This window comes from Carassius carassius, chromosome 29, assembly GCF_963082965.1.
Source record: "Carassius carassius chromosome 29, fCarCar2.1, whole genome shotgun sequence".
Taxonomy (NCBI): Eukaryota; Metazoa; Chordata; class Actinopteri; order Cypriniformes; family Cyprinidae; genus Carassius; species Carassius carassius.
In genome coordinates, this window is record NC_081783.1 from 9,265,793 (window position 1) to 9,522,940 (window position 257,148).

At 36.5% G+C, this 257,148-nt stretch overlaps 8 protein-coding genes and 2 long non-coding RNA genes across 13 annotated transcripts; 3 read left to right on the forward strand and 7 right to left on the reverse strand.

The window, feature by feature from the left end:
• Positions 1–4,537: 4,537 nt before the first annotated feature.
• Positions 4,538–128,093, reverse strand: LOC132109597 (uncharacterized). Its single transcript, XR_009424529.1, has 3 exons — positions 128,068–128,093; positions 36,335–36,509; positions 4,538–5,195 (listed from the first exon to the last, which is right to left on the reverse strand). It is a non-coding gene; the product is annotated as an uncharacterized LOC132109597 (long non-coding RNA).
• On the forward strand, positions 83,700–94,616 carry pitx2 (paired-like homeodomain 2). Of its 3 annotated transcripts, none has more exons than XM_059515815.1 (4): positions 83,700–83,734; positions 87,821–87,889; positions 92,279–92,478; positions 93,379–94,616. In XM_059515815.1, the coding sequence occupies exons 2-4, from the start codon at positions 87,844–87,846 to the stop codon at positions 93,940–93,942; spliced, it is 810 nt and encodes a 269-aa protein (XP_059371798.1). In that variant the 5' UTR covers positions 83,700–83,734; positions 87,821–87,843; the 3' UTR covers positions 93,943–94,616. The 3 variants fall into 3 exon arrangements, with proteins under 3 accessions (XP_059371798.1, XP_059371797.1, XP_059371795.1); XM_059515814.1 differs by lacking the exon at positions 83,700–83,734 and adding an exon at positions 85,370–85,756; XM_059515812.1 differs by lacking the exons at positions 83,700–83,734; positions 87,821–87,889 and adding an exon at positions 90,791–91,411.
• elovl6 (ELOVL fatty acid elongase 6) lies at positions 107,309–125,563 on the forward strand. Its single transcript, XM_059515816.1, has 4 exons — positions 107,309–107,579; positions 120,674–120,805; positions 121,999–122,150; positions 123,987–125,563. Exons 1-4 carry the CDS (start codon positions 107,497–107,499, stop codon positions 124,418–124,420), a joined length of 801 nt encoding a protein of 266 aa, XP_059371799.1. The 5' UTR covers positions 107,309–107,496; the 3' UTR covers positions 124,421–125,563.
• Positions 128,094–132,063: 3,970 nt separating the features above from the next.
• Positions 132,064–158,987, reverse strand: egf (epidermal growth factor). Its single transcript, XM_059515817.1, has 24 exons — positions 158,390–158,987; positions 151,348–151,544; positions 150,963–151,144; positions 148,663–148,890; positions 148,363–148,568; positions 147,283–147,396; positions 147,047–147,169; positions 141,140–141,262; positions 140,921–141,046; positions 140,681–140,817; positions 139,634–139,782; positions 139,449–139,553; positions 138,975–139,198; positions 138,652–138,819; positions 137,940–138,083; positions 137,707–137,805; positions 137,466–137,582; positions 137,090–137,215; positions 136,185–136,307; positions 135,794–135,962; positions 135,318–135,482; positions 132,971–133,070; positions 132,774–132,876; positions 132,064–132,586 (listed from the first exon to the last, which is right to left on the reverse strand). Exons 1-24 carry the CDS (start codon positions 158,529–158,531, stop codon positions 132,444–132,446), a joined length of 3,513 nt encoding a protein of 1,170 aa, XP_059371800.1. The 5' UTR covers positions 158,532–158,987; the 3' UTR covers positions 132,064–132,443.
• A 941-nt stretch (positions 158,988–159,928) lies between these two features.
• Positions 159,929–173,740, reverse strand: lrit3a (info leucine-rich repeat, immunoglobulin-like and transmembrane domains 3a). The gene is made up of 4 exons (XM_059515818.1): positions 173,444–173,740; positions 171,578–172,044; positions 169,334–169,639; positions 159,929–161,683 (listed from the first exon to the last, which is right to left on the reverse strand). Exons 1-4 carry the CDS (start codon positions 173,557–173,559, stop codon positions 160,641–160,643), a joined length of 1,932 nt encoding a protein of 643 aa, XP_059371801.1. The 5' UTR covers positions 173,560–173,740; the 3' UTR covers positions 159,929–160,640.
• A 1,660-nt stretch (positions 173,741–175,400) lies between these two features.
• gpm6aa (glycoprotein M6Aa) lies at positions 175,401–195,508 on the reverse strand. Its single transcript, XM_059515819.1, has 7 exons — positions 195,196–195,508; positions 185,042–185,234; positions 181,676–181,832; positions 181,197–181,350; positions 180,415–180,491; positions 180,220–180,285; positions 175,401–177,665 (listed from the first exon to the last, which is right to left on the reverse strand). Exons 1-7 carry the CDS (start codon positions 195,230–195,232, stop codon positions 177,513–177,515), a joined length of 837 nt encoding a protein of 278 aa, XP_059371802.1. The 5' UTR covers positions 195,233–195,508; the 3' UTR covers positions 175,401–177,512.
• An 11,335-nt stretch (positions 195,509–206,843) lies between these two features.
• Positions 206,844–209,748, reverse strand: spata4 (spermatogenesis associated 4). Its single transcript, XM_059516714.1, has 6 exons — positions 209,455–209,748; positions 208,957–209,086; positions 208,670–208,788; positions 208,066–208,286; positions 207,817–207,966; positions 206,844–207,021 (listed from the first exon to the last, which is right to left on the reverse strand). Exons 1-5 carry the CDS (start codon positions 209,553–209,555, stop codon positions 207,857–207,859), a joined length of 681 nt encoding a protein of 226 aa, XP_059372697.1. The 5' UTR covers positions 209,556–209,748; the 3' UTR covers positions 206,844–207,021; positions 207,817–207,856.
• Positions 209,749–210,403: 655 nt separating this feature from the next.
• On the reverse strand, positions 210,404–210,753 carry LOC132110116 (uncharacterized). Its single transcript, XR_009424588.1, has 2 exons — positions 210,716–210,753; positions 210,404–210,612 (listed from the first exon to the last, which is right to left on the reverse strand). It is a non-coding gene; the product is annotated as an uncharacterized LOC132110116 (long non-coding RNA).
• Positions 210,754–215,017: 4,264 nt separating this feature from the next.
• Positions 215,018–220,952, forward strand: neil3 (nei-like DNA glycosylase 3). 2 transcript variants are annotated; one of them, XM_059515820.1, is made up of 10 exons: positions 215,018–215,247; positions 215,342–215,451; positions 218,111–218,242; positions 218,578–218,791; positions 218,925–218,999; positions 219,090–219,256; positions 219,338–219,507; positions 219,588–219,978; positions 220,357–220,510; positions 220,655–220,952. In XM_059515820.1, exons 1-10 carry the CDS (start codon positions 215,143–215,145, stop codon positions 220,835–220,837), a joined length of 1,701 nt encoding a protein of 566 aa, XP_059371803.1. In that variant the 5' UTR covers positions 215,018–215,142; the 3' UTR covers positions 220,838–220,952. The 2 variants fall into 2 exon arrangements, with proteins under 2 accessions (XP_059371803.1, XP_059371804.1); XM_059515821.1 differs by having other exon boundaries at positions 219,588–219,967; positions 220,349–220,510.
• Positions 220,953–221,071: 119 nt separating this feature from the next.
• aga (aspartylglucosaminidase) lies at positions 221,072–226,872 on the reverse strand. The gene is made up of 9 exons (XM_059516715.1): positions 226,695–226,872; positions 226,465–226,618; positions 225,361–225,473; positions 224,705–224,817; positions 222,280–222,391; positions 221,918–221,993; positions 221,618–221,725; positions 221,370–221,503; positions 221,072–221,266 (listed from the first exon to the last, which is right to left on the reverse strand). Exons 1-9 carry the CDS (start codon positions 226,795–226,797, stop codon positions 221,166–221,168), a joined length of 1,014 nt encoding a protein of 337 aa, XP_059372698.1. The 5' UTR covers positions 226,798–226,872; the 3' UTR covers positions 221,072–221,165.
• Between the last annotated feature and the right edge of the window lie 30,276 nt (positions 226,873–257,148).

Below are 257,148 nucleotides of genomic sequence, written 5' to 3' on the forward strand. Positions count from 1 at the left end.
AAAAAAACTGTACTTTTGTCCAAATGTGTGTGCATGTCAAAATGCATGTTTGTTAGCATTTATATTCCTGTCAGGTGTGTGTGAGAGAGGCTGAGAGGTCAGCGGTGACTAATTCTCTTGCCACTCCCTGATTACGTATGTAATGGAGCACTTATTGGCATGACTCCCTCATCAAAGAAAACAAGCCTCCTGAAGAGAAAAATCCATACACATTCCCTCAGAAGGGCCTGCACTGAGCCGATAGGGACCAGGACTTGTAAGAGAGAGAGAAAAACAGGCGCTACCAGCCTGAAGAGTGAGTCTAATGTGCAATTTAAAATCAATATAAAAAATAAATAAATAAATAAAAAAATCCAGCCCAATGTGATGATATTATCTAAATATCAATAGGAACTCTCGTTTGCTTGTACTTATGTGTGTGTGTTTGTGTGTGCCTATGCGCTCAGGTAAACCTAGATTGTGCAGGCTGAGGGGTAACTCTTGGTGCTTTGACCAGCCGGGATTTGGTCTCAGTCTCTGGACTCAAATAACTCTCCCCTGCTTCTATTGCAATTTTAATACAGCACCAGTCTGTGCAGTACTAGCTTTAATAAAGTAGCGCTGTCTCTGTCAAGCCAGGTGTAGCTCCAATCCCCTCATATTCTACATAAATCCTTCAGAAAGGTGTTGGGGGATAGAGAGAGCGAGGAAGGCCGTGCCTTTTTTTGGAGCCGCTGTTGGAATTTGTATTTTTCTCCATCCGTTCCTTTTATTTAATTCGTCTTTTTGCTTACATTCATATATATTTATAGTCATTCTTCACATAAATGTAAATACTTACGGATAAAAAATAATAATTCTGCTATTAAATGCATTGCAGTTTAGTCAAAGTTATCCAATAATAATATACGCATTATTATTATTAATTGACTTGAATTGTTATTTTGAACCTGCCACTAGGTGTATTATTATAATCATATTTTATTTAACTATAATACTTTTAGGTTACACTTTATTTTAAGGTGTCCTTGTTAGTGTAATTATACATTTAAGTACAGAGTTATATTAATGAACTACATGAACTTACTATATGGTTAGGATATACTTTAGTCATATTTTAGTTTTTTCATGTTTTAGTAACATGCAACAAGGACACATTAAAATAAAGTGTTGCTTAATTTTATGATATGAAATTAAATAACACACACACACATATATATATATATATATATATATATATATATATATATATATATATATATATATATATATATATATATATATATACTGCACATACACATATATGCAAATGATATATACTGTGTTTTCCTTATTAACATGATACTTCTGGCTGGTGTCATTATATGTTAAAGCTACATAAGAGAATATGTGTGAGTGAAACAATGAATGACTTGTGTATCGGATTGAAGGTCAAACCAAGTACAGTCAGTTCAGAAAATGGTGTGAAAATCCATCCCTGAATTATTTACTCAGCATAGATAAATTGTAGTCTAATTCCATTTCGCGTAGTGCTATTCACATTTCAATTTCTGTACCTAATCTTTAAGTAAAGGCCGGACTGTGTTCAACATTCATAGTTCAATGTTTGATGTTAATTTAAATGTGAGCTTGCTTAATTTTATTTCCACCTACATAGCGACAATTTTACTCCCCCAAGAAGTATATACATAAAAAAATCACAAGAATTAAATAACTTATTTCAGTTCACCTTGATTTATCCGCCTCTATATAGCATTCCACATTTTCTGATCCTCTCACACTTTTCAAACATTATCATTCAGTTACACTATCATTCAGGAGAAAATACATTTTCCTCTCATCTAAGTAATCTTGCAGCTAATAATGAGTCTATACATCAAACATGCTCATTCTAGATCTGGGCCAATAGTTATGGAAAATATTATCATAAGACATTTGTTCATAGCGTGACAATGCTTGGCCCCAGGCCATCGACATGTTTTATTTAATAACGCGGGAATTTTGCAATGTTTGCCTTTCATTACACTGAAAGTTGAAAACAGAGACCAAAAGCCACTTGCTTCAAAGCACGAACTTTGCCGCCCAATGACTGTCAAAAGAGATATGAGCATCTGGATTGGAGAAAAGGATTTTGCAGGATGTCCATCTAATGCAACAGTGTTTAGTTTTCCAACTTTTCTCCTCTGTGAGTTCTTTTTTTAAGGAGGTGTTGGGGGGCTGACAGGACGACCACCCGTTGGAGCGGGCCTGTTCTATGGCTGGAGGCGGAGGGTTAAAGTGGCACAGCAGATTAAGCCCTCCACTGCAGGGAGACTTACACAGGGACCAGGATGAGAGCCTGCTCCGCCTGGGAGCTATGAGAAATTCAGAGGAAAGAGCAAAGCATACGTGTGTGAGGAGAGTAAACTTGTTTTTTGTACTCCGCTGACCAATGCTGGTGCTGGCATATCAAAGGTTTACCATGCCCGTGATGTTATAAGCAATAACTGACAATATTTACACTCATCATAAATGTTAATCTTTTAATGATTTGACAAAAGCGCAGGAAAAATTTGTGACAAAGCACATATGTGGGATTACAAGATCTAAGTTACGAAGTTTATGCCGGTGCATTTAGTGCTAGCTCAGCATTTGGTGATTTGGTGATTAGATTATAGTGTTCACGTTACAGTGTAAATAATAACTACTATTATAAATAATAATATTATATGTGTTTTTTTTTGTTTTGTTTTTTTCGTTTTTGTAAAAAATTTTATTCTTTATCTTATTCGTGATTAAATAATAACTAACGAAATAAATAACAAACACATATGATGTTAATATTATTTAAAAAGTTAATTTATTTGTATTTATTTTTCTGTACATTTCTGCCATATGTACATAAACTGAGTCACCACTGATTTAAACAAAACACTATTATTAAATTTTTAAGTCATAAACTGTATATAAAAAAATAAATAAACTTTACATTTCCATTATAAAACTTAACCCTTGATATGTTTCTAACTTGCAAATAAAATTAACTGCAACTGTGGAAAGTGACTTTTAAAAATAACACATTATTTTTAAGCATTGCTTCAAATAAAATGGCTAATTGCTAGATTGAAAAACTTTCAATAATTACCACTGTACAGGCATCATGTAACTTTTAGATTTATTCGCTTATAGTTGACAATACATTAAATAAATAGAAAAATAATGTGTGCTACATATTTGAACAATTTGTAGCAAATATCTTAATTTTTAAGTAAAAAGGTAAATAAGTAGCACATGCATAGATAAGTTACATGCAGCTCGCCAACACTGACAAAAACGATCAATTTCCATTTTTAACCTGCCCTAGAAAATAAAACATTAAGTGCAATGTTGTTTATGTGTAGTACTAGCACTTCAATATTCATTTCACTGTAATACAAATACTGCAACATAAGGTAATGTGACCCTTTCAGTACATGTTGTCCAAGTTACTTGACCACAAGCAACGTAAGAAGCAATCAATTTAATTATAACTTAAGTGCAATAACTAGGACACATTAGATTCATGTTTTCTGGATGGCAAAATGTAGAACATTAATTGGTTATGTAGCGCACACTGCACCGTGCGTGACAGGAATAAACAACAAAGACGTAAGGTACTTTGAGATTTTAAAGAGTGACACTCTGATGTGTAAGATACTGAAATAAAACAGATTATCTGGATTAAATGATAGAGCTGTCAGCCTGAAGTTCCTCCTCTATATCCGTATTTGCGTATCTTAACAGCTTACAAGTGTGTGTGTGTGTAAGATGTGGAACAACATGAAAAAGAGGGATAAACAGAGTTGAGATACATAGGGGAGTTCCGATCTGTGTGGAGAGCGGTGCGCCTGGTTAAAGGTGAAAGTCAGGGTTCCTGTGAGTGTTAAGGTTAAGTTTAGGGTCAAAGGTCAAATGAACGCAGAGGTTGTGGTAAGGTTAGGGTCAGTTTAGGGTCAGGATGTCCACTTTCCTCAGGGCAGAGCAAATGGTCAAGCTAAGATCTATTCTGACCACATTCAATTGTATTCATATAAATCATAAACGTTTAAATATCAATTGTCACTAATATTTAAAATACCATTCAAAATCAGTTTGACTTTTAAAAAAAAATTTAAATACAAAAATACAGTAAAACAGTAATATTGTGAAATATTATTATATACATTGTATTGTTAATAAAATATATTATTATTATTATTATTATTATTATTATTATTATTATTATTATATTTTAAAATGTAATTTATTCCAGTGATGGTAAAGCTGTATTTTCAGCATCATTACTCCAGTCTTCAGTGTCATATGATGCTTCAGAAATCATTCTAATATGCTGATTTGGTGCTCAAGAAACATGTATCAAAAAAAAAAGAAAGAAAAAAAGGAAAGACTTTTAGTTTTCTTTGTTACATGTTACATGTACTTACTATTACAATAACAAAAAATATGCATAATTACAAGCCAAACCATGACCATAAGTAAGTTCATGTAGTCATGTAGTTTAATTAATATTACTCAGTACTCAAATATATAATTATACTGTAACAAGGACACCTTAAAATAAAGTCTAACCAACTTTTTTCTAATGTTACAAAATATTTTTATCATAATGTTGAAAGCAGTTGTGCTGCTTGATATTTTGGTGGAAACCATGAAATTGTTTTCTCCAATATTCATTGCTGAATATAAAAATCATAAGAACCACATTTATATGAAACTAAAATGTTTCGCAACATGATAAAAGTCTTTACTTTCACACACACACACACACAAAACAAAACAAAAAAACATGCAAATTTGAACTCGTGAACTTTGGAATGAATGCATTGATTATGATTTTTATGAGGAAATGCATTGTAGTGTTTTTGCTGTATATCTTTGCTGTCGGTCTGTGTTGACTCATGGGTGGCAGTTGTCGTGTCAGGTTTGTCGAGGGTCAGTGGGCGGACCGGATCGTCTGAGACTGTGATGATATCTCAGCTTAGCTGTGAGTTACATGCCTTCTGATCTGATTTATTTCGAACGTCAACAAAAATATTATTTATGTTACGATGGTATCTCATTGCAGTTGTTGGTGATGTCATCCCAGCCTGTCACCACCAGACCTCGGAGGTAGTGCTCCCTTTCTCAGACCATTGCATTCTGGGAAATTTTACACCACCGCCGCAGCTTAATGGTCTTGTCTCCCACTGTGAGCCGCACTGAGGAAAACACAGACAATATGTCATGTCAAAAAGGCTTACCACTGTCTCCCACCACACAGACAGCAAAGACTCCTGTGACATATTATCATGTACTGAAGGCAAATATTAGTGTTGCTTTAAAAACATAGTCTAACAATCCAACTGATATGATTTGGTTGCATTATGAAATTATAGTCTTCGATTAATATTCATGAATTTCTGTGAGGAAATAGAATTTGTTCTCTGAGCCTATGCATGAATAACACCCTAGTGCAATATCTCATTATGTCGTATGATTGGGTATTATGGTGTTCTCACAGTTGTACCAAAAATTGTATTCCCTGCGTTAGCTCATTTATCTTTACCATTAAGCTTTCTATCACATTGTGCAAACAGATTTTTTTAATATTTTACCTTAGTTTCCCTCCAAAATGCACCCAAAATAAAACAAAACAAAAAAAAGTTTATGTATTTGAATTGCATGTACAATTCCCACTAATAAACTTAATATGATACATAGTAGTCAGTTGTACATTAACAAAACAGGAAATAAACAATATATGATTTCTGTAATAGTACTAATAAACTGATTGTGCTGTAAATACACAATAACCAGGTTTATATATTTATTACCAATAAATCCAGTTTGTTTAAAATACATTTTAGCTAACTGAACATTCCTTGTTCCACAGCTAGCCATATTTTTAAAATGTTCATACTTTTAAACTGAATAAATTAAATTTTTTCACAATGCACAGATTAACATCGATTCTATTCAGTTTGACTAAATAACACATTTTGAAAACATGGCTATTCAAATAAAATCAAACAGATGGAAACAGTTAACAATAATAGGTAATAACTAATAAATAAGAAGGGGCAGAAATGTGCATCACATTAAATTTATTTATTTTTTAATATAAGACTATGTAATCCAAATGGATTTAAATTTTATATGCAATTCCAAAATGTTCACGGATGATGTTAGTTTCTTAGTTGCTGGTGTCCAAAAGGCTCTAGCAGCATTACAAAGAAGAGCTAAAATATTTACAAACAATCCTCAATGCAAAAACGCTAATATCTCAGCAGATAGCTCATAACTTTCTGAACTTTTTTGCATCATCTGGAGCTTTTAGAAGTTGGACAAGCTGGTGAGATTGGGTGGAGGAATTAATGATCTTTGCTCTTTTTACCCTTCCCTCAGTTTCCCGTTTCGTTTTCTCAATATGCTGATTTATTCCCCGAGGTCTGCAGTTCGTTATGAGGCTTCAAAATTCCTCTTGCGCCGTGACAAACCAGAGAATGACATAGAGCGTGCAGAGGGGAGCGAGACATGTGTTGTCGTTTAAAATGATATTGTCTGAAGTTAATGACTTACACAGGCTTATAGGTATAAATATCATAACCTTCGTGCTAATTTCATTGGCTGAGAGGGCCCCATAAAAAGGTCATTATGCCTGGTTTGTGTTTAACTCGCATTTAATTCTGAGGAGCAAGAGGTGCGGGAAACTGTATTGATTAAATGACAGCTTAACAACCAGCTGTTTAATAAATCGGCCCACTGCATTGAACCGGAGGGCAGAGAGAAAGAACGAGAAAAACTGAAAGAGGAAAAGGGAGGGGAAGGCAAAGACGGAGGGGAGTCACAGATAGACACAGAGCGAGAGATGGGGGAGAAGGGAGGGGGAAAGGAGAGCTAGGGGGTCGTTGAAGCTTCATTGCAGGCAGTTGTGATGGAAACCCTTTCCCCTCGCTGCTGACAAATTTATGTTAACAAGCAAATTAGCCACACCATGGCGAGGCAGCACCAGATCAATAGTGACAATAAAAAGGGAGAGAGACAGAGCGAGAGGAAAGTTGTTGCTGACCACATACCGTCTGCGAATGTAAACGGCTACGGCCCGTCCCCAAGGTCCGTCAACAATAACCCACCGCTGAGAGACACAAAAGGTATCGACACGCTGCTCGCTTCAATTTCCCTAGACGACGGCTGCTGTCACATCAAAACGCCCATTAGTCACAAATTCAGCAGGCCATGGATTTTGCCCTGCTCTCTTGGGGCACGCTGTCATCTTGAAAGTTGTGCCACCGGCAAAAAAAGGACATCTGGTTTGAGTGTAGTGTTTGGAATACCAGAGGACCAGGAGGCTTGTTTTTGATAAAAGGGTAAAAACGCAGGCACTTGAGAGCTGTCAGGGTCTGTTAAAAAGAGCAAGCTGAGGAAAGAGAAAGTCGAGGTGAAACTAACCCTAAGGGAATATCACAAGACATTAAATAGATGCTTGATTTTTTTCTATAAAACTGCATTTAAATGCTATGAGTATTAAACACCATTAAATATTTTTTTATTGGTTTAAAAATGAATACTTCAATTCCCTTTGACCTCTTTTAAAATGATGTTGCTTATATTATTTAGTAAAAAAGTGAGAACATTATAAGTAGTGTTTGAGACATGGTGTGAATAACAATAATACTAATTTTGGTGATTATTGTAATTGAATAATGCTATTATTTTATACATTTAACATATCAAAACAGATGCATATTGTAATTTTGCAAGCTTACATTTCAAATATGTATACATATTAATTAGTTCAAACTTCAACAGTTTTCTCTTAAAGTATATAAATGATCAAAAAATGTTTTATTATAGGACAAAAGAAAAGAAAAGAAAAGAAAAGAAAAGAAAAGAAAAGAAAAGAAAAGAAAAAAAACATAAGGAGAGACAAAATCACAATTAATGGATGCATGCATGCAAGTTCCATCAGAATACGGCAAATATAATTTATTTAAAATAAATTCAAAACACTAACCGTCAACCATGGACACAAAGAGACATGAAGAAATCTTTCTTTGTCAGGGAAAATAACTAGATTGCTTGCTTAATATCTAGCTTAAGTTAGACAAGTTAATGGAGTATTTGATCGTTAGCAACAGAAAATAAAGGGAAAACAAAACGAGAACCGCCGAAAGAAAGAGTAATGTCAGTAGCACACAAGTGTAGGTACTTCTATGAAGTGGGAACACACACAGTGTTGTGCATGTGTTCAGACATGCCCTCCAGTACACAAAAGCATGCCTTTTAAAAAAGCATATATATATATATACACACACACACACACACACACACAGTAAAGGTTGAATTGTGTGTGTATATTTATTAGGTTCATAAGACATCTATATTTATGTGAAAACAGTTTTATTTTTCATGGCTCTATATAGATTATGAGAATATGTAGCTCTGAGTGGTTGGCTGATTGGATGAATGAGCAGTCAGTTTACCTGTAATATCTATTTCACGGCCCTTGTATTTACACAGTCTCTGTGGGAGCCGAGCATGTTAGCGGCTGTCGGAGCACAAGCACATATTCTAGTATAGATCACTCAGTGCCTCTCAGCAGGGTGCCAGCGTCCCTCTGTATCCTTCAGTATCTAAACAGGTGTTCTCTCTCTCTCTCTCTGTCTCTCTCTCTCTCTCTCTCTCTCTCTCTGTGTCTTCGGCCATCAATCAGTACATTCTAAGGGTCCTGTCCTCCTTCATTACAGCTCTATTAATCGGCTGACTGTGTGAGAACAGCCCAGTGCCAGCCCGTTAATGTTTAATGGCTCATCTCACGAGATCAATGGGCCAGTTAGTGAAGACAACATTACACTTATGGCTGAACAGCCCCTAGTTATTGGACGCACTAGTTAGGAAGTGACCCATCACTCTGGAAGAAGTCTGGCTGGAATAATGGAGACTGATAAACACTCATTCTGTCAATGAAGTGAGAGATACTAGTGTTACACATTGTCTACACACTAATTACACTAATGACTGCTTGCGCAACAGAAAACAAGGGTCAACTGTGGTGTAAGGGAAAGAAAATAGGTCTATTAAGATGCACAGAAATGGAAAGATTAGAATCCTGACATGATTAATTGTGCTATTTTTTTCCCCCCAAGATAAACATATTTAACCAGATTAGTGATTATAACAGCAAATGTAATATTTTTTTTCTACTTTTTTTTTTTATTCATGGGCTAGGTTAGTTTTTTGTTTTGTCACATTGGAATTTGTGTGAACAAGCTTTAATTCTTACATATGATCTTAAATATCTTTTTTTCTTTCTTTTTTTTTTTACATTTATTACAAATTAAAAAATAAAAATGTATATCGCATGTAAGGCTACATATATAATACTGATGCATATTAATTAGTTTAGACTTCCACAATACTTTAATATAATATAATATAATATAATTAATATAATATAATATAATATAATATAATATAATATAATATAATATAATATAATATAATATAATATAATATAATATAATATAATATAATATAATATAATATAATATAATGTTACATAAACTAACATAACTGATTTTAAATAAAAATAGAAAAAAAAAAGATTTATCATGACTGAGCCAACCTGCATACAGTATAGATGTGTACTGTAGTGATTATAATCACAGATCTATTTAAAATAAAATCAGGCAAACACATTTCTGCATGTTTTATAAATAAATAAATACATACATACAGAAATACACTTAAAATATTTCTTTTAAGTTTTTTCTTGTGCATTCCATGTTGATAACTACATTGGCATCCATTTAAAGGAAAGCTCACAATGGCAGCAGAAATACTTCGAACAAGAATAAGAGATGACTATCTAAGAAGGTAAGCAGATGTGCAGTTAGCAATCAATACGGCAGAACCTCAAGGACAGTCCAATTAGTGGGCTACTCTGTACATAAAGGAGCTTAATTTTGGCCTAGGATGCCAGCGCAGTGCATCAGGGTGAATATGTATGCCGACAGTGGGCACATCTTTGAAATCTAGGCTCTTTTGGCCATGCCTGCATATCAAAGGCTGAAGAAATAAAGCTGGTGCGGTGCAGCAGAGACTTATTAATCAGCCACTGAATCATCTGGGACCAAACAAGGAATTTAAATGAGTCAGTGAGCAACGGGATAAAAAGAGGGTGAAAAGTCACAATCAATTTCAGAGACCAGTCACTTGCACAACTAAAGAGTGTTAATTCATGTATGTCTGTTTCCCCTCACCGTCGCTTTTACTGACTTTCACTCTCCCCCCTTATCCTCACCGTCTCCGAGGAAAAGAGAGATGAAAAGACAACTCTTGAACAAGTGACCATCAGGGAGAATCTGTGCAAGGCAATCAATGGGCCATCAGTCATTGAAAATGCTTGTTGTGCTCTTGTGGAATGGCCATTATTAGTTTCTGACACGCATCACAGAAAGAAAACTATTGACACTCTTTGTGTGATCTTTTTTTCTGATTATTGGAAGGGTCAGAATTGGTTTCCATTCTATTAACATCATAATGAAGCCATAAATACATAAAATACATCTAAAATGCATAAACCTCAAAAAAAAAATAAAATAAATAAATAGCACTGTAGGTTTAAAATGTTTCCTTCATTGCACTTTTACATCACATTGTTGCATTATTATATCATGCATTAAAAGAAGCATATAATGGCCAATATAAATAAAGTTTCTAAAGATTTATTTAAATAGGTAGATGGATAGATAGCATGATACTATCATATATTTATTTAATTGTTCAATTTAAATTATTTTGAATTATTATTTATATTAAATAAATATTATTTTAAGATAATTACAGTAGATTGTGTAATTTATTTTTCTCTTAAAGTACAAAGTTATAAATTATACAAATAATATAATAAACTATTATTAGATAGCATTTAAACTCCCCAAATGTGTGAAACAACTCACAGTTCATTTCAGAACAAGACACACACACACACACACACAAACACACACACACAACGGCAGAAAATCTCTGTGAACTTTAGAGGCTTAAGTAAATCTTATAGGCTCATTTTAGGCTCTTTGCCGAAATCAAAGAAATTTTTTTAATTCAGTAATACAAAGTCTATCAGTGTAAAAAAAAAAAAAAAGAAATCAGTTAATTACATAAAAATAATTACAAAAATAAACATGAAACACTCTGCAGCAAGTGCATTAAACAACATAATTTAAAAATTATTTCCTGTCCTTTAGGTGATATCAACAGCTTTCCCTCCATCTAATCTGAGAAGACAAGCATCTATAATCTAGGTAATCACAAAACTTAAAATACTCTATATCTGTCCTCTCACACACACAAGAAAAAAGCAACAAAAAAGGAAAAAGTAGCCATACATGAGATATCCCGCAACTGATGAGCTGCGTTTGTGGAATACCCTATTAGGAATGAGGCAGACCGGCCAGGCAAGAGAGGGCTTTACTTTAAATTGAGTAGTGCCAACGCACATTTATTGGCTCTAATGTGCTACAGCTTGGTCCTGAGCTCGTCTGCTTCGAGGCCAGGAACGGGCCGGCACTGCCACAAACAGAGAACATAATAAGCTTTTTAAGGGGGCTGCCTGTGCAGCTCGATGTCAAAATAAAGACCTCCCTTCAGCTACTGCTCCACGACCTACAGCACACCAGCCAAATCTTTTCTTATTACACTGTTAATATGATTTTTCTTCCCCTTTGCACTTTGATCTTTTACACAAAAAAAAAAAAAAAGTTTTTATTTTTGTGCGAGATTCAATTCTGCAGTGTGGCCAATGAATAGCACCTGGTGCTATTGGCTCTTTCGGGTTTTGTATTTCTTATTTTGTAAAGAAGAAGAAAATAAAATTCCACAATATCAATCCATAATGTTTTAAAATAACAATCATTTAAAAATCAAACATTGTTAAAACCGGAATGAGGACTTGCTACTTGCTGCCACCTGATCCAGAGAGCCAGTGTGGCCCCGTGATCCCACTGGGGCACCATGCTGAGAGTTGGGGGACCCTGTCTGTCTCCTCTCACCCTACCATCTATCGATCAGTTCATTGATTAACAGATTGGAAATATTAACTGGAGGATGATCCGTCTCAGGTGGGCCGTGTCATTCTCATTAAGCCGCAGAGTGAAGACAAGGCTGGGAAGAATAGACCAGTCTCTCATTAGCATCCTAATGACAAGACCATCAGATAACGCTCAATCATTATCTAATCAGCAATTACACATTCTGACTTATGCCAGCATAATGTGTGTTAAATAAATCCAAAATTTAAATACTGATTGTTTCGGTAACTTGTTATAAAATGTCCTTTTTTATAACATTCTTATACTCATTGCAGATCTAAAAGAAAGCCTGTTTGAATACTCTCTTTATTGCATGTACTTTAAAAAGCATCCATCTAATATATATATATATATATATATATATATATATATATATATATATAGAACTTGAAAATCTATATGGAACATTTTTCATTAAAAATCCTTTTTGCGGTGTTAGAGTATAGAGCTGCAGTGAATATTTATACATAATTTGGCTAAAATTGAATCTACAGTATAATAGCTGCAATGACAGTTTAAAATAAATAATTGTGGAGAATATTTTGAGGTGAGAAGCAAGCCAAAATTCTAAATCTTACTGTCAGCCTTAGTCTGTACACATAAACCTATATATAAAATACATACGCATTGCACTTTTATGGGCAGAAAAACATGGTCATAATTCACATTTCAGTGCCTGTCTTACACATAAATATAATTCAATTCAATAGCACATTTTAATATTAATACCGTAATATAACGTGCAACAGCAATTCACATTAGCTCAATAACGCCCGGGCCAGCGCTCAGACAGCCCACATCAGATCCGCTCCACCATGCAATTATGCAGAACCCTCCTGCCTGTGATTTAAGAACTCACACAGGCAGCACAAAATCCGCAGGGGCAGACACAAAGAGCACCTCATTGATTGAATTTTATATTGTTGTTGTCTGAGATCTTAACATGCCTGGAATTTACAACCCTGAGAATAATAATGTCATATAAAACTGACAGGACAAAAGACATGTGACACCCTCCATTCAACTCGATCTCAGAGGAGGGGGACTCATTCGTTTTCAATTTTCGACCAGAACCGCTGGGGCGACATTTTATGGAGAATTATGCTTGTTGATTTGTGACATATATGGGGATCAGTGGAAATATAGGTTATGCGAGGCAAGAATGATGCATCAAATTAATGTTTTTCAGTCAAAATAGCAACTCAGGATTTAATACAGTGAAGGAGTATGAAATTGCCACATTTTAAAATAAATTGGCTATACGCACCCCGACTCAGACAATGTCCCTCGCTAGAAACAGTGCGTTTAGATTATATGGGTTTTGAAACTTGGAGAACTTGTGAAGGTTACAGTACTATCGAAGTTCAGGTGCACCTCCTCCTCAATCCAATAACCCCTCACCCCCCTCTCCCTGTTAGTGCAGCATAATTACTCACCCCCATCCCCAAAAAATGACAGGACTCTGACCCCGGCCGAATTATTGAATTTTTATCGCCCGCCTTGGGCCATGTCGGGGCTATTCAATTTTAGCCGGAGGAGGACAACCTATTAAGGAGGATGAGTCCAAAACGTCGTTGCTCAAATTGCCAACCAGAAACCATTACAGACACATGGGTTTCGATACAGGCAGAGCGTCCGCAGTTTGGCTGGACAGAGAAAACCCCTCCTGCACACACAAACACTCAGACCCCCCACCTCTCTTTTCCCGTACCAGTGCTAGAGAAGAAGATACAATTTACATGAGTTGAAGAGAAGGTGACAGGCGGCAATCAGGCAGTGGAATAGGGTCAGAGCCAGAGACGAGCAGACCACATTACAGTCTACCAGCAAATCACTTATGCCGGCCACGACCTCCGACCTGCACTCATATCAACCAATTGCCCTTTAGTATAATTATATGGGGTAATCTTTGGCCATTTGATTGGACAGAGATGGGCTGCAAGCCAGCATTAATTTATTTTTCTGGTAATTTATTTTTTTTTCTCCTGCCCTCCCTTTGCTTGTTAATAAACAGTTTAGGTAGAGCCATTTCAGTGTGTAAGTGAAATTCACAAGGAGCCCTGGAGGTCAAAGTTATCTATTTATCAATCTATCTGTCTATCTATCTGTCAAACTCTCTGGCTGTCACTCTTCCAGATGAGATGTAATTAACCCGCGAAAGCCGGCGTGTCCCTGTTTTATACCCACATTAGAATATTACACCTTAGGCGAAGAGTTGATTAAGGCTGACATCTCGAGTTAATCCATTGGGCAGGTCTATAACAAAATGTAAGCAGACTGATGGAATGAGACATAGTGTACTGATTAATGATGAGCTTGGACCTTCATGTCTGCATAAGTAATACAAATTACAAATTACTAAAATGGTCAAACAGACACTTTCCAAACATTAAGGAACAACATGAGTGAATAAGAAACAAGAAGAAGGGCGGCTATACACGCAGAGAGGAAATGTGGTAGGACTTTTTGCTCTTTTACGGAACTTTACTTCAATCAATATTTCACAAGGTTTCTGTACTGCAGAAAATCCTGATGCCAAGATATTTATGATTGTTAAATGTGAAGAGGTAGTGAAAAATAAGCGACACAGAAAAGGATTCCCCAGATTCAGAATAGAAAAGAATAGAATAGACACAATGTTTTTAAGTGTTGTCTAAAACCATATTTTTACTCTCTGGCTTTTAGTGCATTGGTATTTTGATGTCTTTTTTGTTTTTTTGTTCTCTTCATTGTAATGTGCCGCACTTTGGAGCTACTGTATGTCACAAAAATTAAATGAATAGGAAACAACAGAATAGAATAATAAAATATACAAATTCTGTAGTATGGGTCTAATCTAATAACTAAACATATTACAAATAAAATAATTAAATATTTTATTAATAATAAAAATTATATAATTTATATTATTAGATATAAATTTCATAATTCTGTTCTGGCACCAAGATATTTATGCTTCTTCCATGTCAAAAACAAGCAACACAGATAAGGAATAAGCACATTTATAGAATAGAATAGAATAGAATAGAATAGAATAGAATAGAATAGAATATCAAAATTATACACTTACCAATGTACATTTTCAAATACAACAACTAAAAATATATATTACTAATGCAATAATTTAAAAAATACAATAATTTTCACATACCCCTACCTGAACTTTAACTATAACCTAGGGGCTCAAAAGCACACAACCATATGTTTAACCCCAACCCTACAATAAATTTGCCCAGTGCCTCTGATGATATGCCCACCCTGACCCTAATCACAATCTTCTACTGACTGATCTTTTCCCCAGAGAGTCAAGCTCACTGAAAAAGCCTTCCTAGCCCCCTTCACTTCCTATCTCCCTCTTTTTTCCTATTTAGTACTGTAATTTAGGGAGTTGCTACCAATATATCTACTTCACTCACCCATCTCATTTTCATGAAGGCTGCAGTCTACCTGACGCCTGTCAGTCAAAACTCGACAAAGGGTGCTCTGAGATATCAATTTCTGTTACTGATTTATTACATATTGCAATGTAAATCAACAGCCAAAGTTCAGATACAGACCTGTGTTTTAAAATACTGTGATGAAACCCAAGCAGATACAAACCCTATCCTGTCAAATCTAAATAAGACGATCCATTCTTCCATTGACCCATTGCTAAAGTGATGTTCCACTCACTTGGTTGCCCTTTAAAATATTACCACATCAATCCAGCACACTGTCCCCTGAAGTAAAGGCTCCTGAGCTTGCCTCAAATCATATGCATAAATATACCAGCGAGTGTGTGTGTGTGTGTGTGTGTGTGTGTGTGTGTGTGTAAGTGAGTTTATACCACAGTGTCTGTACTTTTTTATGGGTCTCTTGAAATTAGATACACTTGGATTTGTGTATATGTGTGGATGTGCATTTGAAATGATGTGTATGTGAATGATCTTTTGCACCTGCTTGTCGATAACTACACTTACCACATATTGAAATGAGCCGTTTACATGTCTGTGCATGTGTGTATATATATGTGCATTTGTTTAAATGTATGTGGAGGGTTGCATCCATGTCCCACTACCCCACGTCTATCGACTGGTCAGGATTAAGCCCGTCGGTGGAGGCAGTCTCCCAGCGGGCCAGTGGCTGACCCTCTCAGGGCTAAAGTTCAACCCAGGGCGAGGGCTCACGGGGCCAGATTAGGGGCCTAGCTAGTCCCTGCGGACGGATGAAAGAGTGAAATTACATCTCGCCCAATATGCTGCCTCCACACACTTACAAACACACACTTTAATTAGAACTATTGCAATAATGCATGACAGGTGAATAAATAAACAAACCTGATGCTATTTGATGCCAGCGAACGGCTCGCTCAATGTCCAATTTTATCATTGTTATTGACCACAGCTGTGTTATTATTTTAAACGAAATACCAGATTCTAGTGTAATGAACACCACACCTGCGGATCTCAGATACTTTGATTTCTCTGCCTTTGAAGCCGTAATATGGGAGCTGCCAACCCTGAACTAAGGCTTATAATTGCAGTGCTGGAACACGGGTTTATGCTCCAACACAATCTCACCAATTAACGTTTCCGTAAATAAAACCACGAAGTTATAATTAAGGTTTACAGACTCTAAATTAGCCCTTTGTCTAACTGTAATGCTCTCTTTCTTTGAAGTCACAAAAAAAAACAAGGATGTTTGACTTCTTATCATATTATTATAGTATGAGAGAATAGGGGATTAGGGCAAATGAATAGAATCTTTTCAGAGTGAACAAAATTAATGAATAAATAAGTTTTTTTTTTTTTGGAATATTGCAGAAATGTATTCTCCAAAAAAAAAAAAAAAACATTGCATGACTTGCAAATGAGGAAAATAATTCAATGTAATGAATGGTCCATGCAGATGAACAATAAGGACCCTAAGAGAAGTGAAGTGGCCATCTCATCTCCAAGTGACATCCTGACTCTCTCTCTCTCTCTCTCTCTCTCTCTCTCTCTCTCTCTCTCTCTCTCTCTCTCTCTGGGCAGAAAGGAGAAATAATTGGATTTTTTCCCACAAATAATGCTTCACCCTTGAGTTTAATTAACTAGCCCGGTGCAGGCCATTCTCTGGTCGTTTGAGAAAGAAAAAAGAGAAACCTCCACTGTTTGGCAGAATCATTACACACGCACGAGATGGACTCGCTCCTCATTGCTGTTAGTGAGGCACAGCGAGACAACGTGGCGTGTTATTTTCACAGGCCTATTTTGTATTGATGAAGTCAGGGATGGCCTTTCTGGAGGGGATTACACCATAATGAGATATAGTTCAAACTGTCAGTCACCAAGTAGAAGACTGTAAGCATCTAAACCTTACCAGCACATTGTAGGCTCAGAGCAAACAACAAAATACAGAGAAATTAAATAAAAATGAATTACACGTGGTAGGAATGTTAGCTAGAATACATACCAGAACAGTAACCACCAGTATAACGTGTATGTGATGCAGTAAAAGTCAAATCAACATTTTAAACCAACCATCATAGTACTAGCAGTTTTTCAACTGGGGTTTGAATGGCAGAGGTCAATACAGTAACAAATACACACTTTGAAAGCAGCAAACAATGGCACATCCATCACCATGGCAAGCTTTGGAGGCTTTTGGCTTGCACATTAACAAGGTAAAAAACCTGCGTGACCACCAGCATCCCACATCCCCCGGTCACTCAAGCTGGATTTAAGGCTCTTCTTTTATTACAGTGCGTGGTATTTTATGACTATATGCCACAAAAACCAAACACTAGAAATAAAAAATACCCGCAACAATGGCTTGCGACCACATTATAACTCTTCCCAGGGTCCAAAGGGCCACTCTGGATGAAGGGTTACCATTTTTGTTGTCACTGTCCTTCTCTTGGGTGCTCTCTTTCTGTTTTTCCACACACACACACACACACACACACACACACACACACACACACACACACACACACACACACACACACACACACACAATAGGCAGGCCTCTAAAGCTGGGTGTTTGCTGTTCCATTCCCTTCAATGTCTCCCTCAGGAGAAGCCCCTCATTTTAATATAAATAGAACGCTTCATCATGCAGTGGCACAAACTTCCCCACGATGCATTGCTCTGACAGCATTACCCATGCTGCATTAGGCCGGCAGAAGGGAGAGTGGACATGCCAACGATTTTAGCCTTGCCAGACCAAACAAGAATTTTCTAGATTTTGGGATGATCTGACATGTTTGGACATGTGAGTCTGGGAGTGTAAGGCTGCTGTTGAGCTCATGCTGCAGTGCTGAATTTCAATTGGTCGTAAAATGGAAAAAATAACTCATAATCTGATCATTTAATAATCACTACAGATATGAATGCTATATGAAGATTGCTTGTGATAGCTCATGCTGACTATTAGTTAAAGGAATATTCTGGGTTCAATACAAGTTAAGATCAATCAACAGCATTTGATGCACAATGTCACACACACACACACACACACACAAAATGAGGATAAAATAGTTTTTTATGTATAAATCTGCAGTGTTTCAAAAAACATTGCTTTAAAGTAAACAATACGCATTTTACACTGTAAAACTGATCTGAAATTAAAAGAAAAGAAAATACAATTTCATTTTTTTCTGCTTCAAAATTTCGTTTAATTCAATGTTACTTGTTGTTGTGTTTTCATAAGTGTTTGTGAAATGTACAAATTTTTAATTAACCTATTTAATATTTAATGTACAACTTTATTTCCATGATGACAAAAATGCCCAAAACTTAAAATGATGAGCATTAAAAGCTCAAATAATATACAAAAAACATATGACAATAAAAATAGGTTTAGAAACCATTTTCACATAGAAATTCCACAATTAATTTTTATAAAGAAATGAAATAAGATGTGAAATTTTGAAATGGAATGTCTGAAATAGTGTTTTCCTGTAAAACATAGCTAACATTTGTCTAACTTAGATTTTTGACTTAGAACTTCAAAATGCTTTTATAAAGTTAAAATTCCTCCAAAACCTGGACCCATTCAAATCAATTGTAACTTCTCTTCACTATAAAAAACATGTATTCATTTTCTTTTCTTTTTTTTTACAATTACCAATTTTTTGTGTGAATCAACATTATGTCACAAATACGTCCAATAGAGCATAACTTGCATTTAACCAGTGATATTCCTTTAAAGCTCAATGTAATCAGACGTGCCCAGCAGTGCCAGTAATACAAAGGGGATCACTTATGCTCAACTTCTCATCTTGCTCCTCTTTCCTTTACTTTTTTACTTCTTTTTTCACGCTTTCCCTGTCTTGCATTTTCTCTGTCCAGGATTTCAAGTGAGCTTCTTTGTGGGAGTACAAAGCTCTCACACTTGGGAGAAAGACAGACAGCAGATGCTGATAGGGCCAGCATCGCTCTCTGCCCTCAGGCGCTAGACCCCGATACCCCACAGCGTCCCGAGACCACTGATTTGTGGCTTCATACTGTGAGCACACAGCGATCTCGCTTCATTAAATGTGCTTCAACTAATTGTGCTTTATTTGGAAGGTGGATCCATGGTGGCTAACAGGAAAGCACTAGAGGTCTTCATTTAGCGATCAAGCCGCCGTCCCTCGAGACAAACTCACATACAGCTGTCCTTCACCACATCTCCTTCTCCTTTGCCAATCAACACATCAAACGGCAGTCAATTCATCTCCCTCTCTTGCTTAGAAATAAGAGGGAATTAGAGGGACAGAGAGATGCAGAGAAAAAGCGAGAGAGGGAGAAACGAAACACAGCAGTGAATACTGAGCGTAAGATTTAGCTGGCCTGGCAAGCACTCTGGATTTAGCAGGATATTTATTCTTTTATATCCAGACAAAAGAGATTGCACATGCCCTCTCCTGCTAGCACCCCTCCTTCAGTCACTGCTCTGAGCCTCGGCAAGGGAACCAGAGTGAATATAATGAGACTCCATCAAGGCTATCAGGTGTAAGATCACGTCACATCAAAGCTGGATCAAACATTGCCTAGCAAGATATATTTGGACATATGTTAAGAGAATTATCAAATTCCCCTGCTTAAAGAGAACATTTGTGGACCTATAAACAACAAGTAACTTCATTTACTACAGGTTTACTACAGGTTTGTCCAAAAATATAATCAGTTACTAAAATATATATTTTTAACATGCAGCTATTGCATAATACAATATACAATAATTAAAACCATACAGTACATGTACACAATAAAACTATTACAATCAATTTTAATTGAATACAAACATTTTTAGAATTAACTATCAGTAATTAAATGGGTTCCTTGATATGTGTATATATATATTTATAACTTTTTAAAATAATAGTAAAATAGAGTATATGTTTAAATCTATAAAAGAACTGAATGCTTGTGAATAGTCTTAAATGACATTTGGAATTGCAATAATTACCATTTAGATTAAACAACGGCTTCATCTCATGTCTTCCATAAGATATGCATTGAATGATGTGTTATATAAAATTAATGACAACATCAAAATGAGACAACACACTCATGAAATACACACTAATTAAAATGCCACACCTCAAGACTTGGTATCAGTTTAAGTAAAGGAACAATGTCATCATGGCATTACACAACAAGCAACTATATACTGTATATCAAAATCAAGCAAAACACAGTAAGAAAATATGGAAACTGGTCAAATAATAGTACTATATTCATTTTTCTGTTTCATTTTTAATATTCTCTATATCCATACGGGTTCAAATTATTATTTTTTTATACATATAATCCAAGCAAATTACCTATTAATATTTATTAATAGGATAGTCATTTATATTTGCTATAGTATTACATTCATTACATTTACATTCAAGTACATTCATTGTTCATAAACAGATGATGCATACAATTATTTATTCATTCATATTAGATATGTATAATACAATATAACCTAAATCCCATTTTAACACAAAACATCATATTTTCCCCAAGTTGTTACCAGACTTCAGAATATTTTTCCTGAAGCTCTCTTCCATGCGTTTAAAGGCAACTCGTCATAACCACATTTCATCCATTCACACAGCAGGCTGAGGACCATTTAAACACCATTCTAATAACCTCTCCCAAACGACATAATGAAGATGCACGCTAACAATGTATCGGGTCACATTCACACCGATCAATACAGCGGTACAAAACGCTCAATAAACATATGCGTGGATTGATTTCATCATGTAATTACCATATAAAGCAACCTAGTAAATATGCAGATAATTGTTGGTGAACCACTGTTGGTACCAGCCAGATTACAAGGGAGTAGAATACACGGAGATGTGTCCTAAAAATGGATAACTAAAAAGCGCTAATGAACATGTTTGACAAGTCGTTATAGCTGGGTAAACTTCTTCAGTGCTGAATTTAAACTACAACAAATATATTGCATTTCCATTTTGCTCCAATAGCAAAAAAAAAAACAACAAAAAAAAATCATGATAGCATTTCTAAGATTTTTCAAAAGAGGAAGAAAACATAATGATGAAAGACTGATTCCATCAGTCTGAACAGGGAAAGGTATCAAATTTGCCATCAATCTTTCAGCCATTGTTTTCGAAAAACCCGATCAGCAGGGATAATTCGCTTTGTAAAACAAACCGAAAAAAAATAGTAGCAACATTTTAGGATAAATCTGATTTGTAACTTTACATTACACTAAAAAAACCAGTATAAAGCCGTACAGTGTCATAAACATTAATTTAATAACAAAATATGTAACAAAGCCCTAAAAAAATATTAAAATTTACATTGTATTTACATCAGGTCCATATCTGGTCAATTGGTGGCTGGCATTTACTTTCTGAGTAAAAAAGCAGATTTTAGAGCAGACTCAAAAGTTTAAGCAGACAGAGCCTAGCCATGTCAATCATGAATTCAAATCATCATCTAAACTGGAGAAAGGGCACATACTGAGTAAAGAGCACACACTGAGGAAGTGTTCAATGGCATATACTAAGTAAAGATGACTGTAGCATCAATACAAAAGCCATGATTGAAAAAGCAGCTCAAAATCTAGTGAGATTCAGTCAGATGACAGCAAGCTAACAAAGAGCTCAGAACCTTCCTTTTTTTCAGGCCTTGGAAAGATGGCCGTCACGCTGGAGGCCAGCCAACTCCGCTCCATCCCTGAGCTCTCAGAGCAAAGCCATGCAGATTTCTCCAGCCTAATCCCCTGCAATGACACTGGAGCCCTGGGATAGGATATTGAATCCCTGATTTCTCTCTCTCCCTCGCTCTAACTCTTTCTCACTCTGTCTCTCTCAGTCTCTAACAAGTTGAGCTGTTTTCCATGTGGACCGTAATGGCACTCAACGCTCTACAGTACATGATCCTACCCCATGCACCCCTCTGAAATCATACCCCCATGGCCACAGTATAGGCACATGATCTCGGGATTGCCGACTGAAAGCAGGTTTCCACGCAGCTTTGCCCAGACACCACAAAATAAGTAATGTATGTCTCTCTCGATCTCTCTCCCAGCTCCTCAAACAATTAGCGTGCAGTGTATGATATTGAGATGTTTTCATCCATTTCTTTCCGCGGTCTTCCACACACAAAAGAGCTTTTCTGGCAACTGTGGAGACAGCGGGCCACTAAGTAGTTTAAGACTGGTCCCAGTCAAACGGCCTTCTCCTGCAGCCTTCCCTTTTTAAGTGATCATCCTTGTATCATAACAGATTAAGGGCTGCAGCGTGGCTGGATTAGGCCTAAGCTAACCTTTATCCGCCCCCATCCTCACCTGAAACTTACAAGGAGTGAGGAGTCAATTTGCCCTGTCCTGATTTACAATGACACTGAGCCCCACTCTGGGCCCCTCATTATTTGGATTAAGAGAAACACTTTTGAGTAATTATTTTCACGTTGGATAAACATTAAGCTTCCAGCGGATTTAGACAAGCTCTAGTCCAACACTGCAGAAAAGAAGGGCGATATAAACTTGCTTATCATGCACCACGGGTGCTATATGCCTTGTGGTAATCACCAACAAACAGAGAACAGGAGAGAAAGAGAGAGCGAGGGAAAGACATGGAGATACAAGAAATGACCACTCTTTTGTTTTAAACACAAGGGATTTGAGAGTGTGTACACAAATTAGGGATCTTAACATGCTTGGCTAGGCATGAAGAAGATATTTATGTTTCAGATCAGACTTTGGGGGAATGGATTTCACTATAGATCTACAGAGAAATTTGGATTGCTTTTGGTTTTTCATTGCAAAGCTGGAAATAAAAATATTTAAAATTAAATTTCTCACCATCTCTTTTCGCTATATGAAACACCGAAGGAGTTATTATAAAAATGTCAGTTACTCTTTTTCGTAAAAAAGTAATCCATACTGATCCCTAGATTTCAAAACAAAACAAAACAAAACAAAACAAAACAAAACAAAACAAAACAAAACAAAACAAAACAAAACAAAACAAAACAAAACAAAACAAAACACGAAAACAAAAAAACATCTACACAAATAAATATATGAATAAAATACATTTTTGGCCATGTCTCATCTTGCCCAGGGCACCAAAAGAAAAAAAAAAGAAAAAAGAATGCACAAATAAAATAAAACAATGCATGAAATTTGATTTTGTTATATTAGCTACATTTTAGCAAAAGTTACTTCACAAAGAAAAATGTATCCACTTCTGTCCCTTTATTTTGTTTGTTTTACCTTTGTAAATGTAAAGGTGTGTGACACAGTGCAAGTTTGTTTTTCTTATCAAAAAGAGAAGGGTGGGAAAAGTGCTGGCTCAGCCTGTGTTTGATTTCATATATTATTTCAATCATACACAATTACAGGGCGAGATCACATCAGAGGGCCCGATTGAGGGCCAGATAACCTTTTAAGGAGAGAATTCCCACAGAGGGGTGACCTCTAACCTTAATGCTGCTAGCAATCTCCAGCTATACTGCTCAGTCAGAGTGACAGAGGTCAAACACACACACACACACACACACACACACAAGCACACACACAAGCACACACACACACACAAAACACACGTACAAAGAAATGTTCCATTTCTCAATCTCCATCAAGTGACAAACATTTGATTTTGTACAAAAACGCTTGTGCAAAAGTGTGTATATATGTCTAATGTCACAAAATTTACATTTACATTTATGTATTTAGCTGACGCTTTTATCCAAAGCGACTTACAGTGCATTCAGGCTAACCGAGAAATTTGGATTGCTTTTGGTTTTTCGTTGCAAAGCTGGAAATAAAAATATTTAAAATGAAATTTCTCACCATCTCTTTACGCTATATGAAACACCGAAGGAGTTATTATAAAAATGTCAGTTACTCTTTTTCCTAAAAAAGTAATCCATACTGATCCCTAGATTTCAAAACAAAACAAAACATAACATTTGTATTTACATTTATGTATTTAGCAGACACTTTTATCCAAAGCGACTTACAGTGCATTCAGGCTAACATTTTTTACCTAACGTGTTGCCTGGGAATCGAACCCACAATCATGCGCTGCTAACACAATAATTTACCACTTGAGCCACAGGAACACTGAAAATAACCAAACAGTGGTAATGTAGAGGATTCAACACAACTGACATGCTATATGCACTGTACATTCAGATCTCAATTCAGTCTCTAAATTTATATTAAGTCAAACTGAAAATTCTTAGCCTAACATTTAAGGCCTAAATGTGTTTTTTTTTTTTTAAACAAGAAAAGTGGAAGGCCACCATGACATTAAGTGATTTATGCACTGCACTAATTTTTCAACACACTCCAGGAAGCGTCACAGTGTTTCTCCTTCCTGCAGTCTCATCCATCCTGCTGCGCTGGTAATTGTGTACCCTCTTTAAACCTCTCCTCCCTTTCCCCCTCGCAGCCCCACCTGCCCAAGACCAGATGTGTTTCCTCTTTGATGTGGACTGGGAAGTCACTGGGCCTTGGTAGCCACTTCATCCCACCAGCACATGCCTGACAAAAAACCCAGAGTGGGCCTGGAACGCTACGCTTTTCAATGCAGCTGCCGACTACCCACTGATAAATGGTGCACGGTTTGTCTAGTCTTGACCACACCTTGTAGAAAGCTTGTAGATTCTAGAAACCAGACTCTGTCTGTGCTTTGAGACAAATGTGGCTAGAGGACTTCACAGGAGGTTTCAACTCGAGCCTTTCAATAATGGGTGGCCAATTATAAGCATCTGTTGAGGCAGAGACAATCTTCAGCATGCTGGAGCATTGTGTGGTGATTTATCACAAGGTCGTAGACGGCTTTCTTCCTTGTAGTCTTTTGAAGAGATCAGTCTTTTATATATCTCAAAGCTGAACATGTTTCTGAACTAGAGACTTAAATCTAATTTGCGGAATATTTGTAACAAATCAATTTTACAGTTTTTAAACATTGTTAAATGAGGAGAATAATAGTAATAAAATAAGAGAATACAGTACTATAATAATAAATTACCAATGTTATTCCACAGGCAGTTCACTGCCAAAATCAGATTTATGTGCTCTGTTTAAAAATAAATATGAAGAACAGACAAAGATAAAATAAATCTATAATTTAAATACAAAATGTATATTTATTTATAACATATACACGGTCATATCTTTATAAAAACAGCAAAACAGTAATATTGTGAAATATTATAACAATTTGAATTTTTTTTATTTGTGTTGAAAATAATGATCTTTCAGAAATAATTTGAATGTGATGATTTGGTGCTAAATAAGTATTCATTATTGTTGAAAACAGAAATATTTCGCCTGGAAACCATGATAAGTTTGTATTTAAGGATTTTTTGATCGAAATTTCGAAATTACAGCATTTATTTGAAATATACATTTACATTTTTATTTGTTTTGTTTTATTTATTGACATTAACATTTTAAGAGATATATTACTCAAAACTTTTTAATAGAAGTGTATAATTAACTTATTTTTTATTGATTTGCTTAGCATTATTTATAGATTTTTCTTGCACATTCATTGTACATGCATACTGTAAATATTCAGCATTTTTTTCCGAATGTGCACAATAGTGCTTTAAATTGTACTGTTCAAAAATGCAACTTGACTATCTTTCTGCACAAAATTTTCTACATAGGAGAACAACACAGGACTGTGAACAGGCTGCTCCTGTGCTTTGCCTAAAAATTTTTCCTCTCCCCATTTCTCATTCTCTCTCTCGCTCTGTTTTTTTTCTGTTATCTTTGACATATCTTTTTGATGGCAACTGCCCTGACTTTCATTTGATTTAGGTAGCATGATAAATTTAGTGTCTTCTTCCTTTTTCCTCTTTCCTCATCCATGGTTTCAACAGAAGCCATCTGTGCTTGATAAAGTCACAGAAATAACTGGTCAGGGTAAACTAATATTTAATGTGCCTCTCAAAACATTGCCTTCTGCCTGACCTTCTGAAATGTGTGACAAGAGCCTGGGTAAACTGCACTTATGTTCTTAAGGTTAAGAGAGTTTAAAAATGTTGCATGCATGCTGATTGTTGCCTTAGTAAATCAGGCCCAGGCTGAAACAACAAACTGCTTCTGGTCAGACTGCTTGGATTTGAAAGAGAAGGAGAAAGCGATAGAGAGAGAGAAAGACGAAGACAAAATTAGAGAATTTACCACTTAATTAAATACTTTTTTTATTAACAGAATACGTAGTGGTGTCCTAAAGTCTTAGAGTGCAATGAAAATCTTTGATTTAAAGTCTAAAAACAACTAAATTAAACATATTCTGAAATTCAAGTTAATTTTTTTTTTATTGTGGTTATGCTAGTACTAATCTGGAATGATAAGATCTTTTTTCTGTTTTTGAACAGTGAATAATTATTACAATTTAAATGAACTGATTTCAATTTTAATATATATTAAAATATAATATATTTCTGTGATGGCAGCATTATTATACCAGTCTTCAGTGTCACATGGTCCTTCAGAAACCATGATTATATACTGATGGGGTGCAGAATTCTGATTATCAGCAATTTTGAAAACATTGGAACCTAAAATACATTTTTCTTCAGTATTCTTTGATGAATAGAAAGTTCAAAAGAAAGTTCCATTATAAATGTTATATTTAAAATTGCTGAATAAAAGTATACATTTCTTCTAAATAAAAAAGAAAAAAAGAAAAACGTACAGACCTCAAACTTTTGAAAGGTAGCGTATTTAAAGAAATTCTAAACAGAATACATTTTCACTAGAATTTTAAGACCCTAATGTCAGTCATTTTTCATTTTCGACTTGTTCTGACGTAGTAGTAAACATTTATAGCGCAGAAAACATTTATAAATCACATGTTTTGAATTTCATACTGAACACAACAGTAAAAAGAACATGTCAAAGGTTTTACAATGTAAAATAAAAATACAGACATTTATTGCGAATGGCTCGCTGAACATGAAATTTACTGTGCAACAGTGAAAAAAAAAAAGAACAAAAAAAAAAAAACAGCCCAACAGAGACAACGACTGACCAAGTATCTGTTTCCACACCAACTAAATGGCTCAGTCAGACAGACGTGTGGCTGCGTGCCCTCAGGCTTTGTGATGCTTTACTTTGGACAAGAAGAACATCAAAAAAGCAGAGAGAATCTTAATTAAGCTGACACTTTAATCAATTGAGATACCAGCTTGGTCTTAAAGGTCAAATTCTCTCTGGCTCCATCATCTATTGGTAAATAAAATAAAACACTGACAAACATAAGAGATTAAAAATACTGTTGTGTGAGAGAGAACACTATTTAATTTAGTTTGAAATGTACTGCAAATTGTTTAGAGCAGCAGCCCTGAGGAATTACAATGACAACATGCATATTCGAAATCTAATTATGACAGGCTGGAACAAGGAATGATTTTTAGCATGTCACTTCCTGAACTTTATTAAGCATCTCTGAGGTGGCCTCCTTAAACAAAGCTGCACTCACATGGTGAATGTGTGCAGTGTCTTTCTTTTACCTGTTCCTTATTTACACAGGAAGCACCAGACTGCCACACCTTGTCAATCTACCTCTCAGAGGAATGTGGGTATTTACGGTCAACAGTATGACGTATATCTTTAACTATCGGCCTCACTTAAGGGGGATCTTTCAAGCGCCATTGACATTGACATACACGCTAAGTCCAACAAAGTAGCACAGAGCTTATTCTTTCCTGCATGTATAATCCAGTAATTTCTTGCTTCTTTTTTCTTGTGTACAATTGCATGTCTAGACTGAGCTTCTTTCTGTTGTTGCCTCCAACAAAGCTCTGGGAAAACTTTAAACTCGCCTTCTCATGCCTTCCTTCCCCCTTCAGCTACACATCTGTAGCCAGAGATATTAGACAAAATGTCTCTGCGCCCACGCAAACATACAGTCGCAAACCAGACCACCGATCTCCACCGCCCCCCCCCCCCCCCCCACCAAGCAACACCAGTGCAACAGACTAACCTTTTTCTGTGTGATCCGCTTCTTTACAGCAAAAGATCGGACCTTCTACTTTTTTGTTTTGGTTGTTGCGCATTATTTTCTGTTTTTAAGAGAAAAAAGGGAAGGGGAAAAAAGTGGTTAAATTTTTTGAAGGAAAATAAATAAATAAATGCATACCTAAGACCCTACATAGTACATGTTAAAATAAAATAAAATAAAATAAAACCTCAAACTCAAACTAACCTGAGTTTTGGGATAAACATTAATTTACATTTTTATTTAACTTTTGGTACAGCCAGTTTTCATGTTAGATATTATAACAGTTAGAGAATGACCATTTAAAACATATATATTTTTCTTTAATCAACAAGAATTTTCCCATGAAATCCATTTAAAAGGCAACAGGTGAGCAAATCCTGCAAATCATCTGGGAACATGGTCACCCTGAAGCCCTGCATTCATCAATATCCTGCTTGGCTCTCCATACAGACCCACGCACAAACATTCAGCAACCCCCTTCCTGCTGCCTAAAAGTTCACAGTCCTGATAGGGGCCCCCAATTCTGTGCATACAGAACAGCCTGAAATAATGCAGAATCATAGCCATGACACTGATGACAATGAACAATATCTTCAGATCCATTACTCCTGTGGACTTTTCATTCTTTATTCCTGACAGCCTCTATTGATTAAACGCTTCACTGTTTGCTGTGTAGATCAAAAGGTAATTAAAATAGCGATGATATGTCACATATTATTGTAAAATTAAAGGTCAAACGGGAGACAAATATGTAATTTCCTGAAATTGGCAGATTAATTAAATTTCAACTTTGCGTTTTGAGAATCTCTGCAAAACGATCAATTGACACGTGACCCGACATTTTATATATCATTTCACCTGTCATTTGAAAAGTTGGCATAAATCAACAGCAATCAGTCTTTTTTAATACTAAATAAAAGAAAAAGAACTTGTTTTAGCTACCTGTCCTTAACTATTTATTTTTCTCATGCTTATGCAGAAAAGATTTGACAGAGGTGCAGTTCTTAAACAAATGCCCTCACTGTTTTCCCCCCTTTTCCCCAACACTCCTGTCTGTACAGCAGCTGGTCCCACAAGGTCTCCCAGAAGGATAGACATTCGCGATGGACAATGAAGCTGCAGAGGCGCCGTACTGTGCCACTGGGAACAGCTTTGGAATGGGAATGAAAAATCTTTAATCTAGAATCACAGCTGTCCTCCCCTCGTTACTGAAGAGCCGCACCAGAACTCAAACCCCCTCCCCATCCACGTCCACTCAAAGCCAATGGCTCCCCATGGTACCGTTGCATCCTGATAAAATGGGAACTTTCACACAAATAGTTTATGTGAGTTCCTCTCATAAATCGTGGCATGCACTCTCTCTCCTATCAATAAAACCCTAGTGTTCAAGGGCTGTTCGCCATGGTGTCATTTAATAGGAATCAAAAAGAGATTCTTCTTTTTATGTCTGACTTTATGAAGTTCCTTTTATATGCACACAGGAGTATACAACCTTTCTAACTTCATTATCACATTGTTTTACTCAGGGTAAACTCTTATATATACACGATCCCTGTAAAAGTTGTGAAAATGAGCACTGTTTTGTTCTTATGGCTAGATTCATGTGTTTCACCCCAGATTTTATACACCTTTTACAAATCTCTCTCTCTCGCTCTCTCTCACAAACTCTCACACAACACTTTTTCTTTTTGTTCTTAACATAGAGAGCTCTTTCTAAACAACTGAGCCTATATGTTGAATACCAGTAACATAACAGTTGAAACATGAATATTAAATGTAATGACGGAAAGAAAGGATAATTGTAACAGTTTTTGGTTTTTGCTCATTTGTTCAGAAAATGTTTAGCCTAAACCTTTGACACTTCTCCTCACACATCTTTGACATATTAGCAGTAATTTCCCATGACAGTTAAATGTATAACTTTTTTAAAATTGAGTTGGATACAATTAAACTACAAGCCAGATGTTTCATTCATAATACTCATGATGTAATGTGATGAATCTAAAAGTAAATGAAAATGTTTTATGATGCAAACGATTCCATTTTATAATATGCAACATCAGTCAATTACACAATACAAACAAATCTTAATACTATGATGGACATGTTATAACAGTGACATCAGAATGTGTATGGAAAATACATAATCAATGTACATTTTTCAATGAATTACAACCCAGAAAATACATTTTAAAACCAGAAATAACATAATGAAGATTTTTACTCATGCAAAACTTTTTCTTTCTTTCTTTCTTTTTTACACTCAAACTGCTACAAAATATTCCAAGGCTACTATATTTGGCTACTGCACATCCATATGGCACATATAATACAAAAAGCAGAAATATGGGTAGTTTATGTAACCCTGTTATTGCTGGTTCCACAGTGCTTTTATGCATGGCTGAAAATTCTTGTGAAATGTGTGTATTTGATTATTTTCTATGCACACGTAGAAGAGAAAAAATGGGGAAAACTGAGTAATGAAACAGAGCTGAAACTGCGGTCATTTATAATGTGTGGTTTCATCTTTTGAGTAGCGGTACCACCACCACACTGTGAAAACCAGACCTATAATCAACACCAGGGTTGTGCCAGGGGGATTTTACTCAAGTGTTCTCACATTTGTACCAGTGGGAAAAGCTTCACTAGCAGGGTTGCAGACATCTATCACTATTTCATATTTATTATAATATCTCAAACACTTACAGAGGAATTCATTCCCTTCACTGATTTGTTGAAAACATTTAAAATGGAAGACATTTTTTGACAAAAGTAATCTTTTGAAATTTCAGTGCACTTCACAATTTAGGATACCTTGAATAAAACATACCATGTAAAAGCTGTAGCCTTTATGAAAATGTTAAGGCTCGTGCCAGTAGTCCAGAAAGGATGCTTTAGGTCTCACTTTCTTTCTGTGTTTACTTTGGCATGGTGTTCCATGCAGAAATCAGTCTACCCCCAAAAGACTTCGGTGCGGTCATGTCCCAGAAACGCAAGGCCTACTAGAGTGGTGACCTTTACAGAACTTATGTGCAACAGGTTCTGGTCTCTGATGTTATGCTGGAGCAAATGTGATAGATCATCAGTAATCAATGGAAACAGGCACCTCAAAAGAAAACTACAACAAAGTGGAGAAAAAAAAAAGAACAACAACACATATATACAACTTATGCAAGCTCTATAATACCGAGCTAACAATAGTTTAATATAAACAGTTGCCAATAATGAGTTGTCCAAAAATTCAAAAAGTGTAGGTTGGATGTTCTGGAATGTTACAGAAAGCACTAGAATATGAAAGTGTATTTCAGAATGTTACAGGAACTTCTAGAATGTTCCTATCCTTGCGAAAGCAAATATGCAGAATTAGTACAAAAACGTATCTGTTCTTAGTGAATCATAATTAACAATAGAAGTTCCAAAATTTACCTGACCTAAATATACAATAAGTTGTAATAGTTAGCACCACAGAATTACAGAAGAACTGTATATATATAAATATTATTTTATTTTTACATCGTGAAATATAATAAATGAAAAATATCCAATGATGCCCAATTTTTTTTTTTTTTGTAAGTCAATGCCAACCAAACTGTTTTGTTGTTTGGATGGCAGAATTTACATTTTTTGGGGGGTTAACTATTCCTTTAATTTTATCTTTTACTTCATCTAATGCCATCATATTTCTAAATGATAAATTTGACCAAACAGCGAGATCAGTGCATGTCATGTGATCTGAAAGATGTACCGCTGACATTTATTTCCCAGAGAGGGATGCATGTGTGTCTGACGGCTGTGATTATGAGACGCTGTCTAAGAGTGCAAAAATAAGACTTAAGGGGATTAAATTACATGACACAGAGCTCAGAGAATTTACGTCTGCTGAATCACTCTGATCACGAGTGTATAGTACACTGCTGGGTTTGAATTACAGCAGCACATGTGGTATTTGTTTTGAACATCAATTAATATTGATGATCCATTACAGCATCCTCCAAGCAGCTATTTTTAAGATTTCAATTTAGAAGCAGTTTTATCTTATCTGTCTCAGACAAAGGCCTCTATTGACTTATCATTCATATCATAATTATTGTTACACTGCCCTTTTTTACTTAATAAAAGAAAAAAAGTATTAAAATAAATCTTTCTAGGTATTTTTTGTTATGAAACATAAATCAATCCTATAAAAAGTACACAAATTTCACATTGCACTTTATAAAATTAGGCAAAAATTACGCTGAAGAATGTTGCACAAAGAAGCTGACAAACCTCCTAAGTGAACTCTGTATAAATTTCAGGGAATACAGTGAAGTCAAGCACAAGTCATAAAATTGTATTGTCTGATCATAATAAATTAAGGCACTGGACAGAGGACAACCCAGAGAAAAGTGAGGAGGCTCCCCGGGAGAGAGGCAGTTCAGGCCAGATGAGTGGTGTGTGTGTGTGTGTGTGTGTGTGTGTGTGTGTGTGTGTGTGTGTGTGGTAGCCACACAAACCAAACTACTCAATCAGTCCTGAGCAAGAGGGAATGGGTCATGCACAAGAAAAATCGAAAGAATTAAGGAGGCTGGAGTGAAAGTGTCCCTGAGTGCAGAGCGAAAGCATGTACGTGCGTTTGTGTGTAGCTCTGAGGACTATATTACCCCTGGGTTGTATGAAAGGGTGTAAATCAGGAGGTCCAACCTCACTGTAATGGCCCCTTTGGGTCAGTCTGCTGGCCTTTTAAATGGCTAAAAGCGATGGACGTTGGAGAGAATATACTGCTGAGAGTGATGAGAGAGAGAGAGAGAGAGGGTGAGAGAGAGAGAGAGGGTGAGAGAGAGAGAGAGAGAGAGAGAGAGAACAAAAACAGGTGACCTGAATCATTTTGTTTTGAAAGAGTTGATTTTTTTTTTCTCTCAGGTTTTACAAACAGAATAAATGGTTGTGATAAGTGTTAAAATGATTCCTTATCACATCAGGGGGCAGTTTTCTAGGTGAGGGAATAGTGTAATAGGCCTCTGTGAAATTATTATAAGCTTTCAACAAGCTCTATAAACATCAGTTATGCTCTATATACTGTAAATTATATTTTGTGGATATATATATATATATATATATATATATATATATATATATATATATATATATATATATATATATCCACAACCTTCAATATTTACTGTTATAAACAAAAAAGTTTACAGAACATGAGCAGGTTGCCTAATAAGAGCTGTGTCCCATTTTTCCTGTTGTTTTTCCGTCAAGGCATTTTGTCCACTGAAGATAAGGGAATTTAAAGTAAATAAAAAATTTAAAAAATTATATAAATGGTATATATAAATAATCTGTGCATTTTTGCATGACCTATTTTCTCCAGAAATATTTTCTATTTTTAATTCATATTTTAATTGGAATTTTTCTGCACTGTGGAGATGAACTGATTTCTTAACTCTTGTGGTGTGCTGAAAATCTTTTATCTAATCTGGTACACTTGATCAAAAATGACCATCCTTTTAAAAACTCTCATTATGCTATATTATCACCAACTCCTGGATTCAGTTTTTGTCAACTTGTTTTCTTTCAATTAGCGCAGAGTTCAATTTCTTTTTCGGAATGATTTTTGTAGGCCGGAAAACCTCAAGTGTAACAAGGGTAGAAATAAATCCTTAGGAAGTACAAAAATTATAAAATTTTTGAGGGGAAGTTGTTATACCCTGTTTGAGCAAAGTCAGTCAATTTTAGGTCAATGTGATAATATTAACTAGCATTTTTGGCATCAAAATCACTGTAACACAACATAAGGGTTAATAAACCACTTCAAATTATTTTACGAAAACAAAAGGAAAAACTTTTTGTTTTGCTTTAGTTTATTTTATTTAGCATGCTTCGCTTAGTTTTGGTAATTAACAGAGCTATATGTTTGTGCACACATGTGGATTTCTTTGAGATGGTGAAGGTGACAGTCAAATCATTAGCGTTAGCATCAGTCGGGTGGATAACATTAGTGCTGTGCCTCCCCATCTTCCTCTTTCTACTCTTCCTGTAACCTCAGAGGTGGAGAAGAAAATGAAGGAGGATTAGTAGAACTCTGAATCATCCAAATTACTCTAAATGATTTCTTCCAGAAGGCACAGCCGATGTGTGGCATGTTTAAGATGACATTTCAGTCGTAGAGGTAATTTGCATTCTATTTGACTCTGAACGGCCCGCCGATATTAAGGATTCTGCTTGCATTTTTTTTTTTTTGATTCGCTCAGTTCAAAGATACACGCTAAGCAGCCGTGCTTAATCAGGGTAAGCACGACTCCTGTCAATCTAAGACAAAAGACATGGAGCTCGTCTAAGCTCCCGAGGCATTCTGCCCTGTCCACTCATGACACAGAGCAAATCTCCACTGCATCAATTCATCTTATTAAACAAAGATCTCAAACCGAACACATGTATCGGTAATATCACCTGGCGAAATTAAAAGAAAGCGCGGGAGGGGGGTAAAAAGGAAGCAAGAGAAAAAAGATTACGTTCAGGTTATTACATGCGGCTGCACATCACGCGGTGTGAGGCTGCTGTGATCCTGTTGCTAAGATACTTGGCTAATACCACAGAAACAAGCCCATATTGCTAATCTAGAGGAATCCATGCATGCCTCCACATATTTTGGCAGTGTGAGCTTGGACTCCATTACATGTCTTCAGTGCCTCACCTAGAGTCTATGGTGTTTCCCTTTTTATCTCCGTAAGCCCCCCAAGATCTGAAAGAAATATAGAAATGTGACACACTTTTGCCGCTATATTTGGTGGCCGTGGGCAATTTAAAAAGGATTACACTTTGGGAGAAGGATGTAAGAAAGTAGAAAACGTGCATCCAGCCATAAGAGTCCTTCAAAGAATGCAGATCTGAAAAAAAGACAAAAAAAAAAGCACCTGTTTTGATACGAAACACATTTTGTGGTCCTCTCCATAGAATGAGAGTACTTGGGATTTTCAATGCATTACCGATATGCTCTGTGAAAGTTAGCACATAATATCGAGATACTCAGATGTGTTCAGACTCGTAGATGCGCACTGAATAGTATTGCAATGTTATCTATCTATCCGATTTACTGAAATAATTTAGGACTCAAAAAATTCATTAGGATATTGCAATAAAGTCATTTCCACACTAATAAACATTTTATTAGATAAAGTACGTGTGAATTAAGGTTAATCTCAATTGCAAATGTCCAAGTTGACCTGAATTCACCCTGTACAATATAAAAAGCAAGAGTACATTATAATTCCATTTTTAAAATAGGCAGGAAAAAAAAAGGTTTACAGCAGCTTCTTAAAGTGTCCAGAGACTGCTTCTTTAATTCCCCAAAATTCTGGCATTGTGTTTCAGCTTTAACTTCACCTGTCTTTTTGTTGGTAACATCTGGGGCATTAAGCCAACATTTGAAAACGTCAGAAGATGCTCTGTGAGATGAAGTTTCAAAAGTCCATAATATATTTAAGTGCAAAGCTATTACAAGCATTAAAAAAGTAAAGTAAAAGGACAAATCTAATTTAAAAGATAGATGTTAACTGTCTTTTTTGTTGTTGTTGTTGCTGCTGCATTGGTCAGTGTTTTAGGCAAATTCAGTATAACTGTACAATTATTTGACCGATTAGAGTTTAGAGCATAAAATAAAAAATGTGCATTTCATAAATCTTTTCTACGACAATCTTTGCTTTGCACAATTGAAGATGTAATATAATTAAACAAATTCTGATGTGCAGGTGACACCATAAAATATCATCTCTAGAAATGAACTGGACTCTAAGGGTTTTGGTGTGAAAGTGAGAAGAGATATTCTGGTTGTCACCTGTGTAATGTCTCAGCAGAAGTCCAGTGGTCTTACAGAGGGAGATGGAGAGTGGACGCACATGAAGTTCAGAGTTCTGTTCAGAATCATCTCAGCTCAAAGCATTATGTCCACTGAAGATACAGGTGAAAAGGTACTGGACCGGTTACAACCATTCTCCAGCATCCCTTCTGACCTGACACATGAAAAAAAAAAAAAAAGAGTTAAAAATAATCCATTAAATATCTAGGCTTTGCATTACCTGTGATTTTACAAAATGTATTTATTAGTAATTTCTCTTTTCTGCACTGTTGATAACTTTCTTTTCTTTTCTTTTTTTAAGACAGGGTTTCAGTGTATTTTTTATATTTTTACCACTTCTGTGAACATTTGATATAAAAAGCATTTATTTATAAAAAATTAATCATGAAGCAAAATCAGCACCTTTATTCTTCCTATTATACTACAGTACATGTGTGAATAGTGCAGTAAGCATCGATGTGTGTGCGCGCACACATCCAAGTAAATGTTACTGTGAACACTTTCTCCAGGCACATATTGTTATTGCTGCTAAAGAGTAAACAGAGCAGGTTGGATCGATATGGAGCAGAGCGGTAGGGAAGACAAACCCTTCGCTTTTCCTCTCTACCGCTCCACTCATTTCTCCCAGTGGCGGGAGAAAGAGCCTTGTTTACTGGCGAAGGGTCTGGCCGTTGATTGTCATCCCCGCGGTAATGGCAATGCGTGCACCAGATCAATAACCATCTGCACCAGTCCTCAAGCAATAACATTCAATAGGAAAATCCATTTACTTTTACTTACCTTTCATTTCTTTCATTTTACCATAAGGACAGGCAGCCTGGGCAGTGGGCTTAGCTAGGAGGGCATTTAGCATGGGACCCAAAACACCACTAGTACCTTAAGCCTGTTTTTTTTCTCCACTCAAAATTGGTGGCCGGTTGCGAAAAAGGCAGACTTTTTAAAAGAGAGAGGAATGCAGGCAGAAAGGTAAACACTGAAGTGCATGTGCAAAACGGCTATGCTATCTCTATATAAATACTATTTATGCTTACTTTAATCTATTCATAATATATTGGTGTGTATATAAATGTTGTTGTTGGTGTTATTGCTGTTGTTAGTAGTAGTAGTAGTAGTTAAGACTTTTATACTTTATGCCAAAATTTATTTGGACTATTAATATGCAGGGAGTATTACATTTACACATACTATATCTATATCTATCTATCTCTCTCTCTCTCTCTATCCATCCATCCATCCATCCATCCATCTGTACACACACACACACACACGTTTTTAGACAAATTTAGATTTGTTATTAGACAGATAGACAGACAGATGGATATTATATTTTGTGTATATTGTATAATATATATTGTATAAATTATTATTATTATTATTACCATCATTAACATCAGCATCATCATCAGATGTAACTTTAATACTTTTATGCGCAAATGTATTCAGAGTATCAGTATTTATTATAAAGAGGATTTTTAATTCATAAACACACACACACACACACACAGACAAACATATTTTATGTATATTTTATAATATATATGTAACATACATAAATATCATAATAAACATGTTATATCAGATTAAACAATTTTTTCATACAAAACAAATGAATGGACAAATTATAAACAAATTTGAAATTATTTAAAGTTTTCGTTGTTTCTTCTGCCATCACTCTCCAGAAGTTGGCCTGTATATGTGTCTCTGCTTCATAACAATGAATCTGGCTGGCCTCCCAATAACCCTGCTCCCATAGTCTAAGTCCACCTCCCCATCGTCACACCAGCAGCCAAATATCCATGAAAAAAGCAACGTTACCAAGCCAGATCTACTGTGAGAGCCAGTTAAAGCAGTCTACTTCTAAGAACAGACTACCGACCATGCACACACACACACCCTAAAAGACTTGTGAGTGTGTTTATTGGGGTTATGCTTGTTTATGAATCTGAGTACTTTATATTTGGCTCCCACATTCACTGGGAATGGGCTGTGCCTTTTATGATTCATATTTATGAGGTATTTTTTGCTAAAGCGTCACCATGCCTGAAAAGTGTCATCTACATCATCTTGTGGGAATGAATTCAGTGGAGCAAACCATATCCCACCCAATGAAACTATTTTTAAAGCAACACATATTTACTTTCAAATAAAACAGCACATGAGCATTTTGATTTAAAAGCATTAAAAGGGTAAGTTTTATAAGGGATTTACTAAGATAACTAGGTCAAAGGAAACAGATTTCATATGCATGTGCACTTGTGGCAAATGTATTACATACTGTATGTATATATGAGAGTATAAATGTATATAGATATGCATACACTCACACACAGCATATACATATATGTGTATATATATATCCTGGAAAATCTAGCATTATTTTAGGCATGTGTTTGTGATGCACAAAAAGTCACTAGTCTTAAGTATTTATCGGATGTGCTTATGTATGTCGCTATTAATATTTTTAGAATACGTGCAAAGATGAGGCTTATGCGAGAATGTTCCTTTGAGTGTTCACACACATCCTCTGGATTACTGAGACTATACCATATACAGAGGCTCGTAAATGCTTTAGTTAAGAGTTGGACACCTATTGTTATGGTCTGATAAATATGGCACACCATAGGTGCACTTAATCTCTCTGCGAAGGTCACAACTTTACACATGTACCCTACGAGTGCGCTCAAAGAGAGAGATGCAGAGTCTGTATATCCACATCACTCTCATAATTTGCCTATTGTTCCAGGTTGAGCTTCAAGCACGCTGGAATGCCAGGACTGCCTGACAGAAGGCTGCTGTACTCCCAGCATTGACAGCAGTGACTCACTGAAGCATCTCTGCCATCCCGCATTGTAAAGCTCTAGGCTTGGCCTCCTCAACTCCACAGTGAGGCATTAAAGCTGGGCCTGGGATTTCGAAGACTTCAGAAGCCACACACATGCAGATGTGTAAACGCCTGCCCACTAGCAAGATCATGTGTTACTAGCATGGTTTCAACGTGCATAATAAAGTTTAGAAATTTATATGCTGTATAGTTTTTCTATGAGTGTAATAATCATAATTACAGTGATGTAACTTGGGAATAATTGCATCAGTTAAAATGTTACTGTTGCTGCACAGTGTTATTTTCTTAATAAAATATTATGCAATGTAACGTTCATCGTTAACAATTCCCGTTGCAATATTAAATCATTAAAACTTTATTTATTTTATTGCAGTAGTCTGTTATGAAAAACGTCTTATTCATTTAGTGCTTTTTTGGGGGGGATCTGAAAGTTATGTATTTACACAACACAAATAAATATGCAATTGCACAAATAAAGATTTTAGAAATCAGAGGCAGTACTGTATAAAAACATTTATTTTACTTTTATCTTACTTATTTTACATTATTAAAAATATATTGCAAATATTACAAAATCGTTCATTCCTGCTTTGCAATACTTTCCTTTTGCCCAAGCAATTAGAAATAATGCATTTACAGATCTTTCAATTGCTATTATTTAAAGAATGTAGGAAGGGTTGCTTTATGAGACATATTGAAATAATTATTAAGTAAGTACTGCCAAATTTAGGAAGCCACTGCAGTAAATCCTTGCATTGTGCTGCAAATAAATACCATTTCATAAAGTGTGGAAATTAAATACTTGAGAGATATTACTTTGTTTAAAAAAATAAGGTTGGAAGATGATTGAAAGATGATTTGAAAAGAAAAAGAAAGATATCAAATAAAATATTCTACCTGGCATTTTTAATAAGCAAATAATCTAATATCTTGTTTGTGTGTGTCTTATGTATGCTTGTTTCTGCCCCCTCAGGTTTTTAAATGAGCCTTGAAAATTAAACTACTGCTCTACAAAGCGAAGGAATACGATCATAGAGAAAATATAAGAATTATTCCTCCGTATTTGCAAAGGAATGTTAGCAAAATCCCTCGCTTGTACTGTAGAAAAGATAATCCAGGATTGCTTTCACAAGGGACGCTCTCTCTCAATCGGGTTCTGATGTTCAAATGCATATGAAGTTTCTAGCAGAGAAAATATAGAGCTAAATGTAAGAAACAGAGGTTTCATGTATTTCTCCTGTTTCTGACAATTCTGTTACTATTTATCTGATTTACACAATTTACACAATGTAAAAGTATTATCTTTTCATTAAAATCTCTCAAACAATATATGTAGTCTGTTTTGTATCCATTCAGCTTCACACAAACCCCATATTCTTTCTCAGAATTACTTTCAAATCCAAAGAAGTCCCAATACCAATCCTGTAGTCATTCCTTATAATTTGACTGTGTGTCCCAGCATATTTCTCATGACACGTGACGTGTCCCGAAGTGTTCTGGTCTACAGTGGCGGCCTACGTCTGTGCTCTTCCAGCATCGGTGGAAAACACACACACACTAGATCTGCCGCTGTCTAATTACCTCATACAGCATGGCAACTTCAAAAAAAAAAGCACCAGGTTGAACTTTCATATATATATTGATCTTAATTATTTCGCCCCCAGAGGGTTAAACAAACTCCAAAGTGGAAGCAGAGGGGTAGCTCTGTTTTTTTCAAGCTTTACTGGGATTTGGTTCAATTGGTATAGAGGTGCACTGCAAAAGAGAAAGATGGGAAAAACAGCCTCGGGCACCTAGCTGAGGATTTGACCTGCTCTTGCAGCCTGGGAGAGAAAGAAACCGAGAGAGGAAGAGACAGAGAGAGAAAAAAGCCTGCTTTCCCACACTCTCCAGGTTGGCTTTTTTAAGGCTGGATATACTGGTGCCCTTATAGGTATGTGCATTTCCAGCACTTCGCTAGGCAATAAGTGCGTGAGATGTTAAACAATTCAAACACTGTGCTGCCGTGCCGACCCTAAGGCTCGGCTTACAGACTCAAAATTAAACAAATAATAATAATTAAGAAAAAAATCTCAGCTCAGAGTCCCTTCACACACAGAGGCCTCACACGTTCAGGCGAGTCACGCAACTCAGCTCGACGCAGCACTATATGATAAAAGGGAATTATATCTCTGTTTACTGCTAGAAGTTCAGAGGAGCAACCAAGTAATATCCTGCACCTTTGAAGTTCATCGCCTTGCGTTTTCAGTTGATACTTTTGTTATAAGTTGTGAAAACAAATATAAGAGGCTACATTTTTGCTGATTGTTAAATAGCTCAAACAAAATTTATGTACTTACATTTTTGAAGTATTTAAGTACCATTTTAAAATCTCTTGCTAGTTTTAATATCATTCTGGAGTTATTTAAAGCATTGCAAAAAAACAATCACTTTTATTTTTATCATGAATTTTGAAAATTCTAGTGTTTTATATATTTGGCATAACAAAATAATACTTAATTTTGGAAAAGTAAGTATAAAAAACCTAAATGTAAAAAACAAAACAAAAAAAAAAACACTTACTTTTGCATCAGACTGAAAAAAATCCAACACCATTAAGAAATAAAAATCTTACAGTTTGGTCATCTTTATTCTTAAACAACTATTCAGAATAAACACTTTTGCTTCGTACTTGAAATTCCACTACATGAATCATATGAAGATCTCTGTTTTTTTACTCCATGTATTCTTACATTTCTATTTCCCAGGTATTTTTGGAGGAGAGTTCTGCTCTACTATGGTTATGATAATTTGATCGGTGAAGACATAGATATTTGAACTGGAAGAACAGGAAGATGCAAATCCCCCCGTAAATCCCTATGCCATACAAGCCTACGCCGACGGTGCAGTTTAATATCTGCAGCCATGATTAAAAAGAGAAGGTGAAGCTCCATTGTAGTAATAAGAAGGATGAATGTGCAACACAGGAGCTGGGGGGAGGTTTTTTTTTTTTTTTTGATGACCTTTCTTCTCCCCATGTCTATGAATTATAATTCAGAGGATATGAAATCTGACAAGGAACTTTTGTTGTCCCTCAAGGCTCCAAATAATTTCGAATATTGATTCAGGTATAAACATTTTATACAGGGTCACCAGTATTCAGCATTCGCACTGGATCACAAAATACTGTGCAAATTCTTCATAAAAACCACATAAACAGAATATATTTAGATTTGTAAAAAAAAAAAAAAAAAGAAAAAAAAAATTATATATATATATATATATATATATATATATATATATATATATATATATATATATATATTAAGGAACATTGACTTTTATGCACTGAATAACTGATTATTAATTATTTTATGTAATAATAATTAAATTTTAACAGTCAACATTACAAGTGTTTAAAATTACAGAATTTATTATAACTCATTAATAAATTATTTTTCAATGTAATCCATTTGATAGAGGTTTTATAAAATTTCTGAAGCTTGAACTGAACCCAGGCCTTTTCTCTTGTACCCACATACCGAAACAGACAAGCTTTAGCCCTCGTTATGATCATACTAAGTAGGCCACAGTTCAAGGACTAAATTAAGAACTAGTCAGAAAGAGCAAGGAAGCAGGATATACAGGTATGCAAAATTTCAGTTAAATTATTTCATTGAAAAAATATATATATATTTTACAAATGCTACCAGGCAAGGTAAACCATTATGATGGAGTGGAAAGGCTGCTCCTTTATGCTTTGGAATACATAATAATATGTTATAATAATGATGATATAACAGTGATAGAGACAATGTAAGTTTGGTAAAATTTAATTCTGCCTGGGTCAATTAAATTAAGGTCAACTTTTTATTTTGTATATATTGCATATGTTTAATAATTTTAATAGAACAAGAAAAAATATTAGAATAAATATTTAACTGTAGTTTCTCCATCTGCTCATCAAAACTTAGGAACTGGAACCTTATAGCTAAATCTCCTATGAATTATTTAAAAAGACAAAACTGCAAAACAATGCAAACATTATGTATATATAAAATTGATAAGAACTACAAGCTGACTGGCGATGACAGATATTCCCAGTGCACTTCTTTCACTCTCAGATAGCGTCTAGATTCAGTCTTAACCACCATTTCATTCAATTCAATAGGACATTAAGACATGGATTTTGGGTCGATAGTGTCAGCAGAACTATAGCAAACTCTCTAATGGAAACCAAATTGGGTGGCTGTTTTATAGCAGCAAGGCAGAGGCAGACGCACAGAGGTTGAGGGCAATAGACTGAGGTCATACAGGTCAGAGATCAGAGCATTCTGCTATCATAAGGACAGACATCAGATTTACAATTAAACAGGCAAGTAAGGGGGTACAGATATTCACACACACACACGTCAATAAAAATTCAAGCAACATTTGCACTTTTTACAGGCCTATATATTAGTATAAGTAAAGTTTGAAGTTTAGGAAAACAAGATGAAAATAATAATATGCATACTCTAGTAGTTTAGATGCATTAAAAGAATTAGGGATTGTAATTATGTCATAATATAATATAATATAATATAATATAATATAATATAATATAATATAATATAATATAATATAATATAATATAATATAATATAATATAATATAATATAATATAATATAATATAATATAATATAATATAATATAATATAATATAATATAATGAGTGATCATTGGATGTTTGGACTTTGAGACAAATAAAGCAATTCGGCAGTGTTTGAGCATTTGTGTTTGGATGTGTGTGTTTACCAGTGTGAAATGACTTCCTGTCACTGAGATACACTGCACTGCCAGGTTGTTTTCTCCTCACACATTTATGTCAATAAAAACTCGGTGCGTCCGTTCTGGGGACTTCCAGCAGAAACACTGTAAGTAAATTAGGCCTTTCATGCGACATGAATCACCAGTCTAGTCTCAATATAACTGTGGTGGAAGAAAATGGAGGCTTAATGATGTAAACCATGTGAAGGTCGTCCCTCCTCTGTCACCAGTAACAGTTAAAGTCACTCTAAAATTCCCACTTCTAATGACATGCACATCCTTGGACTTTTCCAGGTGTGGTCAGGCCTTTTTATTGTTTTATTTTTAATTATTATTTGCAATGCCACCCCTTGAGCATTTAAAATCCTAAAATATATATTAACAGTTATTATTTATATAGTTTGGAAACTTTCAAAGTCTTACCCTAGAGCTTGGTAAATATGTGCAAAGGGTTTAATGGTTAAATTATGACTCCTTATCATGCACCATTAAAGAATTGGAGCGTCTGACATAAATCTCAGGACCGACGTTATGATTCCTGGTTACAATCTTGTGTGCTTCAAAACCAAGTAAGCTACTTAAGAAAACACCCCTCGCTGGGTCAAGTGAGTACAGACAGTGTTTAATTACAGAGTTGGTTTCTAATGTAGCTTTTAAGCTTCAGTGTTTTGTGTTCATAAACTAACAGTACTCTCTTTTCACTAAAAACAAGCTTCCTGGGATGTTAAAAGATTACAGTGAATCGCGTTTATATGCATCATTTGTGTTTCTAAGCACTGACTCTCTGTTCAGCACTACAGCTGTCATTGCTGCTGCCCCCTGGAGATAGTGACTATGAAGTGCCTAAATTGGTAGTGACAGACATACAAGAACAGAAATATAAACAAAGTGAACATTTATACATCTTTTAAGCTTTGCCATTTGAGTTTAAACTTTGCCATAAACCATTATAAATTACTTTGATCTAGCTATTTCACTGAATCTTTAAAGTTTTCCATCATGTGGTGTTTTCTATAGAAACAAGGAATTTGGGGCCTGTCCCTATTTATAATATCCAATAGGCTATGCTCTATTACAGCCATGAACTGTGGTTTTCTAAAGAATTATTATAATTTTATTTTTTATTTTTTTTGATGCAGCATAAGTTGTCAATGTTTTTTGGCCTTTTTTTCCCCCCCATAACAAAAAGTCATATTTGAAACTGCATCTTCAGTGTGAACAGACAATAAGCTTGAAGCTGGAAACACACATCAAGTCAGGTTTGGCATCTGTGTTGAGAACTATCTGAGTATCTTCTGCAATAATACATAAAATCTTGACAAAAATTAAGAGATACACATGAATGCTGATGTATTACTCTCTCGCTATCTGGCCATCTCTTTCAACTCCCATTTAAGAGGTTCAGAGCAGATATGAGAACAGCTGAGCTCTGGTTGTCCAGAAATGGTTTCCTTCACAACACTGTATAAAGAAGTCAAGGTGAAATTCCCTGAGAAGCTGTAACTTTTCAACATGCAGTTGTATAGTCAGATAGATTTACACGCTTCCGTGACTGACTAACAAGGTCAAGAGCAGGAGGCTAATAAAAATGAAAAAAAAAATTGAGAAAAAGAGAGAACCAGAACTCTTCTCTCGCCTCCATTCGTGATCGCTCGGCTTCGCATTCACTACAAGCAAATATTAAGCAGAAAATCATGAGATCAGAAAGTTATAATAACTGTATACTATCGCATGCAGATGAAAGAAAAGTCTTCGGGTCAGAGAAGAAACAACAAAATACACGGTTGCACGCTAACTCTAAATTCAGCTATTCTTTACTTTCGGCCCTCTCTCTTTCTATTTTCTCTCACGCGCTGACCCGCAGCTTCCGATGTCACAGACACATTAAAGGCGAGTTTATTATCAGGCCAGAGAAAGACAACACACTCAGTGCCTGAATTACGATGACAGTTGGAAATCCGTTGTCTCAAGCATGAGGCCAAATGGACTGTATTTTTTCTCTCTGTAAAAACATACATTATTGAGGGCTGAAGGGCAGACTCTCAGTAGGTAAGCGTTCTGTAGTCGTGGCCCTCACTTAACCAGCACTGGGGGCCAGATCACTTTGATAAAGCAACTATTTAACCCTGACTTGAACTCCCACTGAAAATACAACCCTCATATGGCACTATCTCCGAGAGGTCGCGAATAAAACAGCGACGGGAAAGAAAATATCACGTGCGTCCGATGAGACAGAGAAAGCAAACATTTGCTCAAATTCATAAGCTTGTTATTTGGGTTTGCCTAAGATCTTATCACCTATCCCGATCCAAAACACTTACAGATAGTAAATATTGTCTGGGGGACTTAAACATCTCATTTTTGTCACCCAATTTATAAGAGCCAAATGCATGATTTTTTTTTTTTTTTTGTCTAAAAATGTACAGCATCAACTCCACAGTCTTAACGTTCCTGATCATCTAAAACAGTAGATGTAATGTGGATACATTTACACATTAAAAATTCTCACAACCAAACAAAAACCTAGACAGTTGTCAGTCAGGCGTCTGTCACTAGTGAGTTTCCCAGGGTTGGGCTGTGCGCTGGCATCCCCACACTGTTTTCAGATAAACAGTTCCTATTACACTGCAAACAGCTCTCCGTGCCCTCCTCTCCCCCTCCGAAAACAGAGTCATAATTCAAAACAAATGATTCCAGGCTTTGATGAGAGCACTTTTATGGGTCACAGAAAGTGAACCTCCCTACCGACATCTGTTTGATTTTATCTACTTGAACTTTATCCTCAGCTGGAGATTTATCGGCCTGCGCTGGACCGAGCCTGTTAAAGTCGCCGTAACAGACAGGGTGAGAGAGGGACCGGGGGCTGCGGGGGTGATCTTGAACGACTGAGCGAGTAAATGAGTGTAGAAGAGCGAGTGTGTGAATTAATTAGTCGCAATGAGTGGGTGAGTGATTAGTGTGTGACTGACAAAAAAGAAATGTCGATAGGAATAGTAGGAATCTGTGAGATGAATTTCAAAAGATTTTATATATATATATATATATACGTATACATATATATATATATATATTCGTATATATATATATATATATTCGTATATATATATATATATATATATATACGTATATATATATATATATATATATATATATATATATATATATATATATATATATATATATATACGTATATATATATATATATATATATATATATATATATATATATATATATATATATAATCTTTTATAATATATATATATATATTCAAGAAAAATATTATGACATATATATACACTAATAAAAAGTATGTGGTCAGTAAGATTTTTTTGAATATTTTTGAAAGAAGTGTATTATGCTAACCAATTTTTTTTTATTAAAAATACAGTAAAAAGCTGTAATATAGTATTGCTTTCTGAATTTATTCTTGTAATGGCAAATTTGAATTTTTAGCGGCTATTACTCCAGTCTTCAGTGTCATATGATCCTTCAGAAATCATTCAGATATGCTGATTAGGTTGATAAGAAACTCATCATCATCATCATAATCAATGTTGAAAACAGTTGTGCTGCTTAATATGTGGAAACTGTGGAAATCCATGATACATTTTTATTATTATTATTTGATTATAGAAAGTTCAGAAGAACAACGTTTATTCACAGTTTTTTTTTTTGTAACAATATAGATGTCTTGACTGTCACTTTTGATGAATTTAATGCATCCTTAATGAATGAAAGTACACTGTAAAAACTAGCCTGTTAAATTTACAGTTACAGTATGAAGTGACAATCTTTCATCTTTAACTTTACACTTAAACTTTAACTACAGTGGTAATTGCATAAATACTCTCTAAAAATATCTTTGAAATAAAAAGTCTGTAAATTCTCTCTTTTGTTCTTTCGGTTAGCGTGTAGACTGTGTACTTGTTGTTCAGTTGCTGTACGTGTGATTCAGGCAGCAGGTCAAAGCCCTGGTCAGAACTCTGAGATTCCCAGACTCTAAAGGGCCTATAACTCATTCCCAAGCCTGCCTTAGACCCAGTCTCCTCCTGGCTCTTTCCAGCTCTGAAATATCCTTTCAAAGGCCTGGCGCTGGAGACAGATACTGAGGTGTTTGAGATAAGGTTGGAGATGCATTAAGGGATTTTCCCTTTTAAAGTTGTCAAAGATTTTTCTCTCTCTCTGCAACCCTTTTCAGTCATACATTTTTTCCCCAGAGGCTTGTGAAAGGAAACTGAAAAAAAAAAAAAAAAAAATAGGTGAGCCAAAAAAGAGAGAGAAGCAGCATATTAAGCACGGGGGGCTTAGGCTTGTGGTCACTTCACAGCTCATAAAGGATATGGAGGGAGACTGTGAAGAGGGCCCAAATGCTGAGACTTAAGGGACAGGCAGAAGAAAAGCTCAGCTACATTTAAAAGCATCAGTGGAAGCCAGGTCCGAGACAACCTCTCCTCAGGTAGATCGCTGAGACCCCAGCCAAACAGGGGAAGAAAACAAGTAATACAATCTGCAACAAAGCACTTTTGTACAGAGTTATATTAAAGACTCTGGGGGGAGGGGAAATCGCAAAGAGAACACTTCAAATGAACAGAAAAGATAGAAGGGCTTCATGCAAGAGTTAGTTCTGCAATCTACTTAATTTGACTTTTCTTTTGAAAAATTAAATGAAAGTGTTTCTACAGTAGATTAACAATTGAAATTGTTAGGCTTTCCTTAAAAGAACGTTCACCCAAAAATGTATTTACTCATCCTTACATCGATTTGATTTCACACGTAAAACATGCAATAATGTAAAGAAAAAAATACATAAAAAACAAGCCTGTACAATATTGGTCTTTCTTTCAATCTTTTTCTCTGACTTTCAGCAAATGCAATAATTATATAGACCTTGCATAAGATTGTTGGAGATGGGGGTTAACTGCCAATCTGTTAATGCTAAGAAGCTACTTAAAATGTAAAATTTAATCAAAATCACACTGAATTACCATTGAAAGCAGCTATGAATTTGCTACATGTGAAAACACAGTTCACTAGTTGGACATCCAACGTTTGATCCAGCTTGATGTGACAGTTAAGATCTATCGAAAAACAGTCAAAATACATCTTACTCCGCATAAACAGCCTCCTTGCCTTCTCCTTTGTCTTCTTTGCTCTCTCTGGAGTGGTTTAGGGGTGGTTGGAGGGGGTTTTGTCCAGCTTGAGCAGAGATTAAAGTTAGACTGTGATTGGGAGTGCAAGTTGACTCTGAGCATTAAGTGGGATTAAAGTTGGGCTGGCTGTGGCAGGACCTGAACACATTCACTGTTATGCACTGTTGCAGACCCCCTATTCATCTAAAGATTTCGAAAGCACAGAAGAGAAAGAGAGAGAGAGAGAGAAGTGTGTGTTGGAGGGGTTCTGCAGGCCCATTTGTTATTTTAAATGTGGCTGAGAGTGTCTGCATTGAGGGACGAATTAATCCATTAATCCAAAATTAGTATAAAAGATCAGTTCTTGCCACTGAAGCATAGCAGAGCCGATCATGGGGCGAAGAACAGCATGCACCGGGTGACTGAGCATTAGAGTATGTTTTGAGTGCACAAGAATATCATTATATGCACTGAAGTGTGTATCCGAGTCAGTCGGTGCATGCGACAATGTGAAATGCAATAAAGCATTTTTAACCCCACTTTTTAGGCAGATCTGATATAATGCAGAATTTGCTCTATTCTGAATTTATTCAAATTGAAGCATACGTTTGATTTAGTAAATGACTAATATTTACTGCAGCTTGAAAGACATGATACTTTCAGGGAAAACATAGGCCCAAACATGACTGGAACGTCTCCTGACAGCATTGCAGTGTCATACATGGCTGTAATCAAAACAATACTATGAACACAATACTGTGAACTAAAGGATTGGAATTAAAAGCATCTTGCAAAAATAAATCATCTGTCATGTACTCACCCCCATGTTACTTTCTATTGTGCAATAAAAAATTGCTAAAAACTATGCTTGTTACTATTTTCCATGCAATTGCAATAAATGTAACACTGATGCGTAAAAAACTAAATAAAAACAAAAAACAAGTCCATATTACTCATACTCTATATTCCAAGATTTGAAAAATTCAGTTGTTATTCATTGAAACATAAAAAAAAAGTCATACAGTCTTGGAACAGCATGAGGGTAACTACATAGAGAGAGAGAGAGAGAGAGAGAGAGAGAGAGAGAGAGAGAGAGAGAGAGAGAGAGAGAGAGAGAGAGAAAAAAAAAATTATGACACCTGCTAAACTTTCACACACATACATGTTGATCATTTGTTCACCAGTAATAATTTGTTACAAATGGTGAGGCAACTCATAACAGTTTTCTTTTTTTTTTGTCATTTTTCTTTCTCGCACACCTGTTGGTGTGTATATAGTTCAATCGTCGCTGGCCTGCTGCTCTGACAACAGCTATTGCTTCTCTTTGCTCTAACATTTTCAAACAGTCTCCTCGAGCGATTAACATGTGAGTGAATGTGAGTTCATTCTCCAGGCATAAACGCCCAGCATGTCTACATGGGACATTTCCTGTGCTAATGAAATCCAGAGCAGAGCAGTCAAAACTTAACTGACCTCTCAGCATGAGGAATCATCTCCAAAAACACCCTAAACATTCCCCCTTTCCAGTGAGCATCAGAAAACACCCCCCGTTTCGTTTTATGATTTTCAGCTTGTTGGTAACAATAAGCAATATAAACTGTGCAGTAAACGTAGTGCTGCCAAACTGGCTGCGGCCAGTGAAACTGAAATGGGAAAAAAGAAGAAGAAAAAAATTGGACAGACTTCCACAATTTGTAAAAGAAGGAAAGAGAAAAGGCCATAAAAATGTTGTAAATGCATGAGAAATGCATCAAAAGTACATCAGCCAAATAAAAAGAAAAAATTACATAGACTAAAGCAAATGAAAAACAGAGAATACCACATGTCACTCATTTACCCAAACATGTCATTGCTGCAAAACTAGTTAAAGGCTCTGTTAATGTTCTAAAAGCATTAGTAATGAAACCATCAAAGTGCCTATCAATGCATAGCGTATAAGGAAGCCGAATTTTACAGTCCCCGGTGTTGGCAAATAGTTTCCGAAATACATATATGTAAGCATTTCTCTCTTTTATTATTCAAAGAGATTTATAGAGCTGGAGTAAATTACAGTGGCCTTGAAAAAGAAACCAAAAATCATCTCCTCCATCAGTTTGACTCTGCGTGTGCCAAAACTTGGCCTTTTAACTCCACAAGTCTCTCTTTTTCTCGAGCCCCCTTCTCTCCCGTCAGCATACGCAGCATGTGAACAACAGATCTGACATAAATGAAAGAGCAGAGAGGCATAAAACAACACGCCTCTTTCTGCTTTCGGAGACTTAATACCGCACTGGGCCACAAAACCCGATCCCACACACATGCATATTCAAACACGCACAAATACAAACTTCTGATATGCATTCATGTATATATATGCATAAATGTTAGCCGAAGGTAAAGTGCACACTCATTGTTTCCCTGGTGCTCGTGTTCTCGATGTTTCTGTGCAGATACCCGCGATCCTGAAGGCCGACGAGAGCCCCAGACCGGTCGTGCTTCACGCCGGGGTTAACGACACCACGCTGCGGCAGACGGAGACGCTGAAGAGGGAATTCAGCAGACTGATCGAGACGGTTCGCAGCACGACGCCCGCGGCGATGATCATGTCAGGACCACTGCCCACGTATTGACGAGGACACGAAAAGTTCAGTAGACTTTTTGCTTTAAATGAATGGTTGTTGTCATGGTGTAAAGAACAGAAACTGCTATTTGTTAATAACTGGAATCTTTTCTGGGAGCGTCCTAGGCTGTTTCGCGCTGATGGCTTGCACCCCAGCAGAGGCGGAGCGGAGCTGCTCTCTGACAACATCTCCAGGACACTTCGCTCCATGTGACTAGTAAGACAATTCTCAAATAACTATTATGATGACTTTTGTTCCACCCGCTTAAATGATAAAAGTACTTGCACTGTACAATCTATTAAGACTGTGTCTGTTCCCCGAATAGTGAGGTCAAAATATAAATTTAATGTAGGATCTAGAAAAAATCTTATCGTGATTAAACCAGAAACATGTAAAGTAAATGAACAAAAACAATCTTTAAAGTTTGGGCTCATAAATATTAGATCACTCACACCCAAAGCAGTTATTGTAAATGAAATGATCACAGATAATAGTTTTTATGTATTCTGCTTGACTGAAACCTGGCTAAAACCAAATGATTATTTTGGTCTAAATTAGTCGACTCCACCAAACTACTGTTATAAGCATGAGCCCCGTCAGACTGGTCGTGGCGGAGGTGTTGCAACAATATATAGTGATATTCTCAATGTTACCCAGAAAACGGGATACAGGATTAACTCATTCGAAATACTTCTGCTTAATGTTACACTGTCAGACCTGCAAAAGAAATCCAATGTATCTCTTGCTCTGGCTACTGTGTATAGACCACCAGGGCCGTTTACAGAATTCCTAAAATAATTTGCAGATTTCCTCTCAGACCTTCTGGTTACAGTTGATAAGGCGCTAATCATGGGAGATTTTAATATTCACGTTGATAATACAAATGATGCATTAGGACTTGCGTTTACTGACCTAATAAACTCTTTTGGAGTCAAGCAAAATGTTACCAGGCCCACTCATCGTTTTAATCATACACTAGATTTAATTATATCGCATGGAATCGATCTTACTGCTATAGATATCGTACCTCAATGTGATAATATTACAGACCATTTCCTTGTATCGTGCATGCTGCGTATAACTGATATTAACTATATGTCTCAGCGTTACCGTCTGGGCAGAACTATTGTTCCAGTCACCAAAGACAGATTCGCAAATAACCTGCCTGATCTATCTCAACTGCTATTTGTACCCAAAAATACACATGAATTAGACGAAATGACTGGCAACATGGGCACTATTTTCCCTAATACATTAGAAGCTGTTGCCCCCATAAAATTGAAAAAGGTTAGAGAAAAACGTACTGTGCCATGGTATAACAGTAATACTCACTCTCTCAAGAAAGTAACTCGTAGTCTTGAATGCAAATGGAGAAAAACTAACTTGGAAGTTTTTAGAATTGCATGGGAATGCAGTATGTCCAGCTATAGACAGGCTCTAAAAACTGCTAGGGCAGAGCATATCCACAAACTCATAGAAAATAACCAAAACAATCCAATGTTTTTATTTAGCACAGTGGCTAAATTAACAAATTACCAGACACCACCTGATTCAAATATTCCACCAACGTTAAATAGTAATGACTTTATGAATTTCTTCACTGATAAAATAGATAACATTAGAAATACAATAGCGAATGTAGATTCTACAGCGTCTAACACTTCAGTTTCATCCATCGCACCCAAAGATAAACTGCAGTGCTTTACAAATATAGGACAGGAAGAGCTAAATAAACTTATCACTGTATCTAAACCAACAACATGTTTATTAGATCCTGTACCCACTAAATTACTGAAAGAGTTGTTACCTGTAGCAGAAGAACCGCTTCTCAATATTATTAACTCGTCGTTATCTTCAGGTCACGTCCCAAAACCATTCAAGCAGGCGGTTATTAAGCCTCTTATTAAGAAACCAAAACTAGATCCTAGTGAACTGGCAAATTATAGGCCTATTTCAAATCTTCCATTTATGTCTAAAATTTTAGAAAAAGTTGTGTCTGCTCAATTGAGCACCTTCCTGCACAAAAATGATCTGTATGAAGAATTTCAGTCAGGTTTCAGGCCCCACCATAGCACAGAAACTGCACTTGTTAAAATTACAAATGACCTGCTTCTTGCATAAGATCAAGGCTGCATCTCATTTCTAGTTTAACTTGATCTTAGTGCTGCGTTCGACACCATAGATCATGACATACTCATAGATCAATTACAAAACTATACAGGTATTCAAGGGCAGGCTCTAAGATGGTTTAGATCCTACCTGTCCGATTGCTACCATTTTGTTTACTTAAATAGGGAGTCATCTCATTTATCATCAGTAAAATATGGAGTGCCACAAGGATAGGTCCTAGGTCCCCTTCTATTTTCAATATACATGTTGCCCCTTGGTAATATTATTAGAAAATACGGAATTAGCTTCCACTGTTATGCTGATGATACCTCAACGAGACCAGATGAAACCTCTAAATTATCTAAGCTAACAGACTGTGTTAAAAATGTAAACGATTGGATGACCAATAATTTTCTCCAATTAAATTTGGATAAGACAGAGATATTAATTATTGGACCAAAAAACACTACACAGAATCTTTTAGATTAAAATCTGCAACTAGACGGATGTACTGTTACTTCTTCTACAGTCAAAAATCTGGGTGTTATATTAGACAGCAACTTTTCTTTTGAAAATCATATTTCCCATGTTACAAAAACTGCATTCTTCCATCTTAGAAACATTGCCAAGCTACGAAACATGTTGTCTGTTTCTGATGCAGAAAAGCTAGTTCATGCATTCATGACCTCTAGACTGGACTATTGTAATGCACTTCTAGGTGATTGTCCTGCTTCTTCAATAAACAAGCTGCAGGTAGTCCAAAATGCAGCGGCTAGAGTCCTTACCAGGTCAAGAAAATATGATCATATTACCCCAATTTTACAGTCTCTGCACTGGCTACCTATTAAGTTCTGTATCAGTTACAAATTATCATTACTTACCTATAAGGCCCTAAATGGTTTAGCTCCTGCGTACCTAACTAGCCTTCTACCACGCTACAATCCATCACGCTCCCAAAGGTCACAAAACGCTGGACTTTTGGTAGTTCCTAGGATAGCAAAGTCCACTAAAGGAGGTAGAGCTTTTTCACATTTGGCTCCCAAACTCTGAAATAGCCTTCCTGATAATGTTCAGACACACTCTCTCTGTTTAAATCTAGATTAAAAACGCATCTCTTTCGCCAAGCATTTGAATAATGTATCTTAAATTGTGAGTATAGTTGTATCTGATCAAAAGTGCATTCATATTCTTTAGCTTGGGTTAAACTAATTAATTTTACTTTGTTGGAACAGCATCTATGCTAATGATGTCTCTATTTGTTTCTATGTTTTGCAACTAGGATTTACACAAGCTCCAGTCTGGATCCAGAACACCTAAGAAAAGATGATGCTGACCCTCAGAGGATCCCAGATGATGCTAACCCTGAATCAACAACATAACTAACAAATATTGCTACAAGTGTGACTGCATCATATAATAATTATTAATAATATTAATAATGTTCATCATCTGGCTGACTACGACTTGTATACATTTTTCTACAAATCCTGTCATACGTGCACAAACTGACAGTCACCACTTACAAGCTATTACTAAATATTGTAGAAACATAATTTTCTGTAAAGTTGCTTTGTAACGATTTGTATTGTAAAAAGCGCTATACAAATAAACTTGAATTCAATTCAATTCAATTCAATTTGATACATGTATTATCGCTCTAAGAGGGATCTGCTATTTCATTGCAGATGTGACTACAACCCAATTTTGGCTACAAAACGCAAATGTCGAACAGATGAATGGAAGACATGGTAACAAACGCACACACACACACAAACACACGCAACCACCCGGCATTTGGGCTAAGATTAGACAAATTAAATAGTATTATTCACGTCAGTGGTGCAGCTGTGCTTTAAAGTGGCTTCGTGTTAACTATCAAAATGGTTTGCTTTGAAAGCCACAGTCTTCTCCTTCATTGGCTAAATGAAAAAGCCCTCCTGCTCCCTTTGGGTGGGAAGATTTTTTTTTTTCGCTCATGCAATGGAAAAATCATGGCTGCCTTCTACTGCACCAAAGGCTTTGGAACGACTCAAACATCTCTAGATCAGATGTTTTGCATCTCTGGATGAGGTTTATGGGGTGGTATTGGTTTTTCATCAAAATTGACAACATTTTTTTTATGGTGCATGTAAGCGATTATGAACATGCATAGTGCATGGGAGTTTGTTCTGTAAATGTGTGCATACTGTCTAAATCTCCCCGCTGTGGGGACAGATGAATATGTCAGTCTCTATGCGCTCTCCCTCTGAGCTGAGAATGGATGTTCAGCTAGACACGAGCCAGAGGGATGTGCATGTGTGTATGTGCAGTGGAACACCAGCTAGAGACAATGATGGATCTTCTGCTCTCAGGCATATCATCACCTGCATGCATGTGTAGCACACTGTGTCAATGTGTGTGAGTTTAAGAAACAGTAAAAGAGAGAGTGCGCAAGAAAGAAATGGAGGGAAACCGAGGAGAATGTGGATACAAAAAGACTCCGGAAAACAATATTTCATTAGAGTCAACATGGTATCGAAATTGACCCTATCTATTTTCTTAATGCATGTTCCTGGTCTTATTGTGAACGATTTATCAGTGCATGTTATTGCAAAGAAAAACAAAAATGTCTGTCCTTATAATATTTCATTAAAATGAAACATGCTCTCCCTCTGAAAAAACTTTCCTTTTCTGCTGACATCATTTTGGCTCTACAGGCTATTGGAGAACGTTATAACCAATAGTAAAATAGCTATTTAGTCTTTTTAATCATTAAGTTTGAGTAACTTCACAGCCAGTCTGGCTCCTTTCTGGTATGTAACACCCACTTTTCACAATCCAATCAGGTTCTGTCCTTCTTTAAATTTATGTAAGTAAATAAATAAATAAACAAACAAATACATATATAAACAAACAAATGCAGACAGACAGACAGACAGACAGACAGACAGATAGACAGATAGATAGATAGATAGATAGACAGATAGATAGATAGATAGATAGATAGATAGATAGATAGATAGATAGATAGATAGATAGATAGATAGATAGATAGATAGATAGATAGATAGATATAGTGAATTATGTCAGATTTTAGAAGTAACACAGTTGAGAATGTAAAATCCTGTTATCTTGATCAAAACAAATTGCCTAACAAACATTTTGAATGCTTGCTACTGAAGTGAGTTGACAAAAGCAGTTTTGGGTTAAATGAAATGGATTGATTGTTCACTCATTGAACGAAGTGGAAACACAAATCACAGGGCACTCATTGCTGACAGAGGATGTAGTTTTGCAGACCAGTGATTTGGACTGGACAATCCTGTGGGGAGAGTCAGATTAGTATGTGGCTCAGCCAGCACCCTCATGCTCTTGGCAGCCTCAACGAGAATCCTTGTTTTGAACAAGGATGTGCTTATGTTTTGAAGCTGCAGTTTATGCAAACGTCCCGTTCAGCTGACCGACATGATCAAACGTAAGTAATAAGCATAAAATAATGTGTTGTGTGTTAAAGAGTGTGGTCCGGGCAAACCATTTTCAACATTTGATTGAATCCGGCCTTCCTCACGCCTCGGAGAAACTCGAGCCGACTCTCCGTCTGCCCAGCACCCCGCCCAAAGCATAACAAAGATTTGATTCGCAGTTTCACATTTACTGAGGGATTATTCACCCTGTCTGTGTGCTTGCATCCCAAAGCTAATAACTTTTACTTTTACTGCCTCCATTAGAGAGAGGGGTGATAGAAGTGAGGCTTGTATTTATTTCACAGAAAGCCAGTGTGATGGTGTGTTGTTCGAGGTCCATGGTAACATGACAATTCAAAGTGAGTCAGAAGAGTTACGTAAAAACAAGGTACCAAGAAAAACAAGTTGAGCAATGACGTTCCTGAATCACTTCACTCAGATACGATGCAGCTGAATGAAATTCAATTGCAATGTTGATTTTTAGCGCTTTGTCTCTTGAGGCATTGTATATTATTAATAATCGTACAGGCCAACGTGTGCAGAGGCGAGAATGATGACAATGCAGATCTCAACTGAAGACGAGAAAAACACCCACGATGTTAAGCGAACGGGACTATTGCCAAAGACAAGACTTGTGGCGCTGGGCTTCCTGCAACACAAGGAATCATTCTTCAGTTAGTGGTTGTTTGAAAAGCTGATAGTCCCTCCCAAATGAGCCATTAATGATTGATGACTATTTTTGTCAACATAACACATACAGAGTGTTCATTCAGCAGTTTAATGTACATATTAAGAGCACGGGAAAGAGCGAGGGTGTGTGCGAGTGTGAATACATGTGTGCAGGGCCATTACTAAATGCATTTTTACACTGCCGAGTGTATGGGTGGGGCCCAACCATTCCCCATCAACAATTCAGCGTGCATGTCTAACGATGCCTCCCAGAATATAAATATTAAATGTGTATGAATTGTGGGATGTCCATTTGCAAGAGTAATTATGTTCATTTTCTGCATCACTGAAACATGTATTGACAAGAAAGGGGAAAAAAAAGCTGAATTTTCAGCAGCCATTACTTCAGACTTCAGTCTCTCTTACATGATCCTTCAGAAATCATTGTAATATGCTGATTTGGTGCTTAAGAAACATTTATTTTTATTAACAAGTTTGGAAACAGTTGTGCTGCTTAATATATTTGCGGAAATTTTTTAACAAATAGAAATATCTTAATGAATAGAAAGATCAGTAACACTTTAGTTTAGGGACCAATTCTCAGTGTTAACTAGTTGCTTATTTGCATGCCTATTATTGAAATATTAATACTTATAAAGCACATATTCTGCATGACCATATTCTACATCCCTACAATCCTACCCAATACCTAAACTTAACAACTACCTTACAAACTATAAATAAGCAGCAAATTAGGAGTTTATTGAGGCAAAAGTCATAGTAAATGGTTTGTTAAATGGCAAGAATTAGACCTTAGAAATAAATTGTGGCCAAAAGAACATTTATTTGAAATAAAAATCTCGATCTCTTGAACCATTAGAAATGCCTTTACTGTCTCTTTTAATCAGTTTAAGTCATTCTAGCTTGTATTAATTTCCTAAAAAAGAAAAAAAAACTGACCCATTACTGACCTAAAACTTTTGAAAGATAGTTCAAGCAAATATTGACATTTCACAAAATGAAAACTGTTGTCTGCAATCTTTCTATGGTGCATTTTGATACAGCATATGGCTTCATGCTTGTTAAAGTGTGCTAAAAGGGGCTATTTGAAAAATGATATCAGCAATTGGTTTTGTATCCTCTGGATCACAGTGGAAAAAAATACTTGATATCAGTATCAGCTTTAAATTTCGTAATCGGTGCACCCCTAAACAGCTATTAAAACTGTGACCACAGAACAGTGATACACAGCGAACTGCGAGAAATATGAACCGTTACACCCCTAGAGTATTCATATGTGAAAGCGGGATAATTTCAGAAAGAGGTTTAAAAAGTGAGTGAGAATGTGGGTGCGTTTCAGATGGAGTGGAATCATCTCCCTCCGCAGGCTGTGATTTATGCAAGGCACACTTGAAAGTGTGAGTGGAGTCAGTGTTTTGAAGATGGTGAAAATAGTAGGGGGAAAAAAGAGGGGTGACGCTAGAACCGCACTGTTTAACATTCACATGTTTTACATTTCTAGCCTCTGCGAGGATGACATTTCATTTCTTACTACAAGTCATCTCGCCCTGCCTAATTCAATTTACTCCACAGCCTGTCCCCATTACCATCCTCCTTCTGAGAAGGCTCTTCAATCTCCAGAAGAAGAAAAAAAAGTAACACATTATGCAGTTTTCATCGGCCCGAGTGGAGAGCTTTGATGCCATGGGTTGCAAATGAGTGTGTAAATAAAAATCGACTTTGTCAAATTTTCCTCCCATTTGCCTCTAATTTTATCTTGTAGTTTGATTGTCCGGGCCAAAAGCCCAAGACAAAGCAAACTCAAAAGCAGCTAGCACTATAGCAGGTTAAGGGCCACACATCTTTCTCTAGTTAGGTGGATCGCTGAACAGGGTGGGTGATTAATGGAAGTTTTAGGGGGATTCTTCTCCGTGGTATAATCTCTCGCAAACAGCCCTGCTCACCCTGTTGTTCATTTGTCTGTCTTTCTGCCAATGTTGCTTTGTCTCACTTGGTGTCTGTACGGACAATCCAAACGACTTGCATTCAAAAACTTTTCTCTGAGCTTCCAAACTGCCTTATAAACTTGTCCAGTTATGTTTTTACAAAGCCATCTTTCCAGTGATAGTCCATGTCAAGCTGTCTGTGTAAAGCCATCCTACCAATACCATTTAATTCATTCCATCCCTCACACAGATTCACTTCTGAAGGTTATAGCTAATCTAAAACACGGTACAACCATTACCAGTAGATTCAGTAGAAACATCAGTGTCGGCTAGACAGACAAGAATCACATGCTTAACACTGACATGGAGTTAGAAATGGTAAATGGTGTGTGCTGCATGAAGTTGTAGTGATATTGCAGTAAACACTTTTTGAAAGTTGCATACAATTAAAGGTTATTTTAAAAACGCTTAAAAAAATAACTGTTTATAAATACTTTATCTTATACCAAATCACTTTGGAACAAACAAATAATTCAGTACATGTAGATACATACACACTACAGGGTCTATAAGTTTTTATTATTGTTATTATTATGCTCTCCAAGGCTGCATTAACTTAATCAAAAATAGTAAAAACAGTGCTTTGCTGTTGTGAAATATCCAAAATAACTCTTTTATATTTTAATATATTACAATATGCTTAATAATTTTGTGGAAACAGTGACACCTTTTTCAGGATGAATAGAAAGTTCTTAGAAACAGCAATTATTTGAAAAGGAAATCTGTATCTAAATATCTAGTATATAAATATATTTACTGTCACTTTTGATCAATTTAAGGCATTCTAGATAAATAAAAGCATTGCTTTCTGGAGAAGAAAAAAATATATATACTGACACCAAACTATTGAATTGTAGTGTATAAAAATATATGCTATGAATCTTCAAACCTCAAATACAAATGATTACAATTAATTTAAAATAGAATCATGCCATAAAATAGTAGTTTTTTTATGTGTTGGGGGGGGGGGCAGACAACAGGATCCTACAATGAAAGAGCCCTTCATTGATTAAAGCTATAATAAGACATCTGCTTATTAACCCGTTCATCATTTATTTCAGTAATTTCATTATTACATTTTTAAGTGAATGAGCAGAACATTTGTAGCAGGAAAATGTCTTTTTTTGAAAATGCCTATTTTCCCACCCCCAATAATAGCTTAATAGCCTTACTTTAGGTCAGATTTCTAAACATTACATGGGCATTAGCATTGACCTTACTACTCAACATATCCATCTTATCAAGTTGCAAGTTTGGAATCTTTGCATGGAACAAGCGGTATAGTATTCGTAACCTCTGCTTAGACTATAGAGCTGACAAAACGCTAACTTAATCTGACTTGACACAAGCGCTTTGGGTCTCCGGTGCATTGGGTCATGAAAAAGTGTTAGTGGGGTTAAGTGTGCAGGTTAGCAGTAGGCTATATAATAGGCGGGAAAGAGCGCAACAAAACACTCAATGCATAGACTCAGTTGTCAAGTTCCTGCTTGCACTGCTAGCACGACTTTGGCATTCTCTGTTTCAATTTAGTCTGTGACAAATTAGCAGGTTCTGTTCTGCTACCATCAGACGCTGCTTAAAACGATCACAGTTTGTCTAAGGAAAGGAACAGGATTACTTTTTCATTTAGTCTCTTTTCTTACGCTTCAAAAGAAATGTACTATATTTGCTGTGTGTTTAATACTCCGCTCAGGCAGAGAGTCAAATAAATCCAAACAGGGTTAGCTTTTTGCATTTGACTTCAAAAATAGCTGAAATTACCATGAATATCAGGTTCAAAGTGTGTGGTGATCTCTAATGTGTGTTTGTGAAAGGGATTAGCAACATCACTATACAACTACAGAAACAACTGGTCTAAATCTGCACACTCTTTGAATGCGAGAGGTAGGCTACTAATGAAACATTTTACATAGCAAGGGGAAAACAGAGAGCTAGTAAAACCAAGAGAGAAAAGGTTTTAAAGGCCTCAAAAAGGAAAGCTGAGAAACCAAACCCTGGCATATGCTGTGCCAAAAACTGGTTAGTGAGTTTGTAACTTTTTCTATGCTACTGCCATGTGTTCTTCGGGAAGTGAAATTTTACTGCTAACACATTTCTGAGTTGCCTCTGTAACTTAACAACACAAAACGGTGTGCTAAATGTCACTTTTCGGAGGCTAATGCCGAAAAAAGATCCACATTTATGAGTAGATCTTTTCTGAAATGCATTCTAATATTTTAATTCAAAAAACATGTAGCTCGTGAGCTATTTATGCACGTCATGTGCAACGGCGGTTTGTCGGCAACAACTTGAACGTGCTTGGTGGCGAACATTTGTTTGTGTTTTTTTTTTTTTTTGCAGACGTGCTCCCAATTTCAAAGGGAAGCATGCATGAAGCACTGTGTGGCTCAGAGTCCCGCTCCAATGAGAAACACATTTAAGCATTCAGCGCTGAAATGTCAAACCCAGCGCTGTGCCAGCACAATAAGGAGAAGGAGAGAATAGATTAGTGTTTGAACCCTGCCTGTTGTCAAATGATGGAAAATAAATCACATGGCTTTAATCATTGAGATTGTACATCTCAAATCTTCGGGATGCACATGAATGATGCTCAGAGGGAAATTTGCATGCACACACACAAACTTTGTAAGAGAAATATGCGCAAGCACATGAGTTTGTTTGCACATGATCAATAAGAAGAATAGGAGAAAACTAGTTTCTAGACTATTTTTCATGACCTCCTAGTTTGATTATTTTTGCTGCAAGGCCATTTGGTTGAACAGCTTTCAACACACCTCAGAGACTAATTACTTGAGAGATGACAAGCAATGTCACCGGCAAGACCACCAGGACTCTACTTTCATTTTGAGTGAAAGAAAAAAAAAAGTGCATGAAAAAGTAAGCAAAGACATTTCCTAAACTTAAATTTGATTCAGAATTATTAATAAAAGGGTGTGACATTTCTCGCCGAAATGTAAAACACTGAAAAAAGCAGGTTTTTTTTTCTATTTTAACAATGGAAGCACTTCAGTGTAGAGGGTTTAAAATTAAATTAGGATCCTCTTGAAGTCACATTTACCACGGCTGACATTTAACAACATCCTGAGACCTGATGGTTGACAAGCTTTTCATTAAGGACTGCTGTGCTCTGCTCTTGCATATTAAAGACATCTTATTTCCATTAGCAGAACGACAGAGTAACTCACTGAATTTCACTGATTTTCACAATAAAAGTCTACATAAACCATCATTAAATTCTAGTAAATATTCATACATAGTAAATTTTCAATATCCAAAATGCTCCTACCTAAATAAATATAATAATAAATAGAAAAAAAACAATATAATTTTTTTTTTTTATCTAAATATTAAATAGTTTATATTATATTATATTATATTATATTATATTATATTATATTATATTATATTATATTATATTATATTATAATTAAGGTACAAAATCTGAAAAATAACATTTAAAATATTTAAAGTATTCAAATTATGTAATTATAAAACTATTTTATACAAATAATAAAGGTATAAAATAATATTAAAAATAAAAGAACATAATGACATTTCAACATGAATTATTGGGAGCTTTATATAGTACAAAACAAAACTTTTAATGCTTCCATATTTTTTTCTTTCTACATTTATCAGGATAAGCAAAGCCATTTATCGCTGATCACTGAAATGTACTTGGAACATGCGAGTTCAGTTTTGAGGGGAGGAAGGGGATAAAATGATTACTCGGTAAGACAGGGATTTGGAAAGAAAGGTGTCAAAGGAAAAAATGGGAATGAGCAATAGCCCTGTGGACAGCGCTCCGAAAAATGGCACAGTTCGAGCCCTAACTCGAGGTCCTCTCCCATTGCTTCCTGTATGACTGTTCTATTGAATAAAGGCTAAAATAGGACTAAGGCCCAGCACACATTCATGGACATCTAAAGTAGAGAAGCACTGGAAAATAAGGCTTGTGTCTTATTGAAGACACATAACCTTCCTAAAAAGTCTGCCTGCATTAATTTCACTTAAGGGGAGATTTGAGAGAAGATCAGTGACACTAAACCCAGGACTTACCCTCCACACAGACACACATACAGTCTGCAAATGAAATTCAGAGACCCGAGCGAAACATGCTTCCCCACACACAAACAAACGCTGGCATGTGTACACACGGTGTGCTATTTAAATCATCAGAGACCCGTACAGTGTTACAACGGCGACAACCCAAGCATGTTGATTTACCCGAGAGGAAACGTCAAATGATTGACACACCGGCCCGCCTATTACCCGTCACAGCGGGGTCTCCGCAGACTGAGCCGCCCCGTCGATCACTACCACCCGTTTGTGCAGGCAGTTTTATGAAAAGAAAAGAAACAAAAAAGGAAAGGGGGAGGGGGGGTGGAGTTCTGAAACTAAACCCAAGGCCCACCTGTCCATCGGCTGAGGGGGGTTGGACAGAGCTGAAATAAAGTCCTTATGAGAGCACTGTGATCATAACCTTTGCAATCCACAACCCTTACAGCTGTCTCTCACTGAGACCCGAGACCCTAACTTCACACACAACTGTGCTCCGGCGAATGTGGACACGAACATAAATGCTCGCAGACAAACAACCACAAACCACTACTTATATGTGGGACTATACTCCCTACACATCCTTTTGGGAATAAATACTAACACTAAATACTAGACATTGATATGACGGAAATTAACACAAGAAAGGTCTTTTATTTTTAGGTTCCAGAACTGGAACAAGCACCGTGCTCTTTAGTGTCACCACTGCACACACAAACACACTACCTTAAAATAGCTAAAGCACATCCACTTATCCTGCGAGGGGATTTGAACCCCTAAATAAAAAACGAGGGATGTTTACTCATCCGTATCTCACCCTCTGCTCTCCGACAGGGGGAAAATAGGCGCTAAGCCCCAATCAGGCTCAAAAAGGCTGCGAGTCTGTGAGCCAAGGCTCTGAATAGCGGAGAGGGCAAAATGCGCCTCCTGAGAATGCGCCCCGCTTCGGTCTAATTAAAAGTTGGCCTTCGTGCAGAAAAGATGATTAGCACTTTTGTGTGATAATGTAATTGGCAAAGTGGATGCGAAGCGATGCACCTCTAACATTTTGCTTGTCAGTCAAAGCAAGGGGAAATTTTAACTATATGGAAACTTTGTGAAATGTTATGGAGGGATGGATTGAATTTCAATGCGAAAGACAGATGTCGTGCTCGTCAAAGATGACAGAATGTGCTTCGATGGGCGCTGATACTAATAGGAATTATCTCACAAACTAATTCGGTCAGTCAAAGAGCATTTAGGACAACTGATACAGTAGGGTTCAAAGGTCTGTCTGTGATGTTTGTATTTTATATTATTGTTTAAAAATACTTCATATTAAATTTAGTAATACATAAAAAAGTAAAACAAATTAAACTAATGTTCCAATGTTTATATATATATATATATATACATATAAACAAAAATTTTATTTTTAATGAAAATATAAAATACAAAGGAAATTAATAAATTAAACAAATGGGGGAAAAAATACAATATTGCTGTTTAGGTTTTATTTTTTTTATCTTAAAAATGCAGTTCTATTTTTTTCCCATGTTTTGAATGCCATATTTTTATTGTAGTCTTAACTCCACTGTTGTTTACTTTTTTAAATATTCATTTCACTTTTACTTTGTCTGTAAACATGCTTAAAAATGGCAGCAGTAAGGTTTAGCTAAATAGTTTTTTAGGATATCAGTTGTCCTTTTCTCAGTTTTTTCCCTGTATACTGCTGCGAGACGAGACATTCAGGGAATGATCCATCTTCAGGTCAGGTTATTTTTTGCCATCTTCCCGAGTGGAAATTCTCAGGGGCAGGGTTTGATTTTCCGTCCAGTTTGGAGGGGATTACCTGAGCTTTGGACGCTCACTCAACCGTTGCCCACCTTCCATGAGCTGAATGTGCCGAGACGTTTTGTGGCCGGGGCGTAAAGTATCCGTCATTTAGCAGCTAAACGTCCCCTCACTTTCCACGGCACCTCCTCCTTTGACTTTCTCTCTTCTTGGCCCCTTCTTCTCGTCTGACATCCCAACGTGTTAATAAGGGACATTTCAGAATAATTCAAGCCAGTTGTTGGCTTCCATAATGGCCGCTACATTGCTTTCTGCTGCCTGAACTGTGCATTACTGTGAAAAGAAAAAGGATGCTTGACATTCCACACAAAATGCTGGCAAACATCTGACAGAGCTGTATCTCTGCACTGGTGACTTTATTATTTTTCACCATGAAATGGATGGTGGAGATGTGGAGGCTGTCTGCCTTTTTTCTCTCTCGCTGTAATAACTCATCTCTGTCTTTGCAATCCAGCACTGTCTCACAGAAGCAGCTCGAAGCTCCAAAACAGACAAAATATGGCTTATGTAGCTCAGTTTAGGCCTAGATTTAGAACAGACTGCATCTGAGAACTGATTGTATGTTTAGACGGGATGAAACGAATGAGCTGTGACTTTTTTAAGTTACCGAGATCACAAAAGTCTTGTTTGATTTGAAATTAAACCTTTAAAAGTCGTGAAATCAGCCTTTAAATAACTTTCACAGAGTTCTGAATCAGTACGGGATGTCCATGTTTTCTGAACATGTCATGGAATTTTATAAAACCTTTAGTTACATAATTCTATATTGAGCACATCTAATACTTCATTTATAGTGGGGCACAGTCTATTTGTAGTATAGATAATATTTTATCACTCTGTGGTCAAAAAAAAACTAAATAGACCCAAAAGTATGTGGGTGCCTCTTGCATTGCTCGCTCTACCTCTATTTATTGCTAGTGCAAAGGGCACGTTTGACGTCTCGTGTTGCCTCCCAGACAGAGAGCAGAGACCTCATAAAAAAGAAAAGAGAGCCCGTCTCACCCACCTGTTGTTGCTGAGGCGGGATGCCATAGTATGGCTGTGGCATGGGGTCTTTAAAACCCACCTGCAATAGAGACGCTAGAACAGGAATATGGAAACTTCATCTGCCACATCTTGACCATTCCCACTACACAAGCATGAATGGAAGTTCCCTCATAAAGGGTCAAGCTTCCTGCTTTGATTTTCCACTTATTTACTAACTCATGTGCTCTTAGAATTAAACACAAACAAGTTCACTTCAAAGGTTCTCTGAAGATTTTTAACATAGTATCACATAAAAACTTTTTTTTAAGTCAAATTGCTGTTTTGGGAATACCGGGGGATGAATCTGATCCATCTGGGAATGTAACTGATAGCTTACATTTAATACTTTGCAGCAATACTTTAAAATAGAGTGTTTAAAATGTAAATGTAAAAAAAGAAGAAGAAGAAGAAGAAAGTACACCATAATCCAAAACAATTTTGCTATATATAAATAAATAAATAAATAAATAAATAAAAGATCCAATGCAATTTTGCCATTATATATGTGTGTGTGTGTGTGTGTGTGTGTGTGTGTGTGTGTGTGTGTGTGTGTGTGTGTGTGTGTTATTTATATATGTATACACACAATACTAAAATATGTATTAATAATATATATATAATTATAGTAAAAATAGTGTCTATGTAAACAATTCATACATACGTTCATAAATTTTTTTATTGAAATTAATGTCAATACACACATTCACATCTATACATATAATATACACATAATATAATGTTTATATAATTTCAATGTAAATTCTATATATATATATATATATATATATATATATATACACACATATATATAGCGTAGACATCTTGCATTGGTACAAAGCACATGAATATTTTTGTCCTCCTCACTCTTCCCATTTGTTGAGAAGCCTCGTTGACATTGATTAGTTTTTATGGGACACTGTGAATCTGAAACCCTAAACGGGTCATCGGCAGACCCCTGTAGTGAGGTGAGTCATCCCTCTTTCGGTGGTGGATGGAGGGAATGGGAACACATGACAGGCGAGCTTGGGCCGCACTTGACTCTCTGTATGTTTGGTAATGTGACTGTCCGCTGTTCGAACAATAGCAGGATTACAACAGAGGACTATTAAAAGACCAAAGCATCCATGCCGAGCAATGTAAGGGTTGACTCAATCACACTGGAACGACCATGATCTCCACCATCTGCCAAGAATGCCTCTAGGGCTCCCTTCTCACTAAACGAACAGATAAGTGTTGGCAAAAGTGTTTAAGAATTTTGTATGTGTATATTTGTAGACTATCGATTTAATGTTTCAATTCTTGATTGTCTTTGATGTTTCCCCCTTTTTAATAACGTTTGTGTCTTTGAGTGTGCATGTGCGAGCTGGAGTCAAGGCGGAAACCTGAGATGCACATAAATTAATCGCAAAGAAACTTTGGCAAATATTCAAACAAAAAACTCCCTTATTTATTACGACAGAGAGATTGACCCATTAGGAGAGTCATAACTTCAGCCTGTCATGGCATTGGCATGTTTTTAATGGCGGAGGGACTACCTCTCTCCAAGTGTCATGACAAGTATTGATAGCTGAATGAAACCTCGTCCAAACAACAAGCAAATAGGAGCCACTTGTGCTGCATTGTTTCAAAGCTATCCATGTTACTTATTTTTAGCTGCTTATACAAACTATTCCACAGGTCCTCAAATGGTCATTCTTGCAAGCACCCTCATTTTCACTGGGACACAGTGGGATACCTAACCATTTGTTTCCACTCATCACTACTGTTTTGCTTCCTCTGTACTTTCGCTTTTCCCCTTCTCTGCCTTTTAACAAATGAACAGAGATAAATAAATGAATTAATAATTAAAATCTCTGATATTGCATCATCTTATAAAAACATACTGAAAGAAATTATGAAAATCAAATGCAAAATCCCCTGGGCCCTGCAGGTCTATGATTTTGAAATCTAATATATTAGATAAGAGGATATCTTCAAATTCCAGCTGTTCAGCATGAGTCAGAGTTCTTTAAGGGGTTGAGCATTTGAGTTCAGGGTTCATTTGAGACAAATTCAGATATGACATCTGAACTGCACCTTATATGTTAAACAAAATAAATTGAAAATATAATAAATAAACAATTACTCTGTCTAATGCTATTGATGTTTTGATTATATAAACTTAAGCTTCCCCATACTAAATATTAAACTGTTTGCCATAATTTCTGACAGTTGTTGATGGAGTGCATGGGGCATTCAATGAATCATAAAAGATGGAATATTACTTCAAATCCGTATTGATTCTGCTTATAGAAACAAGGTGTTGTGTGGGTGTTGAGTCTGGCTCTGAAAACTACACAGCGTTAGGAGGTATCACTTACAGTGGCTCAAAAAGAAACATCTGGACAGGCACGACTCCAAAGAACACAAACCCTGCTGAGACTGGAGGAATATTGAAGACCTGGCAACCCAACACAATTAAACTCCACCTCTTACTACATGTACATAAACACACAAAATATATAGCTTTCTGTAATGCAGTGTTTTTTTTCAGTATTCGCTAGGATTTCTATTCAGTAGGTGTGTGATCTAGGCTAATAACTAATAAACCTGAAATATTAGATGATTTGAGATCATATACAATACATCTGTTTTGCATTTGATTCTGGAGATATGTCAAAAGGGTGCAGCTAATATAAACCCCACATTCACGAGACATTATATATTATAGCTACCAGAGCACAAAGAAGAAGGGGGAAAAAAACTTGAGAAATGGAAATTATATGAGAAACATTGAGAATAGCAGATATTTACATAATTGTATTGACTAATAATCGTGTATTTTCTATCATTTAAAAAGTGTTGATAGTTGATGATGAATAGGAAACAGTAAAAGTTTAGCCACTGGATTACTAACAACCCTTTATTGAGAGCCAGAATTACTAGTTCTCATAAACACGCTCTTATTCTGGCTGTTAGGCTAACTCTGCTCTTGTTCTGCACACCACCTTCCTCAGAAAGAATCTTCCTCTCCAACACTCATAAAACTTACTCTGGTCAAAGCATGCAACCACAAAGCAACATCAGTATGACTGTCAAGCCAAACTGTCATCTGCATTAAGGAAGACAAAGAGTGTGATGTGACTGTGTAGATATGAGGGTTTAGGAAGGAGGTGTTTGCACAGCAAGCTGTAGCTCCTAGAAAGCAAAGTGTTAATGCAAGGGGTCAGTGTCACTATGTTTGACACTGCATGAGGACAAAGGGAAAGCTTATGTAATGCAAACTGCACACATAGGGTTTTTCCCCTCAGCCTGACCTGATTCCGCTCCAAATAGACCAAGTCCCAGAGAAAGGAAAGAACGAGGGATCTACAAAAGAACAGCTAAGACCAGTGGAGAGAGGAAACATTAAGGAGGAGGAAAACAGCAGGATTCTTGGAACAGTTTCTACAACTCTGACACGTCGGGTTGTTGATTGACCGCAGAAATCTGGCCGTGAACCACCGCTTCCTATTATTGTTGTATGGACTTTTCTTTTTCAAGACTTTCAACTGCAATCGGTTACTGCAACATCAGCATTTTCCCCTACATGACATCTGAGGGCAGTCCTTACACATACCGAACTTCCAAAGCAGCACTGGAGACTACTTTGTGGGAGCAATGCTACATTTTACAGCTATAAAGTGAAAGTGACTCAGTCAGCAGTCAATGAAAGCCCTTGTGAAACATTTTTACCCATACAGTCTATGAAAGAACAAGACAGAAATAGAGAGAGTAAAACTTGCTTTCACAACTTGCTTTCAATGCAATAATATTATAAATACATACGTTATTACAGAGAACGATGAAAGTATGTATGTATGAGTCATTTGCAGGCAGCTGTCAAACATAATCTCACTGTAGTGCTTACAATAAAAAGACAGTTAATGTCCCCGCTGCATTTGACACTGACGACACCATTTAACTTCTAAATCGTGTCATTTAAAAATCACAGACAAGAACAACTATAACCATGTTCAAGGACTCTTCATGAGAAAACGAAAATGTTTCCTGGCGAGACACGAAGGCTTATTTCAAATGACGAAGGCTTCTGGTCTGCAGAGCACAGGCTGTGGGTTAAGATTACAGACATCTCAAGTTTAAAAATGCCACAGCACTTTCTCGCTCAGCCGGCAAACTGCATCCCGCTGCACTTTTGCAGACGCTTTACAAATTAATTGCGTATGACCATTTCTGATCGAGCCATGTCTGGCAACTTCTTTGTCCACTAACAGATTGAGAAACAATTTGTAGAAAGCTGGCATCTTTCAGCAGCAAATTTATGGGAGAAATTTTCTGCTCTTTTTATGTTTAACATGCTCCGTTTTTTACCAATTTGCTTTGGCACCGCTTAGCGAGGAACAAGACTGCACAAGATGCCACTTGTAAATGATGAAACTGTCTTGTTAACATGCATTTTTGCGATTTCATGGTGAATTGCATTTCATATTGATAAAGAGACCTATCGCCGATGTGGACAGAAGACTGCAGTAAAAGTGTTCAGTGCACTACTTATTCCAATGAACCACAACAACGCTACTAAATCAACAGCACGACCAGTGCATTCTGATTACAGAATTAACGACTTGACCCAGTACGTTTTACTGAAAACCAGTCCAATTCCATGAAATTTCAATTTAAATGAATTCAATGAAACAAACAACTATAGCTAAGACATCAATAAAATTACATAATGGATGCTTAATGAAAAGGTATTGTTAAAGATACTTATGAGGTATTGTTTTTCAGTAGTATTTTATAAACAAAAATGAAATGTTACTGTATTTTTTGTTTGTTTAATATATAGTTAAGAACAAATATTAGATTGCATTTATCCCACCCCTAAAAGCCTGGGTAAACACATTATTTCTATTATTAATTTTATTTCGGAATAATTGTAAATTATTTATAACATATTCCTTATATCAAATAATATTTTTCATTTATTTATTTATTTATATTATTATAATATTTATATTATTATTATATAATATTAATGAAACGGTTAAGGAACACTCTTAACAGGATACAGAACTTGAAACAGGAAGCATCAAATTCTTTGATTCCCATACCTAGTTGTTTTTAATGCAATGCTGGCTCAACAAACAAAAGCGAAAACATCAAACAGCCACTCAGGCTTCTTGTTAAAACTGTTGGTCTTCTGGGATGTAAAGGTTGAGCAGCATCATCTGGGGTTGTGATCTCAAATATGGAAAATAATAAAAAGCAGACACTAAAATATTCCCTTGGCCAAGATGTTCAGCCAAAGCATCACTCCTTTTCCCTTTCCGCACAATCAACACTTTTTATAACTTCCCTAAAGCTGTCAGACTAGCTAAGAGCAGTGAGGAGCACTCAAGAGCGGAGTGGAGGAGGAAAAGGAGAGAACCGTCATCAGCTACTTCTGCTTAAAAAGAGGGAGAAGAGGGAGGAGAGGAAAGTCTGCCAATGCCTCTCTGACCTCCACAGTTTGATTTGGCAGAGACGGCGGATAATAGGTCAACATCAAGCATGTAGAAGAGGGTGAGAGCGAGGCAGGAAGAAACAAAGAAAATGGAGATGAGAGAAAGTCTGAGATGGAAAGACATGAGGCAGACAGATAAAGAGAGGGGGGTACGCCATCTCTCTCCTGTCTTCTGGCCCTCAGCCCTGCTGGTGTCTTCTCCGCAGTGTCGGATCTCTCCTTCACACCATAGACAGCTGGAGGTGTCAACACTTGACTGGGCCTAAATCTCTTCTACCCACAAGCCCAGCCTCTGTTTATGCTCACAAAGCAGCCGCCTGTCACAATACACACACATCCCTCTGATGCAAAGCCTTGTGTATTTTGGTGTAACTCTGTGGGTCTGTAGGCCCCTCCCTGACATGAGGTATCATTTACTTCCCAAGCAATTTCATGACTGTAGCTTTTCAGCGTCTTTGTCAGAAAAGCACAAGGATCCCTGTAATATGTTTGGCTATACGCCCTGAGTTGATGAATTTCAAGTAGATTGCTCAACAGATATTCTTTTGTTGGGCAAAAGACTCTACTGCGGTGCTAAATGTCTGACTGTAGCATCTGTAGAGGTTTGGCAGTGCGAGCCGCACATCTCAAAGTTACAGAGAGTAAGGCTATCGCCGTGAGGGGGCAGGAAACAGTTTGGTGATGCCAAAGACAATAACATTAACATGAACTGTCTCAATCCAAGCTATCGCTTTCCTGTCAGGGCTCTGCATCTACAAAAGCCTTGATACTAGTAAGGGGTTAAAGTTCTTACTACAAATCACACTGTGTGGGAACACACTTAATATACTTTCTTAATAGGTTCCAGAGAAGCAAATGTCTGGTAATCAAATGTGCTTCCTTGAAAGACGTCCCATGTACCTTTTAGTGCAGATGGCCCAGTGAGGAGAATAAACGGGAGAATGACAAAAATGACAGATAAGAGGGGGTTATTTCCATTCGCATTTTAATTCAATAAAAATAAATGAATGTCTGAATTTAAAAAAGCATGTGTTGTCTTGCCACAGAGTAAAAGAAGATATAGAGAAGGAAAAAAGTGGAGGACAGCACATTCCTGTGGAATGAGTTGGACTGGCTGGCAGAGATGACCCAGGAAAGCTGAGAGTGATGAATACCATAGGCCTGTGAAGTGGAACAAGACAGAAGGAATCCTTATGACGCTTCACCAAAACCATTATACCAAGAAAAATACGCAAACACACACACACACACACACACACACACACACACACACACACACACACACACACACAATTACATGAAATAAAAACAAAGAACCATGAAGTCATACACTACAAATGCTCTAAACTTGCTTAATGTTGGACCAACTGCAGAACAGATGAGCAAATCTCCAAAACCACAAGAGTGGTTTCCAAATCAGTATGAGATCTAAAATTGAATGGAGCGCTTTCAAGGCTGGAACATAAAAAAAAATAAAAATTCACTGTTGTCTCTTCAGGTGTCCCTTCAAGGAGCCCAAGTCAAGGAGATCAAAATGACAGAATTTCTTCTGAATATTAAAGGGATTTCCCAATTATATATTTTTTTTTTGCCATAATTTGATCACTCTCATGTCATAAGATGTTTTAAGAAATCTGTAACGTCCATACAATGGAAGTCACTGTGATCCAAATCTGTGTGGTTTCCAATATTCTTCAAAATGTCATACAGGTTTGGAATGACATTAAAGTTAGTAAATAGTGAAAAAAAAAAAAACTTTTGCTTGAACAGATTCCAACCCATACTTCCCAAAACCATGGCAATTCTCAAACAATGGCAAAGCTTATAGTTACTTACATCAGTGAAACGTAGCACTGGAAAAAGGTAACTCAAAGAAAGCGCTATGATAAGATTTCACTATCACCATCATCACTGCAAATGTCAGATAAGAGATAGATATATGAAAGGGATGTTTTTTTAAGAGATTTCTTCTTAATTAAAGATTTATTTAGTTAAAAGTCACCGCAAATGTGTGAGGTAAAGCCTTTAAATGCCACTGATGCTGTGTCTGATCAGTTTCAATATGGAGAGTGATCTTTTTTGATCCATACACAAGTAAAATGCAAATATTTTTTTTAATCACTCAAGGCACATAAGCAGATATATTTCCAAAACCTTGTTTTTCTACTTGACTGAGCCTGATAAGATTTGAATCTAATCTCTTGTGATATACTTCCATTTCCAACATTTTGGCCCTGCATCACCTTTACTCAAGTCATCACAGGGACACAATAAATAATAAATGATCTTGAAATTTCTGATGGAATTCCCATTTGCTGTGCAGACGATTTTTTCAGCACTAAGGATTACTGTTCATTTCATGCGGTGTCTTTTTCAAAAGTATCTGCTAGTCGGCAAGCACAGAGATCTCTTACAATCACCAACCAGAGCACAAATTATACCGAGCACACAAGCCTTCAACACATCAGGTTCAGACATTCTCAGATATGATTTTAGATCAAGGTGTTGGAAGTAAAGCCACTTTCTATGGATCACTCCTACTCAGATGCTCAGACTCATTTTCATTAGGGATTCCCACCCTTTTGAATGACTGAGGTCACAGACTGTTTGCTAACTCCTCTTTGAGATACATATTTTGGTATTGCGGACATGATGAAGCACCAAGAATTTCCAATCAAGAGATGTGAAATCCTTCAGTCTAACTATTAGTCCAAGACATGAGCATACAGGAAAATAACCATGCATCATTTTACATTCTTTCAAGCAAGAACTTTCAATCTTTTTGCTCTTTAGCACATGGTTACATAGAGTCTAGACCAACATCTTCAGATCCGAATTTGCTCCAATCAAGAAAAACAGCTTTCATGCTGCCATTGAAGGAAAGTTATTAGAATACAGCATGTTCTAGTCCTCAAGGTGCCATAGGTTGGCCAGCAGGGCTTTCGGAGCAGCAGGGCTGACAATGATTGATTGAAAGATGATTGATGACTGCAGCTGACCGTTCTTCTCAGATTTCAATTGTTGTGGTTCAGGCTCTTTGCACCTTGTAAAGCGCTTTGAGAGGAGTGCGTTGCATGAGAGAGCAAGGGAAATAGTGGAAGACATCGGGTCCAACAGGTGCCAGTCTAGCCCCCCTAAGTCATCAGCGTGTTGCCATGGCGCCATCACTGCCGGCATGTTCGTTGGGTCAGCGGGGGAACTCAGTGTGGGCAGATGATGAAGGGAAAAAAGTAAACAAGGCTTGAAAAAACAAAGCAAAAATATAAATTGTGAAACTTCAGAGGTATCAAAGCAGACAATCACGAAATTAAGGTTTGTTTGGTCACATATAGCTCAGATTCCATTTTTAAACTTTTTTTGGATCTCATATCACAGTTTTAGCCTTCAGTCAGCTTCACTTGCTTGGCTGGTGGACAATGATCTCTTTCAGTGATTTATATACTGTATGTTATAATGAGGGATGGGGAATGTTGGATCGATTGGCTTCATCTCTGGCTGGGATTGTGCTGAGGCAGCTGGTTCAGGGTTTCAAAGTGACCCTGCTGGTGCCACAACTGGCCTCCATCCTTCAGTAATCAACCCTTGAGAGAGGGGTCAGGGGTCACCCAGCGACCAGCAGCACAGGGAAGCCCACCACAAGCTGAAGGATTTTCACATATATGCCACACAAACAGGTTCATGAGGCCTGAGGTAAAATCAGTGTATGTCAATGACATTTAGCTCGTTTTTATCTGTTAATTTATGTAAAATAAATATATATAAATAAAAGACATTCATTTTACAAAACATCATAGAATATCTGAAGACCTTCATAACTGTGTTGGTGTCAAAAGGTTTCCAAAATTATCAGATAAATTATTGATAAGACATGTACATATATCTATAAAAGATGTAAGAAGAGCATTTTTTACTTGATAGTTACAAAACGTAACATTTTACCATCAGAAAAATGTCGATTTTTTTTCTTGAAAATAGTATAATGATATGACTTTTTTCAAAATCATTTATACAGAATGCTTACATTTCTAAAGACTTGGCAAAAAAAAAAAAAGTGTTTCCTTGTTTATCATTATGGACACTCTTATACAAATATTTTACTTCATATACAAGGGAGATAAATGATCCAATTGCATGTTATATGATTTATAATGTAAAGTGTGATTAATTCCCATTCTCATGTACACTGAGAAACAGAGAAAAGAATTGGAAAGCCATTTAGGTTACAAGCCTAAGGTTGGGTTAGGCTGAAAATTTGACTTTTCCCCCTTTTAAAATCATGCAAGAGCTATTCATCTGCAATGTAAGTACAGCAAGACGAGGCCAGAAATATCACAGAGTGTCCTCCTCTCAAATACCCCTCATTGTCAGAGTCCAGATAACTCTATCAAGATACACAAGGTGATTTCAAAGACTTGTCTGCGGTACAGACTCACGCCACAGGAATGCGAGGCAATAAGAACAAATAATGACAATAATGAAATTTCTTTCTTGTCAGGGTACATATTCATCACATAAGAGTACGGACACATGAGAAAGTCCCACTGGGGGTGACTGTGGTCAGAGCCAAATCTTTTCACCCTCTTCCAGACATGCAAAATGAAGTCATTTTCTACACAGATGGACCTGAAACAGAGAGGATTCAGGCCTAATTTGATGAAGCTGAATTTTGGCCACAGCAACTACACATGTGAAGCTTTCGAGAGCCTTTGAGAAGGTGATAAGTCTAAATGCCCTTCGGCAAATCACTGGTGTGTAAGTACGTGTGTGATGTTGGGGGCACACAATTTTGTCCTTGTAACTTTAGCACCACAGACAAAAAGACTTGTTTGGTATGTGGGGTTCCACACACCTTGAATTACATGTCATCTTTGAAGGGCGCTTGGTAAATGGTAAATGGACTGCATTTATATAGCGCTTTCAACAGACCACATGGCCATCCAAAGTGCTTTACAATTTGCCTCACATTCACCCATTCACACACTCATTCACACACCGACTGCGGTGTCAGCCATTCAAGATGCCATCCAGCTCGTCGGGAGCAGCTGGGGTTGGGTGTCTTGCTCAAGGACACCTCGACACTTGGTCAGGTGGAGCCGGGGATTGAACCACAAACCTTCTGGTTTGTAGACAATCTACATGAACCACTGAGCCACTGCCGCCCCTACTTGGACAGAAGCAGAACTCATCCTGTTAGCCAAGTAGTGGTGTGACAACTCACATTGTGCTATTGCCACACACAGAGAGCAGACTGAAAACTCAAAGTAGCCTTCAGCGTTGTATTGCTATACACCAATAAGAGAGAAGCTATGCTTGGCAAAGTTCCCCAGTGCACTTAGCGAAAGGCAGATGTGGATTTGAACTGGGCAAAACTTTATTCACAGAATGTCCCATTATTGCTTTGAAAGAACAATAATGATATATTATATATATAAAAAAATAATAATCTATATATAATTTGGAAGTATATAATTAGACAATATGGGAAGATGGTACAAACGTCCACAACCTGTTTAGTACAAGTGAGCATTTAAATATAACACATGCCGTTGCTGTTTCCACATAGCCTACAGTAGCTTAAAGAAATACCTCACAGTAAAAAAAAAAAAAAAAAAAATGAAAACGTACTCTTGCAAATAAACTCGTGGGGAGAATTTGTGTTCCAACTTCGGAAACCCCCCTTGATGTTGTGCTGCATTTGGTACATACCAGGGGTTACTTGCAATGCGGGAGAGCAAGGTGCCATCAAGATCTCTTGGAAACATTTTATTTTAAGCAAAATTTATGAGGTCAGCACCTGCCATCAAAGTAAATTATGATAACGCTTAAGCTCGGCCCATTAGGCATTTATTCAGAACTATGTAGCACTCAACAAATCACAGACAGTCAGAATGGAATTTATGATGCCCGTCGCTCTCCATGAATTACGGCTATAAACTTTCAATGCATTTGCCGCACATTAAATGACACTGGTGTGACTTCAACATTTTTAGATCTTTGATGGTTTCCCTTTATGTTAAGGAAAATTACTTGGGGAAGCCTATATGTAATGCTGTAAAATGCTGTAGACTTGCATGGTAAGCCAGTCTTCTTTAAATCATCTTTGATAATATACTAATTTTATTCAAATTACATAAAATGTTTGGTTACTACATATTTATTTATTTTTTTTAGGAATTTAATCAGTGTGTTATTGTAAGTCCTATGATTGGTCACCATTTTCACAAGTTTTCAACACCATTTGTCTTGTGAAAAATTTTGTTTAAAAGTTTTAGATGATGCATAGCATGTCATATTATAGATTGTTAACTGCACAAAAGTCTTCATGTCAAACTACTTACATGTAGTGAAGCAAAGAAGTACTCAAAGCTTTTCCATTCTGTTACAATGCAATGCACTGACTTGAATAACCAGGCGTATGTTTAAACTTAGACAGAAACATGCTACCAAACGTAGATGCATTCTGCCAACAAGCTTGTGTCTTTAGCGAGCAGCACCCTGCTTATGTGCCAAGAAAAACTTCTTAGGTTTGGATATTTATAGTGGCTTTGTGGGTTTCGATGCTGGTCATAGTGCAGTTATTTAAAGGCTGATAAAGATGAAAAGATCATGATTTAAACGTGCAGTGTTTTTGCTGTTTTGCTTATCTGTTGTACCTAGTAGCGCTAAATAGTTCTGGTACAAATATGCATACACATAACCAATGTTATTGAAACATCCTTCTATCATTAAGCAAAGTCAAAAACAATTCAACTATAAGCACATAAGTGGGTCAGATACTTCAAACGCATTGCAGTGATGCTTGTGAGTGAAACATCATACCAACAATGAACAGGCTCAGAGGAGCAGGCCATGCTAGATTAAAGTCTGAATGATGCTTAACCCTGGCCTCTGCTGAAATGAACGGGACTTTAGCTCTCTCACATACACACAACACACGCACCCATACACCAGCACAAAGGCTTTGATCCACAGTAAAGTGGCTTTGATGGCTGAGGTACAGGAGCCTTGTGGAATCGTCACAACCTCATCTAATCTTAGTGACCGATGCTTATTTGTACTAAGCGTCTTAGAGTTACAGTGTCTTACTCTGAGATACTTCATACATATGGGCCCTTGTCCAGAGATAATAGCACAGGCTTGATCAAATTTGAGTTTTGTAAATTAGTGCAATGTATATTATTAAGAGGATATTGCAAAGTGTGCTAAACTATGCATATTTCTGTGTGCGGTTTATGTGATTTGTGTATTATTGTATGTCACTAGATCATCTTTTCACAGAATATTTTTAACCCATATAAAAACAACAACAACCAAAAATAACTTTCCTTTTCATCACAACTGAGATAAGGCTAAATAACTTTAGATCTTACGCTACCATTTAAATGTTTAGGGCTGGGATTGATTGATTGATTGGTTGATTGATTAAAATTTCTTATGCTCACCAATGATGCATTTTTGTTCAAAATTACAGTAAAAACTGTAATATTGTGAAATATTACAACTTATTCTAATATGATGATTTGGTGTAGGAAACATTTATTATTATTTTAATATCTTATCATAGCTTAGATTATTACAATGTTGAAAGCAGCTGTGCTGCTTAATATTTTGTGGAAACTGATTACATTTTTTCAAGACTTTATAAATGTCTTTTGTGTCACTTTTGATCAATTTAATAATTTTTTGATCAATATGTCCTTGCTCAAACGTTTTTAAAAGCTAACTCCAAACCTTTAAACAGTAGTGTACAAAATCACATTCTTTAACCAATCAACCATATATTCTAACCATTAAAAGATATTTTAATATATTGCTGTATTTCAGGCACTGAACTCCAGATGTAATATTATCATGGTCTTAAATTCCCCAAATTATTTCAACTTACGACCCTCAGTACCTGAAATACATCTTGAAGAGTTTATCCAAAGGTCTGTGGAAACTAGATCCAAAATGGAGAACCAACATCATACGATTTTTTTCCACTCTCTTTCCAACTTTCTTTTAGTGCTCCCATTTACAAATCAGAAGAACTATTTAGTTACTGTGAGTAAAATTTGCTCTAATTAGCAAAAATTGTGGATGTTGGTGCTCTTATGATTACATGATGACACATACACATCAACACAGGCTATTAAACCGCTTGTCTTACGACAGTATATGAAACAGAATCATCAATCTTCATAATGGAAAGAAATGTATATTTTGTTACGTCAAAAAGTAAAGCTAAAATAAACCATTCAACTCATGCAGTCAAACATACCAAAAAAGATATCTAATGAACGTCACAGCAGCCACTTTACTCAGCTTTTGGGGCATTTATTAAAACTTTAACTGTTGTGTTTTTGTGACATTGGCAAACATTTAACAAAACAAAAATCTTAGAGAAAGGACATAAATCACGGATTTGTCATTATTTCAGAGTAAAGACTGATCCATCACTGTGTGTGTGTGTGTGTGTGTGTGTGTGTGTGTGTGTGTGTGTGTGTGTGTGTGTGTGTGCTAATCTCCTTTATCCTCGCATCAGGGCAGGGCGTGTCTCCCTGTCTCAGTAATAGGCAGCAATGAGAAGCTTGAGTAAACACAATCAATGAGAAACAGTACAACACACACAGGCAAGATACACACTCTGACAAACATGAACACACATATGAACGCCCCTCCAGTCTCCCACCCACTGCACCGTCCACAGCCACTTCCACTGCCATATTGCAACTATCGATCGGCAAAAACTACTCAGCCCAAAGAAATGATTGTAGTCGCTATCACCAATTTAGAGGTAGACCTAAAACAAAAACTGCACCGTCGGAGAGCGACTGTACCCCCCATCACACTTTCTTTGATGATTTCCGATTACAAAGTCTTCATCCATTATTGATGAAGTTAAAGTAGTGGCATGCTGAATGTGTTGCATAGGAGATTTGGGGCTAATCCGGCAGAAAACAGGCACAGGCACATAATGAAGAAAAAAAAAGGCACAAATGTCAACAGTTTCACATAGGGACTGGATTAAGCAACCCCCCACAAAGAGACTGTCTCTCTACCCTTCATACACAAACACTCACACTATGTCTCACCCGAGGATTAACGCACAACCAAATAGTAAACCTGAGCTGATTTGTGTGTCCCAAAGTACCTCTAGAGGCACCAGGAACGTAACAGATAATATTCTTAGCATCAAGGTGAAAGCACAAAAGATGTTTGCATTGTCAATATTGATAATATGACCTTTCCTTTTCACTTTACGTCTCTCTCTCTCAGTCACAGTGGACTAATTAAACACTAAGCTGACTCTAGTGGAGGTTTGATGCACCTGAGCAGTTGCTGTCAATGGTTCAGTAACCATCTGATCTCTTTTGCTGATGACCGGGTGCTGGCGTCCATCATGTTTGTCTCATTACCTCCATTTCATTCTTGGACAATTTTCCCTCCGGCAACCCAGGGGCATCACCGCAGCTAACCACTCTCCCTCGCTCACTCCAGCTGTTTATTGGTCCCCCTGCATCGGTAATTAACACTGTGTGCTGCTCACATTTTAACTTTCAATTCCTATTTCAAAAATAGATATAAGCAACTTGCCATATGTAATAATAGGGAATTTTGAAATTATTATAGAAAATATATTTTATGTAAATTCCATCCTTTTTTATATTTTATATAATGCATAGTTTGCAGACTGTGATTTTGGAAGTCCAGTTTAACCTGAAGTAATGCTGCCTTATCCACTGCACTATACTAAAAGATATTAAATCATTTAACATTCAAAACCACATTACATCAGTGAAAGTTTTTGCTACCGTTGTAAATGAGATGTTAATAGCATATCGGCCCAAGACAAACAGTTGAGTGTTTTTTAAATATATACTACTGCGTTGCTGGGTTGAGTGTGGCATGTGTGTGTGTAGGTACTGACTCCTACTGCTTGCCATATTTGTCCTTCATAGGCCTGGTCATGATAGTAAATTTTAACCAGTGCATATGTATGCGATGGCACTGTATGTGTTCCAGAATATTCTCACGGTCTGGATGCTAGTTTTGAAACCCTAGTCATTTCAAGAACTGTCGGTAAAACAGCCTTAAGGCTAACAAAGGGCTCTTGAACATATTCGTTAATCTTACAAATCAACCTGGCAAATGGAAATTCACATTGTCTTTTTTCTAACTAATAGTAGTTATGGTAAAGAAATTAAACCCACAGTAAAGTCTCCTTTCATGGTAATCCTGCTGGTCTAGCATATTAGCAGTACATACACTTATTTGTTTAATGGTTTGTGGCTTTGTTCGCACTACTTTGACAAGCAACACTGGAAATATCATAAAAACAGTAGTGTGTGACAGCCACTGTTTAGAGTAATTGTTTGAATATAATCTGTGAAGCAGCTGTGATTATAATCTGGGTTACATCAATAATCTGTCAAACTATAGCAGTTCCGGTTGAGCAAACAGAGCTTCTTGTGTGTTGAATGGCATCATAATGAAACATACAATTATTTCCTGTGCCCACAGCCTGACAAACTAAGTCATATTTAATTGATTCCTCATGTGAAACTCGGTTCACCCTTAATGAATCCAAACTGAACAAAAGCAAAAATAATTTGTTATGCTGAAGCAATTACCCAGCATGTCAGAGGGTCTAAACTGTGATAGAAATAGATCTTTCGCACCTTCTGTCTTTTGCCAGTGTAGCCAAATCATTGCACTGTACCAAAAAAATGTGTTGAAAACCAAGACATTTTCATTTTAGATAAAATCGTTATTTTATGGGGGCATGAGAAATAATCTGTCACCCATTTTATATTATAACTAAAATAAACAATAACTGATACAAAATGCTGTGACCTCTCCAAAGATAAATTATCCATGTAAACCAATCCTAAGACAAAATTTGCACTGCAATACCTTTACTGATCCAATTGTATCCATAAAATACTGACTAATAGGTTTCTGATTGCCATTTTAACTAATTGCCTGATGTATATCATTTATTAGGCAATTAAATCATACTAACTACATTCAAAATTTCACCTTTACATTGAACTTGATATCTAGACATAGTTCAATGCATTTTATTTTATTTATTTATTGTATTTGAGCATATACAATCACTGTCTTATCGTAGAGAGGTGTACGTGGTTGTAAAGTCTTTGAACAGAGTTTTGCTCGGGTCATTTCAGCCCACACATCAGAGCCCTGTACGATATTCTTTCAAGTGTCCTTCTACGACGCCAAAGATGACAACAGCGAATCGATAACGAGGCAGAAATGAAAAGAACCCGCCGGTCTGCCCCCGAGGCATGAAGATCTTCGAGCGACCGCTTTTTCTGAACTTTAGGCATTCCTTTGCAGGCTTTTTCAGCGTGAGAAAGCAAAGGCTCCAGCTGCTGCCAGATGAAGGTAAGAGCGAAGCAAGGACGCGTCTCTCCCACAGAACCAATGTTCGGATGAGATGCACGTGATTGACATTCACTCTATATATTTAGACTGAATGTCAATCACGTCCGTTTTATATATAAGGCTTCTTCAATTGTTCTTTAACGTAGGATAGGTTTAGAAGTTCTATTAATTATTTTGGCTGTATAAGCCTTTAGGTTATATGGTTCTTCGGCGATTAAAAAGTTCTAGATAGAATTATGTATCTATATAATCATCGAAATTACTGATATTTTTCATCACATTGTTTTATAAAAAAAAGGGAATAAAAGGTATTTGTGGAACCATCTTGGTTATAATTAGAAACTAAAAATAGGCAGATGTGGAAACGAGGACTACGGTTGAGTAATACTTTTGAATTTGTATATTTAAACAATTACAGAAAAAAAAAAAATATTGGAAAGAGGAAACACTTTAGTATTTTGAAGCAACAATTTAAATACACTTCGCATACGGGGGATGATGAGATGGGGTTATTTATTTGCAACAACAAAAAGATGCTCGGTGAGTTAGTTTTTGTTTGATATATCAGGTAATTGCAGTAGATAATAACAACAATCAGCGTGCAGAATTATAGATAAACATGCATGTCATTTTAGGCTCCCAGGCCTATTAAAGCTGTGACAGAGAGAGTGGGGTATTCCAACACAGGCTTGGGAATTCCCCCATGGACGAGCGCATTAATTACTTGCTTAATGGGTGTATGACCCACAATGTAAAAAACGGATTAGGCGCGTGAAACATCCGTCCGGTCTGCTTTACTCGCGTGAGATGCGGATGGAAAATCAGTCCGGTGCACGCGGATCTTTAAAGATCATTTGCATCCAAGCCAGCTGTTCACTTCATTCCTGACCGACACAGTCTAATCACACACACTTTTCAGCAGAAGTTAGTTTTTAATTACAGCAATGTTTTCAGTTAAAATGTATCATAAAATTAAAATCAAATGCTCAGTTTGTGGTTAGCCGATTATTACCATCACATTCTGCAAATAGGCATTTTCAGTTTTGGATAAGACTAAAGACTGTCCAAACTATCAGTGTTATAGCATATTATGGACTCCATACAATAATCAAAATAACCTAATAATATGCCTATAAATATTTAGTTCCATTCTGGTAGCTAAAGTTTTAAAACGGATCTCGATGTAAACAATAAAATAATATATGAATAAAATGTAGCCTAAATTAAAAAATAGGGCAATATACTACAGCAAAAAAAAAAAGTAATAATTTATCATTATTTTAACCTACATGTTCATTTCAACGTTTAATTTTTGGATTTCTTCACGTCAGTTGGTATTTCTGCTACTTAATAACATTAGAGGAAATTTAGTTTTATGATACTGGCCGTTTTAACTGCAGCTAAATTATTAAAATACCTTAATTTGATCCATAAGTGTTTTCGCGTTCGTCGGGTTAAATTTGCTGGTTGAATTAGCGTATTACCGTGTTTTAATGGCTAATTTGTTGTCTAATTTAGCCTACCGTTTCGCATCACAGAGTTCACCCTTCACACACTTGACGTGTTGGTTGTGCATACAAACACACCCACTGTGGCACGCATGCACACGCACGCGCTTATACACACAAACTCTCACTCACGCCCACGCGCTGACAGTCAAAGCTCGTGAGAGGGGGAAATGCACCACTCTCTGCGTCTTTCTGCGGAAAAAAGTTGCAGTCGTGGAAGCTCTGCAGAAAATATGAGTTATTGACGAAACTTAGGCGTTTGTAGCTAAGATACTCTGGTTTGAAGGTAACATATGCCTGTTTTCGCGTTCTTTGAAAGAACCCATAGGCTATATATCCCTAATCGTTTTCATTGAGGAAGAAGAGGTTACGCTCGTTTCGGACCTGGTAGCAACAGTTTACCCGGACAACATCAAGGGCAAAGATAAACTTGTTCAGAGGTGTGGAATTTATCTTCTCTTTTAAAAAAAGAAAAAGAAAATCAAGACTGGCAGCCGCTTTTCAACAACCACTGGTAAGTGCACATGACACCCTATCTTGAATGTGAGATAATGCAAGTGAAGGAATTCGTTCCACCTCTGGGTTGCCAGCCACGGGTGATCTTCAGCTTTAGTGTAGTTAGATGGAGAGGCATGATAAGTGATGCTCTGGCAGGTCTTACCTTGACTTTGCAGTTTATTATAATATATCGTTAACAATGTTAGTGAGAGAAACGGGACTAGGACAACTTTACAGTTACATCGTGTAATTTACATTTAAAAAATATATTACTGGTAAGCATAAGCAGAAATAAAGCGTGCTAACGAAATTTGCTTTCACGACTAGCAATCAACCTTTTTAAAACTGCTTTTTTTAAATGCTCGAAGCAACATTCCTAAAAAATAAATAATAATAATTATTGTTTTATCATTTACGATGAAACGGGCAGTTCACTAAAGATTTAATTATTGAATTATATCATAAAGTGATATTCAATAATAAGATGGTATTAAATAATAACATATGATCTAAATTTACATTTATGCAAATGCAAGGAATCCTGTTATTTTTGAAGATAAGGCGCAATTGTCTTGCAGTTAAATATTTCTGTAAACTAATACAGTAGTTTCATTTTATTCGTTTATATACAAATAAATAATTAAATGTATCTGAAAAAAAACACACACAAGCAACACTGAAGTAAATCACTTTATTAATAAACCTTTTAGGCCCGCAAGACTCTGAGAACTTCATAGCACTATCTTTACTATTATGTTAAAACAATGTTACCAGTTTAAAATAAAAAAGAAAAGAAAAGAAAAGAAAAGAAAAGAAAAGAAAAGAAAAGAAAAACATTCCCACCCAATTAATCTTCGGAACAAAATTAGCAAAGAATACCTTATTATCAGTAGTAATAGTATGTTTTGCTGCTGTGAAAACTAAATTATAAATAGATTAAATAAAATACTAAATAAAAATAATATATTACAAAAATCTAACAGGTTTTTTTTTACATACATATTTTCATCTATTGATGAACTTGCATTGATGTAGTTCAAGTTATAATCGTAAATCATGTGTAGGGTTTTGTTTATTACCTTTTCCTGTTTGAAGGAAAGAGTAAATATTTGGCATGACATTTGTATTAAATCCGCGTAAAACAATGCAAATAATAATAATAGCAACAATAATAATAAACTTACCAATTTAAGTAGTCCAAATCTAAACGGAATGGATGCATGAACGCATTCAGAAAAACGAAAGACACAACTTTAATTGGCCATTTCACGGCCTCCTTTGTTTGATAAATAATTTAGACAATTAATTGGAATATTTTCATAACTTTATACTAGCATCTCAAAATCGTATTTAGATGATTGATTTATGCTCTCACACGAATTGCATATTACGCGGCACACATATACAAAGAATAGCACACAAATTTAATTTCCAGAGTCTCAGCTTTGACTAAAGGCACAGATGCCAGGCAGGTGATATAAGGGGAGGGCTAAAGTAAAGCGTTGCATTCGGAGAGAGAAAAATGGAGAGGGAAAACGGTTAACAGCAGGATTGCATGCAAATTTCCCACTGAAATTATCATAAGCAAACAGCTGAAGCCTGGGCTAATAAAGGCCCATCTGTGTTACTTCATATCGGGTTAGTATAGAGCTGCGATAATGAATTTTGTAATATCCAACCGACAGACATCTCAATCAGACACTAATCCCCTGATTTTACCGCGGAATCACTCAACTTCTAGCGCTTAAAATGCTCTCTTTCTCTCACTGACACACACATGCGGTGCAGGCTCTCTCCTCTTTGTGCGTTGTTTTCGTGTGCGTTTGGAGACACGAGTCTTAATTAGGAAGGACTCGAGCAAGCGCTAAGGGATTTCCAAACAAATGATGAGGAATGTGCACATCCCATTACAGACAGGAACTATCCAATATACGACAATGGGTCTGAAATATATTATCAGTGGCCCATTCGGTCATGTGGGAAAACGGCCAACTAAAAATTCTCAAACAGAAGTTGGCCTACACATATAATATAAACACGTCAATAAAAAATCTAATGAACATTTCTCTTTTTTTCACAGGTGCTGAACGTATAATCTAACAAATGGACTCCCACTGCCGCAAACTTGCATCAACGTGTGCTCAATTAGGTAAGAAGATCTTGGTGAATGACAAGCGCCCCTCCTTGTTAAATCTCCAGAGAAGATCTGGATTCATTAATGTCCTTGCTTGGTTTAATCAAACATCTCAACGTTGCCTGGCCTACATAAAATACTAATTGCAGCTAGAAAAAAACTGGTCTATGTAAAATTAAGGAGTTTGTAAACTACCTTTGGTGTTTGAAGTATGGCTGGTTATAAGAAAAGCGGAACCATCAGACGTTTCTAGTCAAAGATGGACATCTGGTGGTAAGACAGGATCATACATGGATCAGCAAGAACGACTTTATGATACCCCGCTCATTTAGAGGAATTTAGAGTTTTTAAGCAAAGTCTGTGTGATTTTAGAGGTTTATGATCTCTAATTTGTTCACATAAAATACCGATTCGATTCGTGGTTAATCACGTGCGTCCTCAATGCAAAGATGTGAAAACGTGGCAAATTAAAATAATACAATGATACAAATGAGATATAGTTAAAACTATAAATCAGTATGATACGCTGTAGAAGGTAAATCAAGCACAACAATATAAAAATAACAATTTCTCCTGTAAAATTATAATTTGGCGCACAAGAACAATTTTAACAGAAACGTAAAAAAGACTTCATTTAATATGTATGAGAAAACTGTGCAGGCTACAATAATGTGTGGTCGCTCTGTATATCATATGGCATCTTCATTAAGCTAATTAAAGCAAACTAATAACAAACCAGAACACTTATTTAGCCGCATTAGTCTTCATTATACCCCATTCCCCATTGTCATTTAATATTGGCTATGAACTGATACAGAGAGCTTCTAGCACATAAGAGATAAAAGGAAAAAGTGAGCATAAAATGCAAACAGCAGCGTAAGATGGAAAAGACACTGGAGCGCCTTGATTACCGACAATCTCGTCTCCTCTGCAGTAATATATGCAGCGCTTGTTAGATAGACCCAGGGGAAAAGTAAATGTGTAATGAAAGCCTCCTCGTGAGAAGGAATATACTAATGGAAGAATCTAATGTCCTCTTAATCCTATGGAAAAGGCTTTGTCGTCTCCCTTATATTGACTGAATTGGTAATTAATGGCTCTGTGGTGCGCCATGGGCAATAATCCACAGCAGGCTGTGAGAGCGCTCTGAAGCATTTTGAGGGTCCAAAATAAATACAGAGCAATAATCTAGTCCACATCTATCAGTGCGTTTAACAAGAATCGAGTTCTGCCACTTTTGCCTATATGGCATTTTGATGCGCACAATTAATATTTCTACGCGTAAAACATATTCATATTAGCTAAATTTTAGTCTGTCTGAGGTCTACAATGATCATGACATTAATTTAATTGTTTGTATATTTAATATATATTTATATATATTTTATTTTCAAGATAATATATATATATATATATATATATATATATATATATATATATATATATATATATATATATATATATATATATATAATAAAATAAAATCGAATGGCAAGAGAAAACCGACCGACACATTATCGTGCCGTGTCTGGGCGCAAATGCGTTGAATGCGAGGTCACATTCTCATACAAAAAGACCTGCACATAACATTTGTCGGTTCCATGTTCATATATTAGGCTATGCTGTAAATTAATATCCAGTGCAAGAGCGTGCGCTGAATCAAAGTCAGAGATGGAGATGGTCGGGTCATTTTCATAAGCACCTTTTCTCTTTTCTCTCTTTTTTTCCCCTTGGTGTGTTTTGACATTTCAGGTGATTTCAAAGGACAAGCAGCGAAGCAAAAAAAAATGCAGTTTGTTAGCTCATTTAGTTACACTAATTTCCTCACTTACTGAGGTAGCGGCAATCAGCTGCTTCCAATAAAGAAAGCGGGTTAGTCGCTTCTTTTTTTATGTATTTTATATATATAGGCTATATTACCCATTTAGCCTACTGTGATATTTGTATCTGGATGACAACTAAAATATCATCAGAACTCTAAAAGAAATCCAAGTACAGCATTTATCTACCCTGTTATTTTATAATGTGACCAATCTATTAAAAAAACTTTAGATTACAATAAATAATAAATACTAGTTATAAATAGGCCAATTCAAAATCGATAATTATTCGGGCTAATACATTATTTTCATTTAAAATTAACAATGTGCATTATTGCAATGTTTTGAAGGAATTTGAGACAACAAGTCATTAAAGATGCCCATTTAAAATTCTTGAGCAAATAAGCGCCTTATCAGATTAAATGTATAGGCTACTCAGAAAAGAAAAGTGGGTGCTCTCTCCCCAGAAATAGCTAATAACGGGCACGAGGCGCACAAATACACCTCGCAAAAGTGCTTTCATTCCCTAATTAAATTGTAAAACTTAAGTAAGCAGGAATAAACTCAAAAATAAATATTTTTCTGATTTTTCGCGTTTCTTTTATAGGCCTATTAAGTCTATTATTTATAATAGGAATGCATTACCAAGCAGACGGATCTTATTAGCTACAAATGAATTTGTAACGCGGTCTTTGATACCGTCAACTCATTGTTGCGAAGAATCATCCAATTAACGTGACAAAAGCGGAACTTTCATTCAGAAATGAGCATCTTCGAGAGCGCCATTATACGTTTTCGTGTTTAGTTGTGCTTTTTGGTGAGCTTATTTCACTTTGACAGAAATCTATGTTTGATTTAAAATGTTAATAAAACTGTTTTTATGATACCTGCACAGAAAAAAATTTCAGGTGTGCTAGGCTATGATAGTTTTTTTTTATCCTATTTTGCTTTCTCGGAAGACACCAGTGAATGCACAGCCTCTCTTTATTAACATGATCTTTAAAAGGAAAAAAGGCTGCATTTTCTAATTTCTTTGGGCCGTTTTTTAGTCAGTTGGCCATAAACTCTGTCAAGAATGGGCTGTAATGTTCCGTCAGATTGTGGGCGGAGTCTGTATGACGTCAGGACGCATAGAGCAGCTCGGTTGGACGGAGAGAAGGACAGCTGAAATGAAGAGCGAGCGCTGAGATGTGCAGGAGAGTGTGTGTGTATGCAAGTGGATATAATATCACATACCTGTCCCTGTCACTCTGGCTCTCCTTGTAGCTCTCGGCTGAAACCGAGATATCTTTTACCCAGTCGAAACCGAAAAAAAAAACTTTAACTCTCTTCAGCACTGGGTTTATTTTATTACTATACCAGACGTTTGAGGAGTGTCGCTTTGAGTGGTTTAAGTGAGAGAGGAGCACTGACAACGCTTGCCGATACTTCAGGACACATTCATTTCTTTTATTTATTTATTTTTTCTATATTTGTGACCTTCGCTGAGGAAGTTATATCTGCTTGCGAACCGTCCGTAAATCGCTTGTGTTATCCATGACCTCTATGAAGGATCCGTTGAGTCTGGACCACCATCACCACAATCACCACATTACCGGGAGCAAACACACGCCGCTTACGATGGCCTCTAGTCTGCAACCGCTCCAGCGGTCTGTGGACTCGAAACACAGGCTGGAGGTTCACACGGTTTCAGACACCTCCAGCCCAGAGTCCGTAGGTAAGCCCTGGTCCTCTTAAGAGATATTTAACTGGAGTGTTTTCGGGTTGGGTGTCAGTTATCATTAGGTGTACTGCCTCTGAAAAGAAACCGGTTAAAACTTCTCCCTTAATTTGAAAACAGTAGGTTACAGTGTAAGTGTTTATTAAGTGTTTATAAGTGTTTATTTATAAGTGTTTATTTTGTATTGTATGTGCATTTATGTTATGTGTATATTTTTAACTCTGTGAAGCACTTTGTGACTCCATTGTCTGTGAAAAGTGCTATAGAAATAAAGCTTACTTACTTACTTACTTAAGGCATGCAAATATATAAAGACATGGATATATCAGTTAGTTGATTCATATGGCTATTGAAGTCGTCTACATAAGTCATTCCTTTTGACAGGGCTTTATTTACTTAATTTGTGTGTGAAAATGTGGGCTTCTAACAAATGTTTACACTGCGGCATGTCGTTTTGTATGGAATAATACAAACATTCTCTACCGCTTATGTTCTTTTTTCTTATGACGAGAAAGACTTGACGCGTTCATGGGTCAAATATTTTCAAACATTGATTTTAGAACATTTATGCTTGGATTTTTACAGGTAGCTATTATTAGCTTTGCAAGAAATTATTGTTGAACATTAGCGGTTCAAATGAAATTATTTCAGGAACATCATTAATTAATTTAGCCCGTTACATTGTTACCAGGGAACCTACTTGTTACTATGATGTCAAATATTTTAAATTCAATAAAACGGAATTACATTTATCATCCCCACACAGACTTCTCCAAATGTGTCAAAACAGAGCCTGAAGCTTAAAAAATTGTTCCTCTTGGATTAAACATTTATTTTAAAATACCGAATTACTTTGCATTGCAGAGAAAGAGAAGGGACAGAGTAAAAACGAAGATTCGACTGATGACCCATCGAAAAAGAAGAGACAGAGGCGGCAACGAACTCATTTTACTAGCCAGCAGCTCCAGGAACTGGAGGCCACTTTTCAGCGGAATCGCTATCCGGACATGTCCACCAGAGAGGAGATCGCTGTCTGGACTAATTTAACAGAGGCCAGAGTCAGAGTAAGTTTGAGAAATGAAATGACAATGTAATAAAAGCTATATTACACACTATTTATTTAGAAAAAAAAAAAAAAATATATATATATATATATATATATATATATTTATATATATATATTTCAAAATAAAAAGTAGCCTAATACAATTGTGTAAAACGCTTACAATAGGCCTACTTAAAAATTATTACAAATGAATAATTATGATTCATAATATAATATAATATATAATTAACTTGTTAATACTGTTTTAAAATTATAGTAGACTATTTATTAACTATTTTGTTCATATATAAAAAAAACTCTTATATTTAGGCCTAAAGATAATTATAGGGGCGCTGCATGAAAATCGCGTTACGTTATTTTAGATAACATGCTAAATATGACTTTCTTTAATCATTTAAATTTAAATCTGTCACTGTTTAGTTAGAGGCGAATTATGGGTGATTAAAATTGTTTGCAATCAACACAAGTGACGCCCAAACGATTACAGACCTTAATGGAGTCACGCAGTCGCCTTTAAAGAGGTGTAAAGCTTGTATTTTGTGATTGTCAATCTCGTGTTGTATACACTTAAGGTTAGTGTGTCTCCGCCTGCTTAGGGAGAATACACATTTGAAGCGTCGGGCGACCCATTGACCGCTATTAGACTGGATGTGTATTGGGATTCCCGGGATCAGACAAGATTCCGGGTGACTGATAAAAAGCGATTTAATTAGGGATCCTAACTGAGTTTGACACCACAACCACCGCCACCCATATCATTTATCTACCAAAAACAGACCGAGCATGCAGGAGCCCGCGGTGACAGCAATTCTGAAAACTTATAATGGTCGGTTTAACTGTTTCCACTGTGTCAGAAAATAATTAATTAAATAAAAATGATTTTCTGCATTTGTTACAGGTGTGGTTCAAGAATCGACGGGCAAAATGGAGAAAAAGGGAGAGGAACCAACAGGCCGAGTTGTGTAAAAACGGTTTCGGCCCTCAATTCAATGGACTTATGCAGCCCTACGATGACATGTATCCCAGCTACACGTACAACAACTGGGCTGCAAAGGGGCTCACTTCGGCCTCGCTGTCTACCAAAAGCTTCCCCTTTTTCAATTCCATGAACGTCAATCCGCTGTCTTCTCAGACCATGTTCTCCCCACCTAACTCCATCTCTTCAATGAGCATGTCCTCCAGTATGGTTCCGTCTGCTGTCACCGGCGTGCCCGGATCAAGCTTAAACAGCCTCAATAACTTGAATAACCTCAGCACCCCTTCTCTAAATTCGGGGGTTCCCACATCAGCGTGCCCTTACGCCCCACCGACACCTCCGTATGTTTACCGGGACACTTGTAACTCCAGTCTAGCCAGTCTGAGACTGAAAGCTAAGCAGCACTCGAGTTTTGGATACGCGAGCGTGCAGAATCCGGCCTCCAATCTCAGCGCTTGCCAGTACGCAGTGGATAGACCGGTGTAAGAGACGATTGTAGAATTTACAATCCCGAATCCCAAGAACGAGAGACTACACTTTTTGTTTCACGGGCACTAGAAGAATAAACCACTGAAACGCGTCCAATCCTGTTATGGAATGTCAAGCGGGAACGGAAGGCAAACGCGCCATTTCTAATAAGATTTGCTCTCTACACTAGCAAGTGCACACTAGCCAGTGAAGAGTTTAGGATACCAGAATATTAAAAAGAAAAGAAAAAAAAACTCATTTATTTTGACGTTTCAACTTTTGGACAGTAATTGACTGAACGGTTGTATATAGGCTATACATATATCTTAATATCATCTCCAATTTGTAGAGGCAAAAGCTCTAACTCTTAAGCATTTTCGAGAATTCAGTTTAACACAGCATGTGGAAAACGTACAGGAATCATGTTTTGCTTGCGATCAAGGGAATGTACATACTAAACGCACCAAGTCGTGTGTGATATTATAAATTTATTATTAAATGTCTGTGTGAATATAGATCTAGAATAGCAACCCTGGGTAACAATACGCAAATGTTTCTGCGAATGAACTTGGATTTTGCTCTGTGTATAATATTTGGTACGGAATTTTTTGTTTCGTTTTTCAACATCCCAAAAATAAACTATTGTGTTTTATTTAATGGAAGTAAATATATTGTTCTAAAACAGTTCACAACGTTTTCTTCACAATTATTGCACGCTCATGCATGCAGCACACATTTGTTGCTTTGTGGCATTCTAAGGTTTATAGAGAGAGAGGGAAGGGAAATGTATCTAATACACATCAATGTGACATGAGAAGTCCGGTGAAGAGGGCGAGATGTCCCGAGCAGATTAGGAGCCGAATATACAAGACTGACTGAAGGCTGGGCCTCCAGTGACCACCGATGCTTGAAATAACATTGCAATAAGATCGGGGCAGGCTGGACCACACATCACTGAGCCAGCTGAACTCCTTTACAAAAAAAGTTATAAATAGATAAAATAAAATATGATGTGATACACAATTGTACAGTATTAAGCTCATCAGCTGATTAAGTCGAAAACAAGACCCATATCTCATATGAGTTCTGGATTACTTATAAAAACATGTAAAGTGCCAACCCACTGCGCAAACAAAACTGGGCATTTTTATTTTTATCATCATTATCATCATTATTTTATCACTTATATTTATCACTATTTATATCACTGAGTGTCAACTGACTAGCTGTTTGTAAACAAAGAAATGCTCGCCGTGTCAAATTACTACAGAAAATGCTTTACAAAAAATATGTTAAAGAGTGGAAAGAGGATTAAGGAAGAGGTCTCGTGCCCCAGTACAATATAACTGCTATAGTGACTCGCGAGGTTATTTATTTCCAATTTAATACGCACGTATTCTCTTTCTCGGGAAGTATTTACACTGTTACTATTGTTAGGCCTTGTCTGTTGTCCATCATTAACTGCACTGATGCATGTATAGCCGATAAAAGACTTCTATAGCACAGGCAATCTCATTTATAGAAGAGCAATCAAAACAAAGTGAGGTATGCAACAGACAGACGTGTGTGTGAGAGTGTGTTTCTATCCATGAAAGTCATGTCACAGCGCGCACAGATCACAATGACCGAATATTTACTTTGGGTAAAACACAAACGAACAGTTTAACATGAATACTCTCATATAGTGATGATTAATGAGGCAGACAGAACAAGGGTGGAGTGGAGGAAATTGTAAAACTGAATGCTACTATTAAAGATATTGAAAATAAGTAGCCTACTGCAGTTGAATGAAAAGTAAAACGTCTATGCTAATTTAAAGCGTCGACGTTAAAACAACAAACGCTTGTCTAAAATCTACAGATCATAAATCACCCATTTTCAGGTAGTATACACATTCCTGATTCTCTCAGCGAAGAGCTCTCAATCTAACCAGGCCTAAATTATTCATTCTCAGCAACATGATGGTCTGGGGGTCCCAATACACATCTCAATAAACACTGTGAGCGGGGGGCCCACGGGAGCTATTCAGAGCAGATCCAGAGAGGAACCCTTCAGTCGGCCTAAACACTGCCGAGAAAGCTGTTCCCTCTATTCTCTAGAAGACTGCATAAAGGTAAGGCATTTTATTGCGCATTATCAGCAAAAACTACAAACATGTCCTTGCATGACGAAGAGAAGCGCCAAAAGTTTGCATTCATAAGTAACTTGTTTCTTCATAGGCTTCCCAGTGCAACAGTCTTGCCGTGTTCCATGATTGTTGGAATTGGAATTGATTGTTCCATGAAGTTGAAAAGTGGCCTACGCTGCGTTTAAATTTGAAATAATTTAATATAATTCCTATATTTGTCTTTCGAAAAGTACCGTAGGCCTAACTCTTAATCCCGCAATTTTTTGGCTGTTTAGAAATATTTATAGCGGAACCAAAAACCTTCTTCAGCGGCCGCTGTACTACGCAAATATTCCACCCGATAGACTTTGTATTTTCTGACTACTGTAATAGATAACACTGGTATGACCAATATCATTTCTGATTTCCATAATAATTGGTAATTTTGTTATTCAAACAAAATGCAATGGTATCTTATTTGCATTTTTGTGTTACAGCCTTTACAAAAAAGTTAAATAGCCTGCAATCTATAATCTACTCAGTGGTAGGCCTATATTTTAAATGCATATTTCATATCGAGTTTGCAGTAGATATTTAGGGAAACCACAGTTAACATTCTGCAGTATTTCATTTTGATAAATGACTAACAGCTGCACCAAATAACACCAAAACTAATTTTTACTGCCTTCACAAATTTCGTTAAATCCTTCATACTTTCTGAAATCCAGCAAGGTGTAATAATTCTGGAGTATGCTCACAATTTAAACTCTGATCTACAGTCGAAAGTGTGAATGGATGGAACAACTGAAATGATTAACTAATATTAGCAACAATTATTTTCCTTTGGAAAATTAAATATATTTAATATAACATGTTAGTGAAGCAAATATGTTCAAATATCCGTAATAGGCCTCCGTAAAGTCTGTTTAGAAAATTACAAACATGCCAATTTATGCCCATATTAGGTTGTTGGATATGGCAGATTTTCTCGAATTCTCCAAATTAGCCTGCATGTTTTGACCAGATATTACTGGTCAAAAAGCCAGTATTTTATGTTCCCTGTCGTCGTCGCTGCATGCGTAGTCTACATATTGATAAACTGAACTATGTTGTTACCCCCCTAATCTTGGCAAAAACACAGATTGTCCAATCAGATTGAAGCGATTTAAGCGCAAGGTCAGATGACCTCGCACATTCTCGCGCTTAAATCGTTCTCCACGAAAAAAAAAACACGGACTGACCTGCAACACATTCAGAATCTAAGATAATACGACCATTTTCATAATTGCACATCACGCTATAAAATATTTAATCCATATTTATATTTTTTTCAACAATATTATATTGTAATTGCCCAGCATTACAACAATTACAAACATATTTCCATAGAAGACATGGAACAATGTTGGACAGACCAGTTAATCAGCTGACATTTGGTTATTTTGAGATGATTATTGGCACTGTCCAAAAACAGGTGTCCACATGTCTAATTAATGTAAAGGTTATGTGTCAGTTCCAAACCTCCACTGACAGCCATGTCATTCAATGAACTTTCCATTTCCTTCTCTTATTTTATTTTTTTATAAAACATTTGAATTATAGGCCTATAACAGCATTATATTGGCTATTAACCACCAGGTTTTTTCTAGAGACCAGTATTGGCACCAGCCATTGGAAACCCATACTGGTCAAGTACAAAGCTACCCTCTTGCACAAGAATAACAAAGTTATTTAAGAGTAGGATGCCTCATTCAATAGGTTCTGAAATGCATCTCTCTGTTGTCTATTAAATCATGCTAATGCATTTGGGGAAAATGTGCACATAGCCAGCTGGTACTGACCCAGAATGACTCCTAGATCTGGTACTGACCCAGAATAGATCCTTCAGTCATTACATGTGCAGGACCCAGTTACTGAGCTGGAGGTTTTTTAAAAAGTGAGCAAACATCCGATGGGGTGAGCTTGAATTGTTGGAGAGAATGTATGTGAAGATTATGGGTGTGGTGGTGAGACTTCACATGTCACTGACTTTAGTTAAAGGCATAGTTCACCCAAAAATGAACATTCTGTCATTTACTCACCCTATAATGTCATTTTAAACTGTTATGATTTTATTTCGTCTGTGGTACACAAAAGAATACATTCTAAAGTAAGTTTAAACTGTTATTGGATCACACTGTCTTTTTCTTTGTGTGGAGAGAGAGAGATTTCAAAATACCTCCTTTGGTTTTCCAATGAACAGAAACTCTCCAACAAATTTGGAACAACGTGAGGGTGGATAAATAACTCAATATTTTTTTGGGTGAACTACTCCTTTAAGATCAGACCACTCTTTGAAAAAAAAAAGTCATGATTATATGTTTTCTATAGGGCAACTATGTGTCTGTGCCTGTGCCTCTTCTCTCTCATACGTTCTTTGTGTGCATATCTGTGCTCTTTTTGTGTTTGGAAAACGTGTTGGCATATTGCTAACATGTATGTCTATACCCTTTCATCTGATGTGCTTATGTTTCGTTGGTCAAAGTGTGTGTCTACCTTTCTTAGGATGTGCCAGAGCTTGTGTGTATCCGTGTATATATCCTATCGTTTGACATGCTTGAGTGTTCTTTTTTGTGTATTCGGGTGTGTGTGTGTGTCTGACACAGCCCTGCCTTTGATGAGATGAGTGTGACGCTGGGACGGCTTCTCTGGCCGCAGGCATGTGCTAGTGTGGGAGCGTGTGAACGATCAGACATGGAGTAAACTTTCATGACTCAGACACTTCCTGCTTTCTCAAATTATATTAAAAAGAAACATCTTAAATGTTTTGATTTGAAAATCGATTAGGAATTCCACACAGCGAGTACAGTGCAATCACAGATGCACGGATGAGTGTGGAATTAACAAAGATAGTATCAGTGAAGGCCCAACCGCAACATTTCTCTATTGTTTTGCATTGGTAAGCGAGTAACGGAGGACTGATGATGTAATGCAATGCTTAAATAAAGCCTATAAGCTGTCCAGACTGCGAGAAGCTTTTAATTTTGGATGCAGAGAGATACAGAATATTTTCCCAAAATAACAGCTGTGATTGTGTTCCAGTAATATTGTGAGGATGTAAAGCATGTTGATATGCAGCATGCACAAGTATCTGCAAAAGTCTGAAAATAAATGTAAGCAATACCCACCAATAAAACAACACTTAAACATGCATATAAAAAAACGTGAAATAGGAAAATAAACAAATCCTACATTATATATATATAAAAAAAAACATTGATCTAAAAAAACACAAACAATAATATATATATATATATATATATATATATATATATATATATATATATATATATATATATATATATATATATATATATATATATATATATATATATATATATATATATATATATATATATATATATATATATATATACATATATCACTTTTGTGTGTGTGTGTGTTCTGTCTTAGATTAGATGACCAAGTTTGTGGTTAATAAAAACATGAAAAAAAGCTAAATATAATATTATATATATATATATATATATATATATATATATATATATATATACATATACATACAGCTAAAGCTTTAAAATAACACAAAAAAAACCTTGAAACAAATAATGCTAATCTTTAAAATAACACATTAGGACAAATTGCACAAATCAATATCTAAGAAATGGCAATATCTAAGAATGAGAAAAAAAAATGTTTAATTACTGGAAACCTGTTGGCCATTTTCTCGTAAACAACTCAAAAGGAACTAGTTATGTTAGGAAGCACACACCCTAAAACAGACCAGAGCTCCCCACAGGCACAGAACATACACTCTTCCCTATTGTTTTGTCAATTATGCACTTGCTATGCAAACTTTTGAAAAGCAGCTGCATACACATAAAAAAGTTGTCAAGTAATGTATAAGAGCTGCAACTGGTGTTTAATTGTGTGTGCCTGCAGTGCCTAAAGAATTAAGTGAAAGGTAAGAAAAGAATGAATGACAGCATTGTGAAGCTGAGTATTAACAGTAACAAAAAACTCATGCTCTCTCAACCTCATCACCTTTCACAAATATGACATCATCATTCGCTTAAAAGGGTGGTTCACTGTTTTTTTTTTTTCTATGTTTGATTGTGTTAATGGGGTGCAGTCTATCATATTAATGCTTCGTTTAAAAAAAATAAAATAAAATAAAAAAAACATTATATTTCAAATAATTTTCCTTTATTCCTCATCTCTCTTTCCTTTCTCTGAGAAAAGTGCTGATAATTTTTGCCTTTTACGGAGCCCCACCCTCAGAAATAGGCAATGGGCTCTGATTGGTTAGCTAGCCCAGTGTGTTGTAATTGGCTAAACCGCCTCTAGTGCACATCTAAATGTCCCGCCCCTCTCCTCAGCGGCTTGTGCTCCGGTTGTATTGTAAACAACGGCGTCATTAATACACATGCGGTATATGTATAATGCTTCTCATAGCTATGTGAAAATAAGTGTATAATTGGAACAGGTCATTGTTGGAGCTAAACTGAATGAGAGAGAGCGAGAGAGAGAGAGAGAGAGAGTGAAAGAGAGAGAGAGAGAGAGAGAGTGAAAGAGAGAGAGAGAGAGAGAGAGAGAGAGTGTGAGCAGAGCAGGGGGACACGCAGAACAGTATTAAGAACCGCCGCTTTAGAATATTGGTTTTGAAATTTGTTGTTAGAAGACAGAATCGCGATTCATATATGAATAGATTTTTACGTGCATCTCTAGTTTTCTCTTCCTGTTCGTTAAGGCCCCAATCACGCGGAGACGCGTATAGCTGTAGGCCTTTATGCATATTTTGTATCATATAGGCATTTTGTCCACATGGATCGAATGGATGATTGAAGCAGATATTTTTTGGAAACCAGGTCCCAGAGTGGATAAATCTGAAAACACCACCCTTGTGTTTTCATGTGGACAGCGAATCTGTGTAATTTTCTGAAACTATGACGACTTCAGCCCACGTCTTGCCCCTAGTCAGACACTGTTACATTATGTAACAGCAACAAAAACATGAACAAAACACTGAGTAATTGTCTTTTAATTAATTAACATTTTAACAACTAACAATAAATGTATTGTTCCACGTTTGTATACCGCAGAATTACAGCACTACATACTGGTCTGGCATGTATACTACATATGTTTTTGCCGGTTTCGTGGTTTCGTGCAGATGAAGATATTTCTTGAGATGAGGGGAATAAAAAGATCGGATAGGGAAAGCTCTGGCTTCGTGTGGACATAGGCTAAAGCAGCGCAGCATGGCCTCGCCAACCTTTTCTGCCTTTTTCCCAAGGGCGGGGTTTATCTGGGTTTGTTACGCCACGAACCCGGGAAGTAACTTGTTGTAGTCCCAGCCGTTTTTGTTGGCATTAAACTGCCAGAATTTTAAAAGACATTCGCATTGAACTTTCAGCTTCGAAAATTTGCAGATATTGTTTATGCTCAAACAGCAACTTTACACTAACTAACGTTAAAAAAGATAAATGGCAATCAACCACCCCTTTAAGCCTTAACACATCAAATTTGAAAAGGTCGAGAGCATTAAGCCTCGAGCAAGACAACCATATCAACACTGTTATTACACAACATACTGACTAGGTGCTAAAAAATACAATTTGTACCGCATGAGAAAATATTCAATATGTCAGTTATTATAAACAAATCACGCTCTGCAGAACATAAAGCGGCAAGCTCAGATGCACAATGTTCTGCAACCCTTAAAGATGTATGATAATGCATACGCTGCAGCCTTCATCTGACGTTTTAATCTTTCATAAGGAGAGACATGTTTGAACCTGTAGGCTGCCTAATAAACCAGTGAAAGCAATCTGCTGCGATTCTTTTTCAAACATCCTCCTCATTACATCCCACAGTTTGCGCTCCAAAATCCTGCTAATCTCAGTGGAAAGATGACGTGAGCTGATTGACATTAATGGATCTTTAGATGCAGAAGTGCAACACGCATACAGTGCAGAGAGTTTAGTAGTGAAGCAGACTATTTTGTGTCCGTCAATCAGCTCTGCCTCGCTGTGTCTCTGTGATGGCTTGATTAGCTGGAGTATAAAGCTTTTTAACTGACTTTCCAACTTCTTACTGCAGCAGGTGCAGTGTTTCCTTTGAGATGACATACGGCGGGCTGCTGTGACCTGCTGTGATTACGGATTTTGCTGGAAAATCTACTTATAAAGAAACAATACTAGCTATCAATGCCAGTCTGATTTAATAATAGGATGAGAATGTAATGGTGTAACTGTTATAAAGAGTATAGCCTAGACTGCCCCCCTTTACAATATTATTTGTCAATCATTTTTAGCAGATGGGACAAGAATTGCTGTAATTTATTTATAGAACGTGTTGTACTCTGTAAAACATCATCTAATGCCCTGCAGCATAGGCTAAAACATTCAAACCCCCACCACACCTAACCAAAACCTAAATGCCTGAAGCATAATTTCAAACGTTTGTAAAACAATTGTTATACACCATCACGTCCAAAAGGGGGCAGTACAACTAATAAAATTAAAAGTAGTCGTGGCCAACAGTTTTGAGAATTACATAAATATTGGAAAGTTGCTGCTTAAGTTTTTATTATAGCAATTTGCATATACTCCAGAATGTTATGAAGAGTGATCAGATGAATTGCATAGTGCTTCTTTGTCATGAAAATTAACTTAATCCCAAAAAAACCTTTCCACTGCATTTCATTGCTGTCATTAAAGGACCTGCTGAGATCATTTCAGTAATCGTCTTGTTAACTCAGGTGAGAATGTTGACGAGCACAAGGTTGGAGATCATTATGTCAGGCTGATTGGGTTAGAATGGCAGACTTGACATGTTAAAAGGAGGGTGATGTTTGAAATCATTGTTCTTCCATTGTTAACCATGGTGACCTGCAAAGAAACGTGTGCAGCCATCATTGCGTTGCATAAAAATGGCTTCACAGGCAAGGATATTGTGGCTACTAAGATTGCACCTAAATCAACCATTTATAGGATCATCAAGAACTTCAAGGAAAGAGGTTCAATTCTTGTAAAGAAGGCTTCAGGGCGTCCAAGAAAGTCCAGCAAGGGCCAGGATCGTCTCCTAAAGAGGATTCAGCTGCGGGATCGGAGTGCCACCAGTGCAGAGCTTGCTCAGGAATGACAGCAGGCAGGTGTGAGCGCATCTGCACGCACAGTGAGGCGAAAGAAAGGCAAAGAAGCCACTTCTCTCCAAAAAAACATCAGGGACAGATTGATCTTCTGCAGAAAGTATAGTGAATGGATTGTTGAGGACTGGGGCAAAGTCACATTCTCCGATGAAGCCACTTTCCGATTGTTTGGGGCAGAAGAAAAGGTGAGCGCTATCATCAGTCCAGTCCAGAAGTTGATTGAGAGCATGCCCAGTCGAATTGCAGAGGTCCTGAAAAAGAAGGGCCAAAACTGCAAATACTGACTCTTTGCATAAATATCATGTAATTGAAACGTATGAAGTGCTTGTAATTATATTTCAGTACATCACAGAAACAACTGAAACAAAGATCTAAAAGCAGTTTAGCAGCAAACTTTTTGAAAACTAATATTTATGTAATTCTCAAAACTTTTGGCCACGACTGTACACACCCATAATTGAGAGTATCCAACCACTTCATGCCCAACGTACCTATCCTTATTTAAGAAACAAGGACGTTTTTAACAAAGGTATACTCATTAACATTATAATGGGCCTAGTCCTTTGCATCCTAACCACACCCAGCTCCTCAGGATGTGTGTACAGTTTGTTCAAGCAGTCACAACTGCTTTCTGGCTAACGAGTTGTTTTTTTAAGAGCAATGTAGAAAAAAATGTAGATCACTGCATAAAAATGTAAGCAGTAATCATTGGAAATATTATTTCACATTATTAGATGCATCAACACCAGTATATAATGCAGATAAAATAGTAATATTATTATTATTTATTTAAAGATATGTTTCAGTTTGGACAATTTTTTTTATATATACATAAAAAATAATCGTACAAAAGAAAATTGCTGAAATTTCATCATAGAACGGTTGTTTCAGTATGTGACCACTAGATGGTGCAACATTAAGTAGGAAGAAGACAAATAGTGTGTTGTACAAATGAATTGTACACAATAACAAAATAAGATAAACAGATTTTGCCTAAAAAAAGTAAAGTATAACAAATTTCTAAATAACAATAATTTACTAAGTTCCAAATTTGTTTGATGCTCTAGCATACCATATCAGAGACATTAGGCCCAACACTTTATTATATTAAAGTTATATTGTATTGTATAATATACTAATATTGGACCAGGATTTATAATTTAAAGGTATAAAGAACACATACAGACAGGTGATTTGTGAACCACAGAATATTTTAAATCAGCCCATTACTATGCTTCATAGCATATTGCATCTTTGAAATAATCACACCATAATTCAATATCTCTGCCTTTACTGTAGTAAAGGCATCTGTTAAATGACAGGTAACCACTAATCTTTACAGAACAACTTAGATGATTAACACACACAACACAGTATAAAACAGCACTGGCTCAATATCAAACAAGTTCCTTTTTCAACTTTACAGGATCTGACATGTTTAATTGGAGGATGACAAATGAGGAAAAAGGTTCCACAGTCATTATGATTATATATATATATATATATATATATATATATATATATATATATATATATATATATATATATATATATATATATTAGTAATTTGGCTCCATGGACAGTATGAAAAAATGAACAGCAATTTTTACATCAAACATATCAACTTTAACTTTATACTTTTCTAAAAGTAGAAATCACTTTTTGTTTACATTTTACCAATACTTTTAAAATCTTTCACCAGACCAGATTTATTTGATTTATTTGGACTTTAATTTTGCTCTAATTACACATCACTGATCATTAGACCTTCCTGAGAGCAAATACACAAATGACAAAAGTAAAGGTAATAGCAGCACTCTCAAGTTGATATCACAATAAAATATGACAAAATATGACATCTAATAATACAGATATAATACATCTGGATACCTTTAACTGATTAACTTCCTCTCTCCACTATGACTCACATTCTCTCGCTTAGTCACACCTTATGACTATTCTAAAAGCATATTAATGCACGTTTTTATTTTGCAATTTCCCTCCAAGTCTGTTTGCTGAACTTGCTATCAAGCTTCATCACCTGTATAGACCACATGATATTTCTAGATTTGCAATATCGACATTGAACTGAACCATCACTGAACTGACTGGAGTTGAATCAACGACAAAAAATTTACTTTAGTTAACTGAACTAAACCAACATATAACTGATTGGATCTGAATAATAAGCACTATTGTCTTGGTATAGTTGCTCCACAGCAGAAATTGTATTTGCCTTATTTTTGAAGTTTGCATCATGTATTCTGTTACTTTCCAGTTTAATAATGTGAGCTGCTTTGAAACACTCTCTGTAGTATAAAGGTGACCTGACTTCTAGCTGAATCAACTGTGTTCCCTAGAATCAATACAACTACTGTCCCCAGAGCTGAAATAAGCTCATAGTTGCTGGAGCTCCTTAGAGGGGCCTTGAGGAAGTTAATGAAGGACAGTGAATTCATATGGGAAAAATGATGAAGCCACAGCAGTAAAGGCATCAGAGATAAAGGGCCTGTGTACTGTTTTACTGTGCACAGTAACTATTTGTAGTGGTGTATTTCTCAACAAAAAAAAATTGTGAATTTCTCTATCCTCTCTTGTTATTGTGTTGCTATGATATTTACAATAACTGGAGATTATTAGTAGTGTTCTTCAACTAAGTGTTTTATTTCATCAAACATTTAAACATTCAAAAATTTCTGTACAGGTTAAAGTAAACTATGATATTCTTTGATATAACCTTTTTAATATAAGATTAAATGTTTAATTTAACTGATAACCTTACTGCTTTGGGTGACACACTTCTGGATGCTTTAGGCCAAGCCCATATGCATATCCAAGAAACCAGTTAATTTCTGTGGATTTTTTTTCCACGCCACAGCAGACAAAGAAAGCACCTCTCCTCTAGGTGTTGGCTCAACTGAAGCACAATTATGTTTTTTATGGCAAAAAGAACAAGCGTCCAACAACATCAGTGTTTTGTGAATCATAATCTATCATGGGGGCAGCGGGGTGGAATTGGAAATCACTGATTTTTAGAAATAACCCTTGAATTTCAGACAGGCAGGCAGGCCTCATGTCATGAAAGATTTTATACAAATTTGGGGTCAGTATTTTTTTTTTTTTTTTTTTTTTTAAAGAAATTAATGCTTTGAAGGGACATTTCCTTCAAAAATGAAAGTTACCCACCATGTCCTCAGCGCTCTATTGAGACTCCTATGTTCGTTGGTGCAGCCCAACACACCACTCTTTTAATGGTTATTTGGCACTGACATTATAACTCCAGCAGCTATAGCAAGAAAACAGTAATGGTGGACCACTGCTTCTCACTCAGGGATGTTTATATGCCAACAGGGCAGAGAGTGTCACAAATGGGCAGGACTTTCCCCGAGTATGATGTCATAGTTTGGAACTACTTGTGTGGAGAGACTCTTTATGATTTTTTGGGATTATAAAACAATGAATTAGTAGATTTTTATCATTATAGACTGGTTGTTTTCACACGCTGTGGCCACACAACTGTGTTCAAACACCTTGCAAATGTGATTTTTGCATTCTATGGCACCTTTAACCAACAGGTTTTATTTATATATTACTTGTATATGTGATCCTGGAACACAAAACCAGTCATAAGTCGCACAAGGATATTTGTAGCAGTAGCCAATATGGGTCCCAACTGTTGATTTTACTTTTATGTCAAAAGTCATTAGGATATTGTATCGTATTGATAAGTAAAGATGATGTTCCATGAAGATATTTAGTCAATTTCCTACCGTAAACATATCAAAACGTAATTTTTGATTAGTAATATGCATTGCGAAGAACTTCATTCATTAAGTCATAAATTAAATGTTAGAGAAAATATAAGAACTGCCTGAGAGTATGTTAGAAACCCCTGCAGATGATGGATTAGTTTCGTTCATTTGTTATTATGCGGATTTATTTTCACAAATAAAGTCTGCCCAGTCTGAACATCGACGCTGAAAAACGCATCGTTCAAAAGAATGTATGGCAAAGGTCACCGCAGTCTGGGATGACGACAGCTCAGGAGGATGCATCAGGGCTGCGGCATTAGGACCGCGCTGCGCTCCTCTTCCTCAGAAGAGAGGAGGGCGTATGCCGCCGGCACGGGCTGAGTCAAATAGGCTGACATTCGAGAACAACTCAACGGTGTGCTGGGGGTAACAAGAGAGATGCGAGGGCAAGGCTGGAGCTGAGCCTGCGAGACAAAGCTAAGAAATCCGTCAAACTGAGCTCATTTAGTCGGCAAAGAAAGCCTAACGTTCTACAGTAAGCGTTTACAGGACGAGAGACCATGTCGGTGCTGGCTTTGCAAGAATACGAATTCGAGAGGCAATTCAATGAAGATGAAGCCATTCGATGGATGCAGGAGAACTGGTACAGTAGCTCTGATGCATGATAAATAAGCTGGTCTATAATAATCAATCACAGCTATGATGCCGACAAAGCTGTTCATCAGATAGCGTGTACACTTGTTTTGCACTTACTGACTAGCACATTAAACATCTGAACCATGCATTAAGCCGGGCGTTTAAAAACCGTCGGGGGACTCCTGAGAGTCACTGGCAGGTACCATCCAGACCAAGATGCACAGTGTGATTTCCCACCTCGAGACTCAGCAATATTGTTTCAGCATTGCGTTCCATTTAATAACACAAATGATAGTGTAATGTAATGAAAAATAAAAAGTAATGAGCGGTGCGATATTTGAAGCTGCACTCTATCAGATTCGAAGCCTATTTATTCAAGGTGATGCTCTGTTTATGTCCCTCGTGACATTTGGAACTGTCGTCCTCCACGATGCCGCACGGCTTCATATCTTTATTTGAAAAACACGATTTTTTCGTAAATAAAACTGAATGTGTTTTTCAAAGCGGTTTACCCAGCTTTAGCTCTTGTCCAAAGTAGCAATATCCGATTCTGGAAAGATTTGTTCTTTTAGAGTCGAATCTTGTCAATAAATCGGTTGAATCGATTCACAAAACTGGTTTAAAAAGCTTTGCTCACGAAACGGAGTGAATTCCAGGTTCTGAAGTCTAATCGATTCATTCTCCTCCAAAAATGTCTGATTCGTTATGAGATATGAACTGACTTGGGTGAATTGTTTGACTAATAGGACGACGAGGTACAACAAGCAGAAATGTTACATTATCAACAAATATTACTTGATTTTGTGATAGTTACACACACACACATCTAGCAAGAGGCTGTTATGAATAAAATACAGTTTAAAACGTAATACAGGAACATATAACCACGGATAGCCTACGTTTTTACTGAAACGTTGAAGTAGGGTAGGCTATGCAGGTTTGTCAGGGAATACGTGGTGACAATCGCTCCGTGACGTAAAAGATTTGCCTGAACCCTTTTTTAAACGAATCGTTCAAAAGAACCGATTCGCGGAAATGAGTCAGACTTCCCCATCACTAGCTCAAATCCTAGCCTAGCCCGCAATCTCTGTAGCAAAAAAAATGTGAATTCCATAATGCAGGTCATCATATGAAATCAGAGACATGCAAGCAAATCGTGATTACATTTGCTGCATTTGAAGAATGTATATGGTCTTTAAAAAATCCATCTGTACATAGGTAAATGCATGGGCATTATTCTGTAGTTAATGGCAGGAATCATCGCTGGTTTTGTGCATTTGCCACGTTTTCCGGCTTGGAAACTGTGGCGCTTGTTTAAAGTACCTGACACATGGTAACGTCAACATGATTACTCGCTAAGGATCAATTTCACGCTTTTGTAATTATGTAGCGCGTTTGGAGACAGAGAAGTGAGGCTGGTGTAGAATTCATAGCAACTAACCAATGAGATGCGTTTGTTGATGTCTGCTGACACACATTCGACCAATCACAATTCCGCGTCATTGGCTGACTTCTCGGAGTTTCTTGCATCACATCTATCATCCCGCGAGGAGAAACATCTGTCTTGAACGTACCGTATGTTTGAGGTTTAATAATTCTGTTTTGTTGATTAGGCTATTTCAGCCTGTTTTTTGATCACTTAAGAGTGTCTTTTGTTTGTGTGTTTAACTGTTTAACACTGAAATGCAGGTTTAAAGGCATAGTTAACCCAAACATTACAATTCTTTATTAGTCATTATTTACACTCAAATCTTTTTTTTTTCATACACTATCCAACACATATTACCTTCCATGGAACACCAAAAATGATTTCAGGCAGACTGACAAACTAAGTCACCATTCACTTTCATTAAATGAAGAAAGAAAAAAAATGCAGCAATAACGAATAACTCATTCTGCCTGACCCCTCCTTTTGTTTTACACAGAATAAAGTCATACCAATATGATATTAAATGATGACAGTTGTAAACTTTTTGAGTGAGCGATTACTGTAAGACAAAAAAAAAAAAAATTAAAAAAAAAAATTATATATATATATATATATATATATATATATATATATATATATATATATATATATATATATATATACAAAAGAGACTTTTATATGGAAGCATATGGGTAGCAATATTCAATTTGGGATGTAATATGCAAAATGACAATGCAATATGTAAAATGACAATGCATTTCTGTATTTACATTTACATTTTCCAATACATTTGTGCAATGTTTGGTGCAAAATGAAAATGAAAATTAAATTACATAATTTTCATTTGCCGTTTCATACACCAGTTTTAATATGTAAAATGAATACTAAGTTGAACGCTTTATAAGTTGCAAAATGAAAATGTATTACAGAAATGATTAGATATGTATAACATGTTCAAGCAAAAACTGTGGCAAAAATATCATTTAAATGCTATTTTTCTTAAATGCATTAACACTCACAGTCAAGACACTAACGATTGCATTTTTCATTCAATGTCCCGCAATGAATGTAGCAAAATTCAATGTGCACATTGAAAATGCATTCCGAGCCGATCACGTGTCCGCCCCCTCGCGCCACGTCAATCACTGCGTGAACAATGCGGGGCTTGCAGACGGTAATGTTTTCTCTTGGTTCTGAATAAATGCGACTTATAGTCCAGTGTGATTTATATGTTTGTATATATATGTTTATATGTTTAATGTTTTTTCCTCGTCATGACGTATTTTTGGACTGATGCAACTTATACCGAAAAATACGGGTAACATTATTATTATTATTTATTATGAGAGTAATTGACACAGACTAGAACTTTAATGTTTCACCAAATTCAGCTCAGATCTTCAGACTCGTCTGACTCGCGTTGCTGTATAACTGGCCAGACTTACCTTCCCAAAAAATTCTATTTAATTTTATTATATATATTTAACTATATTTATTTCCACTTCACTGTTATCCAAGGAGACAGAACTATTTGCACTGTTTTTATCAGTGGGACAATATTTATACAATACTATAACCTAGAAATAATCTAATTTAACTGGCCAGACTTACCTTCCCCAAAAATCCTATTTAATTTTATTTCATAAATGTAACTATATTTATTTCCACTTCACTGTTATCCAAGGAGACAGAACTATTTGCACTGTTTTTATCAGTGGGACAATATTTATACAATACAGTATATACAACCTAGAAATAATTTAATGGGGTCTCTTGCAAGTCGCAGCAGCACGAATTATGTGCCCAGCTACATCTGATTCAAATATTATGCTAATTAACAGTGAGTGTAGTTTCAGACATTACAGTGCTTCACTCGCACTGACTCTTATTCTGCCTGAAAGAATGAAAAGACCGAGCTGAAGGTGGAGTGATTCGACGAATCAGATGAAAGCAGCGTTTCAGCTCCGCCCACAAGTGCGAATTAAATATTGAAGCCATAAACCAAAATGGTCAAAACGTACACGGGCCAACTGTCATGTCCATGTTCTCTCACTTGAATCCTCTAATTGAGATTTGAGTCTCTTGACCTTCTGCAAGCCCCGCCTTGTTCACGCAGTGATTGACATGGCGGAAGGGGGCGGACACGTGATCGGCTCGGAATGCATTTTCAATGTGGACATTGAATTTTGCTACATTCATTGCGGGATATTGAATGAAAATGCAATCGTAAGTGTCTTGACTTTGAGTGTTAATGCATTTAGGAAAAATAGCATTTAAATGATAATTTTGCCACAGTTTTTGCTTGAACATGTTAGACATATCTAATCATTTCTGTAATACATTTTCATTTTAATTTTGCAACTTATAAAGCGTTAAAATTAGTATTCATTTTACATATTAAAACTGCTGTATGAAATGGCAAATGAAAATTATGTAATTTAATTTTCATTTTCATTTTGCACCAAACGTTGCACAAATGTATTGGAAAATGTAAATTTAAATACAGAAGTAAAAATAAAGAAATAAAGAAATGCATTGTCATTTTACATATTGCATTGTCATTTTGCATATTACATCCCAAATTGAATATTGCTACCCATATGCTTCCATACTTTTATAGACAGGCACCTGCAGTTCAGTACAGGCTTGAAACCACACTTCCCTCAAGGTATTTAGTAACTTACAACCATCTAGGGCCACTGCTGGCCAAATAGGTGCCCTATTCAGGACTGTATTGTTGTGCCCCCTCCCTCAAATATTATGGAAGTAAAAAATAAATACAAACCCCATTCCAAAAAAATTTGGACACTGTACAAATTGTGAGTAAAAAGAAGGTATGGAATAATTTACAAATCTCATAAACATATATTTTATTCTTATCAGAATATAGATAACATATCAAATGTTGAAAGTGAGACATTTTGAAATGTCATGCCAAATATTGGCTCATTTTGGATTTCATGAGAGCCACACATTCCAAAAAATGTGGGACAGGTAGCAATAAGAGGCCAGAAAAGTTAAATGTACGTATAAGGAACAGCCGAAGGACCAATTTGCAACTTATTAGGTCAATTGGCAACATGACTGGGTATAAAAAGAGCCTCTCAGAGTGGCAGTGTCTCTCAGATGGGCAGAGGATCACCAATTCCCCCAATGTTGTGGCAAAAAATAGTGGAGCAATAGCATAAAGGAGTTTCTCAGAGAAAAATTGAAAAGAGTTATCATCATCTACAGTGCATAATATCATCCAAAGATTCAGAGAATCTGGAACAATCTCTGTGCGTAAGGGTCAAGGCCTGAAAACCATACTGGATGCCCGTGACCTTCGGGCCCTTAGACGGCACTGCATCAGATATAGGAATGCTACTGTAATGGAAATCACAACATGGGCTCAGGAATACTACCAGAAAACATCGTCAGTGAACACTATCCACCGTGCCATTCGCCACTGCTTGCTAAAACTCTATAGGTCAAAAAAGAAGCCATATCTAAACATGATCCAGAAGCGCAGGCGTTTTCTCTGGTCAAAGGTCCATTTAAATTGGCCTGTGGCAGAGTGGAAAACTGTTCTGTGGTCAGACGATTCAAAATGTGAAGTTCTTTTTAGAAAACTGGGACGCCATATCATCCAGACTAAGGAGGACAAGGACAACCCAAGTTGTTATCAGCGCTCAGTTCAGAAGCCTGCATCTCTGATGGTATGGGGTTGCATGAGTGCGTGTGGCATGGGCAGCTTACACATCTGGAAAGGCACCTTCAATGCTGAAAGGTATATCCAAGTTCTAGAACAACATATGCTCCCATCCAGACGTTGTCTCTTAAAGGGAAGACCTTGCATTTTCCAACATGACAATGCAAGACCACATACTGTATCAATTACAACATCATGGCTGCGTAGAAGAAGGATCTGGGTAGATCTTTCACCCATAGAAAACATTTGGCGCATCATGAGGAAGATGTGACAAAGAAGACCTAAGAGAGTTGAGCAACTAGAAGCCTGTATCAGACAAGAATGGGACAACATTCCTATTCCTAAACTTGAGCAACTTGTCACCTCAGTCCCCAGACATTTGCAGACTGTTATAAAAAGAAGAGGGGATGCCACACAGTGGTAAACGTGGCCTTGTCCCAACTTTTTTGAGATGTGTTGATGCCATGAAATTTAAAATCAACTTATTTTTCCCTTAAAATTATACATTTTCTCAGTTTAAACATTTTTATACGTCATCTATGTTGTATTCTGAATAAAATATTGAAATTTGAAACTCCCACATCATTGCATTCTGTTTTTATTCACAATTTGTACAGTGTCCCAACTTTTTTTGGAATCGGGTTTGTAAATAAAAAAAAAAACCTTACTATAGGGGTCAAAATAGAACTTTAATAAAATATAAAAGTAAATAAATAAATTGTAATTAAATCGTATAATTTACAAATTACAATTGTAGCTCTAGACAGTTATGACTATGATTTTATTAATACAGTCTGATTGACTTTATAGTCTCAAGCATTCAGAAAACACGCAAAAGAAAATAAAGCAGTTTTATTATAAAACCATGGTTAATTTTTGTAAAGGTTGTGATGTCCAGGTTTTTTTTTTTCTTTCTTTTTTTTTTTTAGCAATCATTAAGGCTATCTCATCTACAGCCAAAAGGTGGCCAAAAATGAAAGATTGATTGGATATTTGAATGAATTGGCTGTTTTATTTTCACATTTCGACTGTTTAGATTTTTTTTTCTTAAATCACTTCAAATATCAGTATTCAGTGTTTTATGTTTAATATATCAAAACATTTTATGCATTTTTAAATGCAGGTTAAATGCATTAATGTCTTGCATATTATTTATCCTGGCTGAAGCACCTTTGTTTCAATCTATATGAATAATCAGCCTATGTTATAGTTTAAAGTTAAAGATATTAATATTAATAAGGTGAGTCAGAGTGTTATGTTTACTTGATGGTGATTTCACATTTCTTGTTTGTGTGAAGGCTAAATACAAATAAATGGTGAACATTAATTTATTTGTACCGTTTTTATTTCTGAAATATTATAGGTCTATAGTTTTGTAGGAGGAGATTTCATAGACTTGGCAAATTAATTTTTCAAAAGTTTGTCTGTACAGACATTTGTTGTGGGTGTACGGTGCAGTTTTTCTGAGGCTTTTTAAAAAAAAGAAATTCATATCGATATCGAAATTATATTGTATCAACTGAAGATAAACAATATATCATGATATAAATTTAAATCTACTTTCTTGTAGTCACATTTATGAGTAAGACTATGATAACGGCCCTCTCTGTTGTTGCCTTTTTTTCTTCTTTTATTAGTTTAATGCTTTTTTTTAATGTTTACAGGGAAGTCATGGCCTAATGGTTAGAGAGTCGGACTCCCAATCGAAAGGTTGTGAGTTCAAGTCCCGGGCCGGCAGGAATTGTGGGTGGGGGGAGTACATGTACAGTTCTCTCTCCACCTTCAATACCACGACTTGGTGCCCTTGAGCAAGGCATCGAACCCCCAACTGCTCCCCGGGCGCCGCAGCATAAATGGCTGCCCACTGCTCTGGGTGTGTGCTCACAGTGTGTGTGTGTGTTCACTGCTCTGTGTGTGTGCATTTCGGATGGGTTAAATGCAGAGCACAAATTCTGAGTATGGGTCACCATACTTGGCTGAATGTCACTTCACTTTTGTCTTTATAATGCACTTCCTACCGGTGTAACCGAATATGTAATTATCCAATCTACAAAATGCATGCCCTCTTTTTGTAATGTAATTTAACATCCTGTATATTTCTATAGCATCTTGTAGTAGCTCCATAAAGATCAGTGTGTTAAAATATTAGATATCTAACAACCAAAGTCTTGCCAATGGTCATTCAGCTGAGTGAGGGGATGAACAAAGGGGTTAAATACCAATTAGCTGTACCGTTACTCAGCATTTTACTGGAAAAGCATTTTTCACAACCCCTTGCCTGTTCTCATTTAAAAAGCAACTGCGAGCGCGTGTCTCTGCTCTAATAATCCCACATTCTGCTCTGTGATGAATGACTGCAACACCACAGGATCCTTTCGTACATCTTCCTGATGATCAGGGAAACAGAATGTCAGCTTTGATAAACAGTTCTTGAATTATTCATGCTAGGCAAGCACAGCACAGGTGCTTCAACACAGACTATAGAGTTTCCAGATCTTTTAAATGAATAAATAAAAGAAAATATCTGAGTACATTGAATATATGAATAAATTGTAACATTACTCATGAAAATATGTTTTTATGTCTCACTCCAACTGGTAGGCTATTGCATTTCAACGGCTGTGCCAGTGCTCATATATTCAGCATTTATAGCAATAAATGTGTATACATGCATTTTACAGGCCATGTACTTGTTATGTAAAACATGACTTCACTAAAATTAGTTCACTAATATTTGACAGTGCTGAGTCATACCTGCTATACAGACAGCCATATTGGCATCTGTCCTGGCCATTTTAAATAAACAAATAAATTAGAAATGTAAATTTTTCATTTATATTATCCGTTAAAACAAGAATTAATTTTATTATAAATTTATTATCAGTTAATAGGTTTCAGTGGTTATATAGAATACAGAATGGAAACTTGCATAATTTCTTTTTTTTTTCTTTTATGTTGGTTGCTAATATCTGTTTTTTGATTGGCAAAACAATTCTCGGGGAAGATCAATAAGACAGAGCTGCCAAGGCTTATGCAATGTGCCATGTTTGACCAGAGAGAATTAGCCTCAGGTTGGAAGATAGCCATAGGTCATGTCTAATCTGGGTGTATATTTATCCTCTATCCTCACTATACGACACTGCCCAAAAGTTTCTTTAATGAGCTCTCATTTTGTCTCACAAAATAAAGACACAAGCAGACAGGAAGCAAAGAAATATTGTGGATAAATAAAAGTGGACTGTTTCCACACAGACAGCCAGGCTTACATAATAGAGACACATAGTAGAGTTTCCTGGCACCACAAACCGTTGTCCCTGCAATAAATGTTACTTAATATAATCTTATGAATGCAGACAGTCACTTTACTACACCACGCCACTGGCCTTGAGAGATTATATTTATAAATAAGATTTGCTTTTCCTGCACCTTTCAATGGACACGTCTAAAAGGTCTTTGCCACCCACCACAACCAGGGGCACTTGACAAAAAATGTATTTCAAAATTTGACTTCTGAACGAGCAGTCACCTTGTTTCTGTTTTCAATGTGAGTAGCCCTGAAGAAGAGATTGCATTTGATGTTTGGAGAGGATGGTAGAGAAAAGCAAATACCTCTGGCTAAAGCCCTTTCCACATGTCACAAATTATAACATCAGCCATCAGTTTGTTTAGCCTTAGCTATGTTATCGCACTCAGATCTTAAACGCAACAGCAATCAGTAGTGTTAGCCAGAAACTGTTTAGCTAGGAAAATAAAAATTGAAATATACATATAATATATTTTTCAAATAAAAGTAGTATTTCAACCCTAAATGTAAAAAGAAAAAAAACATAGTGAAAATTTACTGTTCAGTACATTGTCAGTACAGTTGTGTTCAGACCATCCAAGATGTAGAGGAGTTTGTTTTGTTAATTGAACAGATTTGGAGAAATTTAGCATTGCATCACTTGCTCACCATTGGATCCTCTGCAGTAAATGGGTGCCGTCAGAATGAGAGTCCAAACAGCTGATATAAACACAATAACCCATTCTACTCCAGTCCATCAGTTAACATCTTGTTAAGTTTAAAGCTGCATGTAAGAAACAGTCTTCATGGTGTTTTAAATTTGAACGGTTTCTTCTGCCAAAAAGACCAGTCCATAAGCACTACCAAATATCGCTTCCTCCAGTGAAAAAGTCCATCCCTTGTCTTCTCAAACCAAAATCCACCAGCATATTTGTTTAGAACTGTTTTCACTTGTAAACGGTGATAGATCAAAAGATATTTCTCTCCCGATTCAGACAAGTAGACATTTTCATTGGAGACAACAATATTATGAATAGAGAGCTTGTATTTTAGCCAGAAGTAGTGGTTAAAACGTTTATATATTATCAAATTTATTACAAACATGCAGCTTCTCGCTTCACAAGCAGTTAATTGATGGACTTTAGTCGTGTGGATTACTTGTGAATTATTATGGTGTTTTTATCAACTGTTTGGACTCTCATTCTGATGGCACCCATTCACTGTAGAGGATCCATTGGTGAGCAAGTGATGTAGTGCTAAATTTCTCAAACTCTGTTTTGATGAAGAAACAAACTCATATTGGAAGGCACAAGGGGGAGTAAAATCAGCATATTTTCATATATGGCAGAACTATTCCTTTAAAATGGAATAATAATAAAAAATAAAAAAAGGATTGCGTTTGCATGTCCATGTCAAGGTTTTGCGCTGACAGAAACCCTTTTCTGTGCTTGTTCAGTTAATTCTACCATTCCTGCACTTTTCCAACATTGTGCTGTGTTTGGTTAAATATCACTGAATCGAGCAGAACAGATTCTGCTACCGTCATTAGTCTAAAACTGCAATTAGGCTGCAAAATCCATTTATTTAGCGGCTCTAGATAAATTGGGAAGCACTTCTAGCCTTAACATCTTTAGCCAGATGTGAGCCCTTGCAGGTAGCCTCACCATCAGTCTTTGTCAACTTCAGGTTTAATGCTCTCAGCTGAAAAAAATAAAAATAAAAATGAGAGCATGGACAAAAATGCAGTTGAAGAATTCAAGGACTTGATGGTCTTGCAATACATAGACCTACTTATTGAAAGTTGATGACGCAGGACATGAATATGTTAGGTTTATATAAAATATTTGTTGCTAAGGATATTTCTGTCTTACTACCTTTTTCTGGATAATTCTTGCTGCATTATCAGAAAGCTCCGGTAGATCTGCTTTACTGACTTAGCAACAAGGCCAGATGGTAATATTCTCTTGAATCGCCATTGGATGGTCAGTACATTGGATGGTATAAGACAGGGCTTTACTGCATCTGTGTGGCATATGCCACTTACTCAATCCCTCCTCTAGCAGGATATTTGAAATTCTCCCCAAAACATGTATCCAGATAACTGGCTAATGAAAAGGGAGTGATGCTGCTTTGTCATTCACTGCAGCACAACTCAAAAACTCATCTGAACATCAAGCTTTTTAAAATGAAATACCTTGCATATTCCACACTGGCAGATCCTTCACTTCTTTGCTGGATCTAGGGCTGGTCAATATATTGAATACGGGAGATATATTTAAGATGATTTTGTTGGAGATATATATTAAGCAACATTGCGAGCACAATGATTTAATGCAATGATTCATTGGCATTAGATGTTTTAATACAAAATCTATATAGTAAAATATTTCACATTATTCCTGTAGCCTTGGTCAATATTATAAAAAAAAATAATAATACAATGCAATACAGTAAAAAAAATACATCTTATAGATAAACTTTTGAATTGTAGTGTTGGTCAATATTGCTGCTTATCTTTGCTTCTATGCACAAATCATATAAATGAAAATCAAGTATTCTTCAGTAGTTTATTACGCCAGAAAGATGATAAATAGGCAACTGCTGTTTGGTCAAAATTGGTCCCTCTGACTGAGAAAAAAAAAAAAAAAAAAACTGTAAATGAAGAGATAGACTGAATAAATGAAAATAAGCAGCCCTGGGTATTTTAGCTGCATCAAACATTTAGTTCTGGCATGATATACAAGAGTTGGATTACCATTAGCAGCATCTTGCTGCCAGCTGTTTTCTCAAGTACAAGCTTCCTGCTAGCTGGCACTGTGAAGAAAATGTGTCTGTTAGTGTAAGCAATCACACCCAGTGCATTTAACTTATTTGTAACCAGAAACAAGAGTTCAGTCATCCAGTAACACCAATAAATTGGTCCAATAAAATATGTGAATACTGCTGCAGCCCCCCTTTGTACACAGAGAACAATGCAATGACAAGTCAAGGTTCAAGTGGGGACTGTATGCACAGAATTGAATCACTGTTCTGAGCAGAGAGAGGTCAGTGTTTCTCACATCCAGTAGGCAGAAAAATAAAAAATGATGCTCAGCATGCATTCACAACCCACACCCTACTCATCTTCACAAAAAGCCTATAGATGTCATGTGTAACAAAAAAAATGATAAAAACTAAATATAAAAAGACACTTAGCACTACTTCTACTGTATGCATTTTTATTTAAGTCTATGTATTATTTGAATTCTGTTGAAAAGAGGATTTGTCTAAGACTTTACCTTAGAAGAACCTCTGGGGCTCCTCGTTCACCAGTTTGATGGTATTTCTTGGAAAGAGAACACACATCATCCTGGAAATGATACTGGCAGAAAGAGACGTGCCCCAGTTTTGACTCATAATGCCAGCTGGATGCTGGACTGGCAAAGCTTCTATCTGGGTAACTTCTTCCATTAACCGAAAAAAAAATAGCTGTCATTATTAATTAAAGTTTGTTTTAATAAGGATGTGAATCACTTCAATTCAATTTATTTAAAGGCCTGATTTTGGCCAAACTCTGATAGCATCAACTGAGTATTATTACATAGACTATATAATGAATAATTAATGTTTACTTGATTATGTATTCAAATGTAGTGCCTAAAAACAACAGTGATTTTGTTTTTGCTTGTTAATTTATTACTACATGCCATTGCTAGTTTAATTTTTGAACATGGTATCAAAATGAGTAGAGCCATAAAATCTCTCTCATGTTGGTATACTGAATTTGTATTATTACTATTTTGACATTGTGACAATGTTGGGTTTTAAATATTAGTATCCTTGAGCATAACTTTGATATTATGTGTGTTTAATAGACATATTTTATGCAGTGATTTCCAAATGATTTCTCTGGATTTCTTTCAATTCCGATCAGAATGCCCTCAAAATTGAATTAGACTGCACAGTGAATATTCAGATAAATGCAGTACAGCGTTGCCAGATATTATGAGATCCTTAAAGCATCACAAGCTGTCAAAATAACCCCAATAAGCTGTTTTTGATGAAAAGCTCCAAAAACAGTTTATTTAATTTTGGCAACAGATAAGTGATAAATATAGGATTTAAGAAACAATGGCATAAATTATGTAATGTTTGATGCATTTGGACAAAGTTGCTAAACTAAATGGATAACATTCTGGGGTGTATACATCTAAAAATCTAAATGCATTATTTTTTTCTGTGTGTGTGTGTGTGTGTGTGCAAATTTTTAAGACCGGAATTGCAAGCTGGAAAAAGCTCTGGCTTTGCTGGTGCTTTTCTAACAGCTACATAACTACAGTATAATACAGTCAGGATAGTTGCTGGACCAGTTTGCAAGGTGGTTGTTTTACCGCATGCAAAGTCTGCGAATTTGACTGTGTTGTATGGGGGATACATGGCATAATTCAGGGAAAAAAAAGTGCTGTGCAGATTTCATAGTTTGTTCTGATATTTTAAATACATATATATATATATATATATATTTTTTTTTTTTTTTTTTTTAATTAATACTGATGTAGTCTAACTTTGAATATGCTTCAAATTTAAACCTCGGTCACTTATATAAAATAGTAAATTCATCAAAATGACAAAAAATATGTTGTGAGCAGATGGTCACACTAAAGGTTGAAGTGAACAATTCTTTGGACTTAATTTTTTTTGTCATCTCATTCCTTACAGGAAGAAGTCTTTCCTCTTCTCTGCACTCTACGCTGCCTGCATACTTGGTGGGCGGCATGTAATGAAACAAAGGGAGAAGTTTGAATTGAGGAAACCTTTAGTACTATGGTCTTTAACACTTGCAGCCTTCAGGTAAATATGTCTATAGGTAAATGGGTCATAGATCATGCGTGCACATGTTTAAGGGTGCATCTATGGGTGTAGCATGTAGGGCTGTGACGGTATGGGATTTTTTTTCTTACTACGGTGAAGAAGCAACAAATCATGTGGTTTGGCGACTTATCGCACATCCCTGAGAAGAATGTCCCAAGTCAGACTTGCCTGACGTGGGCTTCTTTTCCATTTGAAACTTAATCCTGTGTCACAAGATATCTGGTCATGTTCCGTGGTTATTAAATCAATGCAGACCTCTAGCTTCCTCCTGCAAATTCCTTGCAAAAAAAAAAGTGCGATGATGACCGTAACACCGCGCTCGGTATCTCATTACCGCGGTGATGTGGTTATCGTCACAGCCATAGTTACATGCATCTATCCATTTGCCTGCAGCAGCTGTTAATGCTAAAACATATTTGCTTACTTAACACATTGCAGTGCTATAAGTGATGAAAATTCAAATATAACATGTAAATTAACAATATGTAAAGTAAAAATCCATGCAGGCCATTATTCCTCGAGGTAGGCCTATTTCTGAAGCTTTTATGGCACATTTAACCAGCTGTCATAATGCAATGGCAGTACAAGATAAAACCATTTTTTGTTTGTGTTTAACTTTGTGTTTAAAGTGATGCTGTTTTGCACATTACAATACACTGCAGTGAATACTGTGCATTTATAAATTGTTTCATGTTTTAGCAGATTAATGATGTGCATTATAGCCAGAAAAACAAGCCACTTCCTCGTTCCAAGTTACTTCATAAAGACCTGCATATATGGTACACAAGAGGCCTGCATATATAATTTCATATTGAGCTTGCACCTTAACATGTCATCTAACTTAACGATATAACATATCTCACTCTTCTATGTGTGATATCAGCACTATAGTGACTGTAGAAAGGTGGTAAGACAGACTACATTGCACTTCCAGGTTTATCACATGATCTGGCCTTTGGCAGCCATTATAAGAAACCTAAAACTGGAACCTGAGTGCCAAGTAACTGCCTAGCCACAAGTAAAGTGTCAATAAATAAGCACACCCAATAAAAAAAATAAAGCACCGTTAGCATTAGTAGTAATGCTATGAGTCCTAACAGTAAAATAAAGCATATACCATTTTGAATCTGATTTAAAGTGTCTCCTTTGTTTTGTTGCACAACCTTCTTCAGTATATTTGGTGCCATCAGAACCGGAGGCTACATGGTGAACATCTTGATGACCAAAGGCCTAAAGCAGTCAGTGTGTGATCAGAGTTTCTACAATGGACCAGTCAGCAAGTTCTGGGCCTATGCTTTTGTCCTCAGCAAGGCACCTGAACTAGGTGAGATTATATGTCTGTAGGTCCCATTTTATTTCAGTTTCATAGGTTAAGATTTAAACTATTTTATATACTTGTTTGTAAGTAGAAATACACAAGATATTGATGTCGTACCTCTCAATATTTTTTTGAACACAAGTCAATTTTTTATATTTAATTTTGCAATTTTTTCGACAGTTTATCATTAAAAATTGAATAATACTGTTACATGAAGTATTTAAAAAATCTCAAAATTAACATATATTTTTCATACTTCTCTTAAAAGATTGATGCTTGTATTCACTTGCAGCATTTAAAATTATTGCATTCCTTACATCAACCAGAAAACATGAAACTGGTATCAGACTTCTGCATCACAGCACAGGCACAGTGTTATATACAGTATAGCCTATATAAGAATGCTTAAAGTTAAGCACTCCTAAGCATATCGAACACTCACAATATACATGCAGATACAAATTTACACCTACTACTTGTATAAAAACGTGGGATCTCATTAAATTAATATGAAGACAATCTTTTAGGAATGCTTTATCTATATGAAGCAAAACAGGACTAAAATATTTAATGTGTTATAATGCAACTTTTTTCAGTTGTAATTCTCTATTCTTACATTGTGGGTCCCGATGTTTATATATGACCACAGCAAATTATAAACAGTTGTGACCACATAACAAGAGTTCCCAAATCCTCAACTAAATTTAAAACAACTGTAATCCTTTAACACAGAAAAATAAGTTTTGTTAAATACGTTCTCTTTTATGTAGCTTGCTCCAGTGACAAAGCACTACTGAGAAGCCTAGTGTTCATCTGCATGAATATAATTGGTTGTGAAAGCATAACAGAATTTGTTAGCATGAGCCCTGCAGCATAACCCCAAGTCTAGAAATCTAGGATAGTGGATCTATTTTCCGCCTGCCTGGGCCTATTGTGTTTGTCATGTCCTGTCGGTTAGTGGGCTACCAGGCCTATTGTAGCGACAAAAAGACAGCACTGAGACAATGTGAGGACCCTCCTAGGCACAGGCCAAGCATAATGGGTCATGATGTCCTGTTCACTAATGTACAGCAGGAGACATAGCAACATACATAGACTTTTGACCAGCTGCACTTGCCCTCTCATATTAATTTATGGACAATTTAAAGTGAACAAGTTAACAACAACAACAAAAAAACCTCCCCCAAATTTTAAATAATTTTTTTAAATTATATTTTTATTACTGTTACTTAGGATGCATTAAAAGTCAAATTAAAGACTTTTATAATGTTACACAAGATTTCTATTCTTTTTTTCTTTTTTTTAGGATTTATTGCCTTTATTCAGTAATTGTGTTTCCATCATAGTTTATGCACACTTTCTTATCTGATTCTTATCTGAAAAATTTAATAAATCAATGATCCGTCTTAATAGAGTGCATACATTTTTATGCACATTTTAAGAATGCTCATCTTGCTGTTTCTATCTCGCATTTTCTCAGTGCTATATCCTACGCAACATCATTAGCTGAGCTAGTGGGGCTTCACTAACAGTTGTTGACTTTTGTCTACACTGTTTGACCTTGTTACATTTGGCCAAATAAAACTTGTTTTGTCTGCTGAATGCATTGGTCGACCTTGCCCTGATTAGATATTCAAATATTCAAGGTCTAGATCATGCGAGGTTAATGCGAGTTTAACAAGCGAGTTTAATGTTAAAACCTAAAGAAAAACAAGATATATCAAGAATGTCAAGACAGCCATAGCGACTTTAGCGTTTATTCCCCAATCAGTTATGGAATCTTTTACTCTCTCTATTCTCTACATCTCTCTCACTGTAAGTGTCTTGCTCTTATCCTTCCAGGAGACACACTATTTATCGTCTTACGGAAGCAAAAACTGATTTTCCTGCACTGGTATCATCACATCACAGTTTTGCTCTATTCCTGGTACTCCTACAAGGACATGGTGGCCGGCGGGGGCTGGTTCATGACCATGAACTATCTGGTGCACGCCGTCATGTATTCTTACTATGCTCTTCGGGCCGCCGGCTTCAAAATCTCTCGCAAGTTTGCCATGTTCATCACCCTGACGCAGATCACCCAGATGGTGATGGGCTGTGTGGTCAACTACCTGGTGTATTCGTGGATGCAGCAAGGCCAAGAGTGCCCATCCCATGTGCAGAACATCGTGTGGTCGTCCCTCATGTACCTCAGCTACTTTGTGCTCTTCTGCCAGTTCTTCTTCGAAGCCTACATCACCAAGACCAAATCCAATGCAGCAAAGAAAAGCCAATAAATCAAGAAAATGATTTAAAAAAAAATTTAATCACAGAGAGGTGGGGAAAACTAAATGGACCAGTGATTGGTAGTGGATGGATGAGTCTTTAAAGTTAGGGCTTAAGAACTTGCAGAAGAAAGAAGCAAAGACCATGAGGGGCTACTATCAAAGCTTGTTCATACTGTACTACTAACGTATAGAGATAAACCTCCCCACCACTAGGGAAGCTCTGTTGAGCTGCACTGAGAAATCATTACGATTATATCAGTTGAACAAAAAAATGTGTCTTTATGTAATGTATATGTGCCCAATACAATTATCTGTATTTAAAAAAGAAAAAAGTGTAGAGATTAAAAAAAGGGATGCAAAATAAATTAAAACAGAATTAAGAAGTCGTCAAAATGGACTGAGATATTTTGAAAAAGGATCTTATATGGATAGAATTCATATTTGTGTGGTTTTGTCTAAACATTAAATGTTAATGTTATTTTTATTGGTTGGATAGATTGTGTACGGTAATTTTGTACGAAAGCCATGTCAATGGAAGACATGTAAATGTTGAGCTAAAAATGACACAGTGTGTTCTGTTCAGCGTCGCAGAACCAAAATTCTCTCAGGTCTTAGTTTTTTTTCCATGTGAAGTTCATATCATTTTAGAAAAAAAAAGAAAGAAAACTAAACATAAGGCATATTAGTCAAATAGGCCTGAAATGTTAATGCCATTGGATTACTCATACACAAGCAACCACACAAGTAAATAGCAAAAAAATAAATGAAAGGGGACAAAAAGACCAATGAAGGCCATTTTGAGAGGACACTGTGGCCAAATGATCATTAGAACACCAGAGGCCCTTCTGGAGTATGAATCATCGGACCTCTCTGAATCTGCATTTGTTCTGACCTCTGAAAGACCTGGTCTTCTTCTCATGGCTTAAGGTCATCATTATCACAATCCATTGCAAAGGCAGACGGCACAGAGAGTCTAGCCCTGCCTAAAGGAACATGAAGTCAAACATACTTAAACAAAAAGTCTATATCACTGTAACAAATCAGAATAATCTCTGTCACTGAATGGTGTCCATTGTGCTCTTGTGCATTTGCACTGTGTACATGTAAAGCATCTATAGACGATTTTAACAAAGAGCCAAGAGTGCTGAAATATTCACGTGTCTGTGTTTTTTCATTCGATTTCTCCTTGTTTACCCTGGTAGGACTGTGTGAGAGATTCTTTCTGGTACATATTTTGCTCTCGACTCTGCAGGAAGGAGATCTGAACTGTCACTCTTGCTGTGAACAGGCTCAGCAACATGCCAGATGGGAGCACTACTGCCTCAGCCACAATGACATAAGACATAAGTTCAGACTGCCCTGGTTTCTGAAGCCATACTAAGCAGCATGTTATGTGTGTCTACTGGGTTGGAGCAGTAAAAGTGACAGAAATTATGCCAACAGTCATTTTAAACCATATGGCAATAGTCCAATAGTACTATGAAATTGCACTGATCAGATCAGGTGACAGGCCAGTTGAATTATGACACATATATACGTCACATAACACCATATTTTAACTGGAAATCTTTGGATGATGTAATTACAGGAGATAAAGTGCAATGAAATACTGCCTGTTGTTAGCACTAGATAATATGGATCAAAGTTTGCTTCAGATCTGAAGTCGGCCTGTTGAGTTTTTCCACTACTTAACCTCTAAAAGCTCCAAAAAGACCACAAAAGCATTATATTATACACAGCTATTGATACTAAGATATTATTTCACTGTTATACGTAACGCAGAGGTTATCTTTTAGACACAGTAACATATGGGATAAAAGTCTATGTTAATACCTTGATTATTTTATTTGATATAATTGCTTTTGGGCATTATAACTCTTTTGCATTATTCTTAGACATTGGTTCCCAAACAGGTGACTCACTAAAGGGCCACTGCAAACATACATGAGTACTAAGTCTTAAAATGCTTAAAAAAACACAGAGATGTATAACATTAAACATAATGTTGAGTATGCTTGCGTATCTCAGGCACGTATCAGCTTAAAAGCTTAAAGACTTTGTCTCAGACAAAGCGGGGAGCTGTAGTCAAAAAGGTTTGGCATTTTAAATGAACAAAACTAAATGACAAACAAAAATAGCGACCAATTAATCAAAAGCATCCACCTTATACAAGTCATAGCTTCAGTATGCAAAAAAGTCCCAAGTAACCATTTTAGTGACACAGACACAAAAAGGGTATTCTGATCAACTTCGTGTGCTTTAAACAGTGTGCAGAGGTAGTTAGATTTTGAAATAATTTCAAAATATTGAAACTGAATGAAAAGAGCTTTGTAAATCATTACTAGGAAAGTAGGAAATTACTTACTAAATTACTTAAGAAAGAAAACCAAGATGTGAAAACTGTTCCATCTAGACAGGCATTATATATATAATATATATGTAACATAACATGTTCTTATGCAATACTTAACCTCGTCTATTATATACATTACTTCCCTAAATAATGTTATCTATAGTCTAGATCTAGTGTCATTGTCAACTGAGATATTTTACTTGTGACATCCAGAATATATATTTCTTTCTCATCTTTGCATTGCAGTCACGTGTATGGCAATAAAGTTGATTTGACTCACTCACTGCCCTATGGAGAATGCCACAAAAAGCCTTAGGTCAGATGTGCCATGTTCTGTCTAGATCACAAAATATCAGTTATCATTTTGAAAGGTCAAAGACACCGCAGACTGTGTAGCAAGCCAGTCAGGACTGGTACGGGTTTAAAATTGCACTGCTTCCAGACATTTGTGCATAATTCAAATCAAAAAGCAACGGCAATTAAAGAAAATGCTAAATTAGCAAAATTGAAAATGCTTGCATATAAATACAGTAGTATGCTACATTGTCACACAACCATCATGTTTAATTTAGTAAGTGACATCCATTAAGAAATTGTCAAAATATGGAGCATTTTTGATTTTGCATCCAGGAGCCTGAACTAAAATAATAAAAAAAAAGATATTATGTGGGGTTATATGACACAGGAAATTGGAGATAATTTTAAGGACACTGCATTATGGGATTGCGCTTGTGTTATTGGCAAATGCAGCATACAGTGAGTGCACAACATACAAAATATATACAACAACAGTAAGAATAATAACTATAATCAACCATATCTCAAAGCAAAAAAAATAAATAAATCCCTATATATGTCCCAATAAAAGGCCATTTCCAAGAGATGAAATAACTCAAATACAAATGTGCAAAATGCAAGAATTTTCCTCTCAATTAACTTGTATAGCATTAACGCACATACAATAAACATGAACTATTATTTCACAAGGAAATCTGAAAAGACCGTTTCATAACCTCATATTCATACTTCCTTGTTACAATGTTAAAAGACTTAGATCTTTCAAACCTAATAAAAAGTAATACCAACCAAACGCAACACAAAAACAAATCATCATCATCATTATAAAGAAACTGCACAGGCAACAAATAAAACCTGCCAGGTAACAGCAACTTTAAACCAGCTCAGTCACAAAATAAAACTTCTACATATCATTATCAAAAGCAAGCCTGAACCTTTTTTTAGTAAGTAACTTCATTGAAAACCTAGGAGGAAACGATAAGAGCACCACGTGTTCATAGCTTACCGGTTCCACAAGTTCCTCGATCAAAGGACTGTTAACACCAGCAAACACTTACTCAAGCCACCTCTTGACCAGTGCTGTTTGACATCGCCCCCTACTGGACAGGTGATACTCATGCAAACTCTCTCTAATTACGAGATATTATTACAGAAACAAATGTATTTTGAAAGTGATTTTCATTGCAGTGCTTTAATGGTGGTAAAATTTTATTTTACATAGAACTTGTTGCCCCCATGGGTGCAGAAATGTTAAGAAATTAAAAGTGGTTAAAGGTTGCAAGTGCTAACTTTATTATATTTAAAATAGGCTATATGAAATGTCCAGTATGCAATATTGAACACGTTTGTCATTGAATAAATTAATCATGACTGAACTGCAATTATCTTATTTCACCAAATGTGTCAGTAACTGAAAAATTTGCATATACATAATAAACAAAACATTTACGAAGCACACTTGTTAAGTTGCTGTAGTAAATTTGTGATAATAACCTTAATATTTTCAGACAACATCTATATACTGCATTAGCCATAGATCCTAAATGAGCTCAAACACAACATGACACTCTCTCAGAGTCCCCAGCTCATGTCTGTCTGACAGCTCTATTAGGGGACTGACGAGCATCCTCGTCGATAGAATTGAGCCTTAAGCACATGTGCCTGTGCCCAAATTCATGCATTATCCCTTGCACTAAATCTACTCAAAGCCTAGCAAAGCAGCACGGCTCTGGGCAGGTCACAGGCCACAAGGGCGCTGCGCTGACCTGGAGGATCAACAACAAAGCCTTTGAGTGGGCATCTAATGCCTTATTTAGTCTCCTCATCTGTGCACCTTTTGGAATCTCCACAGACCAACTGCTCCCCTCTCTGATGGGAGGGAAAAGGATGGGGAGAAAAGAATGCTGAAAGCCAGACACTGATCCGTTGTGTCGCAGGCCAACCGCAAACACCTTTGTTCACACACTTTTCCTCTTTCCCTCTCTCACTCGCCATCTTTCTCTTCCACTCTCAGGTGGATTAGCTCTCTCATCCGTTTGATCCCCCCATTCTAATTCCCTACAGCTGAGAGAGGGAGTGTGGCCAGATTGTTTCAGATCTTAATTCCCATTTTATCAGTTGGAAAAAGTGGGAAAGCACGGCTCTTTCCAGGACATTCTGAAATTGTAATATTAGGAGGGATAGCTCACTCAAAAATGTAAGAAATGCATTGTTGTGTTATGGTTATATGAGTTATCTATATTTCATGTCCACTGATAATAATTATAGATAGATAGATATTAGAGATAATTATACATGTTTTCCCCCATATTTCATACATTAGTATATAATTTAGTTTATTTAAATTGCTCTGATGTCCCTTAGATTCCATTTTTTTCAGCGTCCATTTTTTCAAATAAGCGGTTCTTGAGTGAACAAAAAATATTTTAAAAAGTCATTATTATTGGTATTAAATGTATTTTTACGTTATTTGTTATTTAGATGAATAACAACACATGACATATTGCACCGTTTCACTATTTATTTAACAAAAATAAAGCCAAAATGGAAAAGCCATGCATAACAGAATTAGGAGCACATCAGCACCTCATAGCAAAAGTCACAAACGCTGGTGGAGGCTGATGATTTTAGGCTTGTAGCCAAAGGACCTGGGCAACACACAGTCATTGAATCGACCATGACCTCTTCTGAAGACCAAAGCATTCTAGAGTCAAATGTGAGCACATCCGTCCAACAGCTAAAGCTTAGCCAAAATTGGGTCATGCAACAGGACAGTGATCCCAAGCACACCAGCAAATTTACAGCAGAATGGCTGCGAAGAAAATAACCAAGGGGTTGCAATATCCCAGTCAAAGTCCAGACCTGGACACCCTGACTGACATGCTGTGGCGAGAGCTGTGCATAACAATCAATAAATAATCAATAAGCTGGAGCAACGTTGTAAAGAAGAGACTGATAAGGTCATACAGAAAATGATTACTTCAAGTAATTTCTGCAAAAAGTGGATCTACAGGCAATTGAATCATAGGGTGTCCTAACTTTATATCACACATGGCTTTTACATCTTGGCTTTATTTATGTGTATATGTTTTTGTTAAATAAATAATGACTCAGCGTTATATGTCATGTGATGGTTCATCTAAGGTTTTATTATCCAAATTTTAAGACCTGCCAAGGACCAAATCATTTTTTATATCCTCATACAGAAAAGCATGGAATTCAGGGTGTCCTAGTTTATTTATTTATTTATCCATCCCCCAAATTTAGGTTTTCTTTTAATTAAGAATTTTTTTTTTGTTGGGCATATTGTTACGGTTTGTCACATTTTAATTATTTCAATTCAAATATATTTTTAGTCAAAATGGTGACATTTTCAACTGTTACCGGTTTGTTTATGAACATGAAATATATAAATATTATGTTTAGAGAGGATAGAGAGAATATTAAAACAAATATAACCCAAAATGGTCTTGGTGTGCTGTGACCATTGAAAACTGAAGATGACAAAATGCTGAGACGTTAAAGAAAACATGACCACTCATTTTGGAGTCTTTTGTATTTTTGAAGAAGTATTATCCGAGAAACTGACGTTATGTCCAATTTCATCTTTATTACAAGCTCCATTCCCCCAGTTTGGAGTGCAACCTGGAGTCCAGTGTTCATCGAATCAGGGAGCAATATATAGATAAGTGGACCTTCTCTGAAAATCAATAGATATGTGAGCCAGTGATGGCAAAAAAAAAAAGAAATTAAAAAAAAAAAAGATTAAAAGAGAGAGAGTGTGTGTGCTGAGTGTGGGTTGTTCTTCCCTCCAAACAAAAAGCTAGCTAATAGACAGTTGACCTCAGTCAAGAGGTCAGATGTTGCTGATACTTCATTCTTCTCCACATATATACATCTGCTATAGAACAGAAATGTAATATGGTATGTGTATTGTATTCACCATCTTATTGCTTCTCCTCGTTTTCTCATTTTAAAGTGCATTTACTAAATAAATAAATGCAACAGTAGATATATAAATACAAAATCATAAATACAAATCTACAACAATTTCTTCACTGTATCTAGAGCTTCTTTCCTGTTTGTTTATCCTGAAACAATAGTCTGTACCAGTATATTTACAATATTATTACTATGGACATAAAACAAGAAAAGAACTAAGTGCTTATGTGTTTAAACTCATCACATGATCATTTTTTGTTACTGTTTAGTGCGAATGAGGCTTATGACATAATGCACAATGAGCTTCAGATTCTCTTGTTTTATTTTGAGATGTCTATATTTTACAGTTAGGTTATAAATATGCATATACAACATCACAAAAAGAAGCTGAAAAAATTAAGAAAGAATGAAAGGCAAATTTATTACATTGTTCTTCAGCGTCCTTGTTCTGGGTTTTTGGTTCAAAATAGCAGATGTAGGTTAAAACCTTATAATCCCAGCATATACATTAACTGTTAATTAGATGGATATAAAGGTAAATCTTGCTGCTTTTATTTTCCAATGATGTCTTAGAATATCTGTGAGACATTTGGCTGAGGAGAGGCAGAGAGGAATCTGACCTACAATACTTTCCTGTTCTTGAATAAAGCATGACTCATTCACTAATCTGAAACCTTAATTCATTTAAATATTGAATTTCAATCTTGGCTTATATATTTTTGATACCAAATGTTATCTGTTTACTAATGTTATGGTACCTGAGGTTCATAGTAGGATGTGTTTTATATAGTAATCTCTTTGTGAGACCAATGCTGATGTTAGCAGGTTCAGATATGCCACTGAAATGTTACTCTTCTACCACCTGAAGCAAAATAGGCCAAGTACATGTTATTTTCTGCTCACAAAGCAGGATGTGTCTCTCCATTTTCTCTTCACTACTTCAAACCAACTGTGCTCCATTATTAAAACAATGTTATATTGAATACAAAGCTCAATATAAGATCCTACTCAGCAAAAATAAGTATCTTTACTATTTACAGAGCTATGCAATTGGAATCTATGTCTAATGGCTCATAGGTGACAATAAACAGCAACGTTAAAAGCAGAAAAACAAGACTCTCTTTAGATGACCTACTTTAATGATCTCAACACATTCTATAGCTCTTATGTATTGCATAAAACCATTTGAGGGATGTGCCAATCTCTTTACTTCAACAAATAGTGACTAGCTAATCTACTTTTGTATGAAATCTGTTGACAAAAAACTGGTGCAACTTCAATGTGAAATCTTGTTTAAACATTTTTTTTTTTTTTTTTTTTTAATAATGTACTTTGCCAGTTGGCTGTACTGTAACACTGAAGGGCAATGACTCTAAAATGGAACATATTCACATGATCAGTTCATGGGTCAGTCTCCAATGAAGACTATCGTCTGATGAATCATTGGGGCGTTGCCTGAGGGTCTTCTAAAGAGATGAGATTATCGGAGGTCTTCATATCGCAGGACACACAGCTGCCGGCAACATCCTGACCACAGTTGTCTCTCTGTAGCTTTCCAGCCTCTTCTAAAGCAAAACTGTCCCCTAGTTAAAAAAAAAACAAAATATATATGAACACAGAAAGCTGATGGCCTTATGTCTAATGAGATCTATCTATCTATCCATCTATCCATCTATCTATCTATCTATCTATCTATCTATCTATCTATCTGTCTGTCTGTCTGTCTGTCTGTCTGTCTGTCTAGGAGAAAATAGAAAAGGAGATTCTTACTGGCGTTTGAAGAGCAGGAGGGGCATACTGTTGTTCTGGGACACCCTATCACACGAAGGTCCTTTTCATCACCGCAGGGAGAAGCATCCATAATCACATAGACCTGCTTATATACAATGTGTAAATAAACAATATTATCCCCAAAATTATCCATTGCTTGAAAATTCAAAAACTCACATTAAGAATAAACACCTTACCTGCGGAGTGGCTGTTGTTGTCTCCGTCATACTGTCCTCACTCATGCTTATATCACCCACTTCATCCTCTGAGGGATAAGTTCCAGAATGTCTTTTAGACCTGATAATGACCAAAAAAAAAATCCTATTCACTTTGAATTCATAATATACAGTACTCACAGTTATCAGTGATTGAAAATAAACCTATTAAGCAATTTGTAATGTCAGTTTAACCAATGTAAAGTTTGGTATATGATGTATCTTTTCATTTTATTTATTGTTTTATGGAGACTGAGCTTGTGACATTGGGTGTAGATTTGTTTCTGAAAGGCTAAATGTCAAATTCATTGAACTGGTTCCTATGAAAAGTATTACATTCACATAACCCTCATATCTATGTAAATAGTAATCTGAAGCGTTTCGATTTTTTTCCGTTCATGGATTGGCACCCTGCTAACTGACACCGAGGGCAAAACCAATCTCCGGATCCTGTTGAGTGAGAATGAAATATGGAGACCTGCAGTGAGACGTGAAGGTATGATAAGTAGCATTATTACAAACATGTGTATTGGATATGTGTGTCTCACCCCTACACCTGGGGCAATAACAGGCTTTGGGATAAACCAAACCAGAATTGTGTTTGTGTGTATGAGTGTGAGATTGAAAGTGTGCGTTAAGTTGATATAGATAGAAAAATGAAGAAAAATAAAACGGAAACATGAGTAACCAAGTGAAAAACGCAATTTTAGACAGAAAAATTGCCACCCGTGTAGCTTTTAAATAAGGTTATAGATCACTGGGTCCATTTTGGGGTGTAAGAATGACCTATTTTGATATGTAATTGCTGTAGTACAAGCTAAACCAAGCATGTAATTGAAAGCGTGTGGCTGCTGCATTGAGGTGCAGGGGCCAGAGGAGCCAGACATAAGTATGCTGCTTTAGGAGTATAACAAAACACCACACACACGGGTCAGTGTCACTAAACACAGGCACAGAGAATTAGACACTTAACCAGGGTGAGGAAAATATCACCCAGCTGTTTTGATGTGTGTGTGTGTGTGTGTGTGTGTGTGTGTGTGTGTGTGTGTGTGTGTGTGTGTGTGTGTGTGTGTGTGTGTGTGTGTGTGTGTGTGTGTTTAAAGACTTCTGACACATGCTCAAGGGAAAGAAAACATCTTTACATCTGCAGCCTCCTCTCCTAATAAACAATTTAATGCCACTTTTACACGCTGTTCACCTGGTAAAGCAGGGAAATGAACCCAGACCGGCAGCAATCAAACCATTAGAGGCTTTCGATGAAATGGAAAGAGGCTGTTTTAGAGCCATTTTTTTTTTGTCACAGTGTCTATTTTCATCTTGTTTCTTGGATCCATTACAAATAGGAGGCATTAAGACAAACTGTGGCAGAAGCTCTGGTTTTGTACCTTTTTCAGTTTGATTTTTTTTCTTGACCATGATACACTATGGCAGGGTTGTGCAAAATCCTGGCCCCTTTTCAAGTCTTAAATTAAACTGTATTGGGAAATACGTTCAGGAAGGTCATTTGGAATTGATATGACAGGATGAAGAATTCACTAAAAAGCTAATTAAAAAAATGGAATTCTTGGAAAATGTTCATCTTAATAAATTAAATATGCAAAAATATGTCACTGTTTCTATAAGAAATATCTTATAACCTACCAATTTTAAACCTTTACGGCCTTTTTTACATGACTAACATTTTTATTCAAAACATTCAAATAAGGCCTTGTCAAGTCAACACTGAAAAGATTTCTTGACAAACTTTTCTAGTTATAAGTACATTTTATTCATTATTTAATTTTGCCTCCATGACTCTAGAGTAACAGAAATAAGTAAGGAAGCATTGCATTTCTTAAAAAAAAAAAATTGAGGAGTCCACATACTGTTTGTCATTTAGAGTATGTAATATTAATTTACAAAAACCTATAATAATTTAGATTATTCATTATTTATTTTTCGAAAATCTGTATTGCCTCCAGAGTAACAAAAATAATTAAGTGTGTTATTAACGTGCATTTCTGAAGGTATTTTTTTTTTTTTGAGCTTGGTCATGTGGTGTGGATATTAATTTACAAAAATCTATAATCATTTAGATTATTCATTATTTCTTCTTTAAAGATATATTGCCCTCATGTCTCCAAAGCAACAGAATAAAGTGTGTTAAAAACATGCATTAAAAAATAGTGTAGATATTGTTAACTTACAAAAATCTATAATATTTTTGATTATTCATTATCTATTCTTTCGAAAATCCATTGCCTCCATGCCTCCAGAGCAACAGAAATGAGCATGTGTGTTATTAATGTGTATCTCTGACCCCTGGCAGCTTTGCCTGCATCACTCTCACCCGCAGCAGTAGGTGATGCAGGCAGCGATGGAGAGAAGAGTGATGAGGAGCACAATACACATTGCTATAGCTATATTCCTCCTCTTCTCCTCTTCAGCCTGCTGCAACTCCCACCATTCAAGATCACTGAACTGACAGCGCTCCCCCATGTAACCTAACACACAGCTGCAGCACAAACACACACAGAGCATCGTTAAAAGCAATATTCATTATTATATAATACTAGAATAAAATGATCTACTGAATACACTTAATGTGTGCCCTTTTTGTCAAGGGCAAACGTTCAGTAAAAAGCCATAGGATTTTTAGTACAAGACTGCCATCTACTGCTCATTAACTAAAGCCTCATTGTAAAAATCATCTTATGGATGAAGCTCAAAAGAAATTGTGGTATATGCAAAAAACAGGGATTATGGGAAATATAAAAGTCAGGTTGAAGCTTCCACATGACAAAAGCTATATAAGCAAACACTTGCTTGCAGGCATAAGACTCCATCTCAGGGAAATAGAAGCACATTCCTTCATACAGACAGTATGAGTCGTGTGTAGAGGGGCAGTTCTGCACAGCATCATTGTGTTGCCATGACGATGTGACATCAAGTGGACTTCCTGTACTCGGCCAAGAGGAGGCGCTCTTAAACTCCTCTGCAACAAGAAACAGCATGAAAATGAGGTCACTATTATGTTGCATCATGCATTTCTGCTGAATGTCAGTGCATTTCCCTTTTGCACAAAACTCAGATTAGGGGCCTTACTGCTCATGGTCTCAAACGATTATGACCCATAATATGGACATAGACAATTGTACAACAGATGATTTTATAAAGACACTGTTTCAGTTAAAACAACAAAAAAGGTGAATCTTACCATGACAGCTAAATCCTGTGCCTGTGAACCCAGGTCTACATCTGCACTGATATTTTCCTACTGCATTCAAACACTCAGCGTTCACATCGCAGCCATGCATATCTAATCGACATTCATCTATATCTGTAAAGACACACACACACACACACACACACACTGGAAATATGCATTTAAAAAAAAGGGAAAATGTTTATGATTTATGTCTCATACAGTATATATGATGTATGATTCTTTACGTTTCTGAAATAATTATCTTAATCTCACCAAGGCTGCATTTCTTTGATTAGTAAAAAAATTATATTGTGAAATACTAGTACATTTTCAATAACTGCTTTCTATTTTAATAGAAATAATATTAATATTTTAAATTATTCTTTATTTATGAATTTTCAGCAGCTATTCGTTTTCTATGTCACATGATCCTTTAGAATTTTTTCTAAACTGATTTGTTGCTCAAGAAACATTTCTTATTATCAATGTTGACATATTTTCAGGATCCTTTCATGGTTATTAAAGGGGGAAAAAATATTTTGTTATATTGTAAATATCTTTATTTTTTGATTTAATGCATCCTTGCTGAATAAAAGTATTAATTCCTTAAAAAAATCTTACTGACCCTAAACATTTGAACAACAGTTCATATCACAAATTTATATTCCTATGACTGACATTCAGACTAATGTGAACACTGCTTGTACTGTACATAGCAGTCAGTTAAACAAGTTCACATTAAGTCATGTACATTTTAGACACAATATTGTCAATTACTTTGAGCAGTTTAACAGTGTCAAACTAAATAGTTGCAAACAAATCAAAAGCAGAATGAAATATTCCAAGTCACCATAATGATTTTATTGAATGTTTTTGTAATTATTATATATAATTGTGTAAATATTTTGTCATACCCATACAGTGTTGACCATCTCCAGTGAATCCAGTCTTGCATTGGCAGAAATATCCACCTGCTGTGTTCACACACTCAACCTCAGACACACTACAATCTGCCAGGCCTGCTTTGCATTCATCAACGTCTGTGCAAACACACACACACAGAGAGACACAGACACACATATATTGTCAATACTGTATGTGCTCATGTACACAAACCCAAATTTACATAAAGACTAGTCAATACACCCAATAACAGGCACATATCACATGACACACACATCAATATCCATACACTCAAATTCAGTTTCACACATACATCACAATCCAGCTGCTTCAGTCTATACTAAATCAAAATCATCTGACATGTAGTGCAAACACACACAGGCTTACCCACACACAGCTCCCCATCTCCAGCAAAACCTGTCACACACTGACACACGGCTCGGCCTTCCTTCAGCAAACACTGAGCATTCACATCACATCTGAGAGAGTAGCAGTCATTCTGATCTAAATGAGATCACAGCAGTCTCAAGTTATCTCTTTAGCTCTGGAATACTTGATTCTGACTGGTCAATTACAGCATTATGTGTTCAAAAAATGATGATTGTGATTGTTGCTGATATTTTTCTACCTGAAACCATCCTCTCTGTGTAAAGCATGGCCAGTGGCGTCCTCTCATCATTCAGCGTTTTATTTCTCAAACGATCACTTGATTCACCATTATCTGATTCTGTGTGGAGGAATACAGCTATTTTTAACATGATTATGCAAAGAGTTGATTTCAGATTGCTTTAATGGTTTAATGTGACTTTACAGGACAAGCATTCTTTCCATCGTTTTTTTTTTAATTCTCATTATACTGACCAGTGAATGATGAATTAATTGGCAGACAGTCTTTTCCATCATCTGAAAGAACGTGCTTCGCGTGACATGAGCAAAGAGCCAATCCCAGTCTGCTCTCACACACTTGAGCACATCCTCCATTTTCATGAAGACAAACATTTGCTCCTATAGAGCAGGAAACATGCATCAGATCATTCCTGTTATGCAGTTTGTCCTACTATACTGAAATAAATACTAAACTCTTTAACTGATGCATTCAATTAATAAAAAAAGGTGACTGTAAAGACTTTTCTGTTACAAAAGATTTCAAATAAATGCTGTTCTTTTGATCTTTGTATTCCTTAACAAAATCCTGAAAAAGAAAACATTGTCGGTATCAGATTCCACAAAAATATCAAGCAGCACAACTGTTTTCAACCTTGATCATCCCAGAAATGTGTCTGGGAAGACTGGAGTAATGATGCTAAAAAAATTCACAGGAATACATTTGAAAACATATTAAAATAGAAAAGAGTTCTTTTAAATTGTAATAGCATCTCACAAAATTACTGTTTCAATGCATTTTTTTTTTATAATTATTCTTCATCAAATAAATGCAACCTTTCTTCTAAAAAACATTTAAAAATAAAACTATACTGCAACAACCACCATTTTCTTATGCACTTTTACACATTATTAAAACTAATGGTAAAACCCAAAGCAGATAGTCTGTTAATAAGTCAAATATCCATACCTGGTTTGACAAGAGGATGCACAACAACTAGAGCAGCTGGTTGGATAGAGATGTCACGGAGACGCTCAGGGTTTGGTCCAGTTCTCATGTCTATCCGGTAGAGCAGGTGACCATCCCAGTCACTGACCCAGAGCACATTCTCAAACACTGCAACATCAAACGGCCGACCTGAGCAAAAGCAAAAACAGAAACATATTACATATAAACCAGTATAAATAATATTTGTTGCAAAGTGTAGTTTGCGTTCCATGCATATATAGTACACACAGTATTTGTTTGTGTAGTGAAGGTGCACGTGTGTGTTTTTGGCAGAGAAGCCTCACCTACTTGGTTCTCGCTTAGTGTATGGCGATCAGAACCGTCCAGGTTGGCCGACTCAATCACACCTCTGCTCAGGTCACACCAGTACAGACGCTGGGAGCCGTGATCCACAGCTAGACCACTAGGAGACACCAGACCGGTGCTGACCACGACTTCACGCACGTCTCTGTTCAGACCTGAGCGCTCCACTGCAGGACGGCTACCCATGTCTGTCCAATATACCTTCCTCCAGACACACAGACGGAAAGTTAATGCATGCCAAAATCCATGTTGATTCATAGAGCTGCTTGCCTTGGAATGCCATGAGGGTGATTACAGTATACAGTGAAGTAAATGTCATTTTTGCTGAACTCTCCATCATTAAAAAGGTGTTCATAATAAAATGGCTCTGGCCACTGTACTATTTTCAGTTTACAGGACGTCAATGAAGACAAACTGAAGAGAAGAAAATTAAAATGCAGTTTCAGAGGCCTTACTGTGCCTGAGGATGTAGGGCAATGCCTCTTGGTTTCAGGATGTCTTCATCTATAAAGATTTCTCTGTCAACACCATTTAAACCACTGCGGGAAATAGAAGATAATCTGAAACACAGAATGGTAAAGTCAGTTAAGAATATAGGTATACATCTGAAGAAGTGTGTTTGTATTTGTCCGTATCCTACCCTCTATCAGTCCAGTACAGTTTGCGATGGACCCAGTCCACAGCCAGACCCTCGGGTGAGTCGAGTCCAGTGGAAAACAGCATCTCTCTGAAACCTCCATCCAGGGAAGCCCTCTCAATACGCTTCCGGATTTTATCTGCAAAATACACCTAAATAAACAAAACCAAATGACTACTTTTATATGACATTTTAAGGAAAAATAAAACACTTAAGTAAATATCAGAGAAAATTTTTAAATAAATAAACATTTGTTCTGATTTGTAAAGACTGGTTGGAAATGATGAGCTCAATCCCGTTAGCTTTATTCTACTGGCAACCATTGTTTTAATAGTAAATATATTAAGGTTAAAATATTATACTTTTTTTTACAAAGAATAAATGTACAGTATTTTTTTCTTATTTATTTACTCATTTATTATTAATTTTAATGTAGTGCAACGCAAAACCAAATACAAAACTACAAACAGATATAAATGAAAGAAATATAGAGTCATAGAAATAAAAGTCCACATTGCAACTTCTTAAACACATTTTCAAAACTTTACACACAAATCCAAGAATTGCACACACAAAATGCAAAATGCCTCACATCTCTTGCAAAATGATGCACTGCATTCAAAAAATCACAAACATATCTCAAAAGCAAACATTTGCAAACACTTTTGCCATAATATGAACTAGATATGTTAAGTTAGATTTGTGTGTTTCATAGTGAGTTGTGTGATGTGTTTTGTGAGAAGCATTTTATGAAATTGAAAATGGAGAGTCAAAGGCCAAGAATTAGTGTAGGGTTTTGCAGATTTGGTGTGTGGTTCTGGTGTTTGAGTGTCAGGTTTCAGAAAATGTGTGACAAGTGAAGATTTTGTTTGTAAGCAGAAAACAGAAATGTGTCCTCTTACATTTAAATTCTGTGGCCACAAGATGGCAGTTTCAAACATTATTTTATCAACATGAGCCCTGAACTTAATTTCTGCAGTAAACACATCATATATGTGATGTGTGGTCTCCTCAGCTCAGCAATCTTCAGGCATGTGTGTGTAATTTTACCTGCTCCTGCACTGGATCATAGTCCAAAGCTATGATACTGCCTCTTGGTTCCTGCAGAAGTGTTTTGCTCTTTTTGCCATCTGCGTTAATCTGTCTTATATCCACTGTATTGGCAAACAACAGGTAGACTGGAGGTCCTGCTTGAAATAAAACAAAGAGATTCCAGATGTACGAGGTCATTGGAAGCAAATGCACTTAGGCTTAAACCAATACGTCTAGGAGAAAATTTGTAGGACTTGCCTGCGGCAGCACAGTGTTTTCCATCAGGCTGGAGCTGGTATCCAGGCTGGCACTCACAAACCCACCTGCCTGGATATAAAGTCACACACATCTGACTGCAGCCCCCTCGATCTGCAGACAAACAGCCTGAAACATAGACAATGGTGAAGAAAACAGCCACAGGCATAAATACATACATAATCTGGCTTTTAATGTACTTTGATTTACAAAAGCACACACCTGTGCACGAACGGCCATCAGAATTAAGCACAGACCCCTCTGGACACACACACACATCATCTTCTGCAGTGTGCACACATGCATGATCACAAACTGTGCCATTCTCCATGCATGGTTTAGACTCTGTAGACAAATGTAAGCAAGCCAGTTAAAATTCTGCCATTTACAACAGTGTTTTACTGCAACATCATCAGTTAATTTTATTGACTTTATTGAATATGGTACACACACACATACATATATATATATATATATATATATATATATATATATATATATATATATAGTCTCTTCCGCTCATCAAGGCTACACATATTTGACTCAAACAGTAATATTGTGAAATATTGTCAGAATTTAAAAATAATGGGATTCTATTTTAACATACTTTAAAATATAATTTATTTCTTTGATGCAAATTTAAATTTTCAGCATCATTACCCGTCACATGATCCTTCAGAAATCATTTAATATGCTAATTTGTTATCATTGTTGGAAATCAATTTTGTTTTGTCTATATTTTTAATCAAATAAATGCAGCCTTGATGAGCAAAAGAGACTTATTATACACACACACACACACAATTGTTAATATATACGCACACACACAATTGTTAATAGATATTATTAAAAGTTATAATGTACTAAAATATATTTACATAAACATTTTTAATACATTTATTTTCCACTTTTTAAAATACTAATATATTTTAACAATGTATTTATACTGTCCAAAATATATTTTTAAATAGATTTTGCATTTACCAAGATTTGAAACAAAAATACTTTTTAAGTTAGATAAACATAAATTGAGTGATTCTCACATCAACAAATTTATTTTACTGTATATTTTCTCTGAAGAAAATGCCTGAAGAACTAAATATTAAAACCCTAAACAACAAAAACTGTGTTACTAGAATGGATACTTATCATTCTGCTGGGTTTTGATTGGGTGTTTATATAATCTGAAGGGAAATTAATTTAGAATTCACACTTATTTTACACACTCGAGCCCCAAACGTAAGAATAAGGTCAATCTCATGCAGGGACGTGCACAGACATTTTGAGGGGCAGGGGCTCAAGTGAAATAAAGGGCACTTCTCATAATTAGTTTTTTTTTTTTTTTTTTTACAAAAAAGTATATATATATATATATATATATATTAACGCAACCGACTTCCTTTTAAAAAATTTTAATTTTAATAATTTTATATTCCTCAAACTCACGCAATAGTTTCATTTTCAAAAGATGTCTACAAAATAATCAGTTCACAGAAACCATGGTCTCCTTAGTATTCACTAGGTTTATAGAGCAGCAAAGGAAACCATTCCACAATGTGCATGTTTTGAAAACATTTATGCTACTAGTTTCAAGTATATATATGAAGAGTTCAGATGCAAAAGCCTCTAAGTGCCATCTGAAATTTTCTTATGAGCTTTTTTTTTTTTTCAAGCTCGTATTTAAGTTCAGTAATTTAACTTAAATGACAATTAATAGGTAATTTTCATTGCCAGTAATGTGAAATAAGTGAACATAAACATACAAGCTTGATAAAAATGATCATTATTGAAGGAAATTTCAGATGGCACTTAGAGGATTTTTCATCTGAACTCTTCATATTTAGAATAACCTAAATAACTGCATCAAACAGAGGGGCGTGTTTTACTAATAATTTGTTTATTTTTGCACAAGGCACTACATCGTTTTAATTATTTTGGTGTTATCAGAATACATAACACTTTAAAATTAAACTTACCAAAATAGAGTAAAAATTCAATAAAATCCAATGTCATTGTTACCGTTTACGCTGCCGGAAGGAACACGGAGCCCAGGATACACGAAATAAGGCTTTTATTATATCCAACACATGGAGCACAGAGATAGACACACGTAAGTGGATAGTCACTGGTTAGTTAGTAGACCCGACAACACTGAACTCAAAGGACAAGGATTAAGTAGAAGGGATAATTGGGGAAACACAGGTGGATGGCATGACTAAATTAACAGGGACATGGAACACATGGGGAAATGAAGAGACACACCTGGAAACTAATCAAACCAGACACGGAAGACAGAAACTGGGTCACAGGGGCAAAAACCACACAAACTGAGTCCAGATATGTAACATTACTCCCCCCTCCCGGTAGGTGCGTCCTCGCATCGTAGAAACAACAGAGGGAGGCGTGGGTGGGAACTTGGGAGGAGGCTCCGGTGGAGGACGGACTCCCAGGAGGGGGCCAGCAGACAGGGACCACGGAGGGAGGAGACGATGGAGGGATCTGGAGCAGGAGGCACCCAGCAGGGCCCAGGCCACAGCCATAACGGCCCAAGGTGGGGCCGACGGTGGAAGGAGCCATGGAGAAGGAATGGTCGCCGACTCCAGGGACTCGACCCATGGCAACGGAGCAAGTGGAGGAGGAGCCCGCAGCGGAGACGGAGAGCCAGGGTGACGGGGAGGCGCCGTAGGTCCTAGGCGGAACAGATGGCTCTGGTGACTGACGCGGCGATGTGGATCCGGAAGGCCGCGGTGAGGCCAGAGTGACAGAGGACTGAGGTGTAGCCGAGGGGATGAAGGAGCCTGACGGAGCCGGAGGGACGAGGCGAAGCCGGAGGAGTGGAGTCCCGAGGCATAGGATGGATGACGCCAGACTTAGGCGGAGCCGGAGGGATGAGGGAGCCAGGCCAAGCATGTGGACTGCCGGGCCACGGCGGAGGGGAAGGAGCTAGGAGCCATGGTGGAGCCGACGGGTCAATGGGCCAAGGCGGAGTCCAGGCCTCAGAGGCTGGAGGCGGAGGTGAGGGAGACGCCGACCAAGGCGGCGCTGGAGGATGGCAGTCCCGCTGAGCTCGCACCACAATGATGGTAGGCTGAGGACGAGCAGAGGGGCTGACAGCGGAGGAGGAGGCAGGAGTGGGTGGGAATTTCGGAGGAGCAGGCACTGGAGCGAACTCTGGGGCTGGAGCCCGTCCTGGGCTTAACGGGGGATCAGGAGCCCGTCCTGGGCTTAACGGGGGATCAGGAGCCCGTCCTGGGCTTAACGGGGGATCAGGAGCCCGTCCTGGGCTTAACGGGGGATCAGGAGCCCGTCCTGGGCTTAACTGGGGATCACAGTCTGTACGATCCTCCACCTCATTTTGACCCAATTGGCGCTCCACATTTTGCTCCCTCGTGGTGGGCAGTGTCGCCGGCTCTCGCACCTGGTCTGACGGGTCGCTCTCGGTCATCGGTGGGCTCGGGCTTATGCCCCGTACCGTGGGGAGATGGTAGGCTGGGCTCTGGGTCCAGAGTGGACCTGGCGAGATCCTCCATTGGGCTGACAGTGAGAGGTGACCCATTTCTCACCAGAGTCCACTCTATAAATGCGGCAAAATCCTCCCGAGGACCATCTTCGGGCGACAACGCTCTGCACTTGGAGTTCAAGCTGGCGTGATAAAAGGAGCAGAGCGCGTGGTCCGGGTAGCTGGTGGCATTAGCTAGCAAGAGAAAACGTTTGGTATGGTCCTCGAGAAAGTCCCTCCTGCTCCAGCAGGAGAAGGAGGAATTCGGGCTATAGAGGGGATCCATGACACACTACGGAAAGAAAAAACTGGAAAAAACGGAAAACAAAACAGAGGGGAAAACACTTAACTTAACTTTTTCAGGTCGGGTCTTCTGTTACCGTTTACGCTGCCGGAACGGAACACGGAGCCGAGGATACACGAAATAAGGCTTTTATTATATCCAACACATGGAGCACAGAGATAGACACACGTAAGTGGATAGTCACTGGTTAGTTAGTAGACCCGACAACACTGAACTCAAAGGACAAGATTAAGTAGAAGGGATAATTGGGGAAACACAGGTGGATGGCATGACTAAATTAACAGGGACATGGAACACATGGGGAAATGAAGAGACACACCTGGAAACTAATCAAACCAGACACGGAAGACAGAAACTGGGTCACAGGGGCAAAAACACACAAACTGAGTCCAGATATGTAACAGTCATGTATGTATTTGTGGTGGTATGGAATACTATTTTATAAAGGTTTCGAGGAAATAAAAAAAGTTAAATTACTTAAATAGTTAATTTATAAATAATGTTATTTTTAAAGTTTAATGTTAACTTATTTCTACTCAGTTTTATTTATTAATGTACCAGATGCAGTTACTCAGATTTACTACATTTTTTAGAGTGTATCCTCCATCTGTTTGCATCTGTAGATTTCTTCTAAATTCACCAATTTAGATTTCTAAATTTCAGGGGGAAAGACTCTTGATGTAAGTCCAATGTAGAATGCGGTCTGTATAACCAACAGACCGCTGTGCGGAGTATAACAGACCGTTGCCATGAAAAACAGAGCGTTGCTATGGACTCACAGGATTCTAACCGTAGAGACGGAGCAGACTATTTTCTTTAGCGGAAGCAATACAATCAGGTTTAACAATCGGGGGAGAGGGAGAGGGAGCGCTTCAGAACTCCTGACCTGATATTTAGATACTATATTTCAATAAATATATTTGTTTGACAGGGAAGCTGTGTGCAAACAGAAATATATCATATTTTTCAAAAAAAAAAAAAAAGCAGCCCAGAAAAAAGGGCACTTTCTCTCCAGGAATAAAAAGGGCAGGTGCTCAAGCCCCCTTTCATGTCTATGTGTGCACGTGCCTGATCTCATGACTGTGAGGGTTAGAAATGACCTGTTCACAACCCAGGCATTTTACTTCCACTGGCACTTTGAATATTGTCCTCAAACTAATCATTAAAGCATGATCATTTGGGGAAATAGAATGACGTGTGGTTGGCTGCAGTCTGACAAGACAACGCAAACAAATCTAAAGTCTTAAGCTTACGGCCTCAATCTTTCATTTCCAAAACCCCTGTCCTCAGATGATCAATTCTCACCTCAAAGTTTCCACCAACTCCTCTCTGAACCAACAGACCTTGTGGCACTGTGCCTATCAGACAGTCCTTATTCTGACACCTAATAATCCCAAATCCAATCATCCGATATTTACAAAACACCAGCCCTGAAACAATTAACAATGTCTGGAAGATTTTGTTTTATTCAGGTTTACACTTAATAGATATAAAACAAGGCCTGCATTTACAATAAGTGATTACACCAGTTAAAAAGAATATAAATAAAGATTTAAAGCCAGATAACTCCAAAACATAAGATATTTTTATTCCAGATTGGGAATGGTTCTGACACCAGTAATGACGATAGGTTTTGAAGAAGCCATATGGTGGGAAACGAGCTCAACGGGACACTCTCTACAATCCCGTTATGATGTCAAGACCCTAATCCAACCCACAAAGGTGAAAGTGCGGAAGGGGTCCCTTGGTCAGAATGAGTAAAAGCATATGATGCTCCGAGTTAAGAGTTAAGATAACGTGACATCTCATTTTTCATTTGCATTCATTTACATATTTTTTTCTGCATTCAAAAGTTTAATGTACTTTTATTCTAATTATTCACAATAAATAATAATCTATTCCATAAATTATGTTTTTTAATTGTAATTTCACCATCTCTAAGCATCTTGGCTGTCAGAAAACATGGCTTCAAAACTTGACTGCAGGTGTATATGAGCGTTCGCAGGTGCGAGGACTGCATTGAGGGTTAATCTCGCTGTTGCTTTGCTCTTGACCTGCTTAGCCAGGCAAAGCTGCTGACTAAATATGTTCCTCATTACTGATGTCATCTCATAATCTTATTGCGCTGCGCTGTCTAGCTCTGCCTCAATGCACAATTAGAGCACAAACAATGAAGTCTAGAGATGCTCTCTGTCTCATTCCAGTCCTTTTTCTTTTTTTTTTATTCTCTCTTGCTCTATGTCTCTGACTCATGAATTCCAGCTCATTGATATGTATGCTATTAGAGTCAGTGTTTCATAATCCAACCCCCAGTTTCCAGTCCTACCTTGGCAGGTCTTCAAATCGGGGAGTAACAGGTAACCCTTAGGGCAGCTGCAGAAGTATGAGCCCGGAACGTTCTCACATCCCAGTGAACAGCCGTGGTTCCACAGGGCACATTCATTGATATCTGAAAGAGAAGAAGATAGTTTTGAACGAGAGAAGAAAGTGGTGGACTTCTCCAGAAATGCTACTGTATATTTTAGAAGTTACTGTGTTTCACAAGGGAAATGGAGGCTGTACCTTCACAGTAGTTGCCTTGTTTACTGAGGGTAAAACCGTCCCTGCATTGGCACAGACCAGTGTCACTGTGATCGGAACACACTTTCACACACTCTCCTGTGTGTCGATTGCAGCCTGCATAAGAACAGTATCTCATTTTAAGCAAAACCACCAATATGCAATAAATTTGCTCTCCATGTGACGTTTAGGATAATTGTGAGAACTTACAATCAGTATTGGGGGTAAAACATTATAGGTTACATAATAAGAATACTTAATTTTAAGTAACTAGTAAATTAATGCATTAGAAGAAAACATCTGAGCTACTTTTTCAAATAAGTAACGGCAGTTGATTTGTTTTCACATTTATTCACAAACACCTTTCTCCTGTCTGTGTTGAGAGAAATTGTGAGTGAAGTGTAGAGGCAGAGCCACTTCCTTCAGCCTGAGGCTTCTTTATTTCATTTTGAGTGTGAAAGGGGCTTTAAAGTTGCCCAAAACATAACTTTTGGGATTTTTGTTATTAAAAATAAATAAGCAAGCCCAGCTCAGGTGACAAAGAGTAACGTACTTTCCACTGAAAGTACCGCAATATTGTAATGTATTACTTTTAAAACTAACTTTACTCAACACTACTTAAAATCAACTAGTTTGACACAGTTTATGATTATAGAAAGAAGAGTGGAGTAATTGGAGCAATGAAATAATGGTTGGTAGGGGTGCACGATAAATATCGGCCGATAATTAATATGCATCTCATCAGTAAAGCCAGTTATCTAATCAGCAGAATATTCCATCAGGTGCGTGATTTCACACTGATAATGAACGTGAATTTACGTAGCTTGTCAGTTAACAACGGCTCCATGTAGTAACAGCTGCTCTATGTGAAATCACGCACCTGATGGAATTTACCTCTGATTAGATAACCAACTTTACTGACGAGATGCGCATTAATGATCGGCCGATATTTATCGTGCACCCCTAATGGTTAGAAATAATTATAATAACTATTCAAATATGTTTTGGTAATATATTCTGAAAGCAAATACTCCAGCATTTTATAAAGCAATTAAGATGATGTATAATTATTCCATAACCAACCTGGAGTGAATGGAGTTGGAATTTCCACTACTGGCTGATTGATGGGATGTACCACTTTGACATCAGCAGGGGGGTGTGGCATCCTTTTAGAATTGACAGTCTCTCCTTGGCCCCCTGTGTACTTGTTTACTCCCATTATTCTTTTTGACTTAGAGTCCGTTAGGTACACATAATCAAGAAAAATCGTCATCCTGAGAGAATGTGATCTAGGACAGGGAGGACGTATTTACTACTACTTTAATATATGAAACAGTAATTACCTGAATTACCTCTTATATTTTTACATTAGAAGACTTTTACCTGAATGGCTGATTAAAGACGTTAATAATGTTGCCATCATAGTTGCAGGACCCTATAGCAGTGTGCACTCCTTGGCCCTGCTGAACCCAGAAGAGCCTCCTGTCCCGGTGGTCTATAGCCAGAACCTTCAGTCTGTCTGCAGCTTTCAGCACTGTTGCCCTCTTCCCACCACTCATGTCTGAACGCTGGAGACTGGGAGTCAACCCATCTGACAGCCAGAAAATATATCTAGAAAAATGTTGTGATAGCATTCTTATACATCTCTCTCTCTAAAACAGTACAGTATTTTAAAGGTGCTGTATGTAGTGGTTGAACTAGGTATTACAGTCCAAATTCAAAATATTGGAGAGGGTTTTTTTCACCCGGTCCCTCCTCCCCGGACTTGACGCACACGCAGGTTTGCCAGATTGATGTCACCAACAGGAACGAGTGCACTTCACGATGAATGAAATTAAAGATGCTGTGTTTTCCACCAACTGGCAACCCGAGGTGCCGAAATACAATTGGGAAAACTGACAGGGGGTGGATTTTACTAACCAAACAGAGACCGACATTCCGGCCCAGAACAAACATTTTCAAAGGAGAATAATTGACTGTAGCATTGTTTTTCAGATAAACAAGTATATTAACTTAGAATGTTTCTTAAATATCTGCAAACATATTATGGGATTGTTATGCTTTAGTAGAATCAAAAACTTACAAACAGCACCTTTAATATAAGTCATTTTCATTCACTGCCTATAACATGAAAATAATCATTGCCATATCAGCCAGAAATGTTTTCTTTTTAAATTGTAATATACAAATTAAATCATTCATTCTGCATTAATATTAAAGTTCACTGGAAAACAACTGAAATTATTTTCTTTACAGCTCCCCCAATGAATATCTACTAATGTTGAGATATTTGTATTGGAACCAAAATGGTTGCTTGATAATCTCTTCACAGACCAGTCCTTTAGAAGAAAGGTAAGGTCAGTGTGATGTTTGAGACACTTACTAGATCTTCACCTATGTGCCAGCCATGTTTCAAAGAATGTGACTGTCTGAATGCTCTAGCATTTATAGCTAGCGAGCAAACTAGGATTTGAGCAACACAGTCCTGAGAAGAACTGTGCAAATGACCGAGCCTTTAGTCATCCCAGTCATCTCCCCTACAGTCAACAAGCACATTGCTGAGAGAACAGAGTAAAAAATGTAAAACATGTTGTTGTGGGTAACAGCTCTGACCTATTGCTCCACAAGCCATATTGCAATGTACTCACAACTTCATATTTATTACCACTGAAGTTTTAGCTCTTTTATGTAGGTCTATTTATTGCTTATTTTTATTTTTCAATTATATATACACACTACCAGTTTTGAACAGTAAGATTGTTTTTATGTTGTTTAAATAATTCTCTTCTTCTCACCAAGCCTGCATTCATTTCATCCAAAATTCAGCAAAAGCAGTAATATTGTGAAATATTTTTTTAGCATTTAAAAAAACTGCTTTCTATTCTTTCTCTTGAATATATTTCAAAATGTAATTTATTCCTGTGATCAAAGCCACATTTTCAGCATCAGGACTCCAGTCTTCAGTGTCACATGATCCTTCAGAAATCATTCCAATATGCTGATTTGCTGTTCAAGAAACATTTATTATTATTATTATTATTATTATTATTATTATTATTATTATTATTATTATCATCAATATTTAAAACAGTAATTTTTTTAAGGATTCTTTGATTGGACAGAAAGGTCCAAAGATCAGCATTTATCTGAAATATAAAGCTTTTGTAACATGATTCAAAAGCTGAGGGGTTTATAGAAATAAATATATTTTTTTGCACGTATGCTTAAAAAATGATCAAAAATCTACTCAGCTGTTTTCAACATAATAATAATAATACATATTTTTGAATGGCAAATCAGAATATTAGAATGATTTCTAAAGGATCATGTGACACTGAAGACTGGAGTAATGATGCTGAAAATTCAGCTTTGACATCACAGGAATAAGATACATTTTAAAATATTTTCAAATAGAAAAATAGTAAAAATATTTCAAAATTTTAATGTTTTTGCTGTAGGCAAATGCAGGGCTTGGTGAGAAGAAGATACTTCTTTAAAAAATATTAAAAATCTTACTGTTCAAAAACATTTGACTGGAAAAATACATTATTTGTTTAAAAAAAAATCATTTTCATTGTGCATTTCATTTTCTTTTTTCAAAGAGATCAAGCTAAATTATGTCAGTTTTGATAAAGTGCATTTTTCCTATCCTTGAATGACTATATAGATTTACACATTTTTACCTCTCATTTGGATCAACAACCACACTTCTTGGCTGAGACAGGTCTCTTAGGACAATCTTTTCATTTCTCCCATCTGTGTCCATTCTATGTATCGTTCCTTTTTCCGCATTGCTCCAGAGAACTGTGTTTTCAATCCAGTCCACAGCCAGACCCGTGATTCCTTTCACTGATGAGAGAAGCTTCTGAAAGAATGAACCAAAATTGCATTAAAAAACTTGGAACAGGCTTCAAATGATCACTGATGGAATTTAAAATTAAAAGAACATATTTATATGACATATAAATAACTTTCAGCTAAACTTATATATAAATATAGATACATGCATGTTAAAAATAACAAAACCATTTATAAACAACTATAGCATTAATGGGGCTTCTGTATTACCTGTCTGCGTGTTCCGTCCAGTCCTGCCCTGCTGATTTGTCCTGCATGCATGTCAGCCCAAAACATTGTGCCCTCACTTAAATGGAAATCCAACAAGATGGACCTTCCCACCTTAGACACGATTCTTCTCTGGTCCCCATCAAGGTTCATTCTCTGGATGCTTTTTCCAAGGCCAAGTAACAGATAAGGATCAGGATCTTTAAAGAGACAAATAGAGAAACCTGAGAAAACTAATCAAAATAACACAAACTAAATGCAGTAAACATTGACATCACTTCTAATCTGATCCTAATTTGAAGTTCAGTAACCATTTTATACAAACTTATGTGCAAAACACTCTTCAAATCTAACTAATAGACTACTAAATCCATTCTAAGAGTTGAACTGCATTGCAACGAACAATATATATACAATGTCAAATTATAGTGACTTTGCAAGAAATATTTTGAACATAATGGTAAAACGTGATTTACATTCAAGCAGGACATGCTTACAGATTTAGTTCCTCTTCAGGAACTCGAGCTGCGTTGAGCGCTTTTGGGAAACGGCTTTGGCAAGATCAACTCTGAATATCGTGTGCAATCTGTCCAATGGAAGAGTGTGACGTCACAGGCGGGGTGACGTAGAGACCAGGAAGCTATAAAGGCACGTGCCACGCAGCTGGCTTCAGCTTCGCGTCTTTCAGCAAGCGCTCTGTGTGTGCATGTCAAAAAGTCTGTCTTGTGAGTCTTATTTATTGTTGTCTGTCCCAATAAAGCAACATAATGCCTAAGAGCAAAGCTAAGACCAGACATATGAAGGGCGAATCCAGATCGCGCTATAAATTTTTTTGCCTTTTTTGCCTGAATATCCTTCTTCATCTGCCAGATCCGGCGCCCAAACCCTGGGTTCGGAAGCACGCTCGTCGGTTTCTTCCCCCCAGGGTGAGGGGTCGACACTCCACCTCTCTTTGTCTGATTAATTAAAACTCGAGTGGCCTGCAAAGAAAAAATCAGAACCGCAGAAAAGTAAATTAGATGAGCGGTTTCTGCGACCGAGGCAGCCACCTCCATCCCGGAGCCTTCCCTTTTTTCCCGATTTCCACGAAGAAATAGCGAGATCGTGGAACCACCCTTATTCGACCCGTCTCTTCGGCCCCGACTCTCAATATTACGGCAATGTCGCGAGGCTCGATGAGCGAGGGTACAGAGCGATGTCCCCGGTTGAGCAGACGCTTGCGAGCTATCTGTCACCCGGTTCGGCGTCGTCTCTGAAGGCTCCGGCCTTGCCCACAAAACCGTTAAAAACGACATCTATGTTAATGGGCAAGGGCTATGTGGCAGCAGGTCAGGCGGGGGCGTGCCTTCACACTATGGCCGTCCTCCAAGCATATCAGGCTGACCTGCTGAGAGACGTAGACTAGGGAGAGGGGATCAAGTCCGACGATATTGCAGAGCTTAGACGGTCCGCTGATCTCTCCCTCCGTGCCACCAAAGAGACCGTTCGCGCGATTGGATGGTCTATGGCAGCCTTGGTGGCAGCGGAGAGGCATTTATGGCTGACCCTGTCTCAGATGAGAGAGCGTGACAGGGTCTGCCTCCTGGATGCCCCGCTTCAAGCCTCGGGCCTGTTCGGCGACACAGTCAAGACTGTCGTCGACAGTTTCCAGGAGGAATGCAAACAGGCGGCGGCGTTCCAGAGTTTCCTCCCTCGTCGCTCTCGTTGGTTATCTGGGCGGGAGATACCCACACCACAGACAAGCTCCTCATACCGCAAGGCTCAAAAGCAGAGCGTCGCCACTCGTGCTCCCCTCGACGCTCTGAGTCGGGGACTTCCAAAGCGAAATCAGATCTTCGTACAATTTGAAGCTAGGAAGTCCTCAACAAAGAGGTCCTGACGCCAGAAGCGCAGTGACCCTGAGGGTAGCCCCTACTGGAGTAGAGCGGTGTCCACCTCATTATACGGTGCCCGTCTCACCCCAGTGCCCTCTGGAGGCCGGTCTGCCAACCCTGCCAGTGTTTCAGGGTGCAGCGGTCTCCCGCGAGTGTCACTCCCAGTTATGTCCGCCCACGAGCAGAGAGGGGCTGGGAAGCTCGCCACCCCTTCGGGGGCCTCTCACACCAGAGATCAGTCTCGAGAGACTGATTCCCTTAGTACATTATTTAGCAGCGTGGAAACTACTGCCAAATGTATCTCATTGGGTCCTGCACACAGTAGAAAGAGGCTATTGTATTCAGTTCGGCCATCCACCGCCGAGGTTCAATGGGGTTACACCGACAGTCATCGGCCTCCAGCAGGCTCTGGTGATGGAACAAGAAGTGAATACCCTATTAAGGAAGGAGGCCATCGAGGTGGTCCCTCCTCGAAACAGGGAGCCCGGGTTTTACAGCCGGTATTTCATAGTTCCAAAGAAGGATGGGGGGTTGCGTCCGATCTTAGACTTACGTCAATTAAACCTCTCAATAATGTCACAATGTTCAAACTGCTCACTGTCAAACAGGTTGTAGCTCAAATCAGATCCGAGGACTGGTTTGTCACAATAGATCTCAAAGATGCATACTTCCACATATCCATCCTTCCACAACACAGGAAGTTTCTGAGGTTCGCTTTCGGGGGCAAAGCGTACCAATATCGAGGACTTCCCTTCGGCCTTGCACTCTCACCCCGCACGTTCACGAAATGTGTAGATGCAGATCTGGTACCCCTCCGTTTGCAGGGCATCCGCATTCTGAACTATATCGACGATTGGTTGATTTTAGTTCAGTCAGAGCAGATGGAGGTTCGACATCAATGTGTCGTTCTCGCCCATATGGGGGAGCTGGGTTTGAGACTGAATGTCAAGAAGAGTGTACTTTCTCCAGTTCAGAGAACCACCTATCTAGGCGTAGTGTGGGATTCGACCACGATGTAGGCACGTATGTCTCCTGCTCGGATCGAGTCAATCCTTTCCTCAGTCAAGAGAGTCAGAGAAGGCCAGTCACTCACTGTCCAGCAGTTTCAGAGACTGTTAGGGCTCATGGCAGCTGTGTCCAACGTGATACCTTTTGGCCTCCTGCACATGAGGCCCCTGCAGTGGTGGCTCAAGACCAAGGGGTTTTCCCCGAGGGTAATCCATTCTGAACTATCAAGGTCACGCGGCGATGCCTTTGTGCCTTAGAAATGTGGAAAAAACCTTGGTTCTTGAATCAGGGCCCGGTGTTGGGAGCTCTTGGTCGCCATGTAATGCTAACGACAGATGCGTCCCTCACCGGTTGGGGTGCGGTCATGAGTGGCCACCCTGCCCGCGGTCTGTGGAGTGGTTGCCATCTCACATGGCTCATCAATTGTCTAGAAATGCTAGCAGTGTATCGAGCATTGAAATATTTCCTCCAAGACCTGAGAGGCCGTCACGTGTTGGTGCGCACCGACAACACATCGGTCAATCACCAGGGAGGTCTGCATTCACGACCCTTATACAAGCTGGTATACCAGATCCTCCTGTGGTCCCAGGGCAAACTCCTCTCGTTAAGAGCAGTATATATTCCTGGGAGATTGAATGTGGGAGCAGACATGCTGTCGAGACAGTGGTGAAGCAGATATGGCAGATATTTGTCAAAGCTCAGGTGGACCTCTTCGCGACTCAAGAGACATCGCTATGTCCCTTCTGGTTCTCTCTAGTTCACCCAGCTCCACTGGGACTAGATGACATGACACAGACCTGGCCGAGGCTTCATCTGTACGCCTTTCCCCCCATCGCTCTGCTCCGGGAGTTCTTGCGAGAGTACGCCAGGACGGGGTCCGTCTGTTGCTAGTAGCCCCGTTCTGGCCGGGCCGAGTATGTTTCGCAGATCTGGTCTCTCTCCTCGACGGCTCTCCATGGGAGATTCCGATCAGGACAGATCTACTCTCTCAGGCGCAGCACAAAATAATCCACCCTCGCCCGGAGCTGTGGAAGTTGTGGGTGTGGCCCCTGAGGGGGCACAGTTCATAGCTTCCGGTCTCTCAACCCTGCTCCAATCCAGAGCTCCCTCTACGAGGAAACTGTATGCCATGAGGTGGAAATTCTTCACCTCATGGTGCAGAGACCGCCAGCTTGACCCTGTTAACTGCCCAGTTGGTACAGTTCTTGAGTTTCTACAAGCTAGGCTCTCTGCGGGGTTAACTCACTCCACCTTAAAGGTGTACGTGGCGGCCATAGCTGCTTACCACGTCCCTTTCGATGGTCAGTCAGTGGGTAGTCACCCCCTAGTTACACGTTTCCTCCGTGGTGCACTGAGGCTGAGACCTCCAGTACAATCCCGTATTCCCACATGGGACTTGGTTGTGGTGTTAGAGGCTCTCTGTAAAGCTCCATTCGAGCCAATTCAAGATATATCAGATAGACATCTGACCCTTAAGACTGCCCTGTTACTGGCGATTACATCTCTAAAGAGAGTTGGAGACCTTCAGGCCCTCTCGGTGGCCCCTAACTACTTAGACTTTGCCCCTGGTATGGCCAAAGCATTCTTATACCCTCGAGCGGGTTATGTTCCCAAAGTTCCCTCTGTTACACCACAGCCTATAGTACTGCAGGCCTTCTGCCCTCCTTCCCTTTCGGGAGCCAGACCAGGAGAAGCTAAATTGTATGTGTCCAGTGCGAGCACTGTACGCATACATCCACAGAGCTGCCCTGTGGAGAAAATCTGACCAATTACTTGTTTGCTATGGTCCTCCTAAAAAGGGTTCCCCTGCCTCTAAGCAGACCCTTAGTCGTTGGATAGTCGAGGCTATTAACGTCTCCTATGAGTCCTCTGGTGTTCCCCCTTCCTTTGGGAGCCAAGGCTCACTCTACGCGGAGTATGGCTGCCTCTAAGGCCTTTCTAGCAGGTGTGTCCCTCTTGGACATCTGCAACGCTGCGGGATGGTCCACGCCCTCTACATTTGCCAGATTTTACAATCTCGATATGCGAGCCGCTCCTGGCTCTTCTGTCCTCTTGCCTTAGCTGTGCTCTTCGGATACACACTAGGCAGGGGATTGGTAGTCAGGCAGCGTTGGCACATCGTTCCCCAAAGCGTTCGACGCAGCTCGAGTTCCTGAAGAGGAACATCTCTAGGTTACGAATGTAACCCTTGTTCCTCGAAGGAATGAGACTCTGCGTCGCAGAGCCATACTCCCGACACCCCTGCTGGCTCTTGCTTCCCTACTCGAAGCTGAAGCCAGCTGAGTGGCACATGCCTTTATAGCTTCCTGGTCGCTACGTCACCCCGCCTGTGACGTCACGCTCTTCCATTGGACAGATTGCACACGATATTCAGAGTTGATCTTGCCAAAGGCGTTTCCCCAAAGCGCTCAACGCAGCGTCTCGTTCTTTCAAGGAACAAGGGTTACATTTGTAACCTAGAGACGTTTTTCCTGAACGCCATTTCCATCAACCAATCACAACCCTCTGATTTTTTGGGGCCGGGGTTTGAGGTTTGGACAGGGATCCAATTGGTTGGTAGCAATGTTGTTAGGATTAAAGTGTATAATTGCACATATATATATATATATATATATATATATATATATATATATATATATATATATATATATATATATATATATATATATATATATCCAAAAAAAAAAACATAAAAAAAGAATATTTCTTGTTTTACTTGTTTGTTTGTTTTTTGTTTCTCTGTTTTAATAAGTATGTATTAATAATTACCCTATTGTAACGATGTGTTCTGTTAAAGACTGAATGCAATAAAGGTTGTAGTCAAGAGTCATAAACATCATTAACAGTTTATTTGTTTACATAATATTGTGCATCTTTGTAAATACAGACACATACAGATACAGAGACAGTCAACAGAAATTCACCTCTTCTCAAAGTAGGATTTAATATTTAAACGAAGGATTAAATGTTTAAAAATGAACTTTGTCTCACAGGTTGATGAGATGAAACTGTGGTCTGCAAAGACTTTAACATGAGACCTCCCTGACCCTAAACTAAAGCTGTTTGATAAATGAGGCCTGTCGGCTAACAAATACATTCTTTCTTAGGTCATAAATTTGCTAATTATTTTCTCTTTCTTCCCAATCCATATTAGCACCTATAATGTCATTCATGTCATGTTGCTAAGAGACAGGTCTTTTCATGCTTTAATAGGGAGAGGTTCACACATCGATCTCACAGATGCCTGTAGAAATAAAGCAACTGTATCTTAGCAACACACACCATGGTGGAGGATTGAATGCATTACAAAAAAACACAGCCATGTTGCTAGGATGTGCAGAGAAAATAATGGAAAATGTTGAATATGGTGATGGTTAGTATATATTAATTAATAGTCACTATTTGCAAACTGGATGAGGATGAATTCTGATGTTCTAGTTAAGCGCAAAGGATTGAAGATTTCTATCAAGCAACAAATAACTAATCCATCAATATAGCAACTATGTTAAGCTGTTAATAAATATGTTATTTTTAAATAAAGGGAGTTTTTCTTCATATTTCAGATGTAATCTGATAAAAAGGTATTCAACAAAATATTTAGACTTATTCTGATATAAATATGATGATTCATAAAAGGGAGGGTCAAATTCTCTTCTCACTGTGGCTCCTAAGCAGTGGGTCCAACAAGACTTAGAATTAAATTCTTCATTAACCTTTTTTGTTTGAAAATAAGATGTTATTTCTTCATGGACATATAATGGCCATTCTATTAAATATTAAAGAAACTGTTCATGTGGTTCATTCCTGTATGACATTCATTCTATCGTGGAACACAAAGTTACTTTGGTGTTTAAGTAGTTTTTTTTTTTTTCATACATCATAAACCAGATGGTAACCATTACCGATAAGCCTCAAAAATGATTAAAAGCACAATTAAAGGACCATAAAATCTCCTAAATTTTATTTAAAATCTTTCCCGGCACACTTGATAGCTTTATATGATGAACAGACCAAACTTTAAATCTTCAAATCTTCAAATCTTTGGTTCATGATATTGGAAAAAAAAAAAAAAAAATATATATATATATATATATATATATATAATCACCAATGTTTGATTGAAACATCCCACAAACAAAACTTCAATGAGCATACGGACTTACCCACACAGCTGAAGTTTCCAGCAGCCCAGGGTCGTCCAGCCCAGCATAATGCTCCTTCCACACGGCCTGAAGCTTCAGCAGGGCCTATACGCACCACCCATAACCACAAATGAAAGGTAGCTGCTATCGTCCTCCAGAACATAATCTTATCTCAGTTTCTACAGGCCTCTCCTCTTAGGTATTTCCCTGATCACAGCACCACACCATGCAGCTGTAACCCCCGCACATCTTACACACGCTGCCAACCAGCTCCAACTAAATGAGAACCTGGGTGAAAAGTCTACAAAAAGTGCATCTGTATCCTAGAGGTGTCCTTTACGCACAAAGCAGGCTGAAAGTGAGAGTCCTGTAGGACGGCCAGGTTTGTGTCAGGCACACATATACACACAGAGTCTCTATCTCTCCGGTCCTTCTGCTCTCTAGTTGTTTTGGAAGCAAAGTATGAAATTCCTGACAGCCCCATGGTAAATTTGACACATGGTGAGACCAGCAAGGGCTCAGAAGAGGGTTTTCCCTGCTGTAAGACTCTGAGCCTGAGCATGAGAAACACAAAAACTTAAAAGAATAACACAAGTCACCCTGAGTTCACCTCCTGGTCTGTCCCAGTCTATGCATGTGATTCAGTAGGAGTGGTCACACCTTTTTGTGCTGCTCATGAGTAATGGGATGTTTCTTCCCTCACACACACACACACACACACACACAAACCATTAAACCAGTGTTGTTGTGTCTGCATATGCTCTGTCTGGCCCTCAGTGAGTGAAGGATCACCAGGGTTGGTGATGTGGACGGGGATTGTAAACGCTTCACCCGTTTCCTATTTACCCCGCATACACGCAATCTTATTATAAGAATGACTGTCATATTGTCACAGAAATTAGAGGCACTGCTCTGGGAAAAATGTGGCAGGTACAGGGACAACAGCTTCCATTTTCTTCTGCTTAAGCAGGGTAGGAAATGCAGCACAATGTCTGCTCTGATACACACTCACAGGACCCGCTATGATGTCACGCTGGACTGAATTCAATAACTAATTCAACTGACGTGTTAACTTTATAAACTTGTACTGAACTAAAGATAACTAATGACCAGTTTATGTAATAATGAATTTATGCTACCATTTGTAGCATGCAGGACTGGTAAGAATTTATTGCAACTACATTCTTATGCTCACCAAGGCTTCTTTTATTTGATCAAAACAGTAAAACCAGTAATATTGTATTATTACAGTTAAAAATAAATAAATAATGTAATTTATTCCTGTGATGGCAAAGCTGAATTTTCAGCAGCCATCACTCCAGTCTTCAATGTCACATGATCCTCCAGAAATCATTCAAATATGCTGATTTGGAGCTCAAAAAACATAAAAAAAATATATATATATATATGGTAATTAAATTACAGTTGTACTGCTTCATTTTTTTTCTGTGGAAGCTGAGATTTTTTCAGGATTCTTTATAGAAAATTCTAAATTATGCTGATGCTGTCGTGTATCCTGAATTGCAAATGAAAATAATTTTCTACATTCCAATAGAAGAATACGGGAATATGGACATTTTAGTGATATGCATGGCACTCATAAAGGATTTACAACACACAATCATACATTTACACAGATATTGCATATAAATGTACAATTAAACAAAAGATAGAGAGGTAGAAAGATAGAGAAGACATAAAAATAAGAAGAGGACTGAAACATCAAATGCACATGCTGCATAATCATTCAAACTCACACACACACATCATCTCAGAAATGGTAATATAAGATATCGTGACAAAGTATCTGGTTCTGCTTGGTTTGATCCTTTTCTGACCTAATTTAAATTTAAACCAAACATAAGAGAATTTGGTGTGTTAACTTATCTATTAAATCACATATCACTATATGTGAATATAGTAATATTAAAAATAAATAAATAAACGTAAAAAGGTTTAATTAAGATTTCCAAGACACATAATATGTAACTCTACTTCATTATATGTTGAAGTATAGGCAACACAAAAATACACAATGTTTACTTTTATGTACACTGTATTTCATTAAAAAAAAAATACAGAATTGTGTGTGATTGGGTGAAGAATATGGCTTTCAAAAAATGGGCAATGAGACAATTTGTGGGTCAAGATAAGTCTTGTAAGGCAACGAGTTTGACAGCGTATTAAGAGCTAATCTTTTAAAACCGATGTTGCCACAGCTTGTCTAATACCAAGTAATACCAAGTAACACACAAAGCCGATGTGCTATACATTAGCACAGATACTCAGCTCTGGAGCTGTCACTCTTGAACGTCATTTGAGAGTCAATGCTTGACCGTGAGCACAGGAGCATCCTCTCCGACTCCTGAGTCTGCCTTCGCGCCCAAAGATCATTGGCCTGTCCATTCAGAGTCCTTTGTTTCATAGCGAGCGTCTCAAACTTTACATACGTCTCTTTTGAAAGATCGTCATCAGGTCCATTGTTCCTGCTACTGTTTCCTTTACAGCAGAGACATACGATCTTGTAGAGCAACACCACAATGAGAGGCACCGCCACTGCACATGCGATCCCACTGGCGATCATCAGGATTTTGTTCTGCCCATCTTCTCCACCGTTATCCAGAGTAGTGAAATCCACACACTGCTCTTTCCCAGCCACCGAACCCTTAGTGACCAAACACACCGTGTAGACCTGGTTAGGCATCAGATACTCCAAGAGCAGCTTCCCTTGACCAACTTCCGTATCGACCGTCTCCTTATCGTCTTTCGCATCATATGGAAAGTAGAACACTGTTACTGGCGAGTCGCTTGGCAGACCCTCAGCTCTCCATAGTAAGACCGCCGTATCACTTGTCTCCTCCACTACCTCAATGTCTTTGAGATCAGCTTTCTTTTTGGACTTTTCACTCGTCAGTGAACCTTTGCCATCCTTACTTTGCTGGATCTTAGCTGGCTTGTCTCCAGCTGGTGGAGACCTCTGAATTCCTCCACCTGGTCCCGGACTCTTCCTGATTGTCAGTGGTGGAACTGTGGTCATGGCAGCTCTGGTTGTAAGAGCAGGGCTTAACGTAGTGTACAATGGCATCTTAGTCCCAGCAAAAGAAGTCACGGGTTGATCGTCGGGCCTCTTGGTGATGTTTATCAGTGGGGATGGCGTTAAGGACTGCACCCCATCCACAGACAGGGTGATGTACGCTTCGGAATTCCCTGCAAAGTTCTTGGCCTTGCAGCGGTAATCACCTGCATCCTTAAACCCGATACTGTGCAAACTAAGGATGGACCAACGGACCCCCTCACCTGGAGATTCCTGCACAACTACAGAGACATGTAATGGTAAGCAATAACTTAGAATTTGTAAGAAAAAGATTAAAGGATGCTTTAGATATTGTTCAAATTATGTTTACATTAGGAATGAACAATTTTCAAATTCTGCCTTCATGAAAGCAATATTTTACAGGGATGTAGATTTTTTTATGTTTTTAAAATAAATCTCTTATGCTCACCAAAGATGCATTTATTTGCATTATTATGAATTATTAGTGATGAACCAGCTGGTAAATTTTGCCTGATACAAAAAAGACAATAATTATTTTTCATGTTATAGCCAACAAACAATATAATACAATATAATATATATATATATATATATATATATATATATATATATATATATATATATATATATATATATATTGATGCTACTGATCATTTAATTTATATATTAAAATAAAAAATAATGTTTACATATTATTTATATTATACATAATATGTCATATTAAAATCAGCCCTTTTTATGTTTTTTTTATGTTCAAAAAAAAAAAAAAAAAAAAAAAAACAGGTCTTGATTCGGTTGTTCTGAAGGTATGTTTTTTTTTTTTTTACAAATCTGGTCTTTGGGGTCAATATGAACCCACACTGAAATGGATAGGAAAAGCTCAAAAATCTTGTGTGTGCATAAATCAGAAAATTTACACACAAAAATAAAGGCCTGATACTAAAGTACAAATGCAAAAGCAATCAACAAAAACAAATTCTAACCTTTGAGAAAAATACTGTTTTTATTGTATTTTAATGTGTTTCAATAGATATTTACAAAAAATATATTTACAAAAAAAAAAAGCACTTCCAGAAAAATGAATGGATCTCTTTGGGACTCTGCTGGATATATATGGTCATTACACTTCTTTTTCAAAAACTGTAATTTCTACACGTTTTTCTTTAACCAGCAGGTGGCAGAATTCTACACCTAATACCTAAATCAATATCTAGAAAGAACTTAAATCAAATTTAGATATTTTTTCATGAAAATGTAATATTTCACATGCAAATTAATGGTGTAGTTTTTTTGTGGTAAATAGGTACAAAAGTACTTCATATCTCCCAAAACAGAGATTTAACACATAGATGAGAAGTAAACCAACAAACAAAAAATGATATATTATTTGTAGGATTCAAAAACGTATATATTTTTTACAATTACTCTATCAATTTTGGGGTCATATTGACCATAAGTGTAAACAGGAAATGAGGACCATTTGAGGATTAAATTAGGAATGCACGATATAAAAATGTGGACAGTTTACTGATAATAATGTTTTGGCCAATCATTAAAATTGGCTGACATTGAAGGGATAGTTCACCCCACAAAAGATAATTTTATCATCATTTACTCACCTTCATGTCATCCCAAACCTGTATGAGTTTCTTTATTATGTAGAAAAAAAAAAAATAAATAAAAATAAATATATATATATATATATATATATTTTTTTTTTTTTTTTTTTTTTTTTTAAAGAATGCTGATAATCAAACACTTGATTGTCCCCTTTAGTTTTTCTTACATAGTATTTATTTCCCTAATATGGAAGTTAATAAGGACCTACAATTGTTTGGTTCTTCACAAAATCTTCTTTTGTGTTAAAAAAAAAACTAACTCATACAGGTCATAAAGGACAAAATTGTCCTTTTTGGGTGAACTGTTCCTTTAAATATATAGGGGAGAACCGGGGCGAAAGTAACGTGGGACGAAAGTAACAAAGCGATTTTCTCAGAGCCTATTACTGCATTTGCATTCCCAGCTATGACGGTATATTCAGCATTCAATCCTTGATGGAGCTGAGAAATATCACGTGATTTCCTCATCATTTCCCGCAGTTAGGTCGGTAAAACTGTTTTCGAGTACAAAAAGTAAATTATTGAAGCGGTAATTTTTTTTAATTAGTTGTGTTGTTTTTTTTTGTTTCATGTGTCACAGTAATGATCAATCTACAGGTTATTTAGTGCTTTAACACATCCTAAAGTTTGCATTATCAAAGTTTTTTAGTATAAAAGTAAATCAGGTTTAAATGCCAGGAGTTCCTGTCGGGACGAAAGTAACAGTTGTTACTTTTGTCCCGCTACAGTGACAAGAAGTATTTATTTTGTTCTGGTACATGCTATTCTGTGAATTTCTGTCTCTTGCATCATTTATTAAAATGTTTATGTCATATTATACCAAAAGAATATGTCTGAGTGAGGGTCAGAAAGACAAACAGTGGTCTGGTTTTATCCAGATGTTTATGAGAGAGCGTTTCTGGACATAGAGGAACATCTGGGCAGCTCCTACCTCGCATTTACCTTAGTTATATTTAGGTTTTAGCCATACCCAGGGGCGTCGGACTGGGGGGGTAAAGGGTACCGAGTACCCAGGGCCCGAGGCAGGGGGGGGCCCTTAGAAGTCAGTTTTCTATACATACATATACATGCACTAACATTTGTATAGCATTTATGTACAACTAAAAAAGTTCCTGTGCAAAACTAAACTTGTAGTTAGGCGCTGGTTTGGTATAAAAAAGTCATTTTCATGCTGTGCAGGGCCCCACACCCCTCTCGAATCAATGCAAATGGTACGACCCGCAGGTCAGGTGCTTCTGCTGCGGACCCGCGGTGATTGAATCAGTTGATGAGACAGGAGCTGGAGTGAGCCGTGAAGAGTCATGTCTCTCCTTAAGAAAGGAATATCAGGGGCTCAAAAACGAAAAGAGAAGCAGAATAAAGAGAGAAGGGCAAATGAGGGCAAGCAGTTGCTCACAAATTTTTTTGAAAAGAGAGGTGAGCTCCAAATGCATCATCAAGCATTGACATTGTTTTAACATAAATATCTACTCCCGGTAGAATAGCATACATTTATGTTTGCATTTATGAATAATATACCAATACTTTATAGTATCACACCCTTCATAGCGAGCAAACAATGTTTCTGATTATTACATGGCTTGGCTGAATTCCAATGTAGAATGCGGTCTGTTATTTCTTGATAACAGACCGCTGCGAAGTATAACAGACCGTTGCCATGAAAAACAGCGCGTTGCTATGGACGCGGAACGGACTATTTTCTTTGGCGGAAGCAATACAATCGTTTTTAAATCAATAAACTCCTTTTTAAATCAATAATTCGTGGCAAATTATTTATTTTGTGGGTAGCCATGTAATAAGCGGGATAATGTATAGAGAGGCGGTCGTTATAGCGAATAACAACCCTGACAGGCTGAACAGGACCCCGACACGAAGCGGAGGATAATGTAATCTAACGTTATACATTATCCCTTACGTAAATAACAGGGAGTGAGAAGCAGACGGAGCTCAACACACTGCCACTCCAGGCAGCTGCCTAAACGCTTGTCTCCTCTTCTGCTGCAGTTCTCCCCACTCTCAGAGTCAGAAGTTTACATGAAAACACTGTATATTTCCCTCCATTGTCAAAATCTAACACCCGAGAAAACACAGATCGTTAGCGCCTATTTTACCGTATTGTTATGCAAATTAGCTCGCACACGCTCTTACATTAAGTACAGGATTGTTCTCAGTATAATAATGCACATCTTAATGATTGAAAAATGACTTATTTTAAAACATAATTCAAAGACTGAATGTCTAGTTTGGCGGTTAGTTTACCCTGTGATTCTATAGTCTAGTCTGCATTTATTTTAAACAGACAAATAATCATCAATTATCTTGTACTTAGCCTACACTTTAAAAAAAAGGTATTGTGACAATAAAGGATATTTTAGCAACCATTTGAAGCCATATATTTCAGTTTCAGAGTCAGACCCTGCAGCAGCAGGCCCCTCATCATGGCTAGGTGAAAGCAGTGACAGTGAGGTGGATGTGAGTGTGACAGTGAGACAAGGTGAGCTTTTTAACACTTAGTAATTAGTAATTAAGTGTTAAGAGGAAATAAGCAAAATTAGTACATTGTTATTGTACACATTTAAACTTTAAAGTGTAATTACTAATTACAGTTTAAAGTTTACAGTTTAAAGTTTAAATGTGTACAATAACAATGTACCCATTTTGCTTATTTCCTCTTGTAGCAGAGGCAGAAATAGAAGATGAGGTTGATATTCATATAAGTGATCAGAGGGAAAGTGAAGAATGTGATGAAGGTAGTCAGGAGCAGGAGGACAGAGCTGAAGAGGAAAGAGAAGAGAATGAGAGACTTAGGGATACTGGAGAGGGATTGTCAGAGGACCCAGGATTATGGCCAACAACTCTTACTGATAAGCACAGGAAAACTATTGTTCAAATGCTAGCAAAAAACTGGACTTTAAAGACCTGATCAGCAAATTTGCGCATGCAAAGACCCGTCAATGGGCATTTAGTAAAAACTGACATTATTTAGTTTGTGTTTCAGACCAAAGTTTTTCTCATTTGGTATGGTCATTTTCAGAACTGCTTTACAGTATATTTGATTTAGTCCAGGTTTGGACCTGCTAGACCTTTTGTCATCTCAGTAAGTAGTACTTTCGACAATAAAACAAAAATATATTAATCAGAGTGTGGCCTATTTTGTTTACATTTTAAGTGTTTTTATGATAAAAATGCAATACCTTACCTATTGGTATCACTATGGTATTGGGGGCCCAGCAAGATGGTTTGTACCCAGGGCCCAAAATTTGGTGCTACGCCCCTGGCCAGACCATAGGTTTTACACCTCCAGCTATGAATTTGCAGTGTTTCCAGATGTTTTAATGCACATTTTGAATTTATGCATAAAAACAACTGGATGGCAGAGGTGGAAAGTAACGAATTACATTTACTCGCGTTACTGTAATTGAGTAGCTTTTTTGTGTACTAATACTTTTTAAAGTAATTTTTAAAATCTGTAATTTTACTTTTACTTAAGTATATTTTGTTTAAAGTATTGTACTTCGCTACATTTTAAAACACATTAATTACTGAGTAAAAAAAATAAATAAATAAAATAAATCGCTCCCTGGAAACTACGTCAGTAAATAATGGGCAGGAGGGCAAACTGGCGCTAAAATCACAAGAAAGATGCAGACGGACAAAACAGGCGTTAGTGGTGCAGACACCGCTGAAAACGAAACCCCGTCATATTCTGAAGTTGAACTCGAAGGAAATGAAGTGAACACCTGGCCATATGTATGCTCTATTATGCAGTGTAAGCTGTACTTGCCTAGGAAGACCAGCAGCTTATAAAATCTCGACAAGACATCAACCAAGAATATAGAGGTAAGCTAAGTAATTGCACCATTGCATTGGTGGTTAAAATGAAGCTTTGACATTTTAGCAAGAGGTTTTGCATAAATTAGCCAAAAAGACAGTAGTGAGAAGTGTGCTATATATATCATCTGCGATAATATCATGTTTTTTGTTTTAATGATGTGCGCGCGCATTTATAGTGCGTTCTTTCACTGTGTCTCCTAAAGTGCATTTAGAATGATCACAAAATTTAAGATATAGGGGCAGAAAATTCACATATTTATATAATTTCATATATTAAATCAAAATCACACAAAGAATGCCGTCTTTTCCACCAAAAATCATCATGAATATATACATACATATATATAACAGTTCAGTAAACAAGTTAATTAAGAGACTTGCGTTTTAGACACCATATTGCCTTTTTTAGCTCTATTTCTACAACAGAAAATAATTCCAAACACAGCCACCAAAGCACAGTTTTGCGTCTCTGAGCAACGTGACAGTGTTTCGTTCCTGAATGAATCAACCGTTTAAATGATTCGGTTCAATCGCAATGACTCACTTATTAACAGTGACTTGCTGACACATACTGGCCATTTTAATTTCACATTTAAAGTATCTTTTGATTTTTTTTAAATAATTAATTTCTTATCATTTCAAATGAGTATTCAACATTTTATGTCTTGTATATCAAAACATTATTCATGCATTTGTAACTGCAGGTTAAATGCATTCTTGTCCTGCACTAGTGTAATACATCTAAATGCCACTTCCAATGAATCTTCTGCATTTCCTCTGCATTAAAAGATGAGTTTGTTGATACTGATTTGCCTGGTAACAGCCCAAATGTTTTATTATTCTAAATAACTGATTCCTTTAATTAAAAACAACTAGTTTGAGATTAATAGACCTATCCCAGGGGTGTCAAACTCAGTTCCTGGAGGGCCGTAGCCCTGCAGAGTTTAGTTCTAACCCTGCTCCAGCACACATATCATGTAGTTTTCAAATAAACCTAAATGATTAGATTAGCTGGATCAGGTGTGTTTAATTAGGGTTAAATCTAAACTGTGCAGGACTGTGGCCCTCCAGGAACTGAGTTTGACACCCTTGGCCTGTCCCATTATTGACTCCCTCCCACTGTTAAAATGTAACTAAGTAATTTTTACTCTGAGTAAATTTTAAATGAGCTACTTTTTACTTTTACTTGAGTTGATTTTTAGACTGGTACTTTTACTTGTACTTAAGTAAAATTTCATTAATGTAATGGTACTTTTACTTGAGTAGAATATTTTGGTACTCTTTCCACCTCTGCTGGATGGAAACATGAATAGGCCTACTGTTACATTATGTTTAGAATTTATATTATGCCAATGTAATTTAATTATTATATTGTTCATTCTGTTGAAAAAATGTTTTATAAAAATACACTGAAATAAAAAAATAAAAAATAAAAAAATTAAGTTTGTACAGTCGGGTTTTGAGACATTTGATGAAACTTAAATGTAAAATAAAAATATAAATATAAATATAAATATGTAATTTAATAATTTTTTTTACAAAAATAAAAGACAGAATATGTTTGCAGTTACATATTTACAAGGTCATAGTCAGGTATACTTAATAAAAATAAGAGTAACAGAAAATAAATCTAGCTTATATTGTTGTGTTACTTTTAACCCACCTGTGTGTTACTTTCGTCCCAACCGATGGGGTCAAAAGTAACAATGTGCAACTTATGTTCAAATTGAAATTATACTGAAGCCTTTCTACATTTCTACAAAATACCACCTGGTATTGATAGACCAGACTTATGAGTTACTGACCACAGCAGAAATATATCTCTGTCTACAACATTATCTTTTAAAATGATGTTTTTCTGAAAAATGGTACTTTCGCCCCTGCTCTCCCCTAATATAATATATTGTTTTGTCTAAATAAAAAAATAAAACACTAAAAACTATATAATATAACTATATAATCTATATAACTATATAACTATATATAACTATATAATCAATAATTTTTAATGTTACAAATGTATTTAAGCATCACACAGTTATAACGTACAGTATAAAAATGGGTATTCATCAGATTTGTTAAAAATTGCATTTAACAGTGTTAAATTTTACTTTGAGTAATCAAAATGTAAAATCACGAATGAACATGAATCATTTAATATCCAATATCAGTAATATAACTGTTAATCAAGCAGTCCTTGTTTGCACTTTAAAATTTAGATTTCATTCACGATAATTTGTCTTTTTAAAATGTCATGTAAACATGTTAACCCAGCTGAAAATGGACCAGTCTGACTTTGTCCAGCATGTATACTTGTTAACTGCACTATATGTGATTAAAAGTCTTTTTAACCCTTCAAAAATGTTATTAGCATGGTATGACTTTAGGTGAAGACAAAAAAAAAAGGTTTAAATTGATTATACGTGCACACATTAGCATATTTTGTGACACTCATACCTGTGACGTTGACCGTCGTCCCATCAGCTCTGGTCCAGAGGAGGGTGGGTGTAGGGAAACCAGTGGCGTCACACCGCAGAAGCACATTGCTGCCCAGTGGTGAAGTGATCTTAGTTGCTGAAGTTATGACTGACGGCTTGCTGCACTGATCAAGTTCAGCCCACTGGAACAGAACGCCAGCTAAATTCTCTGGTCCACTGCATGTCAGAACCTGATCCATCAACACCACAGGTATGCTGGCCATCTTAGACAAGTCAATGAACTTGGAAATCCGACAGTCACAGTACCAGGGGTTGTCCTGTAGACCTGCAAATATTGAAATATCTGTGTAGAATATGTTTATGAAAGCAATACTTTACGTACAAAGGCCTACAAACCTTCAAAATCCAAGCTTTTAACACTTTTTCATGAAAGGTTGTCAAGTGAATTCTAGTTCCTTACATTCAAATTTGAATTATCCTGCTTTGCTTCATTTCGAATTGCACAACCCATGTCTACAAGTATTTGCAAAAGTATTCATCAAACCCAGATGATATTACTATCAAAGTCATGTTTATGTTGCATATTTGAATTGAAAGGATTGAAATGGAATGCATAAACTGATAAAAATGTATACCTTCAATACTATGTAAGATACTTTGGTTAAAGGGAGCTGCCTAACGCAGAAACAGAATGGAGAAACATTACTTCACTTACTGAACATCTCAACACACTGAAATAAAGACCACCGATTTATTATTCAGCTACTATGATAAAACAGCAGTTTACTCCCATCAAATCAGAAAGTTTTAAATCTTGAAGCCAGGATGTCTTGTCTGGCTCGCATACATCAGGTGTTGGACATTAACACCACAGTCTGCCCATAATTCTGTCTATGGCAGGATGAAGATCTGTTGACTGTAAACAGGGAATTAGACGGTCCACTGATGCAATTCAACAGCTGGATGGTGACAACGGCTAATATTCTGACGATACAGGCTAAATCCCGGTGATATTGTGCTTTTATGCTCATTTTTACACTTGCATTGCACCTGGTGAAAGTACAGAATTTAAGCAATATCACACAAGCAAACCTTTTCACCAAAAAATTGATCATGCATGTCACCTTCACCAGCTGATAAAGTATTCTATACTTTCACTAGATGCCATACAAGTGTACTCTTGAATTGTATATCCATTATGTCAAACGCACATGGATCTATCAAACTATTCTAACTTTCTCTTCAGCTGGGATCTGTTGTTTAGATGCCACTGAGCAAACATACAGTACTGGATGAATCATCCTCTTCCCAGATGAGCACTTCAAAGAAACTCAAATCTCAGAGCTTTACAGACAGTTGGAAGTCCCATTAGAAGATTAGCTTGTACTTAACTTGGGAGCACCCATGAAGACATAGCCTAGATTTAGATATTATCAACTATAAAAAGACATGGTGAAGAGAGGGATATTGCTGAATCTTTTTACTTGGCATTTTGTATATGTCTCCACCCAGATTCTTTGCATTTTAGTGAGCCAACCCTTGTGAAAAAGAAGTACACTTCAGCATATGCTCTACAAATATAAACAAATATACTTCAAAATGTTTTTGTACTCTTGATTGTATGCATTTTCGTTTGAAATAAAAATGTATTTTATAGTTACATTTATATTAAATACAGTTAACATTTACAAAATATATGTAATATTGTTATATTGAATATTGAATAATATACCACAGTTAATTATAATTCAGTATTTTACATGTGCTTTAGTACGTCGACACAATACACATAAAAAAAGTAAACACATCAGAATCAGCATGATTAAAACATAACAATTTAATATTGGTAGAGTATTGTGTTAACAGTGCAAAAGGTTGTGGGTTCAATTCCCAGGAAACACACATACTGATAAAAATAATGTATATCCTGAATGCACTGTAAGTCACTTTGGATAAAGCGTCTGAAAAATGTAATGCTTTTTAAGTGGCCTGTTTTATTAATATTATGTTATCTCCAAGTACAGTTACAAATATACTTTTAAGGTATGAAGTACACTACAAGTGCACAATTAAGTGCACAACTTTTTTTCAAGGGAAAGCTCATACAACTTACTATAAATGCTAATGTGAATCCTCCTCAAATACTGGGTTTCTTTTGCTATATTGTAACCCTCTAAAAGAAAGATTTTTAAAAACTCTTGTCATAATAGATATATAACATCATAATGCATATTTAAGATGTGCCATCATCATTTTTACCCACCAAGAACAATCTTTTGTGATGCATTGGCACTGGGCAGGATGCCTGAAAATGGAGGCCAGATGTCCACCAGGTCAGAGGGAAGGGTAGTTAGCTTGTTACTAGAAATGTCTAGGTAGGTGATGTTAACCAAGTAAGGTGCTGCCTCCAAAGGAACACTAGTCAAGCGGTTGTTGTGCAGGTCCAAGGTCCTGAGACTGGGCATCTCTTTCAGAGACTCCCAGGGAAAGGTAGCGATCATGTTCCCATCCATCCGTAGCTCATGAAGAACTTTCAGATTGTAGAAACTGCCAGGATCCACAGACGTGACTGAATTGTATGTTATCCACAGGTAGCGTAACTCGGACAGGTAATAGAAGGCTTCGGTGGGCACTCGACGCACAGCTGTCTTCTCCACCCGCAGCTTCACCGTGTCCACAGGGACGTTAACTGGAATATCTGACATGTCAGGGTCATTGCATAGAACAGACCTGGGGTAGAGCAGAGGTTAATCACTTTGACCAATATGAGCATATGTGTGGTGATGTTCATTGTGGATTGTATTAGCCTATAACAGAGGTTCTCAACTCTGGTCCTCGAGGTCTCCTTCAGGGTTTAACTCCAACCTTGATCAAACTCACCTGCCTGTAACTTCCTAGATCTTCTGAAGACATTGATTAGCTTGTTCATGTGTGTTTGATTAAGGTTTGAGGAGCTAAACTAGAAGGCCAGAAATGAGAACCCCAGGTCTATAGACAATAAGCCTCCAAAACTTAAAGGGACAATGAGTAACTTTTTAGGTATTTTATTATCTAAAATCAATATTTTTATTCATAAATATGCCCTCAATGGTGTACAAATACCTATGCCAATGTTTAAACTAATCCTCGTAAATGAAGAATTTATTATCTTTATATACATGGGACGGGTAGGTCGACGGAGGCTTCCATGTAGTTCCGCCATCTTGCAAAACTATAATAGCAGAGAGGGACAAAAAGTACCAAGCCAACGCGTTTCCACAACGCGTTTTCGGTCAGAGCCAGAAACGCAGGTGCAGAGCAGTGAGAGGCGCTTGAAACTGCACCGGCAAGTTTAAAAGTCTGGATTGCATTCTTATTATGGACCATACATATGCCGCGCCACAGGAGAAGAAAACATTGTCGCCAAAACGAAGTGCTATTAGAAGACATCCTGTCAAAGCTTTTTGGTAAATATCGCCTACCGTAGATGCAAAGCGCATTTGAAAAAGCGAGGCGCTGGAGAGCAAAATTAGTTTGAATGCAAAATACAATTTCACCACTAGATGGGAGTAATTCCTACTTACAGTCCCTTTAAAACAGATTTCCCTTCAGTGCCAATCTGTGAAAAACAAGATAAACTGCCACGAATAAATTTGTGTTTAAATTGATATATGCCATTAAAAACACAAGTATAAAATGTGTCTATCCTTGTTGAAACAAAACATCTTGCCTATTTTGATTCAGATTTTATGAAAAATAATAAACATTTTATTGTATCTGTATTATATTGTATTACGCTATTGTTATATTGCTGAAAATATTTTTTAAGTTATTCCATTGTATATATTTCTTCTATTTTCTTCTGTCGAATTATAAACTTATACATTTATACATGCATGAACATTTGTCTGTTGTTAATATGTAAACGACTACTTCTCCAAAAGCTAAATTATTCAAATTTTTTGTTTTTCCCTGTTGTTTATTCCAGTTCATTATACTTTCCCATGTCTGTCTACTTACATCACTATTTGTATTCCAGAAATCAAACTATAAACCTAAATTATGCCTGTTTTTACACACCACAATTATACAGTTTTATGAAACTCTATTATTATTTTCATTATTACTACTATAGAGAGAGTTTCCTCACCTGCTGCCAGTGCCATCGCTGTGCCCGTGGTACACACAGGTGCACTGGGAAGGACAGAAGGGTTGTGCCCCGATCCAGCAGCCCAGTAGAACCTGGGCCACCAGCAGACGATACATCCTTCAGTCGGATGAACCAGCACGGACACACACACTCACACACATCAGATCCCACTCGACCATCAGTGGACAAAAACACTTTTATCAGTCCTCCAAGAAAAACAACAAAAGTGCCTTGCAGCCCACATCTTGTTTAGCATGCTAGCAGGTGAGAGCCGAGAAGAGCGGGAGGATTGGGATGGGCGGGGGGAACCCAGATTAGAAAGAGGATTTCTCAAGGCTGAGTAGGTTACTAAAGTTGAACAGAGTGGGATGGGAAGTGTGTGCGAGTGTGTTATTTGTGTGTATGAGTGCGTTAGTGTGTGTGACTGAGTTTGAGAAGGAGGATAAACCCTGCAGGCACGTAATCGGCTAGAACTACAAGAAGGCTCTTCTTTCAGCATCATCACGTGACCGCTCGCAGACACTCTTCCATCCTTCACCTGGTGTATGAACTGATTTTGGCTGTGAAGTGTTTGCGTGCATGGAGGCTAGATGACACCTGTGTGTAAGCTGAAGTACAGGTCATGATTTACTGAGAGCAGGCCGCAGACAGGCCAAACTCTGTCTGAGTCTGAGAGATATATAATGGCTTCAGAAAATACTGAGACAAAAACATACTGAGTATGAATAAAATCTGCTTAAGGTACATTAGAAAATGAATAGATTTCCCTTTAGTACCAATTTTTCAAAAAATTATTAATTGCCAAGGGTGTTTTTATGTAGGCCAGTGTGAGTATCAAGGGAAAACATGCTTAATTAAAAACATCCTTATGTTATAACAACATCTGGTTTGCATGCATTTACCTTGTTACAATAATTTCTGCTCAGTTTTGTGGAATTTATTCTTTATTAGTAAATAAATTACAAGTCTTCAAAAAGTGCTAGCACCACTGATTTTTCTCTAAGGCAGCAATTCTACTTATATTATTATCGTTTTTTAATTATAGCTTATTATTATTACATTTTTCTTTTTTTTTGTAAAACCTTTCAACTTTATTTTTAATTTTAGTTTTATTTTAGTAGGTTGAGATTTCTAAAAATGTTTTTGTGTCTATAAAATCTATAGTTAAAAAAAAAAAAAAACAAGGTTATTGAACATAACATCAAGAACTTGAAATAAGTGCTGTAAAACCATATGTAAAAAAAATTATAAGACCTTAAAATGATTAGGCCTTTATCAGGTTATATACAGTGGGCTATAAGACAAGAGAGATGTCCTTTTGTAGCCTGCCTCCATGTGGTCTGAGTGAAAATAACAGACCTGTAGAAAAAACTCTTTCAAAAGTTTGGGGTCAGTAAGATTTTTTTTTTTTTTTTTTTTTTTTTTTAATGCATTACATGATTTAAAAATGACACTGAAGACTGGATTTATGGCTGCGTACAATTTAATTTTGCCATCACATAAATAAATTACATTTTAAAATAAATACAGAAAACAGTTATTTTAAACTGTAATAATATTTCACAATATTATTGTTTTTTGTTTGTTTTTTCATCAAGTAATTGCAGCTTTGGTGAGCTTCTGAACATAAGTGTCCTAAATATTTGAGATTTAAGGTCTAATAGCCTAGTAGTACATACCACTGAAACTTTTATTTGTTACTTTTATTGAACAACAAAGTGAGTTCATGAAAATACATATCTAAAGCTTATATAAACACAGTAATTTAAAACATATCATATACAACCAACTGAAAATACTGTTTTCTATATTTGACGTTTACCAATGACCTTGTGTATCCTCTTTAGTCAGAAGTAAATTCAACTCATTTAGGTCTTCCCACATAACAGGAAACAAGCAAAACTTTTTAGAGTGTGTGTGAAGTGAATAACTCCAACATGATACACAGACTGTTAAGAACAACAACAACAACCGTATTTATTAACAAGTACACCAGTGTAGTTTATTTATGCAAGCAGTCAGAAAAGCCACTGTCAAGCGGTTGGCACATTTATGTACAAAACAAATTAATGGTACAGCTTCCTACTAAGCATTCCTTAGTGAGAGTACAAAAAGACTAGTATAGGAGGACAGAGAGTGAGCCAGAGTGAGAGAGAGAGAGAGAGAGTAAGAGAGAGAGAGAGAGAGAGAGAGAGAGAGAGAATTAATTTGGGGCTCAACAAGCAATAGTAATAGAAAGGTGAGAGGAGGACTCAGGAGTTAGAGAGATCACCACAAAGTAAACAGGCACAAATCAAACACTACCATCGAAGAGTAGGAGTTTCAGCGCAATGTAGCCTATTCAGCATAGGATTCAAATTACTGCACATTATGAGGAAAGGGATGACCCTGCAAGACAGTAGCATATAACAAACTCATAAAAAGATGAAATTAAAACTGTTTTTCTTGTTTTTTTTTTCTTTTTGATTTTTTCCATTATTATTATTATCATCATTTTTTTTTTTTTGATTCAGTAAAAACGATTACCATTGAATGCATGACCATGCCACAAATAACACTTAGGTTCACAGTCTTTACCTAACATTACAGGGGTGTGACTTTGCAGCCGGTGCCCCAATGCACTTACACCGAGAAAGAGCTCACAAAATGGTCAAATAAGTGCACGAAACTAGCTCTTAGAAACACTGACAGAACATGACTTGCCAGGCATCAAAAGAATGAGAAGACATTTTCCATCGTCCAATATAATAATGATTTGTTAGCAAGACAACGAGTAACTGTCATTGAGATAATATAAGCTCTTTAAGTATTTGTTTTCATCGTGATATTCCCCTTAGGAAAGAAAAAGCCCACCAAAAGAAAGTGATCTGTCACTAAACATTACCGTGTTGCCTGATTTTTGCTTCTCCTTCATCTTTTTTCTAGGGTTTCTAGAAGAGCAACCTCCCTCCCTCCCTCCGCCCACCCTATCCTGTCATGGAATGTGTTTCTCAATCTAATACGAATTCACCTGAAGTTTAAGTGCTAACGTACAGTACATACATTTACAGAATGGCTATGTACAAAAGCTTAAAATCAAAAACATCAAATAAAAACCCTGTCGGCTTAACTGTGTCTATATCTATTTGTGTAGGAAAATAAAAAAGGGGGTGAAAACGCTGTAGGTTTGTGCATGTGTCGCTTGCTTCCAGTAAAGGGAGCGTTGCATTGTTGCTGAAGAGGGGTCGTTGACACTGTAGTAAGATTTCATCTCCACTTAAAAGTGGTCAGAAAGTTTCTCTCCCTCTTAGAGAAGTTATAACACCATCTACTGGCACAATGCAGTCTGAAAACAGGACTGGCATGGGCAAGCAAATAATAACCATTTTGTCATTTTTGTAATCATCTTGATAAGCTATGCAATGACATCTGTAGAAAAATAATAAATAAACACTTTATGGTACATCTGTTATATCTTAATTTTGTTTTTTTGTCTTTTCTGTCTCAGTTTTTGAGTTTTCTTTTACCAAAATAGTGCAGAATGAGCAAGCCATCTGCTGGTATCGGGCTTCATACCTTCTGATGATTAAAGAAAAGAAGGAGTGAGAGAACGAAAGAGAGAGAGAGAGAGAGAAAGAGAGAGAGAGAATAATTATCTTATTTTGTTTTACAATTTTTTTCATGCTTTAAGTCCTTGATAATGAGACCTTAAGAGACAGACACACATGAAAATGTGCTTTCTTTTCACCCCAGTAACCGACCCTCTACATAACAATGATGCATGTATTAATACTAAAATGTGTTGAAAGGAAAAACATATTAAAAAATGTTAATATTTGGTGGAAAAAAAAAGAACCAGCACAAACTCTTAAAAAAAAAAGAAATACAATAAAGTGAAAAAACTACAACACTACTGCTAGCACTAATAATAATAATAATAATAATAATAATAATGTTTGTGCGAGAGGTAATGGGTTGGCCATGGGGTTGGTCATACGACACACCACCTGGACTGCACCAGTGCCAAAACTCCCTTCAACAGGAAGTGAAAGCACTGAGGGTCCTCTCGCCCTCACTGCTGCTTCCTGTCTTATGTGTAGGCATTGAGCCGTTCCTTGGAGCGTGTAGAGTGGATGTCGTGCAGCTCCTGCTCCTCCTTGGACTTGCAGTCCTCGTATTTCTGCATTTTACATGCATCCTTCACGTAGGCCCAGTTGGCAGACAGCACCATCAAGTAGTGGATCTGAAGCAACACCATAAAATATTAAATAGCGGCAATAGAGAGTCAACTAAAACTTTGCATTTATATTTTTCTGATACAATTGTTCTAATACAACACACTTACACTTACTTATATTATACAATTATTCTTTTTTATGTATATTATCATTCAAATAACATTTTGGAATTGTATTATTTGACATGGTCGTTTACATGTAATTTACATGGTCAGATTGACATGGTCAGATTGCATCTATCTATCTATCTATCTATCTATCTATCTATCTATCTATCTATCTATCTATCTATCTATCTATCTATCTAACTATCTATCTATCTATCTATCTATCTATCTATCTATATATATATATATATATATATATATACATATGTGTGTGTGTGTGTGTGTGTGTGTGTGTGTGTGTGTGTGTCACCCTGGACTAAAAAAAACAGTCATTACAGTCAAATTTTTGAAATTGTGATTTATACATCATCTGAAAACATCATCTTTCAGGATGGGACATTATTTGGCTGAGATACAACTTTTTGAAAATCTGGAATATGAGGGTGCAAAAACAAAAATTTAATATTTGAAGTTGTCCAAATTAAGTTCTTAGCAATGCATATTACTAATCAAAAATTATGTTTTAATATACTTACAGCAGGAAATGTACAAAATATCTTCATGGAATATTATCTTTACTTAATATATCCTAATGCTTTTTGACATAAGAGAAAAACAATAATTTTGACCCATACCCATTTTGGTTTTATGGTCCAGGGTCACACACACACACACACATATGGACTATGGACTATATTATTATACTCTCAAAATGCAATTTTCAGAAATCATTCTGTTATACTGATTTGCTGCTCAAGAAGTTGTTCTCATCCTATTAATGTTGAAAAAGTGTTTTCTGCTCAATATGTTTGTAGATTTAAAAAATACTACTGTTTTTATTATGTTTTATTCTATATTTATGACCAAATAAATGCAGTCCTGAGCATAAGAGACTTCTTATATAAAAAATAATAATAATAATAAAAAAACTTACTACTAGTAGTGTTTGTGCATTACAGTTTTAATTAATGTTTTAATTAATTTAGAATGAGAAAGAAAGATCTGCAAGTTGACAGCAGACTGTGATGACGCATGTTTGTCACGCTAAAATTAGCAGTGACACCAGCAGGAGGCAGCATTGTAAAGCAGCCAGACTCCTCTCATACCTGCTGGCAACCTGCCTTGCTTAGAAGGAACTTCTACAGTCTACTTTAAATATGCACCAAAATAACTTGATGAAGGCCCTAGTTTCTATAATGCAACCTAGCAAAGGTTTTACAAGTGTGCACAGAAACTATGTATAAAGGGTTCTCTCAGACTACATAAAATCAACATGTGTGGAAGAATAAGCAGCAGTAGTCTTGCTTTTAGCTAAATTACATACATATAAAAAATAGGTTATGCGTGAATTATTGTACTGCATCAGAGCACACCATATATTGTTTACTTCAGTGCATCATTATGCAAATCAGACTGACATTATGCATGCTCAATTGAATAGGGCCACACCCTGATTTTCTCACCCTGACAAAAGACAAGCTTGGTTATTATTACCCTTCCCAGAGAGTGTGAGGACGCATTGTGTTTAACAATCAGTTAAATTTGCTCTTTCCACAGCAGTGGACGGAAAAGCTCTTTCTATAATTTGCTTCATCATCCCAGACTAACAACCACATTCTCTTTTTCAGAAAATGGTTCCTCGCAAATTACTGAGTGCTGCTTGCTACAAGCTCTAGGGCCTTTCTTTTCCCAGTTTCCATGACAACAAAACGACATGGCCAGCATCTCTCCGTGTGTGTGTGCGTGAGAGAGAGAGAGAAAGAGAGAGTGAGAGGAAAATGAAAACAGCCACAAAGATAAAAGGACGTTGTTAAATAACCAAAAAAGGCCAATAAGAGAGAGCTGACAACATCCCTAGTGCTAAAAAAAAAAAAGAGATTCTCCCAGAATGCCCTAGGAATACAGTGACAGTGATTCATTACTTTATCCCGTTCCAGTTTAGACTCACATAAAGGAGCTGAAGACGATGATGTCATTAATTCTGTCTGCAGCATCATCACCCAAACAACACATTGTTGATGGTTTAAAAGAGGGAAGTTCAAATTTGTTCACATCACAATTTGTATTCTATTTTTTACCAGCTTAGGAAAGCTTCTAATATAATATAATATATAAAGTAATCCCTACAAAAAGATGGAGCAAGTTTCATTTTATGTTAAACTAAGAGTTTTATGTTAAACTAAGAGTTATAGTATGTACATATTTTGGTATGATGCAAACTTCACCATTAATGTCATCATGATTGTGGTATAGAGTGATTTAAATTTTATATTTTACCTTGAGGTAGTACAAATTAACAACATTTGGCTGCATTACTAACTTAATGTTGTTTTATTTTTTGTTTGTTCGATGCATTTTTTTTTAAACAGCACTGAACCCATATGTGAAACCTCTTTTCTAAGATCTATTGTCTGAACTAAGTAAAATTTTATTTTATTAGTCAAAAACTCACCATGGCAATGACTGCTGCTCCGGCCCCAGCCAACGCACACACAAACAGGTGGAAAGTCATATCCAGCTTTCAAGAAAAAAATATTAAGTGAGAAATGAGCCTTGGATTGCTTTTCACTGTGGAAATAATCTATACAATCATTTGACATCGTTGGACTTTAGTGTACCTGTCTACTTCATACAGATGTTTACTCACCTCATTTGATTCACACATTTTGTAGAATTTTTCTGATCCTGCACATACAGTCTTCTCCTCACCAATGGGCACAACACCTAAAATAAATATTTTTAAGGTATATGAGGTGATAGAAATGAATATTACACTTTTTAATATACTGGGGAGTAACTAGTTACTTGTAAAAGCATAATGTAATCTAATTACAAAATAAATGTAACTGTAATCCATTACAGTTACTAAGAAAAAAAAGCGTGCAGTTAAATTACAGTTACTCATGAAAATGTTAACGATTACAAATTGGGTTACATCCGAATATTTTCCACAAGAAGCTAGGATATGTTGAATAATAGTGATAAAATGCATTCCAGTTCTGGAAATTTTTTAAATCAAAAAGAGATGCGAAAGTATTATTTTGTGGTGGCTGTGCTTTCAAATTAAATTATTATCCCTCCTCTTAATTCAAGTGATGAGGGATGTCGGACAGTAATCAGTAAGGTTAACAATGCCTGGTTTAAATATTTAAAAATGATAAATAGTTCATTAGAAACATTCGTTAGAAATAATCAAATGTAATCAGTTACATTACTTTAGTAACACTACTTATTACATTTTGAATAGGGTTACTTGTAATCTATAACATATTACATTTCCAAAGTAACCTTCCCAGCATTGTGGATCACTAGCAGAAAGAAAAAACAAAATTACAGCAATAAAAACAAATGATAATTGAAACGTATTTCTTTGCACAGTTAACCACACCTAAACATCTGGGACTAAAACCCATAGATTGTAAAACATACCAAACTGGCGCGGGTCAAGACATAAACTTGCTCCCTCCAGAACGGTCGTGTTTTGGCAAATGGTCCAGATGTTGAAATACATGAAGACTGGCAAAGAAGTGAATGCTGTCACACCCAGCCAAGCCAACATGAAAATGTACGTCAGCATGATGAACTGAAGAAAAAGACAGTTTAAGACTAATATCCAAGTGTCAAATCAAATATTAAATTAGAAATTCATTGAGAATAAAACAATTCAATAAATAAAAGGCAAAATTATAAGCATTATAAATTAATTACAACAATTGCATCCACAATGTATTTCATGTTTTTATTTGGCACAGATGAGAGGAGAATACCTTGTAGAGTTCAATATGTACTGTAATCTTTTATAGCCTATAAAACGGATGCCATATTTATGTGCGGCAGTTACTTTTAGTGGCTTTGCCGTTGCCCTTTTGTAAATTACAATGCATGAAGCATCCCCAGTGATTTCTCACCCATGCACTGACGCAACGTCCACAGGTGGTGATCTTGAAGTCTCCATAGAGGTCCTTGATGGCTCCACTTGTAAAGAAGCCTTCGACCATCAGAAGAATGCCATACACGAAGAATGCAGAGGCAATGCCATAGATCACATACTTGATAATGTCAATGCTGTGGGAACGGAGGAAATCAAGCCAACTATATGAGTCAGTATATATATTTAAATGCACTGCAAAAACAATTTTCGGTATCTGCTCTAGCTTTCCAGTAAAAATGTTAAAATTCTTTAAAAAAATAAATAAATAAAGATTTAAAGATATACATATATACATGTGGTCATGATTGTTGGTACCCTTTGTAAACATGATCAAAGAAGGCTGTGGAAATAAATCTGCATTGTTAAAATCCTTTAAATCCTTTAAATCTATTATTTTTTTTAAAAATCACAAAAATCGAACCATTCATTAGAGAATAAAAATATAAATGGGAGGGGTATCATTATGAAATAAATATTTTTCTCTAATACTTCATCTAAACTCCATTTTCCAAAATAGTATAGGAGTTTTCTCATATAATGCCTGATGAGGTTAGAGAACACCTGGCAAGAGATCAGAGACCATTCCTTCATCCAGAATCACTCCAGATCCTTCAGATTCCCAGCTCCATGACCGTGCTTCTCCTCTTCAGTTCACCACACTCATTTTCTATGGTTCAGCTCAGGAAACTGGAATGTCCATAGCAGAAGCTTGCTTTTGTGCCCAGTGACCCATTTTTATGTTTTTTAAGGTTTGTTTTTGTATTATTGTCTGGCTGGAAGATCCGAATATGGCCCATTACAAGATTTCTAGTAGAGTCAGTCATTTTTATATTTTTTATCTGTTGGTATTTGATAGAATCAGTGATGCCATTTGTCTGAAGAAGTTATCCAGGGCCTCCAGCAGAAATATAGGCTCACAAAATAAAAAACACAGCAGTATATTTAATTGTACACATGGGTACTTTTTAACTCTGTGTTCACCAAACGTATCTGCTGCTAAAAAATGTCTCAGGTTACGAATGTAACCATGGTTCCCTGAGTAGGGAACGAGACATTGCGTCCTCTAGGCGTCGCTATGGGGAACACCTTGTCGTGACCCGTGTCTGAAGCATTCATTGAAAAAACACCAACGAGTTGGCCGGCAACAGCCTCTGACGTCACTACCGGCGCGATTATAAACAGGCACTGGGAGAACATGTCATTCACTTCTTCGTCTGAAGCTTGCATCCGAAGCATGGCAGGGAGCTAGAGGATGCAGTGTCTCGTTCCCTACTCAGGGAACCATGGTTACATTTGTAACCTGAGACGTTCCCTTTCAAGGGAACTTTAAACTGCGTCCTCTAGGGGTCGCTATGGGGAACAGTATACCCATGCCGCCATGCTGAGGGGAGTGCAGGCCAGAATCATGGCGAACACTAAGTACCAACTGTATCATTTCCATTGGAGTTGTCACGGGAAAGGAAACTCACAGAGTTTATTAGTAGACACATTACCAACAGCAATTTAATACACATAAGTATATAAAGAAAGGGTGGACATACTCATCCACCCTCTTGCCCTGGAGCCCTGCTCAAGGGGCGCCTCCTTTAAGTCCGGACCATCAGTTAGGTGGTTGCTATGAACATAGAACCAGCCAAAAACATCATAGGTCCAGCATAGGAGACTGTTACGCGAGAGGTTTCCACCTAATCATCGATCAGGTGGAGAGCTGGTGGTTACAGGGGAATTAGGAAGGGGAGGATAAAAGCAGAAGTTAAAAATCCCTAGAGGGAACGAGTAGATACCTCAGTATCGCTCTGGTTCAGACGAGAATGCTGCCTCGTCTGGAACACATTCCTTAGGTTCTGCTTACCTCCTTGTGACCCATTATTCCTCTTACCCCTGTCCGCAGGTGGTGGAGTAGCACGAGTCGCGACACTAGACTTCAGTGCCCGCCTTTGATCCTCAGATCGAGACAGGCCAGGACCCCTATGTTGTTCGGGCTCAGACCTGGACCTTCGTGGAATGAAGGATCTGAAAGCAGTGGAGCGCGCCTTCGTCTCCCTGAACTTCTCGATCACCGTCTCAACGGAAATACCAAAAATTTCAGAAGGCAAAACCTGAGCATCCAGAAGAAAGCATTTTCTTTCTTCCCGATGTCTGCCAGGTTCATCCACAGATGTCTCTCTGCTACCACCATGGCCGCCATAGTCCTGCCCATAGGGGACTATGGTCAGAAATATAACGCTCATTGAGGCGGTCTCACAGCATCACCTTGTTAGCGCACTTTCATGGCAAGTCCAACTTTGCCATGGCATGATCTATACCTCCAATAGCTCTACAGTACATACGCAGGGCAGGATGATTGAGAAGGCTCAGCCTCAGCTTCTTCACCATCCTCAAATATCTCCTGCATTTCCTGGGTAAAAACCCAGCAGAGCACTAACCTCAGTATCAGAAAATGTTAAAGATATAACATCATCCTCCCAAGGCTCTCTCTCGTCCGCCGCCGACGAGCACCAAAGGGAAAGTCCCTCTCTAAACCATTCAGACAGATCCACCTGAAATTCTCACGAGCTCATTCTCCTCCGTGCCTCAGCAGTGGCAGGTTAAGAACCACGGGAAGCAGTTGGCTGCATTTTTTCCTTTTTTTCCTCGGAAATAGAGACGAACGAGAGCGGAGCTGTTTCATTGAAAAAATGCTCACAATGCACGCAGATTACCTCCTCAAAGACATCGCGTGCATGCTCTTCACCCAAACAAATGACGCAAAGATTGTGTGTGTCATCAGGTGTCAAATAACGCCGTTTTTTACACGGATGCACACATTGTCTAAACGCTTGCTAGTAGACATGGCAAAACATATACAAAATATATATACACATATAAGACATGGCAAACATATACAAAATATATATACAAATAAGAGTTCATTTACACATGCATTATTTCTGTAGTTAATATATGCAAACATCACAGTTTTTTTTTATATATTCAGGTAAAAACAGGACTACTATGCGTTTTATTATTTCTATTGTACTGATGGCATGAAAAAACTCAAAATGATGTGTTTATATTAGTTTTTAACCCATTCACATGCTCATTTTACTTCTTCTTTGTGAATTGTAGGACTAACTCTTATAAAGGGTCACTGTTATAAAACCATAATAATGCAATTTTGGTTCACTAATAAATCTGTATAATTGTAAAAATATTTAGATATTTTTGCTGCATAAAAAATATGAAAAAAAACACTATATATAAAATGTATATAACATCTATATAATTTGTACTGTATTTAATATTTATATATATGAAAATCTACAGTGAGAAATGGGTGGTTCAATATGCTGCAGACACTTACATTGTAAAGACATCCAGACCATCTGCAGGTCCCCTGATAACCTCAAAGTAGTTCTGGAGGATAGTGACAGTTCCAGAAAGAGCTTCATGTCCACATCCACAGAAGAGCGCCACTCCAGCATACAGCAGGATGGTGGCAATCAGGGACGGATAAGGGATTCCTCCTAAACATTTCAGACAACACTCCATACATCCTGAGAGGAGGAAGAAAAAAGAGCTCATGTTATTCATCTGAAAGCTACGGCTGGGGAAAACAAGATGCTTTTTAATCTTCAAGAGTTTTGTGTGTCTGTGTCTGATCTAATGATCATATTTGGTTTTGTGGTTTAGTTTTTTTTTTATTAAGATTAATTTCCATTTTTTATTTTTTCTGTCATTTAACAGCAGTTTTATTGCACAGAAAGGAAAGCTGTAAGTAGTCTTCTGTGCTCTTCTTAGCGTCTAGCTGCCTGACAAGACTAACAAGTACCCAGACGGTTGGAAGCAAATCCTCAGTCCATTCAGTCTGAGGGTCCAGTGAGGTCCCGTTGATTCTCTCTCTCTCGCTCTCTCTCTTTGTGTGTGTGTGTGTGTGTGTGTTACTCTCCAATGATGTGCAAAATTGTCCCTGCGGCAGACTATTTTAAATTCTCCCCTTGGCATCATATATCAGAGTGAATCATAACAGTATGATTCATGAATAACCAAATGGATAGTACGATGGACTTTGACACTTAGTCATTCTGATTAAGCTTTTCCAAATGATTGCTTTCATGTGTTTCATTACTTTAAGTTTAGATTTCACAACTCTGCAAAAGATGAGGCAAGTGAATTATGTTTAGAAGAAAACAAACTTGCAGTTAAGTTTATTGCATTGCATTATGTCTATTTAAGTGTGTGAGACATTTATATTAGCAACTTTGTACTCACTTATCTGCTAAAAATGTACTGTACGAAATGTTTTAATTTTGTGAAAAAAAAAATGAAGTCTCAGAATGTGTCTGTGAAGTTTCAGCTCAAAATGCCCAACAGATCATTTACTGTACTATAAAATGCCTATTTTGAGTGGAAGCAGAAACATGCTGTTTTTGTACACTTCTCTTTAAATGCAAATGAGCTGCTGCTCCCCACCCCCTTTTCCAGAATAGGGCTGTGCCTTTACAGCTCATACCTCAGATACTCTGCCAAAAAAAATCTGTTTAGTTTTGATTATCATGTCTATCGCGCTGAAATCATGCATTTTAAACCAAATGAATTTAAACTTCTGTTATACAGTTTTCTGAGCGCACACATCCAAAGCATGTGCTCAGAAAGTAGCTGTCACACAGTATGTGAGTACTAAACTAAGTTCTCTTTCATGTCGTATTGCACTTAAACTGTCAAATACACACAAGTTTATACACACAAGCAAAAGGAAGAAAATAATTCATGCTTTTCTCGAACTTTTGCCAAGGCATTAGAACTGGCACGTCCTTGTCGCCTGTGAAACACAATGGCGACGATGTGGGTTGTAACTTTCAGATTAAGGGGCGGTAATATTATAATCAGATCCCTTTTTTATGTCACGGGGGAGCAAAATCTGAGCAACTCATTATTTTCACAAGCTTGCAGAAAAAGGTTTACCAAAAAATGACTGGGCTGTTCTTTTTGACATTTGTTGGGGATTGGTAGATGAACAGGGACCCAATTATAGCACTTGACCATGGAAAAAGTCAGATTTTCATTATATGTCACCTTTAAATTGACTGTAAAAATACAGTGATAATATTTCAGCATTATGAGATGACAATAAAAAAATAAGAACATAATTTTAGCCTTATTTTATAAATAGTCACATTTAACATTAATATAACATATATTTTATATTTCTTTATCTATAATTACATTATTTAATAATTAAAAAATGTTTTAACCAAATAGTAATATTATATATATGTATATATACAGCATAAATTACATTATAGTTTCTATGTTAGACTATTTTACAGTAAATTTACATGCATTTTTACATGCATGTCTTTTTTCTTATTACATTTTTAGCATTTATACAGTTAATGACTTTTTTTTCATTCGCATTTCTACATAATCGTTCCAAACTGCATTTTCTGTGTTCCTACTAGGGATGGAAATTAGCACCCGCCACCAGCCAAATGCGGGTAATTTTGTGTTGTGGCGGGTAAACTCGCTTCACCTACCGGCCACCGTGGCGGGTAAATAAAAATAGCATACTGTTCCACCCAGCCGGTGGACAAAAAAAAAAGTTAATTTCCATCCCTGGTGTGTAAAACACGCAATATCATCTGTGTAATATCATCTGAAGCAGCTCCGTGGAGAAAGGCAGTGTAAACCAAGCTCGAAACTGCGGCGTTGTTCCCAGTACAGTGTTTGCAACTGAAGTTAGTGCCGCTGGCAGAGTGATATATTTGTTGGTTATTTACAGTACGTTTTATAGCATGCGATCATGATATAAAAGATCGCGTTAAGAGTTGAATTTGTTATCGCGCACAAGTTTCCGCATACTCTCACGTCTCTGTCAAACCCCGGTAAGTTCATTTTGCTCCAGCATTCTGCAACATTTTAGATTCTTCAAGTACTTTTTCAGAAGTTAGCTCTGTGGCTAGTAGGCTAAGTCAACCCATATGCGACTCTTCCTTCTGGCTACTAAATGATGTCTAATATTAGCCAATGGCTAATACATTATCTGATTTTACTCGCCAGTGTGTTAGTTGGAGGCTAAGTTTAGCACAGATATTTTCACTCGCGAACACTCTCTGACTCTTCGTCAGACGATCTTGTGCTTTTATTTTCTTCAATGAATCCCAACAACGCACCTGTATAATGTAGCGTGAACTGTAGTGTTACGGCGCACAAATCGCCGTTGCTTTCTCTAACACTCACATAGAGAGAGAGAGGGGATTGACATGCTACATTTTAACAATATTATTTGTTTTATTTTCCTGTCAAAATAACGGCGTGCCTATGGAAGACTTCAGCTTTTAAGAACAGCTGGGTTTTCCGGTAGTGGGTGGAGTTAATGCGCGAAAGGCAATCTCATTGGCTGGCGCTCACCTATTATCATCCCTGTTTTTATTTCAGCAAATCAGTTCGAGCGAACACACAAAACCTGATTAATATTCATAAATCCAGCAGCTCATTAATCCTTAGTAATCCTTAGTGTGTTTTATAGTTTTTATTAGTAGGAATCGTATTATTATTATTATCTTATCAGGAGTTTTGCAAGTTTTTTTCCCCAAAATATTATTATTATTTTTTTTTTTATAGAAACATTGAATGACCAAAAAAGCACCACCATCAGTCCAATTAAAATGTTCAGTTAAAAGGACTAATAATCATTTAAACATGGTTATCAAGTTTACTTCTAATAACTAAAGTTCTATTCTTAAATGATACTTGATTATTATAAAGCTTGACTGACTGCCGAGTAAACTAAAATAATTACTAGCCAATGGCGACGATTCAATTGCCAAAGTGTCCGTAGGCGTAGAGAGTTGTAAGTTGATTATGTAGAAACAACATTGTATCACTACACATGTTTGACAGCTCTGGTGTGACGAGACGCATAAAAAACGATGTATTAAAAACGCTCTGCATTCGTTTGTAGATGGTGTAAAAGTTTGCGAGCCGAGATTTATTTCAGTGATACAGTGTTGAACAGGGGACTTTTCCCCACGTGTTCCCTCAACCACAAAAAAAAAAAAAAAAATATATATATATATATATATATATATATATATATACACACACTTACACAGACAAATACTGGTGAATCCTTTCCTTTGGAATTAAATACAACATTATTAATGTGTACGAAAACAGTGCAGTATCATCCGGTTGGGCTACGGAGTTGAGAGAATGAGCTACTTCAGCAAGATTTGGCTGTTTCAAAACCTAGTAAGCTGCCTAGATAGGCAGCATTTTTGAGCATCACATGCAGTTACACATTGTCGGTTAAAAACAAGAAAGTGGCTGGTAAAAATATTGAGTGGCTGGTAGATTTTGAAATCCACCAGCCACAGTGGCCGGTGGACAAAAAAGTTAATTTCCATCCCTGGTTCCTACTCAGTGTTTGTTTGCCAGTCCTTATAATACGAGTTCAGGAACATGATTTACACTGCGAAGAGTTACGAGCGTGGTTTGCTCCCATTTCAGGCCTTTGAATGTGAATTATTGAATACTGTCAAACACTGCTATGGTTATGATACTGTAATGAACCTCAGACCTAGCTTTACAGTGGCTTTGGCAATGGATCAACCTGTTGCCATAGCAACTGCTTTGGATTGCAAAGAGTAAGAATATATACAGGATCTGATTCTTTGTAGTACTTGATATATATATATATATATATATATATATATATATATATATATATATATATAGTTGTCTAAGAAAAATATTGCATTTTAAAGATTTAATGTCATATTAAAATATATATTTAATTTCAAGTATTACTTGAATTACTACCACTGCATGACTCCTGGTTGGCTGAGAGTAATCACATGTTCTGAATCCACCACAAATTACATTACCTTATAATGCAGCATTATATTCATCACTCAAGGGTTTTAGACCATTAAATAGCATTAGAAATGAATGCAGCTCGCACACTTTGTTAATACAGAGCACTGAATCTAATTTACAATACAAATTCTCACAGGATAGCCTCAGTGGCAAGATTCACAACAGATCACAAGCAGATAAAATATCTCATTATCTTATATAGTGCAGTCAAAGCCAGAAACGGTTTACCGTACCAATGCAACTCTGTTATAAAAGAAACCAAATTTCATTCCAAGATCCTAAACTAAACCATTAAAATCAGTCCAAACATTCTTGAAGAATAATGAGAAAAGTTCAACTGTCAATACTGGCTCAAAAGACACAGCACATTTTTTGGGAAAACATTAACTCCTTTTGTTTCTTTTTTATAACAATACAAAGACAAGTATTTTCTAATAAATATTATTCTGAATAAGAATATGTATCCAAATTACTGTATTAAATTCTTTTTTTTTTTTTATTAGCATCCTTTATTATTGGCTAAAATCTTCAGTTTCACTGATATGCTTAATGTAACCATCATATGCGCTGTTTAAGATTAAAAGTTTGAGGAGCCAGTCTGACATTTCATTAATTAATCTATTAAACAATTAAACTAAACTAAACTTTCTAGACGAATTTCACATTAATGTATTCTGCAAAGTTGTTATTGGTTACTAAAACATGATATAAAACTTACAAAATTGTTTTCATTAGCCAAAATGTTATTATATTACACACACACATACAATTTTCAAACATTATTAACAGATTAACACTGGCATTTGGATATTGTTTTCAGATGTTAAACCACACAAAAGACAGGCCTAACCTTAGAAACATAAACAAAAGCACTATCCCGGAGGGTCCTCTAATAATAAAGCAATCACTGCTCCCGCCCTATCGCCCCTACACCTCCCCCCATGTCCCTCAATCACCCCACCCAATCCCAACACCCATCTGTCAGTCTGACAGCCCCAGTGCCACTCCCGCCTCACCCCACCCCCAACCTCCAATTAATCCCTGGAACTGTGGGGTCACTGCGAACCAGTGGACACCCTGATATCCAGAAACATTCTCACAGGCTCTTCAAAGATCGTGCAACAAAAGGCTGTAGTCGCTAATGCTAATCCGCACCACAGAAGGGAGAAAGAAAGGGAGAGTAAAGGGATAAGAGATTGCGACAGTGGGAGTCAGAGAGACAGGCAGATGGAGAGGAAAACAGATGCAAGTGTTGGTTAACGTAGTGAAAATATTTTTATGAAAATACTTTTACACTCGCCATTCATAACCATCTCAGCCGGGCCCTCTTCGGCCTTTGTTTTAATAGGATTTGAATAATTCGTCAATTTAAAGTGATTAGCATTTCATTAACCCAAATGCCATTTTTTTCTATCCAGATAAATAGAATTCAAATTCAATTGAACTCAGTCACATCAAGTGGCTACATGTGGGACGCTGAGTCTCGATCGCTGGCCCCTCCCTGAAAGCACGCAGGTTTTCATCACCGCACGTCTACGCCGCGAATCTGCGCATGTTTAATCAACCAGCAGGGTTGCCATGGCGACGGAGGTGCAGGCCCTAAGAATGGGCCGGGCCTGTGCGCGCACCATGACCCACTTACAGCGCCGTGTGTCAACAGATTCAAAGGCAAACAGGCTGAATGGGAGACACATTTACAAGGATTACTGGGGGAAAACACAGTCCAGCACCCAACGCAGCAGCAACGGCCAAGACTACACAACTTCATCCAACCCCGCTGCTGCTGGGGCCGCTGGAAGATTCTCACAATTTCCTCCATACCTCCTCTCAGCAGAAAGAAACCCATTTGGTCTCCATGAACTCCTAAAAATAACATTTCTTTATGGTGCCATGAAGAATCTTGAACATCCATGCACCCTTTCAAATGCAGATAAGGTTCTTTATACTCGGAAAAGGTTCTTTAGATTTTTTAAATGTGACCCTGAAGCACAAAACCAATGATAAGGGTCTTATTTGTACATTTATTTATACTGAATATATAAGCTTTCCATTAATTTATGGTTTGTCAGGATAGGACAATATTTGGCCGAGATACAACTATTTGAAAATCTGGAATCTGAGAAAATTGCATTTAAAATTGTCCAAATAAAGTCCTTAGAAATGTATATTACAAATCAAAAATTACATTTTCATATATTTATAGTAGGACAAAATAATTGTACAAAATATCTTCATGGAACATGATCTTTACTTAATATCCTAATGATTTCTGGCATCAAAATTATTTTTATATTTTTTTACAATGTATCGTTGACTATTTCTACAAATGTGCTACTTAAGTCACAAATGTTGTTGAAAATAGTGCACTGAAAGGTTCTTCCATGGCATCACTGCAAAAACACCCTTTTGGAGCTTTTATTTTTAAGAGGGTAGTATGTTGTTCGTTTGTATCTGGATTATAAACACACCAAATACACCAATTGTAAAGAAAATGTAAAGAAAATATACTGTAAAATATTTTTCAAGGTACCATATTGATAAGGAATATAGATTTTTCACAGGCCTCTTAGCCTTATTTTTGAATAGTATTGCATTGTGTTGTGTTTTAGGGTTGTAGGAAATGTCTGTAAACTTAACGGAAAGCTATCTAAAGAAACTGCTTCATGTTCCATTCTCTGTTCTCACGGTCATTTGGCCTGTTGAAAACAATAGGGAGAACAATATTTTATTAAAAGAAAATACTTTCTTTTAATAGCCACGATTCAGTTTTGAGGTAAATTAGTAAAACTTCAGTGTCCCTGAGAGGTTTGACTGGAGTGTGGGAACAATAGGAGTTTCCAGATTAGAGGGTTGACTCTGGATCTCGCAAGGGTGTGCATATGAAAAACAGGAAGGAAATGGGATTGCCAGATAACTTGCATCCCACAGAGGTATAGAATTCAATCATGCTTTCATTTCCATTTCAACATCGCAGTTTAAAACAATGTGGTTCTTTACAGATCCATCACACCTAAGAGAAAGGATCAAGACTGAATGGAATATACAAACAAATCCCATTAATCCTAGCGTAATGCACCAGCCAATCACATTTGATATTAATGATGAAACGGGTTTCTTACATGCTGAGCTGCTTAAATTAGTACAAGAGGGATAACAACATGCAATGGTGTGCATACAAATCTCTTAAAAGTGAGTGTGTGTACATGCACAGTACAACAAAATATAGGTATACTATAAAAAAAAAATCAACTCAATACATCTCACTATGCAAGACAACTTTAACATAACAATGTCATATTGCCCGGTTTCTGTCAGGTTCTGATATCAGAAGGCAAACAGACGCATTGAACTGGCAGGCAAAACACATTTGCTTTAATGGACAAAAATCTGTGCTAAACTGTGTATCAATATTTAGATTGTTACACACATGTAAATTCCCTCACAATGTATTATTCTATAACAACACACAATGATGCAAACTCACTTTATGAGTGTCTTTTATCAGAATCTTATCAGCAGATGAAGTTACACAGTCAACAGGGACTGATGACAGAAATTTGCAGAAAAAATCCATAAATAAAAGATGAGGAGTGGGATGGTATCTGTGTGTGTTAACGTCCTCTAATCCAATAATCATGAGAGGTAATGAAATGTCCATTCTCCCATGAGGCCGCTTAGTTCCCCACTCCATCTATTGTGCATCGGCAGGGTCAGCACACCAGTCAATGCACATCTGTGAATACTACAACTGATTATGAGATTGATGCTTTTCTGTTTTGGAGTTAAGAAATATGCGTTCCAGTTATTGTAGAATTAGTAAGTATTGTGTGTCAGGTCAAATGGCACTGATTTAGGGAATTTGGCATTATATCTTTTGTTTTGCTTTGAATAAACTGTAAAGTATTCCTGTAGCTCAAACAGAATTGTATGGTGCAATGCAATAAAAAACTATTTATACAAAAAAATAATAATAATAAAAAACTACGTATAACAAAGGGCACCTTAAATGCAGAGTTGCTTTGAACAAAAATGTTTGCCAAATGTAAATGCTGATGAAAAAATGCTGGTCACCTAAAATGTTTTTCTTAACAAACAACAACAACAACAACAACAATAATAATAACAATAATAACATAAAAATATTTATGAATTTATAAACTAATAAATGTTTATCAGTCAAAGTTTTTATTAAGTCTTGCTTTTTGGGATTCCCAAATTCCAGCAGATCAGTTTGGAAATCTAACTCACATATGTGAAAATGAAAATATTCAAGAAAAAAAAAACATGTTAAATGAGACATATGTCTTATACTAGACTTCCATTTTTATCAAGAAGTTCATCAGGTGCACTCTACGGACAATAAGCATTTCCCATATATCTATCTTTCTATCTATCTATCTATCTATCTATCTATCTATCTATCTATCTATCTATCTATCTATCTATATATATATATATATATATATATATATATATATATAACATCTAGCTATATGCAAAAAAATATATAGAATTTTTTCTTTTTTTATATTTACAGATTTTATGCATTCGTGAATTTTTTTATCAATTTACCAGATGCATCCAATCATGGCATCTATTGGTTCAACAAATCAAATAAACAATAAATACAATAATAAAACACCAAAGCACCCCTGCAGGTTGAGCATAAATCAGTGATCCTCTCATATTTCAAGTGTTAAATATCACACAAGCCCACTGACAGTCTAAGCTCAGCAGACCTGACATGGCTGCTATCATCACACTGCTTTTGAAGGGAGGAGGGGAAAATCGCTGAAATATAAAGAGCCATCATAGATGGAGTGAGAGGAGGAGGAAGAGAGAGTTCAGAAGGCTGCTATTTCGATTATTTTTATTCTCTTTCTTTCAGCTCATCGCCATGCAGTCATTTGCAAACATTTCTCTATAGATCACCAAAGAAAAAAAAACATACAGTGATTCCCACCCTGAGCTCGAAACCTCAGCCCCTGCAAATGGTGGTATTATAAATAGCAAGCTCCCTCTCACACAAAGCAAACAAATGAAAGACCAAGCCAGAAAAAAATGGGGGAAACAATGGCTGAATTAGGACGATTATTTAAATGTTCACTGAATGCAGAAGATGGTTCTACCATCTGTCTCAGCCTTCCTCAGACAGACTGACAGAAATGGGCGGCAAACAAAGACAGACCCATTAGATTGTTCACACACACACACACACACACACACACACAAGCTCACACGGGATCCATCACCTGCACACACCCCTCTACAATCACTGACCTATCAAATATTGAACAATTTCATTTCTTTTAAGAATGTAAGCATCATATCTGCTAAGACGCGTTATTTTCATATATTTAAAAAACTAAAAAAAATCAGGCATAGTTGCATCACAGTGTTACCATGAAATGCAACAACGATGAATTCATAAAAAAATTTTAATCGAAAATATGTCAGAATACACTTCTTCCAGCATGGAAAAAAAATGATAAAGTATATTCTGATAGTGTTCATAACCTCGTTTTATAATCCACAAGATCACAGACAATGAAAAGCAGTGAGGGATTAGGCACAAAGGTAAACAACACACTCGAAAAGATGGATTGGAAAACAATGGGGGAAAAAGCATTCCATTACCCTTCTGGGTCTGTCCCTCTTCCATGTCCTCCTCCATGGTGCCTTGTCCTCTGATTTCGGGGGTTTCTACAGCGGTGACCAGTGTTACGCCTGTGGGTTTAAAGTCCGCTGCTTAAACGCCTTCACTTGCCTGCTTAACACAATAGAAGCTGAGGCTGGCTCTCAATGCACAAGTCTCTCTCTCTCTCTCTCTCTCTCTCTCTCAGACTCTCACTCCCTCCTCCCTCTCCTCTCTCTCTCGCTCCTGCTACTACCCTGTTCTTCACAGAGGAGAGCTGCTGTCAACACCCATTTTTTTCAGTTGGCTTCTCTTGTGTGTGGATGTTGAGTGTGGCATCTCAGCGCAGGCTTGTGCAGACCAGTGAGTGTTAAGACATTCAGACCTCTATATATTTCTATATATGTGTTTTTACGAGGTAACACAAGCTCAAGTGCGGGATACAAAAACAACAAATCCACAACCACCCAAAACATGGAGCAGCACACTTGGTGAAGAGAGAGAGGTGGGTTTTTAAGGGGAGTCAAGCACCAAGCCAGTAAAAGCCTCCTCTTTACACCCCTCCTCTAAAAGGATGGTTAATGCTGGTTACAGATCTGCTGCATTAAACTCAAGATAAAAAAGCAAAAAATAATCAATTTGCATTTTATCTGATAATTACCCTATAAAAATGGTATAGTAAATATATAGTTGGTTTACTACCATAACATTCTCAACTTTATTAAGGAAGATAGGTCATATTTTTACAAACATTATCAGCCTGGACATCCAACCAAAGTACTGCATTCACGAGTTAATTGTTACCTGCTTATAAGGTTTAAGAAAGATGTGCATATGTCTAGCTGTCTAGTTTCAGTTCCTTACTCGAAATAGCATAAGTAGAGTGTGTATGTGTAAAAGAGGAAGTATATGAAGCACATCTGAGAGATAAAAGAACAGGGAGTGAAAGCTGAAATAATATTACCAAAAGCCAGAGCTTCACTCTGAAGTTATGGGGACAGAACCCTTGCAATATTAGCAAGCTTATTAACGATATGAGCAAAGTCATTTATCTAACCATGCATACATGAATGTAGCTTTTTTTGAATGTGTCTCATGTGTACATACTCCGCTTTCCCTAGGTACAGCACTGCTAAAGCTCACTTTAATAGTATTGCTCATAATTTTGGCCAAGTGTTATAGAAAGACAAGTAGTTTTGCGATCAGTGGAGCTATCACTAGTCACAGCACATTTGACTCTCAATCTAGAGTCATCAGTGACACTGTGTGAATTCTATGCACTTTTTGACATTTACAAAGCAACACAAGAAACACTGTTTCATTGCAAAATGTGACAGGAATCTCTACTACAGAATTGTTGTCAAAGTTTTTAGAAACACACATACAATAGTTGTAATAATAAAAAATAAAGGAGTTTAAATAATGATGACATTTTGGGTAGGTTTTTCAGCTTTGCTGCTTCTGTGCACAACATGGATGAAATATGATTGCATGTGATGTAGATCATATGGTGCACTCACGTGAATTTATGTGCGTGTGTCATTCCAGGGAGTGACAAAAACATAAAAGGCATAAAAGACCATTTGTTTTAAGTGAGCTTAACTCACTTAATCCGACTGTTTGTTACAACCTTTCAAATGATAATGATTATTTGGTACAGTTTTGTTCTGAATATTGGCCTCTGAATTTTGAATTTAGTTAGAAATGATCCCTCTTTATATTTAGTGGCTTCAACTAGTATTTAACATACATTTATTAATCATTGGGCACAATGCACTTATTGTGTAAATACATGTTTTTACATTGTGCTTTAATAATAAGAATACCTGCATGTAATTACACCTGTAATTTATTTCTGTAATTACACTTATAGTTAGACTGATGACCCATCCCTTACACCTTAACCCACCGTTAAACCTACCCATACCACCAAACCTGTCCCTAACCTTACCTGTATCCCACCTCAATAGCAGCAAAAGTGTTTTGCAGTACATGAACACAATAAGTACACTGCACTTATTTTCTGACGCAAGTACATAGTAGTTAAGGCCACTTAATATGTGGATAAGTGGGACCAAAATTAGAAATGACTTTTTAATGCTTCATCTATTTTTATTTTATTTTTTATGATTTTAGCTAACTAGTCTACATTACTTATTTGAATCTAAAACAACTTTCATTTAGGACTGATGCATACTATATGAGTTTTCTGTCCTTTACAATTGCTGCTTGCCGTATTGTACTATACTATATAACAGGTGAGAAATCTACGACATTTTGTTGCTGATTTTAAAGTCCGCATGAATTCAGATTTGACAGTATTGACTTTTTAGTGCACATTGCTAGTCTTGACGCAGACAAATAATCCATGCAAGTTAATCCACAGAAAAAAAAAATGCTTGTCTTGGTAATCTTTAATCAAAATGTGAACATTTGCTTTCACTCTGGAATGGCATTACTTCTGTGAGTGAGAAATGGAGAGGAGGAACGCTAAAGTACAACCTGCTCTATGTTTAATATGCCATTTCAGTTAGAAATATTTCACGACACTAAAGTAAATACAACCCGAATTCCGGAAAAGTTGGGACGTTTTTTAAATTTTAATAAAATGAAAACTAAAAGACTTTCAAATCACATGAGCCAATATTTTATTCAAAATAGAACATAGATAACATAGCAAATGTTTAAACTGAGAAAGTTTACAATTTTATGCACAAAATGAGCTCATTTTAATTTTGATTTCTGCTACAGGTCTCAAAATAGTTGGGACGGGGTATGTTTACCATGGTGTAGCATCTCCTTTTCTTTTCAAAACAGTTTGAAGACGTCTGGGCATTGAGGCTATGAGTTGCTGGAGTTTTGCTGTTGGAATTTGGTCCCATTCTTGCCTTATATAGATTTCCAGCTGCTGGAAAGAGTTCGTGGTCGTCTTTGACGTATTTTTCGTATAATGATGCGCCAAATGTTCTCTATAGGTGAAAGATCTGGACTGCAGGCAGGCCAGGTTAGCACCCGGACTCTTCTACGACGAAGCCATGCTGTTGTTATAGCTGCAGTATGTGGTTTTGCATTGTCCTGCTGAAATAAACAAGGCCTTCCCTGAAATAGACGTTGTTTGGAGGGAAGCATATGTTGCTCTAAAACCTTTATATACCTTTCAGCATTCACAGAGCCTTCCAAAACATGTAAGCTGCCCATACCGTATGCACTTATGCACCCCCATACCATCAGAGATGCTGGATTTTGAACTGAACGCTGATAACATGCTGGAAGGTCTCCCTCCTCTTTTGCCCGGAGGACACGGCGTCCGTGATTTCCAACAAGAATGTCAAATTTGGACTCGTCTGACCATAAAACACTATTCCACTTTGAAATAGTCCATTTTAAATGAGCCTTGGCCCAGAGGACACGACGGCACAATCATGCCGATGAGTGATGCAGTGTCGTCTGAGAGCCCGAAGACCACGGTCATCCAATAAAGGTCTCCGGCCTTGTCCCTTACGCACAGAGATTTCTCCAGTTTCTCTGAATCTTGATGATGTTATGCACTGTAGATGATGAGATTTGCAAAGCCTTTGCAATTTGACGTTGAGGAACATTGTTTTTAAAGTTTTCCACAATTTTTTTACGCAGTCTTTCACAGATTGGAGAGCCTCTGCCCATCTTTACTTCTGAGAGACTCTGCTTCTCTAAGACAAAGCTTTTATAGCTAATCATGTTACAGACCTGATATCAATTAACTTAATTAATCACTAGATGTTCTCCCAGCTGAATCTTTTCAAAACTGCTTGCTTTTTTAGCCATTTGTTGCCCCCGTGCCAACTTTTTTGAGACCTGTAGCAGGCATTAAATTTTAAATGAGCTAATTAAGTGGATAAAAGTGTAAAATTTCTCAGTTTAAACATTTGCTACGTTATCTATGTTCTATTGTGAATAAAATATTGGCTCATGTGATTTGAAATTCCTTTAGTTTTCATTTTATTAAAATTTAAAAAACGTCCCAACTTTTCCGGAATTCGGGTTGTAGGTAGCGACTTCACACACACATTATATATGTTATTTAAATGTGAGTGTGGCAACCCATTTTTGGCATTTCAGTATATCCTAACTCAAAAAGATAGGACTTGGTCTTGGATGTCCAAAATAGCAGCCTGTAGGCATTGCAAATATGGCCGCTCAAGTGAACACACTTAACTTGAAAGGGTCTTTGACAATACAAGGTCTCTGAGACTTTGTCAGATTTACAGTGTTTGATATTTTACATCGTGAGTTGTACTACAACCATTGCTACAAGCTCCATGATTATTAAAAAATATATTTAACTCAAAATGCTATAATGTCTACAATGAGTATCCATATCAACTAATTGCCCGCTTATAAAGCTCATCTCCACCATCAATGTATAAATTATGAATCCCTAGACAATGTATTTTAACTATTTTTTTTAAAGGGGTCATGAACTGAGAAACCAAATTCGACCTGGTTTACATATTGTAAGTTTCAGAGCTAAAATTGTAGTCCAAAAACAGCTTTTATTTAAAACAATCTGACTTTTAATTGCAAACAGACTTTTATGAAAAGATGCAGATGGACTGACCATAATACCACAACTTGTAAGTAATCATGTCAATTCTAATGCTAATATGACTAATGTACAGTCAGAGTTCTTTATCACAAAATGATTTATTGCTGTTTATGTGTCAGCGAATGAAGCCAGTGACTAAACAGTCAACTTCTCACTCTTCCTTTTAGGAATATGGAAAAAAAAAATGTTCATGCAATTGTGTTAAACAATTAATATCAGTGGGTATTTACACCGAAGTCTTTAAGAAGAAATGGCCATTTAATCAGTTTTAAAATTAGAGAACTCAACAGAAAATCTAATATATAAATCCTAATACAGCAATGCTAGGGAATCATTATGGATATTTACCGGCAATCTAGAAATTCCTATTTGTGTTGCAATGTAGTTTAACAGATACTTGAGTTTTTACTTGCCCTATTACTTTAAAAAATGCTGACACTTTGAAAGATTACATCAACATGTCCTGGCCAAAATGCTAACAGATTTACTTTACCAGCAGTTTTAAGTTCTAAAATTATTGTGAAGGCCCACCTGCTTTCTTATTTAGAATCCAAGAATAGCATCTAGTTGCTACTGAAATTGCATTAGGGGTTCTGTATGAACAGCCCCTAACTCTACCCCGCAAATGACTGCATGTCATCTGACAGTAACAATTTGTCTAATGTGTTGATATACTGCTATGACATGTTTAAAATTCCTGCCCTGAGTAGGGCTCTATTTCAGGAATAGCATCTCTGCAGACATAAAACACCAAATGCAGACTAACATTTGACACTAAATATAATAGGATACAAGGCATTCGGTATTCTGTTATCACACAGGGTGTTTAAGACAGTGTTTCCCAGCCCTGCTTCTGGAGGCACTATAACAGTACACGTTTTCAAACTCAAACCCACCTGATTCAACTCGAGAGCTCGATGGTGGACTCCAAGACCTCAAGCGGTTGAATCAGATACATCCAAAAATCTGTACTGTTGGTGTGCCTCCAAGAACAGGGTTGGGAAACAACAGTTTAAAGAACAGATGGAAACACTCTATTTTGCAGTCTCCTTGTCACACGTTAGAAGAAAATTTACATGAAACTAACCCTAAACCTAGCCTTATAGTAAGTAAATGCTGTTAATTAATATTACTCAGTACTTAAATGTATAATTACACTGTAACAAGACATCTTAAAATAAAGTAATTGACACTGGCTGAAAAATGCAAAAATCTTCTTTTGTCAAATATTGACCGTCACTGAAAAAAACTTGTAAATACAATTTTGAGTACATATATCTATAAAATCGTCTAATTATATCTTATAATTTCTACTTAAATGAAAATAGCAGATCAAATTCATTTAAATATACAAAATGATTTCAAAATTAATTTCTAAATAATATAGTAATAACAATATACACATCTGATAACATTAAATTATATATAAAATTATTAAATTACCAAACATTCATAACTGACACTGACTGAAAAAAGCAAAACTCATTTTGTCAATAACTCATTATTTTGTCAATAACTGAGTCACAGAACAAACCTTGTAAATCAATAATTTGAGTGTATTTTGTATTAAATAAATCAGATTTTTTGCAATTTTGTGGACAGCTCTATTTATCTATCTGTAAAATGATCTAATATCTAATGATTCTCAATTACATAAAAATAGCAGACCAAATTTAAATATACACAAATAAATATTTACATAATGTCTAAATAATATCGTAATAACACTTAGATACTACATTATATAATATAAAATTATATATAAATTATTACTTAATAACAATGTAATTAATATATTTAGTAAATGAAATATATTTGTATGTATACTTAATAATCACATGTAAATGAATATTACATTTACTAAAATTTACAGTAAACAATATCTAAATAATATTGATTTATAACTTCTAAGCCAATAATGCACAGTTTTGCTATCATTCAATTATAACATGAAAGTATATACATTATTAAAATAATTAAAATTATTTAATAATATGATTTAATTATAGCAAATGAAATGGATCTTTATGAATTTATCAGGCATTTACCGAAGGAAAATGACCTCCAGTGTGATTGCCACATGTCATGGAGTCTATGCAGGCACAAACACAGCCACACCCTGGTCCCTGATGATGCTGCTTTCCTGGGAAGGTAGTGGGAGAGAGACGTTGGCTCTTTCTGCCAAGTGTGTGTGCTGTACGTATGTGCATGTGTTAATGTGTGATGCATAGGCAATGAGTATGGGGTGGGTTTTGGAGGGGAAATCCAAAGTTAATGAGCGATACTTTAACACCCAATCCCCCTTCTGGCTAGTCATGTTTCTATCTGGATTAAATACATGAATCCGAACACCCCTCCTCTAACTCACAAATACATGCTTCCTCCCTGTTTTGCGCTGCGGGCCCAGATGAAAAAACACACAACAGATGGCTTAGCGGCCTCTACAAGGGCATCTAGCCGTCTACATGCAGTTCGTTGGCAATGGAAATCATCGCACAAAATGTGTTCCAGTGTGCGTGTATTCTGAAATGCTTGCAGTGAGCGATACCATCGCCCGCTCGATTGTAGCTCTAGCTGACTTGTTACCATGGAAACACACTTTAGATGTCGCCTGTCTAGAAGGCAGCACATGCACACATACATGTATGCACCGAGTACACATTGTGCACAAAGCATAAAACACCATGTTTCATATGCAAGCTAGCTCAAAATAAATCTTGTTATCCATTCTTTCACGGTCTTATGTTACACCAGGATGGGTGTAGCTACTAACCAAATAAAACAATTCATGGATATAGATTTAGATATATAGATTTAAGATTATTCAATTATTCAATCCAATTCAATTAAATTTTTTGTGGCCTTAAACTGATTTTGGTGCGGCTTTTCTCAAAATTTGTGGTGATATTTGCTGCATTTCTTATTGTTTTGCAGTTAAAATATACCACAGACAACATTCTTCTAACATTGTTATGACTTTCATGACTTCGAGAACCATTGTAGGGCTCCAGGCTAACATTTGAGGACACCAGTGCCTACAGAAGTTCTACAGAAGGTGGCTCCAGCACCTGACAGTAAAGCCTAATCGCACATGTTGATCTCCCAGATGTCTGTTTGATGTCTGCATTTACATATGCAAGATGCATTTTTTAGAGTGTTTGCTCATCTGCAATCTGCAATACGTTGTGATAAGTTTCCTGTCAGATGTCAAAAAGAAATTTATTAGAATGCATGTAAAACAGCTTCTGAGACGTTTATCAGAGTACACAGCAGATGATTCACAGATCTTTAGCAGACGTTTTACAGATGACCTTGTGCTGTATAGGTAGATGAGATGCAGATAAAGTTAACTTTTACTACTGTCATTCATAATTTAATAAATACAAAAAATACATATCTGGCTGGTAAGCCATAACTCTCTGCAGCCATGTACTAGTGTAATTTAAGTTTTATATATATATTTATATATATATTTATATTTATATATATATATATATATATATATATATATATATATATAAAGTGTTTTCCTACATTATGAAACTTATAGCTTTATACATGGGGCAGAATGAACAAATAATGTGATCACATTAAAAAATATATTTTAAATTGGGTAATACTTTGAAGTGCTGGAAAAATTGTGTGAAGCATTTAAAAACCCTCGAAAACATTAGACCATTTCTGCAACAAGTTGTTCCTGTAGTTTTACTAAATCTATGGTGAATGGTGGCTGTGAATTGTGTTTATTGAACAATGTTTTTCCTGGTTTCCACATCAGCGTTGTTTGTTCTGATAATTGTAGCTTTAACAGAATTCTGCGCCGAATTTGAATGCTTCTCACAAGATTTCCAAGAGCTGATATTGATTCTGCAGTAAATTGGGACTACTTTTTTCACTGTATTTCCCAGTGTTGTGTATAACGGTGTCACGTGATTGAGATCAGCCCACAGCTCCAGCCCGAGCAGATAAATGGTTTGCGCTGCATAGATCTTCTTTTGGTTCTATGTCCAATGTAGCTCTTGTATATTGGTCATGATGAGAAAGCAAGGCTGTTCATTTCCATTTTTAGAACTCCTGCTTACACCTGATAGTAAGATACGTTTTGTTTGTTTGGATCACAAGTGGACAACTCAAAATACAAGTGTAAAAATGGTGTGAAACATTTTGATCATTTTGAAACACTTTCAATCACTTCCAGAGGTAATCAAAAACACATTCGACCGGATTGTTTTCATGGTGTAGATGCTAATCTGGTCGAATGCATTTGAGCAGCCAAAAAATACCACTTACCGACCTAAGATGTACAAGGACGTGTGCTTATTAGATTGTATTGAAACTTTGATGGGCCAAATCAGAAGTATTATTTTCTGATAACAACAGAAGTACAAGCATGTAATATTAGTGACCAACAACTTTGTCTTGACATTTAACATCATGTTTTAATGCCGACAGAAGGATCCGCCCATTTATTCTTCTCTTGACTTAATCAGCACTATGGGAGGGGGGGGGGGGGGTAATCTTGTCAGAATGGCTGAGAGGGCTAAAGTTATCGCGCCCTAATATTACATCTGCTTATACTTATTGCTGCTAGTGTTGTTAGCAAACATGGTGCACCTGGTCTCACTGGATGTCCGAGATGGTCCTTACTGGAGAACATAAGATCCAGGGGGCGTGGTTGGATCCAGATCCAAGTCCTCCCACCTTATATAGACCTAAACCAATCCGTCTCCACCCCCTGATCCCTAAACCAGCTAAGGACAGCCCTGGATCCAACCACATCCCTTGGATCTTGTGTTCTGCAGTGAGGGGCTACTGGGATGTCCTGCCATGGGGGTCCATCGTTTCATTTTCGTGCAATTTTGTATGTCTCGCAATGATTACTTATTAGGTCAGTAGGAGGAGAGTAGGTGGCCTTCTGTGGCCGCTCGAACAAATTAGACTACGCCACGACCTGGTCGAATGCATTTTCGACTACCTCTGCAAGTTGTCTAAAGTGGACAATCTCAAAACGTTTCACACCCCTTTTACACCGGTATTTAGTGTTGTCCACTTGTGATTTGATCGACCAAAACACATACCAAGTGTAAACAGTAGATAAGCCTTAACCCTTTGCAAAGAAATATAGTCCATTAAAATGTAGAAAAAACACTGCAAGCATCTGAAGGATCATGTGACACTGAAGACTGGAGTAATGATTCTAAAAATTCAGCTTTGCCTCATCAATACATTTTAAAATATATTAAAAAAGAAAACACTTGAAATCTAGAAAACAGTGAAACAGATTGAATTGAATGTAATTTAATAATCTTACAATTTGACTGATTTTACTGTATTTTAAATAAATTAAGCCTTGGTAAACATAAGAGACTTCTTCCAAAAAAAGAGTTTTTTTTCTCCAGTTCCCTGCTGTTCAGAGTGCTGTTTTCATTTTCTCACTTTGACTGAAGACTCCTGAGCTTCTAGCAATTCTTTAAAGGCTCACTATAAAATTAATACAGAAGTCCACCAAGGCCATTTTTACAACAATATGTCACCACAATGAGTCACATGATGGCACCAATGACAAGATAGAGCACAGAGTGATATGAGATATGAAAGTAGCACTGGTATGCTGCCATGGAAAACATTTGGTTAATTAAAACAATTTATCTGACCGCTGACTGCTTTAATGAACCAATCTAAACCAATATACTTTGTATATGCAGTAGATGGATGTAATGCATATACAAATGTTGGTCAAGTGGTGATTCATACACTAATAGTTCATACAAAATATGTTCCACAGAAGAAAGTCATATGAGGGTTAGTAAGTGATGACTCTTTTAATGAAAAAAAATACTTGAATTTTGGGCTGAACTGTTTCTTTGAGGATTCTCAGAAAAAAATAATAAATATTTGATGTCAAATCAATGAGAGTAGACACTGATTTCAGTAACATCTCAGCTGTGCTATTGTTTAAATGACTGCATTCAGGGTCATACCATTCACACCTCATGGCATTTTATTCCACAAAAAACGTATTATTTGTTTTTTTAAATGTCCATTTCAGATGGAAAACAGCATGAGCATGTAATAAGGAGGAGGGTGATAAAAACAGAGGGAGCGTGAGAAAGACGAGGTGGTCTAAAAAGTTATTTTCTAGGCACGTTGATGAAAAGCAGTATGCTTGCTTTACATATCCATGGCAACCTTATGCTATGAATTGAGTCTGGAAGATGCATGGTAACACAGCAGATACACTCTTTATGTTTGACAGTGATGCTGAGCGTGTGAGAGTGTTTGTCTGTGTGTGAGACTGAAAGGGACTGTGTGTGTGATACTGTGTGTTTGTGTGTGTATAAGGGGGAGAGAAACAGAGTAAAAGAGGCAGAGGGGTAAACAAGGACCTGGGCAACTTGCCTAAATCCTGCCTGTCTCACAGTGAGTTTGCTAAATGAATATCTAATTTGCAGAGGGTCTTAGGTGGAGCGGAGAAGAGTACATGCTGTGCCTTTCAACTAAGTACAGAGATAACAGAGATGCAACAACAGGCTGTAGAAGGCCTAAGAGTTACTGGGTTTTTTTTTAAGCTCAGATGATTTTATTTTTGGTTTTATTTTGTGTCAATAGCACTCAAAAGGAGATTTTTTAGAAAAATGTCCAGACTGCTCTTTTTATACATACAGAAAAATCCCAAGCCATAGAAACATCAAATCATAAGAAGGTGGAAAATAATTTTTAGTAACTTAACTGATTAAAATATCATCACAAAATTAATAAGAGCTATGTATGAGAGCAGAATTAAAATGATTACCGGTATATAGATATATCCATCTATCAATTATTGGTTGAACTATGAGAAGCAGTTCTTCTGAAAAATATTAATTGTTTACACTTTGAATATGTGATTTGAATATCACAAGAGATGGAAACATGCATTATATTATAATAGGTTTGTTGACCTGTATGGTGTGTAGAGAATACAAATCCAATGCCAATCAGAACAACAAGCCTTCAGAAGCTAATAAACAAGGATTTTTGTTCTACTCAAACATGGACAACAAAAGTAGCTTGCACACTGATGTGTATGCTTGTTAAACTGGTTTTTATTTATTTTTGGGTTTTTTTTTTTGGTTGGTTTTTATAGCCACGTTTTGAAGTTTGCTTTGAAGACCTTTGTTAAACATCTACCTTGAATAGTCTCATAATTTGCCTCCAATATCCGCAATGCATTTGCTTCTGATGCCAAATGATGCCACAGAACCTGCATATAAAGAAGACAAACATTCCATAAATACAATATAGTTAAACAAAAACAATACACTTGACTCAAAATTTTTTATTAATTTCAGAAGTAATTTTGTGCTTGTCATTTTTTTCAATGTCTCAATTTAGATTTATCTCTTTTAGTCTAAGTTATTTTTATTCATTTTAGTATTTCAACTTAATTTATTTCAATTAGTTATTAAGGCAACATTTCTCATTTTCAAAAATCATCTCCAAGTTTAGATTTTTTTTAAATCTAATATTTATATTTCATTTCACTTTCAGCTTTATTTTCAGTTCATCTCAATGAACAAAATAAATTTTTAACAGTTTTAGTTAACAATAACAACCATGTTGGGCAATATTGTTGCTACTGTACCGATAATCAATTATTTGTAGATAAATGTCATTTCTTGATAACAAGTTTTTATATCTTAATTTTTTTCAACAGAAAAGCTGTTTTAAACATAAAAGTATTTTATTAGAGTAGAATGGTAACATTAATACTCTCGACAACATTAGAAATGTTTTTATGCTATGTAGTGTCTTGCATTTTCTCTCAGTTGTTTTGAATCAGAACAAGTGATCTATTAATGAATTATTCTTTTGAGTAGGTTCCTTTTATTTAAACGGTTAAGCAAAACAGTTTGTAGGTAGCGCTAAGGGTTTATCTTAGACCATTTTTGTAGTTCACAGTCTTTCCAGATTTTGAGGATCTTTTGTGACACTGCTCTGTGAAAAGAAAAAAACAACAACAACCAACAACACCAAGTTTTTTAGACTGTTGGCTTACATATGTCTCATCTTCTTGTTGGCAATGTAGAGCCAAGAACTTAACAAGCTGCTTGACTGGTGTTCATCTGCAGGTTTGGCTCGCTCTGGTAGGCTAGTGGAGGCAATCTGACAGCCTGTTCTCCAAGAGTGGGCTTAACATTGAATCGTTCTATCAAGAAGTCAAAGAAATATACTCTACAGTATAGCATCCTTCCCCAAGACATACAAATCTCAGGGCAAATCGAAAGATTTATGGTGTGTTACTCACTTGGGTCTTGTGTTCTCTCCTCTTTTCTTTGTTCTATCTGTCTGTGTATGATTGCAAGGACCTTGCGCTGGTTGGTGATGATGTTTGGTTCAGCTATAACCTCACTGAGACTCAAGTTGCTCTTTATGGCCACTGAGGCTGTGGCTCGAGCCACCATAGGCAACTGGTCTTGATAAGCCTTATCTGTGAAGTTTTGCTCCACCCTCTGGATGGTCTGGATCCTACAGGAAGCATAAAAAAGTCAAATGTAGAAGGTGTGAGATGAATTAGTTCTTAACCTTTGAAGCATATATGGCTCATTACAAAATCATGGCGGCAAGCCAATTTGTATATTTGTATTACACACATGAAAGCATGTAAAGCATGTACATGCAGATGATGTGGAAGTAGGCCCACATATCCTGCAAAACGTATCCTCCCTTTCATTTAAATATAACTGTGTATTTTGAAAATTAAAAATGGGCTTTATATACCAGAATGGAGAAAAACTAAATATGAAATTGTATTTGAAAAACAATGCCTAAAGGGCTATTTGGCTAATATTTGATTTACATTATCTAAAGGGAATGAAAAATGCATAAAGAAAGTAAATATGAACACTCACCTTCTGTTGGTCAGGAAGGTGTAAATCTCTTGCACGAGTAGCTCTGCAGCTCCAGGTTTACAATGGATTGTGCCATCTATGACCTCTTTCAACAGACTGATGTTTTGCTTCTCAAAAAACTTTTAAATAACCAAAGGTATATCACAGAAAATATCTTTATTAAACAGCTAGATCGTTATTAAATTGGCACGCTTTAAGAAAAACCGGCCAAAGCACAATAAACAAATCATGAAAATAAGTGATCAATTATTTCATGTCACTTTTATCATTTCTGGTATCAAACTCACTCTCTCAATCTGGGACCAGTTGGATTGTCTGGCAGCCAGTGAAGCTCCATTATCATAGGAGTGCATATGAAAATCCCTTGGGAAGTACCAGGAAAATATTTCGGCCACTAGGTATCCATTGGAAAGGTCTCTTTGGTCAAAAGACAGCAAGGCATGTAAGCACATCTCATATTTAGTAGTAATTCAAAGTCCTTTCAATCTTGTTTATTTTTGAAAATAGTTTTGGAACCACATTTGTTATATTTTTCATGAAACCAGATGTTACATATTAACGTGTTATTCATAACGAACAAAATCGCCGGATGTTGACTAAATATTGAAATAGAGTCCTCATTGGGGAATGTTAAATTAATATTTACTGTACTTGATGAGAAAAACAAACTTACTAGCTATATAGCACTTGTAAGCTTTTATACAAGTACACATATAATATTGAGATCCCCTAAATGGCTCATGTTTTGGGGATTTATCGTATCTTCTCTAACGTAAGTTACTCACCTGCGGACGTTTTTGGGGAAAAACGATAAATCAAGAGCTTGCAGCCATTTCAAAACCTCTCGTGGTAGACCAGCCTTCTTGGGGGTCTGTGAATAGGCCATTTCTTACTATAGGTAACGACAGAAACGAGGAGCAGCCTTACATGTGTTAGAGAAAAAGGACAAGCCCCTTCGGTCCATTGTTTACAGTCGCATGGAAACAAGCTCGACGACACGCGCTGGAGTTGATGTGCTGCCACCTGCTGGCAGATGATATGTTTCATTTGTAGAACATTCTACTGTGATCTTTATTATAGACTATGGAAGTCTATGGCTACCGTCAACTGTTTAACAACATTCAGCCCGATGTAAATCATGACATGGTTAATTTTCGTAATATATAGGCCTATATTTTATTTATTACAGTAAGATAATCAAAATTGGGTACCAGTCATAATTTTATTTATATACCATCACTGGCATATTGTTGTTAACCTGTTAACTGTCACTCACATTTTTAAACATAGACTTGAAAGTGCATGATCCAAACCTATATTTTATTAATTCATGACTGAAAACATTTTGTAACATGACTTTGATATACCATTTTCATGGTAATGCAATGTTTGATTTTAAAATGGGTTTCAACGGATGAATTTTGAGATTTTAAGTTTTCAAGTGATATATAATTTCTGATGATTTCTAAAGTGTGATAGAGAAAGAGGCAACAAAGAAGACTTTTTTTGACAAAGGTCAGAACTCCTAATCTATTACTTTTCCTACATAATTTTTAACAAAAAATATTGGTAAAATATCTATTTAGGATTCCAACGATATATAGTTTGTCATGATTAGATTGGGATTTAATTGTAATATAGTGAAGTAAACATACGTCCCCTATACGGGACAGGGTGACAGTTAACAGGTTAAATCAGGCCACAGACACAGGAAACAATTATTACTAAATGGAAAAAGGTAAAAACAGCTTTTATTATTTAGGCTATAAGTCAAAGTAAGTCATAAGTACAGTAAAACTAAGCAAACATAAGGACATTATCTATATTGTAGAAAGTTCTTCATGGCTTTAGGGAGGGGCTAATGTGGTAGAAGGTGCAGTCGGGAACGTCCCAAACTCTCCCTGATTTGCTGAGGGCACAGTTGACGCAGATAACGGGTGTCACTGTAAATGATACAATACTGATAACAGCTGATCCAGTGAAACATGTAAAAGTCAAAACATCAGTGACATTTGAGTCTGTCATGCTGCTGCATATGTAACTCACCTTCATAAATCAATAGGAAATCCATCTGTAAGGCTCCCCTGGAGGAGCTGTCTCAATGCTTATACACTTCACTATGCTTATATACAGTCTTTCTGGGCTTCTGCATGAAGAGGACTCTCTAAATATGTGCCTCTCTGCACATTTGCACCTGTGACAGTGAAAATCCAGCATAGGTTATTTTCTGAAAATATTGCATTTTGTTTGATCACTATTTCATTTCTTATTCCAATCTAACATTATAAACTATTTTAGTGTCATTTTCATCACTTGTATTTTGTGCCAATGCCTGTAAAGCGCTATGAATTGCATTGGATTTGCTGAAAGGTGAGTTTGGTTTGATTGATTGAACCTGAGTTTTGATGAGATAAAATATATATATATATAGTCATTTGAGAGTCATTTCTTTTATTTTCATTTTCACTCACGTAAAAATCAATCGGACACTAAATGAACTCACTGAATCCATCAGAGCGGTTGCTGAATCAACACTTAATAAACTCCATCTTATTGCTACTTTAAGCATTGTTCATCTCGAAACTAATCTACTTTTTATCTACTTGTGAAACTTACTGTAATTATAGGCTGGTTGTTTAAACTGATTGTCATAAAACTGCTGTTTGTTTATCTACACTTGCACAGTGTCTAGACCTCCTAAACTGCCGGCTGAGCTGGAATTAAACAATGGAGACACTCCATCTACAGTTGTCACATTAACCTGTCCTGAACACACAGACAAGGGAATACAAGCCAAAAGTAGAGAATGTGTCATGAAATTATATGAAAAATGCAACAGCTTTAAACAAATGTTTACAAAATGTTTTATCCCCTGTTTCATGGCATGTTGGTGTTTACTAAATTATAAGGATTTGCTGAGATCTAAAAAAAATGCTATAGAATTAATACGTGAATAGATAAAATAAGTAAACAATAGAATAATATAATACCGTATTATATACTATAATAATATCAAAATAAATTATATAATGATTATATAAATATAAAAAGTATTTAATATAGATAATTGTAGTTATACAAAAAAATTTTACAAAAGAAAATCACAAAGTTCACATGTAATGTGTTACTTGCCATTTCTTTGTAATCAATTGTAAAATTTACTAGCAATTTCTGGGTGAACATTGTTTCTAATCTAAACCATTTTTTCAGTGTAGAATTAATAAGTAAAAATAGTTGATCATTTCAACAATTATTGAAAGCTAAAAAACAAACATAATATTATTTAATGCATATAATAATGACAAAGGAAAAGATAATGATGATTATATGAAAAAAAATCTAGAATTCATAATTTAATAGATATATTTAATCATTATCATATTTCAGTGTAATAGAGCAAAAATCTTCCACTGTATTAAAAAATGCAAAATTCAGTAACACAAGCCTATAGCCTGCTTATCACGACCTGTGAAATGCATTCGAATGTGTAGGATTCTTTTATTCCAAATGGTGGCAGCAATGCCTTTCACTTTCGTGCATGACAGATTACACTGTTCAACTCTACACCAGATGTGTGTTACATTACTTATCCGGTAGAGTGCATGTGACTACAAGATATAAGTACTACACATATTAATATAATTACTTATTGCTTATATTACAGTTCAACTAAAGGTCATTTAAATGAGAAACTACCTGTGCAATGAGGGTCTTGAGAGCCAGCAGTCTTACTTGGCTGGCAGCATCATGTAGAGCAGAGCAGACTGGAGAAGAAGAAAAACTGTGATTTGCCAAACAGGAACTTTAGGAACTCCCTATATGTTTATATGTAAATTCTTTAGAAATATCCCAAATAAAAGTTTTTGAAAATAGAAACACACACACACACACACACATATATATATATATATATATATGTGTGTGTGTGTGTGTGTGTGTGTCTGTGTGTGTGTTTCTATTTTGCATTAATTTAATTTTCTAATTTAATTCACATTTTTCCCATTAAATTTTTTTCTGCAAAAATTATATTCTATATTTTATGTATTACAAATGTCTTATTAATTTTGTCATTACTTTTTTATTATTATTAAAAGTCAAATAATCTTATTTTAAGATTGCTGATACACCAGTGTACACACCAGTCAATATCCAGAATAACTTCTGATGCATTCCACAAGTCATCATCTTCACCTCCCTTCATCGCTCACTCAAATATAATATTATCCTTCAAGTCAAAAACATAAACCAGCTCTCTGTTGACACAGTTTGAACCGCCTCACAAATCTGTATCTTTCGATTTTCCTTCTTAGCTTCACATTCAAGAACAATTAATTCAAGAACACAGCTCACTTTTGCACTCAGGATATTGTAAGTCATTCCACGTACACACGAAACATATCAAAGCACCAACCTTGGCTGGTTAACCAGCTCAGCAAGACTTCCACTTTGACAGAGCTTGTGTCCCTTCAGGAAAATGTTTCCTCCTTATATCATTCTCATCAAAAAATGTTTTAAAAGAGTCACTGAAGCTGTCTGCTGTTTTTATCTATGTTGCCCTACTTAAATTGCTTAGTACATGCCAGACTATGGCAATCCCCTGTGACTATCGCCCGTCTCTGTTCCTCTCTCCCTGATCTTAAACTTGGAGAAGCAGTTTTCTGAGATGCTCTGCGAGACAACTTGTTTACACCAAAAGCCCTTACTGCTGTTTATGCGGCCCCTCAAAATCTAGCAGACATGCGTCTGGCTGCACAAGTGCTTGATAGACTGAAGATAACTACATCTCTTGTATAGTCAAAGAGTGGGGGGGGGGGGGGGGGGGGGGGTGCATGGCCTCAATTCTATTTATACAACTCTGTAAACAGCAGCCTGGCAGCCATTCCTGGGCTTCCATGTGCTTGATGTTGCATGTTTAGGATCTTTGGTCATGTGATCCTACAGTAGGTACTGAAGCTCAAATATGAATGTTAAGAATGTGCTTTGGAATGCAGATATGACACTTCCTGAACTGCTTAGTGTTTGAAAAGCATATCTAAAAATCTTTTACATCCATAATGTAAAACTGAACTCCCTGTTGTGGTCCTCATCACATGCAATGGCAGCTATTATAAATAAATAAAGCTACACTGCAGGAAATCCATTGTGCAATAGTAATATCCCCAGTGTTCCATATATATCCATGCAAACGGGCCATCATAAAGGGCAAACGCAGACAATAGGAAATTAAATCCACACTCCTGCTACCCAAGTGCGCGCTCTACTTACCATGCCCTTGACCATTATCATAGAGCTCAGCTGAAATCCGCGCAGCCTCCTTGAAGTTGCCTTTGATGATGTAGAAGTGCGTGAGTGGATTAAGGGTAATGAAAAGTTTGAAGCAGAAGAGGGCCAGGATGGTGAGGTAAACATTGGACAGCTGTACTGCAAATGGCTGTTAAGAATGTTTTGTGGCAGGATAAGCAGAGTGCACAGTTGTATCCCACCCAAACAGCACCCCCCATGCACTTGGGTCCTTACTGCAGCTCAAGTAAGAATTTTATATAATTTGTTTATTTAAAAATTCTGTATCGTTTTACACCTGTATACATACATATATATATATATATATATACACACACACACACACACATACACACAATAGATGTAATTTAGTTCATTTAGGCTACAATATAATAATGACATTTGTATGGCCACAGTTCTGGAGTACTTTTTAGGGTCATCGTCAGGGGGAGCGACTCACAACATTGTCCTCTGACTGACCTTCTCACCGGGGCCAGTAAAGGGGCTTTTCACCTGTACACAAATAAGCAAGCAGTTGAACTCAATATAATACAAAATACTGAACCCTTTTCATGTTTATTTTATCCAAATAAATAGACTACAACAAGTTGTAGCCTACTGACTGAAATGATGTGCAGCAACTCAAGAAGTAAAGTACCTCTATCTACACTTGACTGAGTAAATTCACTGAAGATATGAGAAAGGTTCTAAAGATATGTAGCCTGTATAGTAGGCTACCCCATGTAATTTTATAAACATTACCCAGAATATAAGAAATCTTTTGGAGTCAACCAGTTTATTCAGGGAAAACAGCAATTTTCACTCAGAAAAACTGGCTGTGAAGTGTTGTTATTGCCCTAAAAATGTATTCACGTGAATGTACTTACATTATAAAGTCACAAAAAAATAAATAAATACAAAAGTCTGATCAAAGTTTATATGTGGGTACTGTTAAATAGTTTAGATCTTTATAAGCAGTATAGAATTTTTCTTTTTTTGTTAAGTATAGAAAAGTTTTTGCAACTTTGTTTCTACACCGTGACGACTTCCGACGCGTCTACGGCGCATGCGCAGATTTGAATCATCTGGCGGGTCTTTCTGTTTCATGTTTGCGTAACGTAGCCTACAACATTAGCGATCTTCTTGATTTGTTTGTAGTTTGCTCATATACGGACTGTTAAATACAAGGCGCAATGGTCGAGGGTCCGGGTTGCACTTTAAATGGAGAAAAGATTCGTGCAAGAGTCCAAAAAGGACAAAAGGTTTTAGATGTACGAAGAAATGAAACCAACAAATCAGTAAGTGCATGACATCATCTCACCTAATGATATAGCAGTCCTCCGTAAATGACATACATACGAATGTTTACTTGTTTTATTTATTTATTTTCAGTCTGATGGCAGTAGCAGCAGCTCTTTCCAGTGCTTTATGGGCTGTGAGTTTACAGGCGTGGAGACACTTGGGAAAGAGCTCTTCATGTATTTTGGCTTCAGAGCTCTGAGGTTTGTTTAATTTATTATTATAAAAAATAAATAAAAATAAGGGTAGATTGATACATGAAATTTTTGCTTTCTATTTTAAATGATCATTTTATGGAGCGATTTGTTAGAAGTTGTGGACCAAATGTAAGTTTCTTCCCTCATGAAGGCAGATTGAAATTGTCTGGCTTGCTTCCCAGAGCCCTTTAGATTTGAAAAGCACCAAAGTCATGAAATTATGTTCTGATTTATGGTTACGTTACATTGCTTAATGTAATGAATGTATTTTTGGACCTCTTAAAGGGCAACTGAGAGTATAGGAAAGAAGTCAATTTAATGTTGAATCGATGTCATAAAGATTTGTAAAATATGTACAAATGTGAATTTCAGAACGTGTGTATATACATATATGTATATATATATATATATATATATATATATATATATATATATATATATATATATATATATATATATATACACACACACACCAATGTTTCTCTTTGCAACGTTTCAAAGCAGCACAACTGTTTTCAGCGCTGATAATAAATCAGCATATTAGAATGATTTCTGAAGGATCATGTGACACTGCTGAAAATTCAGCTTTGATCACAGAAATAAATTATTTTTTAAAGTATACTAAAACAGAAAACAAATATAAGAAATTGAAATAATATCTCACAATATTGCATTTTTTCTGTATTTTTGATCAAATAAATACAGCCTTGATAAGCACAAGAGACTTTTAAAACATTTAAAAAACATAAAAAAATCTTACTGATCCCAAACTTTTGAACAGCAGTGTGTGGATATACAGTGCCCTCCATAACTATTTGAACAGTAAAGACAAAATTGCTGTGGAGTGAAGACATTTGCAAATATAATTAAAAGATGAATATGAGACAAAACTACAGAATGTCACATTTAACACATTTGCAACAAATATGTTTTACCAAATAAAAAGGACCGCACTTTTATAGTTCATCCCACTATTTGGTGTGAGCATAAGTATTGGGACAGTTAAACTTTAGGCAGATAAGATTAAAAGCTAATATTTAGTTGCAGATCCCTTGCATGCAATCAGATCAGTGAGTCTATGACTCATAGACATCACCAGAGTCTTGGTCTCATACTTTGAAATGCTTTTCCCAGCCTTTATTGCAGCCAATTCTAACTTTTGCTTGTTTTGGGGAGCTTCTGCTTTAAGTCTCCTCTTCAGCTGGTGAAATTAATGTTCATTCAGATTTAAATCTGGATATTGATTTGGTCACTCTAAGACTTTCCATTTCTTTTCCCTGATAAACTCCTTGACGGAACTGGCAGGGTGCTTTGGGTCAGCGCTTTCTGATGAGTCTGGTGACATTTTCTTGAATACTGGTAGACAAGATGGTCTTGTACCCTTCATTCTGCTACTGTCATCATCCATTAAAATGAGATGATGAAATGCCTGTTCTAGAGACAGCCATGCATGCCCATGCCATGACACCACCTCCACCAAGCTTTACAGATGAGGTTGTATGCTTGGCATCATTTGAAGTTCCCTTTTTCTCTACACTTTTCCTCTCCCATCACTTAGATAAAGGTTAATCTTTGTCTCATCTGTTCATAATGTTCCAAAACTCTACTGGCTTTTGCAGACTCTAATCTTGACTTTTTTTATTTTTGGTGCTGGTCAGAGGTTTGCATCTTGCTGTGTAGCTTCTGTAATTCTGTGTCAAATTCTCCTGTGGACTGTAGATTGACAGAGCATCACTACAGCTTTCTGGAGGTTGTTGGTGATTTTACAGACACGTATTTAGGGTTCTTTTTCACTGCTTTTATGATTTGTCTGTCGTTAACTACTGTTGTTTTTCTCAGCCAATCAGGTCATTGTTGGTTGCTGATGTCACCGGTGGTTTCCAAACTCTTGATTTCTCCATGAACTTTTTCAATTGACTTCCTCCTTTCTTTTAGCATCCGAATTGCTTGCTTTTCTCTCAATGTCAGCTCCCTCGTCTTCATCCTGGTTTGCGTGTGTCGTCATCGAATGCAAGACTCTTGAATGCAGAAGCAATGGATATAACGGATACGACACATTCCCTGCTTTTAAGATCTGAAGAATTAATGCAACAGGACACAGCTGATCACTTAGAAAGACCTGTGAGACAACTGTCCCAATACTTACATCAAATAGGGGGATGAAACTCTAAAAGTGCTGATCTTCTTAGTTGGTGAAACATGTATCTGTTGAAACACCCAATAAAAAAAGAGACAATTTGTAGTTTTGTCTCTTATTCATCTTTTAATAATATTTACAGATTTCTTGACTCCAGAGCAAATTTGTCTTTAATGTTCCAATACTTATGGAGGGCACTATATGTATATGGAATATTTCAGCTATGTTGTGCTTTAAAATATTTATTGGGCCAGGTACAAAATTGTTCATTGTGAGTGCTTGAGTAGAGTTCTCTCTCTAGCAAGCCAGCATGATTAGTCTGTGTGATTGATAAAGTGGCAAATGCTACTAAATGATATCTTTTCAAGTGGTGTTTAAATCTACAAATGTTTGGTACTTGGCATACAAATGAAAATCCAGCACAGATATAGCTGAAAATCCTTATCCAGTAATCACAAATAACTGAAATTGATTGGTATAAAAAGAGTGAAATCATTTTAACTGTACTTTAAATTTGTTTTGATTTAGATTGCACTTTGGCATGAATGGTTCCTTGAGAATAAACCCCCTGGAGAAGGATTTGAAAGGAAAACCCCAAGTGTTGGTTATTCAACTTACCAAAGATGCCGTCTGTTTTATTGACACAACTGTAGAAATCAGGTAACACTTCTTCTAATAGCTCCGATTATAGTTATATAAAAATTCTATTTCATTCCTAAGTATTTTAAGATAAGTATTAAATTTAATCCCGGATTAGATAACATCTTCATCGAAAGTCGAGCACTTTATCCTAATGTACATCTGAGAGGTCAGCTCATCAAGTGCAGATCTTAAGTAGGCAACTTCCCTGTTGCCAAAACGTTCGCTATGCCGGATTAAATTCCAGACCATCATAACTCAGCGTGATCCAGACAGCCCGACTCTTTTCATTTTTACACCGAGCCTTCAAAGATTCTGACTCCTCAGGGAATAATAATTCTGTTTGCTTCCCCTAGACTCTCAGATGACTGTGTGCAGAGAGTAAGAGCCATGGAGGTTCTCGATATCTGTTCACCCAAGTTTAGTTTCTCTCAGGCGGTGGAAGCTGTAAAGAGAGAGAGTGAGAGAATGCTCTGTGATGTTCTGTTGGATCAGGCCGTCTTACCTGGTGTAGGAAACATAATTAAAAACGAAGCGCTCTTCGACAGTGGCCTTAACCCGGCTGTCAAGGTACAATTTGCTTTGTGCAGTACCAACAAAAAGTCAATATCTCTGTTGCATGGTACAGTTGAATGAATGTTTTACACCTTGTTTAAAATATTTTTAGAGTGTTATTTCAATGAATTCTTCTGCGCTTTTAAAGGTCAGGCAGTTGACAAGCGAACAAGTTCACCATCTTGTGAAGATGACACGAGATTTCACACTCCTATTTTATAAGGTATCTTATACTCTGCATTTTTATATACAATAAATTAGCAATTTAGCTTTTTCTGTCAGATCTGCATTCAATTTATACTTTTCAAAACAGTGTAGAAAGAATGGATCCCCACTTTACAAGCATTACAAGGTGTATAAACGTCCAAACTGTGGCCAGTGCAGTGGAACTGTCACTGTCTGTCGACTGGGAGACAACGGCAGGATGACATACTACTGTCAGCGCTGTCAAACAGGTGATCCAAGTGAAGTAAACATCAGGTGAGCTGCACGTCCTCTTGTAGCTACTCATTCATATACACACAAAAATCCAGTCTATTTACTGACTTTTCAATTTCACAGTAAACTCCCAACTCGTAATTGTCTGATTGGATGGGCTTATCAAGGAGGAACGAGGAGCAACGATCATGTTGCAAAACAAGAGGAGGAAGAGTGGGCGTGTTCCCTTTGCACTTTAATCAATCGACCAATTAACAAGTATTGTGAAGCTTGTATGAGCCCTAGACCGGAAGGTAAGTTTCGGACATGTATTAGTGCAGAAATGCACATTTTTGAGTGTAGTTCATATCTTACTCGCACTCTCTTTTCTCAGTGCCTGAAGAGCCCACAAAGCTGGAACATTCACCTTTGAGTCGAGACCTGATCCGCTACCCCTGCAACAGTTTTAGCAAACCCCTGCAGGAAATAAAGATGAATCGTAAGACTGCATTTGGGACAACCACTCTAGTCCTAACCAGCCTCAGCGCAAAACCTGACTCTCCTTCAAGTCCCGCCATTAACCAGGCACACACACTAGAGACAATGAGGGGTCTGAGCACGCACAGCAACTGGCAGTGGAAGAGTCCCAGTAATGGTGTGAGTGGGATGCAATTCAGAGGAAATGAGCCCCATAAGAGAGAATCTCCAGCAGACCACAGTCAGCCTAACAAGAGAATGAAAACCATGAATGGACTATCTGGAGGAAGCATGCCACACATGGGATCCTTAAGGTGAGCGAGTGCGGTTTTGCCTGTGACAAGATATTAGTGAATACTGATATTTTTATTCATTAATATATTCTATAACCTAAGAATACCATCAAGTTTGATTTATAGCACGATCATCACAAACCCAAAAGCACCTAAGATTTTTTTATCTTTCTAATCTCTAATGATTTCTAATCTTTTCACTGCTTCACTGCTGTTTTTCATGAACAAAAACATTCTTTAGAATATCTTATTTTGTGATCAGCAAAAATATAATTAAAAGTAGATTGATGATTTTTGGGTGAATGACCATCTTGAATGAAGTTGACTGCAAAATGTCAAATTAATAAAGCTGATTTAAAATAACAATATCTCACCATAATTAAGCAGGGGCACACAGAGTAATGACACATCCCTACCCACAACCCCCTGCTGCAAAAGTCATCACCGACCATGCACCCTGAGGGTGGTCACTAAGGAAGGAGAAAACAAAGGCAGGCAGTTCTACACCTGCTCCTTGCCACGAGAGACTCAATGTAACTTCTTTGAGGTAAGAAAGTGTGAACTTGAATTTGAAATCTAGGTAAAATTAAAACAATTTTAGTCTTTAAATCAATTAGAAATAAATGTAAAGTTTGACACTTAAACCAGAATTGGGGGTTTGTATTCATATCATCTCTGATTCTTGCAACAGTGGGCAGACCTGCATTTTCCCATGTGTCAGCATGGCAAACGGACTCTTATGAAGACTGTGCTGAAACTGGGACCAAATAATGGCCGCAACTTCTACACATGCCCAGTTAAAATGGGCAAGCAATGTAATTTCTTCCAGTGGGCTGAGAACGGCCCTGGCATCTCAATTCTGCCTGGCTGCTGAATCCACGAGTTGGACATGGCAACTTTTGGAGCATTGCTTGCTTTTTAATGTTGAGATGATGAAAACGTATGTGTGTGCTTCTTTATGATTAAGTAAATGTATATTTTGAAATAAAGCATTTCCAATTTCCATCTTTTTCCATTGGTTTCAGTGGAAACAAGTTATAAACATCTCAGACCTCAATGTCTTTCAAACAGATTTTTTTTATACATTAAAAGTTTATTTATTTTTTAAAGTAATGCAAAGTGAACACTGATCACAAGGCATATACAAATCAATAATTTGTTGACAAACTTTTAAAAAATATGTAAAACAAAATGCTTGTAATTCAAAAGCAGTCCACCACCTGCAACTGAGACTGGTTTGTCTGTGGATTAACCACCATAAAGGGGAACTGGCTAAACCCAGGACGCTTGTTACAAGCAGCACCTTTGGAAAAAAGTTTTGACAAATTCCATTATTATTGTTCATATACAGAATGATTATACAAACTGTTTTAAGAAGCAAACATGAAATATTAGCATTCTCTCACCATATCCACCAGTAGTATTGGCACAAATCATTGCTCCAAAGAAATTGGGGTAGTACTTCTTGATTCTGGAGATGGCCGTCTTACAGGCAACAGTGGGTTGGTCTCCATTTCTCATTAAATCAACAGCTAGAAAACTGATATACATATATAAAATCAATAAAAGCCTTCAATTAGAAGGTTCAGTAGAATCACACGTTTAATTTATCAAGGCAGTTCATATAAACCAATCTCTTAAGACTGGTGATTACCTAGGAAGGAAACGCATCATGATGTCTCCATCCCCTGTGGCGGCCGCTCCCCCCGCTGTGCTATCGGCATAAGCCCCTGCTCCAGCCACTGGTGAATCACCTACACGGCTACAGATCAGCATGCATATACTTCACTAAAGCTTTATTGACAGGGGACTGGAAACCCATTTCTGTCAGTAAAACTAAATCTCAGTGAGCAAGGTTCTTGAGGTTCTGTTTTTCTTCAGTTTTAAACACTCATGCATTCTGGCTTCAACAGGACAGTTGAGACATACTAAACTGACAGGCGTTCGTACTCACCCTGGTATCTTATGTGTTGCTCCATTAGTGGATGTTGCAGCAGCCACCTGTCCATTCTTACCAATCGCAATCATTCCTAATGAGAATTTATGGTAAGAATGTAATGCTTAGATCATATGCATCAATGAATTGAATCAAGCAATGGTTTTCAATTATGTCCTCAAGGCATTCGGCCCATTTATCATACTTCATTTTTATGATGCAAATTAAAATGAGTTTGGTACTCTGTGGGCAAGTCCAGGTCCGCATTCAGAAAAATGTATTTTCACTTACAGACTAAAGACTGATCATTTTGTCTGGCCAAATTATTATTATTTTTTAAAATATTTCATGTCTTACAATAAACAACAATCAACAGTTACCAATTGTGTCATGAGAACTGGGGTCAAAATTTCCCTTTGGATGCTTCGGCTTCCACAGCTTGGCTTTGGGTTTGTACGGCCCACATGATTTGGAAGGGTCTGGAAAAACATTCTTTAAAATAAAAATACAAAAAAATACTAAATAAACATGTAACTTATTATGCTTTCATTTACGGTTTGATCTGGGACACAGAACAAAGTTGTTTTTTACGACTTTAAGCTTTCGAATTAGAATTACATAGCAAGGCTATCTATTTTTCATGTTGCTCTCTGGTTTGCTTTATCCATCTTAATGTTTTCTGGGGAGAGATTTTTATTTTTAAAGTTTTGATTAAATTGGCCAACAACACTTACAGTTTAAATCGGGAGAATGGGAACTTAAAACAAAAAAATTAATAATGCATTCTGAGCAATGTTTCAGATATTTCCATAGGGCTTTGATTGTGCCAACAGCAGAATGTTGGTATCAACCACTGTATTCTTCATAAATCTCACCATGCATTATTCATTGTATTTCATGGTGCATATTTTCTTGTCAGTGATTACACAGATATCCTTCTAAAACTTCTCAGGAAAGTCTGCATGAATTGAGGAAAACATGACTCTCTGTTTCTCACTGTACAGTCGTGGCCAAAAGTTTTGAGAATTACATAAATATTGGAAATTGAAAAAGTTGCTGCTTAAGTTTTTATAATAGCAATTTGCATATACTCCAGAATGTTATGAAGAGTGATCAGATGAATTGCATAGTCCTTCTTTGCCATGAAAATTAACTTAATCCCAAAAAAACCTTTCCATTGCATTTCATTGCTGTCATTTAAGGACCTGCTGAGATCATTTCAGTAATCGTCTTGTTAACTCAGGTGAGAATGCTGACGAGCACAAGGCTGGAGATCATTATGTCAGGCTGATTGGGTTAGAATGGCAGACTTGACATGTCAAAAGGAGGGTGATGCTTGAAATCATTGATCTTCCATTGTTAACCATGGTGGCCTGCAAAGAAACGCGTGCAGCCATCATTGCGTTGCATAAAAACAGCTTCACAGGCAAGGATATTGTGGCTACTAGATTGCACCTAAATCAACAATTTATAGGATCATCAAGAACTTCAAGGAAAGAGGTTCAATTCTTGTAAAGAAGCCTTCAGGGCGTCCAAGAAAGTCCAGCAAGCGCCAGGATCGTCTCCTAAAGAGGATTCAGCTGCGGTATAGGAGTGCCACCAGTGCAGAGCTTGCTTAGGAATGGCAGCAGGCAGGTGTGAGCGCATCTGCACGCACAGTGAGGCCAAGACTTTTGGAAGATGGCCTGGTGTCAAGAAGGGCAGCAAAGAAGCCACTTCTCTCCAAAAAAAACATCAGGGACAGATTGATCTTCTGCGGAAAGTATAGTGAATGGACTGCTGAGGACTGGGGCAAAGTCATATTCTCCGATGAAGCCCCTTTACGATTGTTTGGGGCATCTGGAAAAAGGCTTGTCCGGAGAAGAAAAGGTGAGAGCTACCATCAGTCCTGTGTCATGCCAACAGTAAAGCATCCTGACACCATTCATGTGTGGGGTTGCTTCTCATCCAAGGGAGTGGGCTCGCTCACAATTCTGCCCAAAACACAACCATGAATAAAGAATGGTACCAAAACACCCTCCAACAGCAACTTCTTCCAACAATCCAACAACAGTTTGGTGAAGAACAATGCATTTTCCAGCACGATGGAGCACCGTGCCATAAGGAAAAAGTGATAACTAAGTGGCTCGGGGACCAGAATGTTGAAATTTTGGGTCCATGGCCTGGAAACTCCCCAGATCTTAATCCCACTGAGAACTTGTGGTCAATCCTCAAGAGGCGGGTGGACAAACAAAAACCCACTAATTCTGACAAACTCCAAGAAGTGATTATGAAAGAATGGGTTGCTATCAGTCAGGATTTGGCCCAGAAGTTGATTAAGAGCATGCCCAGTTGAATTGCAGAGGTCCTGAAAAAGAAGGGCCAACACTGCAAATACTCTCTTTAAACTCTTTGCATAAATGTCATGTAATTGTCGATAAAAGCCTTTGAAACGTATGAAGTGCTTGTAATTATATTTCAGTACATCACAGAAACAACTGAAACAAAGATCTAAAAGCAGTTTAGCAGCAAACTTTTTGAAAACTAATATTTATGTAATTCTCAAAACTTTTGGCCACGACTGTACACTTTACAAGATTCATAATGCACCAAGAATTCTAATTCTTACCATAATTCAGACTAAAACTTTATATCTTAAAAAAATCTTTCAATGGTGTTTGGTACATTTGAAGTATACTGAAATGGTTTATCTGCCACAGATCATCTTCTAAATCCATCTTTGAAGTTGCCAAAGGTGCTTAAGAAGTTTAAAGGTAAACCCTGGAGTGATGATTACACTGAGGTTCCTGGTTTTTGGGGACTCACCTTTCTATAGTTGGGCTGACAATTCTTCTGCAACCACTGGGAGAAAATAGCTATTGAATTGTTAGTTGACAAGTCCTCAGACATGAAGCCCATGTTTTCAGCAAAGATTGTGGCTGCATGAAGACAGAAAAGTTTTTTTTTCTTCAGTACTATTAAACTTTATATAGCAAGGGAGATTTGAACAAAATGAATCACTTAGTTAAGCTGATTTAAAATAAACATTAGATACAGGAAAGAACAAGAACAAAAAAAAATAATGGAGCCGCAGAAGGCTGACTCAGCCTTTTTCTTATTGTAATGTGGATGTTAAACAGCCATGAACAGAGAAATAAATCTTTTTTAGTACTCTATAATTCCTTTTAATTTGGAGAGCAGATGAAATTAATAAAAGACCACAACATTATAAATGGAATAACATCATGTAAAGTGCTGTATATTTCAAGCTGACATAAAATCTGTCCAGGCCTTCAGTGTCTGTACATAATTTTGAGAAATAAATAGTTGAAGAGGCCTTTTTAATACTCATATCACTCCATCTGTGATCACATTTCTTCCCCTATCTGATGTACTGTAAACAACAACTGAACCTCTTGACCATTGCAGCCACATGATTGGTTGGCTAGATATGAAGTGGTTATTGAGTGTACGGTTCCTACCTGATTCGCCCACTATAAAGGTGTGCTCTGTGTGATTCATCACAGCTCGGGCAACACCCACAGCATTTTTGACCCTGCGTAGGTCTGCCACTGCCCCTACTTCCATTGTGTCTCTAAACCCGGGACAAACAGCAAACAAAGTCACAGCTGATATTTGTGACCCTGGACCACAAAAACATAAATCATAAGTAGCACAGGCATATTTGTAGCAATAGCCATCATCAATACATTGTATGGGTCAAAATTATCGATTTTTATTTTATGCCAAAAATCATTAGGATATTAAGTAAAGATCATGTTCCATGAAGATATTTTGTAAATTCCCTACCGTAAATATATCAAAACTTAATTTTTGATTAGTAATATGCATTGCTAAGTACTTAATTTTATCTATATATTTTCTTATTTTATTTTTTTGCACCCTCAGATTCCAGATTTTCAAATAGCTGTACCTCGGCCAAATATTGTCGTATCCCAACAAACTATACATCAGTGGAAAGCTTATTTATTCAGCTCGTTTATTCATTTATTCAGCTGAGATTATGTATAAATCTCAATAAATAAATAAAAGACCCTTATGAGTGGTTTTGTGGTCTATGGTCACATTTAGCATATTGGTTTTAGAGGGAACAGAAAGGTCTTTTACAATATAAGATGATGTGTGGATGTTTTCAAGGATTGCAAGCACTCGTAAGAACCCTGTTTCTAAACAAGAACCTACTGTATGTAAACACTAAACCACTTTTAGTTAATATTCCAAATAATATTTGCAATATGCTTTTGTCTACATTAAAACTTTCTAGGACGCTTTTTGTGGTACCATCATCAATAATTTTTTGCAACCAAAATAATTTAATAAATAGACTGTAATATATTGTAACTATGATTAAACTATAGTTTAGTGTTTGAAATTATTCAAATTATTCGTTTTATGTTATTTAAACATTTATTTTTTATTAAAATTGTTAATCTATGCCGAGTAACATTCTTTTTGTAATGCAATATATTAAAGTAGTACAACTGGACGTTTGACCTAATGTATAGTGATTAATATTATTGGCTGAATTACTGGTTAAGTATATTGATGCATATGCCTAACGTTACCCATTCATGATCATCGCGTCCAGGGTGGTCTCTCCGCGCTCATCCGGGCTCCCGCCGAACCCCACGCTTCCATCACACTGCTCGAGCTCACACCGTGCGCAGCCCCGCTCCACCGCGTCCAGAACCGAGCCGCCCATCTGCAGCGTGCTCCAGGCTACAGACAGAAACCAGTTTAAAGTCTAGTCATTCCACAGAGCTCATACACGGAAAAGTCATGTTTAGTCTATCACCTGCGTCAGCTGCATTCTCAAATTGCCAAGTGTTGATCACCAAGGGCAGTGCAGCTTGATTTAGAGGAAGCAAACAAATGATAACAAATACTCTTTGAATCATATTCAATACTCAATAGATATAGCCTACATTTCCTTCAAAGAGTATATTATCGGAACAGCCTGGTCACGTGCGTGTCATGCACCTAATACATATCCGTGTTTTGTCACGTGATGTAATGAATATTTAAAGAGGCCGCGTAGTCACAAATATTTACGTAAATAATATTTTGAGGAATCACAACGGTTTGAATTCGATCTGAGTTTTCATTTTTATGTCCTAGGGGTTACAACTAAAGGTTTCTTTTTTTTGACAACTGAAAAGCTACCGAAAAGCATGTTTGAGATGAAAAGACTCGATGCATGAAGAATAAAGATTGAAAATCAAGGTAAATAGCACTTGGTAACAGATTTCCATTTTTTCCAAAAAAAAAAAAATAATAAATTCCTGAGATGCATGAAAAGTTTGTTTTAAGGGAGTAGATAGATTGTACAGTCTATTGACAGTGTACTTGTTAATTATTATTATCATTATTTTATGTATTGAATTTTTTGAGAAGTCCTTTCCCCTAGTAGAGCGCAATAGTCAGGTTCGAGAAGTAAAAATTACATTAATTTTCTCCATAGGGGAATAATTTATTTATTTATTGGAAAAATGACATTACTAATGATTCTGCAAAGGAATCGAATCAGCAAATCATTCCAAAAGAACACTGTAAATTACATTATAGTTAAAAAAAAAAAAACGTGAAAAAGGGGTTGAGCAGTCGGGCACTGTTGCTTTCTAACCCAAGAAACAAAGCTGTAATGTACAGTAGCTTAAGACCATTGGCTTTTTAAAAGCTCTTTTATAGTGAGTCCTACATTGTTCATCACATGGGATTTAGTCACCTGGTTAAATAAAGCATATTATATACCCCAGCACAGAAACACTGCCAAACATAGGAGGAAAAGGGCAACAATTATGTGGCCTGCCCTCTTACGCTAAACATGACAGCAATAGTACATACAATGCAGGCTTTGACAAAGTGTGCTCTAACCAGAGAAAAAATGCAAAGATATTGAATTTGCTGTTACATTATTCATAGAAAGAGTATACAGTTTTATAGTATATTTTATTCATGGATTTGCCCTCACACAATAATGTCTTATAAAAGAGTCTGTATGCAGCAGAGGGCTGCGCTGGAGCTTAGAGGAGGACAGCTCTGAAAGGCCAATAGAAAGAGTTATTAAATACACAGAGAGCAGGGCCAGATCTAACACTACTAATTTAAGTGACATAAGCAGAAGCTCCAGGTGTGTAATACAGCAATTTCTTTATGGTAATAATGTAATGACTGTGGGGTTACCATCATACGAAACAAACAAGTAAAAAAGCCCTGTCTTATAATAGAGGAAATAAGCAACAGCATTATAAACATGGCTAAGATCTAATATGTTTGGAGTTTGGACAGATTTATATTTGCAATGAGAATGTCCCTTCTGAAAGGATTTAAAAACATGCAGAAAGCACTTTTAGAATGCATTCAGAAACGCACTGATTTGACACAGCCATTGATTTGTACTATACCTCCTAAAGATATATGTGTGAAATCAACTTTATTATTTATATATACTGTTATAGTATTTATTTTAATAGTTTTTTAGAAGATTGCTTATGTCATTTTTATTGTTTGTTTGTTTTCTATTATGCTTTAATTTATTTTTATTTATGTCTTAGTAATTTTTATTTCATTTACATTTAAGCAGTCATTCCAATAATATTTGCATTTTATTTCATCTCTTTATCACCTTATTCCAGTGAACAGAAACAGTTTTTCTCAGCTGCCGTTAACATTAACATGGTTCTTTCTGGTCTTAAAGGATGAAATAATTCTGATTTCCTCTTAGGGATCAATTAAATTCTGTTTTTCTTATCTTATGGTCTAATGAGAGGTATTTGAGTAAAAACCAAAAATATTACAAATGTATTTACTAATGACGGCAAAGACAGCTATGAAATCTTACCAGACTGCAATAAGATTGCAAGTGCATTTGATATCTTGCATTGGAATCAGGTTATTATACTACAAAGATGTGCTTCCGTATGTTTTTAAACAAAAAGTCAAACAGATGGCATGATGTGTTTGTTGACATGCCAGACTTTGAAAACAAATCTGAATTTTATGAAGTTCTTTTTACAGTGATTTAAAAGACTCGGTCAAAACTCATGCCGAGTAAAACACCAGGTGAAGTGGCACTAACTAACACAGCAGTCACCTGATGAATGGGGAAAATTGCAATCAAATTTCAATATTTGGCATAGGAATAAATATTTAGCTTTGACAGATCTGTCATCAGAGAATCTCAAATGCTGATGAACAAAGGTTTGGGAGCTGTACTGCCCACATAAAAAATGTATCTATATAAGGGACTTTTAAAATAATGCCAATCGTATGCTAATAACAATGTTAATTATAAAAATTTAGCAGGTAGCTTGTGGCATGTATTTTTCTATTTTTAGGCCATATAGCAATTAAATATATTAATCAAAAGATATACTGTATATATTTTGTAATATTTTAAAGAGAGAATTATTTTTCAAGCCAGAAGCATTCAAAGCAATGCCTTATAGATGAAATGGCAAAATAGGTGTCAACATGACAAATTCTAGGATGTTTAACAACAAACATCTGGCATACTGTGAAATTAAATATGCTTTACAGGGGAAAAGCATGCATTTAAAGCCATTTTGACTTCAATACATACAGTGTCTCAGTGTCTTTATGCAACATTTACCATGGCTGTCAGCACTAAATTAAGCAAATCCTGTACATTTCACAAAAGACATACAGTACAGTTGAAATTAGATTATGTTACTTGGCTATTACATGGAGATCACATTAAAAGTCTTTGGTATGTCAAAATATAGTATTTTTCAAGTAAATTTTCATGAAAGAAATGGAATATTAGTTTATATATATATATATATATATGTGTGTGTGTGTGTGTATCCTTTCAAACTATGTTTCTCTAGAAAAGGTGAAATATAAATTTTTTATTTATTCTTATTCAGATCAAGCCATGATTCTAAACCAGTATTCATCACTGGGAGATGTGGATAACATATATATATATGTGTGTGTGTTTGTGTGTGTGTGTGTGTGTGTGTGTGTGTGTGTGTGTGTATGTGTGTGTGTTTGTGTGTGTGTGTGTGTGTTTGTGTGTGTGTGTGTGTGTGTGTGTGTGTGTGTGTGTGTGTGTGTGTGTGTGTGTGTGTGTGTATTAAAATACAATGGAAAAAAATTAGGTGTTAGAGTGTTAGAAGGAAAGCTTTTAATCCAGCATGTCCTTGATAAAAAGAAAAATGGACATAAATATTAGTGAAAAGACAAACAAAACTATTTATTCATAAGAAGCGATGCTCTTGTATTTCCCCACAGGTGTCCAGTATGAGCACAGAGTTGCAGTCTGCCTGCAGCAGCTTTATATTCATCCAGTGAAGAGCGTCTAACCTTCTGAAGCAGTTCAAGTCTTTTAGAGGACCTAAAGGTCAGCCATTGAAGCTATTGCACCAGTGATGGCACATATATAGCCACCCTGTCTTGTCCATGTCAGCTGTCCAGTGTGGGACTCTGATTTCTGCTTTAAACAGGAAGCCAACCCTGGAGCAGCTCTATTTTTCAGCTGTATATCTATGTCCATTCCTGCCCAACTCCCAGCAACTACCATTAATGTGGAATGAATGTCTCCGGGCAAAACTAGAGCTTCCATGATTATGGGTCTGAGTTTACCAGCATGCATCCATCTCTGTTGCATGAGCAAGAAAAAAGGAAGACTTCCAGGGCCTAGCACAGAGGCTGGAGATGGGTTTATTGAATTTTAATATCCATACAAAATACGCTGTCTTCTATGAGAAAATAAATCTCACACTGGATAAACATCTCAGGATAAACATAATTTCCTTTCTTTCTTTTTTTTTCTTCTTGTTCTTTTCCAAAAGGTCTTTTTCTGTCTGAAGACACAAAAATTGAATCATATTCCTAAATTGTTCTAAATGTTGTTAGAAACAAATTAATTTTTAAGACATTTTTAACTTCAAACCATTGTGAAATCCCTAATCCATATAAATATTCATCCTCCAGTGAAAAAATTTAATTCTATGTAAATTGTCCTCTCACATTAAAATCCATCAACATATTTGTTTAGAACTGTTTTGGGCAGTTTTAACTTGGTGCTTGATCTTTGCATATTTCTCTCCTTATTCAGACAAAATGGCTTTTTCACTGGAGAAAACAATATTATAGACAGAGGACTCATATTTTAGCTGGAAGCAATGGTTTTATTTGGTTTTCATTAACTGCACTATGTTTTTATCAGCTGTTTGGACTCTTACTCTGATGGCACCCATTCACTGCAGAGGCTTCTTTGGATGAGCAAGTGAAGTAATGCTAAATTTCTCCAAATCAAGACTTCCTTAATGATTTTTTAAATATCCCAGTCAAAGTCCCAGAGTGTAAAGAAAGAAACAAGTCTTTCCAGCTCGGAAATGTGTGAATGTCAGCAGAACAGCTGCATTAAACTTTTCCCTAAAGCATGTGTCTGATAGACACTTATTTTCAGGTAGAGAACAAAAGTATGTTTGATGTCCTTATTTAATTTAATAGCCTAAGGAGAAAGAGTACTAATAATGTTCGTTCAGCTACGTATAAGATCATTTAAGGCAACAGGTAACTTAATTTTTTTGGTATATGCCATATTTACGTTGATAATGATAATTCAACGTGACGTAAACTGATTAGAAAACAATTCTGATTAGACATTTTACAAAATAATAACAAGTATAACATTTAAACTGTATAATCCATTTACAGTATCAGTTATAATCCTGTTTTTTTTTTCAGTCCTTTATTGCGATCTGAAATATGTTGAAGATATCAGTATAATGAAATAGAACTGGACTTGCATTCTAACCATTTGCTAACAAGTTTTAAAGTTGTTTTTGTCAAAATCTGCAGATGTTCATATGTCGCTAAACTGATGTTATCTAGCTGGTTGACATGGATGACGTGTTTTCAAAATTGCAAGAGGGAATGAAGATTAAACATCAGTGATGTTAAAGCATCAGTCAGAAAGATCTAAAATACTAGTCTGAGAACTATGTGTGCCATTGCTCAAAGATGAATATATATATATATATATATATATATATATATATATATATATATATATATATATGTATATTTATTATTATTATTATTATTATCTCGCTAGTCTTTTCTTTGACCAGTTGATGGGGCTGTAGAGTCACAGTGGAACATGTAATAAATATAATTGGTATAATCAGTGCTTCAGGATTGCATTAGGATTACATTACTTGGGGAGGGAGTTAAAAATGAAATAATGCGGTAAATAATAGAAAAGGGTCCAGGAATGTTCGTTCATTGCTTCCTTTGAACTATATATTGCTGGCAAACAGGATAATTTGTATTTGTAAGTAATCTGCTGCAGTGGTGTTTGTATATTTTAAGGTGTAATCTATCTGAAACAGAAGAAAACACAAGGGCCTGCGGTGTTTGTGATCGTTCTTGAATGGTTGACTTATTCCCCGCTGCTACACTCTCTTCCACCTTCTGTCTGCTTAGTGCAGATAAGGCTTGTGTTGTACGGGCTGTAATATCTGAGGTTAAGGTTAGATATCGTACAAATAATCCTCCGGGGGCTTTAAAAGGCTGTTATTCTTGTCATTCTCTTGTTGTCTTACTTCTAAGGGCTACTTGTCATTTAAAATGAGTAACGAGTAGCATTAGAATGGCAAATTAAATCAAAGATGTTCCGTGGTTTATTTGCGATTTGCAATGTGATATTTTTTTTATTTCAACTAACTGCAATTGCCCTTGAAAATCAAGGGGGGAAAATGAAATGAAAAAATCATTTCATTCTAAAATAGGCCTAATTGAGAAAAAAAAAATCTAATTTAAAATCTAATCTAATTTTAATATCTCTATCATACATGAAAATTAGCTAAAAATTTAGTCACCCACAGACCATCTAAGATGTACATGAGTTTGTTTCTTCATCAGAACCGATTTGGATTAAATCTCATCAGTAGATCCTCTGCAGTGAATGGGTGCCATCAGAATGAACTATTTCACTGGAGAAAGCAATATTATGGATAGAGGACTGGTGTTTTAGCCAGAAGCATGGGTTTGAAGTTTAAAACATTTAAATGCTGAATTTGTGTATTACAAACATATGTGACACTGGACCACAAAACCGGTCGTAAGTAGTGTAATTATAGCATATGGGTCAAAATATAAATGTTACTTTTATGTCAAAAATCATTAGGACATTAAGTAAAGATCATGTTCCATTAAGATATTTTGTACATTCTCTACCACGAATATATCAAAACTTAAACTTTTGATTAGTAATACAGTATAACAATGGAACCTACCTTTTAAATAAAAAATAATTGAAAACCATTACTTCAATGATTGATCTATATATTATTCTTTGTCTTTTACTTTGCCATCCTTCTTTTTTTTTTCTTCCTCATCTGGACTGATTTGTCTAAATGAAGTTCTTTTGTCACCTTACAAAACATTATCGTCATGACTCGGTCTCGGTGCTGCATATCACATTAGCATGTAGTGAGTGAGGTGCTGCCTAGAAATCAACAGGATTATGTGCATCTGTGGCTCACTGGCCGCATCCTCTCACAGTCCTCTTGTGAGTTTTGCCAAGCTGGCATCTCTTGTGCAGTGTAATTTAATGCTTCTCCATCTCTAAGAACAAGCCTCCCATACTCAACCAAAATAGCAGTGTTTTTCTGCACCCCACTGTGATATGAACAATGTTCAGATCATTATAGCTCAGAGGCAGAAATAAATGGCAAAATCCCATGCGATGACTGTGTTGCGTACTGCATGGGATGGTCAAAAGCCATCTGTGAGAATTGTGCTTCTGGTGGGTGTTAATTTCCTCATGAAAAGCTCGTCCTCATATCTTTAATTAGTTAAAGAAGATTTAGTTAATAATAGTTGATGGTGAAACCCCAAGGGTGTCTGATATTAAAATGGCTCTCCTCAGTGAGGTATTCATTTTTCGTCCATTCAGTATTTCCCCTTTGGGCTTATAGTCCAATATCACATTTTACATTGAACCTTTCGAGCTGTGGGGGGTTCAGTGAAGACAGTCTTGGTGTGTCTGACGAGAATTTCAATCACACAACAGCTGATACATGCTGCATATTGCTGCATTGATCAATGTTGGGTTTTTTTTTTGAGAGAAATCATTGAAGAAGCTCTTGAATGCTTTTTGCAGTCCATCAGTGCTTTTCTATTTTCTTCAGGTTTTTTTGCCATCCTGAATGTCTAAACACTTCACTGACTGAGTTACATGTCTGCAACTGTTTAGGTCACAAAGATTTAGTTATTTAATTGGTGTAAATGTACATTTAAATGACTTTTGATGAAGAAACATGCAGTAATAATGGATAAGTTACCCTTGACCTTCTGAGCTGTGACTCAAACAGAGAAATGTTTTGAAAGCATCATAGTATTTTTAATTTTTTTAAGAAGTTCAGCCAACAAATGGTTTGCTTACTGTCATCTTTGAATCGCTGAGATAGGACAAGTATTATAACATCAAACAAATTACACACACCATCTTTAGTATTTGAAATGGATGACACACATGCGCGTGCACACACAAGTGAAAGGTCATAAACAACTTTCATCTCTCCTCATCCCCTTCTCCTTCCTCTCCCTCACTCTTTTAATATTTGTAGCACGTTCATCAAGAGTGAACAACAGAATGAGTTTATATGACAGACAGCTTTTGTCTTTGATATGGTACAGATTGTATCTGGATAAGGTTTCCGTCGTTGGAAGAGTAGCGATTAGACTTGTAGCATGAGCGCAGGTGAAATTTTCTCATTTGTGTGTGAGCAGCGAGGGGCCTGTGAGATCCGCGCCGTCTTTGAGCGCCACTGACTTTGAACATTCCTCATCTAAAGCTACAATGTAAATCAAACTGTAACCTCTGCAAGGTGAACTCTAAAACACAAAAGCCCTTTGCTGCTATAGTAGCCAATCATAGTCAGAACACGCAGCTCCATACGAGAATGGATAAAGATAAAATTGAGTTCTAAAATGAGATGTGCAGTAGTCACGCTGGAAGTATTATATTATATTATATTATATTATATTATATTATATTATATTATATTATATTATATTATATTATATTATATTATATTATATTATATTATATTATATTATATTATATTATATTATATTATAAAATTCTTAATTTAGAATTTTAAAACTTAATTTATATTGTTGAAAGGCATTTTGTATGCTCACAAATGTGCATTTATTTGATTAAAAGCAGCAATTTCTATTTTAATGTATTTAAAATGTCATTCTTGTGATGGCAAAGCTGACTTTTTAGCAGCCATTACTCCAGTTTCCAGTATCACATGGTACAATGGATACAGACGAAATAAAAATAATTTACTGACCCCAAGCTTTTGAACAGTAGTGTATAAATAGACTTGTAAGTGTGGTGAAATCAATCTGGAAAAAAAAATATATATATAACAGGAAACTGTATATGGGAACTCATTTGGTGTTGTCTATTAACAGCACAAATGCTGCCATTCGACGTGTGAAGACAATCATGCACCCTAATTAGCATTAAGCTGAGGCATGCAAAATTTAGAATGGACACGCTTAAATAGGGTAAAACAACTGTGCATACAGGTAGATAAGGGACAGTTTTGTCCATCAAAGAGGATTTGCTGTGTTAAGATATCAACGTTATTTTGTGATCAAAACATTGCCAAAAGTGTAATTTTCAGAATGATGTGAATGCATATGTGATGACAGCAGATTTTTCACACCAAGGGGTATGAGGTAGCCTATATCTGTACAAAGAAAATGTGTTGCGTGGCCTTTGTGCTTCCATTGAAATCTACCAATTTTACTTTCTTTACGATTCTCTGAAACCATCTGTCAAGTCAATCTGTTTACCAGATTTACCAGACCTTTGCAGAAAACTTTAGTCGCCATGGGGGGAACCTGTTTGCAACAAAAATGTTGTCATTGTGACTGTAGTTGCAAAACATTTCAAATGGCCATATGCAGTCACTGGCTTTATACCTCTGTAACTAGTTGCATTATTATGGTTTAGTAAATAGATTGGCTTATGTTTCATTGGTTCATAAAAAGCATTTAGTGTTTGATTCAGCATGCTGTTCGTTTGTTCAAAGTAGCTGACATCTGTTCCATACTTTAGTAATGCCTCTAGGATGCTTCGTAGTCTTCTCTGACTGATTCTGGAAGCCAATCCTGAATTGTTCAGAGACTGTGCTGCTCTCTCCAAGGCTGCATATGCTCCAGCTATAAATTTAAAGTGATTTAGGAGGACCTTGCATGATGCAACATATGTCATAGTACTCTAAAACTATTCAGCATTGTCTTATGTCCCTGGTGAAAAATAAATATACTTTATGGTATTTAAAATATATTTATTTCAATGATAAGTATACAAAAATAGATTGGCATGTCTATACTAACCGAAAATACACTCTAAATGTAGTTCTTTCATGCTTTCATCTAGCACAAACTTAGTACACTACAAATTAATTTCTAAAAAATACTTATACTGATTTTCATAATGGTTTCTCTCTGAGCAACCCCCCCCCCCTTATAAACCAACTAGATGAAACCTTTGAAAATGGATGTTCACTTCATAACCTCAATGACATGTCCATGCTCCCTATGCCCAAAAATTTGTCTCAGTAAGGGATGAATGAATCTACTTATCCTATGATCCTGTAGATGTATAAAGGCCATTAATGTATGTCTGTGGGGATTGTTTGTACTGTGTGTTGTCATATCATTAAGGCTGCTGTTTGAGTTCTCACCTAAGATTATGGCACAGAAGACAATATCACGTTCTGTGTTTTGATATTTGTTTGTTCCTTTGCCCCTTAAAAGTGTAATAATGTGATTTTAACTTCGGCCTAAATATGGGTTATAGTCTGTTCAGTGAAGGGGGCTTGATAAGTCAGTTTCTCCTCACCTAACTTTTACAAGCTGTGAAATTCACCAACAATTCAGCTTTCGCTAAGCATCTGAACTCACTACAGTGCACACTAGAAACTCATTCCAGGTAAAGACACAAGTCTCATCATTTATTTCAAATCTGATAATAATGATTTATTTATTTTTTTTAAGATGATGCGGTGTAATTTTTTTTTTTTTTTTTTATGAAACTTTCTTTTTGGGCACATCAAAGAAAATGAGAGAAACATCTAGCATGTTTCTGCTAGGTGCTGTAAGGGCAGAATTTCCAAACACAACTTTTCTCTACAGCACAAATATTGAAGTAATACTTCAGGAATTTATTTTTATTGAATCCTCTGTTGACCTGTTGTGATTAATACACTGTATTTGAGTTCCACTTGTTGAGTATAAAAATAGTATAGATAAAAATATATGTTTTGAGTTGCGAATAATAATAATTCATAATCATGCATTACTTTTTTATAACTATTTACCTTTTTTAATCATTTAACCACACTTCACATTAAGAGCTTTTCACAATTTTGCATGGTTGCAAAGCAGCTTTACATACATAAAGTAGTTACAAAAGTAAAGATGTAAACAACATATAGTATAGCTAAATGGTGAAAGACATTCACATACTTGATCAGAGGGTTTATTTTACTATATTCCTAATACACTCCAGTGCACCTGTACCAACACACTTTTTTCTCCATTAATGCCTCTTTAATGTCCTGTACAGACAATGGCAACATTGTACTTTGAAATGTGGACTGCAGCCCTTTGGCCTGTCAAAATATTATGAATTACTATACAAATTATAAAAATCCTGACCAGTCCTTAAAATTACTTGTTGACGTTAACTGCATAAAAAGTAAAAATGTAAAGTGTATTAAAATGTATGTTCATGCTTCACATTTAAATCCACAGCATACTTCAAGACAAACTGTGTTTTGCGTTTTACATTAGAAACACTTGTGTAGTGCATTAAGAGTTGAAGCGTGCAGAGAAATGTTACAGATGGTTTTACTCCATCTGCAGTCACTGAAACATAACCAGTTCTGCACGTTCCCATTCTTCCACCAACAAACGGAACTGTGCCGCTTTCTGCGCATATATTAAGACTACTCAGCAATTCAGTAAAAAAGTCTTTAAATTTGTGCTTTCATTGCTGGAAAATATCTGTTTACTTGTAGTAGTACTAGTAGTATAGTATGAAAAGAAAAAAAAGTAAACACAGTTTTGCATTGTGTGTTCAATTCAATTCAATTCAAGTTTATTTGTATATCGCTTTTTGCGTTAGAATTAATTGCAAAGCAACTTTACAAAAATTCAGTTTCTACAATATTTAGTAGTAGATTAAAAGTGATGACTGTCAGTTGATATGCATATGACAGGAATTAAAAAAAAAAATTATACTTAAAATAGTTCCACTTTAGCGCAAACAATTATATTTATTACAACTTTAGTTGTACTTAAGCACTGCTTTGGCACAACTTAAATGCAGTGAAAGTGAAAAATTAGTTCCAATTTAACAGACTTTAAGTCTACCAATTTATTGTGTGTCACAAATACATTTAGTTATACGTACATAAGTACATACGAATACATTGTGCTTAAGTATACTATTTTTCACTAGGGGTGGCTTATTTGACACTTATAGTAGGTTTGGATACTGTAAGGGGATGAGAAACAAGGTATTTTAAGGTTTGTTTTGAGCAGAAAAAACTATATGCTATGCTCAAGCATTTTCCGTTTCTGTTCAGAGGTGTTTGTTTTGGGAAACCATCATTTTCTTTAGGTAAGATTTCAAACATCCATCAGTCCATTCATTCGTCCGTCCATCCATATGTCCATCCATCCATCCATCAATCTGTCAATCCTCCATCCATTCATGCATACTGTACATCTATCTGTCTGTTCATCTAGCTGTCCACCCATCCATTCATCAGTTATCAATCCATCCGTCCATATTTCCATCCATCCATAAGTCCATCCATCCATCCCTTTATCCAGTAATCAGTCCGTCAATCCATCCATCCATCCATTCATCCATCTGTCCATCAATCCTCCATCCATTCATGCATACATCTGTCTGTTCATCTATCTCTCCATCTATCCATCCGTCTGTCCATCCAAAAAGTCCATTCATCCATCCATCCCTCTATCCATCCATCAATCTGTCAATCCATCCATCCGTCCATCCATCCGTCAATCTCTCCATCCATCCATAAATCTATCCATTAATTTGTCAATCCTCCGTCCATTCATGCATACATCTATCTGTCTGTTCTTTCCAGTTCATCCATCCATGCATCCATCTGTCCATCCATCCATGTTTTTGAATTCTTTAAACAAACTTTGTTTTTCTAGTTCAAAATGAAACGCTTATAGGATTTTTATTTGAATTTCTCAGAATTTCAGTTCATGATATAATAGAGTATATTACAGTATATCAAATCCATCCATCCGTCCATCAGTCTGTCTATCCATTTTTTCTAAACCTCTAAAAAAACTGCTTTTCTTGTTAAAAATGAAAATATTATAGACCTATGAATCATCTCAATTTAATTTTATTTTATATAATATGTAAAAAATAATAAACTAAATTTCTGTAGGTGACATTTCAAACATTATTCTATCTGATTTAAAACTATGATTTATGTAGTACACAAAGAGATAAATACAGACCCACAAGTAGCAAACTCCTTTTAAGCCAAGTTCACTCAGCAGGTCGTCTTGTTAACGCCTCCAGGCAGTTAGTATAGTGTCTACTTGAATGGAAAACTGTTTGTTAAGATTATGTTTCATGTGACATATCAGAAACAAAATATGACAACAGTAGTATGCTACAGTTTGCTTCTTAAGCACAAATAATGCTAAAACCACATTTTTAAGGTGAGCCAACAATCTACATACATATTCTAAAGTAGGCTACTGTGAACAAGGTGAATACAACGTACATTTCTACAGCCACTGTATTGAGCATTTTGATTCCCCCCATTTTTTTTCTTTGAATGGTCCACCTCCTCCTCCTTAAACTGTCTGCGCTAGCAGAGGCTATAAAACAAGACATAACACACAAAAGGAAGTTTGTGATTTTCTGTTCTACAACTTCACAATTTTTTGTACATTTGTTCATGAGGATGAATCCATGTTTTGCATGGCATTTGTATGTATCTATGCAGCCTGAGGTTAGAGATGTGATTCTTATCTGGTGTGCTAAAAGCTAAGGGCTACTGAATACCGGCCCCTCGTCATGCCCTTGTCGCTGCATTTGTTAATAAGCCACATGACTATTAGTTTTACCTGAGTCAGGTAATCATTACTAAACCAATTTAATTTCCGTGCTGGGGAAATTATTGGCAAGGAGAGAATGGGGCAGGCAAAGATGAATCTGAATTCCACTTATGTAATGAAATGTGTGTGGAGTATTGATCCCTAAGGTTGTTTTCCAGGTGCCTTGCACTAGTGTCTGCTCTGCATTAAAGTAATGGCTTTATAATTTGACATTTGTCTCCATACTCTTTCCCTAGATGGATGCATTGTCAAATCATATAATATGATACACATACAAATGCACATTTCTTTTACATTTGTGAGGTGTCTATAATTCTATATAGGCAGGATGAAACTGATTTGTAATTGCTTAAAGCAGTGGTTCTCAACCTTTTTGACTCGAAGGCTAACACGATATTCAAAGGCTCCCTCCCTCCCTCTGTTTTTTTTTTTTTTTGAAGCTGTAATTATTGTAATTAAAGCTGCTTGTTTTCAAACTTTTTTATTAACAGACACTGTGAGTATTAATATATGTGACCCTGGACTACAAAACCAGTCTTAATTCACTGGGGTATATTTGTAGCAATAGCCAAAAATACATTGTATTGGTCAAAATTATTGATTTTCATTTTATGCCAAAAATCATTAGGATATTAAGTAAAGATCACGTTCCATGAAGATATTTTGTAAATTTCCTACTGTAAATATATTCAAACTTATTTTTTATTAGTAATATGCTTTGCTTAGTACTTCATTTAGACAACTTCAAAGGCTTTTTTTTTTTCAAATTTATTTTTTCAATTTTTTGCACCCTCAGATTCCAGATTTTCAAATAGTTGTATCTCAGCCAAATATTGTCCTATCACAACAACCCATACATCAGTGGAAAGCTTTCAGCTTTCAGATGATGTATACATCTAAATTCCGAAAAATATGCCCTTATGACTGGTTTTGTGGTCCATGGTCACATATTAAAGTAATTAACAATGATTCATCTCGTGATTTCTGAAGTTTCAAGAACTACTTAAAAACAAGAGTTAGTCGGGGGGATACAATTTGTTTATTTATTTAAAGCCACTTGTTTTCAAACTGTGTTTTTAACAGACAGTGGTAGTATTAATATACATAATAACATTTATTTTTTTATTTCAACATTGTCTTTCACTAGAACACTGCCGCAGAAAGTAAGTATTACAGGTTTGGAATGAGATGAGGGTGAATAAAGTGATGACTTTATCCTTGAATAATGAATAAAAATTTGGGGGCGAACTACCCCTTTAGGCAGAAAGGACAGGGATGGAGAGGATTCTCTAAGAATGAGTTTTGAAAGTAAAAAAAAAAAGTGAAAGTGAAGTGACATTCAGCCAAGTATGGTGACCCATACTCAGAATTTGTGCTCTGCATTTAACCCATCCGAAATGCACACACACACAGAGCAGTGAACACACACACACACTGTGAGCACACACCCAGAGCAGTGGGCAGCCATTTATGCTGCGGCGCCCGGGGAGCAGTTGGGGGTTCGATGCCTTGCTCAAGGGCACCTAAGTCGTGGTATTGAAGGTGGAGAGAGAACTGTACATGCACTCCCCCCACCCACAATTCCTGCCGGCCCGGGACTCGAACTCACAACCTTTCGATTGGGAGTCCTCCTCTCTAACCATTAGGCCACGACTTCCCCACTCTGTGTGTACTGTAAGAGTTTATATGCACACACTGTTTGTGTTGATCTAGTGTGTGGTTCACTAAAGGAACTATGCAAATCAGCTACTGGTGCAAAAGTGGCCTCCAAATCTCAGATGAACACAATTTTGAAATCTAATCTTGTAAGTTTTCATCCGTTCATCTATACAGTATGACTTGATTCTGGACTGCAATACTCATATGCTGATTCTCATTTTCTAGAATCTAAATAAAAAATACACTATATATATATATATATATTCTTTTTTTTTTACCAACCAGTTCAGTTGTAACCCAAGCAATTTCAGTAATTGACTAGGCTTAAAGAAACAGAAATAAAAGAAGGCAGAAGACGCTCTATTTTTTTTATTTTTTTGATGTTGCCTTGCTCGAAGAAAGAGCAGAATCTTGACGATGCATCCATGTGAGATGAAAGCCTAATAATTCACAAAAAGGAGGAGGAAAAGAACGAGTTTAATTGGGCTGAGAATGAATCTATGCAGGGAGAATGCAAGTATTGTGATAGGTGATGTGTGTATCTCCTTAGACACTGCAGAGTGAATTATAATGTTGGAGGTGTGGATTGTGTGTGCCAGCTACCTTGACTCACAGTTGCTTGGTCAGAAAAAAAGAAAGAAAAAAATGACAGAGGGAGAAACCAAAAGAGATAGATACAATCAGCCAGTTAATCATTAAGGTTGTGCCCAGCAGGAAGTCTTCACTGAACCACACTTAAATCTTCCTCACCGTTCACTACACTATAGGCTGCTACATAATTATTGAGTCCACACTGAAGCCATTAGCTATGTTACTGTCCAAGCTGTGTATTTAACTTATGCAAAAGATAATAATATTGCAAAAACTATTTCAGAACAAAGCAGCTTTTTCAACCCATTTTCTGGAAAGAACAAAATAATCACTTCCAGGGAAATCTGAAAAAAGAAAGACAGAAATTGAAATGGAAGCAACTGTGACTCTTTTATTAAATGTATTTAAATTATTTGTGGTATAGAGCACAGCCAGAAGACTCTGACTAACTTCATGTTTGCTAAAGAATAGCATAGATGTCAAAGTATCAGACAGTGCTGGTGACAGTCTCTACTCTATTTCCGATTGATCATTATCAAAAGACACAATAGTTGTCTGATGTGCATATACTGTAGGAATTTACTCTGTTAATGTGTTTTCAATCTAGTTTATGCACATATATGCTTAATAAAATGGTAATAGTGAAATCTTTATTACAGTTTAAGTAATAACTTTTTTCTATATACTGTCTTCTATTAAAATATATGATTAAAAAACACCCTGTTATGGTAAAGCTGAATTTTGTCTTTAATGTCACATGACCCTTCAGAAAAAAAATTAATATGCTGATTTGGTGCTCAAGAAACAATTATTGTTATTATCAATGTAAAAAAAATAAATTGTTCTGTTGATCAATATTTTGTGAAAACTGTCATTTTTTTTCTTTATTTATTTTTGATGAATAGAAAGTTAAAAAAAACAGCATTTATTTGAAACAATAAATACCTTAATAATGTTACAAAATATATCTGTCACTTTTTGATTCACTTGTTGTGTCATTGCTGAATGATCCAAAATTATAGTAAATTATATATCTAGATTAGTACATTAACATTATTTTTTTATGTAATTTTCTAATATTTGCATAAGAATGCTTGGTAAACTTGAATACCAACAGTACCTTACCAGTGCAGTGTACTCATTTGTCAGCTTTTGGTCTGTGATTTAAATCTATACAAGAATGTGTCAGCTTGCATGAAAAATGATTTATGAATGCTATCCTAATGAAAGAATGAATTGAACTAATAGTAAGACTCCAAAATCATCGCCATCAGTTTACAGTGGGTAATAAAAAATTCAAAGAGGGTTTAATGCTACAGCACCAAACTAATACAAATCAAAATGGTTCTTACATTATTTAGAAGGAAGAGATCTACTCTACCTTAAGTCTGCAGATATTACCTCTAGCCTTTAAAAGCTAAAACGTAGCGTGCAGCCCTGACAACCGCACAGTGAGCCATTACAGCTCAGAGGAAAGTGCCACTGCCATGAGAGTGTAATTTGGACTCAATTAAATCAACTCCCTGCTGTTAAGGTCCTCAGTATTGCTCTATCACAGGGCTCCAGAAGGCCCATGTCCTCACATCTCAAAGCAGATATGGACATAATTATTTCCTTAATTGCAAACTTCACTTTTGCCTCAGACTGAACAGCCATCTTGAGAATTTTTAAGCGACAGGGTTGTTAGTTTTCCACTGCTGGAGGATGATGGGGGATAATGGATTGTATGGAAGCGGAAGAGAAAGCCTTCCCTCAGACTGACACATATAAGTACGCACATGCACGGAGGCATCAGACATCCACAGGTAGCTCCTGTATTGGCAGCTTGTCTTGTATTTTCAAGATTAGAATCTATATCGCACGTGTCCTGCTGTCACAGGATGTAAGAGGCACATCTGGAGCTCTATGTGTGCATGTTTCAGACGAGGGGAATTCATTATGGTATTGTTATAATTCACCATTGAATTAAATTAAAGTACCTGCATGTGGAATCCTCATATGGACACTTAATTTATCAAAATAACACAGACATGGAGTAGAAGTCTGATATGTGTATTTATACAGTCGGAAAACAAATACCCAGGTTATGCTAGCTCTCTGTCTGCTTTGTTTCCCTGGTCTAGTGTATTATCCCAAGCCTTTATTAAGTATTGATCAAGCTCTGTTTAAAGAAGGATTACATGATCATAGAGACGGCAGTGGAATGAGCCTGACTTGTTCTTTAATTAAACATATAAGGTGTAATTAAATGACACACTGTAGATGGGTCATTCTGTCACTCTTTTACCATTGATGGTTAGAATGTCTCATTGCACTGAAGTTTTGTTGCTTAATTGAACGTGTAAGGACTGCTGTAGTCATCAGCATGGATTCGCCTAATTCGGTTGTAGTTTGTTGTTTTGTTTTTTAGAATTTACAGACCTTTACTGTGTGTTTTATTTTTCTTACACTTCCCTCTGACCTTTACAGTTGTGTGTCTGTGTGTGTGTGTGTGTGTGTGTGTGTGTTAATTTTAACATTTTATTTATCAAAGAATCCCTAAAATGTATAATGGTTTCCACAAAAATAATAAGCAGCACAACTCTTTTCAACACTGATAATGAAAACATGTTTCTCGAGCACCAAATCAGAATATCAGAATGATTTCTAAAGGATCATGACACACTAAAGAGAGGAAAAATGGCTGCTGAAAATGTAGCTTTGCCATCACAGGAATAAATTACATTTGAACAGTTATTTTAAATTGGGATAAAATGTCATGGTATTGCTGTTTTTACTGTATTTTGACCATATATTGTATCATTAATAAGAAATCATTAACAATTTTACCAAACCTCAAACTTTATATAATATATATATATATTTTAAGCAGTTCTGTCAACGATTAATCGTGATTAATCACATCCATAATAAAAGTTTTTGTTTACATGATATATGTATGTGTACTGTGTTTATTTATTAAGTATATGTAAATGCGCACACATACTGTATATATTTTGTATTTGTTTGTATATATATATATATATATATATATATATATATATATACAGACAAATACAAAATATATACTACAGTATGTGTGATATATATATATATATATATATATATATATATATACAGACAAATACAAAATATATACTACAGTATGTGTGATATATATATATATATATATATATACAAACAAATACAAAATATATACAGTATGTGTGCGCATTTACATATACTTAATAAATAAACACATTACACATACATATATCATGTAAACAAAAACTTTTATTATGGATGCGATTAATCTCGATTAATCGTTTAACAGCACTATTTTTAAGACTTGGTAATTTTAGGTCATTTGTGCATTTTTTAAACGTTAAGGAAACAAATAATGAGATATTCTCTATAGCTGAACTTTTTCATCTCTCTCTCACTCGCTCTCTCTTTCTCTACATACAGATGCACATATATTATCGATTGCTGTGCTGCTCGTGGCTCTCCATTAGACAGTCATTGAGTAGTCACACTGCAAGACTACAACCAAAAATTCCTGAAATTAATCTCTGACGGCCAAAAAACCTTTGCAAAATTGCACAGCGTACAGTCAGCATATGCGCGGTGCACGTGTGTAAAAATATGATTTCCCTTTAGTGTTTTAGGCATAGAGATAGATTATTCACTCACACTTACACTTAGAATAATTTCTGTCTGGTTTGTGTCTCATTTTTTCTTGCTTTTCCACACACTTGATCTCTTATTCATTCACTCACTCACTCACTTACTCGCTCATTCGTTCAGTTACTCATCTACGCACACATACACACACTGGGCAAAAGAGGCTGGATATAATCAATCATTTTGGAGAAAATCACAGCACGCAATCTCCTCTGCTCAAACCTGCATAAATGTGGTATTAGGGACACGAGTGTCATTGGCTTGATGAATCACCAGAGGACTAATGATTATGGAGATCACTATTGACTGGTCATTCATCTACATGGCTTTCAGAATTCATGCTTGGAGATCATGGCATAGACACAAGCATTCGCTGATTTTATTCCTGCAAGTTGTTCTTACGAGTGTCTTTGTTGAATCTTGTTAGGTTGTTGCACTTTACGAAGTTTTGACATAGGTGACTTTTCTCTACAGTATAATTGATTTTAGCAGTTACTTGATTTAGCAGTAATTCTTCGAACTTGGACATTTAATAGACTTGCAGCTTCATCTAATTAGAACGTACAGTTTCACAGTGAACAGAATAAGCCACAACAGTAAGAAGCTCATCAGTGGCCAAGTTTTTGGAAGCACTGTCACCTCAGATGAAGCAATTCCTCTTGTTAACCACACTGTATTTGGAAGGTTACTCTGTGCCATGGTGAGTCTTTGGAAGTCATCTAGAGACATCAGACTTAATTAGGAAACCGATTCTCTGAAATGCCACATCAAGGTCTCTGTAAAATGCATCAGTATTTTCAAACATGTTAATTGTTCACTGATGTGTCACTATGTTTGACTGTGTCGCCTATTCAATAGTTTATAGTTAGTTTTTCTCCCATATTTTTGTAATCTTTAAATTCTACCACCATTCTACTTATCAAACAAAGGCTTTTGTCACAACTTTTGTGGTTGTGAAGTGAATGTTCAAATACTATAAAGATACTGCCAGAACTGTTGCTGTTTTATGTAAAAAATTACCAAAACTACATTAACAAACAGGGGAAGCACATACTGTATATGTGTATACAACTTTATTCCCATCAATCCATGCATTCACCAAATTGCTTGTTCTACTCTCAAAAGTTTGGGATCAGTGAAATGTTGTTTGCTTGTTTTTATTTATTATTATTATTATTTTTTTTTTTTTAAGAAATGTATACTTTTATTCCGCAAAGACACATTAAATTGATCAAAAGTGCACAGGTTGAATAAAAAAAACACTATGTTTATGTACTAAAATGTGCTTTTAATATACTTCCTCTGTGTAAAAAAAAAAGTAAACAAATATATTTAGTTTCCATGTTTGAACATGTATGAAAGATGGGTTCAAGTGCACCACTAGGCAACTAAATACTTTTTTTTTTTTAATACAGAGGTAATTTGTTAAAAGCTCATTTTAGTTCATATTCATGGGGTCTCAAAATAGCACAGTTGAGTGCACTTAGATGTTCTAAAGATTATCTTAAGAAGTACTAAAGAATACTTTTTAGTATATTAAGTATAACATTTGTATGTGAAATTAATGCACTTTAAGTACATTATGGAAGTTTACTTTTTTTCACCTGGGTGACAGTAATGCCATTTATAATGTTACAAAAATTTATATTTCAAATAAATTCAGTTCTTTTAAACTTTATATTTATCAAATAACCTGGAAAAAAAGTTTCCACAAAAATATTAATCAACAAACTGGTTTTCAACATTAATAATGTGTCTTGAGCAGCAAAGCAGAATATTAGAATGATTTCTGAAGAATCATGTGACACCGCAAATGCAGTAATGGTTGCTAAAAATTTGCCATCACAGGAACAAAGTACATTTTTAAAACATCTATTATGCATTGTAACAGTATTTTACAATTGTTTTTTGTTTTATTTTTTATATATTTTTTTACTGTTAGGATCAAATAAATAGAGCCTGGTGAGTATAAAATATTTCTTTTAAAATCATGAAAAAAAAACAACAACAACATAAATTTCAGATGTTACATTTGGATCTGGTCTAATGTGATCTGATTAGGCTTGAAATGCAACCAAAGCAACAGCAAATGCAAAATTAAGAGTGAAATCAGCTCTTCTCTCTTTTTAACAGTTAAATTTGGTATATTCCTCCTCTGAGAGTAACCTGAACAGAGTGCAGCTCCTCATTTTCCCTCATGGACCATAACTCTTTGGCCTTACAATCACTTTGCTGTTTACCACCTCAGATACGGTTGTAAATTGAAATAGAAGGTGGCATAGTAAGATTCATTGTCAAGTTCAGTTAAGTTGACTGAAGTCATCCATTCACATGGATCCAGGCAGGATGTTGATAACGCTACTATTCAGAATGTGATGACGCATGCATTTTGGTTGAATTGCAATTTTAGTATTTGGATCAGTGAATCGTCATTCAGTGAACTTCATATCCGTATCTTGTACGCCACCTTTTTTACGACCGAAAAAGAAAGATTATTATGATTATCCTCACTGATTTTTCTGTCTAAACATTCATGTTAGGGGCCCACAAGCATCTAGCGTTTTTCTCAGCTATATCAAAGAAAAGCTACTGTATGTCTAGAGAGGATAACCCTTATTTTGCGTTCAATGGAAATTGTATTTTGTTTGAATACTGTATGTGCATGTACTACCCTCAGATTCCATGTTCAAATCGTTTGTTTTCATCAGACAGATGTGTCCTCATCTAATATGAGAAATTACACTGTTACTCATCCCCACTAGAGGGTACAAATGAGTCCAGCAGTGGTAAAGTGATGGATTAGCTGGAAAAAGAGACATTTAGTACTGTCCCAGAAATTGTTTTTCGAGGATTTGGGCAGACTGTATTCAGTGCAATGTTTGCAGAGGGTCTGTTGAAGAATTTAACAATTTTATTGTTTACAATGCTTGTTATAAAGTTTCATATGAAAAGCTGTAGGTTTGACATCTGAATTGGTGACAAATATAATATTGTGAAGTTTACTGCCAGTTAGCGTATTTGAAGCAGTCGAATTTCAGTCAATTCCAAATATTAGTATTTTTTTAATATGATGAATATATTAGAATCGCATAAAATGTCCCTCAACAAGGTATATTTAAAAATTCAGAGTATAATAATTCTAACATCTTTGAGTAAAATAGTTTCATTGACATGGTGAAGAATGACATACTTACATAATGAGTAAACTGCTAGATTTTGGACCAGCTCGGCTCCTCTGCAGATAGAAGTGTATCACTTTTCAGTTGTTGTCCTTCAGTTGTAGTATAAGGCAGAGAACTGATCAAGCTGGATTTCATGCAGATAATGGCACTTCCTGTTGGGAGAGAGTTTGATGTTTGGCGTGGAGACTTGGATACAAAGCTCTGGTGAGTGGAACAGCTTGCCTTGAGAGATAACTCCATCTCAGCAGGAGGTCTGAGGCTGGGACGCAGGAGGAGGGTGAAGAGAGCAGTACCGCTACCCCTGCTGAGTCCAAAACCTCTGGACTCAAATTCTTGATTCTGTTCTCGATGGACTCTATGACATGCAAAGGGCGAGTGGAGATAAAAGAGTAATTCAGAGAAAGAATGAGGAGATAAAAGTGCAGTTTGTAATGGAAAAGAAAAGAGCTGAAAAGAATATGAGGAGAAAGAAGAATGAATCTGAGAATAAGATGGCTAGATGGGTGTGGGGGAGGAGAAATGGGGGCGACCAAAGGGAAAACAAGAGATATCGGAAAGCGAAAAACAGAGGAGGGCAAAGGGAACGACAGGCGCCTCAAGCTCTCTTTCGAGTGGGATTAAGTAGCTGGGGCTTTTGTAATTAATGATCTTCATTCTTCACACACAGCTTCTGTGAGAGCTGTCATTTCACAGCCGTCAAAGTGCGATTCATATGCCATGTGCTTTTCACATCAGCTCTTTGATGAAAGCCAAAAGGCCCTCTAATGTCCTCTAAGCAGGGACAACTACATGAAAAAGTCTTTAGGGAGACGATACCACATAGAAACATTACCATCTGTACTGCTAATTAACTGATTAACTAAAGCAAAATTAGCTTTAATTTTAAGGGAATCCGGTCAATTGCCATTAGGCAAATGCAAATTCATGATGATTGTTTTAGTTATGACCAAATCACATGCAATATCAAAATCTCCATCTCACATGCAATATCACACTCTCCATCTCAAAACAGTGGGTTTTTAGTAGATTGCTGAACGTATGTTGGGTGTTAATGGGAAGTACTTTAACGCTCATGCTCAATTTTGGTTCTGAGAAGCCCGATGCCATTTTGCTATAGCTTGAAAAATATACTTTTCATTTAAGCATCAGACCACGTAATATTTTCCCCTAAGAACTGGTAATAATAAAACTTCAACCTGGTGCAATTGGCCTCCATGAAATGTTTTTCCTTGCTTATGTCTGGGGTTTTAAGAGAACCATATAAAATATGAATGCGGTGAGTTTTCGCATAAGATTCTTTGACTGTGTATGCACTGTAAACAGGCACTTATATAAATACAGGTATTTATTTATTTTTTTCATTTTTTTTTTAAATATGTTTTTGTTGCAACAAGGTTAGGGTAATGAAATAGCAATGAGGACTGATTTTGTATGTGGCTTATAAGTTTATGTTAAGGCAGAGGAACATAACATAAAATGGAAAATAGGGTTAATATTATTATATTTACAAGCATATACAAATAAATCCCAAAACAGAATATGAGGTTTAATAAAACAGGCACGTAATTGTCATTAGGTGCATGTGATAACAGTAAGTTTCCATCAATTTTTCAAGATTAAGGTTCTTGTGGAAAATGCACACTTAAATATAATTTCAAATGAAAGAGAAAACAAGGTTTGTTCAGTACTTGTCGCATTCCGCGATGCCCCGGGTCCTTGTGCTGTTAATGACACTGCCTCACTAGTATCGCGCGGATCCCGCGCAAACGACCCGTCCTCTCATCAGCACCGCAGCGCGCGCACACACACACAGGGAGAACAGAGGAGTGGTACAGTCCTTGGCTGCATCACATGTGTTTCTGACACAGCTAGAACTAACGCTTCTGGACTTTGTGCCTCTGGGTTCGCCGGGTCCAGGTCGTTGTCTCGTAGTGTGTGTGGCTGGTCGTTTGCGGAGGAATTTCCCCGCGCTTGAGAGCACTCGGTTTTTGGAAGACGTGGGAAGGCGTGACTGCGGGAAATTTATTGTCCTAACCGTTATTTTACCTCACCTTACAGCTGCTGCTTTTAATTAGTTTGGATTCCAACTGTAAAGTTTTTTATTCATCTCGTTCCACTACAATGGGAATCTAAGCCGAATTTTACGAGGTAAGAAATTATATTAGAAACATTAGAGTCAGGTTACTTTTGTTTAATGTTGTCATGACTTGTTAGTAGTAACAGTCGGTTAACGTGTATGTCCGTTGGAGGAATTATACAGAGATACCACTGTTTTTATTTTTATTTTATTTTAATAAATGTACAGCCTTTCAAGTAGGCTAGAGAGTATTTTATTGACCCGTTTGCAGATGTAATTTGCAAGTTGAAATACTCAGCGTCCTCATACACTTTAATGGCATTGAATTCCGCCCAGCTGTAGAGGAAATAGCCAGACACAAATTTACAGCTTTTTGCATCCTTGGGATAAGCATTATATTGGAAACCGTGAATAGGATAGTTTCGGAGTGGATTGAGGAGCTGTCCTACGTCCCACAGTCTCTTCTGTACTTGACATGCAATAAAAATATTTTCAAATGTAATCGAGCACAGGAACAGGTAGTTAATCATTTATCTTTAGTGCATAAAACCATGGTCCGGATTATGGGGGTGTATTAAGACCCAAAGGAAGTCAAAGGGTTGGAGAGGTCTTAGCAGAAGTTAGCCATTTTTTTTCCATACAAAAAAGGTCTCAGAGTTTTTAGTAGCTTAATGATACAAAGTTAGACATGGGACAAGTTAGTCAGAGCACATATTTTGCCATCTGTAGTGAACAAAAAGCGCATTGGGCTCAGTTTCAGGCGGTAAGTCGATAGACAAAATCACTCATATTATGTATCATTTTTCATTTTTTATTTAAAATTTTAACTTTCTTTAAGAAACATATTACAAATACATCACAAAACATTTGGTGTTGTGTTTAAAAAGGTTTTTTCTCTCTCTCTCTGATTGGTGCCACTTAACACAGTTAGGTAAACATCAAGTAATGAACTCCATCGCCAGGGCAGTTTCCACAGACTGCAGCTTTATAAATTCCCTTTTGGGTAATTTTACATACGCATAAAATATAAAAATATTTCCTTTAAATAACCATCTGTTTAAAAAGTAATTGTAGGTCTAATTAGCACATTAAAGAAAAATCTGATTCAAATTTGGATGACCAGAAATGATAGACTATACGCCGATTTGAATAATTACATGTTACTTCCACAGTAGGTTGTTGTATTTATTTAAATTCGTCATTCCTATCTGCAGTTTCAATTCTCTGACCTGATGCTGGACTCGTGCAAGCTCAAGAGCCTTTAGAATCATCAATGAAACATGATAACGAGCTCTCAATTACAATTACAAGACACAAGCATTACAGCCATCATTTTCATGTTCCCTTTGTGTATGAGACACAGAGAATTGAGAAATTATCTTTGAATCCAGATTGCACTGGTCTAGTTAATCTGATCCTTGGTTCTTAGGCTTCTTAAAGGAGCCAGTCCATACGAGTGACTGAACCGCTCATTTGCGAGTTCGATTAAACACGGTCGCAGTAACATTATTGTCTCAGATTACTTATACATGGAGATGAGCATTTCACTAATTGAGCTCATTTGTCATCAAGGGCACTGGTGGCACAAAGCGATTTACAAGACAATACATCATCAAATCAGTTCAACAAAGCTTATATTATTGGACACTCATTATAGAATCAGATATAGATTATTGAACAGTTACCAAGTAAGGTATGACTTAAATTGATTTTCAAAGCTTTTTTATTAACATTTATTCATTCAAACCTAATCCATTTCAGTTCTTTTGTAACACTGACAACTCCTTAATCTGTCTCATGAAATAAATGTTGTGATCACGATCTTAGTTTCCACATATAATTCCACATATCCATATTTTATCCCAAAAGGCTTTTGCATGGTATGAAAAGCTACAGTAGAATTCACTGCGATACAACATGGCGGAACGAAAGAAGCACAACATCAGGATTTGTTGTGACCGAAAAGATACTCACAGTAGAGGCCTGCCATTTTGATTTGTGCTCTGATTATCTCGATCATGAAACAGAAGCAGTGTGTAGTTGATTCTTACATTCACATTCTCTAGATCCATAGATTCATACTCTTTTGACACCTTGAAAATAAGACAGTGAAGCATTTAAGCCCAACAAATTCTCAGCCAGTTCATGTTATGATTTTACAGTTTTTGTGGCACGTTGAAAATAGAGGTCACATTGTGAACATAGACCCTTGATTGCAGAGAAAATACATGGCCGCATCATCCACTGATTAGGGAAGAGCACACACATTGCCTGGTTGGGGGCTGAAAAAGGAAAGAAAGTAAGGGAAAAAAAATCAAAGCGAGAGATAAAACAAAATGAAAGGTCACCCATGTCAGTTGCTTATTTAGAAGATATTGTCTCTCTCATGTATCACATATTCAGGCAGGATGAGAGAGTCATAGCCTTTTACCTTATATCAAACGGTTCAGATAACAACCAGGGCAAGTGAAAAAGAAGAGAGCAGAAGTCAAGCTTCAGTGAAGTGAAAGGTTGCATTCAGCCATGCTCCATGCTTCATAAATCATGTGGCCCTCTTATTTAGTGTGTTTACTGCGGAGTAAAAAACTAATATGCGGCACCATCGAGGACCATTTATGACATTTTAAAATAAAAACAAATCTGAATCTTAATGAAAGGCCTCTTGAATAATGCTACTGTAGTCAGTCTATTCTTTCCTTGGTATTTCTTCAATCTTTCCATCTGTGAATTAGAATTTTATGCATTCTGCTTGTTTGAAAAATGCTCTGAAGAACCAGTCAATCCTACAGTGACATTTTTGGCAGTTTATTGAGTACGAAATGCCGGGTCACTTCTTTCAATATTTGTTTATTTGCTTGAGCACTCCTGGTGAAGGTGCTTTTTTAGTCCAGCACAGAGAGAGATAGAGTGAGTAAGACTGTGTGTGTGTCTATGAAAGTAGTTCAGCCATCAGTGCCTATTTCAACAGTGCTAAGCAAACAGGCGCAGGTTAATGTACCCTGACAAACACACACTGCCAGCATGCCAGCCTTTGCGTATCACATTTACAATATATTTATTCTGCATAATCACAGTGGACAGACCCGATCTCTGTCGGCTTAACATTGTCCAGGTTATCACAGCCTGTAAAGGATTAATCAGATTTATCGTCTACACACATTTATCGTCCACATATGCCATATTTTTAAAATGTGGAGGATTTGAAAATTGTCTTTGGCTGAAATCCATTTATAGCATTTGCATAAGATTTATCCATTTATAGCCATTACATGCTTCGACTAACAAGCACACAAATAAATGTTATAACAAACAAGTAAGCCAAAAGGCAGGCACAAATACATATTTTGCAATATTTGCTTAAAGCAACAAAGTTTAACACCTCAGAGAATCAAAGGCTAATCAATTTAAAGTCACTGTTGGAAAATCAGAGATGTACTGTTTGCCAGCAGTTGTAGTTACAGGATCCTACAGCCAAATTGACATATGATTTCCCTCGTGAACTCCAGAACATCAACAAGACTTTACACATATTGATTACTCTTTAAACTGGTGTCGTTTAAAATTGGCTTGCCAAGTGGGGGACAAAATTAGGATTTTCAAAAAATACAGTGACACAAACATATGCAAAGTAAGTCTCAAAGGACTGGACTGTTTCAGCAAGAGCAAGTGCTTTTGATGGAGATATGGGCCAAATACTTGTCCTTTAATGAATAAGGTGTTGCAATAAAGTTGTTATGTGTTCTACGGTAAATTAGGCACTAGATTTGTCATTAAAGCATGCTTGAAATTGAATCTATGTAATTTGTGATCCTGAAAATTTTTTTTCTCTTTGCTTGTATTGTATATCAAATCTGCTTTTATTAGCTAAAAACCAGGCATATTTCAATGTGAGACAAGCTGAAATAAATGTCAGCCGAGGTCTCAAGTGCATTGTGCCTCTGTGTGCTTATTAGCACTGAAATGTGATGGATTGCTACCTGCAACATCTGTCTTTACATGACACTTTACATGATTTTACAAGAGCCAGTGGAGTGATGTATTGCTATTGCAGTTGTATCTCAGAACTTTCTGTCTCTTTGTAGCATCTAGAAAGTGTCTATGCATTTCTGGTCATGTATTTTGTTTCACCCTAAGGGATATGAACATTGTGGATTGTGGATTGTGGATTGTGCTTGTGTGTGTGTGTGTGCGAGCTGCTACAAGTTAGACAGACATTCTCTGTGTGCTATAGATGTCCTAAAGTCCATGACAGACTAGGCTGCCTGCAGTACACTTTCCCAACCTCCATAACATCCTTGTTTCTTTTCCTATCATTCTTAAATGCTCTTGTTCTTTTTTTCCCACTTCCCCCCATCTTCACCCGCCCTCTCACACCCATCCACACCACTCTCCAATTTGATGTGGAGCTCTCTTGCCTGCCTCCTGCTGTGTTGGAGGCAGCCTATAATTTGCCACAGGCAGAAAGTGCGCTGACCAGGCAATGAAGCTCGCTGGTATCCTTCTTCCAAACTGCCTCAGCTCTGGAACCAAGGGATTTACATTAATGTCCTGTAGAGATGACAGTCAAAAGCTAAAGCTATATATGAGAACAAAAAATGAAGAGAAAAATGGGAATGGGTATAATATGAGAAATTAGTTAGGAGATGCATGTGGCACAAATTATATTCTATAATGATTTTTTTTTAAAAATTAAATTCAGTTCAGGATGGAGTGCATTAATTTGATTAGGATGTGTAGTGTGGTGTGATTAGGTTTGTTTGCTGCTGAAAACTTGAAAAACAGCTAAGAGGAAAAGCCAATGTCACTTTATAATTTGAGGTGAAAACAGTTTCAGGTGATTCATTGACAATTAACTGACAAAAATGTTCCTTAAAAAAGTAATCAAAGTCCGCCATGTTTAAGTCAAGGTTATTTTCCCTTCAATCTTCTTCTTGATATCAAGTCAAGGCAAATTGGTGTGTTCACTTGCTTTCCTCTTCTGTCACTGGATTTGCTCAATACTGCTGCATTTTTCACCTGAGCTTTCCCCTGTCAGTTCCCTCTTTTCATTTAACTTATCAAGTGAATGAAAACGTGGTAGGTCATCTTTAAGTTCATGTAACCACAAAATGTTGCATTCGGTACAGTCTATGCATTTAGATTTGCAAGACTGTGTTTATCTAAAAACCTGCATCACATCTCAAGGGAACACTGTTGGCAATAATGCTAGAAATCAAGAATATATATTTAGAGCCCTATAATATCTGTGATACAGAAAACGTGGACGGAATCACGGAATCCAGTCATAAAATTAAATTTACTGTATAACGCAGAATGTCACAGAATTTGCCAAATTTTGGATGAATAAATCAAAAGTATGTTTGTGCACTTGAAACAAAATGTAATATGGACTAGTGTCTGTGAATGTTAAGCTGCATAAATACTATTTAAAGGGGTCATATGATGTTGCTAAAAAGAACATTATTTTGTGTATTTGGTGTATTGAAATGTGTTTATAAGGTTTAAGGTAAAAAAAAAAACATTATTTTCCACATACTGTATATTATTGTTTCTCCTCTATGCCCCGCCATTCTGAAACAAAGCTTTTTTTTAACAAAGCTCATTGTTTTGAAGAGAGAGGCGTGCTCTGATTGGTAAGATATCCAGTGTGTTGTGATTGGCTGAATACCTCAAGTGTGTGACGGAAATGTTATGGCCCTTGTCATACTGTGATGCGTGTCCCGGTTAGAACACGGGCATGACAAGACAAAAACAATAAAATCCATTACAAACGAGCCATTTGTTGCATCCAGTGGGGGACATGATTACGGATTATAATGATTTGTACTGTCTTTTCACGCATTGCGTTGCATCGGGCCATGTAAACATAAAACCATGTCTGCATGAAA

Bases quoted from the DNA above. Each gene is read 5' to 3' on its own strand.
- pitx2 (XM_059515812.1), top strand. From the start codon at position 91,231: ATGACCTCTATGAAGGATCCGTTGAGTCTGGACCACCATCACCACAAT. The intron at 91,412-92,278 runs GTAAGCCCTGGT...TTTGCATTGCAG, and splicing joins CTCCAGCCCAGAGTCCGTAG to AGAAAGAGAAGGGACAGAGT. The intron at 92,479-93,378 runs GTAAGTTTGAGA...CATTTGTTACAG, and splicing joins TAACAGAGGCCAGAGTCAGA to GTGTGGTTCAAGAATCGACG.
- spata4 (XM_059516714.1), bottom strand. From the start codon at position 209,555: ATGGCCTATTCACAGACCCCCAAGAAGGCTGGTCTACCACGAGAGGTT. The intron at 209,087-209,454 runs GTGAGTAACTTA...TTTTGACCAAAG, and splicing joins TTCCCCAAAAACGTCCGCAG to AGACCTTTCCAATGGATACC. The intron at 208,287-208,669 runs GTGAGTGTTCAT...TGCTTCCTGTAG, and splicing joins ACCTTCCTGACCAACAGAAG to GATCCAGACCATCCAGAGGG.
- egf (XM_059515817.1), bottom strand. From the start codon at position 158,531: ATGTTCTGGAGGACGATAGCAGCTACCTTTCATTTGTGGTTATGGGTG. The intron at 139,554-139,633 runs GTAGGATACGGA...TCTGTGTTTCAG, and splicing joins CTGTACTGGACTGATAGAGG to ATTATCTTCTATTTCCCGCA. The intron at 133,071-135,317 runs GTGAGAGTGATG...GGTCATTATCAG, and splicing joins TGCATCACCTACTGCTGCGG to GTCTAAAAGACATTCTGGAA.
- gpm6aa (XM_059515819.1), bottom strand. From the start codon at position 195,232: ATGGAGGAGGACATGGAAGAGGGACAGACCCAGAAGG. The intron at 181,833-185,041 runs GTAAGTGTCTGC...CCGTTCCCACAG, and splicing joins GGTCTGGATGTCTTTACAAT to CATTGACATTATCAAGTATG. The intron at 177,666-180,219 runs GTGAGTTTTTGA...GTGTTGCTTCAG, and splicing joins GAGCAGCAGTCATTGCCATG to ATCCACTACTTGATGGTGCT.
- aga (XM_059516715.1), bottom strand. From the start codon at position 226,797: ATGATTCAAAGAGTATTTGTTATCATTTGTTTGCTTCCTCTAAATCAA. The intron at 225,474-226,464 runs GTAACGTTAGGC...TCCCGGGTTTAG, and splicing joins GACGCGATGATCATGAATGG to AGACACAATGGAAGTAGGGG. The intron at 221,726-221,917 runs GTGAGTACGAAC...GCTGATCTGTAG, and splicing joins GCAACACATAAGATACCAGG to CCGTGTAGGTGATTCACCAG.
- elovl6 (XM_059515816.1), top strand. From the start codon at position 107,497: ATGTCGGTGCTGGCTTTGCAAGAATACGAATTCGAGAGGCAATTCAAT. The intron at 120,806-121,998 runs GTAAATATGTCT...AACCTTCTTCAG, and splicing joins TTAACACTTGCAGCCTTCAG to TATATTTGGTGCCATCAGAA. The intron at 122,151-123,986 runs GTGAGATTATAT...TTATCCTTCCAG, and splicing joins CAGCAAGGCACCTGAACTAG to GAGACACACTATTTATCGTC.
- neil3 (XM_059515820.1), top strand. From the start codon at position 215,143: ATGGTCGAGGGTCCGGGTTGCACTTTAAATGGAGAAAAGATTCGTGCA. The intron at 218,792-218,924 runs GTACAATTTGCT...GCGCTTTTAAAG, and splicing joins GCCTTAACCCGGCTGTCAAG to GTCAGGCAGTTGACAAGCGA. The intron at 219,257-219,337 runs GTGAGCTGCACG...TCAATTTCACAG, and splicing joins CCAAGTGAAGTAAACATCAG to TAAACTCCCAACTCGTAATT.
- lrit3a (XM_059515818.1), bottom strand. From the start codon at position 173,559: ATGTATCGTCTGCTGGTGGCCCAGGTTCTACTGGGCTGCTGGATCGGG. The intron at 169,640-171,577 runs GTGGGTAAAAAT...CAATATTTGCAG, and splicing joins ATCACAAAAGATTGTTCTTG to GTCTACAGGACAACCCCTGG. The intron at 161,684-169,333 runs GTATGAGTGTCA...ATGTCTCTGTAG, and splicing joins GACGACGGTCAACGTCACAG to TTGTGCAGGAATCTCCAGGT.